The sequence below is a fragment of the Felis catus genome, chromosome C2 (genome assembly GCF_018350175.1).
Source record: "Felis catus isolate Fca126 chromosome C2, F.catus_Fca126_mat1.0, whole genome shotgun sequence".
NCBI classification, from domain to species: Eukaryota; Metazoa; Chordata; class Mammalia; order Carnivora; family Felidae; genus Felis; species Felis catus.
In genome coordinates, this window is record NC_058376.1 from 40,570,991 (window position 1) to 40,819,483 (window position 248,493).

The 248,493-nt window shown below is 37.2% G+C and overlaps 3 protein-coding genes and 3 long non-coding RNA genes across 17 annotated transcripts; 3 read left to right on the top strand and 3 right to left on the bottom strand.

Annotated features, from left to right (window-relative positions):
- Nucleotides 1-2,500: 2,500 nt before the first annotated feature.
- On the bottom strand, nt 2,501-9,329 carry CGGBP1 (CGG triplet repeat binding protein 1). Of its 2 annotated transcripts, none has more exons than XM_006935969.5 (3): nt 9,174-9,329; nt 8,370-8,572; nt 2,501-6,140 (listed from the first exon to the last, which is right to left on the bottom strand). In XM_006935969.5, exon 3 carries the CDS (start codon nt 6,119-6,121, stop codon nt 5,618-5,620), a length of 504 nt encoding a protein of 167 aa, XP_006936031.1. In that variant the 5' UTR covers nt 6,122-6,140; nt 8,370-8,572; nt 9,174-9,329; the 3' UTR covers nt 2,501-5,617. The 2 variants fall into 2 exon arrangements, with proteins under 2 accessions (XP_006936031.1, XP_011284291.1); XM_011285989.4 differs by lacking the exon at nt 9,174-9,329 and adding an exon at nt 8,725-8,879.
- A 162-nt stretch (nt 9,330-9,491) lies between these two features.
- Nucleotides 9,492-104,436, top strand: ZNF654 (zinc finger protein 654). Of its 5 annotated transcripts, XM_023238871.2 has the most exons (9): nt 9,492-9,872; nt 38,604-38,749; nt 65,497-65,578; nt 80,015-80,150; nt 82,772-82,974; nt 83,650-83,789; nt 94,039-94,180; nt 98,420-100,766; nt 101,359-104,436. In XM_023238871.2, exons 1-9 carry the CDS (start codon nt 9,684-9,686, stop codon nt 101,364-101,366), a joined length of 3,393 nt encoding a protein of 1,130 aa, XP_023094639.2. In that variant the 5' UTR covers nt 9,492-9,683; the 3' UTR covers nt 101,367-104,436. The 5 variants fall into 5 exon arrangements, with proteins under 5 accessions (XP_023094639.2, XP_044892706.1, XP_044892707.1 ...); XM_045036771.1 differs by lacking the exon at nt 101,359-104,436 and having other exon boundaries at nt 98,420-101,113; XM_045036772.1 differs by lacking the exons at nt 9,492-9,872; nt 38,604-38,749; nt 80,015-80,150; nt 101,359-104,436 and adding an exon at nt 61,668-64,957 and having other exon boundaries at nt 98,420-101,113.
- On the bottom strand, nt 84,052-109,645 carry LOC102902623. Of its 5 annotated transcripts, none has more exons than XR_006584966.1 (5): nt 109,508-109,645; nt 106,806-106,890; nt 100,715-100,797; nt 89,479-89,633; nt 84,052-84,180 (listed from the first exon to the last, which is right to left on the bottom strand). It is a non-coding gene; the product is annotated as an uncharacterized LOC102902623 (long non-coding RNA). The 5 variants fall into 5 exon arrangements; XR_002735845.2 differs by lacking the exon at nt 84,052-84,180 and adding an exon at nt 87,634-88,276; XR_002162348.2 differs by lacking the exon at nt 84,052-84,180 and adding an exon at nt 87,634-88,276 and having other exon boundaries at nt 89,435-89,633.
- Nucleotides 109,646-109,875: 230 nt separating this feature from the next.
- CC2H3orf38 (chromosome C2 C3orf38 homolog) lies at nt 109,876-122,206 on the top strand. 2 transcript variants are annotated; one of them, XR_002162345.3, is made up of 4 exons: nt 109,876-110,009; nt 112,203-112,441; nt 114,235-115,162; nt 119,803-122,206. XR_002162345.3 is itself a non-coding variant. In XM_003991549.5 (3 exons), the coding sequence occupies exons 1-3, from the start codon at nt 109,883-109,885 to the stop codon at nt 114,913-114,915; spliced, it is 1,047 nt and encodes a 348-aa protein (XP_003991598.1). In that variant the 5' UTR covers nt 109,876-109,882; the 3' UTR covers nt 114,916-116,115. The 2 variants fall into 2 exon arrangements, 1 of the variants encoding a protein (XP_003991598.1); XM_003991549.5 differs by lacking the exon at nt 119,803-122,206 and having other exon boundaries at nt 114,235-116,115.
- A 31,784-nt stretch (nt 122,207-153,990) lies between these two features.
- Nucleotides 153,991-154,568, bottom strand: LOC109503398. Its single transcript, XR_002162351.3, has 2 exons — nt 154,454-154,568; nt 153,991-154,330 (listed from the first exon to the last, which is right to left on the bottom strand). It is a non-coding gene; the product is annotated as an uncharacterized LOC109503398 (long non-coding RNA).
- Nucleotides 154,569-154,570: 2 nt separating this feature from the next.
- Nucleotides 154,571-159,211, top strand: LOC123379919. Of its 2 annotated transcripts, XR_006584971.1 has the most exons (3): nt 154,594-154,614; nt 155,807-155,851; nt 158,739-159,211. It is a non-coding gene; the product is annotated as an uncharacterized LOC123379919 (long non-coding RNA). The 2 variants fall into 2 exon arrangements; XR_006584970.1 differs by lacking the exon at nt 155,807-155,851 and having other exon boundaries at nt 154,571-154,614.
- The last annotated feature ends 89,282 nt before the right edge of the window (nt 159,212-248,493 follow it).

Below are 248,493 nucleotides of genomic sequence, written 5' to 3' on the forward strand. Positions count from 1 at the left end.
TTTTGTTCCATAGGATATATTCATACAAGTCAAATTTGCTAGATGAAAAAAAATACATAAAAGGGTGCCTGGGTGGCTCAGTTGGTTAAGCATCTGACTTCGGCTCAGGTCATGATCTCGCAGCTTGGGAGTTCAAGTTCCGCGTAGGGCTCTGTGCTGACAGCGCAGAGCCCAAAACCTGCTTCGGATTCTATGTCTCCCTTTCTCTCTGTCCCTCCCCCGCTAAATAACATTTAAAAAAAATTTTTTTTTAAAAAGAAATAAATTCAAGATAGGAAAAAGGCATATAAAAACAATGTTTTCCATTACACATTGATTCATTTGATGCTTGAAAAGAAAAGTTTGTAGAATCTGTCATCTAATAAACATCAGCTCAGGGCATTGGTTTCTGTATAATCATTAGTTAATGTGGTACACCTGTGACTACCTTGATATCCAGTATTCAATGGAGCTCTTGATTTACCATGGGCATTGCATTGAAATGTGTGGCAGGTTTGTACTTAACAGGTATTTAAATTGGTCAATTCCATTGCTTAATAGATTTTAATGTGAAAATACATATTTTGTGGATTATAAAAACTACCATATTTTCAAAGGATATGCAGACCATTTAGTCCACAAATTTTCAATTTTTACTGCTCTTCTTATACAGAATAAGACTTCGAGAATCAAAACAAAACCAGTGACAACTATTTGGCTAAGTAACTAGTCTTATGACGAGTGCTTAAAGGAGCTGCCTAGAAAAGACAAGAAATGATATATCCTCCTCAGCCCCCATCACTGTATTATGACAATGACTATATTATCAGTAGAATGTATACTCCTTGAAGGCAGGAATTTTTTTATTTTCTCTGATGTGTCCCCAGGGGCTAGAGTAGTATTAGGTACAGGATAGGGACTCAATAAATACTAATTGCATATTATTCAAATTTAACTAAGAACTTGAAGACATGGGCTTTTAAATGATCTGATTCTAACACTTAAACAAGAGAGATCTAAGAAATATTCACTCCACATAGTATGCATATAAAACAACCAAAATGAAGTAACATATTGAAGAGTAGTCAGATGGAAATCATACCATAATCAAATACATCAGATCACAAGTGCTTCTATTCTACCACCTAGTTTTAGCTTTCTTAGGGCTAGGTTAGCTAGCCTGAACCCAGAAGCATCTTTGCATCATGACATACGGTGTTACAGGTACATAATACAACTCAGTTTACACTTAGAAAAAAAACAGGAACTGTTAATGAGACCTAGAGACACATATATTCAATTGGTTTACATTTAATAAAGGTTTTGATGATATTCTTTAGGAAAAGTAAAGACTTTTCCCAAAAAGATCATTGATGGGTTAATGGGTTTATATTAAACTGCAAGCAGAAGTATTGACTGATTTTTTTTAAGTTCCTTTCTACCATTTTGATTGCAGGAAAAATAGTTAATTACTTTCTAAATTCATTAATTTTTTTGTCAGAATAGGAAAATATATGCCCTCAAAACTACATAAAACTACTAAAAGGCAAGACAATTTGCAACTTCTATGCATTTTTTTCACCCCCAGTGGTGAATAAGAATATAGCAAATCTTTGAAAAACCCAATAAAATGTGTAAAGTGCAAATTAGGCCCTCGTCTTTCATGATTAATATTTCTGTAAGTAGAAAATTAAAATGTTTCCAATTAAAAGCACTGATTAGGTTATTTAACTTACCTATGTGATTTTTAAGGAAAAGAGCTATCTGTAGCTATGATGTGAATCTGATTTGACAGAATATATGTTGTTACATTAGACACAGGGCTAATAATCCTATAGAGATGTAACTAGTAGAAAAAACTCAATTAGTAAAATTCTGTTATTTTGGAACAATAAAATATGTTACTTAAAAAAATGAAATACAGGATGCTTGGCTGGCTCGGTTGATAGAGCATGTGACTCTTGGTGTTGGGGTCTTGAGTTTCAGCCACACATTGGGTATAGAGATTAAATGAATAATTAATTAAAAAAAAATATATGTTACTGACTCACAAAATGTGCTTTCAAAAACTTCTGAAACAATTTTTTTGAAATTTATTTCTAAAAGTCACAGAGACAAAACTTTAAAAGTGACACATTATACTAAGGATACATGCGTGAGCAAAAAAAAAAAAATAATAATAAGCATGGGAATACAAAAATAAACATAGTAAACTTTTAATGAATACAGTATCTTGGATACAAGTAGAATACCACTAGGTAAGAACTGTATTTACCTTAGAAGTCTATGATAGTATGGATTGAGATAAATGAAGGTTTAGGACAGTCAGTTCACTATTCACAAGTTAATCAGTGCTGACCAGAAACTAAAGCAATTTATTTTAGGCTAAGATTTTCAATCAAATTATAGGATGAATCTTCTATTTAATGAATATGTTTTAAGGTGATTTGTACTCATTTAAAGTCAGTTGGGGCAAGTCAAACCACAGAGAGCCCTCACAAAGACTAAGCACCAAATGACGAAATGTTTGTGGCTTTCGTTTTGGGCCACTTTAAATTTTATTTTGTTTAAATGTGTTTTCCATTAACATTCACATACAAATTCTTTCAGGCAAAAGTTTTAACATGGAACTTTCTGCTTGGAGATCTTGCCAACTTTTACTTACAACAGTTTTTAAGCAATGAATACTTCAGAAAAATCCCAAGCTGATACTTAATTGGTTACAATTGTAAGATGCAGAGCTTTTTCTTTAAAGTTTTCTGGTCCCCCAAAATCAGTAGGGCCAAATGCATTAACTGGAAGTAGCATTTGTTTAAAAAAAAAAAAAGTCTTAAAGATGATAATGAATAAAATAACTATTTAGGCTCTCATACACAATCTTTCTAAATTTTCACCCTGTAGGAAATAATTACAATGTCTTTCAGGCTTGCTATATGCCCCACAGAATTAAAACAAAACAAAACAAAACAACAACAACAAGGAATTTAACATTTCAACAAGCTAGTAACTATTTACTGTAAGCATATAGTGAAATTCTGGAAGACATACTACCATACTTCAAGAAAACACTATTAACAGGTAAGCATGTGTTGAAGAAGGCAGTTTATAAATGAAACATTACAAATCTTATGTTTATGCATACAACTTATAAAATAGAAAAAAAAACTGCTATTTTTCCAATAGTATAGCATCACACTAACACTATATAGTTAAGATTGAAAGCTTCTGTACACATGTCCATTACACCTTCATGGCAGCATACACCTTAGACATTTTCATTTGTTATCCAACATATGCCAACCATGGCTTCACGGATTTGTACCAGTTTGAGCAGGCTAAAGCAATCATTCTGCCTTACCTATTGAACTATGAGACAAAGTTAACCAGTTTCAGGGAACAAAAAGTTTCATAATCAGTAAACAAACATATTAAACCTCCACAACAGGATGGAAAATGCTTCTAAGGACATGATATAATCCTAATAGGAGGAAGAATTATGCCCCTAGATATATATATATATGTGGGAATAGTTAGGAGCCTGGAGAAATACATTAACACATATGGGACCTAAATGATCATCAAATCAATAATAACTACTAGAAACTCAAACGTGAATTATTGGTTTTTCTTGTGCAACATCATCCAGTTTACTGCTTAGGACTACTCAAAACTGTTCTGCCACTATGTGTTTGCCGTTAGTGCAAATTAATATTAAAATAGGGAGCAGTCTGAATCACATGGAATTTTGAAAAATTAGAATGATTGTATATCTAACCTTATTTTTGTATTCTGAAAATGCTATAAAACTCAATTATTTTCCTAGCTTCTTAGATATTCTACCATCTTAGTTAATTCAAAAGAAACATGGTTGCCTGCAAATTCTTTACTAGGGGAAGTAAAAGCAAAGTATATTTTGGTTATGTTTTGCTGCTGGTCTCCTCATGTATGTGCTTTAGCAATGACAGCACTACTCCAGGCATCAATTGTGCTACTTTACATAACTAAACGTGAGAAAAACTCAAATTTTGCCGAGCATGTTTTTTTTTTTTCTTGGTGGCAGGCTTATTTTAAAATGAAAACAACACAAAAACTAAAGAAAATCTAAAAATCAGATGGGCACTTTGACAACCCGAACTAGGAACTTAAGTCTGTAAAAGAAACTTAAGACATGGAAAGCTGTTTCTGAAAAACATAACCTTCTTACTCACTTTGGTTTTTTTTTTTTCAAATGAAGATTTGTGGTAAAATGACCTCAAAGATAACTCCAAGTCACATAGGGCATTCATGTTAGTGCTTTGTAATAGAAATATATTTCATGAGTATTTTAAACTTAAACGTTTTCAAGAAATTTAAGTTTTTTTTTTTAAAGCTCTAGTCCAAGTCTTCAGCTGTTTAGTTTTTAAAAAATATAATTTGGGTCTCCAATGGAGAGGATATAACTTACAGGATAAGTGAGGTTCGCAGAGATCATTTCCTGAACATGGTTGACCTTTAACAGGACTGATTATTTCCTCACCCAAACAGTTATGCAGGATACTGCCAGATCTCCCACTACAAAAATCTTGCCAGTCTTTCTAGACAATTGTTTACCATCCATGTTTAAAAACCTTGCACCACCAGAGGCAAAAGCGCATAAAAGTGAAAGTAAGTTAACTCGGTTCTATTTACCTAAAGTCTTATAAATCATGTGGAAACATTAATGTATAGAAAGTAATTTCCTTATTATCTGATCTGTCAGCCAAAAGCTAATTATTAGTCTTCTGTAAAAACAGGAAACTCAATCATAAAATGTCTATGTTTAAATAAAAATGCCAATCTTTAAATCTTTTAACATCAAGACATTGGAAAAAAAAGCTTGCAAGTTCAAGATGATGCTTGAAATGAAAGCTATGGTTAAAAAAATTTGTTTATAGTAAGAGACTAAAATCATGTCACTGCAAAATTCCCCATGGCTTTTGGCACTGACATTAAAAGAACGATTTTAGTCTTTTGGTCACTTGAAGCTGCTACTAATACAATAAGCCTTTCAAAAGGGTGAAAAAAAGACAGTGAGGAACTGAAGGATAGATAAGGTAACTACATCATATACAAGCATAGTTTGAAATAAAGACAGTCATTTCTGCGAGGGATCTGAAGATAGAAGAACAGTTTCCCACCATCCCTTCCTTTTTGAAGAGGATCCTCTAATCAGAAATAATTCCTTTAAGTTACTGTGAGTGGTGTTGCCTGGCAGCAGCTTCAATTTCCTAGGCTAGTGTTCAATCCAAGTAATTAAGTAATTTCACAAGGAATAATCATATATGGCAACAGGGTAAAAAAGCAGGGCAGTTCTTCCATGCACAAACATTTCAGGAGAAAAACCATCAATTTTAAAGATAACCATCAGGTTTCAGGTATCCTAGCACACTCTAAACCCTAAGTTTTGCTTTACACCATTGGTGACTAAAATTAACAGTAAGTTTTGCAGTGAGGTTTTTTTTTTTTGTTTTTTGTTTTTTGCCTGCAACTATATACACATTGCAAAACTATTCTGCATCACATGATTTTAAATGAAATAAATATAAAAATGAACCACACAATCAACACATAACTTTAATACTCCACATTTATCTTGATCACAATGGTGGTAACCTCCTTGTCAACAATCTTGGGAGTTGAGGAGCTGATTCTCATTCTCATATCCATCAGGCAGGTATGCTCTCCTCAGCTGGTCTGACTTAGGTATGGAGCCTCCATTCTTCACATGGCGAGACAGGAAAGCACGGACTGCTGGGTGATCAGCTTTCTCGAGTGGGATGTTGGCTTCCAGGCACATTTTCACAAAGTCCTGGATAACACTGACTTTCTCTGTTTGCGCAGTACTGTTGCACTGAAGGGATGCAGTTAGGGGCCTCTGCTTCTTTCTCACGTTCTGCTCTTCAAATTCGGCCTTCCTCTTGGTATGAGTCTTTGACTTAAGGTGGTCACTAATGGCAGACTTGCGAACATGATTCAGAACCACATTGCAAGAAGTGCAGAAGAGTTTTCCTCCATCTTCGTGCAGCTCACCTCCAAACTCAGTGACTCGATCCAGGGGAGTCACATACAAAGCAGTCTTAGAACGGTTTCGGGCAGGTGGTGCTGTCACTACAAATCTTTCCATTCTGACTCTGAATAAGGTTCTTCAGAGACAAGAGAAACAAAGATAAGTGTTATAACAACAATTCATTCAGGAAGTAATTAACAAACAAAAGACAGGTATGAGCATTTTAAGATTTAAAGATTCCAGAAAACTTAATTCAAATTAATAGACTGTGTCTATTAACTCTTAACTTACCTGAAAATATGTAAGGGAAGGCAAAACCAGAGCAAATTACTAGTAACAATCAGGTCCATTCCTTGAATTTGATGAAATTCAAATAAATTAGAATTATGAAAAAAGAACTTCCAACTATTCCAGATGTCACTATCTTTTAGGAAAACCTGATCTGATGCCAATATTTAAGGTATCAATTATATTACTCTCATTCAACTTAGATGTGTATTGAAGTTTAAAAGAGCTTCTTTTCCCATCAGTTTTGGGGCAACTGATTTTAGGAACACAATTGTAGGGAATTATGTGCAAAGTTTGTTCAAACAGGTGGGCCACTAAACTGGCTTATTTCTATATGAAGATGGATGTAATGTCCAAAATTGTTCGGAAAAAACAAAAAGTAAAAACCAAGAAAGAACACAGGCCAGCTGCAATTAATAGCAGCAACAAGGACATTAACTTTTAAAGCCAAAATACAGAGCTCAAAGTAAGTCATGTTTTAAAAAGTTTATTTATTTGAGAGAGACCGAGCACGAGTGGGGGAGGGGCAGAGAGAGTGGGAGAGCGAGAATCTCAGGCAGGCTCTGGGCTTTCAGCACAGAGCCCAACATGGGGCTCAATCCCTTGAACAGCAAGATCATGACCTGAGTTGAAATCAAGAGTCAGACACTCAACTGACTGAGCCACCCAGGTGCCCCGGTCATATTTTAATGCAAATATACCTCCACTGAGTTTTATAAAGGTGATGATCAAGATATGCAAATGCTTTTTCTAATACTTGTTTCCTCTTTTTACCATTAAAAACTAATACCTTTGTTAATAATTTATTTTACCTATTAACTAGTAAGTTAGCACAAATCTAAAAAGTTAACATAGTGCCTAGTATATGATAGGTGCTCAATCACAATTTGTTGATGGAAAGTAAATGATTATCTTTGTTATTTTTCTGAATCTTTAACTCAGGAGTGGCATGATAGTTTATTAATTTATCCTAATAACAATTTTTTATGATTATTACCAAAATCATGACGTTACTTCTATGGACACTGAAAAATTGAGATACCAAACAAATGTTTTCAGTGACAACCATTTGTTCTCTGGAGCTATTCCTTCGGACTAAGCTCTTACATTAACCTATATATAACAAATTAAAAAATCAGCAATAATGAAGTATCCCTTTAACCCACACTAGAGAATTCATAGCTGGGTTATATGAAATCTCTCTCAAAAGACCTCTAAATTGCTAATATATGTGTTATGTATGACACCTGTGGACATAAATTCAGAAAGGTAAAATTTCACAGAAATTCTGGAAAATATGATAAAGTTTAGATTTTAATAGATTTAATTGTTTTCTTTCCATTAAAAAAATTGTTTAATGCTGGACTCTCATGTGTCAAATTTTGTTAGGCTACAGGTTTTCAATGGCATACAAGACAGATATGATTCCTGCCCCCCAAAATAGTAGTGAATTACTATTACACATTTTTGTACTTTAATAGTTTCTTTCTTTTTTCTTTTCTCCCCCCCCCCCCCCCACCCCAAGTAGGCTTCACATCCTGCTCAGAGCCCAACACAGGGCTTGAACTCACCACCCTGAGATCAAGAGTTCGATGTTCAACTGACTGAGCCAACCAGGCGCCCCAATGGTAGTGTTTTTACTCCTATGGCAAATCAGTCCCAACTATGATTAATGGTTCTAGGCTAGTAATGAAAAACATTAAGTAGCTGTGCCCAGGAATGCTTAAATTTTTCAATGAGAAAAGTCGTCTGTCTTTAAATATTTGGATTTCAAACTTTAAAACAATAAACATGTTCATTATTCTTTGAAGCATAAAATGCTCAATCATTTGTGCTAATGTTAAAGGCCTATACATTCCAAAGACTTGTAACTTTCAAAAAGTCTGTTTGTGTTACTGCAGAGGCAAATATCCACCCAGTAGAGGATGCTCGACTTTACAGACCTGAATAACAAGTGTTTTCAACAAAAGGTAAAGATATTTTAAACGAGGAAGTTAAAAAGTTAGCCAATAAAAGAGAAGCAAATTATTTACTAGATCGAAATAAAACTCGTAAGTTTTCAAGTTTAAATGTTTACCCGGTCAGTTTCCAGTTTTTTCGTCTTGATACTTAGCAGTGAATGGTCTCCAGAGCAAAACCAGAGACGATGGAAATCCTGGAACTTTCGTTTGTTCAAACCCGGAGATGCTTTCAAATCAGTTTTTCAACAAGTGGTGATGGGGAAATAGTTTCTGGGCTTGCACCCTATTTTCCCTGCGGTGCCGGGAAGTCATGCCTTTACTGTAAAACATGAAAAACAAATGGAAAGAAAAAATGGGGGAGGGGGAGGGAAGAAGGGTAGATAAAAAGACGAACAACACAGCCACCACGCAGGTGTCTTTGAAATCGCTCCCTTTAGGTAACTTCACCCAAATCCGGATCCCAACGTTTACCTCAACACCTCCACACTCCTCAACCCAGTCCTTTCTCAGTTGTCTGCCCCGCTTTGCACCTCCTCGCGCGCCCCAGGCCCGAGGGTTCGGGAGGGGGAGGGAAAGGCGGGGCGCGGGACGTTCCCGGCGTCTAGACTCCCTCCTCCCGCGCCAAGCTCAGCACGCTGGCGCCCCACAACCCTTGCCCCGCTAGCTGGGCAGGGCCGAGACCCAGCCGCCGGCCGTGGGCCCGAGAACTCGACAGCAGAGTTGGCGGCAGTCTCAGGGGAGGAGGCGGCGGGCGCCTGGCGGAGGCGTCCGCTGTCAGGCTTCCCGTCTCCTCCCTCTTCCTCCCGCCGACAACGGCGCCCCGGCCCCGCCCCCGGCTCCCGCTTCAGGACGGAAGGCCCCGGGCCCAAAGCCCGCACCAACGGCCGGGCCCACCCTCGGCCTCCCTAGTTCCTCGGTACCGTAGGATCGGGGCCGCCGATAGGGGAAGTGGACGAGACCCGGCCGGAAAGGAAAGGAGGAAGAAGAAAAAAAGGAGCCAGGGGGTGAAGGAGGAAGAAAACCCGCCGCCGCCGCCGCCGCCGTCGTCGTCGCCGTTGCCCGATCGAGCCCCGCGGCGGCCGCCGTGTCCCCCGCCGCGCCCCGTCCTCTTGCGCCGCCTACGGCAAAGCTCGTAGGCGGACCCCAGCAACCGCCGAGCAGCATTGACCAACGGACCGCAAGTCTATCAAACAGACGGCTGATTCGGCCAATGGGAGTGGAAGGGTGGGCATGTGTGTGATTGGCAACTTCATATATCCAATGAAAACTGGGGGCGTGGGTGGGCGGAGCCGGAAGTAGAGCCAGCCGAGAGGCCCCTGTCCGGCTCGGGCGGAGGGAAGGGGGAGGGAACTAGAGGAGGAGGAGGTTAGCCGAGGCAGCTACAGCGGCGGCGGCGTAGGGGCTGGTACGCGCTGGGCGGCGAGAGCCTCATGGCGGAGGAAGAGAGCGATCAAGAGGCCGAACGCCTCGGAGAAGAGCTCGTGGCCATTGTGGAGTCCCCGCCAGGCCCTGTTGGGCTCAGAGCTGCGGGTGACGGCAGAGGTGGCGCTGGCAGCGGCAGCTGCGGTGTCGGCGGCTTTGGGATCAGCAGTCGGGATTACTGCCGACGCTTCTGTCAGGTGAGGCGCCCGTCGGCCGCCCGGACTTGTCACCCGGGTCCTGGGCCTCCCTGCTTTTCCTTGCCTTTTCGTTCTCGAATCAGGGCTGTGTCCGGTGTCCGCTCTACCAGCCCAACAAGGAGAGAGAGTGAAGCTCCCTCCTCCACCTATCCGGCTTGGGGTGGGGGGCAGGGAGCGGGACTGGGATGACCCGCGGGTTTAGGGTTGCTGAGAAAGTGAGTTTGTCAGGGGTTGGAAGGGCTGGAGAGAAGGGGGGGTCAGCTGGCAGGAAAACTGTGTACTGACATGCCTCCTCTGCTCCAAACAGACCCCTTTCTGCCCGAGGGTCCCGCCTTCTTGGGTTTCCTACCCTGTTCCTTCTCACCTCATTTGGAATCTCTGGCAACATTTCCTGCCTTCCCTTCTCCGCCCCTTGCCCCCCGTATTCTCCCCTTTTTCGGAGATGGGAGGCGTGCCATCTCTCTACCGCCCCCTCTCCTGTCATCGCCACCCCTCCCCCTCTGCTAGGGTCTCCTGTCATCCCCTCACGAGATCCCACTGGGCCATTTCTCCCGTTGGTTTTAGGCGCTGACCCACCGTTAGTTACTTTTTTGGGAGGTGGGGTTAAGGCAGTGTGATTGTCATCTTTCCTTTTCTTACCCCGGTTCCCCGACACACGTAGTTTGTTTTTTAATGAGCTGTTGATAGAGAAAGTAGTTTTCCTTAAACTATTGCTCCGATTACCTCACCACCCCCTTCATGTTTTAAATTACAATGTATTTTATGTAGCCTGTAAAATACAGTGTCTAAACAGTGACGGTAAATTATTTACTTGGTCGTCTGCCACTACGATTTGATGTAGTTGAAAGTGTTTGACTGTAATCAAATATTATAGCAAGAAAGTACTTGTCTAGGGGTAAAATTTGTGTAATTTACACTCACATCTACGTGTATTTATACTTCAAATATTTCGTTCTCATTCACCATAGTCTTGCGATTTGGATTTTTTTTTATTCCTTTAACACTCCATTCCCTTGTTTTATTTTATTATCTTACATGTATAGGGTTTGAATCATGGCTCCACCACTTCCTAGTCTTGTTACCTTGTAACCTAAGTAACCTACTGGTTACTTAATCTCTCTGTGCCTTAGTTTCCTCTTCAGTCAAATAGGAAGAGTAATTAAATGGGTGAATATGTAAAGGGTTTGGATCTTTTACATGTTAATTGAAGGTAGCTATTAATTTCATCTTGGTAACAAGTGGGCATTGTATTTGCTGAAATTTGATGTTATGCCTTCCCAGGCATTGAAAGAAAACGGATGGATTGACCTTTTCAGTTAAGTTTTTAATGCTTTAAATTGTTTTCGACTGCCTCCTCCCACCTCTATAGATAAATTGGTTTGAAGGTGGAAATTATCTTGGGATGAAGTGTGTCAGTTTTCTTTGACATTGCTCTCTGGTGACTTTCTTGGAAGTGTATGTTTGCATATGTTTTGGTATTGGCATTCACTGGATTTAGAGGCTCAGTGTCTTTGCAGTACATATCTTCTTATTGTATATTTTACATGTAGAAACCATGTTATCAGTATACTTTGCATCTATGGGAATTTTAAACTTCGAAAAATTAGGTTACAGTTGATTTTTTAAATACATTCATGGGCAGAAAGGGTTTTTTTTCATTTTTTTCTTTTATGTTTTGCTCTTTATATTTTTAATGAGCGACTTGGTTTTGGTTACATTTAGCTTTGTCGATTTAGTTGATCAGATAATTGTTAATTGCTGTAGCACTTAAAATTTTGAGGGCCAGAACATTTTTGTAGAACTTTTAACTATTCTTCTTCTGTATCTTGAAATCATTTTTAAGAACAAATGAATAAATTTGGCCTGGGAAATACAGCATCCAAACAGTGACAGTAAATTATTTTAAGAACAAATGAAGTTGATGGTTCTATAAAAGTTCGCTGCCTCCTAAATATCCAGGAAAGTAAATTAAACAGGAAGTGCTTAACGAACCTTTATTTTATATTGCTAAATTATGAGTTAAGTTAAACTGACATACTTTCATGTTACCAACTTTTACCTGAAACCTCATTACATATTTTATAGTACTCTAGATTACCAGTAGATTTGTTCCTGGGCTCTTGTCCTATTTCCACCTTGCAGGTGAGCTTTGTAAAGTCTTTTTTTACATTAAAACTTTAAGATGGAATAAAAGATTATCTGTCTTAAGTTGAATTTTATCCATTGATTAATATAATCTAGTATAGTAGTTCTGTTTCATTTGCCAGTAAAGGAAACAGTGGATCATATAATCTAATTCCCAAAGATTTTCTTTTTAAGCATTTGGTTTTCTAATATTCACTAAGGATAATATGAAGTAATTTATATTCATTAGTAGATTACTTAATCATGGGTAATCTGCAAAATGGATAATATGCACTTGGGTGGGTGTCGGTTAACATACATGACTTAGGGACACCTGGGTGGTTCAGTTGGGTGGGTGTCCAGCTTCGGCTCAGGTCATGATCTCATGGTTTGTGGGTTCGAGCCCCATATCAGGCTCTGCAGTGACAACTCAAGCCTGAAGCCTGCTTTGGATTCTGTGTGTGTGTGTGTGTGTGTGTGTGTGTGTGTGTGTGTGTGTGTCTGCCCCTCCTCCTCTTGTGCACGTGCTCTCTCTCTCTCTCTCAAAAATAAATAAGCATTAAAAAATAATTTAAAAAATATAGGAATTATACACAGACGTTTCTGGCATTGAAAAGAAAGGCTTCAATTTATCTTCCTCCTTTTAGAGAGAAATATGAATCAAAATTTCTTGGCAGTTAGTTGTGTGGGTGAAGGGAGAGCGGAAGGAACACTTCAAGAGAGGTTCTTGTATCTTTTACCATAGGGAGAAGTAAAACAGAAGATAGAGGTGATACAAAGTGGTGATAATTATGCCTACACTCAGTGCAGTTGATGATACACTTTTCTGTTTGAGAAGCAATACAAGTAATTGTAAAATCTCAGATTAAGGGAATAGCCCCTCAGCTTTCAGCTAGTTTTTGAGGTGATAGATTTGAGAGATTGAAAGTGTTGGTTTCCAATAGTTACCTGGTGTAGTGTTGGACTAACTGCCCCTATCACATCCTCCCTTGGCTCTTATTAGTAGACCCTGAGCAAATGCTTAAATAGAATTGGCTTGTAACTGATATTTAATTTGCTTTTAGGATGAAAGGAGGGGGAGAATAATTTTTATTGAGGGCCTGCTAACTCTTAAGGCCTTCATATTGGTTTTATTACACAAGTTACATAGCTGAAATTGAGGCTTGAACAAGTTAACTTATTTTCAGTTCTAGTAGGAGGGTGAATTGGGATTTGAACCCAGCCTTCAATTTCTATTGAAAGACAGATTGAAATCACAAATAAATCTTCAAATAATTATAAAATGATTTTTTTTTTTTTTTTTTTTTGGCAAGTGGTGCAAAGTAGTTACCGGAAGTACTCTGGGAATCATGGGTGAAAAGTTGTAAAAGTCCTCTTTAGTGTCACAGTATAAAAAATACTTCAAGAAACAGTCAGATAATTATTTCTCTGACTTGTTTGGTATTGTGAACTATTTCTTCAATGCCTGAAGGTTGTAATAATTCAGCTTACCTTGTTGGCTAGATATATTGAAATGTTTTCATCGAAAACTGTATACTAGCAAGTTAAGAACTTTCTTAGTTTAGTGCCAGAATGAATATAGTGAGTGATAAAGAAGTATTTCTGGAAACACATTGATATGTTGACTAACATAGACTTTTAAATTGTTTTTTACTACAGTAGAGTTAATAGCCATCCCATGAGGATGTCATGAGTATAAAAGGAGTGAATGAACCTGAAGTCCTCAGTACTATACCTAGCACATAGTTAAGATTAAATAGATAGAAGCTATTAATATTTCTCTCCTGCAAAATCCTCTGAAGGTTTAAGAGGGACATTAGAGATAATCTAATCTGTAAGTCACTTATAGTTTATATCCCACAATAAAATTTAGAGAAAATTTGGGAATGTTACAGTTCTAAAATTCTGTTATTTAACTAGAAGATCCTGATGAAATATTAAATGATGTGCAAAAACAACAGCATTTTTTCAGAGATTTTGTTTCCTTCAGCGGACATTTGGCAAAGACAATATTTTTGATTATCTTAATTGGGGGGTTGCTACTGGTGTATTGTGGGTAGAGGCCAGGGAGGGTGTTGAACATCTTAAAATGCACAGAGCAGCCCCAGCAACAAAGAATTATCTGGCTCAAAATATCAGTAGTGCCTAAATTGAGAAACCCCACTATACCTTTACTTTGGAACTCATTGGATACTTTACATCTGTATTACTGATACAAATGGCAAAAAAGTATTCAGTGATCCTTAAGTAAATTTTAACAACTGTGTACTGGGCACTTGAATAGGTACCCAAGAGACAATGTAACAGATAAAAAGGATTTGCCTCATGGTTTAAACATTGTAACTTTAGAGAAATTAAAAATTTAATTGTATTTGGAAAACATAATCTTGATTTCTTAGTCTTAATATAGAATTTACATAGTATTTATAGTTCTTTAGTAGTTTCTTAGGGTGTAAGAATACATTATTAACAATTCTTACTATTAATTGGAATTATTTTTAATTTACTTTTAATTTTTATAAGTGTTTTATATGTATTTATTTTAAAACATCATACAGGACTTGAATATCAGGAATTGCATTTTGCTGATAATAGAGACTTGAATACCTTAAACAGTTGTATACATTTCTTTTTTTTTTTTATGTGAAAAGTCATGAATGGATAGTATAGGAATGATATAGTAGCTTTATGATCATTGTACCATCATTTGCTCTTTCTTATTGGTCGTCCTTGTCTTATCTCACATTTGCTTCATGACCCAAGATAGTTGCTGGAGTCCCAGTCATCACATCTGGTTCTAAGTAGCAGGAACAGGGGTAAACCAAACATGTATTGCCCAAATCCTACTCAGTGACTTTCATTTTCATCTTGTTAGGTATCTCCATCTGGAAAAAAATGCTAGGAATTTTCTTTTCTTTTCTTTTTGTATCATTTTTCCTGATAAACACAGGTCTGTGATTTTGTTAGCAAGAAAGAAAACAAGAATAGGTATTAGAGAGGCAACCAGTCCCCGCCCCCCCCCCCTCCGGTTTATCATAAAAAGCAGCATATACTGTCCCTTTCTTAACCCACACATTTCCCAAAGGCAATCAGTTGCAACTCTTTTATAGCTCTTATGATCTTTACCTCCATGTTTATAAATATTTTTTTTTTCCTAGTTGTAGATATGATCAGTTAGCCAGCCTACTTGATGGAGGAGATGGGGAGTACCTTACCATCTCACTGTTCAGTTTGTACACTTTGAATTTACCACTCCTCCCCTTTTCTCTATATCCACTTCCCTACCCTCTAACCCCTTCCTCCTCTGCCTTATTACTTCTAAGTCTCTTATAGTTTAGCCTTTCCAGAGAATCTGGAGTTTATATTGATTTAGTAGAGGAAGGGATCTTGGGGAGACTTCATGGGTCTGTTTTTCATTCTACTTTCACCTCCACTTTTAGAGATATGTGGTGTTTGACATTCCTGAGATTTTCTGGTGTTCTTTAGTACAAATTAGCTTGTTCCCAAATTCCCTTCCCCCTTTCTAAATAATAGCTATCTAAATCTTGTCATCTCTCCCTTTTCATTGTTTTTTTCCTTGTGAGTTAAGCTCTTTTGAAACAAAAATATTTTTACTGTTATTTCAGTGGAGTTTTCAAATGGGAGCAGAAATAAATGTGTGTTCAATCTGCCACATTTAACTAGAAGTCTCAAATTAGTTTTTCAGCTCAGCAAAGAATAATAGACATGATGAAAAGGAAAAGAACTGAAACTAATTCATAGTGATTTATTTACTTTTGAAAAAGAGTATCCTACTTCCTGATATACTCTGTAGTGAATATTCAGAGCTAGAAAAAATTTCATCACACAAATTTACTTTGTTCCTTTTGGCAAAATAATTTTTTTATTACTAAATTGCAAATTAAAATTTTAGCTTTTCAAAGATAGTTTTCAAAATTTGACACATTTGGGATATTTCCAGTGTTCATAAAGGGTGAATTCCATAGAAACACATTAATTTATTATAATTAGTATTATATTAATATATTACATTATGTACATTATATTACATTAATATAATTATAACTTATTATAATTTATAACTTAGGGTTATAGGTTAGTTGATTAGTTGATCTCAGTTAGTTGTTGTTGCTATTGTTGTTTAATGTGTTTTAGGTTGGTTTTCAGAATTGAATGGTACTAATTTTTCCTTATGACATTACAATATTGAAAATAACCTTAATGAGCAGTTAGGGGAGTTGTTACATATAATAGAATCCTATGTCCTCCCAACAATCATGTTTTTAAAGAATATTTATTCATATGAAAACTGTTCGTTGTATAATAACTACTGAAAAAAACACAGGAAGCAGGTAATGTCACTTCTGTATATAAAAAAGACTGAAAAAGAAATATATCAAATTGTTAATGGTGGATAACTTCTTAGTGATAAGTTTGTAGCTGAATTTGATTATTTTCTTTACACTTATTTATTTTTTATATTTTCTTAGCTAAACCAACTACCTTTATAATCAGAGGAAAAGTAAAGTATAAAAAACACATTTTGGGGCTCCTGGATGACTCCGTTACTCCCTGACTCTTGATTTCAGTTTAGATCATGTTCTCACAGTTTGTGAGATCAAGCCTTACATTGGGCGCTGTGCTGAGTGTGGAGCCTGCTTGGGATTCTCTCTCTCCCTCTGTCTCTGCCCCTCCTCTGCTCATGCTCTCGCTCTCTCCCAAAATAAATAAATGAACATTAAAAAGTCCACATTTTATTTTTTTCTCTTTCTACCTCTGTATCTTATTTTCTGTAAATAAATGCACTAAATGCCAGATTAATTAAGTATAATGAAATTTAACTCCTTGGTTCCTAAAAGTATGTGCATTTTTAAAAAAATGAATTGGTTAAGTGAACTTATGAAGGTCATTTTAGGTAAACCAATGAGTCCCTAAATTTAAATAACTTCTTTATACACAGTCTTACACTAAAAGTATGTCCATACTGCTTTCTAATAACCATCATCAGTCATACTGGCTTCAAAAAATTGATCTCCATTTTAATTTTGTAGATAAAATGGTAGAAGAAAATATTTTTAAATGAAGTTTATTGCTTTTAAGTTTTTTAATGATACCATCATTTTGCAGTTCTGCCAAACAGAAGTGAGGTACCAGTTGTACTATTATTGTTGGCACTGAATCTTTGTTTTCCTGCCAAAAAGTGTTAAACTATACCTTAGCAATTACAAACAAAAGCAAAAAGAATTTTAAATTAAATTTAATAAAACTATGGCAAAATCTGTGTCTGGAAAGTTATTTGAAAAAACCAATGTGATCAGTAAAATATGGTGAATTGGTATACCATTTTAAATGTATACTAATATGTAATGGTAAGGATATTAGGACATTTGAAATCTGAGGTAATTTATTTAACTAAATACAGATCCTACTTATGTTATAAATCATTTATGGTAGTATCTGCTCTACACTGGAGAGTATTTTTCAGTTCCGTAATTTCTAATAAATCTGGTACTAGATAGGTAACCTTTAGCTTTCATGTAATATGTATCACATTGATTCCTTAGCTCCCTATTTCTCTGACAGGTCAGTTCATTGTTTCACCAGTGTACTCTATTCAGTATGGATCTGTTCCCTAGTATGAGACCCAATCAATGTCACCTGGTTAGAGCCATGGTGGAACACTGGTGGCAAACTAAACATGAGAGGAGGTCAGTCTGTATAATTCGTTACATAAGACCTTAAAGTCCGGTGCACTGACACTCTGTGCAAGCACTCAGTACACTCAACTCTCCAAAGCAGTGGTGAATATGAAAATAGCTAAAAGGCTTTCCTTTTAGGCTGTAGGGCAAAGAGTCATTGATATTATAGTCGAAGCTTGTCAGTTATAGAAGGCACTGGATATACAGTAGTAAGCAAACAGTCATTGTCCATGTTTTTGTGTACAGTTATCACTTTGATAAGTTCTATGAAGTACGGGTATTCAATACTATAAAGCAGAGGCCTACAAGAGACTTGCCTATTTTTGGATTCTTGGGCAAGTTGAAGTCTGCTGAGATTCTTTGTTTTGTTTAGTTTGAACATGTTGAATTTAAAATGCCTTTTCTCATCCAATGAGAGATCTTAAAGATACCTGGATTTACAGAATCCAGAGTGCAGAAATGAGGTCTGGTCATCTTAGCAGTGTGAATGGACGGCATTTGAAGCCATGTGTATGTATAAGCTAACATAAGGAGATAATATGGAGTGGGAAAAGAAGGGGACTTAGAAATGAATCTTCAGTGACTACACAGTACAGTTGCCTGGTAGAAAAGATTGAGTCTTCAAGTGAAGTCTGAGAAAGATTAAAGAGGTTGGAGAAAACCAAGTAACTATGGTATCACAGAAATCAAGGGTAGAGAATGTTTCAGGATAGAGTGAATGGTGCTTGACATTGAAAGCCATTGAGATCCAACCATTGAGTTAACATGGAGGTCTTTGGTGACTTTTAAGCAGAGCTGTTTTGATGTAGTGATGGAAGTAGGAATCAGACTGGAGTAGTTTGAGGAGTGAGAGGCAAAGAAAGAGAGACAGTAAGTATAGATAACTTTTAAAGGAGGAAAGATAGGTAGAAGGTGGAGAGCTTATAGATTAAAGCTGAGGATTTAAAAAAATAAACTGGTGAGAATTTGGCATGTTTAAAATCTGATAAAAATGGGGGCGCCTGGGTGGCGCAGTCGGTTGAGCGTCCGACTTCAGCCAGGTCATGATCTCGCGGTCCATGAGTTCGAGCCCCGCGTCAGGCTCTGGGCTGATGGCTCAGAGCCTGGAGCCTGTTTCCAATTCTGTGTCTCCCTCTCTCTCTGCCCCTCCCCCATTCATGCTCTGTCTCTCTCTGTCCCCCCCAAAAAATAAATAAACTTTGATAAAAAAAAATAAAAAAAAAATCTGATAAAAATGATTAATTTGAAAGGCAGAGGTAAATCTACAAAAGAAAGAAGGGATAATCTATAAAATAAGATTCCAAAAAGAGAAGGAAAGATAAGATTCAAAACACAAATGTAGGGGTTGCTTTATATAGAATTTTGGGGTAGCAGGAAAGTTCATCTGTTTAGAGTATGTAGTGCTGGTTGGAGATTTAATGTGAATGGAGTTCTAAAGCGGTAGCTTCTTAGAGATATGGGTAGAATTTACTGACCTACAGAACCATTTGAGTTTGCTGATTATGAATGTAGAGTAACCACTAGTCTGTACTTTTGTTCAGCATTGCTTACCTGGGTAGGTGAAGGCATGGAGAACATGATTAGTTATATTCATTCAGGGTTAAGTGATATTTTATAATTGATCAGTTAATTAACTTTGAGAAAGCGGGAGACAGGCTCATTTTCTGGCTCCATTTGTGGTAAAACATGGTACAGAGACGTGAAAAGAGGAAAGAGAGAGGGAAGAGAAGTAGTTATGTCTGTACAGTAGCCCCCTTTATCTGCAGTTTTGTTTTGCGATTTCAGTTACCTGAGGTTAGCTGTGGTCCTGAAGCAGATGCTCCTTCTTTTGGTATACTGTCAAAAGGTCATTAGTAGCCTAACACTATGTTACGTTATGTCATTTACCTCACTTCATCTCATGATGTAGGCATTTTATCATTTCACATCATCATTAGAAGGGTGAGCACACTACAATAAGATATTTTTGAGAGAACGAGAGATCACATTCTCATAACTTTTGTTACAGGGAATTGTTATAACTGTTCTACATTATAATTAGTTATTGTTGTTAATGTCTTACTGTGCCTAACTATGAATTAAACTTTATCTTAAGAGGGGAGCCTGGGTGGGTCAGTTGGTTAAGCCTCTGACTTAAGCTCCGATCATGATCTCACGGTTTGTCAGTTGGAGCCCTGCATCGGGCTCTGTGCTGACAGCTTGGAGCCTGCAGCCTGCTTCTGTGTCTCCCTCTCCTGCCCCTCTCTGGCTCATGCTCTGTCTCTCTCTCTTTTTCAAAAATAAATAAACATTAATAATAAAAAAAAACTTTATCATAGATATTTATGTATAGGAAGAAACATAGTATTTATAGGGTATGTGGTTTCAAGTATCTACTGGGGATCTTGGAATGTATCTCCCAAGGATAAGGTGGAGGGACTACTGTAGATATGAATAGGTGCACAGTGTTGCTGTATATACCACAAAAATTTGTGTGGGTATATATATATATGTATATATATGGGTATATATAATGTCCCTATGAAATGTGTACACAGTTTTTAAATTTTTATTTATTTTTAAAATTTATTATTATTTTTAAGTTTATTTAGTTTGAGAGAAAGGATGGGTGTGTGCATGCATGAAGGAGGAACAGAGAAAGAGGGAGAGAGAGAATCCCAAGCAGGCTCCCCTCTCACAGCACGGAGTCCAACACGGGGCACAATCTCAGCAACCATGAGATCATGACTTGAGCTGAAGCCAAGAGTCAGACGCTTAGCTGACTGAGCCACCTAGGAGCCCCTTATTTTTACTTTTTAAAATATATTAAAAAAAATATTTTATTTTAGAGAGAGAGTGTGAGCAGGGGAGAGGGCAGAGGTGGGGAGAAAGAGAATCTTAAGCAGGCTCCATGCTCAATGCAGAGCCTAGCATGGGGCTCCATCCCATGACCCTGGGATCATGACTTGAGCTGAAATCAAGAGTCAGAACCTCAACTGAATGAGTCACCAGGTGCCCCTACATAATTTGTTTGTTTGTTTAGGGAGAGAGAGAGTGAGAGTGAGAGTGTGAGAGTGAGCAGGGGAGGGGCAGAGTGAGTGAGCAAGAGAGAGAAGGAGAGAGGGAGCGAAGGAGAATGTCAAGCAGGCTCCAAGTTGTCAGCGCAGAGCCCAATGTGGGGTTCCATCTCATGCCTGTGAGATCAGGACCTGAAATGATAGCAAGAGTCAGAGGCTTAACTGACTGAGTCACCCAGGTGCTACCTTACATGGTTTGTTAATATATATTTCTATAACTAGAGTTTACTAAAATTAACCATTGTCTATTTTAAAGTTGAAATGTTCTAAATACTCATTAATTACTATCATCACTGATGTGTGTGTATTTTTAATATCTGAATGATTTATTTTATTGGAATGCTCTCTATGTGTATACATAAGTCATATATTGAGTGTTTTCCAAGTATTAGATACTGTGATAAGTCATTTTACTTGTTTTTTTTTTTTTTAATCACTTAATCCACTACCCTACAGATTATTTGCCATTGTTCCTTTTACAGATCAGGAAACTAAGACCAAGAGATATTAAATGGCTTGACTAAGTCACTGTGTATAACTAGTATGTGGTCATTGGATTTGGATTCGAATCTGGCCAGCCTGTCAAGAGCCTGTGTACTTAGTTATTTCAGTATACACATACATTATATTGTACCTAGGAATATGCATTTGGTATTTATTGTAGCATATGTATTTGGTAAAGCAGTTATGGACTGAGTAGAAATAGTGATTCAAAAAGACTCAAGGCAGCAGAAACTAAAGATGTTCATGAATGTAAAAGAGAGAGAGAGAAAAAAAATCAAACTTAAGCTATCAGAAGCTTTCTTTAAGAAGTGATTCTTGGAGGCTCAATTGGTTAAGCTCTTGACTTCAGCCCAGGTTACGATCTTACATTTTCATGAAATCCAGCCCCACATCGGGGCTCTGTGCTGACAGCATGGAGCCTTGGGATTCTCCTTCTTTTCTCTGTGCCTCCCCTGTTCACACTCTGTCTCTCTCAAAATAAATAAATAAACTGAAAAAAATAAAAGTGATTCTCAACCTTTTTACATTTTCCTCCCAGCCCACCTAAATGGGATATACCTCTCTTAGAAGCAGTGGCTCATTATAGTGTTTATTCTTAAAATGCAAGTTATGATGATTACAAACCAGTAGAAGTTATTTTGTGTTACTGTGTTTTGAAGGCAGGAGAGTATGGAATATGTTTTAGATATTTATCTTAAATGATTAATTTTTAAAAAGTATGTATTTAGGGGAGAGTGCAAGTGGGGGAGGAGCAGAGAGAAGGGGACAGAGGATCCGAAGCAGGCTCTATGCTGATAGGCTGACAGCAGCAAACCCATGCAGGGCTCGAACTCCCGAACCCAACTGTGAGATCATGACCTGAACTGAAGTCAGACGCTCAACCCACTGAGCCACCCAGGTGCCCCATAAATGATTAAATTTTAAGGTTTCTTACTCTCCATATTACTTACATAGAACCTTAAGTATGTGGAAATCTTACTAATCCAGGGTACAGTGGATATTCGTTTTCAGATTTTGTTATCTATCCTTTTACCATGATTTGAAACTTGCCCAAAGGTTTCTCAGGTAAAAGTAAAGTCTGAAATTTAGATTCCATGCTCATGAAGGAGTAGTGAAACAGATAACATTTTCAGCTGGTAGGAGTAAATATCATCACAACCATTCTCATCAAAATATATTACAAACATTAAAAATAACTTTTACTTTTTGGCTTAGTAATTTTCCTTAATGCATTCATTTTTGAGGAAATATAACTTTGGATGTAAAGCTATTCATCGTAGCATTAATTATAACTAAAGAAAGGAATGAATTGAAAATGGAAAAGCAAGCAGAACATTTAAAATCGTTGAAAACTTTTCAAACCTTCATAAACTAAAATATTATTCAGGCTTAATAAATGATGTGTTTGATGATTATGTAATGACTTAGGAAGATATAATAAAAACTAGGTGGAAAATTGGCATCAGGATTACACAGTTTGAATGTAGGCTGGTGCAGTCTTCACTGTGCTCACATGTGGATTGTAGAGAAGGAAAGTGTGGTGAAGATAAATCACATGAGCTGCTTCATTAGAAATAGAATTTTTTTTGATGATCATATATATGAGCCATTCATATACTTCAGAAAGTCTATGAACTCTGAAAGTATTTGCAAAAAGTTGTATTTGCCATTTCTTTGGTAGCAGGTCTAAATTTTTTTTTTTCTCCAGATTCTCTTAAGAATTTCAAAAACTTGCTAAAAAAAAGCAAAAAACCCAACAACAATCCAAACATGCTGAAAGGTTATGAACTTTTGCTGTAAGCCATTGTGACACATGCAGTGTTGCCTGTTTTTATAAATAAAACTTTATTGGAGTATGTGCCTTCATTTCTACATTTTCTGTGACTACTTTTATGATACAACAGCAGGATTGACTGGTTGGGATTAGAGAATGTATATGGTCCATAAGCTGCTTTTTGGCTCTTTAAGAAAAACTATGTCAGCCCCTGTCCTAGATTCTCATTTATTCTTTGCAACAACCCTGTGAGATAGGTACTATTTTTGTCTTCATTTTATGAATAGTGCAGCTGAGACTCAGAGAGGTTAAGCAACTAACCCCAAGTCACACAGCTTGAAGGGAAATATACCAAGATGTTAACAGTGGTTATATGTGGGCAGTACAATGATGGATGATGTTTTCGTATATTATCCAAATTTACTACAGTGAGCATACATAACTTATAATCAAGAGGGGAGAAAGTTCTAAAAAAGAAATTAGGTAGAACTAAGTTATAAGAATCTTAAAACTCATTCTTTTTCATTACTTTGATTTCCTATGTGTCATCCAGTGTTTGAATACTTAGAGTGGATATGCAATTTTTGCTTCCCTTCTAGGCACTTAACTCTTACTATGCAGCCTCTTCTTAATTCTTCTTGATTTTATGAAAAAAATAAATTCTTGTTTTTAGTTTCTTAATTTTCTGTATGAACTAAAGTTATTTTGTTCTTAAAGTCTTGATATACTTTGTTCTCTCTTATATTCTTAAGTTACCTTCAACTGCTGAATACTCATAATAGGTGCTTATAAAATGCATAATGTGTCTGTCCAATAGTATATAACTTACTTTTTCTTTATATTAGTTAATTGAATTCTCTTTATTTTAGGCATAGATCTAGATATGTAAAGTGCCATGAAAGTGTTGTAGAAAGTATTCCTAAAAGAAAAAATTGGCTGTGACTGTGAAAAGCTTCATCCTACTGATTTTAGGGGATTTAGGGAGGAAAAGGTCATAACCCCTGCCTTCAAGGAACTGAATCATCTGGTAAGGGAGAAAAGACGTATCTGACTACTGCATGTACTGTTATGACCTTGATTCAAACCACAGTCATCTTTTCCCTGGATTATTTTATCTCCCTGCTTCTACTTTTTCTGTTTGTTCTCCACACAGCCAAAGTGATCCTTTTCAAGATGTGAGAGTGAGATCTCTTCTAAACTTTCCATGCTTTTCTATCTCAGAATCAAACCCCAAATTCTTACCGTGGACTATAGTGCTTCATGATCAGGCCCTTGTCTAGCTCTTTGACTAGTCTCCTAAGACTCTTTGCCTCCACTAGTTACCTTCAGCTACACTAGCATTTTTGCCCTTCCTTCAGCTTGAATAAGTATGCTCCTGCCCTTGGCCTTTGCATTTAGCTTTTGTTTCATTGGCCAGAGACACTTTTTATTTGGATATGAATATGGTTTTCTCTAAGACCCTGTTCAGTGTCCTTTATAAGAGAGATGGAGGCCTTCCCTGAACACCCCAGATAAAGTGTAAAGTAGCATCCCACTTCTGGCATTCTTTTTCCTTTACTTTGTGTTTTATTTTCCAGGGAATTTAACACTATCTAACATACATTTGTTTACCAATTTTCCTTCCACTAAAAACGAGAGTATTAGGATACTTGGTACACAGTAGGCATTCAGTAAGTTTAGAATAAATGAATGAGTAAATAAAAGTAAACCTGAAACAGGGAAATGGTGGTTAGTGCAATAAACACTATGTATGTTAAGTCCTCTACAAGTTCATGTGGAGAAGTGACTTCTAATAGTCATCATTTGGGAAAGTTTTAGTGAATAATATTTGAACTGAGTCTCAGTACTGAAAATTGTTAGTATCGGGGTGGCTCAGTTGTGCGTCTCTTGGTTTTGGCTCAGGTGATGATCCCAGGGTCGTGTGATCGAGCCCCAAATTGGGCTGCGAGCCGAACCTGAGTCTGCTTAAGAGTCTCTCTCTCTCTCCCCGGGCACCTGGGTGGCTCAGTTGGTTTAGTGCCTGACTTTGACTCAGGTCATGATCTTACTGTCTGACAGTTCGAGCCCTGTGTCAGCTCTGTGCTGACAGCTCAGAGCCTGGGGCCTGCTTCAAATTGACTAGCACCCTCTCTCTCTGCTCTTCCCCCCCGCTTGCACTCTCTTTCTCTCTCTCTCTCTCTCTCTCTCTCTCTCTAAAATAAACATTAAAAAAAAAAAGATTCTCTCCCATCCTCTTCCCCTTTCCCCTGTTGGTGCACTCTCTCTCTTTCCAAAATAAAAAAAAAAAAAAAAAGAATAAAAAATAAAGATAAATAAAAAGAATTGTTAGTATTAAATGTAGACATGAAAAAGGAAGTGGTATGAGTAGGAGAAATTATAAGTAGAGCAGATAATTTGTGAAAAGTAGATTTATGAATGGGGTAGTTAATTATGTGTAGAGCTGTGGTTCTTAAAAGTGTGATTTCTCAGACCAACAGGAATGTGAACACTATTAGCAATGCAAATTCTCGGCCCCACCCAGACCTACAGAATCTTGAAATTTGGGCTGGGGTGCTGCAGTCTGTGTTTTTCACAAGCCTTCCAGATGATTCTGATGCATACTAAAGTTTGAGAACCACTAGACCAGAACATGACATTCAGAAAAGTATTGATACATATTAATATTGGAAAAATGGATTGGTCTAGATCTTGGTTTAGGAATTTGAATTTTGTAGGACGATCTGTAGGTTTAAGGGCAAAACAGTACATTATTGACCTTAAAATACTGTTTTAAAACACTTGCAAAGGTAATGAATCAAAGCCTAGACAAAAGGAAGCTAGTGGAGTATTTCGGAAAAGGAGTAATTAAGTGCCTGACTGGATAGTGGCAATGAAAATGGAGAGACAGAACAGTTTCAGAAAATACGGAAATAAAGAATTTAGCATGTGGTTAAATGTGGAGACAGGAACAAAGAATTTTATGAATTTGCATTGGGTTTCTAGTTGAAACGTCTGGAATATGAATGAAAGGAATGAAAGGAATATGATGGAATACTAACAGTAAATGGTAGAGGAGCAATTAAGGGATCTAAATGAACAGTAAAGTTTGAGTTTGAAGAGATAGTGCATTCTAAAAAAAAGGAACAGAAATTGTTAATCACTAGTCACAATGGACATTTTTATTAATGTTCAGGATACACATTCCCATTTAAAAACAATGCATTTTTAGGTAACCAATGATACAGAACTCATAATTTCTTTTCTCTTTTTAGCAATACTTCAGTACTTGGAATAAAGGTTTTTTAATAGAGGAGACTTCTGTATTTGAGAGTTAACTTACCTATGTATGTTTTTAAGTTTAAAATTTCAGGTTTTAATGTCAACAAAAATAATAATGTATCAAATTGATCAAATGAATTGTCTCCGATTATCAAGTTCACAAAGAGAAATTAAATTCTAGAGTCCAAAGAGGGTAGGATCCCAAAATCTTCCTTTCCCAGAGTATTGCTTAATCAGAGCAAGTGGCTCTCTATGGTTAGAGCTGGGGCGGTTTTCAGGAGCTACAGCTTGGATAGTCTTCCTTTGATTGCGAGTGGCTTTTTTCACACCTCCCAATTTCTCTTGTGTATTAACTTTTTAAAGAATCCAGAAGGTCAGCAGGGCAAAAATTTATTACTCTACCCAATCTAACACCCATTACATTTGCAACATTTATTCTTTTAACTTAGAACATAGTCCAGTTGACTCACATTACTTTTGCCAGTAGGCTTTGGTGCTATCACAGGGAAGATGGGTACACAGAAAACAGGGTATCAAGTCAATTTTGGTTTCAAATCACTAGGGTGCCAGTTAGTTCTGCCAACTGCCAGAGTCTGTAATTTGTACCTAAGTTTTACTAGGAAAATTCATCAAGTGGTAATAGTGCCGCTGTATGTTTACCATATTTTGGGTGGCAGTGAGAGACTTAATCTAAACATTTCTATGCCTGCTTTGCAAAGTTTGCAAATTCTGTGGATAGCAGCATTGGGCACTAGGTTGTACTTAAAGTTTCCTCCTTTAGATTTTTTTCATATTAAAAGCTTTTAATTTCCATTACTTCTGTGTAGTTGTGGTACTCCTGTGCTGTAATCAGTGTGCGTTCTGTTTGGTGGCACAGCTTCTATACTGTCTTGTAAATAGTGTGTCACTTACTTGTGTGCAAAGTTCAAAGCACCATCTCCACAAAGCCCCGGCCCTGCAATCTCCAGAGCCCCAGAGTTCTATCCTTGTGTCTGGATTTCTTTGTCCCCAACCTTGTGCCAAGACATTTTTAGTCCTGTGCTACCTTGGCTGTTGCCATTTTCCCTGAAATTCTTAGGCTTCTTGAGCTAAAACCATAAAAGCATTCCTTTTGTGCCCCATATTTGTATTATTTGGATGATAATCATAAACAGGTACCTGAAATGAAGCTGCTTTGATATTTCTGATGGCTGTGCTCATAGGAGCCCAGTGAAGACAGTATCTCTTTTTTGCCACTTGCTCCTCTAGACCTTTTCTTTACTCTGCTTTTTAACTGTTCTGGGCCTTGTATAATTTGTTCTACTTCACTGGCAGTGTAAACATTCTCTTTTGTCACATTCCTTTCAGCAGTAGTATGTTACACCATTTTAGATAAACATAGCTGTTTTTTGTTTTTGTTTACATTTTAGCCTATTCTTATGTTAGCCTCTCTTGTCTTCCTTTTCCTTTCTCTTTGCCTTTGGGCCCAGGTGTTAATATTCTGCAGTTACCTCTTGTAAGGTCTCCCATAATGTAACAGATGAAAAGTCAAGGAATTCTGAGTTCATTAAAAAGCATTCATTATCAAACAGATTTTGCCCCCTCTCATCTCCCTGACTTAAGAAAATTGTATCAGCTCAACCTCAGACCTAGGACTGACCTCTTTGTTTTTCTTCAGTGTTGCTTTTCCTTATTTACTTCCTCATGCCTAACTTTAAGTTCCTGGGGCACTTTCTTTTGTGGCACCATGTAGTACTATATATTACCTTTCATAATAACTAGTAATTTGAAATGCCCATTAAATGCTTCAGGTATTTTCAGGTAATCTCCCAGCTTTTTTTTTTTTTTAATCTTCAAATCTGTACAGATTTTATGTTACTTATATAATAATTTTCAAGGTGTGTTTTCCACTTGCTCTTATTATGGACTTTCAATTTCTTTAAAAGAGTATCTTGCCCTGGTTGGATTTCCAGTCTGGTCCACTGTGAGATTTCCATCCAAAGTTACCTTCTATCCCTCTGTTGCATACCTTTGGAACTAGTCACCCTTTCTTTCTAATGAGGAACAACTAAAATATCCTTTCCCCCCTTAATTCCACCTTTAAGAGTACATAGTTCTGGTAAATATGTATTTCCTTTTTATTTTTTCCTACCTAGTCTTGATTCTTTTTTGTTGTTGTTTGTTTGTTTGTTTGTTTATTTACATCCAGGTTCGTTAGCATATAGTGCAATAATGATTTCAGGGGTAGAGATTCCAGTGAGTCATGTATAACACCCAGGGCTCATCCCAACAAAGTGTCTTTTTAATGCCCCTTTACCCATGTAGCCCATCCCCTACCCACAACCCCTCCAACAACCCTCAGTTTGTTCTCTGTATTTAAAAGTCTCTTATGTTTTGTCCCCCTCCCTGTTTTTATATTATTTTTCTTCCCTTCCCTTATGTTCATCTATTTTGTATCTTAAATTCCACATATGAGTGAAGTCATATGATATTTGTCTTTCTCTGACTAATTTCGCTTAGCATAATACCCTCCAGTTCCATCCACATTGTTGCAAATGGGAAGATTTCATTCTTTTTGATTGCCGAGTATTACTGCATTGTATATATATGTATCACATTTTCTTTATCCATTCATCCATCGATGGACATTTGGGCTCTTTCTATACTTTGGCTATTGAAGGTAGTGCTACTATAAACATTGGGGTGCATGTGCCCCTTCAAAACAGCATACCTGTATCCCTTAGATAAATACTTAGTAGTGCAATTGCTGGGTCGCAGGGTGGTTCTATTTTTAATTTTTTGAGGAACTTCCATACTGTTTTCCAGAGTGGCTGCACCAATTTGCATTCCCACCAGCAGTGCAAGAGATCCTCATTCTCCACATCCTCACCAACATCTGTTCTTGCCTGAGTTGTTAACTTTGGCCATTCTGACTGGTGTGAGGTAGTATTTCATTGTGTTTTTAATGTGTACTTCCCTGATGATAAGTGATGTTGAGCCTTTTTTTCATATGCTGGTTGGCCATCTGGATGTCTTCTTTGGAGAAGTGTCTATTCACGTCTTGTGCCCATTTCTTCACTGGATTATTTGGTTTTTGGGGTATTGAGTTTGATAAGTTCTTTATAGCTGTAACCCCTTATCTGATATGTCATTTGCAAATATCTTCTCCCATCCGGTTGCATTTTGTTGATCGTTTCCTTCTCTGCAGAAGCTTTCTATCTTGATGAGGTCCCAATAGTTCATTTTTGTTTTTGTTTCCCCTGCCTCCAGAGACGTGTTGAGTAAGAAGAACTTGCTGCGGCCAAAGTCAAAGAGGTTTTTGCCTGCTTTCTCCTCGAGGATTTTGATGGCTTCCTATCTGACATTTAGGTCTTTTATCCATTTTGAGTTTATTTTTGTGTATGGTGTAAGAAAGTGGTCCAGGTTTATTTTTCTCCATGTCACTGTCCAGTTTTCCAGGCACCACTTGCTGAAGAGACTGTTTTTATTCCATTGGATATTCTTTTCTGCTTTGTTAAAGATTAGTTGGCCATACGTTTGTGGGTTCATTTTTGGGTTCTCTGTTCTGTTCCATTGATTTGAGTGCTGTTTTTGTGCCAGTACCATACTGTCTTGATGATTACAGCTTTGTAATACATCTTGAAGTCCAGGATTGTGATGCCTCGAGCTTTGGTTTTCTTTTTCAAGATTGCTTTGTCTATTCTGGGTCTTTTGTGGTTCCATACAAATTTTAGGATTGTTTGTTCTAGCTCTGTGGAGAATGCTGGTGTTATTTTGATAGGGATTGCATTGAGTATGTATTGAATATGTAGATTGCTTTGGGTAGTATTGACACTTTAACAATATTTGTTCTTCCAATCCAGGAGCATGGAATATTTTTCCACGTGTGTGTGTGTATGTGTGTGTGTGTGTGTGTGTGTGTGTGTGTGTGTGTGTTGTCTTCAATTTCTTTCATAAGCTTTCTATAGTTTTCAGTGTATAGATTTTTCACCTCTTTGGTTAGGTTTATTCCTAGGTATTTTATGGTTTTTGGTGGAATTGTAAGTGGGGTTGATTCCTTGATCTCTCTTTCTGTTGCTTTTTGGTGTATAGATATCTAGTCTTGATTCTGATAGTGACCTTATTATTAAGGTAGTACCTCTCTCCCATCTTTATCAATATGACCTCCTTTTATTTATTTTTTAACCCTCTCACTGTTATTTTAATTGTAAGTGTATCTTTTTTTCTAAGTGTTTATTTATTTATTTTGAGAGAGAGAGGGAGAGGGAGCTAGAGAGTTCATGCGAGCACGGGAAAGGCAGAGAAAGAATCCCAAGCAGGCTCTATGCCTCTCGTGCAGAACCTGTTGTGGGGCTCGATCTCACAGACTGTGAAATCATGACCTGAGCCAAAATCAAAAGTCAGAGTCTTAAACTATTGAACCACCCAGGTGCCTTGTTAAAGTATATCATTTTTAAACAAATTTAGTTCTTGAGACTGAGCAAACATGGTACCTAAAGTTAGTATTTGATGCATAAACCTTTTAAATTTCTCTTTTTGCCTTTGAATTTGTAATAATTCCATTGAATTTTCCTTCAGCTTCAGTCTAAGAATGTGACTTATGCCCTATATAATAAGGAATCTGACTCCATTTATTTACTTGATACAATCTACTGGCTATCTTTGTTGAACTCAGATAAAATCTTCACTTCTATATCCTTGATTAGATTTATGTACTTAATTCCAGAGGCTACTGGAGACCATATTATGACAGTGACTTTAGAAGACTTTGGACAAGGGGTGCCTGGGTGGCTCAGTTAAGTGTCTGACTTCAGCTCAGGTCATGATTTCACAATTCCTCAGTTTGAGCCCCGCGTCAGGATCTGTGCTGACCATGCAGAGCCTGGAGCCCTCTTCGAGTTCTGTGTCTCCCTCTCTTTGTCCCTCCTCTGCCCCTGCACGCGCGCGCGCTCTCTCTCTCTCTCTCTCTCTCTCTCAAAAATAAAGAAACATTTAAAAAAGAAAAGACTTTGGATAAGTCACATGAATCTAAGAACTTCTCTTTGAGAACAAAATTAAGAGGGAGAGGGACAGAGTTAGGTCAACTGATCTAGGACTATTTATTTATCTTTATATTTTAGTTTATATCATATTTAGAAATTTTATTATTTTTTTAACATACAGTGTTGTATTAGTTTCAGTTGTACAATACAGGTGAATTGACAATTCCATACTATCATAAAAAGTGCATGTCTTAATCCCTACCCCCTATTTAACCCATCCCTTCAAAATTCCCCCTTTATGTCTGAATAATACTCCATAGCACTAACAATTCAAAGGCTAGGCATTCACACACTAGTGTATTAAGACACGTGTGGAATTCAGCCAACTTTTCAGTTTAATCCTCTGGCTTGTAGATATGATTGAGAAACCAGACAGAAAAACAAAAATTTTTCCATAAGAAAAGAACATAAATTTTATTAGTATCTAAAACCCCTATATGACTAAAGGAAATTTAAAAAAAATCAATAACAAAGGGATGGCTCAGTCGTTTGAGCATACGACTCTTGGTTTTGGCTCAGGTCATGATCCCAGGGCCATGGGATCGAGCCCTGTGTTGGGCTCCTCAAGAGCATAGAGCCTATTTGGGATTCTCTGTCTCCTCACTGTCTTTCTCCTGCTCACGTGTGCACACTCTCTCAAAATAAATAAATAAACATTAAAAAAATTTAATAAAATCAGTGCCTCAGCCATACCTGCAATACCATTTCTTGCGAGGCCATGCTAAATTGAAGTCAGATGCAGAATTCTGCTTAGCCCAAGCTAGTTAAGTCATTATCATGGGCACACACATCTATGTATACCACTACCTGCTGGCACACACAGAGGTTTGTTCACCCTACATTCTGATTTGACGTTCAAATACGTTTCCTTTTGCTTATATTTTGGGGGTCCCTTGTCTTATGTGCCAATTTTAATATTAATCAGGGAACCATGTAATATATCATTCTCCATAGTGAGTTTGCAATCAAATGAAAAATTGACAGGGATAAAAATTTGTCTAAAACATTTAAAATGAGCCTACTTGTTATCTTCTTTGGGTTAACTTAAGAAGAAAGGTGGGTCTTTAAGTATATACTTTGGCAACCACATGGAGGGCCCTGGCTTGGCTCACATCATATGGATGCAGAAAACTCAAGGAGAAGAGAGCCTTCTGGGAGTGGTATTGTAATGGATATTCCTGCTTTGGTTTGTAGCTTTGACTAGATAATCATGAAGATTCCTTTTAATAGTAAGATTGTATGGAATATTAAGATTTAGAGATGTTTACTCCATTTTCCATTTTGTGAAAGGTTGAGTCTTATTACATTCACAGAACCTATTATAGACTTTAATGTCGCAGAAATATCTGTTTAAGGAGTAGTGAGCTGAACAAACAATATGCTTAATTGAGCCCCCAAAAGAACTGGGTCTTAGGTTGTCTATTACTGAAGATTATGTCCTTCGTAGATTCCAAACAACTTTTAGCTAATTAGGATCTATTTCTAAACCATTTTGGTGGGTTTTTAAAATATGACTTTAATTTTAGATTTTCTTGACATGATTATCCTGACAGAAAAATTCAAATGACAGTGACTCTTGTTTTGAACAGAGCTTTTCTTTATCTTCTTTATTCTCAATGGAAAACTGTTAAAAAAAAAAAAAAAAAAAAAAAAAAAAAGAAGAATCCTCAGGTATCTGTTCAGGCATGATGAAGCATTTTATTTGTATTGCTGTATCTAGGATATGCTTCATTTGTCAAGGGGTATTGAACTAAATAGTTGAAACTCAGCAGTAGCTTTTGAATAGATATTATTTGGAAGTGGCCTATCTGCTTGCTAAAAGTGCATAAAGTTTGTTTTAATTAATTATACTGGGAAACAAATAATTAACCAGCTCATGCTGATACAATGAAACAGTCAAAAAGTATACCATTGCCATTTTCTTAAAGTGGACTGGTATGTGCCAGGAATTATCCCAGATTTTAATATAGTCTCTTCTCCAATCACTCTGTGATTTGGGTGATATTAAATTCATTTTATAGGAAACTTAGAGAAGTATAATAACTTTGCTAAGTTTATATAACTACTAAGTGACAAAGCCAGGCCTGTCTAATTCTAAAACCTATACTGTTTCCACACTGCTGCTAATCTACTTGATTTTTCCATCTGACCCTAAAAAAATACCCATAGGCAAGGGTAAATCTTGATGTGTAGCTAGGTAACAAAGTAGGGAAAGTAAATGTAGAATTGTGCTTATGTTATAAAATAGCCCCCAGAAAATAAATGAAAACACCAAAATTTGAAGGAAGAGGAGGTGAGAACAAAAAAACCTTTTTCAGGTTTTAAAAACTGAACTACTTTTGTACTTATTGAAAACATGGTACAATTATCAAGAACAGGAAAGCAACACTATTGTAATAATCACTAAATTACAGACCTTTTTAGAAATTTACCAGTTTTTCCACTAATGATTTTTCTGTTCCAGAATGTTCTTTCTGGATCTCACATTGTATTTAGTTGTTATTTACCTTAATCTCTTCCAGTGAATAACAACTAGTTCTTCAGCTTTCCCTGGTCTTTCATGACCTTAACACGTTTGAAGAGTACTGATTAGTTTTATGTAAAGCATCCCTCAATTTGGGTTTGTCTGATGATTTTTCATGACTGGAATGAGGTTAGGCATTTTTGGCAAAAGTACTACAAAACTGCCATTGTGTCTTTCTTGATGTGCCGTATCAAGAGATTTATGATAATGATATGTTGTATTAGTTACTGATGATATTTACTTTGATGATTTGGTTAAGTGTGCGTGGGGTTTCTGTACCCTTAAGTTACAGTCTTTCTATTTTTAGTTTGTAAATGTCTTGGGGGAGATAATTTGAGACTGCAAATCCTGCATCTCCTTAAACTTTTACTCACGAATATTAGCATTGATCCATGGATCTTGTCTGTAGCATCCATTACTGTGTATTTGCCTAATGCTGATTCTCTATGTCTCTCTTTTCTTCTGTGTTTAGTAATTGGGATTTTATGGCGAGGAAGAGCTGTCTCATCTCTTAACATTTGTTTATTTGGTTATTTGTATCACTGTGGACTCCTGGATATTTATCTTGTTCCATGGACTAAAGTCAGTACTATCATTTATTTTGTTGCTTAAATTGTTCCAGCTTTAGCGGTTAAGAGCTCCTTCAGGTTGGCTCCTGTGTTCTTATACCCCATCATTTTTGCAGCCTTTCCTTACTTTCTGGCACCACAAAATGTTCTAGTCTCATCTTGTGTTTTCTCTGCTCCAGGCCTACTGGAGGAGGCCTCAAGAAGTCCAAGTTTCTTTTATTGGAGAATAGTGTTTAGAAACCAAGATTTGTGCCTTAAGTATATATATATTGCTCCTGGGATGTTACTTCTCCTATGCTCTCTCAGTGGGCAGAGAGAGCTAGGAGATATTTATATATATGTAGTAGTTATTATTATAACATGAACAACATAATTATATTGAAAGGGGTGGAGAAAAGACTAACTTAATGTCTATTATAATGTTTAGGTATTTATAAAATTAGCAAATTTATTCAATGCATATATTGCATATGAATTTTAGGGGGACACATGTCAGTCTGTAGCAATTTGGATAATGTATCTTAATGTTCTTAAATAATTAATGTAATTTAACTTAATAGGTTTACAATAAATCTGTGTTTTGACAGTTTTGCTAGAGAAAGAATCTGTGCTCTCTGTGCTCATTCTCACAATAATTTGCCTTGGTTAATTATTATAATATTATTAATTAATGATAATATATACTATATCCCTTTTAGATCAGGGTATATGCTCCTGTAAATGGGAATGCTGACAAAGTGCTGTGGGATCATTGCACTATTCCAGCATCTTTCTTTGGCAGTAGTTCTGCCCTTCTCTTCAACTCCCCTTATATCACGGCATGCTTTTGGCCTTCGCTGTAACTTCTTTCAGCAATGTTCATATAGTTTCTATAAATTATAGTAAATTGCATTGCAGTAAGTTTGTTATGTCCTTCAAAATGAAAGAAAAAAAGGGGGAGGGTTTACCAATCCCTAATGGACTACTGATCTCGATCCTTAGACCATTTTCTTGAAGAATTTAGAACTATAGCAGATGTTGATGTTAGTAATTCAGGTAAATTTTACTTTGTTTGCAGCAACTGCAACATAATACTGGCCGTTATGTTAAGAGTGTTACTTATTAGAATGCAAAAGAAAAAGAAAAAAGGAAGATGTGTTGCTTGCTACATTTCAACCTGGTAGAACACATTCAGATTATGATGTCATGGTATCTGGTCTCATTAGTTGAGTGTTTATGATAGCACAGGAGAAAAATTTCAAATAAAAGGGCCATGTAATGTATGGTTTCACATATTTTAAGGAAATATTTAAAAGAGAAATAGTGTGATAGTGTGTCTTAAAGTGTTATGTTAATGTTATACTGTATTAGTAGCATCTGGCATGATATTAAACAGTGTAAGAAGATATGTAGATTTCAGTTAATTTTGTTTATATCCCTTCAAACATATTATGGCAACACCTCTAGTAGGTTTGATGTGTTACGTTTGGGCTTTTTTATTGTGTTAGGTTTGGGCTCAGCTAGATCAGGCAGTATATTAGATATCAGTAGCTGAATATTAGTAAACAAGGGAAGCTATAATAAGAATAGAAGCTGACAAAATAGAAATCTTCTAAGGAGATAAACTTACCTCATGGTTACAAGTAGATATGGATTAGGGCAAACTGTTTGGGATGGAGGACAGGAAAACATGAGACTGTCAGGTGCCTATATTTTACGTGGTATCAGAATGGTGTTATGCTGGTCAGGGGCAACTGGGTGGCTCAGTCGGTTGAGTTTCCGACTTCAGCTCAGGTCATGATCTCACGGCTTGTGAATTCGAACCCCACATCAGGCTCTGTGCAGACAGCTCAGAGCCTGAAGCCTGCTTCGGATTCTGTTTCCCTCTCTCTCTGCCCCTCCCCTGCTTACAGTCTATCACTCGAAAATAAACATTAAAAAAAAAAAGAATGGTGTTATGGTGGCCAAAAAGAGTTTATAAAGCTGGTCAAATATGCTAGTGAAGAGAAATTTTGGAGGCAGGGAATGACAGTCTATCCACCTTTTTTTTTTTTTTTTTTTGCCTGTAGTGGTTTAGAAAAGTGTCCTATTTGGGGTCATCATAGTTAGTAATAGTTTTTACTTCCCAGCTAACTTTCTGGTATTGCAATTTGGAATTGTCAGTCAACCACGAAGGGTCTAAAATTTTATCTAGGTTTAGTGTGTCGCAGTTTCACAGATGCTGGCAGAAAACATGAAAAGCCTGGGTCAGAGATAATGGACTTGATTATTCATGGCACAGCAAGCTGCATGAGCTTCACGCTCAGACTGGTTCCCCTTGCCCCTCAAGTCTCATAAAGGTAAGTGACAAAGGTGGATACTGCACTCACAGTGGGTTTTCATCATAGTTGAGGAAACCCAAGCTTAGGGAACCCTAATCTTTTATAATGGTCTACAAGTGTATCTGCCTGGCCCTTGCTCCAGAGGGAGAAAACATCATGATTATGCTAAATAGTAAACAGGCTCTGGAGGGAGACATCATCTCTGTTTTTCAAGGCTATTGCCTATGAATATCTTTGAAAAGATGAAGGCAGTTGAGCCTTTTTAAATTTTTTAAAAAAGTCATTTTAATGTTTATTTATTTTTGAGAGAGAGACAGAGACAGAGAGACAGAGTGTGAGCGGGGAAGGGGCAGAGAGAGGGAGACACAGAATTGGAAGCAGGCTCCAGGCTCTGAGCTGTCAGCACAGAGCCTGATGCAGGGCTCAGACTCATGGACTATGAGATCATGACCTGAGCTGAAGTTCAACGTTTAACCGACTGAGCCACCCAGGCACCCCAGTTTTTTTTTTAAAACAAAAAAACAAAAAAACTGTAGAAATACAAAAGACCCATGGAAAATTATCTCCCAACAGGAAGTAATAAGTGTGAAAAGTCTTTGAGCTCTGAGTGTTCTCTTGGCTTTTGTACTCTGTTCTATTTTTTCCAGCTTTTAAACCAGGAGTTGGCAAACTTTCTCTGTAGTGGGGCAGAAATTAAATATTTTAGGCTTTGTGAACCATATGATTTCTGTCATAACTACATAACTGGTTGTTATAGCAGGAAAGCAGCCATAGATAGTATGTAAATGGATGAATCTGGTTATGTTTCAGTAAAGCTCTGTGGACATTAAAATTTGAATTTCATTTGATTTTCAGAAATCACAAAATATTTTTTCAACCATTTGAAAATGTAACATCTCATTCTTAGCTGTGGGTCATACAAAAATAGGTGGCAGGTCATATTTGGCCTGTAGGCCATAGTTTGCCAACCTGGTTTATATGATGAATTTTTAAAATATAATATATTGTTTTAATATAGCAGTCTTGCATGTGAGAAATCATAATTAACATTTCATAGCAATTGATAGTTCTAAAATGCTTTCTCATAAATTATTCTAATCTGCAAGATAAGCATTATTATCTCTATTTTATGGTGAGGAAACTAATGCATAGAGAAGGAAATGACCTGTCTAAATTCATAAAGCTCTTGTACGTACACCTTAAACTTTCAGAATCAGAGTGTCATGCCACTATATCTTTAATACTCGTTAGTGCCAGAATGTTTAGAGTTTAGTCTTTATTATTTTTTTTATTTAATTTTAATTAATTGATTAATTTTTTTATTTTAGAGAGAGAGCATGAGCATGGCAGAGGGGCAGAGGGAGAGAGAGAGAGAATCTTAAGCAGACTCAATACTCCACATGGAGCCTGACGCATGGCTTGATCCCATGACTCTTGAGATTTTGACCTGAGCCAGAATCAAGAGTTAGACTCAACTGACAGAGCCACCCAGACACCCCTAGAGTTTAGTCTTTAATAAATCGTAATGATAATAATTATGCTCATTTCTAATTTTTTATTACTGTATTGTATTGTCTAGCTACTTTAATATTTGATAATTGATGTTTTGATAAAGACTGGATATGGGAGGTGAAGGTCTTTGTTATGTTTGTTACAGTTTGTTAAAGATGTGGCAGTTGGACAGTGTAATTATTCATATTCTATATTTCTTTTCCACATTTTCAAAGATAATAGTTATTTCATTTTCAGATATACATTATGAAAATAATGTTTTGTCCTTAGGTCACTTGTATTCATGCTGAACTAAATTTTTAATTTATCTAGCAGTATCAAAATTTTTAAACTCGAGATGTTGCAAACATTTTCTATAATAATGTACTTTTTGGATTGCTTCCCTGTCAGGTGGTTGAAGATTATGCTGGAAGATGGCAGGTCCCTTTGCCACAGCTTCAGGTTCTTCAGACTGCACTTTGCTGTTTCACATCAGCCAGTGCATCATTCCCAGATGAATGTGAGCACGTACAGTATGTTTTGAGTAGCCTTGCTTTGTAAGTACTCTTTGCATCTTATGGAAGTATTATTTTTCTTGACGTATTTGGGAATTGGGTTTTGATTATTTTCTCTGTGGAAGGAGCCTTTCCTAAAGTCATCCCTCAAAAAGAAATTTCTAAAATCTTGGACTATAACAACAACAACAAAAAATTCTATTTCTTCATTTAAGTATTTAGGTTTAATATTGAACATTTAACCACAATTTTACTTTCAGTTTTAGAGCTAGTTGGAATTGTTTCATGGATTCTTATGGTCACTACCATCACTTTCCTTTTTAATTCCCTAGCTCTAATGGTAAGTCCCAGAACACAGCAATTGAGGCCATCATACTTAGCAGAGGGACCTTAAATCAGGTCAGAAAGAGGTTAGGAAGCTTCTGGTTTTTAAAAATACTTGTAGAGGAATTCAAGTTAAAGATCACAAACTGAGCACTTACGTTTATTCTTTTTGCCCTTCTAGATCCTACTAAAATTATAGTAAAGATGTAAAAGAGAGAAATACAGTGAAAAGAAAGTAGAGAAGAGCCATCAGTGAATGAAAGATTTCAAAAATTTTCTTGGGGAGAGAAAACAGAAGAGTGAATGGTCATTGAAACATGACAGAGCAAGTCACAACGTAACTTGCTTTTTGTTTCGCGCATGTGTACGTGCGCCTCAAATCACACATCACAATGTGTTATGAAATCATTTATCAACATTATAAATAAAATAGAAAATATCAGATGTCTTGTAGGATAAGTATCATTTAGTGGAATTCTTGTTGTTTTATATATTTTAATCTATGTGTATACTTGATTATTTGTAAAACATTTTTAAAAACTGTGGGTAGCAGTTGAAACAGAATTATACTCTGCTTTATAAGATAGGAGGTCTAGTTTGTCCTGCCTGCCTCCTCCCTGAATCCCAGAGAGGTGTAGAATTTGAATATGCCAAGCATGAAATAGAGAGTAGGGAATGGGATACTTTGGGAGAGTGTAGATAAAGGAGTTAATTGAAGTTTTTCCATTTAGGCCAATCACCAGGCCTTAGGGCCAAGTTGGGGTGGGGAAAGAGTTGCTATTTTTTCTTTTCTCTAAAGAAATTAAATGACTTTGGACCAATGCTCTTTGCATTCTGGCAGCTAAAGTTTCCTCTTTGAGACAGCTAGCTAGTCACTTAATTACCCTAAAGAAAAACTCATCAGTCATCAAAGTCTAGACATGCTTATAGAGCTCCCAATTAATCTGCATATGGCCTTATTCTTAAAAATTGATGGGTATTCAGGAGTCATCAGACGGTTGAGGAATGCCTTTAACATGAAAAAAATACAATGAAAAACTTAAAAAAATTTTGGAAGAAATAGTGTTAATGTAAAAACAAAAAATTAAGAGAAATATAAAATCTGTAATGTGTATTTTCAGAGAGAGTTGAGATGATATGTGTAACGTTAAAACATCAACACATCATGCTGTGAGAATGGAATAATGAGAAACCAAAAATGAGTTTTTGGAAATTAAGAAAATATGATGATGGCTAAAATGTAAAGTTCTGTAGGAAATTTGGAAAGTAATTTTGGAAGAAATAATCCAGAATGTAAAATAGAGTCAAAGAGAAGGAATGTGTCAGAGAAAAAAAAAATGATATGGTACCTTTATGTTGGAGGTTTATTATCCTAACTAGTTGGAGTTTGAGAAAAAGAACTTACAGAAGATACATTGGAGGAAAATTTAAAGACAAACTAAAAGAATTTCCCAGAACTGAAAGTCATGAACTTCTAGATTGAAAGAACTCAAGAAGTGCTCACACAGTGAATATAAAAAATTCTCCACCAAATACATCATTTTGTGATTTCAGAATACCAAGAATGAAAAAACAGATTTGAACACCTTGTAGAGGAAAAACTAGGTCACATGCAAAGGAACAAACATCAACTTGGTATTGGTCTTCATTAACTAACAGTGGGTGGTAGAATATAATGAATCAGTGTCTTGAAAGATTTGAGGAGAAATTATTTTCAATGTAGAATTTTGTACTCATCCAAACTGTCAGTGAAGTGTGAGAGTTAGAACATTTCCAGGCTTGTAAGGATGTAGAAGAGACTTGTCGGCATACCCTTTATTAAGAAGTTATTAGAAGATGTGCTCCAGAAAAATGACAGTGGATCTAAAAAATAATGGTTTTTACTTGAGATAGAGGGGTATAGGATCACTATTGAGTAGTAGGTCTTATAGATGTAAGACCTTCAGTAAAAATGAAGATTTGAGAATAACTTTGAGAATTTAGTACCATTTAAGGTAGTGGCAAAAGGCAAAGAACATAAAAAGGGAATTAGACACTCCAGGAAAATTAAAAATAATCTGAACAGAAAGAATACAGAATCATAGCAAACTACTTAGATAATGCACTGAGTGTTATTTAGTTTCCTTAATGTAAGTAATGCTTACTGACTTTGAACTTTTAGATAAAGTACAAAAATAATTACAGCTGCAGAACAGAAGGAAATTATTCAGCTTTCAATATAAGAATATTTGATGCAAATTGTGAGTTGAAGTGAAGAATAAGAGCACTAAAAAATACCCTTCCTTTAATTCTCATTTTACAAAACAGAGTGTCAGTAGTACATGAAACCATAAATAAATGTTAAGTAAAGTTACAAAGATCAATAATAGAGGAAATAATAATAATAACTAATGGGAATGTGGAATTGGTTGTGTAAGGAGTTAAATTTTCTTCCACAGCAGGAAGTCAAGAAATAATATTTACAACTAGTAGGAAATACTGACAAATCTTATTATCATCATTGTTATTATCTTATTATCAACAGCAATTAAAAATTTTGCAAGTTGATTCTGGAGCATCGGACTAGTGAGAGGACTTAACTCTTTCTGTACACTTAACATTTTTAAATCTTGTAGGTGTAGTAATTTTATATATATTAACTATATGGGGTTTTTTTTGCTTTATATATGTATATATAAAATTTAAAAGAATGCATGTACATTGTGTTTCTTTAAAAGTTTATTTGTATATATTTAAATTTGGAGGTGGGAATTATGTGAGGTGATGAATATGTTAACCAGCTTGATTACAGTGATAATTCACTGTCTATATGTATATCAAAACATCAAGTTGCACACTTAAATACATACAATTTCTGTTTGTCAATTACACCCCAGTAAAGATGAAAAAATTTTGGGGAGAAAGAGTTAGATTTATATAGATAACCTTGTATAGATTTTAAGAGCAATGCAGTGTCAAGAAAATTATATTATTAAAAAATATAGGGGCACCTGGGTGGCTCAATCAGTAAAGTGTCAAGACTCTTGATTTCCACTCAGGTCATGATCTCACAGTTTTGTGAGATTGAGCCCTATGTCAGTCTCTGTGCTGACAGCACGGAGCCTGCTTAGGATTCTCTCTCTCCCTCTCTCTCTCTGCCCCTACCCTGCTCGTGTGCTTGCTCTTTCTCTCTCTCTCAAAATAAACAAACACTTAAGAAAATATATTATTTTTATATTTATTTTATGATGCCCAAATGAATCTGGGAGATGTATTAGGACTTTTTGATTATAGTTGACAAACTTAAGCTAGTTTAAGCAAAAAGAAGAAGGGCGTGGAGGGATTTAGTAGATGACTATACCATGGAAAAGCAAGGACTAGAACTAGTCTCAGGGTTTTCTGAATCCAGAGGGTAAAATGTCATCTAGAACTATTCTTTTCCTTTCTGTCTTCCCTCTTTTGTTTTCATTCACTTGGGGCTGCTGACAGTTCTGGGATTAGGCATAGTTGGTTAAGCAAGAGAGAAGAAACTCCCTCCCCCTGTTTGTAATTCTCAGAATAATTTTTGGGAGATTGAGCTCAGCCAACGCGATGTGCCCACTGCTTGGACTAATTGCTGTGTTTAGGACAGTGAGGAGTGAGGATGCTACATTGACAACCTGATCAGAACCATAGAAATGTTGGAGGGATGAGCAAGAAGTGAATCGAGGCAGTGTGAAGGAGAGCTGGCTAGGTAAACAAACATAACAGATGTCTGCTACAAAGAGTGTCATTTTAAAAACTACCAAAACGGTTTTAGTTATTCTGTACTGATTTCTGAGGAAAATAAAATAAGTATTAAAAGAAATACATTATTTGTAAGAGGTGTTTTTCTTGTTTCAGTGCCTATTTGGATTTTTCCCCTCCTTTACCTATATAATGTGTGTTAACATTAGTGTTGTAATGGGAAGTGCTTTTAAGGTTTTCAGAACTACATTATTATTTTTTAAAATTTAACTCATTTGTTAGCTTCTGTTTCATTGCTTTCTAGCTTTTTTTATTACTGCTAATGAAAAAAAATATTAATAAGCAGAAGCAAATCTTAGATGGACAGTGCTAGGTAAAAGAAAGCAAACTATCTTAACGATTTGTCAAAGAGTAATGTTCCTTATAAGGAAAACTTTCTGCATTATTTGAATTTAACAGGAAAGTTAATTGTATTTTTAATAACAGAAGAAAAATGAGGAAATAACAACATGGTGACTATTAAAAGAATAGCAAGTCTGTAACAGTGTTCTTTTTTTTTTTTAACGTTTTATTTATTTTTGAGAGAGAGAGACAGAGCATGAGTGGGGAGGGGCAGAGAGAGAGGGAGACAGAATCTGAATCAGGTTCCAGGCTCTGAGCTGTCAGCCCAGAGTCTGACGTGGGGCTCCAGCTCGCACACGGAGAGATCATGGCCTGAGCTGAAGTTGGATGCTTAACCAACTGAGCCACCCAGGTGCCCCTCTATTTTATTTAAAGAAATATGTAAACCAGGGGGCGCCTGGGTGGCGCAGTCGGTTAAGCGTCCGACTTCAGCCAGGTCACGATCTCGCGGTCCGTGAGTTCGAGCCCCGCGTCAGGCTCTGGGCTGATGGCTCAGAGCCTGGAGCCTGTTTCCGATTCTGTGTCTCCCTCTCTCTCTGCCCCTCCCCCATTCATGCTCTGTCTCTCTCTGTCCCAAAAAATAAATAAACGTTAAAAAAAATTTAAAAAAAAAAGAAATATGTAAACCAGAAAATTCTTCTAATAATTATTCCATAATTATTCATTTATTCGTTCTGTAAATCTCTGTGCTTGGTTCTAGGCTAAAATAGAAAATAAGATAAGTCCTTGATCTCAAAGACCTTACAGAACTGAAAAAAAAAAATGTATTTTTTAAGTTTTTTTAACGTTTATTTATTTTTGATACGGAGACAGAGTGCGAGCAGGGGAAGGCCAGAGAGAGGGAGACAGAGAATCTGAAATAGGCTCCAGGCTCCAAGATGTCAGCACAGAGCCCAATGTGGGGCTCGAACTCACGAACCATGAGATCATGACCTGAGCCGAAGTTGGATGCTTAACTGACTGAGCCACCCAGGCACCCCTGGAACTAAAAAAATCTTAAACAAGCAGTCATAATATTATTACACAATAATTATGAAAGAATTACAGGGTACAATGAGAGATTATAATAGGGGACTTGACTTGGCCTGAGAAGGCAGGGAAAGTTTGCTGGGTGAACTAACACTTGAGCTGAGCTCTGAACAAATGTTAGTAATAAATTAGACAACGGAGCAGAAGAGCCTCCCAGGGATGGCAAATAGAATGTTCAAGGTGACTGGACAGGATATCAGGATGTTTAATGGATTTCATTATTCATATCTGTTTGTTGAATTCTTGTTTATGATATATATCATGTATTTAAAATTTTGTATTCACTGGACACACTAAAAAATTATAGACAAGCTAAAGAATTAACAAGTAATATCTACAAGATTTTATTTTATGTGTATACACATACATATATATGAAATATATGTTAAACATATAAGTTACTATATTCTGTGTCAGTGCTCTCTGGTCTATATGTCCACCCTCATAAAAATCTGTTCCACTTTGTGAAGATGTGCCTTCTATAGACTGGGAGACTCTAAAAACTAGTTTTGTAAAGGTGTTCTTTACAGGAAGGAAAGTGGATCCTGTTTTTATTCATACCTGAGGTTTTTTTTTTTTTTTTAATTTTGTGGAAATGAATATAGTCCTATAGAGAAATGTCTTAAATTGACTGACTATGATTTTACCTAGGTTGATTCTTTTTGTAAGCTGCATTTTCTAAAGAAATGGTTTTGCTGTGTGTATATGTATGTACTTGCACTAAAAAGGACCTCAGATTAAATCTCTTTTATAGATAAGAAAACTGAGGCCTGAGAAGCCGAGGTGACTTGCTAGTTTTTCCTCTTGTTTTACTGTTTTAGATTGGTTAAACACTCATTCCTGTTTTACAGGTAGAACAAAGCCCAACACACTGAAACTTAAGTGGATCTTCAGGCAGAGAACACTTTACCAGTTTCATATAAAATAAAAGCAGACTTGAATGCTGCCTTCCCAGCCTCCTTTTACCCCCAACAGAAAGTAAATGTTCATAGACTTTAGCATTCTATGCAGGGTTCAGTGATGGACAGTATGTATTTGCCTGGCAGCCATTAGGTCCACAAAGATCTGTATGGTTCTCTGGAGAGGGAAGTAGTTCAGCTGGTAGCATTTATTATGTGTAGTGGCAAACACTACAAATGTATACCCTAATATGCCAAGTTGCCTGGGAGAGAAGACCAAAAGGCCTTTTCTTTGATGGAATTAAGTGGGTATAATCAGCATTTTATTTAGAGTGGCTAGACATTCATGTGTTAGGCCACACATGTAATGATGGATCAGTAACCCTTTTTGTTTATGTTGCCATAATGGACTATCTTTCAATCACAGAATTTGTGCCTAATTTCGGTCTCTATTCAGCCAAGTTTTATTTGATTGTATTTATAACTTAGGTCTAGGCTTCAACTAACTTAGGAAATAGCCTAGAAATTAAAGGAAGAAAGGATAATTATAAAGGGCCATTTTTCGGGCAGGGCCAGGTCCCACAAAAGGTGTTTGTCTTAAAGGCCCCAATCCATGTATCCTTTCTCTGCAGCATATAGCACTTTCATTGCTTCTTGGCTTTTTAATTATTTTGATCATTACTTATTCAAAACCTTAATCACTTGTGGCAGTTAATTTCATTTATTTTATAGAGAAATCTAGGCTGTCTAGCCTGCTATTTCTTTGTTTCCTCTCTGTAAAAAAAAAAAAAAAAAAAAAAAAAAAAAAAAAAAATGATTCCCAGGGCTCCTGACTGGCCCAGTTGGTAGAGTATGTGACCCTTGATCTCAAGGTTGTGAGTTCAAGTCCCACATTGGGCATGGAGCCTGCTTAAAAAAAGTTAATTAAAAAAAAAGAAAAAAAATGGCTTCCTTTTCAAGGAAATTGGTGGTCTAAAATAAATCCCATGCCAAATTCCCTGAACACTGCTTTGTTTTTCTTTACCATTACATTGGAATATTTTATTTTCAGGATTTGTTGTCAACATTAGACAGACCTGCATGCATTTGTTTATATTGGCCATGTTTAGAAACTCAGCATTTGATTGGGTGCTTATGCTCGTAGTGACTCGAATCTTTTTTCTTACAAATTTGGTCTTTATTGCTCCATTTGTTAATTTCGAGGTGAAGCAGTTGAGACTGCATTTTATTGGCATTAAATAGTCATTTTATTGGCAAAGAGATAAAGATTATTAACTGATACATTTGTGTTGGCAGAGATGAAATGTGATCAGGTGATGACATACTCTATGCCCATCCATGTTAGTAAATATCAGAATCTAGACGTATATACATGCATAGTTTTATAAAATAGTATTTCCTTGCTTTTTTATTATAAATGAAGGAAAGCTTGATAATTCTCTTGGTCAGTGTAGATATACAGAAACTAGAGAGAAAAAGCAGTAGACTAAAAGCTGTTATTATTTCCACTGCTATTAGGAAGATTATTCTTTAGAAGAAGATGTGTATAATCATTATGGTGTGAATACATGTTTGAATTTTTCTGAATTTTAATGTCATAATTTTGTGCTAAGCCAGATTCCTGAAAACTACAGATCTGAACCTCGTAACTTCTTCCTTCCTCCCTCCCAGTAGCTTTGGTTCATAGAACTGGACCACAATGCCATACTGTCAGCTTTCATTGTGGAATAAAACAAGAAAAAGAAAAAAACAAAAACAAAACGAAATGCTTCTGAAATTGTTAAAAAGGTGACAAAATTTTGCTCATTGCTCCTTATACAGAAATCTTAAAAAATATTCTCTTTCATGGACCTAACTTACATAAAGCAAATATTAAGAAGCCTAAAGAGATAAATAGACAGCAATATAGGAATAGTAGGGAATTTAATACCCCATTTTCTTCAATGGTTAGATCATGCAGACAAAAAAATAAGGAAACACTGGCCTTAAACAACACATTAGACCTGATGGACTAACCAGAGATATAGAGTATTCCATCCAAAAGTACATTCTTGTCAAGTGCACAGGATAGGTCATTTATTATGCCACAAAAAAATGTTAATAAATTTAAGAAGATTGAAATAATATGAAGCATCTTTTCTGACCACAGTGGTATGAAAATAGAAATCAATTACAAGAACAACAAAAGAAAAACTAAAGGTCAGTATCTCTGAGGAGCATAGATGCAAAAATACTCAACAAAATATTAGCAAACTAAATACAACAGCATATTAAAAGGATCATACACTAATCAAGTGAGATTTTTTTCCAGGGATACAAGGATGGTTCAGCATTCACAAATCAATCAATGTGATACACTGCATTAACAAAGGATAAAAATCATATGATTCTCTCAATAGATGGAGAAAATCATTTAAGAAAATTTAACATCCATTTATGATAAAAAAAAAAAACTCTCAACAAAGTAGATATAGAGGGAATGTATATCAACATCATAAAGGCCATATATGACAAACTCATAGCTAACTCATACTCAGTGGTGAAAAGCTGAAAGCTTTCCCTCTAAGAGCAGGACTAAGACATGGATTCCCATTCTTGCCACTTTTATTCACATAGTAGTGGAAGTCCTAGCTAGAGCAATCATGGGGGGAAAAAAAGGAAAAGGAGAGAAGAAAAGTCTTCCCAATCAGAAAAGAAGTAAAACTCTCTCTACTGGCAGATGACATGATATTACATATAGGAAACTATAAAGATTCCACCAAGAAGCTATTAGAACTAACTTAAAAAGTCAATAAAATTGCCAGCTACAAAATCAATGTACAAAAATGTTGCATTTCTTTATGCTAATAATGAACTGTCAGAGAAATTAAGAAAGCAGTTCTATTTACAACTGTATCAAAAAGAATAAAATATCTAGAAATAAATTTCACCGAGGAGGTGAAAGACCTGTACTCTGAAAACTATATGGCATTATTGAAAGAAATTGAAGAAGACACAAATAAATGGAAAGATATTCAACGCTCATGGTTTAGAAGAATTAATGTTAAAATACCTATATCACCCAAAGTAATCTACAGATTCAGTGCAATCTCTATCAAAAATCCAATAGCATTTTTCCCAGAAATAGAACAAAATAATTCATAAGATTTCAGTGGAACCATGAAAGATTCCAAATAGCTAAGGCAATCTTGACAAGGAAGAACAAAGCTGGAGGCATCATGTGACCTGATTTCAAACTATATTACAAAGCTGTAGTAATCAAAACAATATAGCATTGGCATAAAAACAGACACATAGATTAATAGAGAATAGAGAGCCCAGAAATAAATCCATACATATATGGTCAGTTAATTTACTGGAGCCAAGAATATATATTGGGGAATGGACAGTCTCTTCAATAAATGGTGCTGGGAAACTGGACAGCCACATGCAAAGGAATGGAACTGGACCACTGTCTTACACTGTACACAAAAATCAACTCAAAACAGATGAAAACTTGAACAATAAGACCTAAAACCAAAAACTCCTAGAAGAAAACCTAGATGATAAGCTCCATGACATCAGTCTTTGACACCAAAAGCAAAGGCAACAAAAGCACAATAAACAAGGGGCACTACATCAAACTAAAAAGCTTCTGCACAGCAAAAGAAGCCATCAACAAGATGAAAAGCAGCCTACCAGATAGGAGAAAATATTTGCAAATCATGTAGCTGATGAGAGGGTTAATATCCCAAATATAAAAAGAACTCCTATAACTCAACAGGAAAAAAACAGTCTAATTAAAAAATGGGCAGAGGATCTGAATAGACATTTTCCCAAAGAAGACCTACAGTTGGCTAACAGGTACTTGAAAAGATGCTCAACATCACTAATCCTCAGGGAAATGCAAATCAAATGACAGTGAGTTATCACCTCACACCTGTCAGAGTGGCTATTATCAAAAATACAAGAGATAAAGTGTTGGCAAGGATGTGAGAAAACCCTGGTGCTCTGTTGGTGGGAATGTAAATTGTTATAGCCACAATGCAAAACAGTGTGGATCACTCTTGAATTAAAAGTAGAACGACTGTATGATTCAATAATTCTTCTGAGTATTTATTCAAAGAAAACAAACCTACTAACTTGAAAAGATCGGTACCCCTATATTCATTGTAGTATATTTACAGTAGCCAAGAAGGAACCTCAGTGCCCATTAATGGATGGATGGGTAAAGAAAATGTGAGATATATACATATATAAGTGTACCACAAAACAGGAGGTGTCTTGTTATTTGTGACAACACGAATGGACCTTGAAGGCATTATGTTTAAGTGAAAGAATAGAAAAAGACAAATATCATATGATCTCATTTATATGTGGAATTTAAGGGGCGCCTGGGTGGCGCAGTCGGTTAAGCGTCCGACTTCAGCCAGGTCACGATCTCGCGGTCCGTGAGTTCGAGCCCCGCGTCGGGCTCTGGGCTGATGGCTCAGAGCCTGGAGCCTGTTTCCGATTCTGTGTCTCCCTCTCTCTCTGCCCCTCCCCCATTCATGCTCTGTCTCTCTCTGTCGCAAAAATAAATAAAAAACGTTGAAAAAAAAAATTAAAACAAAACAAATCCTAACCCATAGATACAGAGAACAGGTTGGTGGTTGTCATAGGTGGGCATTGGGGGTTGGGCCAAGTTGATGAAGATGGTCAAAAGGTACAAACTGTGCTGACAGCTCAGAGCCTGGAGCCTGCTTTGGATTCTGTATCTCCCTTTCTCTCTCTGCCCCTCCCCCCACTCATGCTCTGTCTCTCTGTCTCCAAAATAAAACACTAAAAAAATTTTTTTTAAATAAATAGATCATTGGAATGTATTGTACAGCATGGTGACTGTAATTAATAATGTATATTTGAAAGTTACTAAGAGTGTACACCTTGAATATTCACAAGAAAAAAAAATTGTGACCATGTGTGGTTATGAATGTTAATTAGACTTGTGGTGGTGGTCATTTTGTAATATATACAAATATCATATTATATTGTACACGTGAAACTAAGACAATGTTATATGTCAATTATATCTCAATAGCAAAACTTTCCCCAGGATCCAGTTACCAAGACAAATATATATTTTTTAATATTTAATAATATTGTAAATATGTGACTTCTATTGGCTCTAGGCTATTATAGTTTTCTCAAGCTACGATATACTGAATAAGTTTTCCATTCTAATTCTGTAACGGGGTTAGGGGAATAGAAAATAATTTCTTGCTCATCTTGTAGGGAATAGTCCTCAAATGCATATTTGTTTCCTTTTTTTTTTTTTTTTTTTACCTTCTTTTTGATTAGTATAATATAGGTCGTTTCAATCAAGATCTAGTTAGGGAAATGTAAGTCATGCTAGATAATTTAGTAGAAGGAATGTAACTTCTAGTACCACTTAAAATGTTTTTAGAAGATCTGAGGAATAGATGAGGAGAGGATGGTGAACCCAAACTTGGTTATAGCAACCCAGGTTGCTATTAGCCCTAGAAATGGAAGGACAAGGGAAGAAGGAGGTATTATTAGAGTCCAGAGACTAAAGATGGTTGATAAGGGGAAGAACCACTGACCTGTATGAGAGGGGACCTTGGAAGAGATGTAATTACTGCTGAAAATGACCCAGAAGAAGAAGGCGGGGATAAAGACTTCTCAATGTTGCCTTTCACCTGTCTTTCATTTTGCCACCATTTCCCCTCTTTGGCCAAACCTAACCAGAAGCCAATTAGCTAATTAGAAGCTAATTAGCTTCTGTGTAAGTGACAGAGACCTGTTTTTGAAAAAAAAAAAAAATCAAAAACAAAAACAAAAAAACCTGATTATTGAATTCTAGGTTAACAGCGTTTTTTCCCCCTCCTCAGTACTTTAAAGATGTCCATCCCCTGTTTTCTGGTTTGCTCCCTCCCCACCCCTGATCTTATTTTTGTGGCCCTGTATCTAATGTGCCCTTTTGGGAGGCTGCCTTTAAGAATTTCCTTTTACTGGGGTACCTGAGTGGCTCAGTAGGTTGGGCATCCCACTTCGGCTCAGGCCATGATCTCATGGTTTGTGAGTTCAAAACCTGGTTTGGGCCCGCTTCGGATCCTCTGTCCCCATCTCTTTCTGCCCCTCCCCTGCCTATGCTCTCTCTCCCAAAAAATGAATCAACAGTTAAAAAAAAAAAAAAAGAATTTCCTTTTGTCACCTTTTTGCCCCCTTTTTTTGTAATTTAAGTTTTGACTAGGTAATACATGTTTATGGTTCAAAATTCAAAAAGTATGGTGGATATACAAAAAGTATGGTGATATATCTTGCAATTTGTGTTTCCATTTCTATAGGCAATCAATGTAATTATTTTCTTGGGTTGCTTTACAAAAGATATTTTAGGCATATACAAGAAAAAAATTGATTCCCTTTTCCTCCATTTTACAAAAATTTTAGTATAGTACATACACTGTTCTGTACTTCTTTTTTTCACTTGGATATCTTTCCCCATTAATATAGAAAGGGCTTCATCAGCCATTAAAGTGGCTGCAGAGCATTTCAGTCTTATGGATATATAAAAATTTAATTAACCAATACTCTACAATGGGTATTTACTTTTTGTTCCAATCTATTACCGTTATCAACAACACTTTAATGAAACGCCATGTATGAGTGGTCCTTGGAATATGTACAAGGATATACATAATATATTTTTAATGTAGGTTTGTTGGCTTATTTATCTATCTATCTATCTCTATCTATCTATCTATCTATCTATCTATCTATCTATCTATCTATCTATTTGTTTAGAGAGAACAATCGGGGAGGGGCAGAGAGCGACTCCCAAGCAGGCTCCACACTGTCAGTGCAGAGCTCAACTCAGGGCTTGAACTCAGGAGCCATGAGATCATGATCTGAGCTAAAATCAACAGACACTTAACAAACCGAGCCACCCAGCAACCTTGTACAAGGATATTTGTATACTGTAGATGTATCTTAGGAGAATTGCTAGATAAATGAATTTGACATTTGTTATTTTCGTAGATAAGTTTCTTCTGTAAAGGTTGATCCAATTTACGATACTGCCAGCAGTATAAGAGTACCTGTTTGCCTACACCTTTGTCAATACTTGTGTTTTTTAAAAAATTTTATGACAATTTTCAAACCTATTCAAAAGTAGAAGGAATATTATAATGAACTGCCCTTACCTATCTTCAGCTCCAATAATTATCAACATATCATCAATCTTGTTTTGTCTATACATCCTCACTCCTTATCCATTTCTAGTTCGCTTTTTAGAAATTTTTTATTGTTTAGTTTTTTTGAGAGAGAGCACCCTGTGCGAGTGGGGGAGGGGCATTTAAATGTTCATTTATTTTGAGAGAGCATGAGCAGGGGTGGGGCAGAGAGAGAGGGAGAGACACAATCTCAAACAGGATCTGTGCTGTCAATGCAGAGCCTAACATAGGGCTCGATCTCACAAACCGTGAGATCATGACCTGAGCCAAAATCCAGAGTTGGGTGCTTAACTGATTGAGACACCCAGGTGCCCTAGTTCTCTCTTTTTTTTTAATTAATAGCTTTGTTGGGGTATAAGTTTCATATTATTAAATTCATGCTTTGTAAGTGTTTAATTGATAATGTTTAGTAAATTTAGAGTTGTGTGTGCATCTGTCATCACAGCCTAGTTTTACATTATCATCGTACCAGAAAGCTTCCCCCCCCTCCCCGTGTTCATTTTTGGTCAATTCCCAGTCCCTCCTCAGCCCAAGGCAACCCCTGATCTATTTTGTATCTCAATAGAGTTGTTATTTCTGGACATTTCATACAAACAATATGACACAATGTGTAAACTTTTACATATGATTTCTTTCACGTAGAGTAATGTTTTTGGGGTTCATCCATGTTGTGGCACTTATGAGTAGCTCATTCCTTTTTGTCCTGAATAGTATTCCATTGTATGGGTATATAGTACATTTTGTTTATGTGTTCGGCAATTGATGGATATTTAGACTGTTTCCAGTTTTGGGCCATGAATATTTGTGTATAAATCTTGTGTGGACAGATGTTTTTATTTCTCTTGAGTAGCTACCTAGGAATGGAATTGCTATGTTATAAGTTATAGTTAACATTTGTTTAACCTAGAACTGCCGAACTGTTTCCAAAATGACTCTACCATTTGAAATACTAACAAGCTGTCTAAGGGGCTTTCCGCTGCCCCACATCTTCATTAAGATTATTATTTAGTATTTGTTTTCATTACTATTTTTTTTTCATAATAACCATTCTAGTAACTGTATGGTGGTATCTCAGTTTGGTTTTAATTTGCATTTCCTCAGTGCTGTTGATGGCAGCCATCTTTTTGTGTACTTACTTGCTATTGGATATCTTCTTTGGCAAAGTGTCTAGTCTTTAAATCTTCTGCCCACTTGTTAGTTGGTTTGTTTGCCTTATTGAGTTGTAAGACTTTTTTATGTATTCTGTTTATACATTCTTAATCAGATAAGTGATTAGTAAATACTTCCTCCCATTCTGTGGCCTGTCTTTCCATTTTCTTATTGGTATCTTTTGAAGTTTATTCCTGGTTTTAAGAAATTTGATTGTAATTTGCTTTGTGTAGTTTCCCTCATGTTTCTTTTTTTTTTTTTTTAATGTTTTTTAATTTATTTTTGAGAAAGAGAGAGAGAGAACATGCACACACACACATAAGCAGGGGAGGGGCAGAGAGAGAGAGGAAGATATAGAAACTGAATCAGGCTCCAGGCTCTCAGCTGTCAGCACAGAGCCTGACATGGGGCTTAAACCCATAAACCAGGAGATCATGACCTGAGTGGAAGTTGGACACTCAACTGACTGAGCCACCCAGAAGCCCCTCATGTTTCTTGATCTTATGCTTCTTGGATCTTTGGGTTTATAATTTTTTAAAAAAATTTTAATGTTTATTTTTCACAAAGAGAGACAGAGCATGAGTGGGGGAGGGGCAGAGAGAGAGAGAGAGAGAGAGAGAGAGAGAGAGAGAGACAAAGAATCCAAAGCAGGCTCCAGGCTCTGAGCTGTCAGCACAGAGCCTGATGCAGGGCTCCAGCCCACGAACTGGGAGATCATGACCTGAGCCAAAGTTGGATGCTTATCCAACTGAGCCACTCAGGCGCCCCTGGGTTTATAGTTTTAACCAAAATTGGGAAATTCCTTAAAAAATTATTTTATGTTTTCAAAGATTTTTATTTTTAAGTAATCTCTATACCCAATATGAGGCTTGAACTCACAACCCCAAGATCAAAAGTTGCATGCTTTACTAACTTAGCCAGCCAGGTGCCCCTCAAAAATTATTTCAGAAACCACCATTATGTTTTCTTAAGGGATGACATTTGAAGAGAATCCACAGTGGACCCACTGTTTACTGATGGTTCTATTCATTTTTTCATCTCACATACTGTAGTTTTTGATCTATGAAAGTTTTATTTGGGTCTTTTTTTTTTTTTTTTTAAGTAGACTACATGCCCAGCACAGAGCCCAGTGAACTCACAATCCTGAAATGAAGACCTGAGTTGAGATCAAGAGTCAGGCGCCTAACCAACCGACTCATCCAGAACCCCAATTTGGGTCTTTTATATACTTTTTTAACCTGATATGGTTATTCTTTACCTTAGAAGTTGGCAAACTATGGCCTATGGGTCAAATGCTGCTCCTCCCCACCCCCCTTTTAAATATGGCTTCCAAGCTAAGAATAGTATGCATTTTCAAATAGTGGTGTTAAAAATGTGACAGAGATCTTATGTGGCCTCCCAAACCTAAAATAGTATCTGGTAACCCAGCCTCCAACCTAATCATAATCTAACAGTAGAGGAATTTAAAGCTGGTGGTGCAACAACATAACACAAACCCACTTAATTTATGACTAGATTTACTTAAATTTCCCTAGTAAAGGCGTAACAGAAGAAAAGGCATGGCTATCCCAGGCATAAATACTATTAACATCAGTCTTTGCTGTTGTATATCATGAAGTCCACTTTTTAGCTGAAAATTATAGACACGTTAAAAAAAAAAAAAGCAAGGAAAAAAATGTACTATCAAAAGACAAATCAATTAGAAGAACTAAATTCATATATAAAAGTTGCAGTGGAAAAGGTGGGTAACATGGTTAAACATATTGAGAATTTCAGCAGAGAGATGGGACACTTTAAGAAGATTGAATGGAAATGTTGGAAATTAAAAAAAAAAACATAGTACTAGATGAAGAATGCCTTTGTTGGGCACATAAATAGAGTTGACACAGTTGAGGAAAGAATGAATGAACTTGAATATAAGTCAGTAGAAGTTACCCAGACTAAAAGTAAAAGAGAAAAATACATGAAAACAGAGCATTTAAGACCTTTGGGGAAATATGAAACTGTATAATATATGTCTACTAGAATCCCAGGAGAAGAAAAATGAGGCTGAAGAAATACTGATAAAGTGACAGCCATGAATTTTCAAATCTAATGAAAGACATCCAACCAGAGATCCAGGAAACTCAGAGAACAACAAGTAGGATAATTTCAAACCCTTACACATTGACCTGCCATCTAGATCACCTAGATGTATCACATTCAAACTCTGAAAATCAGAGAGGAAATTTTGAAGGCTACCAGAGTCAAAAGGCATTAACCTAAATTAGAAGACTAAAGATAAGAAATAGAGCAGAAATCTCAGAAACTAAGCCTGTCAGAACACAGTGAAGTGACATTTTTAAAGTGCTTAAAGAAAACAAAACAAAATAAACCCTCTCTAATCAAGAAGGAAAATTAAAAATGTTTTCAGGGGGGGCTCCTGGATGGCTCAGTCTGTTAAGCATCTGACTCTTGATTTCGGCTCAGGTCATGATCTCACGGTTCTTGAGATGGAGTTCTGCATCGAGCTATGTGCTGACAGCTCAGAGCCTGCTTGGGATTCTCTCTCTCCCTTTCTGCCCCTCCCCTGCTTGTGCTCACTCTCTCTTTCTCTACAAATAAACATTAAAAAATAAAGATGTTTTCAGGGAAGCAAAAGTTGAAAGAATTCATTCTCAGAAGACCTGAACTACAAAAGGTATAGTACAAATAGGATGCCAGACAGAAAATCTACCCAAAGAAACAAAGAGAGCTGGAAATGATAAAAACCGAAGATAAATATAAAATTGAATTTTTCTTATTTTTAATCACTGTGAAACATAACTGTCTAAAGCAGAGGTTGGCAAACACTGTTCTAAAGGGCCAGGTATTATTTTTAGACCTACAGGCTATAGAGTGTTTTAACTATGCAACTGTGCTCTTGTAGCACTGAGGTAGCCATAGACAATACATAAATAACTGCATGTGGCTGTGTCTCAATAAAACTTTTACAAAAACTGGCAGCCAGCCTTTGGGCCATATTTTCCAAATGCCGAGACTAAAGCAAGTACAGTAAAACCTTAGCTTGTGGGCATAATTTGTTCTGGAAACATGCTTGTAATCCAAAGCACTTGTATATCAAAGCAAATTTCCCGATAATAATGGAAACTCAGATGATTCATTCCACAACCCCAAAATATTCATATAAAAATGATTATAATACTGTAATATAAAACAATAAAGAAAATACAAAATATAAAGAAAACTAAATTAACCTGTATTTACCTTCGAAATCCTTCGTGGCTGGTGTGAGGGAGACAGAGAGAAGGCTTATTGTGTAGGACGACTTTCACTATCACTAATGGAATCACTGCTATTTATTGGCCCAGTGGAATCTTTTTCTGCCTGGGGGCCATTGGGTACACTCACATGGATGTTGACTATGGTACAGTATTAATAAACTCTTGTCGTATACTGTATTTAATGTAACTGGCAATAAGGCAGCAGAGGAAAGGGTCTATATCTGCAGGCAGCCTGACCTAGAATGAAGCAAAGCCTTCCTAAGCTTACTCATGTATGGAAAAGCAAAGGACTGTCCATAGGTACTTCAAAGTGACAAAAAATACACTAGTGCCAGTTGTGGGCACCTTCCAGTGTTCTGAAAAATCAGATTTCTGCCAGACACCACCGCCTGAGACTAAGCATCTGAGCATGGGAGACAATCACCCACAATCCCACAGCGAGAGAGAGAAGAATCATTGGCTCATTGTGTGACATTCAGCGTCATTTACTACTCATACTACTCGTATTGTAAGACATCGCTCATTTATCAAGTTAAAATTTATTAGAAATGTTTGCTTGTCTTGTAGAACACTCACAGAACAAGTTACTTGCAATCCAAGCTTTTACTATATTGTAGTGAAACGTTGGTTTAAAGTGAAAATGAATGACAAGAATACCACAAAGATTATTACAGTAAACTTAAAGCAGCATAATATTTGAAGGTATGCTGGGACTTCTTAAAGATATATATTGTAAATCCTAGGGTAACCACCAAAAACATTGAATACAGAGCTGGCCATATTAAGCCTAAGTAGAGATAAAATAGAATCATAAAATTATTCAGTCCAAAAACAGGTGGAAGAAGAGGTCAAGAGCAACAATGAACCAGAGAGAACAATAGAAAACAGTTTATTAAGGGGCACCTGGGTGGCTCAGTTGTTTAAGCATCCCACTCTTGACTTCAGCTCAGGTCACAATCCGTGGACTGTGAGATTGAGCCCCATGTCAGACTCTGAGCTGATAGCACAGAGCCTGTTTGGGATTTTCTCTCTTTGTCTCTCTCTCAAAAAAAAAAAAAAAAAAAAAAACAAAAACAAAAACAAACAAAAAAAAACAAACAAAAAAAAAAAAGAAAAGAAAAAAAAGAAAAACTAAAAAAAAAAAAACAAAAAAACACAACTATTAAGAGAGTAGGTCCTAATCTAAGCACATCAAAAATTATATTACATGTAAATAATCTAAGCCTATTAAAAACAATGGTTGGTTGGATAGAAAAAACAAGATCCACTAACAGGTATATATATCCATACCCCTATGTCCTTTTTTATGTGAACAGATATATACTTTACTTTTTTTTTAAACTTAATATTATATCTTAGAGATTCCTCCATAGTGATACAGATTTAGTTTAAGCTCCTGTTTATATCTCATAGTATTCTATTGTGCAGATGTACTATAATTTATTCAGTCATATCTTCTAATGATAGATATTTGGATTGCTTACATTATTTTCATATTCTAAATAGTATAATATCCTTTTGCATACAATTTTTTTGTTTACATTTTTACCAGTAGATTTTGGGGTGCTTTCCTAGAGTCTGTCAAAGAATGAATAGATATGTAATTTGCTAAGTAGTCCACAGTTCTCTCTATAATAGCTTGTCACATTTTACATTGTCACCCACAAAATTAGGCCTTGTTTACCTTTGACCTCACCAACTGAGTATAATCAAACTTGATTTTTCTGCTAAAGAGAAATGGCATTTCAGTGTAGTTTTAATATGTATTTTTTTTTATTGTGAATGAAGTTTAACATTTTTCTGCATATCGTTACAAACCATTATTTCTTCATTTCTCTTTTGATTTTGCTTATGTTTTTTAGACATTTTAAAAATGTAATTAAAATTTGTCAGTATTTCTCTCTTGCTTCAGAACCTTTTTTTAAACTTTTTTTGTAATGTTTATCTTTGAGAGAGAGAGAGAGAGAGAGAGAGAACGAGCAGGGAGGGGCAGAGAGAGAGGGGGACACAGAATCGGAAGCAGGTTCCAGGCTCAGCTGTCAGCACAGACCCGAATGCAGGGCTCGAACTCGTGAACCATGAGATCATGACCTGACCGAAGTCAGAAGCTTAACCAACTGAGCCACCCTGGTGCCCTTATTGCTTCGGAATCTTGAATTATAGTTAAGAATGATCTAAAGAAAAATGATTTCTCTATAGCCAAGTTATATGGGATTTTTTTCCTGATATTTGTAATGCTTAATTTTTTACATTTAAGTTTTTTATCTATTTTGAATTTTTTCTTGTTTGGAAGCTGGAGTGAATCAATTTTGTGTTTATATAACATTTGGCTATGCAATATGAAGAAGTCAACTTTGCCCCTACTGATTTGAGATGTTGCTTTTGTTGTATACACACTTTCACATGCAGTTGGTCTATTTTTGGATTTTTCCTTTCATTAGGCTATTTGCTCATCTGCCAGTATAATGTTGGTTCAATATAGAATATATTGGTTCAATATAGAATGTTGGTTCAATGTAGGTTCAAAATGTTTTAATGTTGGCTAGTTCCTTTTCATTGCTCTTGCTGTTTCATGGTTTTTCTTAGATATTCCACTTTGTAAATCAACTTGTCTACCTCCAGAAAAACTTGAAAGTGCTTTTACTGTATGTAAAATTTTTAATTACTTAAGGAGAATTGAGTGCTTAACTTATTGAAGTATGTACTTTATATGTTCTTTACATTCTTCTAATCCAAGGACACTGGAATAATAATGCTATTTTGTTGTTGTTGTTAATTTGAGAGAGAGAGAGAAAGAGTAGGGGAGTGGGGTAGAGGGGGAGAGAAAGAGGGAAGGAAAATCTCAGAGTCTGCGTGGGGCTTGATCCACAACCCTGGGATCATGACCTGAGCTGAAATTGAGTCGGACACTCAACTGACTGAGCCACCCAGGTGCTTCAGTAATGCTAAAATTTCTCCTTCCAACTTAAATGCTATTTATGTCATGTATTTTTGCTATATTTTAAAGCCAAGATGAGGGGCACCTAGCTGGCTCAGTCAGAAGAGTGAGCACCTCTTCATCTGGGGGTCATAAGTTTGAGCCCCATGTTGGGTGTAGAGATTACTTAAATAAATAAAACAAAACAAACTATATATATATATATATATATATATATATATATATATATATATATATATATATATTTAAAATAATAATAATAAAGCCCAAATGAGATTATTTCTTCATGCTGTCAAAATTTGTAGCCTGTATATTCACTAATTCTCATCGTAGATCCTTGCTAATTTGATTTCCTATGTGTTTGAAAACAGTTTCTATTTTTCTGTGGTTGTTTATACCTTGCTTTTGGTATTTGATATTTTATAGTTTACTGTGATTAGCTAGGTGTAGACTTAATTTTTATTAATCCTTATGGGATTTCTTGGGCTTACTGGATCTGAGGTTGGAATTTTTTCATCAATTATGAAAAAGTCTTCCTTGTTTTTGTCTTTGCCTCATTTCTCTCTCCCTCCCTCCCCCTTTCTCTCTCTTTTTGTGCAAATACAGTTAGACATGTTAGACAGATATACTCCATTACCTGTATCTCCAGTTCTTGCTTGTGTTTTTCATTTCTCTCTCTACATTGTACTCTAATTTAGTAAGTGGATTTCTTGCATTTGGTTGGTTAAGCATCATACTTGATTGGAATTTTCTTATGGTGGATAAATACAAAAATCCACATTCTTATATTTTAGTATGAAAATTACTTATATGCTACGGAGACCCAAAAAAGAATAGTAATTCTAGTTATAACTACCAAACAATCTACTATGTGTGTCTTATTTTAAGGAAGTGTGGTACCTTATTTCCATTTGTAATAGATGAGAAATTATGGTCTCATTTACAAGCATCCCAATGCCATAATATAGTTTGTTTCATAAATAGGGACTGCAGCAGTATTTTTGTTATGCAAGCTCGTGTAGCTCATAAGCTATGATGAATGATGGAAGTCCCATAAGTATGATTATATATGGCATAATTTTTTTTACTTCAAAGGCATGTTATTTATCATGTATTTGTTTTACTATAAATAATTTATATTTTATATAAATCATTTTGTTCAAGTAATTCTATTTTGAATAACAATTTACATAAATGAACTTTAGGTAACTTATAACTTGGACTAGGGTTAATTATACATTGATTAGTATATAGACTGTTAATATTAAATATGTATTATACAAACATTAAACATGATATTAAACATACTCAAAATTAGTATAAACATTATACAATAATAAATTTTTAGAAAGAAACCTCTTTTTTTTTTCCTTTTTTTTTAAAGTTTGCTTATTTATTTGTTTATTTAGAGAGGGAATCCCAAGCAGGCTCTGCATTGTCAGCACAGAGCCTGATGCAGGGCTCAAATTCACAAACCATGAGATCATGACCTGAGCTGAAACCAAGAGTTTAGATGCTTAACCAACTGAGCCACTCAGGTGCCCCAAGAAAGAAATGTTTTGAAAATGTTCATAATTTAAGTGAAGAAAAAAATCTTCATAATTTAAGTGAAGAAAAGTTGATGTCTCATATTTCAACATAATTGCCATAGTACACAGCAGAGAAAAACAAATCTATGAAGATCTTTGTTTCCTTTTAGATAATTGAAGGAATTTTGATGGCAATGTTAATAATAAAAATTAATAGTACTGTATTTTTAGCAAGCATCTATAGCACTACCACGGATTGTTCTAAGTGCTTTACAAGAGGTAGTTATTATTATTGTTCCATTTTAAATAAACGGAGGCATAGAGATATTAAGTGACTTCCCTAGGGTTACATATTAAGAAAATAGTGTAGGGGCGCCTGGGCGGCTCAATCAGTTATGTGTCCAATTCTTGGTTTCAGCTCAGGTCACGATTTCACAGTTTCGTGAGTTTGAGCCCTGTGTTGGGTTCTGCACTGACAATGTGGAGTCTGCTTGGGATTCTGTCTCCCTCTCTTTCTGCCTCTCCCCCACTCACGCTCTTTCTCAAAATAAATAAATAAACTTAAAAAAAGAAAAGAAAATAGTGTAGCTGAGATTGAAACCAAAACACTGTGGTTCTAGACCATGGGTGAGTAAAGGGCCAGATAGTAAATATTTCAGGCTTAGCTCATAAGGTCTCCGTTGCCACTACTCAGTTCTGTCATTGTAGTGTGAAAGCAGCCATAGCCAATATGTAAATAGATGAGTATGACTGTTTTCTAATAATACCTTTTATTGACAGGATATTTGAATTTCATATAATTTTAAACTGTCACAAAATGTTATTGCAGCTTTTTTTTTTTTTTTAACAATTTAAATATGGCTAACTATTCTTATCATGCATTATTCAACAGGCCATCATTGAGCCGGATTTAGCCTGTGGACAGTAGTTTGCCAGCCCTGCTCTAGACTGCTACATATATTTTGGGGTTCTACTTTGTTCTTTTTTTGGACTCATTTACCCTCTACCATATAGAGTTGTCTTCCATGAGGGCTAGACAACTTGATCTATATACCTTTTGTTGATCCTTTACACTGATCAGCAGGAAGTACAACAGGATTGAAACCTGAAGTTTCTCCTTCCACATATAATCTAGATATTTTTCCCCCTGGTGATTGCGCAAGTGCATAAATACTTGTTGACTTCCCTGAATCTTAATCTAAGGCAGAGCTAGGTAGATCATGTTGTTCTGTCTTTTTTTACTCTTTAATTACTTTGCATGTAGTTTTTATCATTTTAATATCATTATCAAGGAGTTGGGTCTTGTTATTGAGGTAGCTAATAGTGAGGCATGCGTAGATCTCTCTTTTGTAATGGTGGCTCCTCTTGTTCACATAATTCAGACGTTATATAATTCTGCATATTTTGTTGAATTCTCTACAAGGTCGTGTGCATCTGTATATTCCTATCTAGAGCACATTTTATTTCCACTAAGAATCTTTGTTATCTCTCCCTCTTTCAATACAATTAATTATCCTAACAGTCAATACTATCTAACCAACATAATGATGCAGTCCCTCCCCCTTCTACCTAGTGCAAATCTAACGCCTCCTCCATCTTTCAACATGTTATAATAGAGACATGTGTAAGGTACAATACTACAATAGCACAGAATCAGCTACAGAGAAGGAAGGGTGGTTTAGACCAAATTCCTAGGTGAAATTGTGTAAATAGGTCTTGAGGAGGCAACAAACCCAAAGACCTTAAAAGCATAGGAGTTAAGGGAATGGGGAGAAGTTTGCTGTGATTGGAGAGCATGACATTTGTGATAAAAGCTATGTGTGTTAAGTGTAGTTTTGAATCAGACATAAAAGTTCTTACACTGTGGTAAGGAATTTGTATTTCCTGCTCTAGGTTAATGATCTCAAATACCTATATAGAATAGGAAGGGAATGATAGTAATAAGTAAGTCAAGCAGCTAGTATGTTGGAGAAATAAGAGAGGTGAATGGAGACTGGCCAGTTGGAAAGGAGGTTCATGGTTTGTCTAAAGACAGTAGAGTAGATGCCCATCTCATAGAAGGATGCAAACCCTGTGTTATTGGGGCTCTTAGTTTTTTAAGAGCTCACAGAAATTTAGATTTAATCTGAAGTAGCACAGTTTTTAAATATTAGCAACTGACTAAATTAAAAAAAAAATACTCATACAAAACAAATGTGTCAGCTGAAGGTCTTTGCTTAAATGGTACAGTCCAAACAGCAATTTGTAAAGTCTGTTAAAGTAGTCAAATCATTCTGTGTTTTAGGACGATAACAATGGCAGCTATATTGAACATGGATTTTAAGTAAGTGTGGAATAATAGCAAGACTGAAGATAGGAAGGGCCTGTTAGAAGTTTAAAGATGAGATAGATGTGAATTAATGCTTTGTTAATAGGGATAGAGAGGAGTCCAAATGTAGGCTGTTGGAGCTTTTTCCATATTCATTGATAGTAAATTAAGAATTACAAAAGAGTTAATAATGACACATAATTATTTTTATTCCTGACACCTAAATTCTGTTTTACTTATGTGGACGCATTTGATTTTACCAGTTTGTTGCATATCCTTCTAGATACTTTTGACAATATGCATTGGTATTCATGTGCCCTCTACCCCCCCTTCACACAAATGATAATATAATTAATATATTTCTGCATCTTTCCTTAACAATATATCTTGGAATTTTTTTCTTATCTATTCATACAGATATAAGTGTATTCTCACTAAAATTCTCATTAAAATTTGCATTATATTTCATTGTATGGGTGTATTAGAATTCATTTACCCAGCCCCCTGTGGTAGACATAATGTTTCTCTTCTTTTGCTGTTACAAATAATCTACGGATGCATATCCTTATATATGTCTTTAAGCTAATGTGTGTATGTTTGCCTGATTTAGTTCCTATAGGTCGAATTGGCTAAGTCAAATGATAATGTGTACATTGTAATTTTTCTGATGATTATAACTGTTGCCCTTAAAAGAGGTAGTACCTCCTACCATCCCTCCAAGATATCAGAACCGATTTCTCTACATCAGAACTATCATAGAATATACCAACATTTTCACTTTTGTAAATATGATAGAAAAAGTATTTCATCTTTATAAATTTTTACTTAATTAAGTAGAGTATCTTTTCATATTTGAAAACAAAATCCACTTGTGTTTCTTTCCTGTGAGGTAGCCCTCTCTTACCCAGTTGTTAACTTTTTAAAAATTACTTGTTTAAGCCTTTTAATTAAGGGAAATTAGCAAAGAATCTTTCTCAGTGTATCATTTTGCTTTGATTGTTTTTATGTTTTTGGTCTGCTGACATTTAAAAATTTTAAGTAATCAAATTTTTATAAAATATAATTTTATGGGGCATGGTTATTATGTTATTTAGAAGAGTCTTTGTAATATTGTGTAATACTTGAGTGTTTTATATAATTTTTAAAAGTGTATTATCTCATAGTTTGCATCTTAAAAACTTCATTCTTTATTAGTGATTAATTTGGATTAAAGGCAAAGTGTTTAAAAAATGCAACTATAGTTATTCCTAGTTGAGGATCTTCTAGATGAATTAAAATCTAAAGATTTTGACGTGCTTGTCATTTGTACTACTTTAGGACTGCTAAGTAATACTAAATAATTTTTATAGTTTTTCAGCTCATTGATTAGGAAATAAGTCATATTTCCTCCTGTATGAAATTATAAATTGTTAAAGACACAGTATTTTCCAAAGACAATTATTTAACAAAGATGAACCACAGATTTGGGGCAGTCTGTCAGGAGTGAGATAGTCAAGGTAAGCCCAGAGTTTGAGAACCCACATGTCATTTATTAGATACCTAATTGGTGGCATTGCTATAATATAAATGTTGGCTGAGAGTATTCACAGTGGCCTTCTAATTTTCTTATATTTTTGTGTCAATTTTATCCATCCCTTATATCCATCTGAAAAAAATTAGATTTTGAATTTTCTCTGGGGCTCATTGTACTAGGATGAAGCTGGACTATGTCCCCAGTTTAAATCATCTTGGCAGGTGTAGCAACATTTTTGCCACCTGGTAGTTATATATCATTGCATTTATTTTTCTCTTTTTTTGGCATTGTGAACTCTGTGGGCACGAGTAATGTAATTGTTCATTCTATAATTCTAGAACTTAAGTATATTTCTTTATATTTTCTTTGAAGACACTTCTATTAAAATTTTATTGAAACCCCATATAATTTTTCAAAACTGGTTATTTTAAAACTAACTGATATTACATAGCTTTTATCTTTTAAATTGGGGCAAAACAGTTAAAGAAGCAATGAACATTATCATTTACTTAATCTTTCTAGGAGCTTCTTTGAGTTGCTGCTGTTCTTTGGAAGAGATGAGTTTTATGAAGAGCCACTAAAGGATATTCTTGGATCATTCCAGGTAAAACAGTTTACTCCTTCACATTTTGTCTACATTTAACACATGCCTGATTCTCCCCCTAAAAATGGTATATTGGTTATTTGTTGCTTGTAAGTTTTTATATTTACTAAGATGGCAATGCTTAGGATCCTCTTATACCAGCAGAAAAAGAAGGTTCTTAAAATTAACTTTTAGCTCTATTTCTAAAAACAGTTCAAATTAAGTTTCCAATTCTATATTTGCTAGACCAGAGCCTGCTGCTACCACCCTTGTGGGTTCCTAAGCACATCCTGCACATACACTCACACTTTTTATTGATAAAGACTTTGGTTTCATATCCAATCTAGAACTCAGCCCTAGTAAAAAAAAATGACTCTTCTTGCCTAGCCTAAAAGCAGGCTGTCTCATGTCACTTTTTCCCCTTGGCTATACCCTAATTTTCTCATTTATTTTCTTAATAGCCTTCGCAAGATATGTAATTTGTTTGTTTGTTTATTCATTTGTTTGTTTTTGGCACATGCTACAAGAGAGGAGGGAGTAAATCCAGAAGGGAATGCCAAAGATCCAAGACCTCAACTGTAGACACAAGAACATTTGATCTTTTTACCATTTACTTAAGAAGCAGTTCCTAGTATTGTGGCTCACTAATGTGTCCTTGGAATTATCTCATCATTATTCTCTGGGTAGAATAAAGGAAGATGTACTTTGAGCTCCCTCTAGGGGTAAGGTGTTCAGATGTCATATCTCACATTTATTTCTATTGTGTGTTAATAAGAAAGGCTGTCCATCTTTGGGAAGGAGGTCAGGTTAGTAACAGAAAAGTCATGCAATACTTTCTCTCACCTAGAATTTTTATTTTATATTTATTGAAAGAGATCTTGTAGACTGAATTAAAATAGATTTTTATGATTTCTCACTCCGATGCATACATAAAAATAGGAAAATTAGGAGCAGACTTAGTTGGCTAACATATATCTAAAACTTCCTCACATTCAGAATCTAACTCTAGATTTGTTTTTCCACCAAGTCTTCACTGTCTGTTTTTCTACACCCTTTTGTCTTCAGTGGCATAAAAGTGTTGATGAAGCAGCATTTCCTAAAATAATTGATAAAAGAACTAAAAGCCATGGGCACTGGGGTTTTAAAAGCTTAAGTTGGTTTTATGATTCTGTTTAACCAGCCAGCTTTGACTCCTGCTTCAGAGTGTTGTTAAATTACATTGACTGCTCTACACCCTCCCCATACCATTTGCTTCACAAGTAAAAAGAGTGCTCTGCTAGTCTCGTGGATTTTATTCTCAGTCATAAGTTTTCATGCTCTTTAAATGTCCATGGATGCAGAATGACAACCACAGCATGACCATCACCAGGCTGACTTGGATTCTAAGATAGCATTGGCTATAAAACATATTCTGATTTTACAGTTGTAGAAATACAAAAAAAAAAAAAAAATGCATCTTAGAATCAATGAAACTAGGTATATTACATATTCTACTTTATTCATTCTTACAATCAGCAAAAGAAGTAAAACTACCTATTTCTATGGAGCTTATATTCTTTTGATCTTGGGGTCATGAGTTTGAGCCCCATGTTGGGTGCAGAGATTACTAAAATAAATAAACTTAAAAAAAGAAAAAAAGAGCCTCATGCTTTTCCAACTGAGCCAGCCAGGTGCCCCATCGTGGAGCTTACACTCTAATTAAAGTTTATATTCAGTATTTAAAACTTTGTAATTTTCTAGTCCATTTTTCCTTTGATACCTGTGTTTTTGGCAATCCATTTTTGAATTTTTTACTATGCAGATATGGATTGAGTCTTCTGTATATGTTAGGCACTAGGCTCTGGGAAAAACAGCAGTAAGCAAAACCAGAAAAACTGTCCTATTGTGAAGTTTAATTTTGGTATAGAGACAGAAAGACAATAAATCAAATCTTTGTAAATTTCAGAGTATTTTATTTTATTAAAATTTTTTTTTAATGTTTGTCTATTTTTGAGAGAGAGAGAGAGAGGTGGGGGTGGGATAGAACGTGAGCAGGGGAGGGGCAGAGAGAGAAGGAGACACAGAATTTGTAACACAGAGCCCGATGCGGGGCTCAGACTCACGAACCATGAGATCATGACCTGATGGCCGAAGTCAGATGCTTAACGGAATGAGCCACCCAGGCGTCCCCATTTCAGATTATTTTAGAAAGCAACAAATGACTAAAAGAAAAATGAAACAGACCAGGGAGATGGAGTGCTGGCATGGTGTTATTGGGGAAGAAGATTTCAGTTGTAAATCAGGTAGTTAGGAAATGCCTCAAGGAGATATTAAATGAGCACTGATAAAGGAAACTGCTGAAGTGTTTATAGAGTAAATGAGTCACAGTGTTTGAATTATGCTTTAAATGTGTGAAATCATAACATCTCTGAAGGGATAAATTTTTTTCTCTTTTGAGCAGGGTTTCCAAGAGTTCTTGGTTTTATATCCTTTTCTAGCTCCTGCTTAAATTCTAAAGGCTACCCCTCCTTTTGTTCCCTTTTGTTTTTAAAACCTCTAGGCCAGTTCTGCTACTTCTGTTGCTGTTGCTTCTTCCTACTTCTTCCTTCCTTCCTACTCTGAATTTTCTTGAGCCTGTAACTCCTGCCTCCCAGGAGATTTCACCTTTTGTTCCCATTTTGTCCTCCATTTTCTGAACTGAGCTGCTGCTGTTTGGTGCTTCCCTGCCTGTGCCCTTAGGACCCAAGAAGGGCCAACATGTAGTCCATCATGTGTACTCCCCAAAACCCTTGTGTTTGCTAAGCTTTGTAAATTGCCCAGGCTTCGACATATCTCACAGTCTAGTGATAATCCCAGTGTCAGCTTTTGAAATGTTTTTAGATTTTCTACTAATGCAAACTCTATTTCCCCAAGTGGTTCATTACTGTCCACCTTTCATAAAGATTCGTACCAGCTTAAGTTCTTGTTCATTCTCCTCTACCATAAGTATGGCAAACATAATGCTGCTCACACTTTAAGATACCTGAGAATCTTGTTAAAATGCAGATATTGATTCAATAGTTCTGGGGTGGGGCCTGAGAGTCTGTATTTCTGTCAAGCTCAGAAGTGATGCCTAGGAGCTGGTCCCTGGACCACACTCTGAATTACCAAGAGATTAACATTCTTTGCTGGATTTGAGTTAATTATCCTTTCTGTCAGGGTGTGGGCTCTGAAGTCATACTACCTGGATTTCTGTTCTCACAGTAAGACCAAAACCTGGCCCTTAAATTTATTCTGTTCTTCCATGAATTTCTGATCTCGTAAAACCTGAGCTGCTCAAGTAGAAATTTTAAATCTTCTTATTGACTGACTATAATTTTCTCTCTACCTTATTCCAAGAGGAAATTCATTCTTAGAGCCAGATGTTCCATTTGCCTGCTTCTAAAAGTTTGCTTTCTTAACTTTTGGCTTCCAATAATTCTTCTTTACCTCAAAACAAAAAGATGACACATTTCTTATATGATGCTCCTACTTCATCATTATTATTTTGAATCTGTTCACTGATGAGCTTTCCATAGCCTAGTAATTGAATTCACCTACTAGATCTCCAAAACCCATTAATGTAATTAAAATTAGATTCCCAGTGAAATGACAAAAATAATATGAGAACAAAATTCCTTATGAATGTTGGAAACTAGGATGAGGCTCTATATCAAGTACTCAGGGATGAATCCATCTGGAGCAATGAACCAAACAATGCCTGGTTACCTGAATGTGATTAAACAGGGGAGAGAGACCTGGAAAGGGGGAGACCTTCCAAATGTTATCTGTCCCCTGCCTCCATCAGCTTATAACAGTGAAGATTGTAAGAAATACCAGATGGTGGGGCTTAGGTGTGGGGCCGATCTCATTTTTGATGGTGCTTCTGGAAAGTGTACCACATGTGCAGCAGAGCCCACAAAATAGGAATAGTGATGTGACTATGCTACCAATATTAAAAATGGGATGTATGGCTCTTCATGAAAGCAGTCCTTCCACTGAAAAAAATGAAGAGACGACCCAAACTAAATGGAACCTGCCCCAATATCCAGAAGTTAGAAATTTTTGAAAAGGGGTGTGGTAGCTGTAGCTTCTCTTTACTACTTCGTGGGTCATTGATCTAACAAATTAAACTTCTCTCTTGGTTGAGCTTGAAGGATTCAACAGAGACCTATTTACCCGTTAGTAAAACAGCTCTTTGTTCTAGATATTCTAGGTAAAGATGAATAAAGAGGTTAATACCAGTTACCGTCAATTACATGGTTAAGATAAGACAGTTTAAAAAAAAGAAGAGATCAGTTTTGTTCTTTCTTTGGTTAAGTTCAGGGTATCATCCATGAAACTGGAAGTGAAATTGTAAAGAAGGGACCATCCTAGAGAATGTATGGAGGTGAGATATTGTATGGAGATGAAACTACTAAATTAAAAGTATAGTGAAGGTGATCAACAACAGATTAGCTCCAGAAAAAAAAACAAATCAGTGAAAGAAACAGATCTCTAAAAATGTATTTCCAATTCATAGTTACATGCAGCCATATCTTATTATAGTCTTCAATTTTTAGGATAAAGGGAAGTTCCTACAAATGCAGAACTCATGTAAAATAGGATTCCCACAAAGGAAAAAAAAACCCAAAAAACAGGCTAGCAATGAATTTCTCCATTGTAACAAATACCAGAATAAATAATGTCTCTGGAGCTTTTCAAGGTAAAAAATACTATTTAATAATACACCTGCCAAGGTCTATAGTTTATGAGAGAGAGCAACAGAAAGAAATAGTCCAAATGCTTGCAGAACAAAACAAATACAAGTCTTTAAAAAAAAAAAAAAAAAGTATGCCACTGATTTAGAAATGGTCAAAATAAAGAACTTAACAAATAGAGTTGTTATAAAATTAAAAAATAGGACTGACATGAGGAAACAAGTAAAAATTAGTAGACTTGCTAATATGGCTATAATGAAAATTCTATTAATGTTAGAAATGATTCTGGAAAAAGAAAATAGAAGCACAGATACAATGATCTGGAACAAAAATCGCGGATTATGGTATTGATTGGATGGAGGTAAAGAAGCTAGAGAAGAATCAGGTATATTCTTGGGCATCTAAGCTGAACTAACCACATGGAGTAGTGCCATTCACTAAGTGGGCAGTGATTATAGGCAGAGGAACAGGATATAGAAAGAAGATAAGTTCCATTCTAGACAGAGTTTCAAATATCTTTGGAACATCCAAGTACTAATGCCCAATGATGGTTAGATTGGTGGGTCTACATATATTTTTTTTAACCAAGAATATGTATTACTTTGGGGTGCCTGGGTGGCTCACTACATTAAGCATCTGACAGTTGACTTCTGCTCACGTTATGATCTTGCAGTTTGTTTGTCGGTTCGAGCCCCACATCAGGCTCTGTGCTGGCAGTGCAGAGCCTGCTTGGGATTTTGTCTCTCTGCCCCACCCCTGCTTGTTCTCTATCTCTCTCTCAAATAAAAATAAACTTAAAAAAATATTTTAAAAAGTATGTATTACTTTTATAAATCAAGAGAAAAATAGATGTTATAAAGCTCCCCCCCGCCCCAATTTAGGGGAAAAAAAAAAAAAAAAAAAAGACCCTGGAGTAATCAGCAAATGCCAACCAATAAAAGCCCTACTTCTAGAGCTCGGCATGTGTTTTAGTAAGCCTGACCTGACCTCAGTGAAAACTATCCTCATCCCTTGGGGTCAATGTATAAGTCACAAAGATCTTTTTTTTGTTCAGAATAGAAGTGAGCCTTAGTTAAGCTTTCTTTCCTGAGACTCTACCCATTTTTAATCTACTTGTCCTTCTTTGGGTAACTGGGGGAAGCAGATGGGAGGAGGTAGGGGATACAACCTCCCAAACAAGAAGAGGCCCAAAGCTATCTTACTGCAATAGTGTTGAAAGAGAAGAACAGTAAGAATCAAAAGTAAAAGCACCAGCCACTAGAGAGGAGTTATGTCTATCCTGTTTCACTGGGGCAAGTGTTGATCTCTCCTAAGAAGTCAGAGTGTGTATATTCGTTGGCATTATAAACCAGCATAGCTCCCAGGTTTTATTTTTAGCTACTATGAAGTTTAGAACCAACCACTGACTTTCTCCTAAAACCTTTTGGACTATATTCCCTTCCTAGACTACTTGGAATAAGTTGCCCAAAGACTTAATTTGGCAAAGTCCTAATCTTAGTATTCAAAACCACCTTTGTAGTGCTGGTTAAGAGGCTTTAAAGACTATGATCATGTCAACTTAAGAGCAAGACATTTTGAGGGGCAGTTTCAAAATTGTGTGTCCTTATTTTTTTCTTCTCTAATAGAATTCCTTTCCTGTCTCTGCTCAACTACATTTTGACTACATAGGACTCCCTGCCCACCCCCCACCCCCCACCAGCTTTTTCACTGTGTACCGAAACACCAGTACCTCTGAATTCTATCTGCCTCTCCAGCTAGGCTGTTAGATCTCATAGGCAGAGACTACTTTCATCCTTGTGTCTCCAACATTTAGTGGTTACTAGACCCTAGTACTGATGTGTGCCAACACAAATAAAGGCTAAATAAGTCCATAGACATTTTTTTTCTTTTTTCCTTTTTTTTTAAAGAATCCCTCTTAGAGGGGCGCCTGGGTGGCTCAGTTGGTTAAGCGGCCGACTTCGGCTCAGGTCATGCTCTCACGGTCCGTGAGTTCGAGCCCTGCGTCGGGCTCTGTGCTGACAGCTCGGAGCCTGGAGCCTGTTTCAGGTTCTGTGTCTCCCTCTCTCTGACCCTCCCCCGTTCATGCTCTGTCTCTCTTTGTCTCAAAAATAAACGTTAAAAAAAAAAAAAAAAAAAAAAAAAAAAGAATCCCTCTTAGAGATGTATCATCATTGCTGAGCTCTAAAAAATAAGAAACAATGAAGTGTGTTTTCTGAAATTTACCTCCTTGTTCATTGGTTATTAATATACAGTGATATGGGGAACAGATCAACAAATGCATTCATGGGATGAAACCATCAAATATTTACTTATTGATTCTATTTTGACAATGTGTAGAAAAAAGAGAATTGAAAGGGATGGGGGAAAGATTTCACTGGCTATGAAAGAAACATACTTGACAAGTATGCCACATATTTAACACTGGAATGAAAGAGATTGATATTAAAATTAAAGTTTCAGATTTTGAAATAATTTTTAAAAATTATATTCCTTAGATTAACCTTGTGTTGAAATGGGTAAAGCTTTGATAGTTTTTCATTATATTTTTGAAACTGTTACTACTAAGATTAATAAATCTTGTATATTACCACCTCAGAAATATTTCACTTTCTCTGTGTATTTTTTGTTTTTAATAATCTGAGAAGGAAACACTTAACTTCAACTGTTGAAGTTCTATAATCACTTTGCATAGATACAAGACCCAGAGTTATTTCAGGCATAAAATATATAATAAATAAATGAGACAGTTAAGCTCAGGGGACCAAAAGCAAGCCTCCAAAAGATAGGGCTGTCAGCATCATATGTCAGGAAAGGCCAGTTTATCCTGACACATGGAACCAACAGTCATCTCAAAAAGTGGGTACTAAACATTGTTCAGTGATAGTTGTTCACACCATAGTATCCAGCTCTAACAAAGATCTTATATTCAAGCATCTTGCAATTTTGTGTTTTCAGGACCAGGCATGTAAGTGCCTTCAAAATCAGTAAGATTGACACTTTGAAAGTAGCTCTAAAAGCACATCAGGGTCATTGAGGCATTCGCTTATCACTGAAGGATGATTCTGTAGTGTCTTAATACATAATAACTAGAATTATCAGCATCTTAATGCTTGAAGTAGTTTGTTTTCCCAGATAAAATATTAGATCACAGAAAATTTAGTTGTAAAGAAGAACTATGAAGGTCATTAAGGACCAGAGAGGACCAGAGAGATACATTCATTCATCTATTCAATAATATTTCTTGGAGATTAACTCGCTCAATTTGTAGTATTGCTGGTACTGTGACCTGTTCTCTTGACTAACTCTTTGTTCTCTCTGCTATATCAGATTTTATATTTATTTCTTTATGTGGGAACCTATACTCCAGTAAACCTTGCATACACCTTAATTCTGCTTCAGGGTCTCTGTCTTACAGGGTAAAACAGTAACAATAGTACTTCTCTGTTGGCCATATTATTTCATTTATGATTTAAAAATGTTAATAATAGGGTCATGCTTTCATTAACTTGGCAATTACCAATTCTGAAATTTGGTTATGCCGCAGTTGATGGTTTTCTGTACTTATGATTGGCTTCCACTTCAGCTAAAACTTTGCTAATTTAAGTCACATTTATATTCATTACTTAAGATTTTTTAAATGTATAAAAATGTAATCATGTCTGTTAAACAGGGAACAATTACTTACACTTAAATATTCATTTTTTTTCCAAAGTCCCAAATGGGATATCTTAAATAGTTCACTAAGTACATGATTGTAGTTATTTTTCAAAATCAAATATATGTAATTTATAGGCATTAATGCATTTTTATAATTTTGAGATTGGGAGTCACCCTGGAAATTGTTGATCCAATAGTCCCTTATTTTACAGGTCAGAAAATTAAGCTCCTGTGGAGTCGAGGTTTATAGAAGTAGAACAAGGGCCTAAGTATTACTCTCAACCAGTATGAATAGATATAATCATGTGTTTGCAGTAATGTATATGTCAAAACAATAGTCTGAAGTTAAAAAAAAATTTTTAATGTTTATTTTCAAGACAGAATGTGAGTGGGGAAGGAGTAGAGAATGGGGGCAGGGGATCTGAAGTGGGCTCTGTGCTGATAGCACAGAGCCCGATGGGGCTCGAACTCAACAAATGGTGAGATCATGACCTGAGCTGAAGTCGGACGCTTGACCAATTGAGCCACCCAGGTGCCCCTAATATTTTTTTTTAATGTTTATTTATTTTTGAAGGAGAGAGAGAGAGAGAGAGAGAGAGAGAGAGAGAGAGAGAGAATGGGGGAGGGGCAGAGAGAGGAAGACACAGAATCAGAACCAGGCACCAGGCCCTGAGCTGTCAGCACAGAGCCTGACGTGGAGCTCGAACTCACCAGCAGTGAGATATGACCTGAGCTGAAGTCGGCTGCTTAACTGACCGAGCCACCCAGGTGCCCCTAAATTTTTTTTTTTTTTTTGGTTTTATTTATTAAAGTAATCTTTCTACCCAATGTGGGTCCTGACCTCACGACCCCAAGATCCAGAGTTATATGGTCCACCAACTGAGAGCCAGGAGCCCCTAAAGAAATCTTTATGTATAAACTTTGTTTTTTTTTAAAAACATTTTATTTTTAAGTAATCTTTACACCCAACATGGGGCTCAAACTCACAACCCTGAGATACAAGAGCTGCATGCTCCACCAACTGAGCCAACTAGGAGCCCTTATACTACTATCTAAATGCTTTGTTAACTTACATTCTGAGACCTCCTAAAGACTTGCATAGCAGAGACAGGAAGAAGAAACTAATGTGGTTATCTAAGTGATAGCAGATGAAGGCCTAGACTAGAGTGTAAACAGTAAAAATAACAGGTAGAAGCACATCACATAAGAAAGAAAACTGACATGATATTAGGATCAGTAGAAGACAGTTAAAAAAAAAAAAAGGAGACAGTTTTATATTTGATTCCAAACACAAATGTAAAAACAAATAATACCTAAAATCAGGAATGTCCAGGCTTCTGATAGCACAACCATCTAGGTTTTTTAAAAAAATAGAATATTCTCAATACATATATATGTATTATTTATGGATATGTGCTAATACTATATACATTATGAAACATAAAAAACATTTAAAAAAATGAAAGTAAAATAATGTTTTAACAGTATAAAAACTAATGATAGCAGTATGACTTAATATGCTTTATTTTTGAAAAATTCTAACACTTGGTCATATAGTCTGATTTTAAGGTGTTTGCTTTGATACTTGGTTTTAATATTTGTCATAGGTGAAAAATTTTCTCAACTGTGATACTGAGTTTAAATTCCTTCCACCCAAATTACAAAGAGTTGTTGAAATTTGACTACTAAATTTCTATTGTTACTGACATCAATGTTTTGATACTAACCATATTTAACATATGACTCTGAAAGCCCATTAAAATGCTCCAGTTGAAAGGTTTTTCAACAAAAAATTCTAGTTTAAGTTTTTTAATACAAACATTGTAAGTGACATACTGATTTTGGCAACAGCAAACCTGCAAGAATGTAAACACTTCCAAATATTCATTTTAAATGATTTTCTCCATAACTTTCTTTTGAAAAGCAGTAACTTTTTCACTGTTATACTGTCCTCTTTATATGGGCAAACTCAGAATGTTTATTTTTTAAAAACATTAGGTAAATATTCCTTAGGAACTTACCACAGAAAAGAACAGCAAATGTGTAATGTTATCTTTTTGAAAAAGAAAACTACGTAACAACTTTAAATTTTACAACTTTTTGAAATGCTTTGCCATGAGATAACCAATGGAAGTGTAATAATAAAAGTTATGATCATTCTCCTCTTATTATAAAGTATTGTAAAGATTTTACTGTATTTTAAAGGCTCTGTTTTTATAACATTACCCACATTGAAGACCTTTTAAAAATTTTTTGCTTTGATTTGCTACAATAGCTTGCTTTATGAGTGAATTTGATATGGTATTCTACAGTTTTGCTCTGGAAGCTGCATTCAAAATAAGACAAATACTGCATAATGTTTCTGATTACATGGATTTCCATAAAACTCGATTCTGATTAAAAAGTTATTATTGAGAATTTATCTCTTCTGGTATACCTTTCCTTTCTTGGCTCTGTTTGAACATGCTTTTAACTACCTAAGAAGTAAGATGTCAGCCCTTAATAACACAAGGCTCCCTCTTACATGATAAATATCAGAAGAGTTGACTGGTACTGATTTTCAGTACTGCAGGAGAAGGAATTAACTTTATTATGGATTGAGGTAGCTAGTACAGGCTTCTCAGGGAAAAGCAGGATTATGGAAAGATAGGAAAGTAGATTGGTTTACTGGAAGATTTCAATAGGTTTGTAGGAAGTTGTAGGAGAAAAAGAGTAAGTGATATGAGAAAAGCATAAGCAAGAAAGTACATGGTGAATTTGAGACATGGAGGAGACCAGGCTGGAGGATTCATGATGTTGAATAGCTGAATGAGTTAGGTAGGTAAGTGCAGAGATCCTTAAATATGAAGTTCAGTCATTAAGAATTTCATCCTCTGGAAAAAAAAAAGAATTTCATTTTATGATGAGCTGCTGAGGAGTTCAGATCAAGAACACTGAATATACAGCTTTGCAGACATGTGGGGGGGGGGGGCAATTCTAATGAGGTAACAAGTTCAGGGAAGAAAATTCTTCTGGAACAAAACATTAAGTTTGCACCACAATAGATTCTGAAAGAAAAGTGAAGGAGGGGGTTTTGTTTTCTACCTTTGGCAAAAACACAAGGTTGAATGGAAGTTTCTGAGGGAACATTTAGCACAGTGTGATGGGTATCAATGATAGTAGACAGATGACTTAATAAAGGATTAGGTTAATGTACAGGTCCAAATTTTTAAGTAAACATTGTAAAAATATATATAATAAGCATATATAGGAAAGATAGTTGTGAATTCTATAGTGACTTAAGTGCTTCCTTTTTCGCTTTGGAGGCTTTTGAATTGCGTATCATCCACAAAAGCCACCATACTATCTAAGGAAGGAGGAGCCAAAATATACTTACAAACTTACTTGTTCTCTCATCCCATGTCTTTTTTTTTTTTTCCATCCCATGTCTTTTTAAATAAACCAAAATGAAATCTTCATTTCATCTCTATTTCCTGTCCAGAGCCATTTCCCATAGAAAATGGTCTCTAAAATAAGGTGCATTTGCCTCAATAAGTGCGCACACACACACACACACACACACACACACAAAACAAAACTCTCCCATACAATTTTTATCTTAGAAAAATGAACTTAAGCTAATTGACTAATTTTTAATAGAAGGATTGATAGGAGTACAAGTATATACTTTCTAGCATAAACATTTATGAAAGTACACACTCAATGTAGAAAGTATAATCAGAAAGTTATGTCAGAGTTGACTCTGGGGTGGGGGTTGTTAAATATACAGTGTATCAGCGCTTTCCTCTAGAAATTTTGATTTAGTATATTTGAACTGGTGCTTGGGAATCTGTTTTTTAACAAGACCTCCAAGTATTTATTTTTCAGCCATGTTTAGGAGATTAGCAATAGACCTATTTCACGAAGTCCAATTCTGGGTCTCACAATGCTAAGGGCTGTGTGATTGGTACCTCACCTATTGTGAGACAGCTAGAAAGATGGGTTGTCCAAGAGCTCAGCAGCAGAGCTAAAGCTCACCAGTGATTCAGGGACTAGCATCCAGCTCACCTTATGTCTTGTACTTTTATTGAACCAAAGCCAGCTTACAGTAGTTGAATTTTAGGGGTAGCAGTATGTGTGTCTAGAGTAATATAGGAGTTGATTCACCTTTAGGTTTGAAGTCAATGATTGTTTTAAAGCTGTTATCACAGATTTTTACTATGTTCCATGTGTTTAAAACAAATCATGGCTGATCAGAAAACTTTATATCTTGTTTTTATGAATGCTATATAAACATGCTGACACATGGAAATGTAGAAATTAATTTTCTGCTAAGGCATTTGGGTGTGCAAAGATAAAATAGTTATCCAAAATGTTAAAAAATACTAGAAGATATAATAGCTAACATTTATTAAGTGCTTACTATGTGCCAGGCACTGTACTAAGTAAGCACTTTCAATACTGTATATTTAAACCTCACAACAATCCTATGAAGTAGGTGTTTTTAGTAACCATTCTGCAGATGAGTTAACTGAAGGAGCACAGAGAGGTTAAGTAACTTGCCCATTATTTATACAGTTTTGTTTGCTTGCTTGCTTGCTTGCTTGCTCATTTTAATTTGGGAATATTCTAAATAACTTCTAGAAGACACTTATTTTCATGTTATGACTTAATTATCTGTTGACTTCTTTGACTAAATGATTCTTTATCTTGAAACTTGATTCTTCTACTGCCTTGTTCTTTCATGAAACAAATAAAACCTCTTTTTGTGTATCTTAACAAGGAATAAGAAGTGGCATATAGATACTACTTTGGAACATTCAAATGATGAAAGAACATGACAAATAAAAGCAAAGTGTTTACTGCCACTTTGAACATGTAGCCTGATGATTTATATCATAAGTAAAATTTGTAATGGTGTATTGTTTAAGCTTTGCTTATAACTTACTAAGTTTTTAATGTCTGAAGGATATTTTGAGCACAGAAAGAAATTTTGGCAATTATTTGTGTTTTAATTGATGTGCCATTTATTCAAATTTTTAACATTGCCAATTTCAATGCCCAGTTTTTTCCTTAAGGCTGTAAGCTCGATGTATGCATTAAAAAATATGTATCTATTTATACCCTCACTAGGCCTTCAGTTAATCTTTTAATTATCAAATTAAATTCCCTGAAACATTTTAGAAACAATACCAAGGTATGTAATGAATCAAAAAAGCATAATCAAATAATCAAATCTCGTAAACCTAAATCTAAGAAATCAAATTTATAAATTCAGTCAACCAAGTTCTCCTAAATATTAAGCTTTGTTTACAAACTTGTTACATAATTCATATTATAATCACAAGTCTAAGATAAAAGATTCTCTAAAAATATTTCAAACATCTTTAAAAAAATCCCAGAAAATACATAGACAAATTATCAGTTAATGCCCAACCTATCAGTACATCTTTATCTTAAAACTAATGTAAAGTCTTCGTATTATAGGTTGGATTCATTCCTTCAGCCTGCCATTTCTTTATCCCAAGACTACAAATCTGCTAATAGAACAATAATGCAATAGAATTTCCATCTTCTAGCCTTCCATCACAACTAGGCGTATACATTTGGGATCAGAGCAGGGGACCTGTGTGTCTGCCAAACACAGTCTGCATTGGACAGGGACCCTTCTACCTCTTTCTTATAGTCAGGTTCTTGCTTGCCATTGTTAACAGAAGCTTTATGAGCCCTCACATAAACTGAACATTTAAGTTTTACATTTTTGCAACCTGGTTCTTTTCCTAGAAATGATGCATCCTGTAAGTTTTTCCCTTAGGTTTTAAAACCTGGTTCTTTTCCTAGAAATGATGCATCCCTTAAGTTTTTCCCTTGGGTTACACTTAATCCCTATTATAATTGGATTTTCTAAGTCCAATTATGTAGAAACTCCGTAACCTTTGGCATTAAAGCCTATTTGTGTACTGATGGGGTTTTGACACCCTACTTAGGTTACTATAGCAACCCTTTCTCTTTTATAATTTAATAGCTGACTCATTGACCATCAGTCATTTTATTGACAAGGATGATCAAGTTTAGTTTTTAACCCCTTTAAATTCACAAAGCCAAAATGATTTTTCTCTCCTAGGAATGCCAGAATCACCTCCGCAGATATGGAAATGTGAATCTGGAACTGGTGACTCGAATCATTAGAGATGGTGGCCCATGGGAAGATCCAGTGTTGCAAGCTGTTCTTAAAGCCCAGCCAGCATCTCAGGAGATAGGTACTTCAGGAGACTCAAAATCAAAACCAACATTTGTGAGAAGCAAGCGCAATTTTCATTTCTAACTAGAGCAGTAATAGTGACTTTTCTTTATCTTCTAATACTGAATAAGAGTAATGTATTTTCACATGAAGTGTGTTTAAATTGTTATACTAACCTGGCCCAAGAATGATTTTTGACACCAGACTAAGTACCTTTATGTATAGTAATTTTCCATTTATTCTAATGGGAATTCAGTGTAATACACTTACTGTCCAGATGTTACTTACAGAGAGTTTGGTTTCATCATTTGTTATATTTTAAAAATCTAGTTAAGTAGGAACAAACACCCTTAAAAACAACAACAACACCCTGCTTAAGCACATGGAATCTCCCTTATACAGGAAACTCTGAGGGCTGGAACTCTGTCAGTTTTTGTCACCACTACTGCATATCCTATACCCAGCCCAGTGCCTGGTACAGAGTAGGTACTCAATATAAGTATTTGTTAACTGAACCAAGTGACCATCTGAGGAATGTGTAAGTGAATGAGTGACGAGTTGAATGAATTCCAAGTACTCTGGAGCAGTATTTCCCAAACTTCATCCATTAGTAAAAGTTGAGTTTTATCTCATCCCTGAACGACCTGCATGCTTTGGTATCACCTCCTTTCCAGCATAGATCCACTGTGTTTCCTGTGGGCCAAAATTTCCTTTTGAGGCAAGAGGCTCTGTCAATTACTTCTAGGTAATTCTTTTTAAAAACTGTTTGCCATATTGTTCCTGAGCCCCGGAACATTTTGGATCATCAGAACTTAGAATGTAAACTCAACAGTAGTGTAAGCAGAAAAAGCATGGAAAACATTTGAAAGCATGGAGAGAGCCCATGGAGTGCAATTATAAGATGGCCAGAAAGAAAAGACAAGACTTCCCACCCTTGTTCTGGTGAGGATACTTCACACCACATATTGTGCTGAGCAGGTTAGGATCTTTCCATTTGCCTCAGGTTAATAAGGGTTGGGGGCAGGTTTTGAGTAGAGTTGAGTGGAGAAGGGGCTATGCTTCTCCAGCTTAAGAGCAAGTCAACTCCAGATACAAGTGTGGAGGACTGTGACAGAGATAGGAGAGAAGATGACGAAAGAGAGAAGATCAGGAGAAGTAGTTAAAAGTGGTGGGCTGAGATAGGAGGTAGAATAAGACTAGAGGAAAGAGCTACAATATATATCATAGTGTTATAGTGGTAAATACCCAGGGCATACAAAGGAGACTGGAACTTGATGTGAGGGTTTCAGAAAGGAGTAAAAAACTGAAGAGGGAGGCAGTTGGAACTGAGGAGGAAGAGTTGTACCATCGAGGAAAAGTATATAGAGTCAATATAGGGAAGGCAAGGGTGACAGACTGAAGAAAACTATGAGGAGCCTGGGGAATGTGGTCAGATGGCACAGAAGCTAGATGAGGAGCTTCAAAAGGAGTGAGAATAGAGAAGAAAGCTTGGGCTTTTAGGCTTCTCTGACTAGGAGCTAGAACAAATCTGTTGGTTGGTGTAAGGGCTGACGGTATGTCTCTCTCTCTCTCTCTCTCTCTCTCTCTCTCACTCTCCTTCTCTCTCATCCTTACGTATATATTCCTTTCATAACTTCCACTAGCATACCTCACTTTGGGAAAAGCTGCTCTAGAGCCTCATTAATATGGATGACTCTCCTCTAGTTGGTGACCATTAAGATAAAGACCAGTCTGAAGTTTATCTTTGCATTAACTCTATAAATCATTGTCTGCTTATCATATGCTGTAAACGGAATTGCAAGGCACATGTTGAAGCCCAAATAAAACATCACTCATAGGCATTTTAGAAGCTACTGATTAAACATACACAAGTAATGAAAACATTTTGATCTGAAATCATGAAATGTGGATCCCTGTTCCTGCTCTGCCACTTATTCTTTGTCCTTGGGCAAGTCATTTGACCTCTCTGAGTCTCAGTTTTATGATCTGTGAAAGAAGTATTATGATACCTGTCATAGGTTGTTGTTAGGTCTAAATAAACTTAGGTAGATAAAGGTGTTTATATGTTTTTAAGTTGTGTAAAGTATTAATTAGTAATTATTCTTAGTGATACATATTAATAAGCAATCCTTTTTGGTACTACTTTTGGCTTAATTTTTGATAGGAATAAAACATTTTCCTTAATTCACGTTACTTTTCTCTATACATCTAAATCAATGTGGTTTTAGTGACAAAATAGGATTCAGCCTTTTAACCTTATGTGAATGACAATATTAGGCAACAAAATATAAAGTACATAGACTAGAAATTCCAGACCCCATGTTATCTGAAACATATTTTAACATATTAGTGAACCGAAAAGAGAGTATTTCATTTTTTGTTAAATTTTTTTCAGTTTTTAGACTGAAAAGAAATCAAAAGATACTTTTTGAGCAGTTTTGGTGTTACTCTTATTTCCATTTTTCCAATCATATGACTGAATATTATTTTCATAAATAAACTCCTACTAAGGAATATGCTATTTAGTTAAATAACCACTTAATCTAATTAGATGCCACGTGTTAGTGGTAGAGTTTCAAACAACAAAGTTTGAGAATCTTTTCTTGAGAGTAATAAGAGTTTGTTTTCTTTTTAATATAGTGAACAAATATTTAAGTTCTGAAAATCCACTGTTCTTTGAACTACGTGCCAGATACCTAATTGCTTGTGAACGCATACCTGAAGCAATGGCTCTTATCAAATCTTGTATAAATCACCCAGAAATCAGCAAAGACTTGTACTTCCATCAAGCACTCTTCACATGTCTGTTTATGTCACCTGTAGAAGATCAACTATTCCGGGAGGTATTGTTTGAGATTATGTTTGCCTTTTACTATTTTAACCTTATCAAAAAAAAAAAAAAAAAAAAAGTAGCCCATTCTTGTAAAATTCCTTTTACAGTAACACCAAAGGTTTTAGGATTACATTATTCAGATGTGTTCTCTTTGACACTATTCTTTAAGCTCGCATTGAATTAGACAATCTGAGATTGACAACTGATGAAATTAACAAAGCATTCATCAATAAGCATTATACATGTTGAGCTTATTGTGTGACAGAAAAGGTTAAATAAAAATAGGAAGCATTTTAAATAAAAATTTAATTATTCAGCACTTGTTTTGTAAATACTTTTATAAAGTATTTTGCCTTTTAATAAAATATTAAGAAATTAAATGCTCATGTTTGTTGTTTTCGTTTTTTTGTTTGTTTGGTTTTTTTAAGATGAAAGAATCTTTTCCTAATATAGAACCTACTCACAGGTTGTGGACATTAATGAGATTAAAAGTAGTTATAAATTGCAGGTGCTAGATAGTAAAACTATGAAACCATGAAAATATTTCTGTATAATTCATCATTGTTTTTGTAGAAGAAAACCAGAAATTTAAATTTTTTCCTGAATGTTTAATCCAGACATTGAATGCAACTAGCTTTTTAGGTATTTTTAATGATATGAACTGATTTTTCTTTTCCTCTTATAGCATTTATTGAAAACTGATTGTAAGAGTGGAATTGATATCATCTGTAACACTGAAAAAGAAGGCAAGACTATGTTAGCTTTGCAACTCTGTGAATCCTTTCTTATTCCGCAGCTCCAGAATGGGGATATGTACTGTATCTGGTAAGTGTCCCTAATATGGAAATTGAAATGGTAAGATGGGGAACAAAAGGAGAACTGGTTGACAGAATCTGGACTTTATGTTTTCAAAAAAGTTCTGTGAAAATGTTAAGCCACATTTTAAAAATTTACTGTGCAAGAAACAACAGTAAGTTGTAAGATCTAAAAATTAAAAAAGACAATGACCATGTGCCAGTAACTGACAGTATAAATGTTTAAAGTATGTATTATAATGAAACAATTATATTTTAAATCAAATGTGGAATTTAGTTTTTTAAGACTTTATTTTTTAGAGCAGTTTTAGGTTTACAGTAAAATTGAGAGGGAGGTACAGACATTTCCCATTATATCCCGATCCCCACATATACATAACCTTCTCCATTATCAACATTCTCTGAAAAAAAAACAAAAAAACAAAAAAAAAATTACTCACCAGAAGAGTACTTTTTTTTTTTTTTTTTTTTTTAACCAAGGATGAACCCATAGTGGCACATCATAACCACCCAAAGTCCAGATTCTCTTAGGGTTCACTACTGGTGTTATATATAATCTATGGGTTTGGATAAATATAGTATCACACAGGGTATTTTCACTGCCCTAAAAGTCCTCTGTGCTCCCCACTTGTTCATTTCTTCTCTCCCTCTCCCAACCCTCACCTCTGGAAACCACTGATGTTTTTACTATTGTCATAGTTTTATCTTCTCCACCATATTGTATAGTTGGAATTATACAGTGTGTAGCCTTTTCAGATTGGCTTTTTTCACTCAGTAATGTACATTTAAGGTTCCACCATGTCGTTTCATAGCTTGATAGCTCATTTCTTTTTAGTGCTGAGTAATATTCCATTGCCTGGATTACCAGTTTATTTATCCATTCACCTAATGAAGGAGATCTTGGTTGGTTTCAAGTTTTGGCAGTCACGAATAAAGCTGCTGTAAATATCCGTGTGCAGGTTTCTGTGTGGACATAAATTTCAACTCCTTTGGGTAAATACTGAGGAGCACACCTGCTGAAATGTATGGTAAGAGTGTTTAGTTTTGAAGGAAACTACCAAACTGTCTTCCAAAGTGGGTGTACTGTTTTGTATTCCCACCAGCAATGTATAAGAGTTCCTGTTGCTCATCCTCACCAGCATTTGCTGTTGTCAGTGTTACAAAATTGGGCCATTCTTTTTTTTTGGTTTTTTTTTTTTTTTTCAACGTTTATTTATTTTTGGGACAGAGAGAGACAGAGCATGAACGGGGGAGGGGCAGAGAGAGAGGGAGACACAGAATCGGAAACAGGCTCCAGGCTGTGAGCCATCAGCCCAGAGCCCGACGCGGGGCTCGAACTCACGGACCGCAAAATCGTGACCTGGCTGAAGTCGGACGCTTAACCGACCGCGCCACCCAGGCGCCCCCAAAATTAGGCCATTCTAATAGGAGTATAGTGGTATCTTGTTTTAATTTGTATTTCCCTGATGACGTATGGTGGGGACCATCTTTTCATATGCTTGTTTTTTTATCTGTATATCTTCTTTGGTGAGGTGTCTGTTAAGATTTTTGGCCCATTTTTAAATCAGATTGTTAGTTTTCTTTTTGTTGAATTTTAAAAGGTCTTTGTAGATTTTGGGTAATAGTCCTTTATCAGATGTGTCTTTTACAAATATTTTCTTCCAATCTGTGGCTTGTCTTTTAATTTTCTTGATATTGTCTTTCACAGAGCACAGTTTTTAATTGTAACAAAGACGAGCTTATCAATTATTTCTTTCATGGCTAGGACTATAGTGTTGTAAAAAGGCATCACCATACCCAGAAGCTTATCTACTAGGAGTTTTATAGTTCTGCATTTTCTGTTTATGTCTGTGATCCACTTTGAGATAATCTTTGTGAAAGGTATAAAGCATGTGTCTAGATTTTTTTTTTTTTTTTGCATGTGGATGTCCAGTTATTCCAGCACCATTTGTTGATGAGACTATCTCCACTCGACTGTATTATTGCCTTTGCTCCTTTGTCAAAGACCAGTTGACTATATTTATGGGGGTCTGTTTCTGGGCTCTTTTCTGTTCTGTTCTCTTGATGTATTTGTCTATTCTTTCACCAATACAACAATGTCCTTATTAGCGTTAGTCTTCCAACTTTTTTCTTCAATATTGTATTGGCTATTCTGGGTCTTTTCCTCTGCATATAAACTTTAGGATCAATTTGTTGATACCCATAAAATAACCTGCTGGGGTTTTGATTGGGATTGAATTCAATTTGTAGATCAAGATATTGACATCATGACAATATTGAGATTTCCTATTCATGAATATGGAATATCTCTCCCATTTTAGTTTTTTGATTCATTCATTAGTTTTGTAATTTTCCTCATGTAGACCTTATATGTATTTGGTTAGATTTATGCCTAAGTATTTCATTCTTGGGATGCTAATATAAATGGTATTGTATATTAGTTTGTGAAAACATTTAAAAAAATGTTAATGTTTATTTATTATTGAGAGGCGGAGCATGAGAGGGGCAGAGAGAGGGGGAGACACAGAATCTGAAGCAGGCTTCAGGATTCGGCTGTCAGCACAGAGCCCGACATGGGGCTTGAACTCACGAACCGAGAGATCATGACCTGAGCTGAAGTCAGATGCTTAACTGACTGAGCCACCCAGGCGCCCCAGTTTGTGAAAACATTTTTAAAGCTACCTAAAAATGATTAGTAGGATATATGAAACATCAGGTTTACCAAGAAATAATGTAATTTAGAATGCAGTATTAGAATGGTTTTAGTACATATCTTCAAATCCTTTTAGGTGAAATCATGAATAATTCTAAAAGATTCTAATAACTTCTGCCTTCCTTTTCCCAGTTCTCATGCGTGCACGCACACACACACACAGACACACACATCCTACCACTTGGACATTTTACTTTTTTTTTTTTAAGTTTATTTATTTACTTAGAGCATGTGCACACATGTGAGGGAGGGAGGGGCAGAGAGAGGGAGAGAGAGAATCCCAAGTAGGCTCTGCCCTATCAGTGCAGAGCCAGATGTGGGTATTAATCTCATGAACCGTGAGATCATGTGACAGATGATCTCAAGAAATCAAGAATTGGACACAACCAACTGAGCCACCCAGGCACCCCAACATTCATTAATTCTTAAAGGATAACTAGGTTTCATTTGCCCAACATAATAATCTAAAATGATATGGGCTTATATAAGATATTTTTAAACCAATACTTTTGAATTTTAAATTCTAAAATACATACTTATTTTTCACAAACATTCTCTTTAATAGATCAGCTTAACATTAGGGGCAAATTTTAATAGAGTAGAAAGCCTTCAGTATATATTGTCTCTATTTAAAGTTTGTTTATTTTTCTTAAGAAAGAAGTTCCAGGACTGATGTCACTGAAGATAAGAAAGTTAAGAAAGAAGATAAACTGCTAGGTTATTTGAATTGTTCATCCTGGTGGTTACAGCATGTTAAATTAAAGTTATATATTGGTTTGAGAGTGGTAGTGAGAAAAATTATCCAAAATAGTGAGTCATGAGATATTTGGGCTTTAAAAGGATACCACATTCCTAAGAACACCAATATTTATCTCTTAGGAATCAGTGAAAAAAAATCTTTTTTCTGTTTATTTTGAGAGAGAAAGTGTGCGTGTGTGCACCCGCACAGCAGGGGAGGGTGGGGCAGGGGAGGAGAATCCCAAGCAGGCTCTGAGCTGTCAGTGCAGAGCCCGACATGGGGCTCAATCTCAAGAACTGCAGGATCATGACCTGAGCCGAAAACAAGAGTCGGATGCTTAACTGACTGAGTCACACCCACACTCCCTGGAATCGGTCAAATTTAAATACATGTTTTACATGATATGTTTCCGTCTATCTAGTTTATTTCTCATAATAGTTTTTGAAAACTATCACCATAACAGGATTTCACAGAGCGATTTACAGCATGGACCACAGCTATCAGGCACCATAAACGTAAGACATTTCAGTCATCAGTGTTTATTCATATACTTTCTCTCTGTTGTCCCGATTGCCACACTCTCCACTCTCCAGAAAACTGTCATTTTCATAACCAGTTCCCAGACTATCAGGTCTGTCAAACTTTAGCACTCTTCTGTCCCATGCATCACCCCCTAACCCCACCATATACACACATAATTATAAACTGGTACACGCATTAAGCAATCTTAAGGAATTTAAAATCTGTCATTCTGATATCAAGTAACTCTTTAAAAACTTTAGTAAGCATAAGGTCACACAGAAAGCTTGTTACTTAATGCAGGTTTTCATGCCTATTCTCAGAGCTTTTAATTGCATAGTGCTGGGTAAGGAACTATACTTTTTAAAATCTTTCCTCTTTGACATTTTAATTATTATGTGTAGTGGTATGGATCTCCTTGGGTTCATCTTGATCCAAATTCTCTGTGCTCCTGAGCCTGGATGTCTCTTTCCTTCCCCAGGTTGGGAAAGTTTTAAGGTATTATTTCTTCATTCTTTTGGGACCCCTGTAATGTAAATGTTTGTTTACTCAGCGTTATCCAAGATAGCCCTTAAGCCATACTCATTTTTTAAAAATGTTATTTATTTATTTATTTATTTATTTATTTATTTATTTATTTATTATTTTTTCTCCTTCTTTGTTGAAGTCCTGAGTTTATGACCGTTACTTTGAACTCTTTATCAGGTAGATCGCTTATCCCTGTTCTATTTAGTTCTTTTTCTGAGGCTTTGTCTTGTTCTTTCATTTGGAGCATATTCCTCTGTCCCCATTTGCTTGACTTTCTGTGTTTATTTCTGCGAATTAGGTGGAACAGCTACTTCTCCTAAACTTGAAGGAATGATCCTGTGTATGGTTATCCCCTGTGTGGATTGTGTGTGCCTGATGACTTTGGCTAGCTGGCTAGAGCTGTAGCTGTCATAGGCTGAATGTCCTGGGACTCCCTGTGCTGGGGCCATGCTGGTGGGACGGCCACAGCTGAAGTAGGTGTAGGCTGGGCTGCTCCTGGGGTTTTCTGCACAGAGGGCACACTGGCAGGACAGCTGAAGCTGAAGTGGGTACGGGGTGGTCTCAGGGCTCTCTTGTGTTGTGGGTGATAGCAGAAGCTAAAGTGGGTGCAGGCTGAGGCATCCTGGGGCATTCTGTGTGGGTGCCCTTTTCGGGCAGCTGGAGCAGAAGCAGGTGTGGACCACAGTGTCCTGGCAAGTTGTCTGGAGCTGAAGTGGTGTGGGTGTGGAGCGTTCCAGGGTGCTTTGTGCCTGTGTTACCTTGTCAAGTAGTCTTGAGCTACAGTGAACACTGACAAGGGTGACCCGGTATGCACTGTACTGGGCCTCCTTAGTGAGACAGCTGGGGCTGGTATGGGTAGAGGACCAGGGCTCGTTGAGGTGGTAGGGTGTCTGGACGATGCTCCTGTCCATGCTGTCAAGGTGGATAGGGAATGTGTAAACTGTGGTGCATGACAGCCCCACTGACCTAGAGAAAGTTCCAGCAGTCTCCCTGCCATTTGGCAGAGTTCTAGGGCTAGATCCTTTATATTCTAGTTGCCCTTTTAAACTGCAACTTTTTTTTCTGTACCTCAGAGCAGATGAATCTGCTCATAGTCCCTTATTACTGTCCCTCCCCACTGCAGTTTACAGGGGTGAGAGTGGGGATTCCCTATTACCGTGTCTCCGTCTTTCTTGCCATTCTCTATGTGGTCGCTCTTACTTTTGTTGTTCAGCTGTTCAGTCAGTCCTCAGTTCTTCAGGAGGAATTGCTCTCTGTGTAGGTGAAGATTTGTTGTGTCCCTGGAGGAGGTGAGTTCAGGGTCTGCCTACGTCGCCATCTTGGACCTAAATTCTTAAAAATATTTAAAAGAATACCTAGAAGATGAATTTAATGATAAACTCATTTAATATTATTATTTTATAGATTAAAATCTTCAGACTAAGAGATAGAGTCAAATAGCTAATTAGTAGCAGAGCTGGGTCTAGAAATTAGTGGACTTATCTTCCAGGGAAGTATATTTTTATTTAGATTATGCAAATTCCTATTAAAAAGTTTACCATGTAAATTGGAATTTCAAAGAGAGGAGGGGATCAGGAGGCAGTGGTAAGACAATTTTAAATAGTTTTTAAAGAGTTACCATTTCTTGATATGTAGTTATTCTGAAATATAATCATGACTGTTAAAGTAGATCTTTTCCTATGAGTAAAGGAATGTTCTGACTTTGACTATATTAAGCCAACAGAGTATCTTTAGCCTCTTCATTTTAATATACTCATAAGTAAACTGAAATCCCAAGTACAAACAAACAAACAAACAAAAAAAATGCTTTCTTCTTTTGGCTAACCATTTTACTATTTAGGGAGGGATCTTAAAAATAGAAGAGTGCCTATCTTTCCTGCCCCCACCCACTGGCATCTTCTAAGAATAGAAGCTGGGTGTGTGACTCCCAGCTGCCTAACTGGAAAGGAATCTTCAGCCTGTTCCTTTGTCTGTCCTTCTGAGTGGGCGGGGTACTGATTACCTGCTCTCTTATTTCTTCTACCTCTCCTCAATATTTCTGAATGCTGGGGTCCTTTTCTCTTACTCCTAAAAGTTGATTTTCACCATAACTTGAAGAGCAGGATTCTTTCATGCCTCCAAGGTCGGTGTTGTCTGTTTCATTTTGGCTTTCCCTATGAACCAGCTTACCTCATCTCCCCCGTCTCTGTGGACAGAACCTGATCCATAGTCCAGTTTTGCTCTATCTGAAGAGTAGAGCAAGCAACCAACCCCATTTCTCTGCCATTGCTAACAATAACGAGTAGTAGTAATAATAACAGCAGCTACTAATATCATCTGAGTGCTTCCTATAGTCTGTATTTCATATATACATTCCCATGTAAATAATGCCATGTAAATAATGAAGTAATGAAGTAAATAATGAAGCTAAGATTCAAACCCAGGCAGCCTGACTCACAGCCTCTGTTAAATATTACTTACTATAAATAGATCAAACATAAAAAAAAAATGTATGTTGTAAAGGTGGCTGTAGACCCTGTTATAGCCTACATTCTCTGCAGCCTGTTACTTGATGATTTTATTAGTAGCTAGCTACCTGGGAAATGTGTTTGTGTACCATATAGGAGCTATGTTTTCTAAAGGACTTCTATTTGAGAAGAAAATGTAAGCTTCATCAACACTGTTTGCTCATGAGCAAAGAAGACTACTGTGGGTTTTCAGAGCATTTTGTTTTCCTTCAAAATCTAAAGTACAAGTAAAACCTGATACCCCTTTTATAAATTCAGTCAAAATGGAGCTTCATAATCATATCCTGAGATTTCTGCTTTGCCTACTTTTAGAAAGCTAAAATCCATACTGGCAGCCCTTTCCTGGCAAATTTATTAGAATCTTGGGATTACATTTTGTTCATCAAGTTTCATCCTGAATTAACAGAAACAAAGGGAAATGAGATCTCTCTCTTCAAAAAAGAAAAATAATAATAGCGTACCCTAAGGATGTCTATTAGGAGTCTCAATTTATTTTTTGGAGCAAGTTGGAGAATATATACATTTCTAATATGTTAAACATTGATCTGTGTAATAATGAGTGCAATGAATACTCTCCCCTAATTTCCAACTATCATTTTTTATTTTTTGTCTTTAAATCTGTTGCAGAGATCTGCCAGGTCTTCTTAAACACAGTAATCTGCTTGCCTTCTATCTCATCCCTTTGTTTATAAAATACCCCTTATTTAGAATGTCCACCATCATCTTACACATCATTCTGGGTCTGCAATTTCCCTTAATAGATTTCCTCAAGAGGCTCCCTCTAAATGCTCTTAGCATTTAGGAAGACATTTTTTTTTTTTTACCACTTTATTAACTAGCAAATATTTGTTGAATAAATCTCACTGGTTGGTACTATTAAGATTATAAAGATAAGGAAAGAATAAAGGAAGTTAGTGGTTTATGAAACATCAGTACATACCAGACATTTCACCTAGGTGTTTTCACTTAACTGTCCATTATTTTTATGTCTAAGAAAACTGGATAAAAGAGATAAAAGCCACCTAGCTGGTAATAAAATGGAGTTAGAATTTATACTAGTCAATTTGCAAGTGATAGCATCTTATGTCTAATTAGTTTAGGAAAAAGTTAGTGCACATGGAAAAAATACTGGGTCATGACAAAAAAAGGGGAAGGATAGAATAGGTCCCCAAAGATAACTGCTTCCAGGGACACTGATTTTTCTGCCAGTTGACTTCATTCTCTCCTGTTGCAGACCGGAAAGTCAACAGTCTCCAGCCTTCATAGTTTAGAGTTGAGAACATTCCAGGGACTCTGACCGGCCTGACTGGGGTCAGTTTCCTATAATTAATATCGTAAGGAGGGTGAGGACGGTCACATAGTTCAAATGGTTACTGGGGTTCCAACCTTGTGTAGTAGGTTATTTCCAGAAAAAGATGGCTCACTGTGAACTGGGTAATATCACACCATTTAGTATAGAATGCCCTAATGAGAAATCTCTTATTCCCAGTCTCATGTTTTTGCCACTACCTCCACTATACAATGTGTCACTGAGATTAACAATGGGGATTAACAACAGTTGGGGGAACAGGCCCCATAAAATATCAGCAAGGAAATACATGAAAGTCATGAAACCAACAAGAGGGATAGATCTATTCTGAGGTAGTTATCACTTTAGATTGGGGTATTCGTGAAGGCGTTCACGGAGAAGGGGTATTTGATAATGGACTCTGAAAGATAAGCTCATCTTAGAAATGAGGTACTTTCTGAGTACAGCAATTAGCATAAAAAAATGAGAATAAACAAAGCACATTAACTAACCTTGAAGAGTGCCCAGGATTATAATCCTATCCTGACTCCAAAACCCACGTTTCTGTTGCTGTTAATACTATGTGACATATGGAATAAGCACTGAATGGAATTATTTGAAAGTCTGGAAACAGAGCAGTTTAGCAGCTGTAGAAGTGCATATGTAAAATTAGAGGGCCTAAGGTGGTAGCACTGAGAAAGAATGGTATGGCTATGGGCAAAAATATAATTAGAATACAAAGGCTGTGGAAAATAAATAGATTAGAACCAAACAGGTTCGAGGAATGTTTAGTGTCATTGACTGACCTAGCAAAAGATACTCAATTTTGCAGGAGTATTATTCATTCTAAGTGGGTTATGGTGATAGAAAGCAATCTAAATTGAAATACCCAGAAATGGAAATTGGGAAAGAAGTCAGAGCTACAGATTTGGGAGCAAAGTGTGAAACCTGGTGAGCTTTTATATGCAAAAAAAGTGGGGTTGTGAACTGAAACTTATTAACACCCATACAGCTAGAAGAAGATGGAATTAGAATTTTGGTTTTACTACTTCTGTGTTGCTTGCCGTTATTTTCTGTTTTGTGCTTTCTGTATTGTCTCTCTAAGTAGACTATGTACACCTTCACGATAGTAGTCAAGCTCCTTAGACTTAATAGCTGCATGTGCTGGGCTCAAAGTACATGCTCAGTAAATCACTTAAAAAAAAAAAAAAAACCAAACAAAACCATTTTCATCAATTATCTTAATACTTTTTAGATTATGATGCTTTATGTAACTCGACACACTTTAAAGAATTCTAATTTACTAGAATGGGATACCTAAACATATCAATTATATGTTGATTTCCTTTGCCTCAAGACCCACTGCTCCTCCTTTGTCCATCTAATAACCTTGGCCACATCTGAGAAACCAATCTACCTGTGAAATGCTTTAAATGGCCCATAGCTTTTCTGTTTAAAAATACTACATCTTAAGGAAGAATAGATGATCTTAAACATAAAATTTCAGAATCAGTACTACAGTGTCTTACACTTTAAACCTATACCACAACAGGTATCTTAATAGATTGAAAATGAAAAACATGGACATATCTTTATAGAAAGTATACAAAATTGATTTCTAAATTTACAAGTAAAGTATTAATTAAAGGTCAAAGTTTATTTTTTTAAAGTAATATCATTGATATAGGTACACCGGGATTAGAATTTGTTATCATGTACTAGAGGTGCCTTGGGTTTGTCAGCATATGATTGGAATTCATTCCTTATCACTGAAGATTACAATTTCTGATCTCTCTTTTTGTCCCATACAGGTAGCAGAAGTAGCTGGAGGTTAACATAATAACCATTTATGCTCATTTTGTATCCATCGCAGCCAGGGTACTATAGAATCAGCAAAAGATAGCTAATGCCTGTATTTGAATAAACTCTATTTTTAATATTTCTCTTTTTTTTTCTCATTTACAGGGAGTTGATTTTCATATGGAGTAAACTTCAGCTTAAGTCTAATCCTTCAAAGCAAGTTTTTGTAGATCAATGCTACCAGCTTTTAAGAACAGCAACTAATGTGAGAGTCATATTTCCTTTCATGAAAATCATTAAAGATGAGGTAAATAGGATATATTTATCCCTTAATTTTAAATGAAATGTAAATGACAGTTCACCGAAACTTGAATCTTTTATGATAAAATGTTTCTGAAGAGGAGGAGGATTCAAAGGCCACATATCATATCCTTCCCTTTCCCCAACTGCAATCTCCCAACATGGTACTAAGCATTTACATAAGTGAAAATAACTGAAAAAAGACCGAAAAACTGCCAATTTACTGTTACTTAAAATTTAATATGGGAACAACTGCTTCGATAAGAAGTAATTATCTCTTTTCTTTAAGAGTGTCACTTTTAACATTATCCTAACTCCTGTTTGTAGAATCTTAACTTATTTGCAAATGAACTTTGTATATACATAGGTCACTTTCACAGAAAAATATAGTTCATAATTTTAAGTCTGGTGTTAAGGTGAAAAGGAACAATGAATTCTGAAGCATTTTTGAAATCTGACAAATTTTTCAAGTATTTATTTGAAGTAACAGTAAAATTCATTACCTGTTTTTAAAAATAGTTCTGAAGTAAGTTTTTCATGGTCACTTAAAAGTGAATACAGTTCTGTGTAAGACTCTTACATAGGCATGAAACTGGATCCTGCAAACGCTTTAACTTTTTCCCCTCAAATATTAACAGAACCTTGAATACCAAGATAGGAAAGATAAAGCTATCCTGCATTTTAGGTAGCTCCATTTGGCTGAATCTTTGTGTGGGTTATTTTTAAATATATAAGGAACATCCAATAAATAATGTATTTTAATATTTCTTATAAATTTATCCATTTTTTACACTAATTATCATGTCATTCATTAGATGTATGACCGTGTAGTGATTATATTCCCATGATATAAAGTTAGCAGCATTATATTCAGAGAGCTTTGTAAATTTCCGATTTTATTTTACTAACTGCATTCATAGCTTCATTATAAAACAGTGAAATGTCATTCAAATGCATTGTTGGGGCACCTGGGTGGCTCAGTCTGTTAGGCATCCAGCTTTGGCTCAGGTCATGATTTCGCTGTTCATGAATTTAAGCCCCATATCAGGTTCTGTGCTGACAGTTCAGAGCTCAGAGCCTGGAGCCTGCTTCAGATTCTGCGTTGCCCTCTCTCTCTGCCCCTCCCCCACTCGCCCTCTCTCTCTCCCTCTCTCAAAAATAAACATTTAAAAAAAAATGCATTGTCAAAGTTAATCTCTACCCCCATCAAAAAGGGAAAGAAAACCAAACAAGCTATGTTTTAAAATCCTTCCAATATTTCTTTATTTTTATTTTTATTTATTTAAAAAAATTTTTTTTGAGAGAGAGAGAGACAGAGTGTGAACACAGGAGGGGCAGAGTGAGAGGTAGACAACAGAGTCTGAAGCAGGCTCCAGGCTCTGAGCTGTCAGCACAGAGCCCAATGCGGGCCTTGACCCACGAACTGTGAGATCATGACCTGAGCTGAAGTTGGACACTTAACTGACTGAGCCACCCAGGCACCCTCTTTCTCAATATTTAAATTGCACCAGAATCACCAGTAAAACTTTTTTTGTTAATTTTTTTTTTAATGTTTATTTATTTTTGAGAGAGACAGAGACAGAATGTGAGTGGGTTAGGGGCAGAGAGAGAGGGAGACACAGAATCCGAAGCAGGCTTCAGGCTCTGAGCTGTCAGCACAGAGCCTGATATGGGGCTCGAACTCACAAACCGTGAGATCATGACCTGAGCCAAAGTTGGATGCTCAACCAACTGAGCCACCCAGGCGCCCCAGTAAAACTTTTTAAAAAATAAAAATGTATCCATATATATACATAGGATTCTTATTTGCACCAAAAGTTGAGTTTTGTTATGCAAAGTTTACAATGTAGGTGATGTTCAGCCAGTTGTCATAAAGCTTTCTTATTTTCACATGTCTACTCAACATGAGAATATAAGAGGAAAATTTCAAAGATGAAATAAATATTGAAAATGTGCTTAACTGTGTATACTCTACTAAAAACATCTTCAATGATGGAATAAATCATATACGTGCTTTAGCGCTCTGAAAAGAAGCAAAAAGAATGCTGTGTGAATTCAGAAGAATGAGACCTTACAAATGGCTTATCTGAAAAGGCTCACAGAGGAAGATGCTTTAAGCTGGGTTTTAAACGATAGAGGAGGAGAACACTAACATGTAAAGGATTTTGCAGTTTACAAAGCACTTTTGCCTCACTACATCAATTGTTTTTCCCACAAGTGTCCATTAGCATTAATGTGGTAGGAGAAAAACATGAGGAAGTGTGTGGGAGATGAAACTAGTCAGAGACTGCCTGAAGTTGTAGGGCTGGTGGGTGGTGGTGGTTGGAAATACTTAAGGGACTTGCATGCTGCACTGAAAGTTGGAACTTCAGTCCATAAATATACTGGGATTGTTGAAGGATTTCAGGTAAGGAAGTATCCTGTTGCATTTTGTGATGATTTTGAATTTTTTTTAAAGTTTTATTCTTTTTAATTTTTTTAAATGTTTATTTTTAAGAGAGTGAGTGAGCACAAACTGGGGAGGGACAAAGAAAGAGGGGGACAGAGGATCCGAAGAGGGTTCTGCACTGACAGCAGCAAGCCTGATATGGGACTTGAACTTATGAACATGAGATCATTACCTGAGCTGAAGTTGGATACTCAACTGACTAAGCCACTCAGGTGCCCTATGATCTTAAAAATTTTAGACTTGGGCAGCTGGATACATGATAACTTCATGAGTTAAGACAGAGGATGTAGATAGAACTTAGGAGAGAGAGAAGGAATTCTGTTTTGAAGCAGTGAATTTTGAATTTACTATATCTGGAAAATCTAGGTGGAAATATCTAATTGTGATAGATACGAAGAAATAAAAAATTTGAGTTCAGAAAAGGATTCTAAGCTGAAATGATGGATTTACATAGGAGAAAGCTAATGTCAGTAGGATAGATCCAATCCCATTCATATTTGCAAACATTTATTTAAAGGTCAACGTATTATGCCAACTTCTATGTTAACGACAGGAGGATATAAAAAATGAGATACTGTCCCTGTGATTTAAGAATCCAAAGTCAGGGCATAGGGGCATATACAGTTACAAAACAATATATATGTACTTTTTATAAATAAGTATAAACTATTTTCAGTGGAAAGAAGAGGGATGTTTAACTCTACTCCAGGGCTGGGGCCAGAATATGAATGGGGAGAAAAACTTTCAGAGTAAAACTGACTCTCAAAAAATGAACAGGAAATGGGTAGAAATTTACTACCTAGATAACATGGGATTATAACATGCAAAGTTAAGATCTGCCTGTGGAAGTGTAAGTAAGTAGTCAAGCAGGTCTACAAAGCACATAAAGGACTAAGAAGACATGAGGCTGGCAAGGTAGTGTTCCTCCCTGTCATCTACATATGCAGGCAGCGCATGTGCATGTGAGCACACACACATACACACACACACACACACACACACACACACACACACAATCTTAAAGACATATTATCATTGTATCTTTTTTCTAGTCAAACAAGCATTTAGATCATTTCTGATCACTAGAGGCATCATTTATAATTTGAGTTAAGGTGGACACATAACAAATTCCCAAGTTCAGTTACCTTTGAGTCATCAGTAAAAGTTTCAAAGCTTGATAATTTTCAGATAACTTCCAAGTAGGTTCATTATTTTGATTTTTATTAGATTTGGAAAGACTGTAATTGCCCTGTTCATGTGGGCCCCACTTTTCCTCTTACTTGGATAAATAATATTATTTAATAAGATAAGTAATGTTTTTAGTGCAGGTTTATGAATGTCTGTAAGCAGTCTTTTTTTTTTTTTTAAATCTAGCTCTTTTTAAACATCAAAATTGATAAATGCTTTAAGCATTTTATTTAATTTAAGCATTATTCAATTTAACCCTTCTACCTTAGAATGTAAGATTGGTACCTAAAATAAATGGGGCCTAGATTTGTAAGAAACCTTAATCACCATAAGGTTATGAAGCATTTTTTTATCGATTAGTAGGGTTTGTCAAACTTAAAAACTAATTAAATTGGAAGCTAAAATGCTATCTCCTCCAGATTATTGTCAAGTTAAAGAAGAAAGATTTACTTCTATATTAAAGAAGAATTAAAATAAGGCTACCTGATGAGGAAAACTGCACATGTAGCATAATGTGTTTATTTAGCTCTCATTTCAGAGTTATATTTAAAAAAATAAATGTAAAAATGTTTTTTACAAAGGTATTTAGTAATATTTTTCCTCTTACAGGTTGAAGAAGATGGCTTACAAATCTGTGTCGAAATATGTGGTTGTGCCCTACAACTAGATCTTCATGATGATCCCAAAACTAAATGTTTAATATATAAAACAATTGCACATTTTTTGCCAAATGATTTGGAGATCCTCAGGATTTGTGCACTCTCAATATTTTTTCTTGAGCGCTCCCTGGAAGCTTACCATACTGTTGAAGAGCTTTACAAACGTCCAGATGAGGAATATAACGAAGGCACAAGTAGTGTTCAAAATCGAGTTCGTTTTGAATTACTTCCGATTTTGAAAAAGGGATTGTTTTTTGATCCTGAATTCTGGAACTTCGTAATGATTAAGAAAAACTGTGTAGCATTATTGAGTGATAAATCAGCAGTTAGATTTCTAAATGAAAGTACACTGGAAAATTCTACAGGTAATCTGAAAAAGGCAGTGGAACAGCAAGGTTTAGATGAAGGGCTTGACTCTCTTACCGACCAGAGCACTGGAGAGCCTGATCCTGATGATTTGTCTAGAGTGCAACCTAAGGGTCACATTAATACAAAGAAAAATCTTATGGCTCTTAATGTTTCCAAAGTAGATCACAATGTCCCAAGGCATCGGTGTATGTTATGTAACAAGGAATTTCTAGGCGGTCACATTGTAAGGCATGCCCAGGCTCATCAGAAAAAGGGCAGTTTTTCATGTGTGATATGTGGTAGGAAATTTAGAAACAAAGGACTTATGCAGAAGCATTTAAAGAATCATGTTAAGAAAATACAAAGACAGCAAATTGCTGCAGCTCAACAGGAGGATCAAGAAATCCCCGCTGTGGAAGAAATAAATTGTTCCGATGCTTTCATTTCATTTGAGAATGGGAATTCTGATAATAAGGATTTGGAAGCAGACACAATTACTGCTTCCAGTGATGGAAACAAAGAGGTCATCCCTGCACATGTGGCTGAATTCATTGAAATTCCCGTAAGTGTATCTGAAGATGTAATTGAGAACATGATTGAAAATGGGAATCCTGATACTTCTTTAAATAATGTCTCAGAACCTTTGCCTGTATGTGAGGATGACTATGAGGAGGAAGAGGATGAAGAAGGTGATTATGAAGAAGACGATTATGACCTGAATCAAGAAACTTCCGTACTTCATAAAATCAATGGAACTGTGTGCCATCCAAAAGAGATATATGCTACAGATCAAGAAGGGAACTTTAAGTGCCCTGCTCTTGGTTGTGTCAGGATATTTAAAAGAATCGGATTTCTAAATAAACATGCAAGGACTGTACATCCAACTGATTTAAATGTGCGGCAAACGGTAATGAAGTGGAGCAAAGGAAAATGCAAATTCTGTCAAAGGCAATTTGAAGATTCTCAACATTTTATAGATCACCTTAATAGACACAGCTACCCAAATGTATACTTCTGTTTGCATTTTAATTGCAACGAGTCATTTAAGTTGCCATTCCAGCTTGCTCAGCACACAAAAAGTCACAGGATATTTCAAGCTCAGTGTAGTTTTCCAGAATGTCACGAGCTTTTTGAAGATCTTCCTCTGCTCTATGAACATGAAGCTCAGCACTATTTGAGTAAAACACCAGAATCCTCCGCACAACCAAGTGAAACAATTCTTTGGGATGTTCTTACAGACTCAAATCCTAATCATCAGGAAAAAGACTCATCTAGTAATGAGAAACAAACTCTCACTCTGCCAGTTTCTACTAGCAAATCAAGGAAAGATTCCATAGAACCAAAGACGTGTACAGAAAGTATGGAGAAGAAAACAGATGGTTTAGTTCAGAATGGAAATGAACATTCTGACGACACTGTTTCTGATATAAGCTTGATAGACCAAAAGATGCCTGACATAGAGCCAAATTCTGAAAGTAATTATAGTATTAGTGATTTAGTCAATGGACACAGTGGAACAGAGCAGACACCTTTAGTTTCGTCAGAGCCTGCTTTGAAAACTGATACAAACAGAATCAGGACAGAAAATGGTTCCATTTTACCCAGTGTTGTACCACAAGAACATAATACCCTGCCAGTATCTCAGGCACCTTCCAAACCAAATCTGACGAGTGAACATACTTCATATGGCTTAATTTTAACAAAGCCGTATGTCAGACCACTGCCTCCCAGTTACCTTGATGAACGGTACCTTAGTATGCCAAAACGCAGAAAATTTCTGACTGATAGAGTAGATGCCTGTTCTGATCAAGATAACGTTTGTAAAAAATCCGCGAAAAGATTAAGATGTGGCAAATGCCTGACCACCTACTGTAATGCAGAAGCACTTGAGGCTCACCTTGCACAAAAGAAATGTCAGACACTCTTTGGATTTGATTCAGATGATGAAAGTAAGTCTTCTATCTTCTTAGTAGGTGTTATCTGTAGAAACAGAAAATGCCATAGATCTTTATGAGGTTAAGAAAGTTAACATTTGCATAGTGCAGATTATAAAGCACCACCCCATATGTTATTTCTTTCAATCCATACCACTACTATGAAGGTGATATTACTATTCCTGTTTCATAGATCAAGCAACTGAAATTCACAAGTGAGTAATTTGCATAGGTACAGCCTATGAACTTGTGGAAGCCAGAACTTGTACATGGTTTTCATGTTCTTTGATCATACTCTTCACTGTGTGTCCAAGACATTTTCTTCATTGCATATTTCATGTAATAAAAATTTTAGAAATGAAGTAATTATGATGGAAATGTTTTTCATCTGCATGCCAGAATATAAACCAAGTGAAGCTGAGCTTCTATTATAGAAACAGAAGGGAAAAAGAACCAGAAAATAACTGAAAAAAATTGAGCAAAAGAAAAGCTTGCTTTTCTACTAATAACAATATTTTTCGAATGAGTAAGGGGTAGAATAGGAATCTAACTTAGAATTTCAGTTGAACTATAAAATTTGAATTAACAGACATGTTCTGTTTTACAGGTGCCTGATAAAAATGTTTCAGAATGATCTGTCGATCAAGCAGTAGTGTGAGAAAAGCACTGCAAGAAATTGCATCATCAGTTTGCTATTTTCCTGATGGCCTTAATTTTCAAGCGGTCTTGGATTTACTAAAGATAAAGACAAAGCACATTTTCTAGAATGAACTCAGAGAGGAGATGTGCTGGTTTAGACTCCAAAAGGGTTATTAAAAAACTCCCAAAGTACCAGTTATCCAGAAAACCACATTTTTTAAAAAGTTGATGACTATTAATGCAGCATGTTCAGTTTTACCTATGTGAGAAACATGTTCGGGCAACTAGTCAGAAAGGAAAACCAGCTATGGCCTTACAGAAAGGGAAAAGTTAACCAGTTATTAAAAAAAAGGGGGGGGGGGAAGCGGGGGTGGTTTACAATAAACAGCTTAAAGTATTCTACAAAAGAAATTTGTTTTCTTGTCATGCATAATCAGATTATGTCCTCCCCTTCTCGTCAAACACGGTTTAAAGAACTATTGGTATTTGGTTTATTATAATTTAAAAACTGATACATGAAAATAAAATTTGATTTATCACCATGCTATCCATAAAAGATTGTAACTTGTTTCCAGATGATTGATTAGACAGGATAGAGTTCAATGAATGGCATGCCAGCACTGAAAATTAAACAAAAGAAAACAAAACACTTTGCTAATAAGCTCCACTTTCCATTTTGGTAATACCAATGAGTTGTATTTAAAGGCAGCAGTGTCAAATAGAAAAAGAACCATCAGTAACTTTGAGGAGAGATGGGAGGAATCTAAGACCATTAAAGGCTATCTAATTGAAGGAAAACACTGAATTGCAAATAACTCAATGTGAATAATGGTATAAGCACACTGGGATATTTCTATTTGTATATAGAGTAGTGTTAGGACATTGCTTGATGATTCATAGTAAGGTCCTTTTAGACATTAATGTGAGTTATCTAAGTACAGTCCTATAAAAATAACTGGCTGTAAAAAAATATGTCAGCTAAAATCAGGTCAAGAATTCATTGGTTTTATTCAGTTAGAGTTAATTCTAAAATAAGCCATACTACTCATGCTTTCTTATTTATTAGTGATGAATTTGGTCTGAATAGTAATTTTTATATATAAAAGGAAATATGTACACAAAAATTTGCACAGCAAGAACACAGTTAAGATATATTGATGCTTTTATTTTCCTTGATGACCAGTAATTTTCCTAAGGAAGATTTTAACTTACTAGTCAATGAATTGTTCAAACACAAAATGTTTTTTAAAATACCCTCTCAGATACGTTCCACTTGTACATTCTCTAAAAGAGGAAATTTAGTGATCTTTTACCTAGTAGTGTGTTAATCTATAGCAGGGATAAAATGAACAAAAATACAAAGGCAAATTCTTAAAAAATGGAGCTACTAATGTGCCATCGTCAACCAAATATTCCAGTTATTCAAACAGACACGTTTTTGTTCAAAGCAGATAATCTTGTCAGACCTTAGTATTATAGCTTCTTTAATGAAGTCACTAAGGAAGGGGCATTTCTTCAAGGTAGCATCCAGACTTTATCAAGTTGGGATTTCCAGGCCATGAGGATTTTAAAAAATTCCCAATTTTATTATTTATTCATTCACTACTATGCAAGTGATAGTCACAAGTCCATTCCAATCAAATTTAAGTTTTTGTTTTGTTGTGTAGCCTACATTAGGCTGTGGGATTTACATTTAAATGACACATAAGTAAATGCAACTCAATCAGATTTTTAAATCCGTTAAGGTCAACTAAAAAAAAAAAAAAAGTTTTCCATATTTCCTAAAGCTAAAAATATACTTGAGTTCTATTTCAGTTCAATATAAAGTACATCATGTAATAAAAAGTCTGTTTGGACACTATTTGGACAGTGAGGTTTTTTTTTTTTAATATAATTTCTGCTTTGTATATTTTCCAGAAGTTTAAAATTACAATTTAGCATTTTATCACATCTTTTAACTTTCACTTTTTATAAGTTGTGACTATTGACATAAATCCATGTCTGAAAATTGTTATTTTTATTCATTATGCAGTTCATATCAAGAGGTTTTAAACATATTCCACTTGTTAATTTTATCTTTAATTTGAGGTTTTATTTCTACTTTTGTGTTGCTAAGGGAAAACTATTTCTGAAACATTGAGATCAAATTGGCCTATAAATAATGAAATCAAGGAATGTTTTATAAAAATCTATTTGGCTATGCTGTTCTAAACCTCTTTATATAATCCTCAAATAATTGCTATTGAAAGAATGTGTACATTTTATCATGTATGTCTTATAAAGCATAAACTTACATCATTTTGCTTTTGTGGGGTGCATAAACTTCCAACAGTTCTCATTGGGGATTTGGAAGAAAAGGAAGCTTTCTTATTCCTCAGTTCTTCTCTTTTATTTTTCTACTTCTTCTATTTTGAGGATGTGTTTATCTTACATGGACCAAGTTTCAATCTTTTTTTTTTTAATAAAAATTTCCTTCAAAACATTAAATATTAACTTTCTGCTGTCTCAGTAAGGTCAAGAAAATAGCAAATCTGAATTTTTGCTGCTCAGATATTACAGAAAAGAGGGATCTCCGTGGACAAGGACACTGGTACTTTGGGCTCTAGCCATATCCATTTTTTTAAACCACCGATTATATGAGTAGATAACTTATAACACTGAACTTGTGATTCTTTTCAAATCACACTTGAAGGTTCAGCCGTACTCCTTTCATGTTTGGTTTAAACTGTTGTATGGATGAAAAACCTAAAAGGGATGATAGTGTTTATCTTTTAATTTATTTGGTACTGTAAAACACCTTTTCAGAATGCCTAAATGCTGCATATGCATTTTGGAATTGTTAATATGTGAAAGATATTACAGATTCAGCAAGAAAGGAAATTTGTGCTTCCTTGTTGAACATTAAATTATTTTACTTTGCATTTTATAAGACTACAAATTAAAACTGAGCCATTGAACTGCAATAATTCAACAATAGCGTCTCATTTCAAGAAATTTTTTGTACTGTACATAGACTTGTTCAATAAAACATTGTCCTTGTTGGTAATGAAGTGTTCAGTTTTATGTAGCACACTGCTTCAAAAGGAATTAGGCTTAAGGTATATATTCAGTAAGAAATTTCTATTAGGTCTCCTAAGAGAGTAACTTAGTTAATATTACCGTATTCAGATGATTAATTAAAAAAAAATTTAAAATAGAAAAGTCTAAAAGTTTACATAAAACCTTTTTAGACATTATTTTAACTTATGTCTACATGCAGGAATTACAAGTTGATAGAATGCTGGTTCCTCAAGTTATTTCAGGTACCCTTTGCAAACTTAGTAGGTGGACAAATTATCAGAACTCTTCAAATGAAAGACAGTGGATCGATTTATCTATGTTGGTAAATCTTCAAACATGAAGAGCCTCTGGTGGAATTCCAAACAAAAAACCAAACACTGGGAAGTCACTTTGAAATAAGATGTAAATATGATGAAAATTACTTCCTAAAAAGCATTTCAGTGGGACAATGTGTAAACCAATTAATCTGTATCTAAAAGTGAGGTCCGTGAGCGTGAGGGCTCCTACTTTTCTGGTTGACTAACAAAGCAAAACCCCCTACACTCAGCTATAACTTGCAACAGGAAAAGAATGAGAGCTGAAGTAGAAAAAGCACCTGTTTGATGCGATGAGATACCAATGCAAATGAAAGGACAGTGTCAAATACAGTGGTTTGTACATATTACAAACATGCTTGGAAAAACACTGACAAAGCTATGGAAGCACTCTAGACCTGAGATCTAGAATTCTCAGCCTATGCTTTACGATCATGATTTTAGACTACTAAATGTATTGAGGAAGTATTTAGATAAAAAATATTGGGTTTATCTAATGTTTCTTGAGACTTGAGGAATTTTGGGAAGCAGTCAAATATTACTAAGTGTGCTTCCACGATAAACAAATGAGGTTGCCTTTCAGTGCATAATATAAATTCCATACCAATTTCAAGAGCGAACTGATAAGAGTCAGAAGTTTGGGCTACATATCAAGACGTCAAATGGAGGCAATCCAATATTACATGGAGTAAAAACTAAAAATGAGAGGGAGGTCCATGCCTTAACTTATGAGTGCTACACAAAGGAGAAGAAATGTCTTGTGTGTTACCAAATTATACTAGCTATTTTATATGTTATCTCTAATTAAAACAACTCATAGATATGAACTCTGCATTTTAGAAACCAAACCTCAGATATATTAACTAACTTGACTGAAGCCACAGGACAGGTGGGATTGAAAAATCAGAGGTGTCCTTCTAAAACCATAATGCCATGCAGTTTTCTCTACAAATGTGGGTGGATCTAATATACCCAAAGAGAGGATTAGACTTTCCTCAGGATCAGTGATTTCAGAGACAAAGGATGAAATCTGGTAGGGGCAGGTGGCCGAGGTTTCATTTTCTTCTACTAGCAGTGATTCTTATTCTTACAGTTGGGTCCTGGGAGCACCAAAATCAGCATCATCTAAGAACTTGTTACAAATGCTAAATTTTGGTCAGTTGAGGGACCAGTCTGTCGTTTAACAAGTCCTCTGGGTGACTCTAATGATGCTAAGGTTTAAAAACCACAGATCTAAGGCATCACGCTGCTTCACATTTCCCCAGAAGGTAACTATTTCCCCTTAAATTCATAGAGCATTCTTAGAAACTCTTGATGTCCAGGACATTGAAAGAAGGTCCCCTATTAATAGGTACTTAAATAACTACAGTTGGGTGAAATAGATATTGTAATACTAAGATCTCACCTCCCCCCCAAGCCACTCTAATCTAGAAAACCTTCTTATTTTTTTTCTCAAAAAGTATTCAGTAAGTGAAAACTACCAGAATGTGATTTAATGGAAGCAGCTCAAAGAGATGTGGGGACCAACTGTATTCAAATTCCAGCATGATAGTTTATGGTTGTGGAGCCTTAAGCAATTAAGTGCATCCCACTGAGCTCAGACTCCCACATATGTCAAAAGAGGAGAGCTATTCTTGCAAGGTTGTGAGAATTAAGTAGGTGAAGGGCCCAGTGCTGAGCCCTTAACTGTTAACAGTTTTACTAAATTTCTCTTCAGGTCATGGTTCTTGCACTGGCTTTGGCTCTAGACAAAAATAGCCGTGCTGTTTTATTCGTGCATTTTTCACTACTGCTCCCTTCACCTGTAATTCTTCACCCTCTTTCTGTCCCACCCCTAATTCTTTGCGTTATCTTCTTAGGCATCACCACTTTCTCCAGAAAGCCTGTTCTCTCTTGGTAACTCATTTCCCAATTAAAACCTCCTTCTCCCAGACTTCCTCCTCTCAGCAAATGGCAGCTCATTACCCAAACCAAATCTTGCAGTTATCCCGAACCCATTATCAAGTTTTCCACTCTACCTCCAGCCACCAGCATCTCTCACCTGGACTACTGTCTCCTAATTGGGCTCCCTGCCTCTACCTTTGCCTTTCTTCAGTCTGTTCTTCACACCAGTAGCCAAAAAGATCCTGTCGAAGCAAGTCAGATCATGCCATTCGTCAGTTTAAAATTCTCCGAAGCCTTTACAACTCATTTATTCAACAAATATTTATTGCATACCTACTATGTGCCAGGTTCTGTAATAGGCAATAAAAAAAATAATAATAAAAATCCCTGGCTCACAGAACTCACATTCTACTGGAGGGCAACATATAGTGTGTTATAAGTGCTATGGAGAAAACTTAAGTGGATGGGGAAAATAGAAGTAAGCATGGCATTGTTGATGGTGATTTTAAACAGGATGATAAAGGAAGGCTTATTTAATAAGCTGATTTTCTTATTGCTATTTTTAATTTTTATTTTATTTTTTTATTAAATTTTTTTTAACGTTTAAATTTTATCTAAATCCAAGTTAGTTAACATATAGTGTAGTAATGATTTTAGGAGTATTATTTAGTGATTGATCACTTACATAGAACACCCAGTGCTCATCCCAGCAAGTGCCCTCTTTATACCCATCACCCATGTTGCCCATCGCCCCACCAAACACCCTTCCAGCAACTCTCAGCTTGTTCTCTGTATATAAGAGTCTCTTATGGTTTGCCTCCCTCTCTGTTTTTATCTTATTTTGATAAGGCAACTTTGGAGCAGGGACCTGAATGAAGTTAAGAGAAAGAAAGCCATTCAGGTATCTCAGGGAAAAATCTGCCAGGAAGAACACCAAGAGCAGAGGCTCTGAGGCAAGTACCTATATGGCAAGTTTAAGGAACAAACAGCAAGGGGACCACTGTGACTAGTGTGGAGTGAGAGACTGAGAGAATAACAGAAAATGAAGACAGAGAGGTAAAAGATAACAGCCAAAGTCCTCACAATGGCCTGCAAGGCTCTCGATCTGCAGTATCCAATACAGTATCCACTAGCCACATGTGGCTATCAAAATTCAAATAAAACTGAAAATTCAGTGCCTCAGTTGTACTAGCCACATTACAACCACTCAACAGCCACACGTGGCTGATGGGTAGTGTACTGAACAACACAGATCCAGAACATCTCATTCTGGATGTTATCTCATCATTATCTCAAAGTATTTTTGGACAGGTGGTCTCTATCAGTGGTTCTCAACTGGGGGTGGTGATTTGTCCTCCAGGGTACATTTGGCAAATTGGAGATATTTTTGGTAGCCACAGCTGAGGGGAGGAGATGCCACTGGCATCTAGTGGGTGGAGGCAAGGGACGCTGTTAAGCGTTCTACAATGCATAGAACAGCCCCCACAACAAAGAATTATCCTGCCCAAAATGGTACTAGTGCCTTGATTGAGAAACCTTGCTCTAGATCAATCTCGTCTGCAACTCTAACCTCACCACCTCCTCCTTGTATAAGCCACTCTGGCCTCTTTCCTACACACCAAGCATTCTGCTTCTTCCTTGGAACCTCTAATGTTTCTTCCTACAACACTCTTTTGTGGTCCATTCAAGTTCCTCAGATCTTTCTTTCAATACTACTTAGAGAAGCCTTTCTTGACAGCCTGTATAAAATAGCAACATTCTCTCTATCCCCCTCCTTTAGATATATTTTTCTCCATAGCAGGTCCTGGCACAGAATATAGTTTCTTACATGTTTACTGTCTACTTCCTCCAGCTAGAATGTCATCTACTTGCAACACTCCCAAAACCTCCTTAAAAGAAGGGACTTTGACATTTCTCTGAATCTTCAAATAGTAGCATAGTAGGCACTCTTTAATACTTAATGAAAAATGAAGAATTTTTATCTGTTGAGTAAATGATACCCCAAAACACACACTAGCAAATTAGCCTTGCTCTGAATGCCTCCACTACATTTACAGTATATTTTACAAGTGATATATAACTGTGATATTTTTTAAAAGGTTAAATTTGCTCACGTGTATCTGAAGATATGTGTATTTCATCTACTAAGTGGCAATACTCTAATAAAATATTAACAAATCTAAAATATGCCTAAAATATGGAAGGAGATAGAGCCAAGGTGTTAAGTCTGATTCCTCATCGGGCTCGGTCTAGCAGAACATGTTTCCCTCGAGTGAATGCGAGTTGCTGCCAAACAGTAATAAACAGCTACCATATACTGAGTTCTTTTCTAGGTGCCAGGCACCGCCCTTCACCCCTCTCCCCTCCCCCAACCCTTCGAGGTAGCTAACTCTACTAGGTCCGTTTCGAGATAGGAAACTGAGGGACGAAGAGGCCAAGAAGCCCGTCCGAGGTCACAGTTAGTGAATGGCGGAGTAAAACCCTGGTAACCTGACTTCCAGAATCCTCAACCTTAAAACTGCTCGCGATACAGCATCGCCTAAAACCAAGCCGGCGAGGACCGGAATGGAAGCAAGAGCCGATCGCAGATTGTTAGGAAATCAAGAGGGCTTGACATAGGATAGGTGATTTTAACTATTCACAGTATAATGCGAAACAAAAGCGAATTATTTTAACACTGTACTATGTAAGTTAAGAATACCAACTACAGGTGCACCCAACTCAGAATTGGCCGCAGAAGACGTTCAAGCGCTCCCGGGGGTCAGGCCCAGGGGCGGGCAGCAGGCTCCTCCATTGGCCGGCCCCGCGGCATCACGGGAGCTCGTCGTGCGCGGGGACCGCCACCCGCTTTCCACGCACCTGCACCTGCGCAGCCCTCCCAGCCGCTTCTTTGGAGGATGGACTCCTGGAGAGCTCAGGGCTTCTCTTTCTGCAACCAGATCCCTCAGGGAAGATCGCTGTTCTCCGTGCAAACGCGGTACTTCCCTAAAGTGAGATCCGTTGAAGTCCCCTCCGTCCTGTCCAGCCCGGAACGACAAGTCGGAACACCACATTTCCTGAACTGACCTTGTTGGCAATCACTTCCGCCCAGGCGTTTGGAACACCCGAGGCCCTTTGGCGGCGAACAACAGGCAAGGCACTTCCGGTGTATGTTGCCTAGGCGCCGGCCTGCTGGGCCTGAAGGGACGACGTTGCTGGGTCGTCCCTTCCCCACCCCCATTTTTGGGGGCCGAGATGTCGGGGCTCAGCTACCCAGAGATGGAGGGCTGTCGTAACCTGCTCGGCCTACTAGAGAACGATGATATCATGGCCCTGTGCGACACCATCACCAACCGCCTGGTGCAGCCTGAGGACCGCCAAGGTAAGTGCTGACTTCTCCGCGAGAGCGGACGCCCCTCCCGAGGCCTCATCCAGACCCCAGGTGGCGGGAGCCTGAGAATAGAGAAGGTGCGAGACCTCGCCCCGCGATGGGGCCCGGACCGGGCTGAGGCGGAACTCTCGAGAGTCTCAGCCACCGCCGCTGCTCCGCGGCCGGGGAACCTCCGCGCACCTTCAGGTGGCACTGACCCGCCAGCACCCTGGGGGAGGTGATGGCACTGGAAACGGCGCAGCTTCCAGGTTTTATGTGTTGGGTGTTAGGGGCATATGCTTATTTTTTTCGAGAATTGAAGTGTACGTGAATAGTCGTTTTTTTTTTCAAAATTTCTGGGGAGCCAGCGTGTTTTCCATTTTGCGTCTGGATTCAGCTGGGGAGTGTTAGCTGGTGAGCCGAGGAGTCAGCTGCTGCTCATGTTTGTCTCTCCGAGCTTGCGGGAGGAGATCTTAAACACTTTCAGTTTCCTAGGTAAAACAGCTGCTGTAATAAAAGAGCAGATCGTTTGAATCCGTGTCTCTTTTTGGATCCAGTTTTTTTTTTTTTTTTTTTTTTTCTGAGATGATTTTGAGCAATAGGAATACATTATTTTCAGAGCCAAACAAACATTTCGGTAGATTTGAGCGTTATTAATATTAAGCCTGATTTGTAACTACTCCACATAAAAATGTAATCAAGAAGCTTAAGTGTTTATTTCGCTTGGTATATCATCTGGAGAGCTTTATTTTAAATTTGCTGAATTTTACTTTAAAATGTGAAAATTCCAGACTGCTATGTTAGTATGACTTCAATATCTACAAAAGGTTGTGCTTTTTAAAACTGTGTTGCTCTGCTTTTAAGTCGGATTTACATTTCCATTTAAAGAAACCATTCACTTGAAACTTCGAGCCATCAACATTAAAAGAAGAAATTCCTAAGACTTTAGACTGCACATAGTTTTAGACTTATATGTAGTTCTTCAGCATTTAAATATTTCACATGCTACTCACACCTAAACAGGGTGAGTGTGAATTTAAAATTGATAGATAAAAATGCTGGATTTAATTGATGGTGGGTCTAAAAGTAAATAAGGAAAAGAGATGTTAAATGATTTGAAAAGATACTTGTTGGAGAGGAAGAAAATAGAAGTTTGGAAAACAGGTTTAACAGTATCTCCAAAAATGGAAGATTTGCTTAACTCTGGGCTCATATTCTGCACCTGAGCTTCTCAAACTACTGTGCCTGTGACTCAGTCCCTCAGGGATCTTGTGAAAATGCAAACTCTGATTCAGTAGTTTCGGGATGGCCCCAGAAATTCAGCATTTCTGACAAGCTCCCAGATGATGCTCATGCTGCTTGCCCCAAGTCTTAGTTCTGCCACTTCTTGGAAGCATGATTGTTGATACCTCATATATCCTCAGCTTTCATTATTTGTAGAGTGAGGAGATTAAAAGTCATTGCATATCTAAAATACTGTAATTTTACCTGTTAGAGATTATAAATGAATTTAGGTCCATTGGCCTTCTTAGAAAAAAAAAATTTTTTTCTCTGGCTCCATTTTTTGCTTAAACCATGTCATTTAAAAGAAAATGCATGGGGCGCCTGGGTGGCGCAGTCGGTTGAGCGTCCGACTTCGGCCAGGTCACGATCTCACGGTCCGTGAGTTCGAGCCCCGCGTCAGGCTCTGGGCTGATGGCTCGGAGCCTGGAGCCTGTTTCCGATTCTGTGTCTCCCTCTCTCTCTGCCCCTCCCCCGTTCATGCTCTGTCTCTCTCTGTCCCAAAAATAAATAAACATTGAAAAAAAAATTAAAAAAAAAAAAAACCCAAACTTGACAACCCACTTCCTGTTTTTTTTTTTTAAGTTTATTTATTTATTTTGAGAGAGAAAGAGAGTGTGAGCAGAGGAGGGGCAGGGAGAGAGAGGAGAGAATCCAACAGGCTCTGCGCTGTCAGCATAGAGCCAGACATGGGGCTTGAACCCATGAACCGTGAGATCATGACCTGAGCTGAAACTCAAGAGTTAGATGCTTAACTGACTGACCCGGGCGCTCCCCACTTCTTGGTTTTGTTAAAATAACCATCTCATGCCAAAGCAATGCCATGACAAGAATTTATAAATATTATTTGATAGGGTTTCTGCTGACCTGGGACCGATTTACATGACTTAGGGTTTTCTACTAATTTTTATTATTTCCTTCCAGATGCCATTCGTGCAATATTAGTGTACAGTCAAAGTGTAGAAGAGCTTTTGAGGCGTAAGAAAGTCCACCGGGAAGTCATATTTAAGTACTTGGCAACACAGGGAGTTATTATACCTCCAGCTACTGAAAAACACAATCTTATTCAGCATGCAAAGGATTACTGGAAAAGGCAGTTACAGCCGAAATTGAAGGAAACACCAGAGCCAGTTAAGACAGAGGACATGAGACTCTTTCAACAGGTAAAATAGATCTTACAGTTATACCCTAAGTCATAGTTCTGTCTAAACTCTGTAGATAATCCTAGATCACTGGGAACATGGCTAATACTATTTTGTTTTTTATAATTTTAGCTTTACTCCATATCCTTTGCATCCTAGAGGAAGATAAGTAAAGCACCTAAAGAAAGGAAATATTTTTGACATTTAGTAATATACATAAAAGATTGTATTGATTTATGAGGGAAAAATGCTTTTATCACTTTATCAAATGAAGACTATTGGATTTGTAAAGAGAGTGGATAAACCGCAGTTTCCATTTAATTTTAATTTAGCTTCTGATTCTCTAATGTTTTTGTTCACTTTAAAAGAATGCTATTATAGCCCTTTCTCATTTTGAAGACTTTCTTTGATATTAAATTGATATTAGATTGTAAATTCCATGAGAAAAACTTAAATATTTTTTAAATTTGATTTTTTTTTTTTTTTAGCTAGGAAAAATCCTCTTGTAATAATTTCCTTTAGCTCACATTGGCTGTTTCTATTTCTTTGTATCTCCACTGTATGTTTTAGATACTGTGTGAATATTTAAATGCTGATTGTATGAATGCTAGGTAATTTATAAAGTTTAAACTACAAACTTTGAATCAGTGAAGTTTTACAGTGAGAGGTATTTGCTTTCATATTAGGAAAGAATCTAAGCTTTTTTAATTTGCTTAGAAAGGATGCCAACTCTGAAATCATACGGATGTGACTTAAAAATAGGGTGTGCCATATGCTAGGTGTGAACTTCAGCAAGTAACTTGACCTTTCTGAGCCCTGTTTACTTTATCTATAAAGCCCACATATGATAGTTTCTATGTCACAAGGTTCATGAAGATAGAAGGAAATAGAATATAAGTGCCAAGCACAGAGCCTAATATATTCAATCAAAGATGCTCTGTCAATACAAGATCTCTTACCATCAAAATGAGTTACTATACTCTGGAACACATAGATGAATAAAATCTAGCCTCTCAGGTATGTTTTTTGCAATAACATTTTCTTTGAAAAAAAGAGAAATAGCAATATAAAATTAATCCCAATCCTAAAAAGTAATGTATTTCAATCATATTAGATTTGTCTGTTTAAAGATAGTGAAAATGCTCATTTATTATCTACGATATTGTAGTAGTTTAAATGCAACAGCGGGGGCGCCTGGGTGGTGCAGTCGGTTAAGCGTCCGACTTCAGCCAGGTCACGATCTCGCGGTCCGTGAGTTCGAGCCCCGCGTCAGGCTCTGGGCTGATGGCTCAGAGCCTGGAGCCTGTTTCCGATTCTGTGTCTCCCTCTCTCTCTGCCCCTCCCCCGTTCATGCTCTGTCTCTCTCTGTCCCAAAAATAAATAAAAAATAAAAAAATAAAAAATAAATAAAAAAAAAAATTAAAAATAAATAAATAAATAAATGCAACAGCTTATGCATTTAAAGCATACAGTTTGAAGGTTTTGACAGACATTTGTGAAACCGCTGCCACATATAAGAGAAAATGCTTACATAAATCATTATTGACTGTTCATGCTGATATTTTGAGAGGCTTTATTAACCTTAATTTCTTAGCTGAATTTTCATATGTTTAAGCTGGGAAATTGTAAAATGATTTTTCCCCTTTTTGGAAAAACACTTGACTTTTTGCATGATGGTTTCAGTGGGTTCACCTGTAGTTCATTTAGCTTCTGCTGTACTCCGTATACTCAAACTTACCTCTAAAATGGGCCAGATAGAAAAAAATACGAGAACTAACCTTTGTTTTATTTTATATTTTATTTATCTTAATCAGCCGGAAAAAGAAGATAAGAAAGCTGAAAAAGTTGATTTTCGTCGATTAGGAGAAGAATTCTGTCACTGGTTCTTTGAACTTCTTAATTCTCAGAATCCTTTCCTGGGACCGCCTCAAGATGAATGGGGACCACAGCACTTCTGGCACGATGTCAAGCTTAGGTTTTATTACAATACCTCTGAACAAAATGTGATAGACTACTGTGGAGCAGAAATTGTAAGCCTTCGTCTGCTGTCACTAGTGAAAGAAGAGTATCTTTTTCTCAGTCCCAATCTAGATGCCAGTGGACTGAAATGTGCTTCTTCTCCCCATGGTCTAGTTATGGTTGGAGTTGCTGGGACTGTCCACCGAGGGAACACTTGTTTGGGCATTTTTGAACAAATATTTGGACTCATACGCTGCCCTTTTGTGGAAAATACTTGGAAAATCAAATTTATCAACCTGAGAATTATTGGAGAGGGTTCTCTTGCTCCTGGAACATTAATGAAACCAGCTATTACATTCGAACCTGGTGATCTAGAGAGCTTTTATAACATAATTACTTCATGTGGTACCAACGAAATACAAGTTGATGTAAGGCAGGCATTGGATAGTGGAACTGGAGACCAAGCTTTATGCAGTGGAGATGAGGCATTGTTGAACAAAAGAGAACTGAGTTTACCCAACCCTCTAAAGCATTGAGCACTGTATGTCAGTCTAAAAAATACAGAAACTCTTCCAAATATCACATCAGTAATGTTTAAGTGATTTCAGATGGGAGGATTGACATATTTTAGTTGAAATATCTTTCTTGACTACAGACTAATATATTATGTGAATACTTGCCTCTTTCTACCTGAGTCGCAGCCAATGTTCTGAAAGCTTAATGCAGTTCATCAAATAAATCCCACTTTAGATGGTATAACTAACGGTGTGCCTTAGAAACCAGGTAATACTTTCATTTTACTTAGTATTCTAATATCTGTACTTTTCATATGAAAGAGATTTAATGTAAACTCAAAAGTTATCATTTTAGGAAACTTGAATAACATTCTCACGAAAAAGTCCAATAATTTAGCAGGTAGATAAAAAATTACTTTCCCTTTTTAAAATTTGAGGAACATTTTTCAAAAGTTACCTATAGTAGTCCAAGCTGATCAAAGCCTTCAGCTAACAGTTTTATACAGCATTTATTGTAGTACTGTATAGAGGAAACATACTGTTGAAATTTTTAAAGAGGTGTGCCCAGTTCCCTTACTGTTTTCCTCTTGCTTGATCTTGGAAGAGGTGACAAAAACATAAAACACAAAACACACATACATAAATTTATAATGTGGGATATCTATTATATACATATATATACTCCCACATCATAAATTAAAATTATTAGGATTTTTCACCCCCAAATTGTTAATACAAGGTTTGAATTACAAGATTAAGTTGCCAGATTAATTACTTAGTTGCTTTAGGGCTTAAATTCTTCATCACTTGGCAACTATTTGCTGATCTTGGATTTAGTTAGTAATTTCAATTTACAAAATTTCCATATGGAAAAAATTGAGCTGGGCATTTTTGTGATGATGTGCTGTACATGATAAGTTTTTACCTTTAACTCTTCTGATGATCACCTAGGGTAATAAGAAATTTTGGAAGCAAGAGGAACAAACTCAACTGGTCTTTTTTTTTTTTTTTTAATGCCATGCCTTTATGAGGAGTACAAATTGGTACGTCTTAAAATAAGAACTTAATAAAGGAGGCAAATCCCTGGTCTGCTCTAAGAATAGTGTATTGTTTAAAGACAGGTTATGGTTTTCTCCTTTAAGTATAGAGTATCATTATAACATGTACTCAATAAATTTCCTAAGTGAAGGATAAAATTAAAAAATATTCCCATCTGTTTTCTTTGTGGTGTAATGTCGAGTACTGCAGAAATACTACTATAGATGCTCAGGATGGGCCGAAGTTGCCTCTAGCTACCTTCAGTATTTTTTGAATTCGTGTAATGCTCAAGTAAGGTTGCAGTCTCTGTATGTTCTTTTTTTTTTTTTTTCTGTATGTTCTTTTAATCAATCTTGGAAATTTGAAATCTTCCTGACAGACTCTCTCACTTGAAGATTGGAATTATGATTTATTTTCTGTGAATCCCCACAGCTGGGCAACACAGTAGGACCTAATGTTTAACTGAATGGGTAAAGGAATGAACAAGCCAAGCTTACATACTGTGTAGAAGACTTTTCTGCATCTAGATTTTGTCTTTGGTTCTTATCACTGGTGGTGTTTTGATCATTTCATCTGTTTGAATTTCATACATGGATACACTGAAACTTTGAGGATCCAAGCTAACTCAGATTTGGGGGAAATTTTAACCTTTTAAATTTTACTCAATTTAAAAGCCCAGGGGTCAGAATGGGATAAACTGAAAAGCCCTAACCATTATAGGTGAAGTGTATACTCTTCTGTTCAGCGAAAGAAGACCTGGAGATTCTTGAAATTTATTCATGAAGTTTAAAGTTTGGTCAGGTCTTGGAGAAAGTCCCAAAGCACAGTGCAGATTGAACTCTACTTTTGCTACCATCCATTTGTTTTGTTTATGTTAGGGAATGGCAGAGACCCCAGCTTTTGGTCTTTTTTGCTTCATTTCACCCTCAGCTGGAGTGTGAAAGTTGTTGGAGTGAAGTAGTAAAGAATACAACACTCTACACATATTTCATAGTAATTGAATAGTCAAGCCAGGGGGGCCGCTGGGCTTTATTTACTGTAGACTGATTTGCCATAGCCTAATAATAGGGCATATGTCAAGTACCTGTTCTTGTTAATATAGCTTAAAGTAATTTACATTGGGATTTTTTATTAGTATCTAGAATGCCAAAAAAAAAAAAAATTACATGAGTCTTATTAACTAAAATACCAAATAATAGAAGCCATCTCTATTTTATGAAATTAACTTGCAAATGGCCAACGTAAGAAATGTTCCTATATTTTCGGAAAGGTAGTATTCTTATGCTAAAGAAAGGCTAGTTACCCAGTGCCTGTAAGAAATTGTAATAGCACCAGAAAAAGATTTAAAGAATAGTGGCTTGGGGGCGCCTGCGTGGCTCAGTTAAGCATCTGACTTTGGCTTAGGTCATGATATCACAATTCATAGGTTTGAGCCCCACATAGGGCTCTGTGCCTGCTCTGTGCCTTAGAGCCTGCTTCAGATTCTGTGTCTCCCTCTTTCTCTGCCCCTCTCTGCTTGCTCTTTCTCTCTCTCAAAGAAACATTTAAAGGTTTTTAAAGAAATGGTTTAATTAAAAACATAATCAGCAATATTGTGTTTTAACAAAACGGCTCTTATGGCTAGATGATAAAAGTGAATGAAAACTATACTTTAACGTTTTTATTAGCATCTGTGTTCACAAATTTAGGTGCCATTTTCTTCACTAGTTCTTAATTTGGGCTGTGGCTAGTGGCCATCAAGTTTTGAAAAATGAGAACTGTATGTTCTTTCTCCCCAGAAAAAGATGTGTTTGCATATATATCACAATTTTTGCATTATTTCAGTGAGTTTTTGGGTTTCCCCAAAGCACATCTGTGAATCCTATAGGGATCCTTATAACTTCAAGTTGAAATCCTGCTAATAATAGTTGTATTCTCTCAGGTTATTCTTGGATACTAAAATTATTTTTAGAAAATTTTGTGCCCTTTGCCAGAGTCCCTAAGCCGGAGGACTAAATCTTCTTTTTGAATGAAAGGATAATTTGTAGATTTTGTTTTTCAAAAAATGTCAGATATTAAGACAAAACCCACTGAATTACTGTCAATTGAAACAAAAATATTCAGAATTCATTTTATTTTGGCAAGATAAATTTAATGAACATCAGACAAATTGTGAGAGAAAAATGTGAAAAGTATTAAAAAAATTCTCTAGATCTTTACAAAAAGTTGTCCTAAGATGTTTATTTAGTAATGATTGTATACTGCCAATTTTGATGAAGGATTTCAAAAATAGGATCATTTCCTCCAAAGGGCTTGTATATGTGGTCTCACCTTACACCATTCCCTCTCGCCTCCCCTCACCCCACCCTATTTATAATCTTCGTATATACTCACTTTGAATGCAGATAGCACAACTGCAAGTGCTGGGAAATAAGACTTTCTGCATTTGGGTTCTCTTCAAGTTTATTTGGCATATATTTATGGAGCATCTACAATTTATAAATCCCTGAATCAAGCAGAAGATAATAATAGATTACTTATTTAAACTTTGCATGTTAAATTTCAGTTTCTTGGTTTAAATATTGTTTTTTTCCCCATTTTTTAAGTTTATTTATTTTGAGAGAGACAGAGCGTGTGAACAGGGGACGGGCAGAGAGAGAGGGAGAGAATCCCAAGCAGGGTCTGTGCTGCCAGTGCAGAGCCTGACATGGGGCTCAAATTCACAAACGGTGAGATCATGACCTAAACTGAAACCAAGAGTTGGACGCTTAACCCATTGAGCCACCCATGTGCCCCTCTGGGTTTGAATATTTTAAGGTGAGAACTACTTGAGGCCCTTTTCAGAAGGGTGTGGTTATATCCTTTTGTATGGTTCAGGAAAAAACACTTAGCTTAAATTTTAGCTCTGTGGCCCTAGCTATATCACATTGATTATATCAACACAGAATATAGGATATTTTGACAGACCACTTAGGGTTGGAAGAAAAATATTCAAAATGCACTGAATCTTTTTAGCTTTATTTTTTTCTAGTTTGAACCTTTCCAGTAGTCCTTCAGTAAAACAATATTAAAATGGAGTATTAGGGACACCTGGGTGGCTCAGTCTGTTGAGTGTCCGACTCTTGATCTCAGCTCACATCATCATCTCACAGTTCATGAAATCAAGCCCCGTGTCAGGCTCTCTGCTGATGGCATGGAGCTTGTTTGGGATTCTCTCTCTTCCTCTCTGCCCCTATCCCACTCGCTTTCAAGAGTAATAAAATGAAGTATTATATTTACTGTGAGATATAATGTACCCCCCAAACACTAAACCATAAACTCCAGAGTCATGTTAGTCATGGAATGATCTATTTCAGCTGCTGCTGTAGAATTTCTTTACATAGATATTGACTTAATAATTTCTTTGCTTTAATATTTTTTACATATTTATAACATTAAAATTTCCTTAAAGTGCAGCTTTTGTCCTCTCTTCCATGCTCAGATTTTCCGTAGTGTTACATTACCTCCAAAATAAAGTCCAGATTTTATAATTTGGTTCTTATCACCATCTACATTTGTTTTCACTCATTTTTCATGGATTGTTTGGTCCAGCCAACAGATGCTATTAATTAGTCTTAGTGTTTGTCCTGTATTTACTTAGCCCTTTGCTTTTATTGGCAAGTAGACAGTACTTAGAGTAGTTTGATGTAGGATTTTTCAACTGCACGAAGGCATGAAATTAAAATGTATTCAGTAAAAATGATACTTTTTAAGTTTTATTTAATCTCTTCATCCCATGTGGGGCTTGAACTCACAACCCAAAGATCAAGAGTCGCATGCTCCTTTGATTGAGCCAGCCAAGCACCCCAGTAGAAACCGTACTTTGAAGTTTGAATTTTGTTCTTCTCACAGGCTGGAGATATGGGGGACAATAGGTGCTGGGTGGCGGCAGGGAACTGCACCTCCAGTTAGCCATGCAATCACAAGGGTAAGCAACCAATATACTTCAAATCATTCTGTATCCATATGGTCATTGTTTTTTTATGTTCATAGAGTATCCAATAAATTACATGAGATATTCAACACCTTATCATAAAATAGGCTTTGTGTTAGATGATTTTGCCCTACTGTAGGCTAATATAAGCATTCTGAGCCCATTTAAGTTAGGCTAGGCAAAGATAAGATGTTTAGTAGTTCCTAACCTATTAAATACATTTGAACTTAATGGTATATTCAACTTATATTATGTTTCTTGGGCCATAACCTCATCGTAAGTCGAGGTAGGTCTGTATACAAAATACTTGGGAGTTTAATTTTTTTGTTGTTGCAGTCTGATAATATAGAATTAAAAGGGCTATGATTGGAATAATTTAAAAATTGGAAGTTTCTTAAGCATTTTTTCTCTTTAGGTGTTTTGTATACATTATCTAGAATAATTTTTCTCTAGCTTTTTGCATGATTGCTTAATTTTTATCTTTGAGGATTTGTCTTAAATGTTTTCTTCTAAGTGGGCCCTATTGTTAATATTTATCAGAGCACCTTGTTTATTTCAGTCTTAGCACTTTAAATATTAATTTACTAACTTGTTAATCTCCCCAGCTGGGTTTTAAACTGAGAGCAAGGACTGTAGCTGTTTGACTTTAATTTTATTTCCATTGCTTTGCACAGAGATGGGGTATTCAATTGATATTTATTAAAGATATAAAGGAAAAAGTGATACTTTCTCAGAGCCTCATGTATTCCTGGTCCTTTGCCTGTTGCTAACGACAATGCCTAACATATGTATTAGGTGCTCAGTAAATATTTGTTTACTAGGTTATCTTTCTGAATAATGATATGTGAACTCTAATACAATCAGTAATACTCTGTTAGATAGGATTATTAAAGTTCTGTGTGCTTTTGTAAAAGATGAAATGGAGGCCCCAAAAGTTAAGTAATGTCCATAGTTCTGTTGTGGGTTCCCCACCCCAACCCCCCCCCCCCCCGGCGTGTGTGTGTGCGTGTGTGTGTGTGTGTGTGTGTGTGTGTATAATTTTTAAACTACAAAGTCTGTGCTTTTTCTTGCACTTTATTTCTAGTCTGACTATTGCTACTACCTTATTTTGAAAGAATTTAAACTCTAAATCTCAATTTCTTCACATGTAAAAATGAACAGTTAGATTAGTTGTATCTAAACTGCTATTTTGAAGTTACATGGTTTTGTGAATGTATGCCTTCCTAGCAACTAAATAATATTACTTTTAAAGGAATTTGTAGTTCATTGAAGTTGGAGAAATTCTTTATTTTTCTTGCTCATAAATCTTACTGAGAAAACGCTTTCTATTTTTTCCTAACAAATACACATTTATAAGTATATGTGTATTGTGGGTGTGTTTCTATTTACAGAGGGAAAAACAAAAGGATGAAAGTATTACACATCATATCTAGAATAGAAAAGGAAAAAAGTATGAAGCCTTTAAAATAGTTTCCTATTTTCTAATCACTAGAAATGCTGAGGTTGTTTGAACTACTGTTGTGTGAATCTTTTTTGCTGTTACATATGTTCAAAATATATTTCCATGTTTTAGTTGAAAAGTGCAAAGTGGTTGACAGAAGACCAAATTATAGACTCCCAATAACCTCTAGTAGAAACGTGGATGTTGATAAAATAATCAAATACTATATAGATGATTCCTTCAAAGAGACTGAGTAATAGGAATTGGCAAACATGTAAGAGTGACATTGGAGAGGAGTGGCAGATTTGGGATAGGATTTTTCTGTAGGAAGCATGGCCCTGGAGGGGTGCTGCTCAGAATGTTATTAAAAGTTATTCTAGGAAGTTTAATGGAAAATATTGTTGAGCAAAGACAGGAGGTTTTACTGTATGGACTGTGCTGATTGGAGTAGTTAGTATGGGGTTACAATAGAATGAGCTTAGAGTACAGAAACAAGATAGCAATAGAAAAGGTAAGCATGTCAGGAACTTTAATTCTGGAACTCGTAGTAGAACAATCATAAAATTGAACTCATAGGAACTAAGAATTGCAGAGTAAGTCATAATTTGAATTCTACAAGCAGCCTTCAGCTAGAGCAAGAGTTTAGGACTGAGAAAAAAGTTGATTTTAAATAATGTATCAGTGTTTTTTTTTTCTCTCTCTTAAACAGTCTTCTTTCAATTTGGTAAACCATTTATCAAGCACTTACTATGTACCAGGTATCTTAACAGAAGACACTTGGTACTTAAGTATTTGTTCTAGTTTCTTACACTTTTATTACTTTGTTTAACTCACATTGAGTAACGTTTAGTGTTTAATAAAAGAATTTATTTTACTGAAAATTGCTTTCTCTGCTCTCTCATTGATCCCTTCTTATTACTGTAACCATTGTCATCTTTTGGTGCTTACTCTGAATTGTAGGTGAAGCCCTGACCTTTGGATTAGAGCAATGCCGCTAAAACGATGGTGATCCTCAGTGACTAGTAGGCAGTTTCAGAAAGACAAAAAAGCACTGACACATTTTTTTTTTCCATATAACACCGATTTTGGAAATTTTATGCACATAACTCACATATTTACCAAGTTTTCTAGGTAAATTAAAATCTTAGTTTTCATAGTGTGATGTTAGTGTGCAATCATTAGATGCCTATGTGATGACAAGAACTGTGTTGGTCAGTTTATCACAACCAGCATGAAGTCAACCGTGTTTATTTTCCCTGCTGTACTTCTCTATTAATTTTAATGCTGGCTAAATTTGCATTTTATGGTTTATACTCTTATCCCCAGTTCACAAAATGACTCATTGAAAAGTGATCAAAATCATAACAAATACTATCATGTCATCATGTGAATGCAGAATTAGAATCTATGTGCTGTGCAAGAGATTCTGTGAGTATGATGTTTTTAAAACTTCAGCTGAACCATATAAGGAAGGATGGTGATGAATATCTGAACTTTTGACCGGTAGTCCATTCACCACTGGTTAAGAGCGCATGGCCTGTCAGATATTCACATGTCGCCATCGACGGCTGCACCTCATTTTTGAAGCACATTGATTTCTCTGGTAAATGAATTTGGGTAATTCTATTTTTCCTGACCAAGTGTAAAATAATACATCCCAGTTTAAAATTTATCCCGCAAAATGAAGAATTCAGAATTATAGAAGTATCATTCAGAGTTGCATTTCTTAAAATGAAACCAAGTTTCTTTCTCAGACACCTGGCACAGCCCACTCGGTGCTTGGTGGCAGGAAGCCACCTCACTTTGGGTTGTCACCAGAGTTCCTCCCTTAGTAGGACCCTGCCTTAGATCTGTCACTTAGACACTAAACCATGTTTTAACATCTCGTCTTTTTTTTTTTGTTTGTTTGTTTTTGAGAGAGAGAGAGAGAGAGAGAGAGAGAGAGAGAGAGAGAGAGAGAGAGAGAGAGATTGAGCACGAGCAGGGGAGGGGCAGAGAGAGAGGGAGGCACAGAATCTGAAGCAGGCTCCAGGCTCTGAGCTGTCAGCACAGAGCCCTGTGCGGGGCTGGAACTCACAGACTGCGAGATCATGACCTGAGCTGAAGTCAGAGGCTTAACCGACTGAGCCACCCAGGCACCCCTAACGTCTCTTGCCTTAATGATTATGTCCGTTTTTAAATTTGTTTTCTGAATCATGTTGTCGGATATTACCCTCAGGAATAATGCACACCACCCTCTGAAAACCATAAAGCAAACCTTACACGTGGGTCTAAACTTAAAGACTCAGTTCAAATATCAAATCTGTAACAGAAAGTAATAATTTAAAAACAGGCATCGTTGCTGAGTAGCCCGTAAAAACAGCCTCAACATTTAATAGATATCATCAGAGATTACAAAACAAGCTAGTGGAAAAGTTCTGTTAGAAAGAAAACTAGCATTCAGTGACCAACGACATAGAAGAACAATTACTGTCATGTATTCCAGAGGATATTTTGCAGACAGAACCACTGATGTGCAGTGTCTGAATCATTTGGCATTATGTGTATTATATATGAGTGAGAAGTCCCTAGCAACTGGTTGTTCTATTCATCCCTGAAAACCCATGAGTATAGAAAACAAGATTACACTGGGAAATAAGTTTTGGTGAGGACTAGACAAGGATGCCTCACAATCTTTAACGACGGAGTGTATACCAGCTATTTGGACAGCAAGGAAGGTGGTTGTTAGGTAAATAAAGGGGTTATTTAAAAAGCCAATTAGCTCATCCCTTTCTTAACAGAGCAGTTATCAATAATAAACCGTCAATATGTTAAGTGTTGAAGGGAGTATAAAATACAGTCAGATTTTATCACGAGACTATACTGGTTTTGATAATGCTGTATGGAAAACTGAGCAGAAAGTTGCAAAACTTTTTTCCTCTGATACTTCCTACTTGGAGGAAAGGTATTCTGAGGTTTTGAGATAAGAGAAACTAGGGGTGCCTGGGTGGCTCAGTCCCTTAAGTGTCCAACTTCTGCTCAGGTCATGATCTCACAGTTGGTGAGTTTAAGCCCCTTCTCAGCTCTGTGCTGACAGCTGTGAGCCTGGAGCCTGCTTCCAATTCTAGGTCTCCCTCTGTCTTTCTCAAAAATAAACAAACATTTTTAAAAAAAATAATTAAAAAAAACCCTAAAAACATTTCTCTGAGACATTGTTAACGTCATAAAGGGCATTTCTTTGACTTTAGGTACCTTGCTTAAGTGGCATATCAGCCAGTCTATCCATTGTCTTGAAGAGACATCTCTGTAGATTAATAATGTGAATTGTAATGGCAAGATCAGGTTGTGTTAGGATTGCAAAACGTGCAAATGGCTCAGTTCTTCGGAGCTTAATCTCCATCCCCACCCCAATGTTATTTTCTTGGCTTACTACAGAAACATAATATGTTTGGAGGCATACTTAAAACCACACCCAAATACTGCAACATAACGTGAAAGGATACTTTCTGGAGCTGAATGCAAAGGACAGGTTGGAAACCCCTTTAACATTGTCGGAGGTAGATTTTTCTTCTGGTGACTCTAGGTAAGAAGATTATTGTGATAGAATGTATATGACTAAAAAAGAATTTTATGTGTGGATCAAGAAGAAAAACCAGAAGTTTTGTAAATTACATACCTATTTTTAGAATACTAGAATAGCGACAAGCTTCCTCTTTCTCTGTGACCATAAGAATGTAGAACAGAATTGTGGGAAAAAAATAAAACTGCTAGAATATAGATCATTCTTAACAGAGGTTTAACAATTTGTACACTAAAAGTTTGTGCTGATCGGACTTTATTCTGTTTTTTTTTTATTATTTATTTATCTTTAAATTAATTTTGAGAGAGAGTGAGCATGCAAGTGGGGTAGGGGCAGAGAGAAGGGAGAGTGAGAGCCTCAAGCAGTCTGTGCACTGTCAGCACAGAGCTGGATGTGGGGCTTCAACTCACAGATCATGAGATCATGACCTTAGAGTCCCATGCTTAACTGACTGAGCCACCCAGGCTCCTCAGTGGTTGATTTTTGGTTTTTGTTTTGTTTTGTTTTGTTTTTTCTTTTGTAAAGCAGTAATCACCTTTTCACCCAGGCAATTTAACTGAAATCATCACCTTACTTTTTTTTATCAACCATTCAATGCCCTTATTTTCTGTCCTTTCGTAGTCCCTGTATTCTGGTAATTTGTTAGAGATCATTTCATTATTTCCTTTTACCTTCTACCCAAATAAGACCGAGTTTGAAACTTTTTTGGTACTGGAGTGAAAAAAACTTGAAACTTTTTTTTGTTCACATTCTATGAATTACAGTTTCATTTTCTTTTTTTCACTAAAACTTTTTTTTATGTTTGTTTATTTTGAGAGGGAGAGACAGAGTGCAAGCAGGGGAGGGGCAGAGAGAGAGGGAGAGAGAGAATCCCAAGCAGGCTCTGTGCTGTCAGCATAGAGCCCGACATGGGGCTCCATCTCACAACTGTGAGATCGTTACCTGAGCTGAAATCAAGGGTCCAACACAACCGATGGAACCACGCAAGTGCCCCTGCTAAGCTTTCTTTAAAATTATATGGTTTCAATAAAATTAAAGAAAAACCGAATTAAGTTTTTATCTGGTCATTCAGTAAAAATCATGTTGGCAATAAATCATTATCTGATTTTTTTTTCCTTTTGATGTAAAATTTATATACATTAAAATGTACAAATCTTACGTAGGAATATGTTCAAAATATTGGCTGATATAATTTCATTTCTCTACTTAATATATTCATGATGTCTCATGCTTATATACAAAAAATAAAAAAATAGAATTGAGCGGAGACGCTGACTTCTACAAGCAGTAAACCTATCTCATTAAGTTATGTGTCTCCAGTAAAATGTGTGAACTAGTTGTTTGATCAATTTCATAATACTAAAAATTGTGACAATTCAATCTAATAGAAATGTTAGCACTTAAAACATCATAGGGAAATTTTAAAACATTTATGATCATATTTTTGTTGCCTAGAAGTGTATAGTGATCAAAAAGTCTTTTAAGCAGTACATCCCATTGGGATAAATTTTTGTGAGACAATTGGAATAAAAGTACAAACTAAAAAAAAAGTACAAACTAGAGGAGTACAAGTAAAACCTCTAACTATAAACAGGAGCTTGTTTGTAAATATGTAAATAGATATTGGTGGGTATAGAATTCTATGAAGTTGGATACATTTTGAAGAATTTAACATTTTATTTAAAATAATGGCGATTGCTTCGTTTCAACTATTTCATAACATAGTAAAATATTTCAGTTGTTGACTCAGCATTTGGGAAGGGTTAATGTTTGTGAACATTCTTTTAGGGAATATGCAAGCAAATACGTTTAAAAAGCAGGACTTTATATCATCTAACTTGGCCTTCAGTTCCATGACCCAGATAGATGTTTGGGAGGAAAATCACTTTTTATTTGTGCTTTAGATATGTACTAACATTTTCTACAATAAATATTAGGACAAAGTCTGAGTACTGTATAGAATATTTAAAATCAAGGGGTCCCTGGGTGGCTCAGTTGGTTAAGCATCGACTCTTGATTTTGGCTCAGGTCATGATCTCACAGTTTGTGGGATCGAGCCCTGATGTCAACAAGGAGCTTGCTTGGGATTCTCCCTCTCTCCCTCCCTCTCTGCCCCTCCTATACTTACTTGCCTGCACGCATTCTTTCTCTCTCTATCTCTCAATAAATAAACATTAAAAAAAAAAGTATTTCAAAGCAAAACCATATACAAAAACTCAAAACAAAACTCCTAAGAGAAATTTTTTCTTTTTCTGATTAGAATTGAAATGTTTTGTGTTTATCTCATTGTAAGATTCCATTGGTTATAGGCTGCACCATTGATTCAATTACCTTTTTGGTGCTAAAAATTAGCATCACTCTCAATGGATGTAGAGAGGTAAGAAAACCAATGTCAGAAATGTTAAAATAAGAGTATGTGTGTGTGTGTGTCGGTGGCGGAAGAGGAAGAGGAAGTGTTTCAAGATTAAAGAAATAAGCGGCATACACACAACAGGTTGTCAAATAGCAGGTTTAAATGTTTTATTTTTATGTGGCAATGTTTAACGTGATGTGAGTAACCTTCGTCAATGTTAATATGATTAGTGAAAGCACACAACAATTGCTGAGTATTATTGGCATGATGTCATGCTGGGCACTGAGGTTACACAGAAGTATAGAATATGGCCAATTTTTTTTTTTTATGTGAAGAAAATTTAAGAGAAGACAGCACAGTTTATTCTAACAATATGGAAACATTCATGGATCACAGAACAGATTGAACTGTAAACGAAGAGCAGGACTTAGACCCATGTAAAACAGAGAGCTGGTTTTGCTCTATAAGGCAGAGTTGAGTAGTTGTGACAGAGACCATATGGTTTGTGAAGGGGTTCAGAACAAGCCACCCTGGAATGTGCCATGTTAGCATGTAGATTCCATTGAGCTGAAGTGAACCAAGGCCCAAAAGACTCAGGAAGAGATTTTAAGTTCCTCTTAACACCTGAAGGAACTTAGAAGTGATGTAGGCGTGCCAGGTCTGGGGACCCAAAGGGGGCCCCACAGGACCAGCCAAGAGGGTCCTGGGCTATATGCAAAATAGAAATCAAATGCAAGCTAGCAGGAAGTGAGACCAGAGTTTATTTAAGGTATAGAGAGAGTGCAGATACAGATAGAGTGTCTGGGAGAATCAGAAAGGAAAGGAGAGAGAGGCTTGTCTTTGCTTGGAGCCTGGGTTTTTCACTGAGGATAATGGTCTGGTGTACATGTCCTGTCAGGTATCCAGAAACCAGTCAGAACAAGGACAGGTGTCCAGGTGTCCTTCGTAAGTCACCAGTTCCTTGGAGCCAGGGGTCTTGGTGTTGAGATGTCTAGCACTGCTGGTCTGGCATACCCACAGGGTGGCCTCCTCCGGTCGTTCTCGCCCGGTTCTTCCTTAGATGTTATCTAGTTTGTTGGAAGCCTCTAAAGAAATCGTGAACCCCTTGACTCTCACAAGTAAGACATAACTACAAGGCGGAAGTGCCTTGTAGCTACAAGGTGGGAGTAACTACAAGGTGGGAGTGCAGGTCCAAGCAGAAAAGAAGCAGGAAAAGGAGCAAAAAACAGATTTGTATGGAGTCCTTCAAATCTCAGGAGCCCTCCTTACCTCATGAGTCCTGGTCCCGGAAGAGAACTATCACTAGAGTTAACTACAAAGAATCTGGGCTAGGTGTGGTAAGCTGGGTGTGTGTGGGGGGGTGGGGGGTGGGGGTGGGAAGCTCTGCAGGGTCTGGCGATCAGCTTCCTCTCTGTGTCCCATTGCCTCTGTCTAGCAGGGCAGACAGTTGGTTACCAAACATTTGCTCTTCCCCTTTGAAGTTTTAGGGACATCTACCTACTGCTCCTAAGCTCAGGATGGCATATAAGCCTCAATTGCCTGACTGCCTGTGGGCCTCCTACTCTTATGGCGCTCTCATATATACATAATTCAATTTGCTTTTCTCCTGTTTATCTATTTCATTTGATTAATAGACCAGCCAAAAGTACCCAAAAAGAAAGAAGGGAAGAGTTTTCCTCCTCTATACTTGCAAAGCCTAAAATATTTGTTACCCAATCTTTAACACAAAATGTGTGCCTGTCTCTGAGGTAAAGGAGCAGCTTTACAGGCAGGACTGCTGATGTCTACAAAGGCTCAGTGGTAGGAGTGCAGGGTGATGAAGTAGAAGTAGTAGAAAAGTAAGTAGAGGTGGGATAGGGCCAGTTTGAGAGATTTTACATTAGACACTGAGATGCCACAGCCGTCTTCTGAGCCAGGGAGTAATTGTTAGAGTGCTCTCTAGAAAGGTTAATTTGGGAGCCATTAGTAAAATAGATTAGAATACAATATCCATAACTCAGGTAGAGAAGCAAATTAGAAGAAGATAGCAATGGTAAATATACGATGCAACATGCATCTAGTTCAGCAATGATTTAGGAATGAAAAGAAAAAAAAACAGACTCTAATATTTATTAATAATTAATACCAATAGGACTTTAAAAGATCTCTTAATCTGAGCTTTATTCCAGGATTAGTAAACATGATTTGACCTGAAAATGTTATACAGAACCGTGTGCCTAATAACAACCAATCACAAAATCCCCTCTTGAATGCAATGTTAACTCACTCCTCTATTAAGTCATTTATTCATTAAAAATTTATCCTGTGCCTACTATTTTCTAAGCACGAATTTTTTTAAAAGTTTATTTATTTTGAGAGAGACAGAGACAGCACAAGTAGAAGGGCAGAGAAAGAGGGAGAGAGAAAGAATCCCAAGCAGGCTCTGAGCTGCCAGCTTCACAGAGCCCAATAAGGGGCTCGAACTCACGAAACCATGACATCATGACCTGAGCCGAAACCATGAGTCAGACGCTTAACTAACTGAGCCACCCAGGCACCCCTCTAAGCACTGTTCTTGGTGAATGAAAGTACAGTGAACAAAAGAGAAAAACATTTCAGTCCTCATGGAGCTTACATTGTAGTAGGAAAGTAAAGAAACATGTAAAATATAACAAGGTTAGATGGTGACATGTCCTACTGGTAAAAAATAGGCAAGAGAGTTAAGTTATAAAGGGGAGAGCTTATTAAAAAGTAAGTTATTTTTTATATGGAATGGTGGGGAAAACTTCTCTAAGAAGGCAACATTTAAGCAGAGTACAAAGTGGTACAGGAGCGACCGATGTGGCTATCGAAGTAGAACAGCAAGTAGAAAACTCTTGAGCAGATTTGAGGAACATCAGGAAGACCAATATAGCTAGAGTGAATCAGCGAGCAAGAGGCAGATTAGTGGGAAATTAGAGGTACCGAGGGGGCACACAGCCAGCGCCTAAAGTTTATGATGAGAATTGTGGTTTACACCCTAATCACAATGTGAAGCCACTGGATGATTCTGAACAGAGTAGTATGATCTGATTTTTTGAAAGGATCCTTGAAATGAGAAAGAGTGAGGACACAAGGCTGGGTGGAAGCAGTGAGGCCAATTAAGAAACTATTTGCAGTAAATCAGGTGAGAGATGGATAGCTTAGACCATGGCAGTGACAGTGAAGGTTGTGAGAATTAGTCAGACTCAAGATATTGTTGGGAGAGCTGACAGAATCTCCTGCTGGCAAGACAAAGAGAAGAGAGAATGAGGACTCCAGAGTTTCTGGCCTGAGCACCTGGAAGGATGCAGTTGCAATGAATGAAGATGCAAGCATCTGCAGGAGAGACCAGCTGGGGTAGGAGAGATGTGGAGAAAGACTAGGAGTTTGTTTTTGTTTGTGCTAATTTGAGATGTTTACTACATGTCTAAGTGGAGATAATCAAGTTTGCAGTTGACAGTGAAATAATGATACCCCTTGATTTTCTCAAGCAGTGTCTGAAACCTGTCAAGAAGTGTGTGTTTGGAGAACAGACTCCAACCAAAGGTATAAATTTGGAAATCATTAGCATAAAGATGTTATCTAGTACCATGATAATGGCTGAGACCAGCAAGGTATGAATTTAGGTACTGAGGAAGTCTGAGGACTGACTTCTGGATGCCTCCAAAGTTAAGAGGTCAGGGAAATGAGGAGTTGGTAAGAGAAATAGATAAACAGTGGCTAAAGCCAAGGAAAACCAAAGGAGGGTGGTGTTCTAAAAGCCCCTTGAGAAAATATTTCCAGAGGAAGAAGTGAGCAAATGTTTAAATGGTAAGCCATTGACGAGGGCCACTTTAGTGACAGAGGATAGGAGACTGAATTATAGGAGTTCAAGACAGAATGGAAGATACTGGGGTATGAGCATTCTTTTACAAGAGTTACGATTTAAAAGGGAGCAGAGAAATGAAGTGGTAGTTGGAGAGTGATGTGGAGTCATGGGAGGGTTTTTAAAGATGAGAGAAAATGCTATCCTTATGATAATGACCCAGGAGAGATCAGGAGATTGGGGTTAACTACTGGTGTGATATCCCAGGATAGGCAGGTGTGGATGGTATCTAAGGCACAGTAGCAGGATTGGTCTTAGGAGCACAGACAGTTCATTCATATAAATGCAGCACAGCAGGAGTCAACATAGTGAACAAGCTTTCTTTTCCCGACACAGTTGTGTGTCCAGGAGCCAAGTTACTTTAACTCTGTATGCCTCTGGTCTCATTTGTGAAATGACAATAAAAATGGTCCCTGGCTTATAGGGCTGTCATGGAGATTAAGTTAGCTGGCTTATGAAAAGTGCTTAGAATGATTTCTAGTGAACAGTCAGGGCTCTGTAGATGCCGGTTATTGTTATCATAGCAAGAGGAAGGTACAAGTGCGCAGGTGCAGACAGCAAGGGGGATGTGGTGGGAGAATGAAGGTACTCTCTTCTGATTGCTTTTATTCATTTATTTATCTTTTATTAAAATAGGAAGCAAAATAGGTCATTTGTTGGGACCGAGGAGAGAAATCAGTGTTAGATCTTTGAAAAGAGGGAAGAAGAGGTGTGAAATAGTTGTGTGGGGGAGCAGAAATGTACCTGGGTTAGGAAAATGTAGTAGAATTTCTTGGTAACATTTTATGCCCACTTGAAGTTTTGTGAAGATAAATTCAAAGTGAGAGATGGTTAAACTTTACTCCTTCTATGTTCTTCTTCTTGAGTGCAGGTGAGGAGTGTGCATAAAGTTGAATTTAACTGGGGTTGGGGTTTTGCCAGAAGAGTAAAATTAAGGAAAGGTAAGAAACTTGATATACTCAAGAGAGTGATTATATAGCAATTGACAATGGACCTTTGCTGGTTGCAAAGAAGGAGATAAAAACTAAACTAAAGAAGGGACTAAAAACCAAACTTGACAGTGAAAAGATCGTAGGATTAATAACTGTAGGCCTAAGGATTTCTGGAATCACAGCATTGAAGGGAGTGAGTTGGAAATATAAGAGACAGTAGTTGGAAAATGCGATACTGAAGTTGTTATCAAGCAGGGGATGTAGTCCTAGGTAATAAGGTGTAAGGTATGCCAATGGGAGTGGATGAAGTCTTAGCTTGGGCTGCCTTAACAAAATACTACAGACTGGGGGGGGGGGGGGGCTTCAACTACAGGAGTTTATTTCTCATAGTTCTGGAAACTGGACATCCAAGACCCAAGCACCAGCAGGGGCAGGGCAGATGGTAACCTTCTTCATGTGTCCTCACACGGCCTTTTCTTGGTGCATGTGGGTGGAGAAAGAGAGGAAGCAAGATTTCTGGTGTCTTCTTATAAAAGTACTAATCCCATCATGAGGTCTGTACCCTCATGACCTCATCTCAACCTTATAACCTAAAGGCCTCATCTCCAAGTATCATCACATTGGGAGTAGTGCTTCAGCATATAAATTTGTGGGGGGGACACACTTCAGCCCATAGAAGATGAAGACAGAGAGTGGGATGCAATCATTGGAGTAGAGGAGAACAAGGAACTGAGTGGCTATTGGTTATTGGAGTGATCATCTATGAAATCATAGGAGCGGTGTTAGTGAAAGTAACTGTGACCTAGGATTTAAAATCCTTAAAGAAAGGGGGTGACCTAGGATCTGTCGATAATTGCAACAAGGAAGGTGTTGTTTGGTATAGTCTGATGACATAAAATTCAGAGCCGAGTGTTTATAGGAAGGAGTGAGGAAGATGATCACCTTCATGTCCACTGATAAGAGAAGTGTGAGAGGAAGCAGCTTCTATTTGAGGAAGCTGCAGAGAAAGCAAAATCCTCAAGTTAGACAATGAACAAGAAGGTTAGGATAGAACATTCATAGCAGAGACCCAATGAGACATTTACAGAAAAAGATATTCTGTTTACCTAAGTGCAAAAAGCTTCACTGGCCTTGAGGGATCAGTCACCTTAATTTGGAGAGCTTTGGCCTTGCTTTTACAATTATATAAGAATCGCCTTATAGTCTGATTTCTCATTTTCAATGTGAGTTCCTGGTAACTGTGTATAACTAGTATATAAGATGTCTAGTGCACTAGAAGAATCTATTTATTTAAAGAAGCACAGTGGTAAATCTTTCCATAAAGTACCATGTCTTTCTGAATCAGATTTCTCATGTTCTCTTTTGACTGATAGATCCACCACAAAGAACAACTATGATCGTGATGAGGAGATCATCTATGCCAGTGGGGGAGGGGGGGGGTGTTCAAGGACTAGCGGGTATGGGGGCAGGTGCCAGCAGTGGTAGTTAGCAGCTGTGCTGATGGCTGCAGCAAGGAGAATTTTAACCACTACTCAGGAGGGCAGCATTGGACCCAGACAGGGAACGGATACTGAATTAGCATTTCTTTTTTCTTTTTTCCTTCCCTTCCCTTCCCTTCCCTTCCCTTCCCTTCCCTTCCCTTCCCTTCCCTTCCCTTCCCTTCCCTTCCCTTTCATTCCTTTCCTTTCCTTTCCTTTCCTTTCCTTTCCTTTCCTTTCCTTTCCTTTCCTTTCCTTTCCTTTCCTTTCCTTTCCTTTCCTTTCCTTTCCTTTCCTTTCCTGCCCTGCCCTGCCCTGCCCTGCCCTGCCCTGCCCTGCCCTGCCCTGCCTTGCCCTTCCCTTCCCTTCCCTTCCCTTCCCTTCCCTTCCCTTCCCTTCCCTTCCCTTCCCTTCCCTTTTTCTTTCTTTCTTTCTTTCTTTCTTTCTTTCTTTCTTTCTTTCTTTCTTTCTTTCTTTCTCACTCTTTCTCTCTCTTTTGGTACTGTTGTTACCCACATCATTCTGGTTTCTCGTTTCCAAATTAATGTCTTCTGGGTTGACCTTGCATTCCCTCTTCATTAATATTATACTGATGATGGATAATGGCTATCTGTGAAAGGAAATTCTGGAATGCCACTCTATCTTTCGCAAGTCTAAACAAAAGTGATTTTGTTCACCAAAAATAAGCATTACTTTGCTGGAAGAGGATGTATTCTGGAAGAATGGCTAACAATTTAAATATGAATGAGGAGAGATTTTTATAGCTTGTCAAGGTGGTGGAAGTGGAGGGAGAAAGTTTGCAGAATGTAAATGTTTAATGGTCTAAAAAGGATTGGCAAATGCTTGGTTCCAAGCTCCTCCTCTGTCCTTCACCCACCAAACCATAGCAGACACCAGTAATCAATCTTCTCATTCTTTCCCACTGAGCTCAAAGGAGGTCACACATTCTTGAATACATTTTTCCAGGCACCATTCCTAATCAATTGGCATAAGAAAAACAGGTAAAATCCAACCATCATCTCAGGTCTAGATGTTTTCTGTGTTTCATGGGAAATACAGTATCCTTGTTATGTTCTTTAAAGAGAATCACATTTGTGGACATTTGTAAATATTGCCGATTTATTCAATAACATTTATTTTACGTTTTGACTATGAATTTTACTGTGTTCCATGAATGTGGGATATGTTTTTCAATAGTTTGTAATGCAGGTATATTTATATAATGCTTTTGATATTGAGAGATGATTATTTGTGCAGTAAATTCTTTGTGGTGATAATAGTGATTATATATAAGATTTGGTTTAATAATTTGAAAACTATTTCTAATATACTAATTTATAAATAGACTTAGGTAATGACATTATTTTATGTCTAGAATTTACATATGAATACATATTTGTTTATATTTTTCTATTACTTGTGATTTCAGTGAGAAATTTATCTTGGTAACTAAAATATCTTTAATTAAAATTCCATTGAGTATAAATAATGCCTTTCATCATATAATCACATGGTTTAGAGTTTAGAGAGACCTTAGAGATTATCTATTCCACCCTAAAAAGTAATGCAGAAATTAACTTCTACAGTATTTCATTACAGGTAGTTACTCAAATTTCTCAAAATATGTTTGGTAAGAGGGAGGTCACTGTCTTTCTAGATAAGTTACCTCATCAAATACATACTGAGTATTATTGATGTTAGATATATGGAGTCCACAAAGATGAAAAGACATGAATCTTGCTTTCATGGTAACAGTAAGCCAGATATAATACATATATAAGTAACTTCAAATTATCTTGTGATCAGAGAATTCTACAAAATATGCTGATTACTTAATGTGTTCAACATCTGAAAATAAAGCTATTTGATATTGTCAATTCTACCTCCTATTTCTAAGCTTCTAGAAACTACTCTGTATCTTTCCTTTTCTCCCTTTTCTCCTCCTCTTTTCTACTTCACAACCTACTGCAAATTGTCTTCTGCTCAACTCTTCCACCAAAAATTCCTCTCACAAGGTCATCAGTGACCATTTTAACTGGAGATTAAAAAAAAAGTTTAGAGGTTTTTACTAGATCTTTTTGCTAACTTAATAGAGTTGATACATTTCCTTGAAACTTTTTATTCCCTTGAAATCCATGACATCCTAGTTTTCTGCTTCTTTTACTCTAGGTAACTAAAGTAAGTAAGTGACAGAAACCTAATGTGTTTAATCCCTTTTTATTTCATATTGCCCAAAGCTTGGAACTTCACAGATTTGGTGTCCTCTAGGAGAAGTTAGGCCAGTCAGCCATAAATCTTCAATAGCAGTGTATTATGGACATTTTCTTTATGCAAGCATTCTTCAAAGGCACTGTGGGGGGAAAATGAGGAAGATGTATGTATATTCTGAAGGAATTTACAATCTACTGGGTACAATATTGTCAAATAAATATACTATTAAGAAGGTTAAGGTACAAGCTATAAAAGAAGTAGTAAGTACTATTTGGAGAGTCTTTTCTGGAAATATGGCCAACAAGACATTTAAAATAATTATTTAGTGGGGCACCTGGGTAGCTCTGTTGGTTAAGCGTCTGACTCTTGATTTCAGCCAGGTCATGATCTCACAGTTCTGTGAGTTTGAGCCCCACATTGGGCTCTGTGCTGACAGCATGGAGCCTGGTTCGGATTCTGTCTCCCTCTCTCTCTGCCTCTCCTGTGTTTGCTTGCTGTCTCTCAAAAATAAACAAACACTAAAAAAATAATAATTATTTAGGAGGATGGTAGAAACATTAACTTTAGAATTTATGGAATCATGTATGTTAGAAGTTTAAAGGTGACCACTAAAATCAGTGTTAACAATTTTTAGGAAGTAAAATGAAGGGGAAACATGAAGTTAACAGAAAATGAAGTTAAAATTCATTTTAAAAGCAGGACAATTAGAAAATTAAAATGTTAGGAATAAGTTCAAATATATTAGTAGCCATAATAAATGTAAATGGATTAAATTGCCAGTTAAAAGAAAAAGATGGTGAAACTTGATAAATTTTTTTTAATTCTTAGTACTGCTAATGATCCATATGGAAACAAATCATCATTCTACCTCCTGCAGAAGTCACTTTCATATGGTTTAATATATAAAATGAGAAAAGCAAAATTTTCAGTCTCAGAAAAAAATAAAGGAGAACATGTAATGACTGAAAGATAAATAAATATTTCTTAGACGAGACATCATAGTACAAAATATGGGAGGAAGATGGTTAAGTCGACTTCATATGCATAAAATTATTTCATTTGTGTGAAGCATTATTGGACACTCATTGTAAGCTATAGTAGCATTATTTTTAAAATTCTATTTATCTAATGAAAACATAAAAAAAAACCTTGAAAGATAAGCCAAAATTGAGCAAAGATATTTGAAAATATGAGTGATACAATCTAGCATACAGAATTTTTTTAAATATAATTTATTGTCAAATTGGCTAACATACAGTGTATAAAGTGTGCTCTTGGTTTTTGAGGTAGAATCCTGTGGTTCATCACTTACATACAACACCCAGTGCTCATCCCAACAAGTGCCTTCCTCAATGCCCATCACCCATTTTCCCCTCTCTCCCACACCCCCATCAACCCTCAGTTCTCTGTATTTAAGGGTCTCTTATGGTTTGCCTCACTCCCTCTCTGTAACTATTGTTTTCCCCTTCTCTTCCCCCATCATCTTCTGTTAAGTTTCTCAAGATCCACATATGATTGAAAACATATATCTGTTTTTCTCTGACTGACTTATTTCACTCAGCCTAATACCTTCCAGTTCCATCCATGTTGCTGCAAATGGCATGATTTCATTCTTTCTCATTGCCAAGTAGTATTCCATTGTATATATAAACCACATCTTCTTTATCCATTCATCAGTTGATGGACATTTAGGCTCTTTCCATAATTTGACTATTGTTGAAAGTGCTGCTATAAACATTGGGGTACATGTGCCCCTATGAATCAGCACTCCTGTATCCCTTGGATAAATTCCCAGTAGTGCTATTGCTGGGTTGTAGGGTAGTTCTATTTTTAATTTTTTGAGGAACTTCCACCCTGTTTTCCAGAGCAGCTGTACCAGTTTACATTCCCACCAACAGTGCAAGAGGGTTCCTGTTTCTCCACATCCTCGCCAGCATCTGTAGTTTCCTGATATGTTCATTTTAGCCACTCTGACCAATGTGCGGTGGTATCTCAGTGTGGTTTTGATTTGTATTTCCCTGATGATGAGTGATGCTGAACATCTTTTCATGTGTCTGTTGCCCATCTGGATGTCTTCTTTGGAAAAGTAGCTATTCATGTCTTCAGCCCATTTCTTCACTGGATTATTATTTTTTTTTCAGGTGTTGAGTTTGGTAAGTTCTTTATAGATTTTGGATACTAACCCTTTATCTGATATGTCATTTGCAAATATCTTTTCCGTTCCGTCGGTTGCCTTTTAGTTTTGTTGATTGTTAGTTTTGTTGATTTCTTGTGTTGAGCAAGAAATTGCTGAGGCTGAGGTCAAAGAGGTTGTTGCCTGCTTTCTTTTCTAGGGTTTTGATGGTTTCATGTTTCACTTTTAGGTCTTTCAGCCATTTTGAGTTTATTTTTGTGTATGGTGTAACAAAGTGGTCTAGTTTCATTCTTCTGCATGTTGCTGTCCAGTTCTCCCAGCACCATTTGCTAAAGAGACTGTCTTTTTTCCATTGGATGCTCTTTCCTGCTTTGTCAAAGATTAGTTGGACATACATTTGGGTTCTCTAGTCTATTCCATTGGTCTATGTGTCTGTTTTTGTGCCAATACCATACTGTCTTGATGATTACAGCTTTGTAGTAGAGACTAAAGTCTGGGATTGTGATGCCTCCCACTTTGGTTTTCTTCTTCAATATTACTTTGGCTAATCGGGGTCTTTTGTGGTTCCATACAAATTTTAGGATTGTTTGTTCTAGCTTTGAGAAGAATGCCAGTGCAATTTTGATTGGGATTGCATTGAATGTGTAGATTGCTTCGGGTAGTATTGACATTTTAACAATATTTATTCTTCCAATCCATGAGCACGGAATGTTTTTGGCATACAGAATTTTTAATGTTTATTTATTTTTGAGAGAGAGAGAAACAGAGAGACAGAGCATGAGTGGGGGAGAGGCAGAGAGAGAGGGAGACACAGAATGTGAAGCAGGTTCCAGGCTCTGAGCTGTCAGCATAGAGCCTGATGCAGGGCTCAAACTCATGAGCCACGAGATCATGACCTGAGACGAAGTCAGATGCTTAACTGATTGAGCCACCCAGGCGTCCCTAGCATATAGAATTTTTAAAAAGTAGTAATATATATGTGAGGAAAAGACAACTTAATTGAAAAGTTGGTAAAATAGATGAATAGGCAATTTTTAGGAGAAGAAAGATAAGTGACTAATAAGCTTGTTTAAGTTCATATATAATCTGGAGAGTATAAATTAAAACTACAATGAGAAACAAGTCATATCTCTCACATTAACCAAAAATGAAAAAGCCCTGAAAATACCAAATTTCAGTGAGAATGTGGAGCAATGAGAACAGTGCTGAAAGTAAATATTGGAACAGATTCTACAACTTGGTAATTTAACTTCTAGATATATAAACTCAGAAAAAACTCTGGAATATATGGGTAAGGAAGTGGTTTTAGCAACATTATTTGTAATAGTATAAAGAAGGAGAAGCAATTTAAATGTCTGTCAACATAGAGATTAGATTAAAAATTGTATATTATAATGGAATATATTCTAATGAGTAGACATAAATTTGGATTACGTGTATCAGCAAAGCTAAATATTGAGCACCCTCATCCAAATACTGTATTTTTTAAAAAAGTTTTTATTTCAGGGGCGCCTGGTGGCTCAGTCGGTTAAGGGTCCGACTTCAGCTCAGGTCATGATCTTGAGGTTCGTGAGTTTGAGCCCTGCATCAGGCTCTGTGCTGACAGCTCAGAGCCTGGAGCCTGCTTCCAATTCTGTGTCTCCCTCTCTCTCTGCCCCTCCCCCGTTCATGCTCTCTCTGTCTCAAAAATAAGTAAACATTAAAAAAAATTTTTTTTAAGTTTTTATTTTAATTCCAAGTGTTATACTAGTTTCAGGTATTCATTATGGTGATTCATCAATTCCATACATCACTCTGTGCTTATACAAGTGTACTCTTTAATCCTCATCACCTATTTAACCCATATCTCATTCCCCTCCCCTCTGATAACTATCAGTTCTCTATAATTAAGAGTCTGTTTCTTGATCTCTCTCTCTCTCTCTCTTTTTCCTTTTGCTTGTTTGTTTTGTTTCTTAAATTCCACATTTGAGTGAACTCCTATGGTATTTGTCTTTCTATGACTTATTTCACTTGGCATTATACTCTTTAGCTCCATCTACGTTGTTATAAATGTCCCATCCAAAATCTCCTAAGTCATAGGATAAGAAATACAGCATGACATTATTTTAGTACATTTTGTAAAATGAAAACTATATATTATTTATAAATACATACTTACAGGGGTGCCTGGGTGGCTTAGTTGGTTAAGCCTCTGACTTCAGCTCAGGTCATGATCTCGCAGTTGGTGGGTTCAAGCCCCATGTTGGGCTCTGTGCTGACATCTCAGAGCCTGGAGCCTACTTTGGATCCTGTGTCTCCCTCTCTCTCTCTGCCCCTCCCCCACTTACATTCTGTCTCTCTCTGTCTCTCAAAAATGAATGTTAAAAAAAATTTTTAAAAAGAAATACATACACATATAGCAAAATTATAAAGATTGTGTGTGAGTGAAAAATACCAAAATTATGGTCATGATTACCTGTATGAAAGAGGGAAAATTCCTTTGGGGAAGGGTAAACCGAGATCTTCAACTATGTTTTTAATTTTTTATTTGTTCCTTACATTCCTGTCTATACCTTCTTATGTATTTGAAATATTTTAAAAATATGTGGTTTTTTTAAAAAAAAGAAAAAATGTGGTTTTTAAAGGACTGTAAGAATTGGAAGAAAGTAGGGAGATCAATTTTGGAAGCAGTCAAGGGAAGTAACAAACTAGCCAAAGAAGCAAAGGGATGAAAGGTAGAGATGAAGTGAAGAGGGCACCACAAGGAGGGATAACACCAAGAGCTACTGCCCTGAAACTGGGAGCAAACTCAGAGAACTGAGGATGGCTTGGTTCCAGTTGAACATGGAGATAGAGACCAGAAGGAAATAGAATTTAGAATGCTTCACGAAAAATCTTTGTTTATTAGAGTTTCTGTTTTTTCATATACAATGAGAAGATATTTAGGGATTTTTAACAAAGAATTATAAGATTTTGTGTGTGCTTTAGAAAGACTAAAATGGCACAGAATAAATCAAGACTGAGAATGTAAAAATGATGAATCTGATATGTGAAGCATACTTGAGAGACCACTGCAATATTCCAGGCAAGAGATGAAGTACCTGTAGCTATGACAGTGGCACTTGAAGTGGGAAAGAAAAGATGGGCAGGATAAAGAACACTGAGATGAGAATTAAAAGATTCAGAGTCTGATGGAGCATTGGGTGTGGGGATGACATGGATGATTCACAGATAACTGCAACCTTTTGAGGCTAGGTGAAATTATTGTTATGCCATTAATAGAAATAGAAATATAGTAGAATGTACTGGTTTTGAAAATAAAGTTCAGTTTTAAATACATTGAATTTTACATATTCTTTATAGAGATACTGAGAAGGCAGCTAAGTACCTTGTATCTGTTCCATGGTGATATTAGAAGACAGGTAATTATGATTCCACCCAAAGACAACAAAGAAAATATTGGTAGAAACAATATTTCTGGAATGAGTTCTGGAATGACTATTTTTAGGATGCTAGAAGAGAACCAGAAAGAGTTGTGTAATCAGCAGCTAAAAAGGAACTAAGTCCATTGTCATAGCATCATGCTGAACTAAGGTGAGAGAACTAGAACTGAATTAGATGATTCATAGGTTGCCTGTGTCTATTGAGAAAATACCTTAAAAATAATGACTAAAAATGTTATATATTGTTTAAAAACAGTTTGCTTAAACATTGCTTAGAAATAAATGGTGAAAACCTGAAAGCTTTTCCTCTAAGATCAGGAATAAGACAATGATGTCCACTCTCACCACCTTTATTCAGTATAGTACTGGAAGTCCTTGTCACAGCAGTCAGACAAGAAAAATAAAATAAAAAGCATCCAAATTGGTAAGGAAGAGGTAAAACTGTCACTATTTGCAGATGAAATGATAACTTATATAGAAAACCCTAAGGATTCCACCAAAAAAGAACTAATAAATGAACTCAGTGAGGTTACAGGATACAAAATTAGTATATAGTAATCTGTCCTGTTTTTATACACTAATGACAAAGTAGCAGAAGGAGAAATTAAGAATGCAATACCATCTATAATTTTATTAAAAAGAGTAAAGTACCAAAAGGAAAAATAATAAAATACTCAAAAAGAAGTTTAACCAAGGTGAAAGATATGTACTCTAAAACCTGTAAGACATTGAAGAAATTGAAAACAAAAAGAAATAGTAAGATATACCATGTTCATGGATAGGAAGAATTAATGTTGTTAAAGTGTTCATACCACCCAAAGAAATCTACAGATTCAGTTCAAATTCTATCAAAATACCAATAGTATTTTTAACAGAACTAAAACAAATAGTCCTAAAATTTGTATAGAACCACAAAAGACACCAAATGGCTAAAGCAGTCTTGAGAAAAGAATAACAAAGCTGGAGGTCTCTCAATCCCAGATTTCAAGCTACGCTACAAAGCTATAATAATCAAAACAGTACAGTACTGGCACAAAAATAGACACATAGATCAATGAAACAGAATAGAGAGTCCAGATAAACCCATGCTTATATGACCAATTAATCTATGACAAAGGAGGTAAGAATATACAATGGAGAAAAGACAGTTTTCTTTCATAAATGATGTTGGGAATACTGGACAGCTATGTGCAAATGAAATTAAACTGGACTATTTTCTTAGAGCACATACAAAAATAAAATGGCTTAAAGATCTAAACATAAGATCTGAAACCATAAAGCTCCTAAAAGAAAATATAGGCAGTGTTCTCTTGGAAATTGACCTTTTTTTCTACATATGTTTACTCAGACAAGGGAAACACAAAAGCAAAAATAAACTGTTAGGACCACATCAAACTATAAAGCTTTTGCACAGTGAAGGAAACCATCAACAAAGTGAAAAGGCAACCTATTGAATGGGAGATGATATTGTGAATGATATATGTGATAAGCAGTTAACATCCAAAATATGTAAAGAACTCATGCAACTCCACATGATAAAATCCCCAAATAATCTGATTAAAAATAGGCAGAGGAACTGAATAGCCATTTGTCTGAAGAAGACATGAAGATGGCCGATAGACACATGAAAAGGTATTCAACATCACTAATCGTCAGTGCAAATCAAAACTGCAGTGAGATATCACTTCACACCTGTCAGAATGGCTTGTATCAAAAAGACAAGAAATAACAAGTATTGGTGAGGATGCAGAGAAAAGGGAGACCTCGTGAACTTTTGGTAGGAATGCAAATTGGTGTAGCCAAAGCAGTATGGAATTTCCTCAAAAAATTAAAAATAGAAATACTATATGATCCAGTAAATCCACTGCTGACTATTTACCCAAAGAAAATGAAAACATTAATTCAAAAAGATATAGGCACCCCTGTGTTTGTTGCAGCATTATTTACAATAGCCAAGATATTGAGGCAACCTAAGTGTCCAATGATAAATGAATGAATAAAGAGGATATATATGTATGGGAAAAAAATATATATATATACATACACACATACATATACATACATACACGCATATACCATATATATATAATGGAATATTACCAAGCCATTAAAAAGCAATGAAATCTTGCCATTAACAACACCATGGTTGGACATATAAGATATTATGCTAAGTGAAATAAGTCACAGATATACCGTATGATTTCACTTACATGTGGAATCTAAAAGAAACCAAACAAAAACAGAAACATACTTATAGAGAACAAACCGGTAGTTGCCAGAGGGGAGGAGTGGTGGGGGATACCTAAAATAGGTGAAGAAGATTAAGAGGTACAAATTTCCAGTTATAAAATGAACAAGTCACAGGGATTACAAGCACAGCATAAGGAATGTAGTCAGTAATATTGTAATAACTTTGTATGGTGACAGATGGTAACTACACTTATGGTGAGCATTGTATAATGTCAAATGTCAAAATCACTGTGTTGTACACTTGGAACTAATACAACCTGGTATGTCAACTGTACTTCAATACAAAAGGAAATTTATGTACCGAAGAAAACTTTAATAAAGTTCTCATTGTAACTCGGTTTTTAAGCACATAATGTTTCTAATGCTATTTTAATTGATTTTGACATTTGGTTCCAATTATTTGACCGATGATTTCTTACTTCCCTTCCTATTTATCACTCTTACAGGGATTTTCTCATCTTCAGAGCATTTACCAAAACAATAGTTTCCAGAAATAGTTACAGGACAAATGAAGTGTAGTGAAACAGTCTCAGTTCCTTTTTCCCATTGACGGAGGCACCTTCCAAAGCCCTGAAGTTTTAAAAATGACCTCGCTGTAGTGATTTTAGCAATAATGCTCTTATGTTCACCTATTTTAGCTACATCCATTGAATCAATGGAATTAGTTTTTCTTTTTAACTGTGGTCATCAATCTGGCAGTACATGACATACCCAGTAACCTTAGATGTGACAATGTAATTTTGACATTCCATGTACTTGTCTGTTATCTAGAATATTTGTATGATCTAATTCATATCTTCACAGATGCAACAATTGTTTTCTCCTTAAGGTATTTCTCTAAAAAAAGTCATTATAAATCCTAAGTATTTGGCATGTGGTTTAAAAAATTTGTATTTGTTCAACTATTATTTCCAAATGCAAAATGATCATAGATTCTTAAATCTGGAAGAGGCCTTATAGAAAATTAACCTGCATCATTTGACACTTGAGGAATGAAGAGCCCAGAAAGATTAGAGGACAACATAAAAGTTACATGGTGTGTTAACACATCATATGCGATTCAGAATTACATAGTTACAAGGACCAGCATATAATAAAATGATTAAAAAATGACTTGCATATGTTGGACATTCTAAATATTACGAGCCATCCCCCATAGACGTCAAACTGTATTAAGAGCTGATGAGAAAACAAAAGGAGGTGGTAACATTGTTCCTTTCTTCTAAGAGGTACATACTTGGTAAAAATCTTTGCTGTGTGATCTGCAGATTTAATATAGAAAGTTGTCAGTGTTGAATGAAGGAAAAACAAATGAATGATTTTAGTTAACAAAATGCCTTTTCTCCATTCCATGGTAAAATTACTGTCAAGCCAATCAAGGCATTTTATAGATTAATATTTTTTACTATATTAAAAAAAAATTTAATGTTTATTTTTGAGAGAGAGAGTGAAAGCGAGTGGGGGAGGGGCAGAGAGAGAGGGAGACGCAGAATCCGAAACAGGCTCTAGGCTCTGAGCTGTCAGCACAGAGACGGACACGGGGCTTGAACCCACAAACCGTGAGATCATGACCTGAGCCGAAGTCGAACACTTAACCGACTGAGCTACCCAGGTGGCCCTAGATTAATATTTTTTTTTAACAAAGCTGTCAGACCCATTATCATGGGCCAGATGCTTTGAGGGTTCACTCAACCAAAAAAAAAAAAAATTGTTGTCAAAAAGGCTTGACCAAGGAGGATTGGGAAATTTAGCTAGATTTTTCTCCCTTTTTCCTTCATTTAGGAAGTATTTGTACTCCTCATTCAATACTAGAAAGGGGGTGGTGCACCAAGGCCCTTTGAAGAGTAGATATGAAAACAGTAGATCTTAAATAATCCAGTGGTACAAAATCTTGAAAAAATTATAAAATTTAAGTTTAACTCAGGTTAGCACTTCAGGTTGTCATAGATTAGATACATTTTGGGGAAGGAGGTAATGGTTAATAAAAGAATTTACTGCTAAAATAGAGAAATTTATAGTGTAGTTCTCTCTAGTTTTTCCTTCTAAATCATATATTTGAGGTTTTTTTTTTAATTGATTTGAGACATGTGTAGCAGGAAAGGGAAGAGTGAACCATTAGAAAAGTAACCACAGTAAACTGTGCCAATGTGACATTAAGCCATAATGACTAAGGGATACTAATAAAATTTTGGACTAAGATTAATTTTCAGGAAACTATTCAAATTAGTTCCATTTAGCGTTGAATACATGCTTGGGTACATTACCCTTACTTAAGACCTGAAAAGTATGCATTCCCACAGAGTACTAAGCTATTCTAGATCTGGCCACGGTGTGGAGATGTTGCAACACAGAATCACCTTGCCATTACAGAGAAATGCTGAGTTCTCGTATTGGAACTTGGATTTCCACTGCCTGAATGAATTTTCCTTTTCATTTTATAGCATCTTATACAAGTGCTTCCATTTTCCAGTATAAGTTCGTAAGTATGTGTGGCACACTTTTTTGGAGGGAACATTAGAATTTCTGAGCATCTGGTACCCTTAAGTGTTCACATGCAATAAGATGCTTTTAACTGGTCCCCCATACTACCACTTAGGAATCCACATAATGCTAAGCGAACCAATTTCAATGTATGTAGTGCTCTTGAAAAACCCACTAGCGCATATGAAATAATAGCAAATACAAAAACCACAGTTTGTAGTTTTCATCTAAGAATGAGATTTGTTGTAAAAAGCATTCATGGATTCATGTGCGAATCTAGCTATTCCTTCATTCCATAAACACGGAGTGCCCACTCTGTACCAGGCACCTTTCCTGGATAAGGGGAGAGAGACAAAATGACTTGATACCCACTTACTGGAATAGAGTGACATTAAAAGGATATACAAGTACATATTATCGTGCAAGATAAATGTACTGAAGGGAAAATAAAGAATATAATGAAGTATTATAAGCTAATTCGGATGGAAGAAAGGAAGGAGGGAGGTGATGGGTAGGCAGGTGAAAGTGTTCCCAGGAAGAGGGAACAGCTTTTGGTGAGGTCATGGTTGGGGGGGGAGGGTGGGGAGTAGTTTGGCAAGGTTAACAAACTAGAAGAATGTTACCAGGTTACTAGGGCTTGAGCTTGTTGAGGACGGTGGGACTAGAATGGCAGGAGGTGACCTGCCAAGTCAGGGGCCAGAACATTAAGGTGAGTGAAATGACAAGGACTGTTACATTTTATTTCAAGCTCTGTGGGAAGTCTTTGGAGGAATTGTAAGAGAGTAATAAAATTTTGCTTTTTGCTTCCTGCCATGCTATGTAAATTCCAACACTAAATATTAAGAATTTTAAGGATTTTTTACTAGCTTTCTTTTTTCTTCAATTTTATATTTCTTTTTCCAGAAAATACTTTAGACAGGAGATGCTTGAAGTTTAAAATCTAAGTTTTTTGCGTAAAAAAATATATATATTCCTTTGAAAATACCTTTGGATTTTGCTGACAATATCCTACTTTTCCATTGCAACATAATTCTCCAGTCTGCAGTGGGTTTGTGTAATTTGATAGCTGAAAGGAGTAAAGGAGTTTACCTTGAAAAAAAAAACTGGATCATTAAATTACTAAACTATATTTTAGCAATGTATTTATTATTCACGGGAAAAAAGATCCAAAGGGGCGGGGGGGGGGGGGGGGAAGGAAGAAGTAGAAGAAGAATTCCAAAGATTGAGTACAATACATAATTTGAAGGAATGTAGATCCTTTAAGTTGAGCTGAGTATCTTTCGGCAGGCAGTAAGGAAGCCATGTTCGTCTCTATTAAATGAATTTGCTTTGTCACTCTGTGCAAACTATTAAGCATTCTTTTGCACTCTCTGAGAATTTCCACCCTGTGTCTCGGAGAGTGATTGTTACATGCTGAAGTGACTGAAGGTGTATCAGAATTGGCTACGAGTTTTTGTTTTTTTTTTTAAGTTTATTTATTTATTTTGAGAAAGACAGCCTGAGCAAGGGAGAGGCAGAGAAAGAGGGAGAGAGATTCCCAAGCAGGCTCTGTGCTGTCTGCACAGAGCACAACTTGGGGCTCCATCTCATGAATGGTGACATCATGACCCGAACAGAAACCAAGAGTCATTTAATCAGCTGAGCTACCCAGGCACCCCAAAAAGTTCTTTAATAAGTTAAATATTGTCCACACCCACCAGCTGCAAAGCTGCAACATAATGGAAAAAACAATAGAATGATAAGGAGTGAATATTAATTATAAGGATGAAATTAAGATACAGTGTTTGCTCAAGTTGAAATCCACTTGTAATCCACACTCAGGATAGAAGGAATATTTACAGAAATAGATACATGTGTGAAGAATACACAGGTTTGGTGGAATTCATCTGCTTAATGCTTTTTAAAGTGACATTTCAAAGAACTTAAACTGGAAATGAAGTTCTTTTATATTTGCCCACATACCATTGTTAATGTTCTTTCTCTTGTGTAGATTCAAGGTTTCATCTGGTGTCATTTTTCTTTGGCCTGTAGAACTTCCTTTATCTTTTTTTTTTTTTTTTTCCTAGTCCAGGTCTGCTATGAATTTTCTCAGCTTTTTTTTTGAGAATTTCTTCAACCTAGAATTCTTCTGGGTACAGAATTCTAGGCTGACCTTTTGTTTTCTGTCTGCATTTTAAAGATATGGTCCTGTTCCTTTATTTCTGACAATGAGAAGCCTGAAGTCATTCTTATCTTTGCCCTCCATACAGAATGTATCTTTACCCCTTCTCCCCTCTCTGGCCGTTTTTAAAACTTTCTCTTTATCACTTGTTTGCAGCAATTTAATTATGACATTCTCAGAGTAGCTTTTTAAAAATTTTCTTTTTATCTTGCTTAGGATTCGTTAAGGTTTTTGAGTCTGTGAGTTTAAATTTTTTATCAAATCTGAAAAATTTCTCTTGTCATTTCTTCAAAGATTTTTTTTCTATTCTACCTTTCCCTCCCACCTTTGTTTTTTCCTACTCAAGACTCCACAAGACATGTATGTTAGGCGGCTTGATATTGTCCTACAGGACAATGAGGCTCTGTTAATTTAGTTTAATTTAATTTTTCTATGATATTGGACAGTTTACAGTTTCTATTTTTGTGTCTTCCAGTTTATATCTTTTCTCACTTCTGAAGTGTTTAATTTGCTATCAACCCCACCCAGTGAAATTTTCATGACAGGTAATGATTTTTTTCATTTGTGGAACTTTCATTGGATTATTATTTATTTATTTAAATGTTCATTTATTTTTGAGAGAGTGAGAGCAAGCGGTGGAGGGACAGAGAAGGGGGACAGAGGACCTGAAGCAGGCTCTGTGCTGACAGCAGAGAGCCCGATGCAGGGTTTGAACTCATGAACCTTGAGATCATGACCTGAGTTGAAGTAGGATGCTTAACTGACTGAGCCACCCAGGCACCCCTGATTATGTTTTATATCTTCATTATAGTTATCATTTCCTTTAAAATCTGAGCATATTTTCAATATTTATTGTAGCTATTTTATAGTCTTTGTTCACTAATTCCATTATCTCTGTCATTCCTTGGTCCGTTTATATTAATTGATATTTTTCCATGTTAAGGTTTATATTTTCCTGCTTCTTGGCACATCTGGTAAGTTTGGATTGGGTGCCAGACATTGTAAATTTCTCATTGTTGGGTCTGGATTTTGTTGCATTCCTTTAATACGTTCTACAATTTGTCTAGAAGGCATTTACATTACTTGCAAATAAGGGTGGTCCATTCAAGACTTGCTTTTAAGCCATTTTTGGGTAGGTAAGTGTACCCATTCTCTAAGACTAGTTCATCCTGTATAGGGTAGTCTTTTCTGGGGACTCTGCAGACACCAAGTATATTAACCTGCTGGGCTGTCATAACAGAATACCACAAACTAGGTGGCTTAAATACCAGAGATTTATTTTCTCACAGTTCTAGAGCTTAGAAGGTTAAGATCAAGGTGCTGGCAGAGTTGGTTTCTGGAGAGACCTCTCTTCTTGGTTTACAGATGAACTCTTCACTGTGTCCTCATGTGGCCTTTCTATAGTTGAGCTGAGAGACATTAAGTCGCTGGTGTCTCTTCCTCTTCTTATATGGAAGGACACCAGGCATATTGGATTAGAGCCCTGCCATTATGGTCTTATTTAATCTTAATTACCTCCTTAAATGTCATATCTCCACATGCAGTCACACTGTGGTTTAGGGCTCGAACATATTAATGTTAGGGGGAAACAATCCAGTCCATAATGCCCAGCCTCTTCAATAAGGTTTCTCTACTCTGTCTGGTGGGAACTTGAATGAATAATACTTAGCCTTGTATGAGCTGTCAAAACTTCTTTGTCTTATGGATACCCAGTAATTATTTTTTCCTTCAGTTTTTTTTTTCCAGGGGGGTAGCTTTGTGGGGTTTCACCTTGCAATGGTCGTATTGCTCTTTATTCAAAGACCTTAGGAAACCCCTATGCAGATTTCTGGAGCTCCTTCTTCTGTTTCATCCTCTTCCCTATAAATTCTAGCTTTCTTATTTTATTTGAACACTAGTCTGTATTTTCTCACCTCAGTGAGACTAACACCTTATATGCTTCCCCTCCCTGTGCTGCACCTGGAGATTGCCTGAAGGCAGAAAGCTTATGTAGATCTAGGACTCACATTGGCTCCCCTTCTCTCAGGATTTACAATTCTCTTCTGCCGATTGTTCAATGTCTGGAAAGAGTTATATATTTTTACAATTTTCTCCCTGTTTCTGGCAGGAGGTCACATCTCACAGAAGCTGCTCCTTCGTGAGCTGAAGCAGAAAGTCCTTCTAATTGACATTTATAAAATTAAAGACTTTTGAGTAAGCTTTTTCACAAATAATTTATAATATTAACAGACTTACTTTCTAGATCTATCTAGAAGATAGATAGAAGGATGATGGATAGATAGATGATAGGAAGAAAGAAAGAGGAAGGAAGGAAGGAAGGAAGGAAGGAAGGAAGGAAGGAAGGAAGGAAGGAAGGAAGGAAGGAAGTCTAGATATATCTGGAAGGTAGAATATTACCTACCTTGTCAATCTAGATATATAGGTCATACTGTGATTCCAATCACAGCCTCCCAAAACCTGCAAATTATATTCAGTTAGAATCCTACATGAAATCCTTATCAAATAAAATTCAATCTCACACACTGAAAATATTGTGACATATATTGCGGACAGTTTGCCCCCAGTTGAGAACCACTGCTATAATACACCCTTAGACTGACCAAATATGTAAAAATAATGAAGTTCTTCAGCAGTTGAAGTGTCAGTGATCTTGTGAACATTTTTTAGCAGTTGTCATTCAACTTTTTGGCCAAGTGCAAGTCACACAGATGCAAGTGTAGGGAGTACCCGAGTTCACAAAATTGTGCAGGTGACGATGATACACACAATGTGTCGGGAACGGCTATTCTAGAGCTCAAACGTGAGCGTGCAGCAGAATTGACTGGTGGCCCTGCTGAAACAGATTGCCAAAGCTCCCTCCCTGGGACTTTGATTCGGTAGGCCTACCAAGGACCTAAGAATGTGCATTTCCTACACTTTCCCAGCTGACACAGTTGCTGTTAGTCCCTGAACCATGCCTTGAGAATCACTGTCTATGACATAGTTGCGTCGTTTAACTATGGCAATAGTAATTTTTAAAGCAACTACTTTCATTTATATATAATATGATAAATATATATCTCAAATAAAATTGAGAAGACCATGTAGTGTAGTGAAGGAAGTGTGGGAACTGGAATTAACATGAAAACAAAACAGAGGCACCTGGTTGGCTCAGTCGGTTAAGCGTCCAACTTCCGTTCAGGTCATGATCTCACGGTTTGTGGGTTCTAGCCTCACATCGGGCTCTGTGCTGACAGCTCAGAGCCTGACACCTGCTCCACATTCTGTGTCTCCCTCTCTCTCTGCCCCTCCCCTGCTCGCTCTCTGTCTCTGTTTCTCTGTGTCTCAAAAATAAACATTAAAAATATGAAACAAAACAAAAAAAAACGAAACAAAAACATTGCTTCAGCTCTTGCCTGACCCTTACTACAAAGCCATTTTGTATCTCTGAATCTCTGATTCATCATCTGTAGAAAGGGAATTATAATATATGATTAGCTGCTTTACATAAGTAACACACTTCAGTTAATTAATTTTCTATAATAAACACCACTTTTACTCCACTTCTTTCCCCATACACACTTCACGGGAAACAAGACAATAGCGTATGGACTCTAAAATGACTCTCAACAATTAAGGCAATAGTCCATGGAGGACCCTTTATCAGGAAAACTGAAGCATAATAATCTTTTTAATCTTCTTGGTCAATTTTGGAATAGTCCCTAAAAAGTACAGTAGGCCCTGAGTTCTGGTCATATAGATTACATCTTGTACCTCTTTAACCCCTTCTTAGAAGACATGAAATCTGGATTTACTTTAGAATTAACCAGCATTTTGAGATTTTAATACTCTGATGCAGAATTATGAATATATCCATCATGATTATTTCAGACTAAACTGAAAACATTTAGATCTACCTTATTGGACTATCTGGTTTTCTTCTGATCATTTATGAGAAATGAACATGACTTCACTTAAGAGTTTGCTTGAAAGCTTTTGCCAGTAAGATGCATCAGTCATTAGGAGGTTGTTTCTCAAGATAGACGTGTTACACAACGTTCTTTACTGCATTTTCCTGCTGGAAGGATGTGTAATGTATGTTACCACTTCTGTCATTAAGGGTATGGATCTTGCTTAGCATGACATCTTGTGGGATCCTAGTTGTGTGGTATATTTATAGGCATCTAACTGGATGAATAACATCTGATGAGTTCAAAGCACACACATTAATGGTAGTATGGACATCTTTCTGAATAAACTACAAAAACAAATCCAAATTCTGTGGTAATGCTTCCATCTGTCCTATGATATTCATTATTGTAGGATATCATACAGTGGTGGTGTCACAAATGTTATGTCTCTGGAGCATCATGTAACCTTGGGAGCAGAAATATCTGAAGAACCAAAGGAGAGTAAAGGCTATAATTAAAAATAAGCCCCAAGAAATAGTTTCCATGTGGTTGCAAGAAGCCCTTGGGCACAGCTGGAAAATTTCAGGCTGAAGTATGTTGGAACAATAGTTTACAGAGGAAAGTAGCTGGGTTTGTGGTTACCTTTGGAAGTGAAATTTCCTTGCTTGGTTATAATAGCAAACTAGCTATAAAGTTTGGAAGAATATCTTCTGAAGAAGATTGTTACTCCCGGAATTACAAAGAGAAAAATAATAGATTTTTAGAAATGAGAGTAGGGACTTACACTCACATTAAAAATAATTTAAGAATGGTTTATTATGTACAAATGAAAATAAGTTCCAAGGTGTAAAGAAAAAAATACAGATTTATTTAATAATGAAGGGTTGAAGAGTCCAAAATTCAGGAGAGGAGATTAGGATTTCCTATAAAACTGTAAAATAAGATTATATTTTGAATGTTGTGGTACAAATCTCTCTTTTTAGTATTTGAATATCCCAATATGTCTAACATCAGCTCATCGATTCTATCCTGATTTCCTTCTCCTTATTTCTCTTTTTGTTATTGTTACTGGCTTGATATTCCTCAAGTCATCTAATCTTGACATTTTGGTGTTTTTTAAAAAAATTCCCCGCTATTCATCTTCTTTATTAAATCAACTGTTAATTTCTTTCAACTCTCCTGCTAATAGGTCATTCACATTCATATCCATTTTAAAAATTGTTTTAAGATGTTGGGATTATTGAACATAGTCTTTAAAAAATGCCAGGCAAGCGGAGGAATACTGTGAAGTTGTAAAGTCTTCAGGTGTGGATAATCATTTGGAAACGGGAGGTGGGGGTGACAGAGAAGCTAATTTGTGGTTGATGAAATTTTAAGAAATCAATGCATTGGAAAACTAGAGTGAGATCCAGGAGTAGGGATAGAAAAGCTAAAAACAGATGTGTTGCAGGCATATGTGGGTGATCATGAGTAATATTTTGGATGATAGGGGTGCATTTTAGAACAAGAATGTATACTGCTGCTGACAAGAAGAATTATCTAGCTATAAAAAATGATGCCAAAGATGTATCTATCTGGGGTGGAAATGAATTGAGAAAGTAGCTTCAGTCAATGTTTTGGTAACCTTTAGACGTATTGTTAGTAAGTTGTTTAGTTTGGGGATATAATGTTGGGGATTTGTTCAATTTTTTTTTCAAATAATGGTAAAGTTTTTATTGTTACTGAAAAGGAAGCTTAAGAGACTATTGCAATCTATAGTTGTATTAATACGCATGGTGGCTCAGTGGCTTGGTTATCAACTTAGGACAAATTTAAGTACTTTGTGTGAAATCTACACCATAATGTAAGTTCAGCGAGTCGCTCAGAGGATACTAGGATCATCCCATTGTGTTTGTTTTTATTGCTGTATCACAAACTGTCACAAACTTAGCAGCTTTAAAAATCCCATTTATTACTCGTTAGTTCCATAAATTAGAAGTCTGGGATGACATGGCTGGGTTCTCTGCTCAGGGTCTCACAAGGCTGCATGCAGGGTATTGGCTGGCTTTGTTACTTGGATGCCAAGATGAGAAAAGGAATCCTCATAATTCCTGTTATTGGCAAAATTCAGTTCTTTGCAGTTGTAGTAGAGAGGTCCCCGTTTCCTTGCTGGCATCAGTAGGCGGCTGGTCTTCCCATCTGCGTTCCACCCTAAGTGGCTCCTTCCATGCTCCTAGCAGTGAGTCCTTCTCATGCTTCAGGTTGCTCTGACTCCCTCTTCTGCCCTCAGCTGGAGAAAGGTCTCTGCTTTTAAAGGCTCATGTGATCAGAACCAAGCCCACCTGGAAAATCTCCCCCATCTTGAAGTCCACCATGCCACAGAGCATAACATAATCACAGAGATGATACTCACAGGCTCTGGTGGTTGAGGGAGACTTCTTTATGCAGGGGGGTGGATTTTAGAAATTGCCTTTCATACCTGAGTGATGTCAGCAATGGAATAGTGAGGGTGTGGGTCACAATGCTGTCCAGTAAGAACAGCAGACAGAATGATGGGATTGTTCTTCCTATTGGGTCTGTATATTCTCTCTTGTCTCATTTTGTTTTATTTTTTTATTTAAGTAATCTCTACACCCAATGTGGGGCTTGAACTCATGACCCCAAGATCAAGTGTTGCATGTTCTTCCAACTGAGCAAGCCAGACACCCTTGTTTTGTTTTAAATTGATTTAAACCTGGGTGGTTCTGTCGGTTCAGCATCCGACTTTGGCTCAGGTCATGATCTCATAGTTTGTGAATTTGAGACCCACATCAGTATCTGGGCTGACAGCTCAGAGCCTGGAGCCTGCTTCAGATTCTGTGTCTCCCTCTCTCTCTGTGCCTCGCCCCACACACACTCTGTCTCTCTCAAACATTAAAAATTTTTTAAAAAATTTTACATTGATTTAAGTAAAAAACAAATTGCAGCAGAAAAGCAAAATAAACTCTAAGACCAGAATGCCCTGATTAAATGAGAGTTGTTAATACAGGAATTAATAATTTTCAAAAACTAATGTAAAATTCATATAGGATGACATTTAACAAAGTGAATATGGACACATTTTTGGCAAATTTGAAGACAGTGAAGTCACCAACATTTTATGCAACTATTCTCATGGATGCTAATAAATTGTATACATAATGGCCAAAGAACTATAGTGAGATAAAATAATTTACTGTTCTTAGCTACTTTCAAGGAGAAGCATAAGAATGAAATCCTGGATTGCCATAATATTTTGTGGGTTAAAAGAAATTGTGAGCTAGAAAGTATTGCTTTGTTAAGAAAACACTTCCTTATGATTTATTGTCAAAGTGGTTTCCATACAACACTCAGTGCTCATCCCAACAGGGGCCCTCCTCAATGCCCATCACCCACTTTCCCCTCTCACTGCCCCCATCAACCCTCAGTTTGTTCTCAGTATTTAAGAGTCTCTTAAGGTTTGCCTCCCTCTGTCTCTGTAACTTTTCTTTTCCCCCCCTTCCACTCTCCCCTAGTCTTCTGTTAAGTTTCTCAGGATCCACATATGAGTGAAAACATATGGTATCTGTCTTTCTCGTAATAAAATTAGTGGGGTTTTTTCTAAGATTTTCTTAGCAACATATACACACATTACTGCCTCCTCATCACCATACTTTGTGTTCTCATGAGTGCTATTAAAACCCATAGTTGCGGGGCGGGGGGCACCTGAGTGATTTGCTTAAGTGACCAACTCTTGATTTTGGCTCAGATCATGATCTGAATGATATTACATGTGACCGTAATATAAAATAAGGTAAGTTTAATGAGATTCAATTTGTTAATTTTAAGGAGTATTATAAAAGGATTAGTGCTTTCTATTTTTTGAAATTTAATATTGTTATTATATTGGTCCGAACAATTCTAGTTTACTATTAATCTTTTCCTAGAATAGTAAAGCCAGAGCCAAATTATGTTATAAATTGGTAACATTAATTAGGCCAAGGAGAAATAGAATCCTTTTCCTTCTTTCTCCTTTTCATTCTTAGATAATTTTTTTCTTTTAATTTCACATTTTTTTCTTATCATAGTATATAATACCATGAATATGTTCTTATTCATGAGAAATTTTATTCAATTACATCATTTAAGAAATGCTTCTATGAATCAAATTTAATGATTTATCAGCATGTATAATTTACTTCTAGTTTAGAAAAAATCTTAAGTACAGAAAAACTCATTAATCAGAATGTCATTAACTCAAAATGTGTAAATATTCATCTTGGACTAATTGGAATTAACCTTTGTATGATCTGTAAAGAGGTAATTAAGACATATTTTATTTTTATATGGAACAAGCATTGAAACAAGGGAAATGTTTAGCCTGATATAAAAAGAAGAATTTTTCCTTAGTTTTTTCACATACTGTATCTTATATTTCAAAATATATCTTTTAAAATATACAAAATGTAGGGGCACCTGGGTGGCTCAGTCAGTTAAGCGTCCGACTCTTGATTTCGACTCAGGTCATGATATCATGGTTCATAGGATTGAGCCCCACATTGGGCTCTGCGCTGACATCGTGGAGCCTGCTTGGGATTCTTTCTCTCTCTCTCTCTCTCTCTCTCTCTCTCTCTCTCTCTCTGCCCCTCCCCTGCTTGTGCTCTCTCTCTCTCTCTCTCTCAAAATAAATAAACAGTAAAAAAAATTAAATATATAAAATGTATAAAAAAACCAGCACATAGGTATATAGAACCTTTTGCTAAAGCAGTGTTTAACTTTCATCATTCATTCATCCTATATGAAATATTTATTGAGCACCAACTATATTCCAGGCACTGTGCAGGAGGTAATAATAATAGAAATACCAATAGAATATATTTACTGAAGGGCACCTAGGTGGCTCAGTCGGTTGAGTGTCCAACTCTTGATTTCTGCTCAGGTCATGATCTTGTGTTTGTGAGATGGAGCCCTTTGTCAGGCTCTGCGCTGACATTGCAGAACCTGCTTGGGATTCTTTCTCCCTCTCTCTCTCTGCCCCTCCCCTACTTGCATTGTTTCTCTCTCTTGAAATAAGTAAACATTAAAAAAAAAGAAAAGAAAAGAAAATTCTTATTGAGTAGCTGCTGTTTGCCAGCCATTTGCTAAGCTCTTAACATGCATTATTACATTAAGTCCTTCCCACAACCCTATTAGATAGGTATTATTATTACCTACATGTTTGTGATAAGAGGACTAAAGCATATGTGGTTAAATAACTTGTTCAAATTCACAGCTAGTTCTAGATCTAAAATATGCATCAGGTAGTTTGACCCCAGAGGGAAAAATTATCACCCATATACTAACAACAGTGAAGCAAAAAATTATATCCCTACCCTCAATACATGTACATCTTACTTACTAGAGATGACATTAAATAAATAACAAGGAAACATACAATTAAAATTAGTAATATATTTTTATGAAGAAAAATGATATAAAGAATTATGGGAGTGGGACACCTGTGTGGCTCAGTTGGTTAAGTGTCTGACTTCTGCTTGGGTCAGGGTCTCATGATTGGTGAGTTCAAGCCCCACATAGGGCTCTATGCTGACAGCGTGAAGTCTGCTTGGCATTTTCTCTCTCTTCTTCTTCTCTCTCTGCCCCTACCCCACTCATATGCTGTTTCTCTCTCTCAAAATAAATAGATTAAAAAAAAAAATTATGGGAAGGCCTAATTTAGGTAGAGAGGTGAGAGAGGTTGTCTCTGAGACAATGGCATTTGAGCTGAGACTTTGACTTGGGTGAGTGGGAGTTAGGTAGGACACAAATGGAAAGAAAGGAGGGATGGCACTTTCCATCTGGAGAGATGACTATGGAGAAAGGTCTTCAGGTGGAAGGAACATGGTACATTGAGGAACTGAAAGAAAGTCTGGCATGAAATAGGGTAAGGCAGGACTTTGTAAGATTTTAAGTTTTATTTGAGTTTCATTGGAAAAGAATTCAAGGATTTTCAATCTTTAAATCATTTTCAGGGCATAATTTGAAAAACAGATTAGAAGGGGAAAGAAGGCTTTGCAGGGAGACCAATCAGGATGTTACTGAGGGAAATCTGGTACAAGAGAGTTTTGACTTTGACTAGGTTAGTAGTAGTAGAAATAAAGATAAGGGAATGAAACCGAGTACTAGTTCAAACAGAGGTGGCAACTGATACGGGTGTGTGAGGATGGTGGTGGCGATGAGGAAGAGGAACATGGGTGGGAAAATGGGAGGAAGTAAAGAAGACCAAGAAGAAAAAAGCAGAGAGAAGAAAAAACTGGAGTGCGGTGTCAAAAAGCCTGGGAGAGAGAGTGTTTAAGGACAATTTTCAATGGTGTCAAAAATCACTTAGAAATAAATAATTGTCCATTATATTTGCCAAAGTGGAAGTCATTAATGGCTTTTGCAAGAGGAGTTTAGTGGAGTAAGGAGAGCTAATGCCAGATTAGAGAGACAGTTAGGCAGTCAGTGAACACAGCCTGAGTGGGCCATTCTTTTGAGAAGGTTGACTGTCCAGGGCAGTAGCTAGAAAAGGGTATAAAGCCAATGACTTAACGGACTTAAAAAGTAGATGGAAGGACACAAATTATTTGCTACTTCTCCAGTTGAAAATTGGTTTCTAATTCTCCTTCCCTTGATTTTGGGCTGACGTTAATGATCCTCTGACCAATGGAACATGGCAAAAGTGATGTTCTGGGGCATCTGAGGATAAGTCACTAAAGACTTTGCACCTTTTAGTGGGTTTCTTGGGATACTTGCTCTTGGAGTCATGCACCATCATATGAAAAGTCTGAGAACTGGGAAGGCCATGCTTTAAAGAAGCCTAAGCTAGTCACACGGAGAGAGTACCTGAAGAGAGAGTTACTTGGATGGCCCCATCTGTTCCAGCCACCCATTGAAGGCTACAGGCCATGAGTGAAGAAGCCATCTTGAACATTGCCGCCCCAGAAGATGGAATGGAGAGAAGAATCAAGAAGCCCCTCCAACATCCTTAAATGGGGCTCCAGGCAGATAGCCTCAGTTAAGCTGTCTCAAACCGTTTCAACCCAGCTGAGACCTCAGTTACTATGGAGCAGAGACAGCCATTACCACTGTGCTCTGTCCAAATTCCTGATCCACAATATAATGAGCATAATAAAATATCTACTGTTTTATGTCACTAAGTGTTGGGGAGGCTTTTTTTCCCCTTTTTCTACCATAATAGATAACTGGAATAACCTAACACATAGTCATTTCTTCAGTAAATATTCATTTAATTTAATAGTACAACTCACAGAAATTCAATGTATTAAAAAAGTTACAGAAGGACATGTTTAATTAAAATTGTGTGCAAATTAAAAATTTCTTAATACAATATACAATTTGGCATTTCAGTCATTTAATTGAGCATTCACCCTACTAGTCAACATTCAGGAAAACTTTTATATTCATAAATGATTTATACTCAAATTATCTAAACTTCATGCATATTTCAAGGAGTTTTTTTTATTCCCAAATTTTGAGAAAGGTTCTGCATTGACTTGATACACACTTACTCCCAGGCATTATTCTAAGTGCTTTCTGTGTATCCAACCACTTAGCCTAAGAACCATGATTTTTTATGATGTTTATCTGTATTTTACAGAAGAGTGATCTGAAGCACAAAGAAGTTCAGTAATATTGTCAAGGTTGTACAGCTAATTCCTGACCAAACACAGATTGGGGTCCAGGCAGTCACAGGTTCCAGAGCTTGTATTTTAAACTACTTAGCTGTATGACAAAGGCTGTCTGATTACCTTAAGGTGGTTATAGTCCTGCTCTCTTCCCCTTCTTCCACCCAACACATTTTGTTTGGGTCCTTTCCTCTGGACATCTGGTTGAGAAAGAATACCTTGAATGGAATGCGTGACTGTCAAGATGGGAGAAAGTGAAGGAAAATTCTAGAATTAGGAGCCCTTCCCAGACCGGTTATGATAATGAGCTCCTAAGGGGAAGGACATTGTTGCTCAGACTGATGAATCGATGAACCGAGGAAACTTCCCCTTTTATATTTTAACCTAGTCCAACCCCACCTCATCCTATTCTCTGGAAGATTGATGTTCTTAGCCTGAGTCAGTTCGAATATAAGATATCACATCTGCTCCAATATAAAATATCTGAGACCAATTTCACTTAGTTTCCTATACATTTTAGCTATGCTATATGAAGTCTAAATGTTAAATCACACAGCCAAATAGAAATTAATTGTTAAGTTTTGCAGAGTTGCATATACTCAATATTCACAGTCAAATTAATAATTGCAACCCCTTTTCTTTCAAAGTAGGCATAATCACTGACATATAGGTGCTATCATGTTCTTTAGGAAGGTCTTAGCAGCTTTTGACCTTCCTCAGCAACAATATCCAACATCAACCTTCAAAGGAAATGACACTGGAGTGTTACCAAAGCTTTGTTATGTGTTACCCAGAAATATGACTCTCAGTGGTGAATTCTTGTGACTTTCTTTAAATGGATTATTCCCATCAGGAGAAGCAGTGTGTGTTAGAGGTGACTACTGATTGAGTTGGCAGGTGATAATTCTTTAGCAGGAAAAGCAACTTGCAATTTTTAATTTTGGGTTGACTTTATCCCACTGAAAGTGATAGTATATGAAATTAAAATATCTTTTTAAAAATAAAATTGTATGCAGGATATAATGTCTGTTCTTTCGTACATTTATTTATTTTTGCAGGTGAGGGCACTCCTTCACCAAATAATATTTCAGATTAAACATGTAATTTCTTGAATAATAATGTTTGTGATCAACAGCCCTTCATCATCAAGTATACCTGTTTTGTAACTCTCTGTGGGGACAGAAAGTATTTCTATAAAAGCATATGGTGGCAAATGTGAGTTTATCATATGGAGAGGGAGCAGGGCAATGGAGAGGAAGATGAGGCCACCCAATACGGACATGTAGGCAAGGGTGCAACAGAGCAGGGAACTGAGGAAGTTGTAAGAGGAAAAGCCAGGTTCTATCAGAGAGCTAGGATGAGGGCGGTTAGGTAAGGAAATCATATCTAGAAACTGCTTTAAGTATTAGAGAAATTTTTATTGGTGGTTATTTAAAGTTTTCTCCCACTCTCTTTTCATACTAAGCAAAGATTAAACTTTTCACTTCTTAAAAGAAGCCTGCAGTTTCTAGACAGTAAGTTTCATAGCATTAAAAATTTACAGTCTTCTACTGTAAATTAGTCTCTGGTATTATCTGCTTTCAGATGCTTTTGCTGCAGTGATTGTTTCTGAAACCATTAAAAAAAATTTTTTTAGGAGAAAACGACCTGTACGTGTTTGCCATTACTTTTTTGACTATGGGATATCCCATATCATTGAAACAGAAGACATGGGACAGCATACACTGTTAGTTCGCAGGCTTCTGCCTGATGGCAGAGCCCTGGATAGCCTTGTGGGCTGTGTTTCCTGGAAAGAGCTCCATTTCAGCCCTGGGGTAAATCTTGATTAGTTTAAACCAAATCTGGTGATTAATTCCATCTAGTTATTGATTTAGGCGTGTGGATGTCACGCACTTCTGGTCAAGGAGAGATGAAGGAAAGTCATCCGGGGCTGTGTCAGTTCTTAATTTATTACCTCTGAGCTCTGAACACACCTTTCCACATATGCTCTCTGATGTATCTAACAACGGAGTTTCTTTAACCATTTCCCTTTAAAGTAAGTACGTGTGATGTTAAGCTTTTCAGTAGAGGGCGCTAGAGAGACACTGCAAGAGGGAGAGGCTTCCGGCAATTTGCAGCCTGAGCTGTGGGTGTGGGGCCACCAGGTGGAACTTGCCTCCGGCCAGGCCCGGAAAGCGATCTCTTTGTAACCTTGTAGCCTCAGCCTAGAGATAACCTGGACCGCCTGCATGCAGCTCTCTGAGACCCAAAGGGGTGAGGGCATGGGAGGGGGAGATCTGGAGGGAGAGAGAGCTCCTTCTCCAAGCCACTCCCTGCCAACCTTCCCGGTCGGAAGCCCCACCCCCCACCCACCCGCCACACAGCCCCCACACCCCCAACTGCCGCCCCCTATCCCAAAGTGAGCCTAGACTCCCACTGGACGCCCACGCCAAGGTAGCTGACCCTCTGCTCCCCCACCTCCCCTGGGTAGGAGGCTGCCTATGGTTTGCCCAGCAACTACAGACTCCCCGCAGTTCTGGCTAAATAAGCCAACCCCCTTGCTATCAGGTGGCTGAACCACATCTTCTCCAAGGCCTGAAATGCTTCCAAGTTTGTCTTTCCTTACATGCTCTCCATTAGCCCTAGCATACCAGACAGAGGTTCCTTATATCTTATAGCTAATAATTCTTTTTATTGTAGCTAATAATTCTTTGATTGACGCTCCCTTGTTTAAACTACTGTGGGATTTCTATTTCCTGATCAGATCCGGACTGCTAGAGGGGGTATTCCGGGATAGAAAAATCATAAAAATCAATGAATGAGTTTACACTGCATTTTTCTGTCCCAGAATGTTGATACATGTAACCTCTGGAACTTCAGTGGTCATTTTTGGCCAATGGAAAGTGACAAATGGCAAGATCCTGAATTTTTGATGAAATCAGCTGTGCTATTGAGCTAACGCACCCTCGTATGGTCTGACTTGCTGACTTATATAAAGTGAGGTTAAAGAAAAAAATGCCCTCACATTTAAGCTACTTTTGGTTGAGATTTCAATTACTTGCAGCACAAAGACGTATAAAGATTAAAGTCATCATTATTCTAAAGATTTTTGTTGTGTGTGTGTTTTAAAACAGTCACACTGTCTCTTAGTAATCCTAGGTGGTGACACGGGCTGCTTGGGTCATGAGGCTGTGTCACCCGTCTCGCGGAACAAACTCGCTGTTATAATCCATAGCATCCGTGATTTCCTTTTCATTGCTACACATAGTCAGGTCCCTTATAACATTAAATTATATCAGCATTTAGAAAAATTTAGTTTTCCTTTCTGATTACATTAAATTTCCATCAGTTTTTATGGCAAAAAAAAGGCCATTGGTATGGAGGCCCTGTGTGTTATTTTATTGGGGGCTGAAACATCTCCTAAATGTCAGAAACCCAGAATGGTCTTTTCCTGGAGAAGAGACTCTTCAGCAGATTTCCAGTTTCTCCACAGACATGCAACTGGGTACAATGCTTTGACATAAGCCTATATTTGGAATTGATAATAATCATGTAGAAGAAGAAAAAAAAAATAGAGCCCTGAAGTCTTCCTTTTCACACTGCCTGGGTCTCACAGCGAGTAATACAAATTTCATCCTTGATTAGAAGGGGCACCTGGGTGGCTCAGTCGGCTAAGTGTCCAACTTTGGCTCAGGTCGTGAGTTACTGAGTTCCTGTCCCTGCATCAAGCTCTCTGCTGTCAGTGCAGAGCCTGCTTCCAATCCTCTGTCCCCTCTCTGTCTGCTCCTCTGCCACTCATTCTCTTTTTAAAAAATAAATAAACATTTAAAAAGGAAATCTTTTCAGAGTGGGGTGGGCTTCAAGGAAGAAATTGACCACATGGCTCTTCTGTAAGTGTGCTTTGCTTATCACCCAGTCCTTGTATTACCACTTTACGCTTTTTTTTTTTTTTTCAACGTGTGGTTACTGGAGTTTCCTTTGCCTACTGTGACTTCTCAGAGGTTTCTGCCAGAAATACATCCAGCACTCCAGGTATCACAAGTTCCCCCCACCCCCAGTTGGAGCCAGTGATTATAATTCTTTCTGTGGAAGTAAAAGGGTCTTAAAATAATTCACACATCCCGCCCTACCTGTCTGCTTCCTCACCCCCCCTCCTATGCATACAACAATGCATCGGATTGTTTCTCTGCCGTCTTTTCATGTCAAGATCTTCTCCAGGAGCTGGTTCTTTTTTTCTCTTCCTTTTCTTTTTTGCCTTTTTATTTTTTTTAATTTATTTATTTATTTTGAGAGAGAGAGAGAGAGAGAGAGAGAGAGCACATGAGCAGGGGAGGGGCAGAGACACAGAAGGAGAGAGAGAACCCCAAGCAGGCTCTGTGTGTCAGTGCCGAGTCCAGCATGGGGCTCGAACTCACGAGCTGGGATATAGTGACCTGAGCTGAAATCCAGAGTCAGATGTTTAACCAAATGAGCCACCCAAGTGCTCCTCTCTTCCTTTTCTTCACAAAGTGGTGCACCGGCATTTCTGTACAGTGCTGCTTCTATTCTAGGCTTTGGGAGACCCAGCACTCGTGAATCCTTCCCAGACAGACCTGGTGGCCCTCACGAACATACTTCCAACTTGCACACCTCTCCTAGTGAGTAATAACATACATGCTTTCTCATGGAGTTACCTAGGCACTCTGGCTACTATTAAAGTTCATCACTGCCTTAATCACAAGAAAGGAAGGCTCAGACTGAAATTAACCGCTGGTGTTCTTTCCAAAAGAAATAGGATTCAGGACTTAGATAAGGTTTGGGGGCAGAAGAAGAGTAGGAGGAAACAACTGGACTTCCTCTTACTACTCACCTTCAATGCCATTCCTTTGCAATCCTCAAGGATATCTGTTAGTCTGAGAAAATGAAGGTGGGTTGTGAGTGGGGGAGCCCCTCAGCATAAGGTTGTGAACCCCAGAAAGCAGAACCCTCAACAAGCCACCCCCACGTGAATGGTATCCTTGACATTTCCATTCTTGACCCTGTGGTGCAATATTATCATAACTGATGACCTTCTGATCAGAAAATGTCTTGATATTCTATTTTATTTAAAAAAAAATCAGAAAAATACATGTGAATGTCTGTTTTTGAAAAGTCATAGAAACTTCCAAAGGTGAAACACAAAACTCAAGAGCTGGATTTGAGAAGCTACTAATTTTACAATGGGGGCGAGGAACGTGAAAATTAAAAATGAAGAGTGTGGCTTCCTTTTGTGCATTTATTGAAAGCTGGTCTACCTTCCTGTAGAGTCCTTGATTCGGTTATCTTTGTTGCTCCCTTTTTCGAGGGAAATGAAGACGCCTAAAATAACATTGACGATTGGTCTCTGGCCCTGTTCTACTTGACCTGTCTCACTTGTATCTGTAACTGAATGGTGATGAATTAAATGACAGCTCCTGATTGCCCGGCATCAGGACACATGACAGATCTTCGCTTCTCGCAGGTCAGCATGGCCAATCCCGAATCTCTTTTTAGCAGACAGACCTCTGGTCTTATTTATTTATTTATTTATTTTTAATTTTTTTTTTTAACGTTTATTTATTTTTGAGACAGAGAGAGACAGAGCATGAAAAGGGGAGGGGCAGAGAGAGAGGGAGACACAGAATCTGAAACAGGCTCCAGGCTCTGAGCGGTCAGCACAGAGCCCGACGCGGGGCTCGAACTCATGGACCATGAGATCATGACCTGAGCCGAAGTTGGATGCTTAACCGACTGAGCCACCCAGGCACCCCTCTAAATTAGAATATTTAAAATGAAAGAAAAAGTCATAATTCTGATATGTGTGACAAATTGAAACATGCTATACTCAAAATAGCTTCATTGTGAGTTTAATGTTATTTCATTTTGAAAGGGGAATTTATCAAAACTGTCTATTATAAAAAGAGAATCTGACAGAAGGTACTATGCTAACACCACTCAAGCTGTAACCTTTATCCTGTAAGAATGGAATGTCAATATTTCAAGAGATTCTTCTTAGCAATTGTTACATTTTAGATCAAAATTTATTATAAAAATCGGATACAAGCTTAAAATAATTTTTATGGTTATTATAACCAAAGTGTGGGTAAAAATAATTGTTGCCCTGGCTGAAATACAGTAGTAGCTTTATCTTGCTTGAACTATATTTTTTGTCTTTGCAAAGAGAACTTCTCTGCATCATACCTACATCTTTCCACCCAACACACACAAATTGACAATCTAGACCAGACCGTGCTCCAGAAAATTGCACCACAGAAATTTGCAAAGGTCTCCAATTGAGCTCCTGGTTCCCTGATTCCCTGTTATTTGATCTGGTTCAGTCTGGCATGTTGCTTGTGTTTATACAGTGTAATAAGACATATGCTGCCCACCAGAACCCATCATGATCTGTGGCACTTCCCAGCTGACTGCTATCCTATTTATATTAATTGAACGCAGTGTATTCTGCATACACTGGTGATTATCCTCATTTATTTCAGTTCCTAAAGACTCAGGATTTCTCTACGTGCTTTTACAACATTGCTCTACTCATTTGGCTCCAATTAGCTTCAGCTAACGAAAATACATTACAACAAAACTCTGGTTAGCCATTGCTGTTTCTTGTGACATAATTTGTGAGCCTTTAGCCCTTGAAAGTAAAGACACTGGGAATTAAGTTATAGTATCTTTTATGGGGCTGAAAAATATTAATTGCAGGCATATGGGCTTACATCCTTAAAGAAGATTCGTGATTTCTATTTAACTAATAAATGTTGACATAATTGAAGAACTATAAGCTCCATATGTTGGACTTTCTGAAGAATTTTTGATCATCCCCTTGTTCAGTTAAGTAAGAAAATGCTTTGGCATTAACACTATGTCGTGGTTTATTTGCACTTAATATTTTAAAGTTATATTGGATGGCTAAATAACTCATCCAAAAAAGTTTTGTTAGAAATGTATTAAAAAATAAAAATCTATCCCCAAATCATAGAAAAGTGTCATTAGTTTAGTGAACTTATATATTTTTACACTAAAAAAAACATTTTTTCTCAGTGAACTGATTTTTCCATTCTCATGTCTTATTTTAGCTCTAGAGTCTTGGATCAGACTCTAATAGCTTATGTTTTAAAGATAATAGTTTTTGCAAGGACAGTTTTGAATAACGGTGATTCCTTCAAAGGATCTTTTTAGATTTAGACACTTTTTAGATCTAGACACTTGAAGAAACTTAAGAATGGATCATAATGGATCCTACAACAAATTACATTACCTTATGTCTTATTAATAAAAAAAGTTATAACAAAGAAGTTTAGCAATTTTCCTGTCTTTTGGACTGGCATTTGCATATTACACAACCATCCTTCATGGTATCAAATCTGGATTTTGATGTTTTGAAATATAATCAATTATCGTATATTAGTCTGAGGAAATTTCATTGTTAAATTATAACCCCAAGCAAAAAGTCTTTCTAGTTATCACTCCTTTGAAAGTTTTAGTTTTTAAATGGTGTTCTCATTTCATTTTATGTTTTCTCCCCCTTCCATCCCAAACTTGAAAAGACAAGGCCAATCATAGTCAAATACCGTAAAAGCTGTGCTCCCATGGTTTTTATGTAAAGTTAATAAAATAAATAAGAGGCAGCTGTGCATTTCAGGAAATCACTCCATTGAGGGGTTCTGGGAATATTACAACCACAAGTGTGAAGCCGGAGTCACCAGAAACCCTCAATGGAATTACAGCTCAATAAATCAAAATTTGCTCCCTTTTACCTTTACAATATAACTCTGCATTCTATGTGGCGCCTATGTGTTACAGTATTCCTGCCGCTATCTTTTTAATTATCATGGAACTTCTACCTTCCTGTTCTACCAGGTTGGGATTTTTGGGGGGGAGCTTTTCGTGTGCTTGATTGCAGTGGGTCTCAAACATTTTGGGTCTAGGGACCGCAGCATGGTAATAAATCCCTCTCACCTGCCACGACCAAATAAGAAAGAAAGAATGAAATAAAAACCATGAGGCATTTTGATAACATTTCATGGAGGTATATAATAAGTACATCCATGTCTGATTGTAATATCATATATGTTAGTAGGTCTATGGGCCAGCGGGTAGACCACCTACAAGCCCCTGTGGACTACTAGTCTCCTAGCTGACTGACAGGCTGTGAGTTACTGTTTTTGACAATCACTGCAAAATACAATTATCATTCTTCTCTTTAACCTGTGTATTCCTTGATGACAAACCTGGTAAACTATTTTTTCCCCAGGATTTCTTGTTCTCATATGTCTTCTCCACCCTCATTTTCTTTTAAAGTATTAGCAAAATCTTAGTTTCCTTAATCAAAAAAACACTATGCAGATTCTTCTAGCTAAGCAGAGGAAACACCAAAACATACCCCGGCCCCTCTAAAAAGAAGCATCAATCTAGAAGCTGGGTTCAAATTCTGATCTTTATCAATTAGCTCTGTAACTATGGACAAGTCTTAAATGTCTCATTTTTCCCCCCATTTTGGAAATAATATTAGTATCCATCTCCTAAGATCGCACTGAGGTCTGTTAGTAAGCTTTTGGTATGTAACAAACCACCCAAACGTAGTGACTCAATACAATAAACAGTTATTATTTCTATAACCCTGTGGATTGGCTTCAGAGATCTTTCTGATCTGGAGAGACTGGCTAGCGAAGGGTTGTTTAGGATGGTTTTATTTACACGTCAGTGGTTGGCAGGCTAGTTGGTCTGGGGAGGCCTCACCTCAGGTTGGCCAGATGGGTGGATACCATCTGCCAGATGGGCAATGTGTGGCTCACCGTCCAACAGGCTAACTCATGCTTCCTCACGTGGTGCTGTCAGGGCAGCAAAAAAGAGCAGGTCTGTTTTCAAGGCTGTGCTCACATCATGTTTGCTAATGCTCTGGACCAAAGCCAATCACACGGTCAAGCCCAGATTGAAGGGGTAGAGATATAGGCTCCACCCCTTGATAGGAAGAGCGGAAAGTCATATCACAGAGGAGCATAGTTCAAGGATGGGTGGAATTTGTGGTCTTTTTGCAATATGCCACATAAGGATGAGATGACACTACTGCTCAGATCAGGTGCTGAGAGTCAGCGATGGCATCTAGTGAGAGTCCTAATCTTACCTGTGATCTCCATCATGTTCGTAATTAGCACCACCCTCACGCTCAGTTCTTGCCATTAGAGCTGGTTTTGTTTAGTTATCTCTTTTATATGTAAATGAGAAATTATATCAATTTAGATGGGGTTGAAATCTGATTAGCTTCTGAGTCTGTTGCAATGTTCTCCCAAGGCATTACTCTCTTTAAGATGAGTGACATGGTCATTACAGAAAAACAAACAAACAAATCTCTCCAGTTTATTCTTGACACTGCTTGCTGCCAGAGTGACACATACAAAAAGTCTGGATTATCTCTGTTTTAACTTCTAACTTTCCAGCCCTATTTTCCACAATATTTTCAGCCTGCCCCTAAACCCAACCCACATGCCTTGAATTACTGCTGGAACTTGCTGGAACTTTTTGCAAATGCATTTCCTCCTGCCTGGAATGTTCTCCAGTCACAAATAGGGAACTGGAACTTTATGAAATGTTGTATTTTTAGAAGACCGTCCCTTACATCTTCTGCAGAGATAAGAACTCCTTCATCTGAGCTCCCATAGCATTCTGTACATGTCAGAAACCTAACCCGTGTTTCATTCCATCAGAGAATCCTTTTCAACACAGTACTTCTAATATTTAACTGTTCAAAATGGGAATTTGCAATCTAAGACTCAATTCTGAATATTGTGAGCATTTCCTTTTATAACTTTTCTTAAGCTCTCGACGCTCACTGTTACACAAGAACATGGACCAAAAAATTGGTGCGAAGGGAGGGGGAATCACTCGTTAGTGGTGAAAAGAGTTGAAATAAGCACATGATCAGAATAGCTTAGTGGGATTAAGGGACCTGTGGGGTCAATTCAAGCAAGACTTAGACGCTGGAAAAACAAACTTCGCCTTTCCAAGTAAACAGACAACTGCCATGGGAATATATATGCTCCCCTGGGTGAGGCCAGGATCTGCCACAGAAGGGCCGTGGAAGATGGAAGTTAGCTTCTGTGGTGCTGAAAGGAATCCAGACTAGTTTATCTGTTGATTATTAGCTCCTTCCAGGTAGTGACAATTTTTTGATGTTTTACCTTGTGGCTGTGAGCACATTGTACAGTGTAGGACACCTAAAAAAACAAACAAACAAACAAACAAAAACCCACTGTGAATAACTATATCTGTAGGATGAATGAAAAAGATTCAAAGTGTGGGTATCCAGTTTTAGGTCACATAATGAATATGCACTTTTTTTGCCCATGAACGCTGAGGGTGAGAACAACCTCTGGTCTGGAGAAGAGCTTTTATCCATCAGACGAAACAAGTGTAGTTATCTTGGTCAATATTCCCTACCTTTCCTGAGGTCTGTTGGTTCCCTTGGAGGAGAGGATCTGGAATGACCTCCTCTTCCTAAGTTTGTACCACTCTGGGGGTAGTTCATGGAAGATGAAGTTAGACTCGGGAGGGACAGTCCAGACTCAACAAGTGACCCGTCTCTGTTGGATGTGACTGCTGTAGGATTTATTGCAGGTTAGGCCTTTTAATTGGAATATCATTCATACATATGATCTGACTTCTACCCTGAGATAATCTTGGTATTATTCTTTCTTTAGACAGAGGTCTCCATTGTGGGTGATTTTGACCCTTCATGGACATTTGCAAATGTTTGGAGGTATTTCTTATTGTCACACTGGACAGGGGATGTAATTAGCATCCCTGGGTAGAGGCTGTGATGCTGCTAACCATCTATGGTGCACAGGCAGCCCCTCACAACACAGAATCATTTGGCCACAAATGTCAATAATGCAATGTCAAGAAGAAACCCTGCTTTAGAGTGTATCTAGTTTTGGCTAGGGTCAGAATTTGGGGTTTCCATTCCTTTATAGGGTTTTGCTTAAATAGTGAAATATAATTCTTCCCCCACATCCCCCATTTTTATTGACATATACTTGATATACAGAACTGTATATGTTTAAGGTGTACAGCATAATGATTTCACTTACATATATTATGAAATGGTTACCACAATAAGTTCAGTTAATATCCATTGTTTCATTATAGTTACAAAACAGAAGAGGTTTTTCTCTTGTGATGAGAACTCTTAGGATGTACTCTCCTAACAACTTTTAAATATATCATAAAGTAGTGGTAATTCTAGTCATCATGTACATTACATCTAGTACTTTGTCTTACAACTGGAAGTTTGGGGGCGTCTGGGTGGCTCAGTCAGTTAAGTGTCTGACTTTGGCTCAGGTCATGATCTTGCGGTTTGTGAGTTTGAGCCCCACGTTGGGTTCTGTGCTGACAGCTCAGAGCCTGGAGCCTGCTTCGGATTCTGTGTCTCCCTCTCTCTGCCCCTTCCCAACTCACGCTCTGTCTCTCTGTCTCTCAAAAATAAATACACATTAAAAAAAAACAAAACTGGAAGTTTGTACCTTTTGACCGTTTTCATCCAGTTCTCCATCTGAAATATAATTCTGTAATGTGCTTTGGAATGACAATATTTTTTATTAAATATAGCACTGATCATTTTCCTTTCTTGAAAGTAAAATCTTTAAAGACTTAAAATTAAATGGTTTTGGAGATATTTTAAATGAAGCAGAAACTGACCAATTGAACTTACAAGGCTTTGAGATAAACTTAACTGACTTCCCTCAACTGGAATCTTGGATGGTAATTGGGTTGCAGCTCTAAGCAGTATTCACAACCTGGACCTTCAGAGGCTGATGTAGGAGATGAATTCATATCTGTTTGGATTTCATTATGCTTAATAACTATGATAAATGCCAGTCATGGTTTCTTGCAAATTCAGTCCTGGGAAAATTTCCATAAAGATGTGACTCAGGTAAAACAAATGTGTTTCAAGTATCTAATCTACAGTGAACAATTTGTCCTGTCCCTGAGGAATGAAACGATAATTTCAAACACATGTTTGGGAAACTGGACAGTAAAGGCAAGATGAGAATTGTCCTAGTAGCTTGTTTAAGAAAACTGTATTCACTTGAAATCTTACCAGCAAGGGTCTCCTCAAATGGTAAAATGGTGAGGAGAGGCATCGGATACTTCTCAAGGGTGCCTTCCCTTCCTCCCACCCCAGATTACCCCCTGCCAAAAGTAGGATCCAGCAGTGCTCTCTGACCACCTCACAGAGCCCCAAAGGGACAGCTTGAGCCTCCTGATTCACAAAAGAAGCTGGGGCCTGGAGTCATCTGTCTCCTCCTCCCACCTCTCATCTAGGGGTGGGGGATCGCCTTTCTTTCCCCTGAAGTGTTTATGAGGAAATGCTAGTAGCTTTGACATTGAAACCATGCAACTGTTTGCCTATTTGTTGAAAACTGGTAGAAGGAAAACAGCACATCCTGACACGGTAATTATAGGAGGATTGAAAAATAAAATAAAATCTGTACCAATGCCAGGGGACATAAAAGCAATTTCCCTTTCAAATATCTTGATGATTTAGATACAAAAGATTCCTCTTATATTTAGACTTAGAGGAACATCAGCTGAAGACTTCAGTTTCTTTCCTCTGGTTGCATAAGGCTTCTCTGACCGGGTGCAGGAGAGGGAGTGGGTAATAGCTAAATACAGACTTAGAGACCGAGGGCAAATGCCCCAGTTGTCCTTGAGCTTCTGTATCTTCTTGGTGCACAGGGTGATGGAGCCATTCCTGGCACCCTAATAGGGTTGAATCTGGACTCACAGGAAAAAAGAAAAGAAAGATTTTTTTTTTTCTCCTTTAATGAAATAGCTAGAAGCTCCTTCGAGCATTGTGTTTTGAATCACCACAGGGGATGGATGGTACTGGTATAAATGGATTAACTCCCTCAGTCCTTACAATAAGATTAGAACCAAGGGCAGGAACTCCTGCACGGAGGTGTGAATTCCAGCCTGGAGGAGACATGATTAAGGCTTGTGCCACTAAAAGTTTGTCTGTAGGGATTAGGCAGTCCTGACAGGATCCCCCACTCATATTAGTTGGGCTGGGTGGGCCTCAGGTCCTCCCTTTCTGGCTTCCTTGCCCTAGGGTTCCACACTTTCCTTCTTTTGCGCTGGCTTGGCCCTCTCTCTCCTACTATGGCTTTGTTGGACCAGAGGGTGATGAAAGGAATTTCCTCTTTTCTTTTACCAGAGGGTGTTGGCTGGAGGTGAAATCTGGGGTTTGGCCTAGAACTCACTACTCAACTACAAAGTCAGGTAGCCCCGGGTGGGGGTGGGTGGGGGTGGGTGCAGAGCTAAGGCCGTCTTTGAAATGCCCCACCTCCACTGTATCCCCTTCTCAGTTTTCAAGGGGACAGTGGCTATTTAGAAGAGATGGAGCAGGACTCTGCCTGAGAGTCTAAGGGCCAGGTCCTCTGGACTCCCTCAGGCCATGTTTGTCCTTGGGGAATTAGCTGGGTGAGCTCTGCCTCTCCCCAACCTCTAATCCACCTTCTTATAGAAGCCTTATTACACTTTTATCTACCTTTTAGTGAAACAATAGAAACGTTAGGTAGTGGCAGCTTCACTTCCTTAGGCTGGGGGTAGGGGCTAGGAACTAATTTCTTTTTCCAAAGGGGGGAAAAAATTACCTTCAAAGTTTTAGATTTTTCCTTTTTTTTAAAGAAGGGAGAAAATTTTCAGTGACTGCTAGATTGTTTTACTTTTTTTTTTTTTTAAGTTTATTTTTGAGAGAGAGAGAGAGAAAGAGCAAGTGCATGAGGGAGGGACAGAGAGAGAAAGTAGGCTTTGCACCATCAACGCAGAGCCAGATGTGGGGCTTGAACTCATGAACTGTGAGATCATGACCTGAGCCAAAATCAAGGGCTGGTTGCTTAGGCAGTTGAGCTACCCAGGGACCCCTTGTTTTACTTTCCGAAAATTTCTCTTTTTTTCCCCCCTGGAAATACGTTTCACTTATTGGGAATTTTCTTCACTCGTTTGAGGTAATGCACTATTCTAACAGGTACAACTGTTACTTATTTTGAGAGAGAGACAGAGAGTGTAAGCACACAAGAGCACTGGGGAGGGGTAACATTATATTGGTGGTTTGAGCCAGGGTAAGTAGGCAAGGAAAAGAAATAAAACTCAGCCAGATTGGAAAGAAGTAAAGCTACCTCTGTTTGCAAATGATACAATCTTTTATATCGAAAGTCCTAAGGAATCTACTAAAAATAAAACTTTTAAGACTAATAAATGAGTCTCCAGCAAAGTTACAGAATGCCAAATCAATATACAAAAATCAATTGTATTTATATACATTTGTAATGGACAATCTGAAAATGAAATTAAGAAAATGATTCTGTTTACAATACCATCTGAAAGAATAAATGTGTAGAAATAAATTTAACAAAAGAAATTCAAGACTTACACAGGAGAACTAAAAAACATCATTGAAAGGAAGAAAAGAAGTCCTAAAGAATGCAAAGATACCACATGCTAATGTAATGGAAGATTTAATATTCTAAGATGGTAATCCTCCCCAGATTCCAGCTGACTTCTCTGCAGACATGACAAGTTAATCTTAAAATTCCTGTGTTAATACAAAGTATCCAGAATAACCCAAACAATCTTGAAAAAGAATGACAGAGTTTGAGGACACCCATTTCTGATTTCAAAACCTACTACAAAGGTATGTACTCAGGACAGTGTCGTTCTGGCATAAGTACAGAAATAAACCCTCACGTTTTGGTCAGTTGATTTTTGACAAAGGTGCCAAGAGGATTCAATAGGGAAAGAGTAATCTTTCAACAAATGAAGCTGGGGAAAACTAACTGGATATTTACATGCAGAAGAAGGACATTAAACTCCTGTCTCACATAATATACAAAAATTAACTCTAAATGGATCATAGACCTAAATGAAAGAGTTAAAACTTTTAAAACCCTTAGGAGGAAATATGGGAGTAAATCTTTGTGGCCTTGGGTTAGGCAATATTTTCTTAGGCATGACACCAAAAGCATAAATGACAAAAGAAAAACATAGATACATTGGACCTCATCAAAATTAAAAAAAAAAAAAAATTGTGTTGCCAATAATACCAAGAAAATTAAAGGACAACCCACAGAATAGGAGAAAATAGTTTCAAATCATGTATCTAGTAAGGAACATGTATCCAAAATATATGCAGAATTGTTACAACTTAGCATTAAAAAAGATAGAAAATCTGGGGCGCCTGGGTGGCTCGGTTAAGCATCCGATTTCAGCTCAGGTCACGATCTCGCTGTCTGTGAGTTCGAGCACCGTGTCGGGCTCTGGGCTGATGGCTCAGAGCCTCGAGCCTGCTTCCAATTCTGTGTCTCCCTCTCTGTCTGCCCCTCCCCCGTTCATGTTCTGTCTCTCTCTGTCTCAAAAATAAATAAACGTTAATAAAAAAAAAAAAAAAGATAGAAAATCCAATTAAAAATCAGACAAAGAAAAAGTCAAAGAACTGGAAAGACATTTTTTCCAAAGAAAATACATAAATGGCTAATAAGCACAAAAATGCTTAACATTATTAATCACTAGAGAGACGAAAATCAAAATTACAGTGAGATACCATTTCACACATACTAGGATAGCTAGAATCAAAAAAAAAAGTCAGACATAGCAAAAGTTGGTGAAGACTTGGAGAAATTGGACCCCTCATACACTGGTAGTGGGAATGTAAAATGGTGCAATCACTTTGTAAAACAGTCTGGCAGTTTCTCGAAAGGTTAAGATAGACTTACCATATGACTCAGCTGTTTCACTCTTAGGTACATATCCAAGAGAAATGAAAACTTATGTCCAGACAAGAATTTGTATACAGATGTTCATAGCAACATTATTGATAATAGCCTAAAGGTGGAAATAGCCCAAATGGCCATTAACTGATGAATAGATAAATAAAATGTGGTCTATTAATACGCAGAATATTATTTTGCAATATAAAATAGCAAAGTACTAAAGTATGATACAACATGGGTGGATCTTGAAAACATTATGCTCAATGAAAGAAGTCAGTAACAGATGAACCCGTATGGTAGAATTCCATTTTATGAAATAGCCAGCATAGTCAAATCTACAGAGATTGAAAATAGATTGATATTTGCCCAAGGCAAACAGCAGGGGTGGAGAGTATCTGTTGATGGGTGCAGTTTTTTGTTTTTGTTTTTTGTGGGGTTTTGTTTTTTTGTTTTTTTGGTGTGATGAAATTTTTCTAAAATTAGATCATGATGATGGTTACACAATTCCTTGAATATACATAAAGAACAACTCTGTGGGGGACATGAACACACATACACATATGTGTGCATGCACGCAAATGCAATGTGTCAACCACACCAAATGTATTTGCAGAGTGAATTTGACGTGGAAGTTGCTGATTCATGACTCCTGTTGGGGATGAAAAAAAGAAAAAAAGCAGATGTTCTTGCCATTGAATCACCATCAGATTAGTAGGAGAGATGAGATGATAGGCATAAATAATTACAACAAAAGAGAATTCAGAAAGTAGGAAGTTCTGGCTGTGTGATCAAGGGCAAGGTGTTATGAAGGTAGTGGCCTTAAAGAAATAATTCTGTTTCAAAAAGAGTGTAGGACATTTATATCTACATAAAACACCAACAAAATATAATTGAGCTGTGTTGATATGATTTTAGAGACATAATATAAAAGGCAAATTTTTTTTGTCACATGCTCAATGATGGAGTGATTACATCAATAATTACCCAAAGCCAAGGCCAAATGCAAATATCACCACAATAGAATGAACTTATGAAATAAAAGACTAGATCTAAAATTTTATCTAAAAATTATTTTATATCATGATTATTAGAATTTTGTGGAGTCAAATATTAAACATTTGACATTGTGGGGGGTCCCTGGCTGACTTAGTGGGTAGAGCATGAGAGTTTTGATCTCAGAGTTGTTAAGTTGAAGCCCCACATTGGGTGTAGAGATTACTTAAAGAATAGAATCTTAAAAAAAAAAAAAGAGTTTGACACTGTGGATCTGGAATGGTAATTTCTCTAACTCCTCAGCTACTGGATACCCATTTAGTCAGTCTGGCCACATGTTTGAGGTACTTAATGCATAGTTGCTTTCAACTGACATATTTAGTAATATCATTTGTAATTTTATATTCAGCAGAATATAACTCAGGAAAATGTTTTTAGTTACATTTTTTAAAATGAACTTGGGACAAATCTTAAAATAGCCTTTTTCTTCAGTAAGTGTATAACAATCATTGGAATTAGTTTTGGGCTAATTTTTAACCTCATAGACAAATCTTAAAGCATTCTTATAAAATTATGATTTTGAGTTTTGATTAGTGAGAACAAAATGTAATGTGGGAAACCTATTTTTCTTTTTTTAATGTTTATTTATTTATTTTTGAGAGAGAGAGAGAGAAAGCAAGCAGGGGTGGGGCAGAAAGAGAGAGAGAGAGAGAGAGAGAGAGAGAGAGAGAGAGAGAGAATCCCAAGCAGGCTCCATGATGCAGGACTCCATCTCATGAACCCATGAGATCATGACCTGAGCCGAAATCAAAAGTCAGACACTCAACTGACTGAGCCACCTATGTGCCCTGGGAAAACTATTTTTCTTTAACCCTTTCTCCTTTTGTTTATGCTTATATTCTTCATTATGTCTAGCTGGTAGATGATGTATTCTGAGAGTTGTTATGTAGGATTTGGGATACTTTCCTCTTTGTAAAATGTCCGTGTGGCAAAATTGATATTCTGATTTTAATTTATCCTCATAAACTATGAAAATTCCTTGGCAGAATCTTTGTCTTGAAAGTTTTACAACTTCTATGGGATTAGGTAACTGGTAACTAAATATAACTTATAGGTTATTTTCTTTCATGTTTTTGAAACGCCCAGAGTCTAAGAGACCCCCAAAAACGAACCACCAGAGTCCAGAGTCAAAGCTAAGCAGCAAGGGTCATTTATTGCAGGTTCGAACCTGGACCTCTGCGCCCCCATTGCCGGTGACGCCAAGAGGCCCTGAGAGAGGTTTTTACACCCCTTTTATAGACAGATACAAACAAGTCATGGGGAAATCAGGAATTTTCCACAGTTACAGAGCTGCGATTGGTTGGTGTTTAAAGTTGGACACTTAACAGTATTCGATTGGTTCCTGCCTTTAGTCAGACCACAACCGGGGGTACAGGTATCACAATGATTGATCAGGAATACACGGATGTGCCAAGCAACAATGATTGATCAGGAGTACACGGATGTGCCAAGTAACAATGGTTGATCAAGAATATACGGATGTGCCAGGCAATAATGATTGATCAGGAATACATGGGCGCGCCAAGCAATTGTACAGAAGCGGAACAAGCTGGTTAAGCTTGGTTAGGTTTCAGTTTCCCGTAACTTAAGCTTTTAAGTTTCAATTTTCTCAGGCCTTTCATTTTAACTGCTTACACTATAACCGATTCTACTATGATTGGAGTGTGATAGTGGTGGGTTGTCTGTTCTTCCCCTGGAACCAAGACCCTCCCACCTTAGTCTGAGAACCAAGCTTTTCCGAATCTTCTTTGTTGTAAGGTTCTGGTTAGAGTTTCCTGTTGAGAGTAATTTGTGTGGAAGATGAAGGTGAGGGGGAGCTCCGTTCTTGAGAAATTGTGGTGTTAAGCCATGGTGACTTTGTAGAATGAGTTAGGAGCTATCACGTGTGGTCCCAGTGACAGTGGTTTCTCAAAATTCCCTGCAAGCTGCAGCTTCTCCATACACCCGTGCTCCAGGCTGACCTCGTTAGTAACTGCTCTTGATCTCTTGGCTTCATGTTTGTAGACCTTTATTTCCCAGCTCCTACTTGATTCATATAAGCCATCGCTCCTGTATCACACTCCTTATTTTCATATTCTTATAGTGACTCCCTTTATATGATCAAAGTCAGACTAACGCAATGTTATTCTAATCTTTACTAATGATCTTTGTATTAGTATTTATATATTGTAAGCATATCTTGTCTCTAAAAGAATGCATTTTTCCTAAATTTATCTCATTAAGGGGCTCTCTCCTAATACTGATGTACCTCTCAGTTTATTTTTATTCAACCATTGGATATTTCTTAACCCCTTTAAAACAAATTTATCATGTGTTAACACTGCTTATTATTTCTGCAATTAATTTTGGTAATAATAATGGATTGTAGTTCAGCTGAGTGGCAGAATTTCAACACATAGGGCACATAAAATTTTTTTGTTCAGGTTATACCTAATATGCTTTTATCTATATTTGAATGTAAATTTTCAGAGCATGACGATAAATCTGAATGGCACGTCTTATTTATATTACTGACATCGTTATACTGATTAGATATGTTGGTAACTTATCAAGTACCTGTCATTGATTACGCACAACTTCAGGAAGGCCAGTAGTTCTTTAGCTCTATGATGGTCCAAAGATCAAGGCTGAAGCTAAAGTCAAAGAGAAGATTTTGGCAGAATTCTGGGGAGAAGCTGAATGTCAGTGCATCTTGAGACGGTGCTGTGCATTGGGGGGATCTCAAGAAATATTCACTTTCTGACTAGTTATGGACATTATGATTTACAAAAAGCAGGTGCATATCCAAAGGTGTACAATATTATCCACAAGTACAAAAGATAAGGAGAATAAACTGGCTTCCTTCCCCCCAGTCTTGTTTAGAGAAGGCTTGTTTTAGTTTTCCTCCTGAAGTTCACTGAAAGGAGTTCCTTGGAAACCTTCTTAGTGGATTCAGCATTTTGTAGCAATTAGAATACTAAGGAAGCACTTGTCATTTCATGTGAAAAAAGATAGACATTTGAGAAAATAAAATGTCTTCGCATAGTTTCAAGGTCACTAAAATGTTAAGTGGAAAGTTGCTAAATGTGGTAAATGAAAACACATTTTCATTTATAAGATACCAGGAACGATTTTACGTTCTGAATCATCTCTATGTAATTGTCCTGTAGGTATTCAGAGAAAGGAATTATAATCAGTTGGCAATGCAAGTATTGTCTAGACCACTCACGGTTTTGTTGTGGAACCTGAGAGGTAAACACTGTCTGAATTAGAAACATGTAACCATGCATGTTGGTAAATATAAAAGTTCTAAATCCTTTTTCTAAATCCATAGGAGAAAAATCTGTTAAAATCTGTCACTTTCCAGAATGTATTCAATATAACAAGAACAGCATTTTTTGACTTTGGTCTGTTGTAAATGGGTCTAATGGGTGACGACTGATGTACTCAGTAATAGAATAGAAAATCAACACAATTATTTATGTAAATGTTTGCCCCCAGGCATTCTGGGGACAGCAGAGTCCTCTTGCCAAGATGGTTTTCCTCAAGGACCTAAGTACTAATAAAAATTGGAGCAGATACATTAATCAAAAAGAAAAGTTTTTAAAGAGTTTATTTTTGAGGTTTATTGTCACTGTTCTTAGTGAATTGATAATCTTAATTGGATATATTTGGAATCAATCCAAATTCTTATTTGGAGATTGAATTGTTCTAGTGATTAAACAAAGTAACTGAGGTCACCACCCTATTCAATAAGATATTTTTTGGCATGTAATTAATTATAATCTCATTGTAAATCCTTTTGATTTAAAGATTAATGTTGATTCTTTGTTTCGATTATTCTGTTCATTTTTTTAATTAAAATTAAGGCATGCAACAGATCGCTATAGAACTTCAAGATGTTGATACTATTCATTTAAAAAGACAGTTTTATTTTTTTAGTCAAAAGCAATGTATTTGTTATAACTACATTATTTCATTATTCTGTTACGTTGTATAGCCAATATGTATTTTGTAATGATTTTCATTTTTTTTTTTTATTTTTTTGAGAGAGAGGGCGCAAGGGAGCAAGGGGCAGAGAGAGAGAGCGAGAGGGAGAGAGAGAGAGAGACTGAGAGAGAGAGAGAAGTGTTTTTTACCTGAAGTGGGGCTTGTGCTCACCCAAAGCAGGGCTGGTGCTCACCCCATGTGGGACTCAAACTCACGAAACAGGAGATCATTACCTGAGCTGAAGTCAGATGTTTGACCAACTGAGCCACCCAGACACCCCGATCCTTTCCATTTATAAATGTTCGTTCCATCCATCTTCTTCCAGGGAGAAGCAGGAGACTGGGTTTTACTGTTGGAGTGAGCAGAGGGAGAAAGCAGCTTAGTGCCCACTGGCCCTCAGGCAGCTGCTGGGAGAATATGGAGTCAAACCCTTTCCAGGGAAACACTGGGAGATGGGTGTTTTTGCCTGCTCTCTTTGTGCTGGAAGAGGTAGCTGGGAGGAATGCTTATATATCTAACAACTGCTTCTTTGTGTCCTGTAGTCCTGTGGGACTCATGAATGCAAGCAAGCCCTGTTGGCTATCACAGTTGGGGCCCATCCCTAGGGTGGCAGCTATCAAAGCTGGGGCTCTAGATGTGTGGGCAAGCTCTTTCCTTCTAGGATGAAGCTGGTGACTTGGTTTTATCCTTGGAGTGAGCCAGAAAGAAGATGGGGGAAGTGCTCACCTGCTCTTCTGGGCCTCGGAGAGGATCCCTAGTCCACACGTAGGTGCAGGCTAATCAGCAGTCAGCCCTGCAGCAGCTGCTGCTTCCGTATGCAGTCAAACTCCCTTCAGGGAGCAAGTGGCAGAGGAAGGTTTTGTCTGCTCCCTCTTCCCTGTGTCTGGGGGGATAGCAGGGTGACTGCTCACAGGCCTGTTTCACAAATGCTACTTTGTTACTACGGTCCTGTGAAACTTGCGAATACTGTCAGAGTTAGAAGATTTGGAGCCTGTGTCTTAGAGATAACCTTAAAAGTTGAGGGCACTATATGTGGAGTGCAAACCCTTCGCTCCTTAGGGACAAGCTGGGAGTTGGGGGTTCCCTTCTGACTGTAAGGCACTGTGTCAGGGGCTTGTGGTGAGCGTGGATTTCAGCCTTTCCTACCCATTTTGATGTATTTTCCCAGTCCCTGATGTGTACGAGCCCTCAACTAGTTTCTGGATTTCTCTGGAGGGAATTGATCCCTGTGTAGCAATGTATCTTGGTGTATCCCTGAAAGGAGGGACATTCAGAGGGCTCCTATGTTGCCATCTTGGAAGCCTCCCCCGAAAGATTTAGTAAGAATAAAAATTGTCTTTACCCTGATTGAGAGGTTTAGCTACCTGAGAATAAAGCCAGAAATGGGAGCAGTAGAGACAAAAGGCCGCGTAGCAGCATGGAAAAATAGTTGAGTGGGTGAGATTGACGTCACTCAGCAGTCATTTAGAATGAAAAGAACTTTAACTTTTTTTTTTTTTTTTGTCTTTTCAAGAATAGATCCCCTAATCCGGTTATTTGTGATGACTGTTGCTTCTCAGGGCTAGAGTTACAAATTGAACAACACTGATTAGCCCTTGTGAGATGGGCTATATACCTGGAGATCAAGATTGGATTCCATTTACAATTCATAGCACCTACTAAGATGTATAATGGGATTGCATTCACCTGCAGAAGTTTATCAGTAGATTGAAACAAATGCTAATGATAATTGGGTAGACATAAAGCCAGACTAGGTGTTTGGTGAGTCTGGGAGGGTAAGAAGTATGCTAGAACTGAGCTTCTCAAACTGTCTTTGGTGAAGTCCAGATCTTTTACCCCCATCCCTCCACACATGCCCCGGCCTTTAAAAAAAAAAAAAATGTCATGGGCTGATACTTTTGTAAAATACAATATAAATTAATTAGAAGAAAATGTAAATATAGCCCTCCACTTAAAAAATTTTATTCAACAGGCATAAAATACTCTATCAACTTTCTATAAAAGTTTCTCAATTATCAACAATTTCTCTCTCTCTCTCTCTAATTCTCAAGTGTAAATTCAATGTTTTTATAAACAGGATTTAATAATTCTAATTTAATAATTCTTCCCTGAGAGAACCTCAAAGAAATTCTTTTTTTACACCCGAGTTCTGGGGCCACATGCCTGGTAGGTAGAAGCTAGACCAAAGCAGTGGAAGGAACACCCTGAGGCAGAGCCCCGAGTCCTTGAAGGGGAATGATAAAAACCTGAGCTGGAGGTGAGAGGGTAATAAAAAAAAAAAAAAAAAAAGCTGCATTTTAAGCCTTCTGACCAAGCTACTCCTGGTCAGGAGTTCAACATCCTGACCTTGTGCCTTCCAAGACAGACCAAGAGTCACAAGTGGGAAGCCTGGGCTCCCTTCCCTCCTCCACCTCTTCCCTCCAGGGTAACCCCTAGACTCATTATAATACATTTGCATTGCAGGGATAGCCCCACCATAGAGAAAGCCTGCCTGAAGGGTAGGTGTAAATCTTGTAGAGTCAAAAAGTGTCCCTCCCAAAGTGAGGGGGGAGTCACCCAAGTGACTGAAAGCAGCCTCCACTGGAGACCACGTCACTGTATGTCACTGCTTCTCCCAGCCTGGAGAAACCCAATCATATCCAATCTGCAAAACAACCTAGGGGCTGGTTCCCTGGGGGAACCTGCCTGCTCTCCCACCTTGAGCATGTATTTTGGCTTTAATAAACTGCGTTGTGCTTGCTACTTTCCTTCTGGGTGTCTTTTGAGTGTGGATCCCCACATAAATCTCTCGGGAATCCATGGACGGAGACCTCCAGTCACACAACACTCTCTCATTGGAGACCTACCTGCTCAAGAGAATTGGAAAATCACAGGGAGAAGATCATTTAAGACGTTTTGGAGGGCAATTGGGTGAAGAATTGTTGTTGAAAACTGACCTCCATGTTTCGGAGCCAAAACATAACACAAAGACAGAGCTTGGGAAAATGAAGATTAATAGCTTGACTGCTTTGCTGGGCAGAGGAGCTCCCAGCAGGCTATGGCCTTCAAAACTGCAAGCCCACCCGGAGGAAGGGGTGGGGTGGGGGTGGTTTATAGGGAAATACAGGACCTAGCTGGTTTTGACAGGAATTGTGGACACGCTGCCAGCCTCCTTTGTCGTGTCTTCAGGGTGGTACAGGTTCCTGAAACAAAGGCTAAGAAAGGAGGGGAGCTTGCAGAAGAAGCAAGGAAAAAGGGTACTTAGTTTAAAATCGAGTTTCAGTGAAGCATTAGTGCAGCCATTGGAGCTGGATCCAGACAATCTGAGGCTGCTCCCTGCTCCCTGTCCGTGGACTGTGTGTCCGCCTACCACTTCAGTAGTGTGCGCCCTTTGCAAGGACTCAGCCTTCAGAGAGCCATATGCTGTTGAGAACATCTGCATCGTGTAGACAGGACTGAATCCAGTTAAGGCCTATGTGTTAACTTTTAAGATTCTGGTGGGCAGGTGTGAATATCTACTTGTCCTGTAGCTGTTGAAGAGAAGCCTAGAAAGTAAGTTTCCTTGCTTGTTAAAACTACCCCGTCCCAGAGTGGAGTAGCCTGTCTCTTTCCTCATTCTCTCTTTGCCCTCTCTGTGCAGGGCCAGTTTCAGATCCCACATGGGGAAACTCGGCAGTTGTGAACCTACATTCTTCAACGTTTATTTATTTTTGGGACAGAGAGAGACAGAGCATGAACGGGGGAGGGGCAGAGAGAGAGGGAGACACAGAATCGGAAACAGGCTCCAGGCTCTGAGCCATCAGCCCAGAGCCTGACGCGGGGCTCGAACTCACGGACCGCGAGATCGTGACCTGGCTGAAGTCGGACGCTTAACCGACTGCGCCACCCAGGCGCCCCCTGATTTTTGAAATAATTTAAGGGAAGAAACATTACTGAGTAAATAGGCTGAGAAAGCAGTAACATGAAACCCATGGCTTAAGGCTATCTTGCATGTAAAATAAAAGGGGCTTGCTTGGCAAATTTTTATACTGATACACACATTTAAAGGTTTTATAAATAAATGGGATCAATTGACTTATTGTTTTTAAATGTTTATTTGCTTATTTTTAAAGTTTATTCATTTATTTTGAGAGAGAGGGAGAGGGAGAGAGCATGAGCAGGGGAGGGGCAGAGAGAGAGTGAGAGAGGGAGAATCCATGTAGGCTCCACACTGTCAGCACAGGGCCTGATGTGAGACTCCAACTCACAAGATCATGACCGAGCTGAACCAAGAATCGGAAGTTTAACTGACTGAGCCACCCAAACGCCCCTAAAAGTTTCTTTATTTTTGAGAGCGGGGGAGGGACAGAGAGAGAGAGAGAAGGGATTTGAAGTAGGCTCTGCCCTGACAGCAGATGCTGGGCTGGAACTCATGACCTGAGCTGAAGTTGGCTGCTTAACCGACCCACCTAGGTGCCCCTCAGTTGACTATATTAGAGTCTGGAAGGATAAAGGAGTCATTTCTGATCTTTGATTACAGATTTCCCTATAATGTTGTGATTGAAGATGTCATAGTGGCTAAGTTATAAGGGAGTTACCGTACTGAGGAACTTGGACTTGATTCTGTGGAAAATGGAGAACAATTCAAGAATTTTAAATAAAATTGCATGATCTGACTGCATCATTTGTTCTTTTTTTCTGATTTTTTTTTTTTTTTTTTTAAATACCCCTTGCTACTGGGTGGAGATTGGTTAAGAAATGGGATGGGTTAAGTGCTTCAGTATTAAAGGCATGGAGGCTAGTGTTAAAAAACAGGCAAAAGATAATGCAGACCCAGCTTTTTGTAATCAGTATTTTATTGGTGTGTGATTGAATATGGTGATAAGGAAGAGGCAGAATCCAGGGAAATTTCTAGTTTTCTGTCTTGGTCAAACATAAGTAGTGGTAAATTTCATAGACAAAGGAACGTGGGATGAGGAGGGGAGAGATTGATTGAATTTCAGCAATGTTAGGTTTGAGATTATTGTGGATCCTGGAACTAATTATGAGTAATTGGCAAAAGGATGCTTCTTTTGACTTTTGGGGTGTGGTAACTCGGAAAATCATATTTACATAAACAGTTTTGAGCAAACTTCTTTGAGACATTTGGTTTACAAATATTGCAAAGATTTAAAACAGATTCAATGCTTTCCTGCAAAGCATCTTTGTGAAATTGGCATGTTTCAAAATCAGAAAGAATTGGGTGGCTGGCTGGGATAATATTAATGTCAAACTCAACTGATACCTAAAATGTAGAAGAAAGGAACAAACTTTTGTTAAACCTGCTAAACTTTAGCTTTCTCTAAAGTTTTTGTATTGGAATTAAAGAAACATACAATCAGTATTTATTAACCATAATGAGTTTTCACTAAATTTAAATTTGTACTCTGTATTTAAAGAGGAATGTGAAAAGTGAGCACTCTTATCAAATAACAAAAATGGATATGGAGAAGTAGACATGGGATCTATAACAAGTTCTGAAGAAGTTAAGATCGTATACACATAGGGTCCTATATATATTCTAATATATTCTATGTATCTATGTATTATCTGTCTATCTATCTATCTATCTATCTATCTATCTATCTATCTATCTATCTATCATATACACATAGGGTCCTGTATATATTTTATCTATCTATCTATCTATCTATCTATCTATCTATCTATCTATCTACTTTCTTTGTTTTCTTTCTTTCTTTCTTTCTATCTATCCATCCATTTCCTATTGGTTCTGCTTTTCTGGAGAACTCTGACTAATTCAGGTTATTTAATAAAAATGCTAAGCTTGGTCCTGAAAGTTCTGTTTTTGAAAAAGAGTAAAGACAAGTTTACAGCTTAGACCTTGGAAAACCCAAGCCTAGATTACACAGTGATTGACAATAGTTGGAATTTAAAGATTAATTGTCATTCTGAGTAGAAGCAGTTCCATGTCATTTGAACAAATTTAATGGCTGATATTTAAATGTTTGTATTATTAAAGTTTCACATTTTCAAAGAAAAAAATAAATTGAAGAGTTGTAGAAATATGTATCACCAATGTTTCAAGGAAAATATTGGTAGTCTTAGGTAGTATTGTTACATCAGGTAAAAACTTGATGTCTGGTCATAACTTCACAGCTGGTTGGTCTGACCTTGGGATTCAATAAACAGACTTAAATTGGGGAGAAGGAGGAGGAAGGTGTTCATTTTAAAATCAGTGTGCAGAAGTGATTGGATAATTTTATTTCAAGGAATAAACTTCTGCCTACTCTATTTTAGGACAAGGATTTACCAAGTAAGAATTTTCATCTACTTTCCAAATAACCTAAGAGAATACATGCAGTATTTTTGCAAAGGCGTTCATTGAAGTAGGGACAGATTTATGAAAACAAATTATACAGCTATTATAAGTGACTTGTTAAATAAATAATTGTGGAATACACTACAGTCATTGAAAATGATATGCGATTATGACATGATGTGATATTAATCTAACCTACATATGAAATTAACATGTACTCATAATTCGTATCAGTTGTTGTGTTTGGAAAGTGTGAGAACATTTAGGTTAGAAAATGAGAACTGGTGGCATGAATGGAGAGAACTGAGGAATCAAGACCTATTTCATGTGCCCTGCATGGCATCATAGGAGTAGAGAAAGTGAAGGGAGTGAGGAAGACACAGGGTCTAGAGAGTTGCGGGAAAGGGATTGCTCACAATTCAGGGCTGGTGCAAATTCCCCAGCAGCGGGTTTACCAAAGGTCCATTTGGGAACTTAGATGTCTGATGTGTGATTTAAATGTTGGTATTACTATGATGTAAACTTTTTTTTTTCTTTTTTGCCTTTTTGCTAAATCTTCAGTAATGTCTACTCTACTCCGAGATGCTTGTGTTAAGTGGGCCTTTGATTTTGTGGAAATCAAAGAATGGTCTGAGTTTAATATGAGTCCTGGAAAAGAATGTATAAATGCTGGGGGCTGGAGGCAGAGGGACTCAGGAGAACAACTGGGAACTCCAGGGAGGGTTCTATAAAAGGCTCATCTACAGGGTGTGGATTTAAGGTTTGAGGCAATGTTGTTTAGATCTTATGGGGCAAGGAAGCATTAGCTACCACTACCTGTGGTATATAGTGTTGAGCATACAATGCTGTCTGCACCAGTTTTCATTGCCAGGGGCGGACTCCTAACTACAGAGAAGATAGCAAAGATAATCGCTGTGCCAGCCACCAGGAATAGAAGTTCAAACACTTTTGCCCATTACGTCTTGCTATTGGAGTTGATGGAAAATACAATGCTGTGGAGGACTGGCTAGAACAATGCTTTAATTACAGAGAGAAGAGACGAAGCAAGATCAGCTTCAGTGGTGAACATCAGTCCCCCAAGGCCAGTGGGTCTCTCCAGGCAGCTGATGTGGGCAGCGCACCCTTCTTGACCTGTCTCCTCCCAGTGGGGTTAGCCACGTGTAATATGATACGACACTGAAGCAGAACAAAGGGGCATATATCCATCCAGCTCACAGTAGGGAAGGCTATGTCCACACAAGGTGATCAGCACAGCACAGGCTGTGAGGGCTCTTTATCTCTTTCTTGGCAAGGAAGTGTTCCAGGCCCAACGTCCATTCTTAACGAGGACGAGTGGGGTCAAAGACTATACTCAAAAGATTGCCTTTTCCCAAATATAGATTAAATAGTATTTTTGTGTGCAACTTTGAGGCTATACTCAAGCATGCTCATGTATTCACACATATAATCAAGAATATTAAAACATTATATACCGATATGTAAATAGTGTTTGTTTCTGGGAGGTCAGATTTAATTTTCTTTATATTTTCCTGTGTCTCGTGAATATTTTTTACAAAAATGTTTCTTGTTTTTTTTTTAATGTTTAATTTATTTACTTTTGAGAGAGGGAGGGCATGCACGTATGCAGGCAGGGGAGGGGCAGACAGAGAAGGAGACAGAGAATCCAAAGCAGCTCCACGCTTCAGTTCAGGGCCCAACACAAAGCTCGATCCCAGGAACCACTGCGAGATCGTGACCTGAGCCAAAGTCGGATGCTTAACCAACTGAGCCACCCAGGAGCCCCGTTTCTTGTCTTCTGAGTCAGAAAGCAAAGATATTTACATTTTCTAGAATAAAACTTAATCATGCAGAAGCTGAGATTGGCAGATATTTTCCAAGGATATAGCAATATCAAGAAACGATCTTACATATTCTTGTTAATTCTGCATGATATTTGATATGTATTATAAATGCTATGTGCACGCCAAGCCTGTTTTTTCCCTTTTCTCTTGCTGCTTTGCTTTAGATGGGTAGTTATAGCTTTGGAAGGTATTATGATGTAGACGATGTCCTACTCTTTTAGTCTGTGCTTTCACTTATGATGCTGTCCCCTTTTTCTAGGATGTCCTCCTTCTACAACCTTCCAGATACACTTTGAATGTCACTCCCTTCCTGGTAAAGCTGTATCTAGCTCCCGTAGCACTTAATTGCTTTGTCTCCACCCTCACACTGCCTTACACATACCTAAAACAAGGTCCTTATCACATTACTGTGTGCTTATTCTTATCTGCAGCTATTTTCTCCACTAGACAATATCACAAATTGCCATTTCATTTTTCGTGGAAAGACTGTTGGTGTGGCCCAGATTTCTATAAATTCTCAAGTTCATTTCTGGCCCCAATTTCTCAGCTTGATGAGAGATCACCTTGCCCTCTCATATGTTCTCTCCCGAGTTACCCAGAGGCATAGGACAAAAGTTTATTGTGTGTTTGTATTCCTTTTACTTAGCACAGTGCCCAGCACAGAATAGCTTTTCAATTTGTGTTGCACAGATAATAAGCACTGGGGGCAAGTGCTTAGAATATGGAGCTCACTCTTACTCAATCTGATCATAGCTATAAGGCTATTCCATTACATGAACCCACAGAACAGATTTAGGATAGGCTTTTAAGCATAAGCACGATAATTATATCACCAAGAATATTTTAAGCAGAGTTATGTGATTGATGCTTTAAATAATTCATACTTATTAAGAATGAGTAATATGTGTTATACCATCACCCTCAATATTGATATTTATAAAAGAATTGATACTTTCTCTTATCTCTCTAGTGTGATATTTACTTTGCAATACATTTAGGACTGTCCCATCTGTATTAAGTTTAACTTCAAAAATATTTGGGATCTGTTCTGTATCCAACTCCAAAAGAAAACTGCTCTGTCCTTCTACTATCATCCGTTATTATTATGTTTTCTGCAATGCATTATCCCATGTGTAACTAATATTTTAGAATTATAGAGAAGCATCTGCTTCTGTTTTAATGTCTTGATAAAAGTGTTGTAAATATTGTAGCTGTATAAGATTCCTTCCCTTAAAGAATCTGTTTTATTTCACCTGGAAACTATTTTAATTCTTAAATCCTTCACCCAGATGCTGCATCTAGTAGATGAAAAGCATAACTCTTAATCAACTTCTTTGTTAATTAGTAATGGAAAATATGTAGCGTTACATTTTTAAGAAATGGTGTTAAAATTCCAAGATAAACAAAGACCCAGGGATATAATGTTTACTCCTGTACCATATAATTAACCTTTTAGAATGTAGTGTTCATATTCATTTAATTACTCAAGTCATTAAAATTATATTTATAAGGCAGAAATAACTGGTTAGGGCCAGCAGGGAGTAGTGTTCACATGGGCATGTGACTATGTAGTGAGCCCTGTCATTTGGAGAGCCACCATCCGTGCGATTGCCTCCTGATGCCCCTTTCACTCAGTGATAATCACTTTAAACAAGCTTATGAGGACAGATGGGGGCTTGCCCTTTCTCCATTAGGACCTATATCCCAGTGGGAACAGGGAGCAGTTAAGGATGTAGCAATAAACTCAAGTTGGGTTATATTCAGTTTGTTGCTTTTACATTGAGGGTAAGGGGGCAAGGGTTAATTTATGTGCTTTTTCCTGGATAACCTTAGTTTCACAGAATGTTAGAACTGAATGTGGACCTAGATATCTCATTTAATAACCATTTTGCGGTAACAACAACAAAAAAAACAGTTTCATAATGTTCAGCATGTAACTCCGGGGAAAGAGTATCATTTCGGGTGTTAGGATTTCTATAAGATTAACATAAACTGCTATTTGACTCTTTGTAGAGAGACCATTGGTGAGCCCAAGGTTTGTGTAAATTATCGTATTCACTTCTGGCCCTGACTTCCTGCCTGTGCTAACTTTGATGAGAGGTCAACTTGCCCTCCCACATGTGTGCCCCTTGATCACACAGGACTTAAATTTTTCTTAATATCTCTGCGAAACAGTAGCTTCTTTAACCTCCTGCCATTCAGTTCAGCCCTGCTCTTTTCTTTGTCTCCAAATTCCTATTTGATTTTCAAGCTGAGTACTTTATTTCTTCTGTTCTTGCCTTCCTCCTCAAATGGCTTTTCCCCCCTTTTTGTATAGACAATTCCCTCATGTGCTAGCAGGTGTCAACTGCCAACTATATATAATACTAAATTAATATAAGCCAATAAACATAAATAAAAGTAGAAATAAATTGACTTTTAAATATTTGTTGAGCGGGTTTACACAATTGAGAGTTATCCCTTTCTATGTCAGGGGCACTTTTGTTATACAGACTGCTTACTCATCTCTCCAACTGTGGTACTTGCCTGGTAAAACCAAAATTCTGGTGAAATCTGACTGTTTGGCTCTCTGTGCCCGCCCTGAACAACTGAATGTGTCTGGAGGAAAGTACCCAACCATGCTCAGTGATTTCTCATTAATTCACAACCACGCAGGCCTTCCGCCCTGCCTGCAGCTAGACTTCCTTCCCCTGGCATTGACTCTCCCACTCTGAGATGCCTATTTCACACTTTCTCCTCTTTCCTCAAACCTTCCATACATTTTGTCTCTCGTCCTCCCAGCTGATGAGTCTGCCTTCTCTTTCACTGGGAAAATAGAGGCAAGTTAAAGAGATATTCCTCATCTCTACACCACCGAATCAACCAGCCCTCTTACGTCTGTGCCCATAAACTCTGCTCTCCCTGGTGTTAATATGGATGAATGCTTTGTGCTCCTACTTAAGGCCAGCTCTTCCCCCTGTGCACCGTTGTATCCCTAGTACTTAGTGCTGTGCTTGGTGTATAATGGGTTTGCAATAAGCAGTTATAAATGAATGCCACTCTTTCCTTGGTTGATATGGACTCAAGAGCTGTCCCATGAGTAAAAGGCTGAATTTGAGAGTGTGGTTTCCTTGACCTCTGTATCACTGCACTGAGGCTTCCATGCATCTTCTCTGGGTTCAGGCTAGATGTGGCTGCCATATATGTGAATTCACTTTATTACAGAAAATACTCGGAGCCCAGGAAGACACAAGCCACACGCACTCGGGAAATCAGGAAAAGGCTGTTTATTGCGCATTGGTGCTCGCCCAGCAGAGTCACCTCTACAGGCTGAGCCCCGAACCTTGTCCTTGGCCTCCTTTTATGGCTGGGATGGTAGGGGGTTAAGAGACAAAAGAAAAGAGGGGAGGGAGCACTTATCAGTGGTGCGATGTGGGCAGTTGGTGGACAGGAGGTAAGCAAGATCACAGAAGCCAAAAGCATGCAAGGGGAGTGTCCAACCTCAGACATCTGCCTAGCCCCTTTTATCTTGTTTTCATTGGCTTTTCTTCTCAACTCTAGTTTTAACAAACGTTCCAAGGGCTGTGCCAGGGATGAAGATAGAACAGGTAACCTGGCAATATCTCTGCTGTCCCAAAGTTTGCATTCTAGTGAAATGAAGCATTATTCTATTCAAAATTTAGTTGACAGGTTTTGAGATTATGTTGAGTCTGTCCCTAAGTTTGTTAATTGATTAAAATATCAAATTAGACAAATACAGATGATATCCTTTTCCACTTGCCTGATGTCTTTTGGCTTATTTATTTGGTTTGATGAATATTGGTTTTTTTACAATGTCTTTGTTGCTCTTTTACCTGAATTCCAACCACTGCAGCGGCTTTCCCACTATACTTACCCCATGATGTGTAAGTAAGCTGCCCATTTTCCTATAATTAAAAAGGCTAGAGAACTGATTGTAATCATCACTCTCTGAGGAAAAGCAGCAGGAATAAAATTACAGATGATAGCTTTTTTTTTTTAAACCAAACATGTTTAATATATATTTCTTTTAAGCAGATTCATGATTTATGAAATAGACCTTCTTACCCATCGCCAGGCTTTTAGGCAGAACAGGAAACAATCTTGTTCAGATAGATAGTTATTCTCTTCAGCAGTTTTAAAATCTTTGCTTCTTTTGCTGTTGGTTTTATGTTTTAAAATTTACACCTTTGTAAAATTTTTTTCTTGTGTATCGTCTGGCTCTTTTCTGCAGAAATCTAAGCTCAAGTTTTCATCAACTGTAACGTTTATTTCATCCGTCTGACTTCCTTTTTTTCGTCTAAATAATTTAATTTTATTTCTCTGAAACTTTCCTTTTGGGGTTTTCCTCTCAATTTTCTCTCTCTCATTGCTTTTCTATAAACGTAACAATCTAATAGCAAAATATCACCCTGTGTAATTATAAAACAATTTTATTTGGGCCCAAAACAGCAGATAAATTATACCTCCACTTTTTTTTTTTTTTGTAAAGTTTTACTTAAATGGCCTAAGAGGGGTATTAAAATATCTGTTTTTTAGGATGTTCTGACTGTGTTAAAGCATTTACAATTATGTAAGAAATACGGATTTAAACATATTAGTATAATCAAGAGAATGGACTTTGGAGTCGATATGTTGCTAAAATTGCTGATTTTCCTGTTAAAGTTACAGTCTGGTGGGAAGATAATGTATGAACAATAATAGGTTATCAGCCTTTGTGTGCTGAATTATGTGTTATGATGCATTAAGGTCTTTGCAGGAAGAAAGGCTTAGGATGGGCTTCAGTAACTGACACAGTAAGCGTGCCCCAGGTGGGAGTTTGGGATGAAAAGAATGAGTAGGATTTGCCCTGGGGAAAAGAGAAGATACTGTAGAAAAGGGAAATTTCTGGATGGAGACAAGGGGCCTGGGGATTAACAAACCATATGAGGGTAGTTGGAATTTTGGCTACTATCTTCTGAGAAAGGCAAGCTTATTCCTTACATTAATCAGAGTTCTCCAGGGAACAGAAGAAATAGCATGCATCTATCTGTCTATCTATCTACATATTATCTATCCATATATCTATCTTTCAGAACATTTATTCTAGGGATTATTTCATGTGATTATGGAGGCTGAGAAGTGCCACCATCTGCTGTATGCAAGCTGGCAAACCAGAAACACTGGTGGTGTAATTCAGTTTGAGTTGAAAGCCCTAAGAACCAGGGTGCCCGTGGCGTAAATCCTGGTCCCAAACTCAAGGCCCAAGAAGCAGGAGCGCCGATGTGGGCAGGGGAAGACAGATCTCCTGGCTCAAGGGTACAGAGCAAATGCTGTTCAACTGGATGAAACTTAGCCTCATTAGTGAGCGGATCTTTACTCAGTCTACCAATCCAAATGCGAATCTTTTCCAAAAACACCCTTACAGCCACACCCCAAAATAATGTTTTACCAGATATGTGGGCAATCAATTCAACCTTGTCAAGTTGACACCCGCATTTAACCATCAAACTGCTAGATAAAGAAATATTTAGTTGATTCTTCTGAAAACAGTGCCTTTTCTGATTATTACACAGGAAATAATTGGGAGTTTGGGAGAGGAAAACACTTGACTAATTCTTTATTCATTTTGGGCTCCTTTCTAGCCATCTGTCCGTATTCAGTCTTAAACAGATGTATTTTAATATGTATTTTCTCTGGATATAGTAATAATTAAAATAAAAGTGACAACAGCTTCAAGTACTCATTAGGTGCTGGGAGCTGTTCTAAATGTTTTATAGTTGTTAACTTACTCTCTTAGAACAACCTTACAACCTAAGTACATTTTATACAGAGAGATACATGAGATGTTCGCGGTGTCTAAATGGGGTGTCTGTCTGATGGGATGGGGGCCCCCAAATGTGGGGCAGTTAAAGGATTCACCTGAGGCAGAACAAAGAAGACAGAAGTTTATTGCATACACTGCTAGGGAGTGCTGGGCAGGACAGCAGAGGAGAGGCTGTCTGCCACCAGGCAGTGGGTGGGGGCTGTTTTTAAAAGGAAGGTGAGGAGGTGTGACGACATATGAAATTCCCCTTTTTTGGTAACTGTGCCTGGTTGTAAGTAGCCCATTGGTTAGTTAGGGCCTATGGGTATTTTGAGGTGGGTTGCCTGATGGACCTGCATGTATTCACCCAGGTGGTCGCTTTGGACTCTTTCCACATTCGATCCCTCAAGCCTATTTTCTTAAAGGGGCCTCTACAATGTAGCTCAACATTCTAGACTTGTAATCAGCAAAGCTGAGATCGGAACTCTCACTGGTTCCAGAGATTATTGAGAGCCTGTGTCCTGGGCTTAGTCACGTAGGCACTTCTGTTGAGCATCTCACTAAGTGCTGGACACTGGGGCTAAACAAATGAAAGCCATGGTTCTACCTTTAAAGATCTGACGGCTTGTTGCTAAGCTGTGAGGTGTGGATTCATAGATTTTGAACTGCTGAGAAGAGAGAGGACTGATGAGATCAGGGGGAGTCAATGAAGTCTGCACTGTGATTCCAAGAGGAATTGGCTAGATCAGCTGGGACAAAAGAGAGCGAATATTCAGGCAGCTTACTAATGAGAGTGAATACGCAGCGGTGGTATATTAGTTTTCTAGCGATGCTATAACAAAATGCCACAAACTTGGTGGCTTAAAATAACAGAAATTTATTCTTTCACAGTGAAGGAGGCTGAATGTCTGAAATCAAGGTGTGGGCAGGGTCATGTTCCCTCTGAAGCCTGTAGGGAAATCCTTCCTTGCCTTTTGCTAGCTTCTGGTGGCCTTTTCCGGGCATTTTTGGTGTTCCTTGGCTTGTAGCTGCATCTCTCAAACCTCTGTGTCCATCTTCACATGGCCTTCTTTGCTGTCCCTCTGTGTGTCCTTTCCTCTTGTAAAGGCACCATTCACTTGATTTAGGGCCCCTGCAAATCCAATATGGCCTCATCTTGTTACATCTACAAAGTCTCTCTTTCCAATAAGGTCACACTCTCAGGTGGATGTATACTGTGAGTGGTAACAGCACAGGGAATGTGTAGGTACCATGCTCTTTGAGAAAAAGGGAACAAGTGGGAGATCTTCAGGGGGAGAAAATGTGAGTTGTACTTTAAACTACATGTGTTTGAAGTGACATCTTTGGATAGGTTGCAATGACAGTATGAAACAACTTTATTTCCGTGGAAATAGCACCCATTTCTAGGCCCTGTAAAGGTCTCGGTTATTGTCATGCAAGAAATTAAATAGGTTATTTCTCTGTTGAAATATACTTTCTCTTCTGTCACAAGTTTACATCCTGCAGCTGTTTTCCATGCTCTTCGGCATCCTCCTCTTCTTCTTCATAATTAACATTGTTGATGGCAAACATTTATTGGGTACCTATTACAGGCTCAGCACCTGTCTAATACTTCACACTTAGTCTTTACAGCAATCTGATTAAAACTGCCTTATAACCTTTTTACAGGTGAGGAACCTGAGATAATTCTTATTTCAATGCTGCATTTTAATGTAAATGAAATATTCTTGGGATATTGGACCTCAGAATTAGTAATGCAAATTTTGGTTAAAATGGAACCACAAGTTGTGCGATCAAGACAATAATCAGATGCATAGATGCCTCTTTTACTGGATAAGTTCTCAAAAACTCTTGAAATATTCTGCCTAGAAATCGGAAGTTTTCTTTGACTTTGATCACAAGAGAAAATTCAGGAAATGCTGGAACTTAAAAGCCTATGTTGTAGAGTGAAAGATATCTGATTGATCTAGTTTATCAATTCATAAATTATAGCATGCATTTCTTTGGGTGGCAGGAAGTTACTGGGAGTGTGAACTGCTATTGTGGCATATATATATTCAGAAATTGTTACTTTAGAGCAACTATTTTAAGATTCTATTTCTGAAAATCTTATGGGAAGGATTCTAGAAGGGTGACTAAGAACATCAGTATTGGAAATCAATCTCCTGACTTCCCACTGTGGCTTGCTACATGAATGTGGGAAACTTGCCTAAACTTTCTGAATTTCAGTAACCTCATGGAGATAAGGATAATTAACATATGGGGCTATGTTAATAATTAAATAACATGTTATGTAGTTGCCTATAACAGAGTAGTTGCTAAATTTCTTAACTAAAATTAGTAATATATAAAGAACACACTTTTACTTCACTATTTATGAATTTATCCTCAGTGGCTCTCTTTTAATGCTTGACTTTGTTGTTGTAGTTTCATTAGTTGGTAGATGTATTTTAACCTACCTTCATTTAAGTCACAAAAGTAAATGTAAAATTCTTTCCACTTTCAAAACAGGCACTCCAATGTAAAGGTATATGAAAAATTCAATTCATAGGATTGTTCAATTGCTTGTAACATATGCATAATTGTCTTTATGGGTTGCTAGTGAGGTCTTTAAAACTATGTAGAACACATTAGAGTTTGATGCAATTATGTGATTTGACGTTTCTAAAACTCTGAAAAGAAATCAATATCATTATTAGATTGCTAGAATAATCTCCATTTTAGGTAGCTTGCTAAACTCGGTTTGAAGTATTAATTGATAATGACCCTATAATTTCTAAATCCCAAAATAACTTATTGTCTCCTGATGCGTATAATGTTTACTCATAATTTTTAACAATAAGATTTAGCCACTTTTATGAATAGAAGTTTTTTGTTTGTAAATGGATTTTATCTGTTGTAGATTATCAAATTTACCCATATTGCATCTTCTTTTGATTTCAACATTTCCTTCTGTTTGTCACATAAATGTGTATTTTAAATGAAATAATATTATTTATACCTTCTAGATCTTTACAGAAAACTGACTAATTCACAAATGGTTGCCGTAAGTACCACCTACCCCAAAATGACTTATTTCTCATGTGATTAATTTAGTTCTCAGTACTTTAGGAATCCGAGGAAGTGAAATTCTATTACGTGATTTATTTTTATTTCTCTCATAAAGCAAATATTAAACCTGTGGACATTTCTTGGATCCAAAAGTACAAGGCATTTACAGACAGAAGCTAGAAGTCAGTAGGAATACATGTGTGTTGAAGCATTCATTTGGCTAATAACTTTTAAATTCTCTCGTAGTCTGGACTGTGGGGCTAGTTATAAAATTATCTACTTCTATATAATAAACTCAATGTAGACTATGAAAGTGTCATACATAGTTTAGGTTTTGAAGTTTCCATAGATCTCCAGGATCCTCATAGGTTCCTAAGTATTATTCCTGTTTGACATCCCAATTGTGGGAGAAGAACTGAGTAAATTGTTTTCTGAAGATTGACGTATAGAAATCAGTTGCTTTCCTCTAATAATTCTGACTTGTAAAAATATCTCAAATTATAGACTTTATATTTATTCTTCATACTTGTTTAGATTTAAAAAAGAAATTAACGTTTATTTTGAGAAACAGAGACAGTGTCAGCGGGGGAGTGGCAGAGAGAGAGGGAGACACAGAATCTGAAGCAGGCTCCAGGCTCTGAGCTGTCAGCACCGAGCCCCATGCGGGGCTCAAACCCACAAACCTTGAGATCATGACCTGCCTGAGCCGAAGTTGGATGCTTACCTGACTGAGCCACCCAGGAGCCCCTAGATTTGTTTTTAAGTGACACAATATTTGATTTACACTTAAACCAGTATGTACTTTAATGAACACAACTCTAAATTACAAAAAGTCGTATTTTAGATTGTTTAACAATTAGATCCATTTATAATAGAAAAATACATTGAAACAAAAAATCCCCATCAACATCTGCTTTCCAAGAGATGATGTTGTAAATCGTATCAGTGAGGATATAAAATCACTGTACTTCTATTACAACAAATATTCATAGAAGGTGAAAGTGAGCATAGCTCATTTATATGATTTTGGATATGCAAAAAGTATTGCTTTGTTGAGTTTGGATCCAGGGTTGGTAATGGCTGAATTACTCTGTAAGAAGATAGAATTCTTCTGAAAAGGTGGGTGAAGGGAAGAGCAGAGAGGGTAAGGGGAAAGAACAGACAATAGAGAATATGTTTGAGTCACATGATGAGGTACATGAAGGGCACTGAGTAATAAAGATCTAATATCAAATTTAAAATTTTTGATGCCTCAGGGTATAACTTCTCGCTCTCCTCCAAGCTTTTGTCAAAGTCTGAAGCACCCATGATCTTTTGCTTGTGTGTATAAATCAAGGAGAGGTGCTGGAGGTGAAATCATAGTTATTGTTTGAATTTAATTTGGTTCCCTCATTCTTTTTAATTAATTCAAGTTAAAGTATTCTCATTTTTTATCTCTTAAGTTTTGAAATAATCATCAGTTTGACAGTATTCCCAAACAGAACACTGCGATCTTATGTCATTTTCAAGTGACCCAAGCTTCATTTTAAGGTCTCTAGGAAATGCATGGCAGTGGCAATATAGCAGATCTGTACATAGTGTTCATGTAGCTGGTCATTAGCACCCTGCATGATGGTTGGTGTGTGTGTCAGAGCCCAGAGTGGTATTAACAGCCCTGAGTGCATATTTACCTTGTGCTATACTGACAGGAAAGTATGATCCATTGGCAATTCATGTACAGAGTTTATGTCACTAATGAGTCATCAACTGATTTATAGCGTGCACTATTCCTATTCTGTGTCATAGAATATAGAAGTTAGGCATCCATATTCGTATAGGGACTATGTGGCCATTTGACATGCCATCAAGCATTTAAAAAGAAAAGAGAATTTCAAATTATATTAACAGCATTAGTGGTAATATTAGTCGCACACACTCTTCTTTTATTTGGTTTTTAATGTATTAAGCAACAATCAAAAAATCTCTTGAAACTGGGGCTTAGATGTGGTGAGGTCAACAAGTAGCCTTCATAGAACGTGGTACAAAGTTCATCTCAATCACTACAGTGTAGTGAAGTTATAATGGGATTAGTCTTTCTCATGCAGAATCCAAGGATTTTTACTCCTTTTCAAAATGCAAATCACAGGAGATTATAGTTAAAGACTTTGTTATTGACCTAATTTCTCTGATAGTTTAAATTCATTCATGTTTTCATCTGATGAATTTTATGCTTGTAGTTGTAGTTCATGCAATGTGCCCTATATTCTAGTTCATGGCAACTTTGCTTCACACAATCCCAGTAAATGACCTGTGGGGCAGTTTGAATAATTACAGCATGAGTTATATGAATGCCTGCCAAGTGGCGCCTGGGTGGCTTAGTTGGTTAAGCGTCCGGCTTCGGCTCAGGTTATGATCTCACAGTTGGTGAGTTCCAGCCCCGCGTCGGGCCCTGTTCTGGCAACTCAGAGCCTGGAGCCTGCTCCAGATTCTGTGTCTCCCTCTCTCTGTTCCTCCCCTGCTCACAGTCTGTCTCTCAATCTCTCAAAAATAAATAAAGATTAAAGAAAAAAAAATGAATGCCTGCCTATACATGTATGTACACTTACTTGAAACTGAGTTAACAAAATGCCAGCTTTACATTGTACAGAATGACTGCATTATAGATTAATTTTCTGCTATTAAATAAAATATGCCATGTTATATCATGGTTTAAGATAATTGAAAATAGTTTTAGGATTTTTGTGAGCAAAGATGGGATACAAAAATACCTGAGAATATAACACTTAAGTTCACCATAACATTTAGTGTGGGTACAATTATACAGAGGGATTCAGACTATCTACAGTATAAATTATTAGATAATTTATTTCCATTTTGCTAATTGAATTTCAGTGTTTATTATGTCAAAGTTACCTATTACTCATTTATCTGAAGCTAAAAATGTTTTCCCTTTCCATTAAGGTAACTACAGAATTTTGTTGATAAGGTTGCATTATTTTAGATCTATTTATTGCTATAATTTAGTTTTGGAAAGAGATAGGAAGAATTATAAAAGGTCAAAATAAAGCATATATGGACCTTGTGATATATTAAAAATGAACATTGATATTAGCTTAATAGGAATTTGAGAAAATAGTGTTATATTTGGTGTTCAGTATATTTTACTCACATAATCATGGAGAGCTCACCATGGAAAGATCTGGGGAGAAAGTGAGGTTGAGATCCTTGTCTTAGGACCACGTTTCTCCTCAGAATCTTCATTCCTGATGTTCTGTTGCCCTCTGTCCTTCCAAATATGTTTTCTGGCAAATGACATGAGTGAGCTAAATAAATATTCCGAAAGAAAAATCTATTTATCATTTAGTTAAAATTATATAAATATTATAAAATTAAGTAGGGCATGTGCCTGTGATTCCTGGAATTTTTATTGGTTTATAATATATTCTTTCCTGAGTTTTGAATTAAATTTGTTTTTCCTGTTTTTTTAAATCAATACCTGTGGCTGACCTAGCCAGTTAGCAAATAGATTTCTATATCCAATCCCCTCCTTATATTTCCCCTGGAAATCAGAACCTAATTTCTCTCTTTCCCAGCCCCTCTGTGACAAAGGGTCATTTTGGGACTCAGTTCACAGATGTAAGTAGAGGTATTCTGAGAAAGATTTTACTGATGGTGCCTTTTTCCTGTTCTTGCTGTCAGTACTGATATAATGTCTGGTGTTAAATACGAGAGAAAAGCCCTGTGAACTAGGAATCTAATCCCAGCAGCCACTCTTCTTACCTGTGTGGTTTAACAGTAGCCGTGTCTGGGTAATGAGCACTTGAAATGTGGCTAGTCTAAACTGAGATATACTATTAGTATAAAATGCACATTGGATTTCAAAGACAGTATTAAGAAAAAAGGAAATTAAGTCAATGTATACATATATATTTTTTTTTTCTAAAGATTTTATTTTTAAGTAATCTGTGCACTCATTGTGAGGCTAGAACTTACAGCCCTGAGATCAAAAATCTCATGCTCCACCAATTGAGCCAGCAGGTGCCCCAGAAAATTAAGTCAATATTTTTAATATTTATTGCATGATGAGATGTGTTGAATATATTGGGTTAAAAAAAAACATGTTATTAAAGTGAACTTTACCTGTTTCTTTTTACTTTTTTAATGTGGCTACTAGAACTTGTGCTATTACATATGTAGCCTGAATTTGTTTCTTGCATTATAGTCCTTTTTAAAAAAATTTTTTAATGTTTATTTATTTTTGAGAGAGATAGAGTGCGAGTGGGGGAGAGACAGAGAGAGAGGGACACACAGAATCCAAAGCAGGCTCCAGGCTCTGAGCTGTCAGCACAGAGCCCGACGTGGGGCTCAAACCCATGAACCATGAGATCATGACCTGAGCCGAACTTGGACGCCTAACTGACTGAGCCACCCCCTTTTGCATTATATTTCTATTGGACAGCACTGCTCTAGACTTCTTTGTGTGTGAGAAAATGATGTTTAGGCCAGTAAAAGTTGGGCTGAGTGTTACTTATGGCTAAAAGCTTTCCTTAATGTTACTAAATGCCATTACCAATCACTGAATAAAGGGATCGTGGAAGTCATTGGTTGATTCTTTCCTACACATTTACAGATGTTATAGTTTTGATCAAACCACAGTACAGGTTTCCTCTAGTTTCTGAAAATAGAACAAAACCTGTGAAACCTTTTGTAAGACAAAAATGGCATGAAGCAAAGAAGCAACTACCATTAATTTATATTTATAGAACATTTTTGAGCATTCCCAGACCCAAAATAAATACCTTAGGAACGTCTTGCTAGAGGGTACACAAAATAAACTGAGATAAAGCACAGATGTTCACAGACACAGTTCAAAGCTATGGCAGCTGAGATGCTGAGTGTGGTTCCCAAGGAAGGAGCCTGGTGGGGCCGCTCTGGCTGCTTGCTGCAAAGCAAATGCTTTTGCCTTTTCCATAAAAGTGAAAATCTTCTCTAGCTTTCTTCCAGTTAGTGGTTAGCAAAAATAGATACTAGTAGGTCTATTAAGCAAAGTGGTCTAATGCCAACTTCAGAAAAGTGGGGATACCTGTATAAGCTTTATCACGTTTGTGCTCATCCAACACTACCTTCTGGTTATGATTCTTTTTAAACAAATACCTATTTTAAGCAGTGAGGCAGAGCTGGGTACATATCTAGGTTCACCTCCTTACTGTCTATGGATACTGTGCAAGTTATTTAACCTCTCTGAGCCTCTGATTCCTTAGTTTTTAAAACAAGCTAACTCCTGATTTGTAAGATTGTATAAGGATTAAGTGATACAATTTATATGAAATGGGAACTCTGTGCCTAATGCCTAGTTGTTGCTTAAAGTGGGATAGCTCTTCTTATGAAAGGGTGGGGCTCAGTCTCCAGCAGAGGTTGGTTTCAGCGGAAGGAGAGGAAGAGTTGTATAGAGTGTAAAAGCCCCACGTAAAGAGACGGGAGGGTTCTGTACTCAAGATGAGGCTTGGTCATCCATCCAGGGTCCTGCCTGAACCCCTTCTCTTACCCTCTACTGCCTCATTTCCATTTTCTCTCCCAAAGGCCAATGAGGATTTTGATTCAGCCTGAATAAAATTTGGAGATAGCAGTGAAGCACTAGTGGGGAGAGGAAAAGCAGTGCAATTATGAATTCATGGGAGATGAACTTGTTTGACTAGGGACTCTTCACAATTTGATTTGGCTCTGGGTCTGTTTTTCTAGAGTTTGTGCTGGCAGAAGTGTTATAAGAGAACAGTTTTGCTGTGATCTTAAATGTTTTACAAGGAAAGGGGAAAGACGAGAGAAATAAGAGCACAGTAGTAGATGGTATCATTACTGATACGGGAGGGAATGGGGCCTCTGGCAGGTGCTCTTGGAAGGAAAAGGACACCCACAGAAACATACACATAATCACATAAGTGCATCCTCACCACCCGGCCACCCGTTCTTCATGTGGCCTGAAAAACATCCAAATGGGTAGCACTAACACTGCGGAGATACATGATTTAATAAGAGAGTTGGTGCAATTGCAGTCAGTATCTCAAATGTGACATTCTAAGAGGAGCACAATTGGGAGAGAGAAGGGTTTAAAACAGATTAAAATTTAAACAATTCCCAATCAAATGAAAATGTTCTGGGAATAATGCCAGAGCGTATTGTTGAATTGGTTTTAATAGAAGCTTTCTAAATTTAACTGGCTGAAATTATTTGCATTTTTTTGAAATTATATATGTGGATATGTTGTGTGGACATTTAATATACAATATTTATTCTTGCTGAGGTGTCAGAGTATATATTATGTTCAGAATATAGAATTATTGAATTTCATGATGGGACAGAATCTTAGAGGTCAGTGAATAATACAATTTCTTGTTGATAGGGAAATGCATCTGGGGAAACTGAGGCTTATAATCAGCAGCCGAGTAGCTAAGACAGGCCTGGAACCCAGCTTTGTTCATGCCCAAATCGGGGCCTCTGTCTACAAAGCCCAGCTGCCTTCTCAATAAACACTGACAGGCTGGTTTCTGAAAAGCTACCAGTGGGAGCCCTGGGGAAAAGATGCAAACTGTCAAAGAGGCGGCTTGTGAAAACAATTAGAATATCCAGTGAACGTTTGAAATTCTAGCAAAATATACGAGGAGATAGGAAGTAAGAGTATGAATTGCATACCTCATTTCTAATCTCAGGTGGCCAGATCATCTTCTACTCTGAAAGCCAGTGAACTATGTCCATGTCTCTGACTGCCTGAAGGCGTTGTTTGCCAGGACCCAAGCCATCCGTGTGTGTGTGTGTGTGTGTGTGTGTGTGTGTGTGTGTGTGTGTACACAAAAGTATGAGGGTGTGGAAGTATGTGTGCTATGTCTCTGTATGCATGTGCGTGTATGAGTGTGAACAGGTATATGTGTACATGAGTCTGTGTGTAAGTGTGTATGTACCAGTGAAGACGACTCACAAGAAAAAAGGTGGCTTTCCTCACCCAGTGCAGATGCTGAATATGTAGCCAAGAAACAAAGTGGCTCTTGTTTAAAAACAAAAAAAAAATCTGAAGATAGGAACCAAATTAAGAGGAAAATGTAGTGGTTGACGTCCTATGATTATAATGAGATTTTCACCCACCTGTATTATTCAAATTCTTTTTGACCTTTGGAGATAGGGATGGCCTTTAGCTTGCTTTTGTATGTCTGATAGTACCTAGTGTGATACCTTGTGTTATAAATACTTGGTCGAGTACGTTAAATGTATTCTTTCCATTACTGTCTCCTTCTATTATGAAAGTCCACAATTGTAAGTGTTGGCCTTTTATTTCACTCATTGGTTTGATCACTAGGTAGCCCTTTCAGTTTCCACCTCACATCCCCCAGTTTGGGAAATTTGCTGAATCATTTTTTTAAATCTCATCGTCTTCAGGTTTTTTTTTTTTCCTTTTTTCTGTAACCTTTACTCTTTGTTGAATCCCCATATTCCTGTTCTATTATTTGTATCTCTTTTTCCTAATTTCCATCATTTTCACACCCCCTACATTTTTTGAGGGATTTCTTTAAAGAAAATTTTTTAATGTTTATTTATTTTTGAAAGAGAGAGAGAGAGAGAGAGAGAGAGAGAGAGAGAGAGAGAGAATGGGGAGGTACAGAGAGAAAGGGAGACACATAATCTGAAGCAGGCTCCAGACTCTGAGCTGTCAGCACAGAGCCCGATGTGGGGCTGGAACCCACAAACCTTGAGATCATGAACTAAGCAGAAGCCCGATGCTAAACCAACTGACCCACCCACCAGGCACAACCTTTTTGAGGGACTTCTTAAACTTTATTTTTGAATATTTTATTTCTCACATCTTCTTTTTTTTTTTTAATTTTAAAGCTTATTTATTTATTTTGAGAGAGACAAAGACAGCACAAGTGGGGAAGGGACAGAGAGAGAGAGAGAGAGGGATTGAGAATCCCAAGCAGGCTCTGCACTGCCAACAGAGAGCCTGACACGAGGCTCAAACTCACGAGCTGTAAGATCATGACCTGAACCAAAACCAAGAGTCAGTCACTTAACCAACTGAGCTACCCAGGTGCCCCTCTAACATCCTATTATCTCAATGACAGTTTTTTTAATTTAGTTATGTTTCTTTTTTTTCCAATTTTTTTTTCTTTAGGGATCTTTAATCTCTGAGAATATTCAGTATAGTTTAAGTTTTCTCTGCTTTTTGCCTTGTCTTCAATATTTTCTTTTCTTTGTTAGAGGGCTTGCTTCAATGTCAAGTGATCTTTGGCTATCTGTTCATATTTGAGAGTAAGGCAGTGAAAAGCTGATGGGAAGCTGTCTGTGTGTGCTTGTATGTGTGCGTGTATGCATGTGTGTGTGTCTCTGTGTGTGTGTTGTATCAAAGACATAGTTTATTGGGCAGGGGGATTCAATATAGTGGGTTCAGCTTGGACTGTTTCACTCAACATTTCATTATCAGAAGGTTTTTGGTTTTTGTTCTTCCTTTGAGATAATCACTTTTCTCAGAGAGGAATCCTCCAGTGTAATATCTGAGGAATATAAGCCTGGCTTTCATTGTTCTCAGTGCAAAGGAGGAGAAGCGGGTTGGCAAATCTTTCCTTCATATGTCGACTTTGACTTGATCACCTCTTTTTCCATGTGATATCTCAACTTGTCTTGGTCCATTCAGGCTGCTATAACAAAAATACCGTAGAGTAGGTGGCCTAAATAACAAACAGTTATTTAAATTCTGGAGGTTGGGGAGTCCAAGATCAAAGCAGTGGCAGATCCAGTGTCTGGTGAGAGCTCATTTTCTGACTTGTAGATAGCTGCCTTCTCACTGTGTCATCATGTTGTGGGGGGTGGGGGGTGGTGGTGGGTGAGAGAGGGAGAAGGAGATGGGGAAGCAGGGAAAGAGAAGGAGGGAGGGAAGAAGAGAGCAGAGAGTGAGGAATGGGGAGAGAGGAGAGGGAGGGAGGGGTGATGCATCTTTCTCTTATCTCTTCTTAGAGGGGCACTAATCCCATTCATGTGGGCTCTACTCTCATGATCTATTACCTCCCAAAGGCCCCACCTACAAATACTATCACATTGAGGGTTAGGCTTCACCATATGAATGTGGTGGTAATACAGACATTCAGTCCATAGCATACCCTCAGCTGTGCTTAGTGTCCCAGAGTATCTACTTCAGCTTCTCCACAGAATACTTCTATGACTTGTATGGTGGAAGATGCTGTAAGATTAGTCGCTCAGCTGCATGCAGTGGGTATAAGGAAAGGGATCTGGAGATCTTAAGGGTTCAGTGTACCCATCTCTTCTTTGAGCCACTAGTGTTTCCACATCCTGGGACTTCCTGGGGTTCTGTTCAGTCAACCAGCTGGCATTCTAAGACCACCTTCATGCAGTCCTTGGCATCTCTTTTCCTTTTCAGATGTACTGTATCAGTCACAACTCAACTATTTTCAGATTTCAAAATTTTCCTTGGGATCTTCCACTCTGCCATGCTCTTAAAATGTCATAACTATACTTTCAGTTAAGCGTGGTTAAGGAATAGGATAAATGTGTCTTCAGTCAGCCATGTTTTACAGGAATGTATCCCCAAAATACAAAGTCTATGACAGACACATGGATATATTTAAGGTTATTGATACATATTGACATTTAAACATTATTATTATTATTATTAAACATTATTTAAACATTTAAACATTATTATTATTATTAAACATTATTATTATTAAATTATTATTATTAAAAAATTATTTTAATAGCTTAATGAAGTGTAATCTATATTGAGCTCCACATAAAGTGCTCAATTTCATTATTTTTGACATTTGTATATGCCTGTGAAATGATCATTATAATTAAAATATTAAAAATACCCTGGGTTTGGGGCACCTGGGTGGCTCAGTCGGTTAGGTGTCCAACGTCAGCTCAGGTCATGATCTCACCACTTGTGAGTTTGAGCCCCACATTGGGCTCTGTGCTGACAGCTGAGAGCCTGTGACCTGCTTCAGATTCTGTGTCTCCCTCACTCTCTGTCCCTTCCCCGCTCTCACTCTGTCTCTCTCTGTCTCAAAAATAAGCTACGATTAAAGAAAAAACAAGGAAAAAAAAAAGAAAAAAACAAAAAGATCCAGCTCCCCAAAGCTTTCCTTATATCCTTAGTGTACTGTATCTGTAGATCATATTGGGGAGAATTGACAACAATATCGAGTCATTTGACCCTTGAACATGGTATATCTCCATAAATGGTATATCCATTTATTTGGGTCTTTTAAAATTTCTCTCACTAATGTTTTAAAGTTTGTAATGTTTAAAGTTTGCACCTTTTTTTTGGTCAGATTTATCTGACCTTTATTTATATATTTACCTGTATCATATTTACTTACAGTATTGTAAGTGATATTTCAAAAAATTTCAATTTCTTATTGTTCATTTCTAGTATACAGAAATAGAATTGATTTTCAATTTTGTTGTTGTAGCCCACAATATTGCTAAGCTCATTTATTCTTGTGACTTTTTTTGTATATTCCGTAGGATTTTCTGTATGGAAGTTTATGTTGTTGTGAATAAAAACAGATTTATTTCTGGCATACCTGGGGTGGCTTAGTTGGTTAAGTGTCTGACTTTGGCTCAGGTCATGATCTCACAGTTTGTGTGTTCAAACCCCACATCGGGCTCTATGCTGACAGCTCAGAGCCTGGAGTCTGCTTCAGATTCTGTGTCTTCCTCTCTCTTTGCCCCTCCCCTGCTCACACTCTGTTTCTCTTTCTCTCTCAAAAAAATAAAATAATAAATAAAAAGAAAAGAAATAAACATTAAAACAGATTTACTTCTTTTTTTCCCAGTCTGGATACCTGTTATTTCTTTATCTAGCCTAGTTACATTGGTCAGAACATCCTGCTCAACGCTGAATGCAGTAGTGGGAATCAGCATTCTTATCTTGCTCCTTTTTAAAAAAAAATTTTTTTAGTTTAATTTTGAGAGAGAGACAGACAGAACATGAGCAGGGAAGGGGTGGAGAAAGAATGAGACACAGAATCCATAGCAGGCTCCAGGCTCTAGCTGTCAGCACAGAACCTGACATGGGGCTTGAACCCATGAACTGTGAGATCATGACCTGAGCCAAAGTTAGACGTTTAACCGACTGAGCCACCCAGGTGCCCCAACTCCTTTTTTTTTTAAGGTTTATTTATTTATTATGAAAGAAGAGACAGGTAGGGGCAGAGAGAGAGGGAGAGAGAGAATCCCAAGCAGCTTCACTGTCAGTGCAGAGCCAGATGTGGGGCTCAAACTCACAAACCATGAGATCATGACCTAAGCCAAAATCAAGAGTTGGACACCTAACCAACTGAACCATCCAGGTGCCCTGCTTGCCTTGCTCCCTATCTAAAAAGGAAGGTCTTTCAACCACACCTATGTTAGCTACAGGCTTTCCACAGCTGCACTTTATCAAACTGAGGAAATTCCCTTTAGTTATAAGTTTTTTTAAAGTTAAAAAAATTAATCAGGAATTAATGTTAAATTTAGTCAAATGCTATTTTTGTGGTAATAGAGTCAATCATATGGTTTTTCTTTTTTAGTTTGTTAGCTGGTAAATTACGTTGATTTTCAAATTTTAAAACTGCTTTGCATTCCAGGGGTGTGTGTGTGTGTGTGTGTGTGTGTGTGTGTGTGTGTGTGTGTGTTGCAAACTATATTGTTGCAAACTATTGACTAATTTTTTGCTTAGAAAGTGTGCATTTATTTTCATGAGGGCTATTGACCTGTAGCTTTCTTTTCCTGTAATGTATTTGTCTTGATTTGCTATCAGACAAATCAAGCCTCACAGCTTGGATTAGGAAGCATTCCTTTCTTTTCAATTTTCTGGAAAAAATTGTGTAGAATTGGAATTATTTCTTCTTGAATGTTTGAGTATCACCAGTAAAGCCATTAGGGCCTGAAATTTTCTTTGTGGGAAGGGTTTTAACTATAAATTCAATTTCTTTAATAGATAAAGGATTATTCCAGTTATCTATTTTTTTTTCTTTCTTTCTTTTTTTAAAGATTGATTTTAAGTAATCTCTACATCCAACATGGGGCTCGAACTCCCAACTCCAAGACCAAGAGTCCCATGATTCACTGACTGAACCAACCAGATGCCCCTCCCTGGTTATCTGTTTCTTCTTGAGTGAACTTTTATAGTTTTGGCTATTAAAAAAGCTGTTACTTTAATTTAAATTGTTGAATTTATAGGCATAAATCTATTAATAGTGTATTTGTAATATTTCCTATTATATGTTTAATATATATAGATATCTGTTCCATTTTGAGATTGGTAATTTATGTATTCTTTCTTTTTCCACCTGGGGTAGCTAGAGTTTTATTGGTTTTATTGATTACTTCAAAGAACCAGTTTTTTTTCCCAAAGATACATTTTTTAATTTTTTTAATGTTTATTTATTTTTGAGACAGAGAGAGACAGAGCATGAATGGGGGAGGGTCAGAGAGAGAGGGAGACACAGAATCCAAAGCAGGCTCCAGGCTCTGAGCCATCAGCACAGAGCCCGATGCGGGGCTCGAACTCACAGACCGTGAGATCATGACCTGAGCTGAAGTCGGACGCTCAACTGACTGAGCCACCCAGGCTCCCCAACCTAAAGATATATTTTTTAAAGCAGTTTTAGGTTTATAATAAAATTGAGAGGAAGGTACAGAAATTTTATATATCCCTCCCCGCATCCACCACCCATAACCTCTCCTACTATCACCATCACTCACCAGAGTGACACATTTATTACCAAGGATGAACCTGCATTGACTAATCAAAATCACCCAAAGTTCACAGTTTACCTTAGAGTTCACTCTTAGTGTTGTACATTCTATGGGTTTGGACATAGATGCATCAGGTATAATCACACAGATATTTCATGCACTGCCCTATAAGTCTTCTGTGCTCTGCCTATTCCTCCCCCTACCCAATCCCTCACAACCACTGATCTTTTTATTGTCTCTATAGTTTTGTCTTTTCCAGAATGTCATACATTACATAGTATTTTCAGATTGCCTTCTTTCATTTAATAAAATGCATTTAAGTTTCTTCCATGTCTTTTCATGATTTAATAGCTTATTTCGTTTTACTACTAAACAGTATTCCGTTATTTGGATATACCACAGTTTGTCCATTTACCTACTGAAGGACATATTGGTTCCTACCAAGACTTGGCAATTATGAATAAAGCTGCTATAGCTACTATAAACATTCATGTGCAGTTTTTGTGTGGGCAGAAATTTTCAACTCTTTTGAGTAAATACCAAGGAGTACAATTGCTTGATTGTATGATAAGATTATGTTTAGTATTTTTAAGAAACTGCCAACTTGTCTTCCAAAGTGGCTTACCATTTTTCATTCCTATCAATAATGAATGAGTTCCTGTTGTTTCGTATCCTCTGCAACTTTTGCTGTTGTCAGTGTTCTAAATCTGGGCCATTCTAATAGACGTCTAGTGGTATCTCGTTGTTGTAATTTGCCTTGGTGACATGTGATGTCAAGCATCTTTCTAAGAACCTGATTTTCTGTTGTTGTTGTTTTTTTATAATTTACTGATTTCTGCTCTGATCTTTATTATTTCCTTTCTTTTTAATTTGGATTTTATTTGTTCTTTTTCTAGGTTTTAAAGGTGGAAGCTGGGTTCACTGATTCAAGATTATTCTTGTTTTCTAATTGAGGTATTTAGTGCTGAAAATTGCCCCCAAAGTACTGTTTTAGAGACAGATCACAAATTTTAATTTGATTTCTCATTTCACTGTTTTTGAGACATTTAAGTTACTTAGACATTTTAAAACACAATAATGTCCTTCTTTTAAATGTATATTTATCTTTGAGAGAGAGAGAGAGAGAGAGAGAGAGAGAGCAAGTGGGAGAGAGGCAGAGAGAGGAGGACAGAGGATCCAAAGCAGGCTCTGCATTGACAGCAGTGAGTCTGATGTAGGGCTCAAACTCATGAACTGTGAGATTATGACCTGAACTGAAGTTGGGCGCTCAACCAACTGAGCCACCCAGGCACCCCAAAGTGCAGTAATATATTGAATTTGTTTAACACTTTACATTTTTTATGATTATTTTTTGTTTTTTGTTTTGCCTCATTTTATTCTCAGGTTAAGTTGAAACAAACCTTTAATATATCCCCAGTTGCGCAGTTAGTCATTTAGCAAATATTTGGTGAATGCTATAATTTATGCCGGGTACTGGGGATATGCTAACAAAGAAACAATAATCCCACTGTCAAGGAGTTTATTTTGTTTTATTTTTAGTGGAGTAAGAATTTTAAAGACAAGATGTGGAGAGGTGCCTGAGTGGCTCAGTTAGTTGAGCATCTGACGTCAGCTCAGGTCATGATCTCAGCTCAGGTCAGCTCAGGTTTGAGACCTGTGTCGGGCTCTGTGCTGACAGTTCAGAGCCTGGAGCCTGCTTCAGATTCTGTGTCTCCCTCTCTCTCTGCCCCTCCCCCAGCTCATATTCTGTCTCTCTCTGTCTCTCCAAAATGAATAAACATTTAAAAAAAGTATGAGATGTGCAGACAAAATGAAGTTAAGTGGTTCACTGAAGATCACACACCTGCAGAGGCTAAACTCTAATCTTTCAGCCACAATTTATGGTCTCTTTCTTACAGCATTAACACCTCAGAAATTTTTTCATTAAATACAAAAGTATTAAGGTATCAATACAACATATGCACATTATTAAAGCTGAGTCAAATAAAGAACCCTCAATAAAGCTAATAGTTTGCTCATGCTGATAGGAAATTACCTGTCTTTCATTACAGATTCAAAGAAAAAAGATACACTATAGTGTTAGTACTACTGATGGGAAGAGGGGCACTGTTCTACCAACACACATTCGTTTTGAGAAAATAACTTTATTTTCTGGTTTTAATTTTCCTCATTTAAAAACCCATAGTTAGGTCAAATGATCTTTCATATTGCTTCTAACTTTTAGGTACTACATTCAAATTTTAAATATCTATTGAGTATTCACTACAGTGCTCTATTAGGAATTCTAAATAAGGTAAGACACAATCCTTATACAAAAACAATCTAGTTTAGAAGGCAAGAAACATATGAAATATTTAAATATGCCAATATGAATGATACAGACAATATCTGGAACAATTGGGAATGATTTTGTCTCTCGGGGACATTTGACATGTCTGGAGACGCTTTTACTTGTCCCTACCGGGGTGGGGGTGGGGTGGGTGGTGCCTCCTATTGATAGAGTCACCAATAATAGAGTGGAGGCCAAGAATTCTGCTATACCACCTGCTGTGCACAAGACAGCCTCCCACACGAAACTTACATGGACCAAAATATTAGTAGTGTTGAGGTTGAGAAGCGGTTCTAGAAATTCAGAGGGAAAACCACTGTGGGAAGGAAAGATAGAAAAGTTTCATCAAGGAACTGCGCTCTTCCATGAACTCCTGACGTGGTCACATCCGGAGAAATACAGCAAAAGAAGGTCATGGAGAAGGGAATCAGCATTGTTTATTTGGGGAACAGTGAAAAACCCAGTGCAGCTGGAGCAGGAGGCTCACATATCAGATAAGCAGTTAGATCGGTGTCATTTTGTGGAAAACCTCAAATGCCAGGATGAAAACTTCCTGTTTTATTTATTAGACAATGGGGAGCCATTCATTGGGCATACTTTGGAGTAAGCATTGTTTTTGTTAGATGGGTCTGGCAGTGGTCTGAGCATCTATTGTCGTGGAGAGTCTGAAAGTCGATCAGGTGGTTATAACAATCCAGGGTTGAGGTATTGAGTATTAATTCAAGCAGAACTTGATTTAACCATGATGCTTATACCACATGTCCCAGTCTAAATTCAATTACAGATTAGGGTAAAGCCATTCAGTGGTAGTAGTGCCAAATCATGTTTTCACACAAATGTATAAACAGTCGGTTCTGGTTTGTAAGTGATGTGAGCTTTCTCCACTATGCAATTTTGCTCATGTGTTTATATCCAGTGTGTTAAAAAAAATTGCGATTTTATCTCACAAACTGAAGCAGTTGGGTCCTTTCTGCTTCAGTTGGGTCCTTTCTGTCCCGGGTCCCTGTGTCCCTTCTAGAATAATGTTCTCTAAACTCTGGTTTCTGTAAATCAGTGAACTAAGATACATTGTTTTGTAAGTTTGCCACCACGTTGGTTTCCACTTGCTTAGGCAAAAAATAAACAACTAGCAAAAAGATTGTCCCTCAGGCTTTCACTGGGAGGTGAGATGAAAATATTAGGAAATCTCTCAATGTTTATAAGTTTCACTATTTGAATCAATAAGGTCAGTACAAGCAACAAATTTTTCCCCTTCTTTCTTTGGTTTCCCACTGCTCTGATTCAATAACTGACCCTAGTTACATCAGTGTAATTAATGCATTCAAACTTAGATTTGGGAAAGAAAATTGTTTTTTTGGAGCCTGGAAGGAGCAGTCTTATGACCAATCACTGAAGAAGTACGTTGTTCTACTCAGTTGTCATAATCACTTTGTTATATACACTGTTTGTAGCAGGACCTCAGTAAGTATCAAAGGTGTGAAGGAACAGACGAATGGATGAAAGGTACCCAACAGACGATAGCAGAGATCCTGGAATTGATTTCTGCCTTTGTTACCCGTTAGCTGTTAGGATTTTTTAACATCAAAAGAAAAACTCCTCCTTCTCCTCCTCCTCCTCTTTCTTCTTCTTCATCTTCTTTCTATTATAAAGGAACTTCTAGTAAATTATGATTTAGAAAAATCATCTGCTTTCAAACACTGTTTTAGTGATACTCATGACTGATTTAGATATAAGTTTGTTTTTTTTTAATATTTCAAGTTTTGGGGCGCATGGGTGGTTCAATCGGTTAGGCATCCAACTGCATCTCAGGTCATGATCTCACAGCTCGTGAGTACAAGCCCCACATTGGGCTTTGTGCTGACAGCTCAGAGCCTGGAGCCTGCTTCAGATTCTGTATCTCCCCGTCTCTTGGTCCCTCCCCCACTTGCACTCTGTCTCCCTTTCTCTCAAAAATAAATAAGCATTAAAAAATAAAATAAATGTTTCGCATTTTTATTTAGATTCTAGTTAGTTAACATATAGTGTAATATTAGTTTCAGGAATAGAACTCATGGATTCATCACTTAGGGCTCATCACAACAAATGCCCTCCCTAATGCCCATTACACATTTAGCCCGTCCCCCCACCCAACACCCTTCCAGCAGCCCTCAGTTTGTTCTCTGTAGTTAAGAGTACCTTTTATGGTTTCCCTCTTTTTTTCCTTTCCCCTATGTTCATCTGTTTTGTTTCTTAAATTCCACATATGAATGAAATGATATAGTATTTGTCTTTCTCTGACTTATTTCACTTAGCATAATATACTCTAGCTCCATCCATATTGTTGCAAATGGCAAGATTTCATTCTTTTTGATGGCTAAGCAATATTCTATTGTGTGTGTGTGTGTGTGTGTGTGTGTGTGTGTACACACACACATATATACCACATCTTCTTTATCCATTCATCAGTCAGCGGATATTTGGGCTCTTCCCATATTTTAGCTATTGTTGATAGTGCTGCTATAAACATTGGGGTGCATGTGCCCCTTCAAATCAGTATTTTTGTGTCTTTTGGGTAAATACCTGGTAGTATAATTGCTGGGTCATAGGGTAGTTCTATTTTTAACTTTTTGAGGAAACTCCATACTGTTTTCCAGAGTAGCTGCACCAGTTTGCATTCCCAACAACAGTCAACAAAAAGGGTTCCCCTTTCTGATTGAGATGTAAGTTTAAATCACAGAAGAAAATTGAAAATAACTAAGTCTTTTGAATTGAAATTTTCTTTCATGATGGATACACCTTTTGGACAGTTAAATAAACTACGAAATAACTTTTCTTCATAGAAAAGTTATGTAACTTTCATATAACTAACCTGGTACTTGGTCTGTAAACTAGCTCAAGTACCACTGCTGCCCGGTGATTGTTCTACTGGTAAGAAAATCCAGTCCAGTAGGTCATTCTGTTGATGAAAACCCAGTCTTCCTCCGCGATAGACATTGTGCCAGGGAATAAGAAGAGAATCTTTCACCAACTACCTGAGGAAAGATAAGGGAGGAGACACAAGTGTCAGTGCCTGTGTACATTGAAGCATCACCCTTCGATCTAGCTCATTTGACGATCCCACTCTCTCTTATTTGGTTTCCAGGTGCATACAGTGCTCTAAGGTACTTCATAAAAGAGGTGAACTTAATGGGAAAATAATTTCCTTTGCAACAAGAAGTACTGGAAGTGAGAACAGACTCGGAATGCACTTGTCTGTGATCACTCAGAACAGTGTTAAAATTGCCTGGGAGTTGGCTGTGTGTCATTGATGCAAAGATTTCCTTGGATTATTGCTGCAGGGAACTAGCGAGGCCTGGGGCTGCCCTTGGGTATAATGATACCATCACCTTTGATCACACAAAACCACTTTTTAGGGCAACTTCTTCCTGCCTCCCATGCAGTAAGGTCAGGAGCTTGCTACCCAGGGGCAGCTGGTGTTGCCTGGCTCATGCTAATCACTGTCTACTGTCCTGCCACTGTAGACTTTGGCATGAGGCCACCTTTTTTAAAGGTTATCTTGTAGACTTTTGATAAGCTGCCTCAGACTTATCTGAGAACTTCTAAGATGGAAAAGACAAAATAACGCAAAATAATGGCTTTTACTTATTTCTTAAATGTTTATTTATTTTGAGAGAGAGAGAGAATGCCTAAGCAAGCAGGGAAGGGGCAGAGAGAGAGGGAGAGAGAGAATCCCAAGCAGGCTCTGTGCTGTCAGTGCCCTCTTGATGTGGGGCTTGATTTCTGGAACTGTGAGATTATGATCTGAGTCAAAAATCAAGAATCAGACACTTAGCTGACTGAGCCACCCAGGCGCCCCTCAAACTAAAGGCTTTTAAAGTTATCTGAGGCATCTGTTTTGAACTATGCCTACCATGCGAGACTTGATGTAGGAGGCACCGTTGTAAGTAGACCACAGTGGAGATTCTTCAGAATGGTTTGATCATTCCTAAGCAGAAATATAAGGCTCAGAGGAAGGTACTTCCACTTGCAAATCCTCCTAGAATGACTCTGTTTCTCAGACACAGAGAGGCTCAAAGTGTTCACATTTGGAAACAGCAGTTGCTATTAGAAATGAGTGCTGCTGCTTCTCCATCACATTGGGATATGATAATTAACCTGGGAGCAGGTTATGTGGCTTTTTTCTTTAGGAAATTTCATGACAAGGACTTTTTGTTATGTGAAAGTAGGCTTAAACTTGGTCTGGAGTAGAGAATAAAACAAATGTGAGATAAATTGTGCTGCATGATTAAGTAAGAGGAAGATGGGGATTCTAATATGGTCTCTGGAAGGGTTGATAGATTGAAGGGGTCTAGAAGCAGATAGCAGAGAAGAGACGGGTTTTGGGATAGAAGATAGGAATGGGACCCAGCAAATTTTGCTGGACAAAGGTGAAAACACAAGTGACTGGAGAAATTCCCTTTGGTGGTGAAAATTAAGGAATTTTGAAAGAAAAATGCTGTCTAAATATTCATCTTAATTCCTTATTTGGTCCTGGGCCATAATCTCCCTCAGTTATTCCCATACCTTTAGTCAAGTGGATACAATAACCTTGACTTAACAGTGCTCATGGAAATGCAGGAGCAGAAGCTCTATCTTTGTTTGGGCCATGAACCGAGGACAGCAGCTGCAGTGTGCACGACAGTGGGGTAGGAGGTAAGACCTAAATTTGGCCTAAAAATTTGAAGCTGGAGTCAGTAGTCTAAGGAATATTGTAGAGATGCTGAGTATTCTACTGTAGTAGGTTCATGGGGCTCAGGGTCTTAAAATTGTAATTTTTAATATTTTTAAAGACTTTTGATAGCAGTTTCAGGTTTGTAACAAAATTGAGAGACAGGTACAGAGATTTCTCATACACCCTCTACCCTATGTACATGCCTGGCCTGTCCCCATGATCAGCATTCCCCACCACAGTGGAGCATTTGTTACCAAGGATGAACCTATGCCAACAGATCACAGTCACCCAAAGTCCACAGTGTATCTTCGGGTTCACTCTTAGTGTTGTACATTCGGTGGGTTTGGACAAAATTATAATGGCATGTATCCATCATTATAATATCCTACAGGGACATGCACTGTCCTAAAAGTCCTCTGTGCTCAACCTATCCATTCTTCCCCTTCTCCCTGTGCTGGGCTCTTGGTAGTTCATACAGATATTAAAAAAGAAGAAGAAGAAGGAGAAAGAAGGAGAAGGAGAAGGAGAAGGAGAAGAAGAAAGTTGAAGACCAAGATTTGGGGAAACTTGCTTTTATAGTAGGAATAAGCCCAAGAGGAAAGGGGAGAAGGGAAAAGGTGAGAGAATAGAATCCCCAGTTTATGGCATTTTAGTTTTTCACCTCTGCAGATATTTCATATAGGTTAAATGAAATTAAAATGAAGCCAGACACAGCCTTGAGAGAAGAAAATGTAAAAAAAACAGCAAGCATTCAGAAGACAAAGTGATGTTGGTTAAAAATGGAATGAGTCTATGCACTTGATCTCTGTCAAAGGGGTTGTATAACAATTCAGGCTTTTATTTAGCACCATCTGGCAAAGCTACATCTTCTCCCTCAAGACCTGGGACCTTTCTCAATCTTCTAGTTTTACTGTCCCCTAAGGACATCTCTGAGTGGAATACACCCTGACAAAAATGAGGCTCCTGATGTTTTTCTGAAGATAGAGGGGAGGCTTGGAGAGGCAGTCACACACAGTGGCTCATCAGCCAGCATTCCAGAGAAAGAGAAGACATTCTTACAGCAATAGGAAGTGTAGAAGAGAGCCTGGACCAATGTCCTTCGTATTTCTAAAAGGAGTTTGAACATTAGGGTAGGGTTTGAGTAGACAAATGTGCACTATCCATTAGCTTTATTGCGGTGTCAGTTAATGAGGCCCAGTCTTCGAGAAGATAGCCAACAATACAGCCCTCAAACTTTAGAAGATAAAAGTTATTCTAGAAGGAAAACAAACATGAAGCTTTATGTATGACCTGGAAAATTTAATCCTCAGGGTTAGTTTCCTTATCAGTGAAATAAAGAGATTGGAATAAAAGATTTTCTAATGCATCCAGTTAAAAGATTTTATGATTTGATAATGTTAATCAAACAGAATTTATTAACAGTGAGTGCTAATCAAATTCAAGGCGCTTGACAAATTCTAGTGATACCGGAGTTTAAGACGGATCTTTGTCTTCAAGTACCATAAAAGTAATTGGAAAAACAAGGTATAGGAGTAAAGTAAAAAGTATAAATCTCATGCCACCAACTCAACTGTACAAAAAATAAGGATTTGTTTTCTAAAAAGCAATTTAATATGAAAAATTTTATCTCAGTTACTTTAGAGGTTTCCTATCCTTCTCCAGAGTTGTGCCACACATAGTTGTGGGGGCCTGTCCATATTCATCTGGGGTGGACTCTGGTATTCAGTTATCAGGTCATACGTTAATGTCAGGAAATTCAGGGTTCCACCCTGCATGGCTTCCTCACATCCTGTGCCAGTCCACTGCTTCCTTGTCATGTTTGGGACATGAGGAACTTCTTCAAGGCTTCGTGCCCATCTGTGACCTCTACCACATGGGAAACACTATCTAGGTTCTAGAGTTTTTGCCAGGTGCCTTGAGGGACCTCTGTACTCTGAAGAATTGTGGATGTTGCCTTGATCTCCTTATCCAGGATATATCCTCAGTCTGGGGTGAATCATTTTTCCTTCATGCTTCTTCAAAGCTATTCTGTTTATGTTCTTGAATTCTCTAAGTTGTCCATTGGGTTTTGGTCTGAAATTCCAAAGTAAGGAAGACATTCAAAATACTTCTTAGTCTGCCTCCCCTGAAGCAACAAGTCACAGAGGCTGCATTGTCTTTAAATGGAGGGAAGAGAGAGGAGAAATATATTGAGGAAAAAAAGTCAATATATTAAGTAACTTTATCTGGTTAATAACTAAAAAACAATGGAAAGCATAAGAGAATGACCTTTTCTTTCTCTGTGTGTGTGTGTGTGTGTGTGTGTGTGTGTGTGCGCGCACGTGTGTGTGTGTTTGTAAGTGCATTTTAACACTGTCTAATTGTAAAGTGTAGATTTTTGTAAGGCCCCTGGAGGAGGCTTTTGGAGGATCTGAGAAGGGGGAAAAATTGTCAACCTCATCAAAGAAGGGCTAGAGAGTGTCCATCTTCTCTGCTTTACAAATTAACAGAAAATTAAAAGTATTCTTTCCACAGGGGAAGTCAGTGAGAGTGCCAGATGAAGGTGGGTAGTTTAAGAAATCTGCTGCTGTTGGTGTTGGGTGCAGAACAGGGGAGGCAGGGGAATCACATAAGGAAAGAGACTTCTGGGGAACGGTGGTCCCTGTCTGAGGCCATGAAATCACTAGATTCTAAAATATAGGTTCTCAACATGAACTTCAAGGGTCTGTGAGTGCCTGGATAGAGCTTGCAATATTCTCTGTGTAGGTGTTCGGTTTCTCTTAGAATCTGGTAAGTGAAAATGTTTGACTTCGGGGATGGAGGTTGCTAGGAAGTTGTCAGAGTCATGATACCTTGGCGAAAGTTTGTAAAAGGGTTTTTCTCAAGGCACAGAAAGTCAGAACTTGGGTTTTTATGAGGGAGTAGTTGCCCAGATGAAAGGGCAGTCGGAACTCAAAGGGAGCTTACTGGCGGCCCATTACCCAGCGAGGTGACCAGCACAAGGGCTCTAGTGTGAATACTGCTCAAATTAGGTTTATGGCATCTAGGGTGGACAGAGTCGTGAGGACAAGAACCTAGGGCCTAAATGCCCAGAAATTAAACCAGCCAAGCCAGCCTGTGGTTGGACTAAATTTGTTTGATGGTTACAGAATGTGCACCATGAATAGGACTGTTTCTTCAATTTTGTTACTATATTGTTGTTATTCCAATTTTGTTTTTTTCTCTGGCATTTTGTGAGAGCCCCTTTTGGAATTTTGAAAATTTCAGTATTATACCAACTGAATTATGGGATAAAAAGATTTCTCCCTCATCTCCCTGCTTAAATTTGGGTCCCAGTTGCCCAGCAGACCAGTGGTAGGAAGAAGTGGTGGGGCTCTGAACACTCTTGAGGTGTTTCTGTACTAAAGACAGGGCACACAAAATGCTGAACATGTAGTTCTTAAGCTGAACCCTGTAGAACATCCTGGTAGGGAAAAATCGCTGTGGTCAGGCTTGCTGGGAAAGATTTCATGAAATAGTTTTCATGTGAATTAGATCTTGAAATCTGGGCAAGAACTCCAGAGAAATGTGCTTAGGGATGAGCTGCCTTATCTATACGTATTTGTTTCTACACTGGGCTCACAAAACAGCGTGTGCTAGGAGCAGTCCTCTGAGGTCGCTTTGCACATTTCAGATCCTCAGGCATGGCCGTGGGAAGGAGGAAGGCAGGCAAGTTACTTTCAAAGTTACCACTGTAAAGTAGGTTGATGGTGGATTCAATGAAGATACATGGAATGTTCTACAGAAACTGATTTTTAGGAAATCTGAAAACCTGTATGAATCATCACTTTAATATCTCCTTATATGAGTTATCAGATAGGAGATAAATATTAGCAGGCAGCAAATTACTACGCTTTAGCCTATAGCCAGGACAACTCTGACCTTGCCTTTCATAGCTTTATGTGCAGTGGTCAAGGTAAGAAAATCATCTGATTAAGTTGCATCATTAATATATATATATATATATATATATACACACACACACACACACATACACACATACATATGTGTGTGTGTGTGTGTGTGTGTGTGTGTGTGTGTGTGTGTATTTATTTATTTATTTATTTATTTATTTATTTATTTATTTCTGTAGGACTTCAACTGGGAAATTGATCACTAAACTATAGATAAAATAAGATTTAGAAGACTTGATTAGGAAATGAGGCTTTCACTTCTGAAAGACTGGCTTCTAGGTCTTTCTCTGTTACTAACTAACACTGTGACCTTGGGCAAAATAAAATACTTAATCTCTTTCTGTATTTCCTCATTTGGAGAGTTAGGTTATGTCAGGGCTTTCTGATATTTCTCTGTGTAGGATCTACTTTTCTTTTCCCCTCTAAAATCTTGTGGCCTGTTTAAAAAAAAAAAAAACAACTCTAAATGCTATTTTGATTTTGAAGATGGTGAACAAAGAACTGTTATTAACTTCATTTTATAGTTTAATGCAGCTTGTAGTGTACAACTCTAATCCTTACATCTATGTCAAGATCTCTAGCATTAGGATTTAACAAAGAGTTTGGGGAAGACACAAACATTCAGACCATAGCAGAAGTGTTTTAGGAGTATTAAGAACGTTTTTTTAAATAGATTTTTTAATTTATTATTATTTATTTAAAATGTTTTTAATGTTTTTATTTTATTTTTGAGAGAGAGAGACAGAGCACGAGCAAGGGAAGGGCACAGAGAGAGGGAGACACAGAATCCAAAGCAGGCTCCAGGCTCTGAACTGTCAGCACAGAGCCTGATTGGGGGCTCGAACTCACAAACTGAGATTATAGCTGAGCCGAAGTTGGACACTCAACCCACTGAGCCACCCAGGCGCCCCATTATTATTTATTTTTTAATATTTATTTATTTTTGAGAGAGAGAGAGAAAGCATGAGTGGAGGGGCAGAGAGAGAGAGAAAGAGAGACAGAGAATCCCAAGTATACTCTGTACTGTCAGCCGAAGCCTGATGCTTGGACTCGTGAACTGTGAGATCATGACCTGAACCAAAATCAGGAGTTGGGTGCTTAATCAAGAGTCCTGAGCCAACCAGGGGCTCCTAGATTTTTTATTTTTAAGTAATCTCTACACCCAACTTAGGACTCGAGCTCACAACCTGGAGATCAAGAATTGCACACTCCACCAACTGAGCCAGTCAGTCACCCCCTCCCTCTCTTTTTTTTAACCTCCCTAACTCAGATTTGACTTTGTGGCCTCTGGGTAATGCCGTTTGTTAATCCTCCTGAATTTCTATCAGTGAAAGAATGAAGGTCCTTCTGTGATATCATTTCTCTTCCTCAGAGTCTTATCACACTAAAGTGGCAGGTAGCATTCTGGGAAGAGAAAGGAGCCTGGAGTCAGTGTAAAGGATGGAAACCTTCTATGTACTCACAATCTGTTGCTCTAGGCTAGTCAATGCCCAAGATCTCTTCTAGCATTAAAACATTAAAATTCAATATTAAGATTCAAAACAATGTATAAATTTCTGAGCTAGAATCGAACATAAAGTAAGGGGGACAGGGTATATAGTTCTTTTTATAAGGAAAGTTGAAGTTTTCTTTGCTTGATGATGCTAAACATCGATGACTCTTGTTTCTATCCCTGTGTTTTCTCCTGTCAGCACAGAGCTCTGTATGAGTCCCAAAATTTGTGAGTCAGGGCAGGGTTTCTCATCCTCTCTCTTCCCTTCAGGGATATTGTCAGCACTGCTATAGAAAGTACTGATTCTTCTCTGGACATGATGCCTGCTGACATAGGAATTCAGTGTTTGGTTTATATGTAAGGAATTTGGGAGGCAAGTTGTAAATGATACTGAGTAACAAGTTAGTTCTAGAGCTTTACATGTGGAGGGAGTCTCAGGATTTGTGCTCTATGTTTCCACCTCAGGCAGACTTTTCTGTCCACTAACTTTTAAAAAATTAGATGTAGATAGGAACATAACCTGAAGTTGTTAACGAAAGTGACATTTTGTTACATTCTTATATTTTTTAACCTGACTTGAAAGAGCATGTGGATGAGGGCTGAGAGAAGGGTGTAAGGAAATCACTACCTTTTGCCCCGTTTGACCTTAAGCCTCTGAAATTAGATTCCTCCATCTAGTGAGAATGCATAGCCTTGATTATATTTGGAACAATTGAAGTCACATGATCATTCCAGAATTATTACATATTTATGGTGTACAGATTGTTTGATATTTATAGTTTTAATTTAATAGCAAACACACAGTTTCCATGCTGCAAATGGCTATTAAAATCACGGGAATCATGGAAATTAGATTTATTTGGACTTCTGTGGCTGCCTGAATTCCACAAGATAAATGCCAGATTATTTTTTTATTGCCAGACCCCATACTTAAGGAAACCATGAAAAACTTGGAATTTCCTAAATAACTGTCACAAAGATACAGTTCAATTTAGACTCCCCAAAATACATTATTATGCAGTTTCCTCCTCCCCTCCCCCCCTCCCCACACTGCCTTGCCTTCCTTTTCCTCCAACCCCCAGTACTCCTGTGTGCTGCTCAGGTTTTATTGGCTTCACATTTAACATAAAATTCTGAAAATATTAAGGCTAGAGATTATGAGTTTTATCATTAAATCAAAAGTCATAGCTGAATTTTATCGTCTTCATCATTTTTATTTGTTGGGACTGGATTCTTAAGGAAGAATTCCAAACTGCATCTGTCAGTAAGTAGTTATAAATCACTTGTTATCGTTTCAAAACTGTCCTTAGATTCGCAGGCATGCAGTATACTCTCAGCCATTACTTTACCTTCAAAGGACTAATAGTGACAGATGTTATAAACAGTTTAGAAGAAAGATTGAGGTTAAAAAAACCGAACCGTGGCTAAGAGCGCTTCCTATTAGTTTAGTTCATTGACAAGAGGGATATAGAGCAAGGAGTCTGAGATACACTGCTGGCTACTAGTGAGTTCTGGAAGTCAAACGAGACAGATGACTGGGATGAAGAGTTCACAGAACAGACGTTAATTTGTAAGTACTGCATGAGTACTCATGAAGTAGATTTGCTATCTCAATGAGATTTGAGAGGTTTGCTCCATATCTAATAAAAGTTATCTCTGGAAGTATAAGAGGCATGCCATGTATGAAAATATCTATGTATTCATCTATCTATCCATCCGTCTTTATCAATCTATCTACACTCACACATAGGCAAATACACATATATGCACCCCATTAAATAGCCACACTGATCCTAATCCAAAGTTTAAAAATATCCTAGGGGCTCCTGGGTGGGACTCAGTCAGTTAAACATCTGATTCTTGACTTCAGCAAAGGTCATGATCTCACAATTTGGGAGTTTGAGCCCTACATTGGGCTCTGTGCTGGCAGCCTGGAGCCTGCTTAGGATTCTGTCTCCCTCTCTCTCTTCCTCCCCTGCTTGCTCTGTCTCTCTCTCTCAAATAAAAAAATAAACATTTTAGATAAAAATAAAAATATCCTAGGATATTTCTAAAAGAAATCTATCTATTAATTTTCATTTTTCAGATTGGTGTCCACTAGACATAAGTGACGACTCCTTCTCCCTGAAGATTTCATTCTTTATTCATGTAATTTATTTCTGTGGAATGCACTATACATGTCAGCCTCATTTATGTATTTCATAAGTCGTTAGTAGGAAATCATAGTCCATATTTACTCTTCTCTTTTATAGGCTCCAACTTTTCATTTATATTTGACACTATTGTATTTTTCAGGGTATTTCTTCAGAAGATCTCAGATTTTAATCCACAAATGCGTCATAGAATCAAGTCTCTGCCTTTCCCCTCATTGCTGTATTCTTTCCAAACAATGGAGTTTTAGGATATATAAACATTAATTTCTGGTTGACCACTTTTCCAAGGTCATATTATTTTGCTTCAATTAATATTACATTTGAATATTTGCATATCCCATAGTGTCTTTGGATTAAATAGAAAACATGTGATTAATTCCATTGGTAGCCACATCACTGCTCTAGATATCTTATTAACATATAAATGATCCAGTTGAAAATGAAATGTATTCCCACTACATTTAGTCAGAATGTGGCAAAAGCCACCTTGTTAGTAATATTTCCCTCGTATCTCTCTTGCCCCTCCCCATTTAACATCCCTACCCTCTTTTTTGCTGATTACCTATTCATGCAAGATCCTCACTGATAAATGTTAGCTTCTGCCCTGTGCTCAAAATCATATCTATTTTTTTTCATTAATGTTTACAGTAAAATAGAAGTTTATATAAATATTAGTCTGGCTTTTTCTTTAAGGAAACCAAATCTCATCCTAAATGAATTGTCATTAGTGTGCCTTTCAGGAAAGGTCTCAATTTTGATTGGTTTTGCAGGCTATGAAATGCAGAAACTGTACAGAAAGTCAAGATAATGCCGTCCTAAAGCTGGTTATGCTGCATACTCTGGCCTGGGCTTGCAGGGAGGAGGGCCTCTGGAAGGTTTCTTGGAGAATTAACATCTAAATTGACCCAAAGAGCCAAAGTTAGCAGAAGAGAGTGGGAGGTGGGAGAATGGTCATAAATAAAGGAAAAGGTCATAGAGAGAAATCAAGTGATAATAAGTATGTCAGAGTGAGGTAACTGAAAGCGATTCTGGCCATAGGGATAGAGGTCACCCAGGACAGGTAAGCAGAAACCAGCTGCAAAGGGCCTTTTAAATTAGCTAATAGGGTTGGATTTTATGGCACAAACCACTGAAATGAAACAATCCACCAACATATTTAAGTGTTGTTACATTAATTGAACAGGGAGGCCAGTAGACTGAGGTGGCCGTAGTGCTGTGTTGGCCTAAATAAGCAAACCAAAATCAAAGCCTGTAAATGCCTCAAGGTTACAAAATCAAAACACCAAGGACTACCAGTCACAAACAGCCAGCCAGACTTTAAGCTGTAGCCAATCCAATTTTTTTTTTTCTTTTTTTGTCTTTGCTTCTACTCTTCTCTCTGTGTAAGTCTTTTCCCTGGAGCCTGTTGGCAGAATGTTCCTAACCACTTCTGGTTTGGTGCTGCCTGATGTCCATCAATTTTTGCTCAAATAAACTCTTACAATTTTTAATATGTCTCAGTTTATCTTTTCATACTTCCTAAATAGGTTCTAAATTATTTTAGCCTCAATGATATGAGTATAGTGCTCTATTTTCTTTTAAGGGGAAATGACTGTCTTTAACAACATTTTGGAAGTTCAATCAATAAGTTAATCAGCCAAATCAATCAATGGAATATAACTTTTTAATTTTCATTTTTATTTATTTATTTTTGTAAATTTTATTTAGTTTTGAGAGAGACAGAGACAGTGTGAGTAGGGGAGGGGCAGAGAGAGGAAGAGAGAATCCCAAGCAGGCTTTGCACTCTCAGCACAGAGCCCGACTCAGGGCTCCATCCCACGAACCCGTGAGACTGACCTGAACCAAAATCAAGAGTTGAACGCTCAACTGATGAGCCACCCAGGTGCCCCGGAATATAACTGTTTTAGAGCAAAAAACTGCTTCTAAGAAAATTATCTTATTTGGGTATTTTTTTAAATCTTTAACATGGCTCTAGATCGTTTCCTTGTGTTTGTTTTTGGTTTTTTGTTTTTTTTAATTTTCTTAATGTTTTATTTATTCTTGAGAGAGAGAAAAAGAGCATAAACAGGGGAGGGACCAAGTGAGAGAGGGAGACACAGAATCCGAAGCAGGCTCCTTGCTCTGAGCTGTCAGCCCAGAGCCTGACATGGGGCTCCAACTCACGAACTGTGAGCTCATGATCTGAGCCGAAGTCGGACGCTTAACTGATTGAGCCACCAAGGTGCCCTTGTTTCCCTGCTTTTAAACAACATTCAGTTTAGTTCTGAGGATGTGACTGATGTGTAATAAATTCCTGTTAATTTAAATGATATTTCTGATCTATTCACACTCCCGCAAAAGTCTTTTAAGAATAACTTTCTCCTAACACAAGCAATATAATTAAGGGAAAGGAATTTTCTATAAGTATTTTTATACTTTGATACGGAACATCAGTGTCATGGAAACATTTATAAAAAAAAAAAAAAGGGAACTTAAATATCTAGGGGAAAAGTTGGGAATCCTTTAAAGCCCTTGGAGGGAAGCACATATTAATGGTATTATAAAAGTTAGGGAATCAGTCATTGCAGACAGAGCCCCTCTGGTGCTTGGCATTCTTAACTGTTTTAATCAAAACTCAGAAATAATTTGAAAGTAAGGCTACTGCGTGAAACATCAACAAAAGTTGCGAAAAAAGTTACCAATGCAAAAACTACAGGAGAAAAAATAACCAGCATCCACATGTATGGTGCTGGCTTTCAAAATCAGTTTTATGAGACAAAAGTGAAGACCTGAGAACTTTGAAGAAATACAAAGGAAAATAAGAAAGAAAAAAATGTGGGTAAAAGTAGGGAAGAAACTGACAGACAAGAGGAATGGCAGCTGAGATAAGAAGCAAGGAGAGCCACTGTGAAAAGTATCAAAGAGTGCAAAAGTGGCCCGTGTCTGAAGGAGGAAGGAACATCAACCAGAAAAAATTCAAGGTCTGGGAACGTGTCGCCAAAGAGAAATCTCATACTTAACTTCAGTAATTTTGAGCATGTTTCTTTGCCACTTTTAAATGCTACAGCAGTATTGGGTCAGTCTAGAGACAAATTTAGAAATTCCACGTCCGACTTCAGCCAGGTCACGATCTCGCGGTCTGTGAGTTCGAGCCCTGCGTCGGGCTCTGGGCTGATGGCTCAGAGCCTGGAGCCTGTTTCCGTTTCTGTGTCTCCCTCTCTCTCTGCCCCTCGCCCGTTCATGCTCTGTCTCTCTCTGTCCCAAAAATAAATAAACACTGAAAAAAAAAATTAAAAAAAAAAAAAAAGAAATTCCCTTAATTCAAGAAAATATTTGGCATCTGTAAAATAATCCTAACCTACTTAGGAAAGATCAGTACACTCGATTTCTTTAAATACAATAATGAGGAATAATGTAATATAGTTTAGAAATATTTTTATGAGCTGATTAAAGTGAAAGTTCCGGAACTTAAAGTATCAAAGCTTCACTTGTCTGAAACTTAATTTATTCAAATAATGCTTTTCTAAGCTCTATCCACCTCACTACTGTATTTGTCTTCATATCAAAATTTATTTGTCTGAATTAGCCAACTAATTTTATTTCGTCTGGGTAGAAACACCCTGATTTTGGTTCTTATTACTAAAGTACTTCTTTTCTGTCTAGCTGGTTTAATAGAAGGTCATTTAAAAATTGTTCTGGAGAAGGATATAATCACTTGCTTTCTCAATTGTTAAAACTTGGAAATCAAGGTTTCAATAATACATTGTGTGTTCAACTGGAATCTGGAGCATTCAGTGTCAGAGGGAATTATAATAGTAATCCCTGTGCGTTAATATACTGCCTGAAGAATAAAATGAAACAAAATGCAAATGTTGAGACTTTTCTACAGTCAGAGGGTTTGGACATTTTCCATTTTTATCTGCTGCAACCACACTGCCAAGGCTGCCTGAATTTCCTTATCTTTAGTTTCATACCTGAATTGGATGCAGTTAGTTGTTTTTTCCATTTTAAATGTGTGATTCAATTTTGAGAATTTCTTAAAAATAGTCTAGGGATTGTAAAAATCCTCGGAGTGGGCCAGATTTTCCTGAATTAACACACACTCTTCTCTGCCCTCAGTTACACATGACTGCCATTGACATTTGCCGGCTACCTTTTGTACCCATTGCTAATGTGCCACAAGATGCCCTTGTACTTTTTTTTTTTTTAATTTTTTTTAACGTTTATTTATTTTTGAGACAGAGAGAGACAGAGCATGAACGGGGGAGGGTCAGAGAGAGAGGGAGAGACACAGAATCTGAAACAGGCTCCAGGCTCTGAGCAGTCAGCACAGAGCCCGACGCGGGGCTTGAACTCACAGACCGCGAGATCGTGACCTGGGCCGAAGTCGGACGCTTAACCGAATGAGCCACCCAGGTGCCCCGATGCCCTTGTACTTTTACAGATATTTCTCCAAATTAGCTTTAAGTGAGTAGAATTCTCTTTCATCAATATGTGATGGTCTTAATAGGAATGTGTGGTCAGAATCCAGTACAATAAACAAAAAATTCGCAAAATCAACATTGAAAAGGTCAGCAGCTTCTTATTGCTACACACATCTTTGCGTTACTCGTGATTAAAACTGGCATGTGTATTAGCAGGAATTTTCTGTCTCATTTTTAATTCCTCTGTTTATTTATAATCTAGAAGAAATACTTCCTTTGGGGACTTACTTTTATCTCCAGTGCTCTTTGATACCCCACACCATTGATTTTAGAAAATATTTGGAATAGTTGTTTACTATAATACAGTGATTCTGAAAAGATATTAAAATGTAGTGGAAAGATCATTTCCATTTGTTTTCTTTGTCTGTGTGGGCTGGTGTGTATAAATGTTGCATGAATATTAATAAATGTCTATTCACATTAATGTTTTTGTGGGCTACAAACCTTTAAAATGCTTCTATCCTGAGATATATGCTCAGCATATGATGAATGATATACCATTTATTTAGTTCCCAGTGTCTAGGAAAGATTATAAAGCCTCGCACAGACTCAGCCCTATAAGGAGGGCTTCAGCATGTACTATGGCCAATCATTTATTTACTCTAATGTATGGTGAAGTTATTGAGAAAAAAAATCTCAGATATGACACATAGATTTCCATACACCAATAAAAGGGAATAAAAGAGAGGGTAACTATGGTAAGTGGAAAGAGTAAATGTTCTAAAGAAATATTCTTAGTGTTTGCTGGGGATCTGGTGTCCTTTTTAATTATATTAATCTGTAGTTAGCCCTAGATGTTGAAACACAGCTTTCTCCTATTTGATTTGCTTAGAAATCTCCTTTGGACGAACTACCACACCACTGCTACTATATAACTGCACTATAGCTCACTAATGTCCTTGGTGTGTTTGCACAGTTAAAAGTTATGTATATTTCAGGTAATAGAAGGCAACCCAATATGTCTGGTTAAGAAGCCACTTCCTCAGGGTGTGGAGCTATGAATTCACTGGAATAGGAGAGCAATCAGGTATGAAATAAAAAGGAAATCTCTAGATAGCTAATTTCTGAAAAGGTGATAGAGCTGATGTGTGTAGTTGTGGTATGTTTGTAGTAGAAGCTGGCGGTGTTTTACCCAGATTCCTCCCAGGTGTAAGTACCCATGGTTCAGAGGCAGTAAGTGTTGGCTGCTAGAGGCTCACCATTATTTCCTTTTACCTCCTGGGCTGCCATTAGTTGCTGCCGGGAGACGGAGAGGGAGTTTATAATGCCCACTATCACTGCCCTCCAATCTTTGGCAGAGTGCAACCGATTGCTAACACAGAAGTCCCAAAGTTTTTCCCCCTTGTCTCAAAGGGATACAACTCTGATATGCTGCCAGTGCTCCAAAGCTCCTGCTGGGATCAGGCTGAGGCTCAGGCTCCATTAAAATCACATCTTTACTCAGCTTCTTTCTTGGCCTGTTTCTTCAGTGTCCACCAGGTTTCTCCAAGAGCACTGCCCCAGTGAATCCCTTGCATGGAAACCAATTCCAGGCTCTGCCTTGAGGCAACTGGATCTAGGACAACATTAATTTCACTCCTTCAATTCTAGAATGCTTATTGCAGATATTGTGGATTCATGTACAAAGCCGAGTAAAAAATAATTTCTGCTCTTGAGGCATTCAGGTTCTGGTGAGGGAAAAACATATGACAGGCCATTACAACGTGATATGTGCTGTGATAGAGGAAAGAGCAAGAAGTCTGGTGTGAGGTGTGGTCAGAAGGCTTCAAAAAGGAGGTGGCAATTGAGCTACATACTTACTAGGAGGGACTTACTAGACAATTAGAAAAGAAAGAAGAAAAAGCTTTTTTTAATTTTTTTTTTCAAAGTCACAAAAGAATATTGTCTTTGAGAGTCCACTGCAGGCTTAATGTGTTTAGCAGGGATATGGAGGATGAAATTGATTTAGGCAAAGGGACAGACTACATAGGGCACCAATGTAAAGAGATAAGACTTTATCCTATAGGATATGGATTTCTTTTTGTTTAAAGTTTTTGTTTATTCATTTAAGTAATCTCTGCACTCAAATTGGGGCTCAAACTCATGACCCCAAGATCAAGAGTCACATGTTCTTCCAACAGAGCCAGCCAGGCACCCCAGGATATGGATTTCTGAGAGACAGGATCTTATATGAAATTTAAAAAATATTAAATTCTAGAGAAAAAATGAGATGTATTGAGAAAAAGGAGAAGGGGTAATGAGAAATACTAGTGATGTAGGCAATTGGCACAGAGAATTCTTTGAGGGTATGGGATATGAGATAGATGCAAGAGATTTAGAAAAAAAAAATGATGATTTTTTTAAATATACAGGATGAGAGAGAGAAAGATTCTAGGATGTATTCTGGGGATCTGGCTTCAATCTGGTTTCAGAAGGAATGTAAGGGGATGATCTATTGATTCTATCACAAAACATTTTTTACTTATATTGTCTTACAAATTTCTAATGGTTCCTTAGCAGATAGATTCACTGGTAGCTGGTGTATATACAGGAGGAAAGATCTGATGATTTTTATCTTTTAAAAATCTTTACTAATGTTTTTCTTTCAAGTCATTAATGCTGTCCCCAGTGGCAAATTTAACTCCCTCCCCCCCTCCCCCCGCCAAATGTCTTTATCTAACTCAACCATTCTTGTCAGTTGAAAAATTTTATAGACCCCCATCCTCTGGAAAACCTTGTCCTCCTATTTATGTTTAAATGTATTAGATGTTTCTTAATAACTACAAATTATGTTTCTATTTCCTTTGCCAATATCACGGTGTTTAGAGGTCATTTTGTAAAAATAATAGTCTTTCATAGCTTTCAATGTACTGTTAGTTCAAATGGTTGTGACTGAAGATGCTAAAGCAGTGGTTTTCACTACAATTTTCTCAGGATTTCTTCAAGGGCATGTAATAGAAGATTCATGTGCATATGTCTGTGAAGTTTGTGTGTTACTTATAATCTATAAAGGCAGCTAAAACTGAAATACTACAAAAAATCTTAAGGGACTGGCTTATGTTGAGGTATGATGGACACAGCATAAACAGAGCCTTAAATGAAAAATGAAAAAAATCAGATGCCCTGATTTGCAGATAATAATTTGCAAATGAACTGCTTTTCAAATGGGCAACTCCAATGTAGCCAGGGTGATTTAGCAACTGCACCTGTTAGGAACCAAGCTCCTAGGCCCTATGAAATGAGAGTTGGCGCAAAGAACCACACGGCACTCCGACGTCGGCAGAGAGTCTTTACTGGTGCACCAGGGCTCCCCAGTGTTAGAAAGCGGGAGAGCCTCGAAAAGCGGGGTTACAGGTCTTTTATAGCATTTGGGCTACATTTGCATACAGGTTGGCGATAGGCTCTCTTTTCGGTGGTGGCTAGGGGTGGGGGTAATTTTGTCCTGGGGACACTTGGGAAATGCAGTTTCTTTCGGCTGATGCAACTCGGCTGATGCAACTTGGGGCCCGGGTTGCGAAGCGGCTGGGGACCCTCCGGCTAGGGTGGGGTGCGCAAGCAGTTTTACAGAAGCGGAATGGAGGCGGTTATTTTTGTAGCAACCTGTCTTGTGGTGGGAAAGGTGGGGGCTGCGACTTCTCACACCTGAGATTTATTTATTTAATGATTCTCCCAAGAAATACTAGGGAGACTTGTTAATCTTTCTATAAAATATGTAGCTAACTTGGATGTGAAATGGGGATATGTGTGTAATCACTTTTGTCAAAGTGAGGAGGACTTGTGTTTCTAGATTATTATTTTTGAGTTGGGAAGTCTATTTTTAGAATAATTCTATAATAATCTTTTATTGTTAACTATAAATTTCCATTAGAGTAAGAAAAAATCCAAATGTTCAACAGATTATAGGTCAAACTTGTTTACTTGTCTGTATGTTTTTGTTTCTAATATATCCTGAACTTATAACTGATCCATTTAACATGGACAGTGAGATTTCTATTTCTATTCATGTTTCTGAAATAAAGATAAGTATTCCTGAAAATAAATAATATATATAAAAATATATAAATAATTATATCCTATGAAGGAAGGCACAGTTCTCTATGATGTAATATATAACTTTTTGCTTTTTTTTTTTTTTTAATTTTTTTCAACGTTTTTATTTATTTTTGGGACAGAGAGAGACAGAGCATGAACGGGGGAGGGGCAGAGAGAGAGGGAGACACAGAATCGGAAGCAGGCTCCAGGCTCTGAGCCATCAGCCCAGAGCCTGACGCGGGGCTCGAACTCACGGACTGCGAGATCGTGACCTGGCTGAAGTCAGAGCTTAACCGACTGCGCCACCCAGGCGCCCCAACTTTTTGCTTTTTAATGGTACCATTCTGGTACTTTAATTACTAAGCTTTTGTACAAGTTGCTATGTACTCTCATGCAACTCTAAATCGATTTTAATATTTTACTAATCAGTAGAACAAAAATGTTTCATCTAGGGATAACCCCAGCTCAATATTAGTTATGACAAAAATCATCTTCAGGTCCATAAAGACTTTTAGAATATAAGATTTTCAAATTCTGAGACTATGCAATAAAGCAATGGTTATTGAGTTGGTGATGAAATAAAATATGGAAAGCAGTTAAGGGATTCAAATTATGTTTGATTTGGTGAATTTAGTGACAATGTGCTATTGGTATTTAATAAGGAACTGGTATACCATAGGAAATTATTTTTAAACCAAAACACAAAGTACATGGACATTTTTGCTTCTTTGTTATTTTACAAAGGGCATTTCTGTTTTACCATAATCAATCTTGCCAAACTGCTATTGCCTTTAACCATGATCTGAGAACCTTTTACTTGAACTTGGCCCCTCAAATAAGATAAATATGATCATGGTTGTGGTTTGTGGAGGGCAGAGGGACAGCCAGCTTGGGCTTATCCAACCAACACTAAGTGCAATATTATGGTGTAGAAGAGGAAGCATGCCAACTCAAAGATGAAAGAATTTCCTGTGCTTTACTTCTCAAAGCATTCAGAATTATTGAGTTGGCCCCCGATGTACAGGAAAATATTCTAAACTGGAAAGTAATTTGTTTGAAAGGATTTTCTCCCATGGTGAAAACCCATGAAAATAACATCTATATATTATAATATATAAGGTGAAAGTTGATATCCTATATCTCTAAGTAATATTTTCCTTACATGAGGGAAGTCTCTGGAGTCTTGATAATTAAAACTATCCAATAATACTGGCAAAGTGGATGTAGGTTGGGATTTTCCACCACATAAGTATTGGCTAAGTTTTATTGCCTGAAAAAAATGTGCTTTTTTATTAGTGAGTTTTTCTATATTACTGTGTGCCAGTTGTAACATTTATTTTTGTTTTACACAAGTTTTGATTTTTCCTCATATAATTAAATTCAGATTTTTATTGGCTGGAGTTGGTTTCTTGGAAATTTTTGTCTTCAAAAGGACTCTTGCAAATAACCTCTAAGTAGTCTTGTTTTTGCCTTGAAAAGAAGGTACAAATTAGATGGAGAGGAAAGATGGAAGTGAATACTGCTGACAAATGAATATCCCTTTCACCCTGCTGTTCCCATAATTAAGCACCTAACGTGTCTTAAAGCTTATTTCAAAGAGTGCTAAGGCATCTCTTTGGCCTTGGGGTTCTTTCATCAGCAGTACCTTATGACCCTAATATTATTTTTCTCCTGCTATTAGTTATCAATATTCTTAGCAGTACTTACTCAATTTCATCTGTTTTCTTCTTCTGAAATTTTAAAATAATTTTCCTCCTGTATAAAAATTCTCTTCTGTTTTCTGTCCATTCAAACCTAGCACATTCTTCAAGGCTTGTGAAAACAGACCTCCCGTCATAGCTGAACTGGTCAAGAAGGATCTTTTGTACCTCTCTTACTTTAAATTCTTTTAATTTTATATATATATATATATATATATATATACACACACATATATATGTATCTTATATATATAATATAAATATATACATATATATTGTGTATATATACTTACATGTATAAACATATACGTATATATTTATATTATATATATTTATGTGATATTTATATATATCTATATATTATATATCTATTTATGTGTGTGTGATTATCAATCTGCTATCTATCTGTGTATCTATCTATATATCATTTATATCATCGATCATCTATTGTCTCATCCCACTCTGTGAGGTAGGCATTGAACTAAACACTTATATCAGTGTACCAAACAGATAAGTAAACCTGCCCTGTTGGAGCTTACATTCTTTGGTTATTCATGAGGAAGAAGAACATATTGTAATGACTAAAAACTTGAGTTCAAAAGTAGGCAGAATTGGGCTCACATTTCAGCTCTAACCTCACTTATGTTGGGTAAGTTACTATTCCTCTCTATGCTTCACTTTCCCCATGTGTAAGGTAAGGATAATTATAATACCTTCATATTAGGTTTATGTGGGAATTAAATTAGATAATGCTTTTTTGAAGAGAATGATACTAATAATATTCTGGAATTCATTTCTTACTTTTATTTATTAAAACATTTTTAACGTTTATTTTTGAGGGAGGGAGAGAGAGACAGAGTGTGTGCAGGGGAAGGGCAGAGAAAGAGGGAGACACAGAATCCGAAGCAGGCTCCAGGCTCTGAGCTGTCAGCACAAAGCCCAATGCAGGGCTCGAACTCACCAACTGTGAGATCATGACCTGAGTCGAAGTCAGATGTTCAATTGACTGAGCTACGCAGGCACCTCTTTTAAAAAAAAGTTGTTTTTTTTTTTTTTTCAACGTTTATTTATTTTTGGGACAGAGAGAGACAGAGCATGAACGGGGGAGGGGCAGAGAGAGAGGGAGACACAGAATCGGAAACAGGCTCCAGGCTCTGAGCCATCAGCCCAGAGCCTGACGTGGGACTCGAACTCACGGACTGTGAGATCGTGACCTGGCTGAAGTCGGACGCTTAACCGACTGCGCCACCCAGGCGCCCCCCCAAAAAAGTTTTTTTTAATGTTTATTTATTTTTGAGGGAGAGGGAGAGACAGCGTAGAATTTATTAAGTGCAGTTTCTATCACTTAAAATATTATAGAATTGTTGATACAATCTCCTTCAAAGATAGCATTTTATTAAAATGAAGATGAATAAGGAGGCTTCCTTGAATGTACCAACCACACAGGTTCATTTGGCATTATTGGTATTTTTACAAAAGACAATCCTTTCACAAATCTGCAAATTGGAAAAGAAGCTCTTTGCTGATTACCATAGTTTTCAAAGGCAGTTTTTACTCTCCAAAGCCTTAATTGCCTTCTGATCATGAAAGAGTCAAATTACATGACTTTTTCACACATACAGGGTATTATTTAGTAAATGACTAGGTCATTGTACCAAATGGTACCTTACTGGTCTCCAGAACCTTTCCAAATGGTTTAATATGTACCTAGAAGAGAGTTATTTGACTAATGATCCCATCAAAAACTGACTCTGTCACTTAACTCTTCTTATGGTTTTTTATTTCTATCTTCATACTGAGGTGGTTCTTAAATCAAAGGATAACATTTATCTAAACAACTATTTATCTGAATCTATGGAAGTAAACAGACTTGGTTCATTTACTTATTTACTTATTCATTCTATTTTTTACTCATACATGTGCTCATTCATTCATTAGGTTTTTTCATGTTACATATTAAAATATGTAAAAGAAGTAAAAGATTGAGAGGTTAATGTGGGGCATGTAAAGAATCAAACTACTAGAGAGGTGTCTGGGTGGCTCAGGCAGTTAAGCATCTGACTTCAGCTCGGGTCATGACCTCATGGTTTGTGAGTCTGAGCCCTGCATTGGACTCTGTGCTGACAGCTCAGAGCCTGGAGCCAGCTTCAAGTTCTGTGTCTCCCTCTCTTTCTGCCCCTCCCCCACTCATGCTCTCGCGCGCGCGCGCACTCTCTCTCTCTCTGTCTCTCTCTCTGTCTGTCTCTCTCTCAAAAATAAGTAAACATAATTTTTTTTTTTCAAGAATCAAACACCTAGAAAATAAGACTGCAGAATTGGAGCAATGCAACAAGAGCAAATGACTTATGGTGGTTGAGGGAAGTCTTACTGGAGTCAAAAGTCTGAGAAAAATGAATGCATGCATTGGCCAAGAAGCAGTCAAGTATTAAAGGTAGGGTACATAATTAATCTTTTATGTTGGGATGTTTTATAGAAAGACTGCTTTTATGTTTGTTTGTTTGTTTGTTTTTGAACAATATACCCTTCAGTTAGTTAGTAGGATTTAAAGTGCAAATAGCCCAAATAAAACTTTTCTTTAAGCATTCTATCTAAAGTTTTGAAGGTGGTGGAAATTTTTCTTTATACATTTAAATTGCAGTAGATAAACCTTTTCTTTTCCTTAACATTCTTTTTTTCTTTTCTTTTCTTTTTTTTTTTTTTTTTTTTTTTTTTTTTTACCCTTGCTGATAGGAAAATATGTCAGGACTAAAACACATTCACATACACACTGAAAACCACTTAAGCAGGATGCACAATTTTTCCTCAACCCATGTGGCCTTGAAAATGAGTATGTGAAGGAAGAAACTGGTCTATATAAAAGTGTCTCTGATTCTTGGGTGGCTTATGGTTAGTGTTATTGTTTTTAAAAACCACTCTTGGCTTCTGTGGTACATTGACCTGTGTATGGAATCTCAAAGTAAATGTTTTCCACTCTGTGGGACACTGGGTCAAAGACGAAAGGTTTTGCTCCCTTTCCAGTAACAATTTTTTCCCCTCCTTATTCACATGATGATTTAACATACTTCTCTTTATTTGAGGCAATTCTTCTTTCTCAGAATAAGCATGCCATAATTTGGAAAGCCAACTTCTAAGGCCTGAATTTCATTGTAGAGCAGGGTGAGGCAATCCTCTATTTGATCTAATTTTAAGGCTGTAGAGGGCTTGCTTTCCACTACAAGGAGCTGTTGTTCCCGGCATTAGCTTTGAACATTTTGGATAGACCAGGCTTGTGTAGAATGTTGTGACTACCGTAGTCTCTGATTTAAGCCGTGATGAGCTTGTACACAGATTATTATATCTAGAAAGGCCATGAAGGGATGGACGGTGGATACGTACATTTTTATAGGGGAAAGAACAAGGCTAAATGAAGAGTTTGGTGCATTATCCAGTTGGATGATTAAAAAATAGGGAGACAATATTTCCTGCAGGCAGCGGGGTGGATGCCCGGTGAGAGTGAGGAAAGACAGATGTGAAAGACGAGGTCTCCCCTAACAAACTGCGCACATGACCACTTTGTCTGTGCTGTTCTCTGACTAGATCGAGACCCTGTCTGGGGCACATACAGCGAGGCTGTGTCTGACCTGTCAAGACATCTGGCCTATGAGAGAGCTACTTCAGGGACTCCGAGGGTTCAGATGTGGCATAGGGCTACATCACGCAAGGTTGGAGTAACCTAAATAGTTCAAGACCTTCATATTCCCACGAAAGGAAATCTAGAACACCCTTTAGAATTTCAGGAGGACTGGATCTTCGAAGTGTGAACCCTTTGGATACAGCCTGGACTATGGTACACTAAGATAGATATCAGACTTTTGCCACATTGTCTTCCTGATGGAGTATGGTAGAGCTAGGGGACAGTCCTGAACTTATGGTTTCATATGCCCTTTGCCTTGCATGGCCGGCTTCCCCCCTTTCCAAACACTTGTCACATGTGCCTCCATGAAGGTCCCCCACCTCTCCTTACCTCTGCCCTCATTTCTTGCTCTACCTCCTTCTATTTCTGAGCAAAGTAACTGGAGGGAAAAATCTCTTCCCCCACCAGTCTTAGGTTCTCCAGTGGGGTCCTTGTAAATTAGACTGGCCAAAGGAAGGGGCGCCTGGGTGGCTCAGTCATTTGTGCGTCCGACTTCAGCTCAGGTCATGATCTTGAGGTTCCTGGATTTAAGCCCTGCATCAGGCTCTGTGCTGACAGCTCAGAGCCTGGAGCCTCCTTCAGATTCTTTGTCTCCCTCTCACTCTGCCCCTCCCCTGCTCATCTCTCTCTCTTTCTCTGTCTCTCTCTCTCTCTTTCAAAAGTAAATAAACATTAAAAAAATTTAGACTGGCCAAAGACAGATTAACAAGAGAAAAATAAACACAAGTTTGTTAACATGTGTATGTTCGTACACTTGGGAGTACCTAGCGATGAGTAACTCAAAGGGGTGGTTAGATTTAGTCTTATATATCATTTTAGGCTAAAAGAAAAGGGGTTTGGGGCTTCTGGCATAGGGAGGCAAGTTTTGAGAACATTTCCAGGGAAAGTATCATAAACAAGGTTCGGTATGTAGATTTAAGTCAGTGCCTTCTTCATTGATACACGTTATTAAAAGTCTACCTCTTGAAATAGAAATCAAAACCTCAATGAGACACCACCTCACACCTGTCAGAATGGCTAAAATTAACAACTCAGGAAACAACAGATGTTGGTGAGGATGAAGAGAAAGGGGAGCATTTTTGCGCTGCTGGTAGGAATGCAAACTGGTGCAGCCACTCTGGAAAACAGTAGGAAGGTTTCTCAAAAAATTAAAAATAGAGCTGCCCTACCACCCAGCAATTGCACTACTAGGTTTTTACCCAAAGGATACAAAATTGCTGATTCCAAGGGGCACATGCACCCCAATGTTTATAGCAGCACTATCAACAATAGCCAAATTATGGATAGAGCCCAAATGTCCATCGACTGACAAATGGATAAAGAAGATGTGGTATGGGGCGCCTGGGTGGCGCAGTCGGTTAAGCGTCCGACTTCAGCCAGGTCACGATCTCGCGGTCCGTGAGTTCGAGCCCCGCATCAGGCTCTGGGCTGATGGCTCGGAGCCTGGAGCCTGTTTCCGATGCTGTGTCTCCCTCTCTCTCTGCCCCTCCCCCGTTCATGCTCTGTTTCTCTCTGTCCCAAAAATAAATAAAAAACGTTGAAAAAAAAAAAAGATGTGGTAGAGATACATAATGGAATATTATTCAGTGATCAAAAAGAATAAAATCTTGCCATTTGCAACAGCGTGGATGGAACTAAACTGCATTAGGTCAGTTAGAGAAAGACAATTATATGATTTCACTTATATGAGGAATTTAAGAAAGACAACAGATGAACACAGGGCAAGGGAAGGAAAAATAAGATAAAAACAGAGAGGGAGACAAACCATAAGAGACTCTTAAAGACAGAAAAGAAATTGAGGATTGCTGGTGGGGTGTTGGGTGGGAAGATGGGCTAAATGGGTGATGGGCATCAAGGAGGGCACTTGTTGGGATAAACACTGGGTGTTAACGTGTAAGTGAAGAATCACTAAATTCTACTCCTGAAGCCATTATTACACTATATGTTAACTAACTTGGATTTAAATAATAATTTTAAAAAATGATATGAACCTAATTAAATAGTAGCATGAAAAAAAGTCGATCTCTTTCAGGTGCTGGAGAGAGACACCTTTACAAAAGGAAATCTCCTTTACCTAGGGAGAACATGTGCCCTATTTTTAGAGCTTTTCCAGCCTCTGCTGGTTCTCAATGCCCTTTAGCTTAAAATAACCCATATGCCGAAGAGGCATATCATCGTGTGGTGTATTCTGGTACCCCCCACATTAGCTTGAGCTTTCTGCCTATGGGAATTAGGATTAAGTAATATTCATGTGTTAGCCGAGACTACCTTGACCTTTCACTCTGAAAGCTTTTTGGTGTCCCTGACTAGGACCCAGATTTTCCTTTCTTATCAGGTAGCACTCTAATTTACCCAGGCTTTCATGCTACTTATGTATGAGACTTCCTATAGCTCATCCGTATCTCCACTCCATTAGGGATTTCTACTGACTCTACCTCTTGAATCCATTCTTTCCTTTGTCTTCACAATGGCCATGAGATCAGGACATCGACATCTTTTACCTACATTGTAGAATACTCTGTATGTCTGCCAACTTCCACTCTTACTTTTCCACAATTTATTTCTCACCTAGTCAAGAATGACCTTCCTAAAAATGATTGAGGTTCATATCATTCCTTAGATTAAAGGTTTTTAATGTCTTCCTGTTGAGTTGAACACAAAATCAGCTTTTTAAAAATGTTTTTATTTTTGAGAGAGAGAAAGAGATAGAGAGAGGGAGAGAGAGAACAAGTGGAGGAGGAGCAAAGAGAGAGGGAGATAGAGGATCTGAAGCGAGCTCTGTGCTGACAGCCAAGAGCCTGATGTGGGGCTCAATTCACAAACCATGAAAATCATGACCTGAGTCGAAGTCGGACACTTAACTGACTGAGCCACCCAGGTGACCCTAAAATAAAATCAGCTTTAAAACAAAACAAAACAAAACAAAATAAAATTTAAAAATAAAATAAAATAAAATAAAATAAAATAAAATAAAATAAAATAAAATAAAATAAAATAAAATACAGTACAATACAATACAATACAACACAATACAATACAATACAATAAAACAAAACCAGCTTCTTACCCAGTTCTACAAGGCCTGGTGTAACCTGGCCCAGCCTCTGTTTCCAGAACTTCGTTTTAACATTCTGTCTCATGCTCACTATTCACTATGCTCCAGGTATAGCCATCTTCTTTCAGCTCCTTGGTCACATGAGGCTCTTCTGCATCTTGGGACATGTGCCAGAAATGACCTTTTCAATATTTCTTCCATGCCCAGATGTTTTTACTTATCAAGCTTTTGACTTTAGTGCTATCCCAGCTCTCAGGGTTTTTGTTTGTTTGTTTGTTTATGGTACTTGTCACAACATGCAATTAACTTATTTTTCTGTTTATATATTTGTTCTGTCCCCTGTACCTGTATGCTCTTTTTGAGATGATAGTCTTGCCATTCTTTTTCACTAGTCTGTATTGAGATTGTAGGACAGTTCCTGACACAGAGTAGCTTCTCAACAAATATTTGATATGCAAACAGCCAAGGGCAAGTCCTGTTCCTAATACTTCTGATAAGGCCTGTATCACTGCTGACTAAGGGTTGTTCCTCAAAACATGCCTCTGGTTTTAGGGACTATCCCACCTTACATTAAATTTGCTTCTGAATGAATTGGGGTTAGGCCTTTCAGAAAGTAATAGGTTTTTAGCCATTTCTGTCTAGATAAACTGTGAAACTAAATTTTTGCCCTGAACCTAAGAAATTATCATTGTCCGAAAACTTAGGTTTCAAAATGTACTAGTCAGTTAAGCCAAAACTATGAATACAGATTTTATAGCATTTCCCCCAAGCAAATCATGCACGCCATAAACCTTCTGAGATTTTACTTAAAAAATTGCTTTCCTAGCCATGCACATCTTTCTGTTTCCCACCTCCTCACATCTCTTATCTATCTCGGAGAGCTAATTGCAAAAAGTTCACAGATGTAATTGCATTGAAACATCAGAATAAGCTATTCTTTTGAAGTAAAACTGAATAGCTATAGTTATTAGTTCCAAAGTATATCTGACCCAATGGCATTCAATAGCATATATCTCATCACTATAGTGTATAAAAGGCTTGACTCCAATTCAGGAATTTAAACTTTGCTCACTGTACATTTACTTTCCAGTAATGTTAATTAGCTAATTTGTGAGACACAAATAAGCTATAATTAGCATGGTGCTTTGATATTTTATTTCTAACAACAAGAAGATGATTACCTTCAAAAATAATAAAAGATTTAAATCTAAGTAAGGATCTAAATTACAGTCGTTGAGTTGTGAAGAAAAGTGAATTCAGTTAATCCCCATTTGCATGTGCCAATTAGTTAAGTATTAATCAATTTCCTATATAAATGGAAATGAGGATACCGGGATTCTTTGGTAAGATAATGTTTCTCATTAACAAAAACACAACCTCCTGACATTTCATAAAAAAAAATCTTTCTCTTTCCGTTTTTCTTCTTCAAAATATCTATTGATTTTTCTATAGTTATGGAATTTGTTCATACCAACACATTTATAAGAATTTTTTCAGAATTTCTCTTAGAATTTAATAATAAAGAATAGCTATTGAGCAGAATTCAGAGTATACATTAGTTATGATATTAATTATAGTAGATGAACAATGTTACATTAGTTTTAGGTATACAGCATAGTGATTTGACAAGGTCTATACATTATGCTATGCTCACCACAAATGTAGCTACCATCTGTCACCAAAGAACTTTATTATAATGCTATTGACTATATTCCCTAGCTGCATTTTTTTTTTTATCTCTGTGACTGATTCATTCCATAACTGGCAGCCTCTATCTCCCCCTCTCCTTCACATATTTTGCCCATCCCCCTTACCCCACTCCCCTCTGGCCACCATCAGTTTGTTCTCTATATTTATGGGTCTTTTTCTGCTTTTTGTTTGTTTGTTTATTATTACTATTTATTTTTTTAGATTCTGTGTATAAATAAAATCATACGGTTTTTGTCTTTCTCTAACTTATTTTACTTAACAAACATAATACTTTCTAGGTCCATCTATAGTGTTGCAAATGAGAAGATCTCATTCTTTTTTATAGCTAGTAATATTCCATTGCATCTATATCTCTCTATATATCCATATCACATATTCTTTATCCATTTCCCTATTTTTTAAATGGTTTATTTATTTTTTGAGAGAGTGCATGCGGAGGAGGGGCAGAGAGAGGGGGACAGAGGATCTGAAGCGGGCTCTGTGCTGACAGCAGCAAGCCTATGTGGAACTTAAACTCAGGAACTGAGAGATCATGACCTGATCTGAAATCAGACACCCAACCAACAGAGCCAGGCAGGTGCCCATATCCATTTTCCTATTGATGAACACTTGGGTTGTTTCTATATCTTGGCTATTGTAAACACTGCTACAATAAACATGTTTTCTTTAGGGGTGCAAAGAAAACATAACACTGGTTTGAAAAGATATAATTATTTTTTTATTAAAAAAAATTCAAATCTCAGAACTCACTTTTATATCTGAAGATGGAGGAAAACAAAGAAAGAAGCTGAACATTTTCAGATAAGCTATGCTCCAGTGAATTTATCTATTTTCTCTCCCTTCCTTCCTCCCTCCCCATTTTCCCCCCTCCCCAGTTAAGAAATATGCCCAAGTATATATGTTTAACATATTTACATTTAAAACAAATAATAGATGGGGGACTGGCTGGCTCAGCTGGAAGAGCATGCAATTCTTGATCTTGGGGCTGTGAGTTCATGCCCTATGTTGGGATGTAGAGATTACTTTAAATAAATAAATAAACTTTAAAAAAATTAAAAAAAAATAAAACAAATATTAAAGTTTCAAAAATCACTCAAAATTCTTGGTACTGAAAAAGGTATTTGGTATTTGGAAAATCAAAGGGGCAAATTTTAATGTAACTACTAAATAAATGAATGATTTTTAAAAAGTGCTTTTACAGGACTTTTGTAGCTTAATGGTGCAAAATTTAGGGCTGACACAGACATATATTCATAGACACAAGGCTATGTCAACATTTTCTGCCTTTCAGAGTTAGTCTTCTGGGTTATATTTGCTCCATGGCAACCTGTCACTTTACCATCATATTGATATACTCTTAAAATTCAATTAAAAATTATTATTGTGGGAAGCTAGGAATTATGATAAAACCAGGATGGGTCTTTAAAATGTGGTTTATGTGGGAAATACGATAGTAAGAAGAGTAGACTACTGGTCTGTTTTCCCATCCCACTACAAATTTTAGTTTTAGGTGCTTCTACGTATCTGATAGCTTCTAGGTTCCCAAATTATACTTAAAAATTTTTTTTAAAATGTTTATTTATTTTTGAGAGAGAGAGAGAGAGAGGGAGAGAGAGAGAAGGAGAGAGAGAGAGAATGGAAGCAGAGAAGGGGCAGAGAGAGAGGGAGACACAGAATCCAAAGCAGACTCCAGCCTCTGCACAGAGCCCGATGTGGGGCTTGAACTCACAGACCTCAAGATCATGACCTAAGCTGATGTTGGATGCTTAACTCATTGAGCGACACAGGTGCTCCCCAAATTATACTTTTTTGGTTAACCATCAGATTGTTTTTTCTTTATCATTTATAAAAGATAATATTAATCAGTTTGATTATTTAGAAATTTTTTAACCAAATAACAAGCTTACAAAGATAATGGTGTAGAACAGAGGAATATGTCTGATTATCCTAAAATGTTTTCCTTTATAAAAAAATATTACTTAATAAAAAAATAAAAATTATCCATAATTCTAAAACTGAAAACTAAAGTAGTAAGAGAATAGCCTCGTCTATTCACTATTATTCTTAAAATCCTAATCCCTAGAGGTAACTACAGTTAATATTATTTTGGTGCCTATATAAAATTTTTTTCTTCACACACATACATATATACAAGTATACATACAGTTTAAAAAAATGGAGTCATATAAGAAAATAAGGAACCATAATTTATTCAACTATTCCCTTATTGATATATAAATCAGAGGCTTTTGTTTGTTTTTTGTTTTTCCCATCACAATGCTTCAGTGAGAATCCTAGTACAGATGCTTCTGTGCTGGTTGTTGCTTTTTTGTTTTTGTTTGCTTATTTGTTTATATCACTTCCAAAATTGTTGGACTTCTTCCAGTTCCATAAAGAGTTTGTGATAGGGACCACTTTCTCATCATCCCTGATTCTTGTTCTTAATTTCTGTCAATCTTATGATAATGTGGTTTTTTAATTTCCTTAAATACTAATAAGGTAGAACAACTCTGAAATGTTTGCATGTGCTCCATTTGCATTTCCTCTTCCTTGAATTCCCTATTTCTTAAGGTGTCAAACATATACAAGCCTAAAAAAAGCAACCAATTTGTAGTCACTATGAACCCCCTCCCCAATTTAGAATGTTTGAGTCCAGACAGTTTCTCTAGTTGTGTCATAAAATAATCAAATTCTGTTAACACTGCTTTTATCTTCTTGTTCTGCTGACTAGTAGTATGACCCATGAATCTACATAAGAAGGTATTTGAGAAAATCTTGCATCTGAGTTGATGACAACATATAATATGCAGTGGTACTGGTGGTTAAATACCTCTCTTAGGGTTCATCCAGCTGATACCTTGAGTTAACAGTTCATTGAAAGACCAGAAACTAGGACTATTTAATGTTTGCCCAAGAAAGCAGTCACTCAAATCTTAACTTACCCTTGGAAATGTTCTTATTTGGATTGTAGTTATCTAGATGGGGACCAGTATATATGCATGTACATGTGTATATTGATGCATGTGTATATATCTCTATTTATAGGTAGATTTTTTTCCCCCAAAATGTGTGGTAACTTCAGGAGAGAATCTGTTTAAGCACGCTGACAGATTTCAAGGTCAATATGCAAAAGTAAATTTTATATTTATAGACTGGCAACAATTAGAAAATGAAGTATAAATACATCATTTTCAAAACACCAAAACAAAAAAAAATTCTGGGAATAAATCTAACAAGAAATGGGCAAGACCTTTACATAGAAAACTATAAATATTATTGAGAGAAATTAAAGAATACCTACATAAATATACAAAATGGAGATATAGTCATGAATTGAAAAACTTTATACAACAAAAATTTCAACTCTTAAGCTGATGTATATGTTCAACACAATTTTAATTTAAAAATAGCTAGAAGTTTTTGTGCATATGTGTACGTGTGTGTGTAAATTGACATACTAATTCTAAAAGTTTCATGGAAAATTCAAAGTGCCAAGAATTACCAAAGCAATCTTGAATTATAAAGAATAAGCGTGGGAGATTTGTACTCACTGCCAGAATTATATTGTATGTTGTATATTATATATTATATATTACAGAGCTTCAGTAATTTTGGAAGTCTGACATTGCACAAAGACAAATACATAAATGATGCAGAGAACAGAGTCCATAACAAACATTTACCACATGGTCACTTGATTTGATGAAGTTTATTCCAATGATATAAGAAAAGGTGTTCTTTTAAATAAATAGTGCTAGGTTAATTGAATATATATATGAAAAATTGAACATGATTCTTAAGTCACATCATACGCAAAAAATATTTTTTGACTTTAAATATGAAAGGTTTTTTTTCTGGGAAAAAAAAACCACAACACATAAAATAACACTCAAAAAAAGTTTATTTATTTATTTTGGGAGAGAGAGAGGGAAAGAGAGAGAGAGAGCTAGGGAGGGGCAGAGAGAGAGGGTGGAGAGAACCTCAAGCAGGCTCCTCACAGCACAGAGCCAGACACAGAGCTGCATCTCAGGAACCGTGAGGTCATGATCTGAACCAAAGTCAAGAGTCAGCCACTTAATCGGCTGAACCACTCAGCACCCCTAAAATAGCACTTTCTTGACTTCAAGGTAGATAAATATTTCTTAGACAAAACATAAAAAATGCTAACCATAAAATAAATGACAATAAATTGGACTACATTAAACTAAATAACTTCTGTTTATCCAAATACATGAATTAGAGACTAAAAAGGCAAGCCTTGGGCACAAAATGAGAGAAAATTTTGCCGTGTGTGTGTGTGTGTGTGTGTGTGTGTGTGTGTGTGTGTGTAGAAAAATGTGCAAAAGACTTGAACAGGACCTTCACAAAACAGACCATCCAAATGGCCAATAAACATTAAAAAAGATACATTAATACAGGGATTCATAAATTTCTGCTGTAAAAGGCCAGATAGTAAATATTATGGGCTGTGGTAACAGAAAAATGTGCCCTCAAAAGGTAGCCATATAAAATTTCTGAAATTTGTGAATATTATCTCACTCAAAAAATAATGTTTTTCAGATATAATTAAGGATCTTAAAATGAGATCACTCTGCATTCTCCAGGTGATCTAAATACAGTAAGTATTATAAGAGAAACATAGCAGAGAATGCACATACAAAGGACAAGGACACAGAGATTGAAATGTGTACCCACAAGCCAAGGAAGTTAACGAATGCCAAAAATTCTCCCCTAGAGCCTCCAGAGGGAGTACAGCTCTGTCAACATTTTGATTTCAGACTTCTGGCTTCCAGAACTATGGCAGAATAAATTTATGCTCTTTCAAGTGATTCAGTTTGTGGTAGTTTGTCATGGCAGCCACGAAATGGGCCATATGATCTCTGTCATAACTATTTAACTCTGTGTTTGCAGCAATCAGCCATGGATAATAGTAAACTAATGTCTATGCTTATGTTCTAATAAAGTTTTATTCATAAAAGTTTGGAGAGACTGTGGAGAAAGGGAATTCTCATATACTACTGGTGGGAGTATAAAATGGAATGAGAATTTTGAAAAATTATTTGGCATTGTCTATAATCCAAAAATTCTGCTCCTAGATTTAAGTAGAAATTTATAAATATATGCACC

Coding starts and splice junctions, on each gene's coding strand:
- CGGBP1 (XM_006935969.5), bottom strand. CDS start 6,121: ATGGAAAGATTTGTAGTGACAGCACCACCTGCCCGAAACCGTTCTAAG.
- CC2H3orf38 (XM_003991549.5), top strand. CDS start 109,883: ATGTCGGGGCTCAGCTACCCAGAGATGGAGGGCTGTCGTAACCTGCTC. Junction 110,010..112,202: donor GCAGCCTGAGGACCGCCAAG/GTAAGTGCTGAC, acceptor ATTTCCTTCCAG/ATGCCATTCGTGCAATATTA. Junction 112,442..114,234: donor ACATGAGACTCTTTCAACAG/GTAAAATAGATC, acceptor TATCTTAATCAG/CCGGAAAAAGAAGATAAGAA.
- ZNF654 (XM_045036771.1), top strand. CDS start 9,684: ATGGCGGAGGAAGAGAGCGATCAAGAGGCCGAACGCCTCGGAGAAGAG. Junction 80,151..82,771: donor GCCAGCATCTCAGGAGATAG/GTACTTCAGGAG, acceptor TTTTTAATATAG/TGAACAAATATTTAAGTTCT. Junction 94,181..98,419: donor TGAAAATCATTAAAGATGAG/GTAAATAGGATA, acceptor TTCCTCTTACAG/GTTGAAGAAGATGGCTTACA.